The sequence below is a fragment of the Camelus dromedarius genome, chromosome 19 (genome assembly GCF_036321535.1).
Source record: "Camelus dromedarius isolate mCamDro1 chromosome 19, mCamDro1.pat, whole genome shotgun sequence".
NCBI classification, from domain to species: domain Eukaryota; kingdom Metazoa; phylum Chordata; class Mammalia; order Artiodactyla; family Camelidae; genus Camelus; species Camelus dromedarius.
In genome coordinates this window covers 28,389,941-28,629,815 of record NC_087454.1, presented here as the reverse complement: position 1 = coordinate 28,629,815, position 239,875 = coordinate 28,389,941, and the positions used below count along the sequence as shown (strand labels likewise).

General features: G+C 51.3%; 16 protein-coding genes across 40 annotated transcripts; 6 read left to right on the top strand and 10 right to left on the bottom strand.

Moving 5' to 3' along the window:
• Positions 1-1,130: 1,130 nt before the first annotated feature.
• DNPH1 (2'-deoxynucleoside 5'-phosphate N-hydrolase 1) lies at positions 1,131-3,622 on the top strand. The gene is given in 4 exon segments (XM_064476508.1): positions 1,131-1,331; positions 2,823-2,891; positions 3,069-3,179; positions 3,365-3,622. Coding segments are annotated over 4 exon segments (516 nt in total). The 5' UTR covers positions 1,131-1,144; the 3' UTR covers positions 3,514-3,622.
• Positions 3,623-4,043: 421 nt separating this feature from the next.
• On the bottom strand, positions 4,044-37,858 carry CUL9 (cullin 9). Of its 3 annotated transcripts, none has more exons than XM_031434656.2 (41): positions 37,790-37,858; positions 35,488-36,091; positions 34,781-34,935; positions 33,907-34,449; positions 33,262-33,397; positions 32,922-33,112; positions 32,246-32,651; positions 31,637-31,829; positions 29,088-29,295; positions 26,973-27,169; positions 26,416-26,633; positions 25,333-25,582; positions 25,136-25,241; positions 24,374-24,601; positions 24,034-24,124; positions 23,741-23,912; positions 22,188-22,293; positions 21,809-21,904; positions 21,440-21,615; positions 21,042-21,175; positions 20,512-20,691; positions 20,218-20,327; positions 19,958-20,140; positions 19,670-19,830; positions 19,169-19,397; positions 18,883-19,072; positions 13,716-13,861; positions 13,446-13,575; positions 13,120-13,343; positions 12,436-12,686; positions 11,137-11,482; positions 7,673-7,813; positions 7,390-7,554; positions 7,072-7,235; positions 6,619-6,712; positions 6,030-6,104; positions 5,775-5,885; positions 5,574-5,691; positions 5,156-5,289; positions 4,463-4,536; positions 4,044-4,377 (listed from the first exon to the last, which is right to left on the bottom strand). In XM_031434656.2, the coding sequence occupies exons 2-41, from the start codon at positions 36,080-36,082 to the stop codon at positions 4,191-4,193; spliced, it is 7,614 nt and encodes a 2,537-aa protein (XP_031290516.1). In that variant the 5' UTR covers positions 36,083-36,091; positions 37,790-37,858; the 3' UTR covers positions 4,044-4,190. The 3 variants fall into 3 exon arrangements, with proteins under 3 accessions (XP_031290516.1, XP_031290517.1, XP_031290518.1); XM_031434657.2 differs by having other exon boundaries at positions 13,120-13,319; XM_031434658.2 differs by having other exon boundaries at positions 13,120-13,319; positions 25,333-25,579.
• Positions 37,859-38,485: 627 nt separating this feature from the next.
• Positions 38,486-48,092, bottom strand: SRF (serum response factor). 2 transcript variants are annotated; one of them, XM_010979501.3, is made up of 7 exons: positions 47,181-48,089; positions 45,306-45,572; positions 43,457-43,718; positions 42,791-42,910; positions 41,560-41,751; positions 41,113-41,189; positions 38,486-40,902 (listed from the first exon to the last, which is right to left on the bottom strand). In XM_010979501.3, exons 1-7 carry the CDS (start codon positions 47,703-47,705, stop codon positions 40,807-40,809), a joined length of 1,539 nt encoding a protein of 512 aa, XP_010977803.2. In that variant the 5' UTR covers positions 47,706-48,089; the 3' UTR covers positions 38,486-40,806. The 2 variants fall into 2 exon arrangements, with proteins under 2 accessions (XP_010977803.2, XP_064332576.1); XM_064476506.1 differs by lacking the exon at positions 42,791-42,910 and having other exon boundaries at positions 47,181-48,092.
• A 5,360-nt stretch (positions 48,093-53,452) lies between these two features.
• Positions 53,453-109,465, bottom strand: PTK7 (protein tyrosine kinase 7 (inactive)). The gene is made up of 20 exons (XM_031434661.2): positions 109,209-109,465; positions 75,951-76,238; positions 75,388-75,490; positions 74,825-75,015; positions 74,580-74,730; positions 73,497-73,645; positions 72,986-73,252; positions 69,617-69,750; positions 69,321-69,456; positions 69,084-69,203; positions 67,626-67,775; positions 67,358-67,508; positions 67,133-67,260; positions 65,804-66,007; positions 64,797-64,952; positions 63,624-63,856; positions 62,744-62,824; positions 55,901-56,052; positions 54,922-55,100; positions 53,453-54,449 (listed from the first exon to the last, which is right to left on the bottom strand). Exons 1-20 carry the CDS (start codon positions 109,285-109,287, stop codon positions 54,289-54,291), a joined length of 3,213 nt encoding a protein of 1,070 aa, XP_031290521.2. The 5' UTR covers positions 109,288-109,465; the 3' UTR covers positions 53,453-54,288.
• Positions 109,466-110,709: 1,244 nt separating this feature from the next.
• On the bottom strand, positions 110,710-122,500 carry KLC4 (kinesin light chain 4). 4 transcript variants are annotated; one of them, XM_010979498.3, is made up of 16 exons: positions 122,406-122,500; positions 120,552-120,833; positions 119,311-119,541; positions 117,848-117,929; positions 117,026-117,236; positions 116,504-116,591; positions 115,187-115,288; positions 114,725-114,898; positions 114,303-114,402; positions 114,062-114,114; positions 113,777-113,847; positions 113,501-113,609; positions 112,787-112,927; positions 112,386-112,501; positions 111,955-112,018; positions 110,710-111,172 (listed from the first exon to the last, which is right to left on the bottom strand). In XM_010979498.3, exons 2-16 carry the CDS (start codon positions 120,807-120,809, stop codon positions 111,122-111,124), a joined length of 1,851 nt encoding a protein of 616 aa, XP_010977800.1. In that variant the 5' UTR covers positions 120,810-120,833; positions 122,406-122,500; the 3' UTR covers positions 110,710-111,121. The 4 variants fall into 4 exon arrangements, with proteins under 4 accessions (XP_010977800.1, XP_031290525.1, XP_010977801.1 ...); XM_031434665.2 differs by having other exon boundaries at positions 111,955-112,015; XM_010979499.3 differs by lacking the exon at positions 122,406-122,500 and adding an exon at positions 122,035-122,383.
• A 67-nt stretch (positions 122,501-122,567) lies between these two features.
• MRPL2 (mitochondrial ribosomal protein L2) lies at positions 122,568-126,171 on the top strand. 3 transcript variants are annotated; one of them, XM_031434671.2, is made up of 8 exons: positions 122,576-122,831; positions 123,412-123,722; positions 123,951-124,119; positions 124,669-124,810; positions 124,923-125,038; positions 125,115-125,225; positions 125,519-125,592; positions 125,923-126,171. In XM_031434671.2, the coding sequence occupies exons 3-8, from the start codon at positions 123,990-123,992 to the stop codon at positions 126,133-126,135; spliced, it is 786 nt and encodes a 261-aa protein (XP_031290531.1). In that variant the 5' UTR covers positions 122,576-122,831; positions 123,412-123,722; positions 123,951-123,989; the 3' UTR covers positions 126,136-126,171. The 3 variants fall into 3 exon arrangements, with proteins under 3 accessions (XP_010977799.2, XP_010977798.2, XP_031290531.1); XM_010979496.3 differs by lacking the exon at positions 123,412-123,722 and having other exon boundaries at positions 122,573-122,831; XM_010979497.3 differs by lacking the exons at positions 123,412-123,722; positions 125,115-125,225 and having other exon boundaries at positions 122,568-122,831.
• Positions 126,172-126,606: 435 nt separating this feature from the next.
• CUL7 (cullin 7) lies at positions 126,607-140,290 on the top strand. The gene is made up of 26 exons (XM_031434660.2): positions 126,607-126,871; positions 127,699-128,286; positions 128,711-128,862; positions 129,003-129,500; positions 129,971-130,109; positions 130,209-130,405; positions 130,680-130,908; positions 131,467-131,698; positions 131,784-131,889; positions 132,866-133,093; positions 133,346-133,436; positions 133,539-133,710; positions 133,871-133,976; positions 134,282-134,377; positions 134,582-134,757; positions 135,075-135,208; positions 135,529-135,711; positions 135,918-136,024; positions 136,111-136,293; positions 137,414-137,574; positions 137,735-137,951; positions 138,064-138,328; positions 139,002-139,147; positions 139,254-139,380; positions 139,474-139,679; positions 139,898-140,290. The coding sequence occupies exons 2-26, from the start codon at positions 127,707-127,709 to the stop codon at positions 140,219-140,221; spliced, it is 5,055 nt and encodes a 1,684-aa protein (XP_031290520.1). The 5' UTR covers positions 126,607-126,871; positions 127,699-127,706; the 3' UTR covers positions 140,222-140,290.
• Positions 140,291-144,359: 4,069 nt separating this feature from the next.
• LOC105088613 (kelch domain-containing protein 3) lies at positions 144,360-154,859 on the bottom strand. 5 transcript variants are annotated; one of them, XM_031434669.2, is made up of 15 exons: positions 154,704-154,859; positions 152,304-152,516; positions 151,949-152,125; positions 151,681-151,796; positions 151,427-151,498; positions 151,104-151,317; positions 150,938-151,024; positions 150,690-150,798; positions 150,489-150,562; positions 146,275-146,422; positions 146,094-146,160; positions 145,912-146,016; positions 145,545-145,619; positions 145,312-145,429; positions 144,360-144,886 (listed from the first exon to the last, which is right to left on the bottom strand). In XM_031434669.2, the coding sequence occupies exons 2-15, from the start codon at positions 152,455-152,457 to the stop codon at positions 144,750-144,752; spliced, it is 1,653 nt and encodes a 550-aa protein (XP_031290529.1). In that variant the 5' UTR covers positions 152,458-152,516; positions 154,704-154,859; the 3' UTR covers positions 144,360-144,749. The 5 variants fall into 5 exon arrangements, with proteins under 5 accessions (XP_031290529.1, XP_031290528.1, XP_010977796.1 ...); XM_010979494.3 differs by lacking the exons at positions 144,360-144,886; positions 145,312-145,429; positions 145,545-145,619; ... (1 more) ...; positions 146,094-146,160; positions 146,275-146,422 and adding exons at positions 148,518-149,152; positions 150,290-150,368 and having other exon boundaries at positions 154,704-154,858; XM_031434667.2 differs by lacking the exons at positions 144,360-144,886; positions 145,312-145,429; positions 145,545-145,619; ... (1 more) ...; positions 146,094-146,160; positions 146,275-146,422 and adding exons at positions 148,518-149,152; positions 150,290-150,368 and having other exon boundaries at positions 154,694-154,850.
• A 161-nt stretch (positions 154,860-155,020) lies between these two features.
• On the top strand, positions 155,021-156,806 carry MEA1 (male-enhanced antigen 1). 3 transcript variants are annotated; one of them, XM_010979491.3, is made up of 4 exons: positions 155,021-155,208; positions 155,622-155,901; positions 155,988-156,090; positions 156,411-156,806. In XM_010979491.3, the coding sequence occupies exons 1-4, from the start codon at positions 155,021-155,023 to the stop codon at positions 156,560-156,562; spliced, it is 723 nt and encodes a 240-aa protein (XP_010977793.2). In that variant the 3' UTR covers positions 156,563-156,806. The 3 variants fall into 3 exon arrangements, with proteins under 3 accessions (XP_010977793.2, XP_031290533.1, XP_031290534.1); XM_031434673.1 differs by having other exon boundaries at positions 155,086-155,164; XM_031434674.2 differs by having other exon boundaries at positions 155,162-155,271.
• PPP2R5D (protein phosphatase 2 regulatory subunit B'delta) lies at positions 156,688-175,140 on the bottom strand. Its single transcript, XM_031434664.2, has 16 exons — positions 174,862-175,140; positions 170,111-170,188; positions 161,966-162,176; positions 161,518-161,717; positions 161,322-161,432; positions 161,108-161,200; positions 160,552-160,682; positions 160,357-160,416; positions 160,143-160,251; positions 159,876-159,929; positions 159,413-159,583; positions 159,181-159,308; positions 158,423-158,524; positions 158,267-158,339; positions 158,036-158,152; positions 156,688-157,882 (listed from the first exon to the last, which is right to left on the bottom strand). The coding sequence occupies exons 1-16, from the start codon at positions 175,114-175,116 to the stop codon at positions 157,745-157,747; spliced, it is 2,031 nt and encodes a 676-aa protein (XP_031290524.1). The 5' UTR covers positions 175,117-175,140; the 3' UTR covers positions 156,688-157,744.
• A 2,985-nt stretch (positions 175,141-178,125) lies between these two features.
• PEX6 (peroxisomal biogenesis factor 6) lies at positions 178,126-189,049 on the top strand. Its single transcript, XM_010979489.3, has 17 exons — positions 178,126-179,089; positions 180,780-180,943; positions 181,412-181,495; positions 183,918-184,020; positions 184,104-184,237; positions 184,879-184,990; positions 185,385-185,593; positions 185,962-186,157; positions 186,327-186,403; positions 186,551-186,683; positions 186,765-186,970; positions 187,107-187,168; positions 187,403-187,511; positions 187,801-187,917; positions 188,041-188,118; positions 188,263-188,402; positions 188,597-189,049. Exons 1-17 carry the CDS (start codon positions 178,208-178,210, stop codon positions 188,731-188,733), a joined length of 2,943 nt encoding a protein of 980 aa, XP_010977791.1. The 5' UTR covers positions 178,126-178,207; the 3' UTR covers positions 188,734-189,049.
• A 123-nt stretch (positions 189,050-189,172) lies between these two features.
• GNMT (glycine N-methyltransferase) lies at positions 189,173-194,043 on the bottom strand. Its single transcript, XM_031434670.2, has 6 exons — positions 191,772-194,043; positions 190,683-190,810; positions 190,133-190,249; positions 189,848-189,990; positions 189,628-189,749; positions 189,173-189,545 (listed from the first exon to the last, which is right to left on the bottom strand). The coding sequence occupies exons 1-6, from the start codon at positions 192,017-192,019 to the stop codon at positions 189,374-189,376; spliced, it is 930 nt and encodes a 309-aa protein (XP_031290530.1). The 5' UTR covers positions 192,020-194,043; the 3' UTR covers positions 189,173-189,373.
• Positions 194,044-198,303: 4,260 nt separating this feature from the next.
• Positions 198,304-205,705, bottom strand: CNPY3 (canopy FGF signaling regulator 3). Of its 3 annotated transcripts, XM_064476500.1 has the most exons (8): positions 205,402-205,705; positions 201,923-202,046; positions 201,375-201,432; positions 201,176-201,298; positions 200,668-200,721; positions 199,557-199,679; positions 199,191-199,308; positions 198,304-198,958 (listed from the first exon to the last, which is right to left on the bottom strand). In XM_064476500.1, the coding sequence occupies exons 1-8, from the start codon at positions 205,568-205,570 to the stop codon at positions 198,741-198,743; spliced, it is 987 nt and encodes a 328-aa protein (XP_064332570.1). In that variant the 5' UTR covers positions 205,571-205,705; the 3' UTR covers positions 198,304-198,740. The 3 variants fall into 3 exon arrangements, with proteins under 3 accessions (XP_064332570.1, XP_064332571.1, XP_010977789.2); XM_064476501.1 differs by lacking the exon at positions 200,668-200,721 and having other exon boundaries at positions 205,402-205,700; XM_010979487.3 differs by lacking the exons at positions 200,668-200,721; positions 201,375-201,432 and having other exon boundaries at positions 201,176-201,272; positions 205,402-205,694.
• Positions 205,706-208,405: 2,700 nt separating this feature from the next.
• Positions 208,406-212,996, bottom strand: PTCRA (pre T cell antigen receptor alpha). Its single transcript, XM_064476087.1, has 5 exons — positions 212,939-212,996; positions 211,101-211,133; positions 210,361-210,681; positions 209,487-209,531; positions 208,406-208,857 (listed from the first exon to the last, which is right to left on the bottom strand). The coding sequence occupies exons 1-5, from the start codon at positions 212,994-212,996 to the stop codon at positions 208,406-208,408; spliced, it is 909 nt and encodes a 302-aa protein (XP_064332157.1).
• Positions 212,997-224,380: 11,384 nt separating this feature from the next.
• C19H6orf226 (chromosome 19 C6orf226 homolog) lies at positions 224,381-227,496 on the top strand. 6 transcript variants are annotated; one of them, XM_031434675.2, is made up of 2 exons: positions 224,381-224,472; positions 224,748-225,879. In XM_031434675.2, the coding sequence occupies exon 2, from the start codon at positions 224,796-224,798 to the stop codon at positions 225,126-225,128; it is 333 nt and encodes a 110-aa protein (XP_031290535.1). In that variant the 5' UTR covers positions 224,381-224,472; positions 224,748-224,795; the 3' UTR covers positions 225,129-225,879. The 6 variants fall into 6 exon arrangements, 1 of the variants encoding a protein (XP_031290535.1); XR_010376904.1 differs by lacking the exon at positions 224,381-224,472 and adding an exon at positions 227,333-227,496 and having other exon boundaries at positions 224,515-225,245; XR_004131173.2 differs by lacking the exon at positions 224,381-224,472 and having other exon boundaries at positions 224,515-225,245; positions 225,664-225,879.
• A 383-nt stretch (positions 227,497-227,879) lies between these two features.
• On the bottom strand, positions 227,880-239,633 carry RPL7L1 (ribosomal protein L7 like 1). 4 transcript variants are annotated; one of them, XM_010979483.3, is made up of 7 exons: positions 239,305-239,630; positions 238,599-238,707; positions 237,622-237,785; positions 236,549-236,686; positions 235,785-235,894; positions 235,437-235,651; positions 227,880-229,051 (listed from the first exon to the last, which is right to left on the bottom strand). In XM_010979483.3, exons 1-6 carry the CDS (start codon positions 239,343-239,345, stop codon positions 235,443-235,445), a joined length of 771 nt encoding a protein of 256 aa, XP_010977785.1. In that variant the 5' UTR covers positions 239,346-239,630; the 3' UTR covers positions 227,880-229,051; positions 235,437-235,442. The 4 variants fall into 4 exon arrangements, with proteins under 4 accessions (XP_010977785.1, XP_010977787.1, XP_010977786.1 ...); XM_010979484.3 differs by lacking the exon at positions 227,880-229,051 and adding an exon at positions 233,873-235,013; XM_010979482.3 differs by lacking the exon at positions 227,880-229,051 and adding an exon at positions 233,873-234,861.
• Positions 239,634-239,875: the final 242 nt, after the last annotated feature.

Here is a 239,875-nt window from a genome sequence, read left to right as displayed (position 1 = left end):
GTTATTACCAGTGAGCCACGCTGTGTTTGCCTGTCTTCTTGAAGACCCTGCTTCTATCAGCTTAGTCTAGGGCTGAGCAGATTACAAAGTGCTATCAAATGCAACTTCTCATTTAATCCACTCATTCATTCAACAAATATTTGATAAATGTTCCTTGTGTACCAAGCACAGTTCTAGAAGCTGGGGATACAGCAGTGAACAAAACAGATCAAAATGCCTGCCCTCCTCGGGACTTACATTCTACTGTAGAAAGACAACCACCACTAACAAACTGTATGGTATGTGAGAGGAGGAAAGGCAAGGCAGAGAAAGTGATGGGGATGGGAGGCTGCCATATTGAAGAGGGCTCAGGGAAGGTGAGCTGAACAGACTTGGAGGAGGTGAGGACGTGACCAGGGAACTTTCCGAGAGAAAAGGGCTCCAGGGAACAGCAAATGCAAAAGATCTGAGGCAAAAGCATGGCCAGGTCGCTTGAGGAACAGCCAGGAAGCCAGTAGGACCGCAGAGAAGTCAGTGAGGGCAATCAATGCAGCTGGGATTAGAGAGGAAAGAGGGTCTCCAGATCCTGTAAGGGCTGGTGGGGCCACTGGGGCTGGGTTTGGGGTTGTACCCCAAGTGAGATGGGAGCCATTGGAGGGTTTGGCTGAGGAGGGTCATGACCTGACTGATGGGTTCACAGGGTCACCCTGCTGGAGACCATACTGTGTAGCAGGAAAGTGGGGAGGCTGCTGAGAGAGACGGTGGAGACTAGGAGGAGGGTGGCGGCAGTGAAGGGGCAGGTAAGTGTCAGAATCTCTAAATATTTGTCAAAGAGAACCGATAGGAGTTGCCGGTGGATTGGATGTTAGGTCTGAAGGAAAGAGAAGAGTCAAGAATGACTCCGAGGTTTGGGGCCTCCAGCTGGGAGGATGAAGTTGCTTTTGGCAGAGATGGGGAGACCTGGGGGCGGCGGCGAGCGGTGGGTGAGGTGGGAAGGACCCCACCTTCTGCCGGGACAAGTGAAAGTTATGAATCGGGGAGGCAGTGGGTTCCCACACGTGGGTGTTGCGGGCGCCTGCAATTCACAGGTGTGGATGCTCGGGGCTGGGCAGGTCACGTGACGTGGGCGGGCGCCCCCTGGCGCGGGGAGGAGCGTGCGGCGGCGATGGCGGCGGCCGGAGCGCTGGAGCCGCGGGCGACTAGCAAGCCCGGCCGCCGCGCCCTGTACTTCTGCGGGAGCATCCGGGGTGGACGCGAGGACCAGGCACTGTACCAGCGCATCGTGTCGCGGCTGGGGCGCTTCGGGGCGGTGCTCACCGAGCACGTGGCGGCCGCCGAGCTGAGCGCGAGCGGTGAGTCCTTCAGAGCGCGGGGCGGCGGGGCGGCGGGGCGGCGGGGCGGGCGCGGGGTGGTCGCGCAGTGAGTCCTCCGAGTCGGGGCGGCGAGGCGGACGGGGCAGGCGCGCGCTCTGTCCAGGTGGCGGGGCTGGTCCTCCTGTGGGGTTGCTCCCACCAGCGCCCCTGCCCGAGAAGTAAAGGGGCCCCAGGCACAGACCCCGCGCCTCCTAGTACACCGCCCCCGGGAGCCCACTCTCCGCATTCAGTTACTGTCTTGATATTCGGTTTCTTCTTGGAGAACTTCCTTGGGCTCTTTCCAGAGGCGTTTGTAGGGAGGAGGCAGACTGGGAGTCGGCATACCTGCTTCAGTTCCCACTTCTCTCGCTGCCATCTTCTCCCCCACCTAAGACTAAGGTTATCCTCCTACTTCCCCCTCTGTGGCCTCGAGGTATCAGCCCTCCCTCAGAGCCACAGACCCCAGTTCCCGCCACCACCGTCTTTCTCACGCCCTCTATTCAGGCTGCTACTAACGTTCTGCCCCTGCTGCGTGGTTGACCAGGCTCCTGGCTGACCTTGCACTCTGGAAATTGTGCCAGAATTCGTGCTTCTCTGATAACAAAACCTTAAGTGGTTCCCCCTTACCCCGCCCCGGAGCAGATCCAGGATTTGTGGGACCTAATGCAGTCCTCAGAGACTTCTTTAAATCAGCTTTCAAAATTGCTGAGGCATTGGAAAGAAGCCAGAAGCCTGTGCCCCTGAGAGTTCAGGTTCATTGGTTTCAGGGTCTGTCCACTCCTGCCTGATGGCTCTGAAACTTGACTGAGCTCAGCAATCTGAGGGAGCCTGTTGAAAATGGAGGTCCTGCGGTAAAGCCTCAGAGTCCATTTTTACCAAAATCGGCTGTGATTTGGGTGTCTGTGAGCCTATGACCCTGGATCAAGCTGGAACGCTGGGACCCCAGCACCTCTCCTGCCTTCCTTCCCACCACCTCCTACTAGTTACACTTGGCATTTGCACCCTGATTCTCAAACTGGTGGGTATGAGGATCACATGGCGAGCTCAGGCAGCAGCCCGGGCACACTGACACCTGGCTCTTTGTAGCTTGCTCATGTTCTCAGGTGATTCTCATACCCACCAAAGCCTGAGAGCCTGTTAGGCTCTCGTTTCCTTGCACGGGCCAGTCTTGGCTCCTGCCTGCCTTCCCCCAACCTGGGATGCGATTCCTTCTCCTCCTCACCTCTGATTAACAGTAAGTACGTCCTTCTCTTCATTACACCCGTATCACTCATCTGGCCCTAATCACAGAACCCCTTGCACAGGACTGCATTTTTCTTGTGGGCTGTTGCATTTCCTCACTCCTACCAGTGAAATCAAGTGTTGGGCAGGCTTGGGGGTCATCTGTTACGTCTCCCCCCTTCCCTGAGCAGGCTAGGTTTGGGGATGTCAGGCAGAGGAGAGAAACTGTGGAGCAGCACGGGGCCCTGACCCACTTTCTCTCAACCACAGGGGAAGAGGCTGCTGGGAGTGACAGGCTCATCCATGAGCGGGACCTGGCCTGGCTGCAGCAGGCAGATGGTGAGGGGCCCTCCCTTCTACTGGCAGACTCCCCTGGGCGTTAGATCCCCTGGACACACCTGGCCTCCCCACCTAGAAGGGACTCCCTAGAGCACCCCCTCGCCCCATCACACCCAGGCTCTGTCATCTCTCCCTCTCAAGGCCGAGGGTGAGCCTTGGTCTCATCTTTCTTCCCAGTGGTTGTGGCAGAAGTGACCCAGCCATCTTTGGGTGTTGGCTACGAGCTGGGCCAGGCTGTGGCCCTCAGTAAATGAATCCTGTGCCTGTTCCGCCCGCAGTCTGGCCGAGGTGAGCACTCCCAGCCCTGGTGGCCACCCCTTTCTCCCTCCCCAGCTCTCTGAGGACCTGGCCCTCAGCTCCTTCCTTGGGGAGCCCTGAGGCCACTGCCCACCCCCTAGAAAGGGACAGGACTGGGAGCTGAGATGAGGGCAGTGTGGGAGGGAGCCTCTTTCACCTCCCTCTGCCCTTCCCAGAACTTTCAGCCATGATCCGCAGAGCAGCTGATGGCTGGCGGTTCCAGGTGTGGGACTACGAGGAGGCAGAGCTGGAGGCCCTGCTGGACCGGTACTTTGAGGTGGATTCTCCTGAGCAGGTGGCTGCCTCCCCTGAGCCGACCGCTTAAGTCAAGTTTACTTGACTTACAGTTTACTACATTCTTCTGAGCCCACGCTCTGCTCTAGTACCATTCCTACTTCTTAGCCCCTGAACCAAATTAAAAGGTAGGTTGATGATTCTCTTTCTGTCTGTATGGGGTGAGGGGCAGGTCCTCAGTAATATCCTCTTAACTCCCCCTTCACTTCAAGGTGTAGAGAGACCCTTTAAAAGTCTACAGGCCCCCAAGAGGAGGATACTTCCTAAAGCCCTCACGCTCCCACCAGGAACATTCAAGAGTTTGGAGGAAGCCAGTCGTGGGGGAATGTCCATTCCTCACTCTGATGCTTGGCTGGGTCCCAGCCAAGTGTACCCGCCTGGACCTGGCCCTGTACCCTGTGGACCCTCATATCCCTTTGTCAGCGTAGGTCATGAGGTCTGCTGTGGCCCCTCTGTGATGATGCAGTAGTATGGATGTCTAAAGAAAACAGTGGAGGAAGAGGAGGTTTGGGTGTGTGGGAGGGAGCGGGGAGTTGAAGCTGTCCAGCTAGCTTCCAGGGAATATATGAAAAAAGTTTATTCAGTAAACAGAAGGTTCCACAGACACGAGGAACCACCTCCCCCTGCGAAAGGAGGAAAGGGGCGCCCGCCCAGCCCCTGTGGTCTCCTGACTCCAGGGCGGCTCCAGGCCCCCTGCGTCCTGCCCCCTCAGTCATAGGCGTCGTCATCATCCTCCTCGTCTCCAAAGAAGAATGTTTCCCGCTCCAGATTCTCAGAATCCTCGTCATAGGAGAAGCTGTCGTTGTCCAGCTCTTCATCAAAGTCGTCCTGCTGCCACTCGGGCATGTCGTCGTCTTCCTCCTCCTCCACCTCCAGCCCCGAGGAGCCCTGGGGCCTGGGAGCGAGCATCACACTCAGCCCCAGAGGAGGCGTGGCACCTCCCCCACTACCCGCCCCGTCGCTCTGTACCCCCTACTCACTGACTGCTGTGCACGTTGGACCCTTTTGCCTCCCGAGCCTCTAATGACGGACTCTGGAGTCCAATCCGGAAATCCTGGCAAGGAGACAGGGGTGGTGGGGAGCAGGAGAGGACGCTGGGCTTCTGTGCCTGGCATTCCTGCCACCCACGTTCTCTGAGGGCTTATGAGGTGCCAGGCCCCTGCCCGGACCAGGCCCACCTCCTCCCCTCACTCGGCACAGTACTTCACAAGCACTGCCTTTGTGGAATGGCTCAGAGGTGCTCTCCAGGGACCCAGGATACCACCCTGGCGCTTACCGTGGGCATTCATACTGCTTCTGCCCAAGTTACTTATTGCTCCCCGAGGGCAGATTCCTAGCTTAAGACTCAGTGTCAGTGGACTAGGGCTGGAAAGAACCTTGGATCCCTGGCCCCAGTCCCACGATTCTGAATCTACATCTGGGGAGAATCTTCTGAAAAGGTTCCCCAAGTGATTCTGAGGAGCAAGCACTGGCCAGATACCCTTGATCTGGGCTGACTCCTGTGTTTTGTAGGCGCCAGGCAGTGGATGGGCAGGCAGGCTGGCCTGGGAGCTGGGACATACGCCCAGGCCTCCCGGCACATATTCGCCCTCCATGCCTTTGCTTCGGATCCCCCCAGGGCTGGAGGACCCCACCGTGTGCCAAGTGCGGGGAGAAGGGCAGGTGGGCGGTACCTGGGTGGAGTGCTGCAGGATGGCCAGCAGCCGCTCCTGGATTCGCCGCAGCAGCTCCAGGCCCGTGTTGAGGTGCTCGGGCCGCAGGAGGCGCAGTGAGGAGGCCAGGTCTCTGCCTCGCAGCAGGGTCTCCTCTGCGAGGGGGCAGAGCACAGGGGATCCCTCTCTTCCCTTCCTTCCGCGGACACCTACTGACACCCACCCCTCTACCAACATTTACCAGGCATAGGCCTGGCCACTCACTCCCACGGGGCTTACATTCTAGGGGTGGGGACAAGTTGTGTCAAAGGAAAGGTCATCTGAGGCTCTGGCCTGTACATCTGCAGACCTGAACTTTACAAGGCTGATGGCAATCAGGCTCTGAAGCACAGGAAGCGTGAGAGGTGGAGTGGGGTGGGTGCCAGGGCAGGGGCCTCACCAAGGAGGATCTGCAGGGCGTCAGTGTGCAGCTCCAGGTTCTTTGTCTGCTGTTCTACCACATCCATGTGCTCTGTGTCCTGGTTGTAGAAGCTGTACACGCAGGCGTAGGCAAGCACCTGCGGGGGCCGTGTCAGCCCACTCTTGCCAAGGCTGCCTCCTCCCTCCCCAACCTGGCCCAGCAGCCCCCCAGCCCAACAACCTTTCGCGCCTGCTCAAGACCCCGGCAGGCATCGCTGAGGAAGGTGAAGGACTTGGGTGGGGGCACCTCATGGATGGCAGATACACGGTTCCGCAAGTTCACAGCGAAATCCTGTTGGGGGTGGGGGGTCAGGGCCAGCACAGGCACCCCCGCCCGCCCAGTCACACCAGCCCTCCTTGGACCTCTGGCCCTGCCCGCCTGTCTGGCCCTGCCCTCTGACCCCCTCACCCACCCAGGTGTCCCCTCCCTGCTCACCCGGGCCTGGTGATGGAAGGTGCACCGCTCGTTGTAGTCCTGGAACCGCTTCTCCTGGCGAGCTGCTCTGCTCACCTGGTGAGGACAGGTGGAGAGGACTGCTGGGTGGTTGGCAGGATAGGAAGAGATTAATACTCAGACCAGCTACCATTCATGGAGGCCTTCTGACACTTCAGCCAGATTTCTGCATTTAATCCTCATAACTCTGAGGGAGGTCGGCCTATCAACCCCTTCTACAGATGAGGGTGCTGAGGCTTAGACAGGTTAAGTGACTCCGCAGTGGAGCCAGGCTCTGAGTCAAGTCCTTGCCCTGCCCTGCCCTGCCGTGCCCTAGTACCCCGAGAGTGCCCGGCCCACCTGGCTTCTGTAGCCACCTCGGTGTGAGAAGTCCAACTCTGGGGCTGAAGGTCCTTATGCCCAGACCTCCCAGGACAGAACTCCTAGCACCTGCAGGCCCAGGTGGCTTCTGTCTTCACCCCACTGAGCCTTTGCCCCAACAGCTGCTCGGCTGCTCTGGACACAGAGCCCTCTTTCCCCAGGGCCTAGCCGCAGCATCCCATCCTGACTCCTCCGGGAGCCAGCCCCTTACCATGGCAGAGCAGTTGTAATAGTCCTTGTGACTTGGCTTCCAGGACTTGAGGCAGCGCCAGCAGAATCCATGGTTGCACTTGGCACAGGTCATGCTATGGAGGAAGCTAGATGGTCCGAGGGCTCCTGGCTCTGGCCAGGGCCACGTCAGGAGCACTAATAACGCACCACTGAAGACACCTTGACCCCTCCCTTTCCCTCACAGTCTTCTTAACCTGACCCATCCCTACCGACCGCGCCCTGGCTTCTGTTTCCCTCACGCAGCACAGACTTAAGAGTGGGGGAAGGAACACTCAGGCCCAGGAGTTACTCTAGAGGGTGCCGAGAAGGTGGCTGAGTAGCTGCCCTTGTGTGCCAAGCTTTCTGGTAAGCCCACAGCCCCTTCCTTCCGCCTGGCCTCCCACCCTCTCCCATGCCCCCTGACCCCACCGGTGCCACAGTAACCCCTTCTTACTGCAGACACCCCTCGTTCTTCTCAATGGGAGCCTGACAGCTGGGACAGCGCTTGGAGATGAGCTTGGCCAGATGTTTGCTCTGGGCCTCGACGCTCATGCCATCATAGTAGCCGCCGTCATCAACCCACTGAGACATGTGGCCACAGCTGGCAGGGTAGTGTGCCTAGAGCAGGAGGGGGCAGTGAGGGCACAGTCCAGCCCTTACTGCGTGGGAGAGAGGGCGGGGGGGTCACATCGGGGGGACGGCAGCAGGCTGAAGACAGGGCCACAAGGGGTATAGATCCTGGCTGGAGGGCAGGGCAGGGGTGGGCGCCCACCTCAGGGAAGCTACAGTTGAAGCAGGAGGCCCAGCCACACTTGGAGCAGGTGGTCCCACAGCCCAGGCCCTGGCGGCACAGGATGCGGTCGCAGCCCTGGGGGTTGGTGCACCAGGTCAGGTTGGAGCAGCTCTCCACGTAGCCACGCAAGAGGGCCTTCTCGTACTGGGGGGATGCAGGTGGCAGGAGGTGAGGGCCTGGGACGCCACACCTCCAGGCCCCCCGTGCGTCAGCCGGCTAGATCCCTGGGGCTGTGTGCCGGAGCCTCCCAGGGCAGGGGTACCTTGGAGATGACTTCTGGCGAGGAGACGATGGCGCGGATGAAGGCTCCTGTGGGCTGCGCGGGGCAGTCAGCAATCGGGCAGGTGCAGTTCAGCACAAGGTTCTGCTCGATTCGAGTCGTCAGATACTCATTCCAGCAAGACTAGGAGGGACACAGGAGGGGCGGCATGGGAGCAGCATAAGAGTGACTAAGCCAGCGCCCCTGCCGGGGTGTGCGAGGCCACACACAGCCTGCTTCGACAGCAGCCTCAAAGCGGACCCTAATCTTTCCGGCTCCCAAGGGTTTTCCTGAGATTGGCCCAAATTTCAGTTCACTTGGAGGACGTACAGGCTGGGGTAGTAACCTGAATATAATCATTGTTGAGGTGGACGTGAAAGGAATGAGTGAAGAGAATCAAGAAAAAGGAGAAGATTCAAGTTGTAAGGAAGATTTGGAGAAAGCAAGAAGGGAGGTCGGGGGGCCGGCCGGGGCCACCGCACGGAGGCCTGTCCTGCTCCATCTGCTCGCGTCACTGCCCGGCTCCATGATCCTGCCTCCCCGGACTCAGCCTCCTCAAAACAGCCCCACCTGCTGCACCCCCAAGCCCTCCTCAGCCACCCCGCCACTCCCCCATCACCAGTGCTGGAGCCTTCACAACTCTCAAATCCTTTTCTTGCTCCCACATCCCAGGCCATCATCCCCTCTCACCTAACCTGCTGTGGGAGCCTGCCCTGAGAAAAGCTCTTCCCACCCTTCTCCCCACGCTGCCGGCGACGTGGCCTGAGCACCTGAGCCTCCCGAAGACTCCATTAACCACCCCATCCTTACACTGCTGACTGCCGAGCCTCCCAGACAATGCAGCTCGACTGCAGGGGAGCGGATTCAAACCTCCAAGAGAGATAGGAAGTACTTTACTGGACTATTTTCACTCAAGGTATTAAACAAAGCAAACCCCTTTTTACAGTGAGACAAGCCCAGGTAAATCGGGAAGTTGAATGCAAAATTCTTGTATTTTTGAGATCATACAGAGAAAATTTCTCCAAATTCGGAAGCCCACACTGGCAGGCACACAGGTGCCGTGGGCTGGGAGCACTGCTCTGAGGGACAAAGGCCAGCATCCCAGTCCGGAGCCCGCACCACTCCCCCAGGGGGCCCCTCTGCTTTGAGCCTGCCCTTGGCTTACACTGTCCCCACTGCCCGGCTCAGATGGAGTGCGGTCTCCAGCCTGGACTCCCCATCCCGCACCCTGCCCCGCCAGCTTCACCCTGGGAAGCCTCCTCCAGCTGCTGCAGACCCCAGGGTTTCCCATCTCTGATGGCTCCTGCTTTGCCACTTGTGCCGCTCAGCTGTGACTTATTCCTAGGCTCCTCCTTGCCTGAGACATATTCAATCAGCCTGTCTTTCTCAGTCCCATTTTCAGGTTCCCTGTCTCACGTCTATGGGGTCGGGGCATTCCACGCTCAGTGCCCTGGGTGGTACCAGCCAAGTCTCTCCACTTAATTCCAGATTCAAGAGTCCACTGTCCACTGGCCAGTCACACACAGTGTCCAACAAAGCAGCTCAAACTACATGTGGCCACAACAGATTGAATTTCCCCTAAAAAACCTGCCCTCTGCCCCAGCCCTAACATTTCCTCCAACCTAGTAAAAGATAACATCCCATCCTCCCAAAGGCTCAGTTCAAAACCCCAGGAACTGCCCTGATTCCCTTGTCCTAAGTCCCCACCTCTCACCCTGTCAGTGCCACCTCCAGACATGTCCCAACCTGTCCACTCTCCCTCCACTGTCCCTACGCCAACTGCCACCATCTCTTGCCTTAGTACAACAGTCTCTGAACCAGTGTCCCTCCTTCCACTCTGGTTCCGTCCAAGCCTTTTCTCCACATAAAGTGATCTTTTCAAAAATGGAAATCGGATCATATCACTCCCCTGCTTAAAACCCACCATGGCTTCCCATGAAGTAAAAGCCACTGTCTCTGATGTCAACCCAATCGGGCCCCTGTCTGCCTCCCAAATCTCCTCCTCCTGCTGTCCCCCAGCATTCCTGGGCTTTAGCCACCAAGCTCAGCTTCTCTGCACTTGCCATTTCCTCCATCTGCCATGCTCTTCCCAAGACAGTCACCTCCTCAGACTGGCCTTCCCCATCCAGAGTCCCTGATAAATCCTTCATCCCACTCCTAACCTTTGTCACCTCCTATGACATGACCCCATTGTATTATCTTCCCTGCACTTATAGGAGTGTGGAGGGGGCGCCCTGGGGTGAGACTGCCAAAGTCCACATCCTGACTTCGGGCAAACTGCTTCTCCTTTGAGTGCCTCCATCTGCTGGTAAAATGGGGCTGTAAAAACACGTACCTCACAGCACTGCTACAGGAATTTAGCAAGACGATGCCTGTAAAACAGCACAACAGCACAGAGAGAGTCCCCTGTGTGTCAGCCGCGGTTATTGCTCTCGGGTCATCTGCTGGCATCTCCCGCTCCCTCGCACAGCACCCAGTGCTAGGCACGGAGTGAGTCCATGAAAAGTGTTAGTTGAATGAAAAAGTGAAAAGTGTAAAGGAAATAATTAAGAACCTGGAAGAAGGGAGCAGAGGCAGCTATGTGAGAAGAGTAGCCTGGAGCCGAGAGAAAGGGAAGGAGAGAGGGACACGCACATGCCCAGGCCACCCACCACCGGGGGGCGCTGCGGGGACAGGCGGCTAGAACTCATGGCAACAAGGCGCTCCTCCAGTTACGATGGGTTTGGACCTGGCAGCAGTTCTAAGAGCTGTGAGGCACCTGGGGGTGCCTGCCTGTGAAGACTCCATCTTCAGCCTCTCTGCTTCCACTTTACAACAGCCTGACTCCTCCTACTTCCCTTCTGCTTCTGTGCTGTTTTCTGGCTTAAACCATTTCTTTTTATCTTTATATTAAATAAGAGTATATATGATAAAAGAAGTGATGTTCTAGGATAAAGAGCCTAGAATGGTGTTAAAGAAACCATAAACCATCGTCATCAGCAATTTAATAACACTTCTCATTCGCAAAGTGCCCTGATGTATATTCTGTATGTGTGTGTATATACCATCTACCTACCTACCTACCTACCTACCTGAGTTCCCTCCCTCTCTCTACCTGTCTATCTCTCTATCTCTAGTTCTCAAATCTGGCTGAACATTGGAATCACCTGAGGAGTTATTAAAACTCCAGATGCCTGAGTTTCTGAGTTAATTGGTCTGGGTACACTGAGCAGCAGGATTTTAAAGGCTCCCAGTCATTACAATATGCAGCAAAGTTTGAGAACCACTGATACACGTTGCCAGATCCTAGCAATCAACTTTCAGAGTGTCACAGCAGGTGACACATGACAAAACCAGCTTAAGAGGGACTAAGAGACTCGTCCAACATTGTCCAGGGTGGGAAATGGCAGTGCTGGGGCTGGAACCCAGAGGTTCCCGAGGACTGTGCCCGGGGAGGAAAGCAGGGGCAGGAGGGAGCGGGGCCTCACCTTGCAGCAGTAGTGCATGCAGCAGAGGGACGGCAAGTCATCATCGGGCTCCAGGAGGCTCACACAGACAGGGCAGTGGTCGGGGCGTGCGGGGGCGGCCTGGGCCTGGGGGACGCACAGCCCAGCCGCCAGCAGCAGTGGCTCAGGGTTTTCGCTGTAGCTCTGCAACAGCTGTTCGGCACCCCAGTGGGAATGAGCCAGCAGGTGCTGAGCCACATCGGGCTCCAGGTTCAGCGTCTCCTGCACCTGCTGCACCATCTGCTCCATCAACCCTTCCACCTCCTGGGGGCTCATGGTGCGGCCTGCGGGCAGCTGCAGGGATGCCAGGGCGGCCACAGCTTCTGGGCTTAGGGGAGAGAGCAGTCAGCGGTCAGTCTCTTTGCCCTGCGTGTCCAGCCTATTAGCTGAACCCCATGCCGGCCCCGCACCCCCGACTTGTGCATCCCTCCTCGCGCTTGCTTAACCAGCCTGAGGCTAACCACCCAAGCCACGTGTCCGAGCACAGCCCCCACAGAAGCACCTGTAAGTAGGGGTGGGGCTGGCTGCTGCAGTGATCTGGGCACTACCGGAATCTAGAGGGCAGGGGTAAGGACGCCTTGCTCCTCTCCAAGGGTGGTCTGTGGACCGGCAGCAGAGGCGTACAGGGAGTGCTGCTGACTCAGGATCTGCATTTTAACAAGACCCCCGGGCGCTGTGTGTGCACGTGAAAGTCTAAGAAAGACTGTTCCAGAGAACGCACTTTACACACAGCGCAAACAGCGGGCATAAAGGTAGAGCCGTAACAACTTCTGGTGAACTGGAGCTGATGAAAAAGCTTTAGGGGTGCCAGGTAATTAGGGGCATCCTATGGCAAATTCCTCTGTAGAACAGATTTCCTGAAAACTGGGCTTTGTGTATTTCATTGAGCAGAGTGCACAGTTAGTATTCAGTACCCATCTGTGTAAGATTTCAATTTTGCTTAGAGTGAAAGACACCCAGAAAGGAGGTTACATGTCTGGGTCCCTTGCCTAAGGGCTGGCTTTAGGAGGATGGGGACAGCAAGGCCCCCAGCTGGGAAAGAGGCAAAGAAGGGGGTGACAGTGCTGGGAGCAGGGGATGAGGATGAGCAAAGTGGGGGAGATACCAGAGACAGGGAAAACCAGGTTAGACAAAGAAAGAAGCAAAGCGTTTTTCCACTGGAAGCCTGGCTTTGGCACTACGACCCCATGCACATCACTGCAGTGCCATCTGTCCTGCAGAGCCCACCCCTCTCTACTGGCTTGGAGCCCAGCAGCAGGGGGGCAGGCTAGGGGTGGCTACCTAGGCTTGGAGGTCTCGGAGGTCTGGCTGCCATAGAAGGGGACCTCTGCCTGGCCCCGGCAGGGCCCCATGGGCTGTGGAGAGGCATACGTCAGGATCTGGGGCCGGTCATCACGCCGGTTCACGTAGCCCTGGCCCAGGAGGTGCAGGATGCAAGAGAGGACATCTGTACTGGTACAGGCCACGCCCCCAACAACAGCACGGCCCAGGCTTCCAGGGGGATTTGGACCCTTCTGCCAGGCCTCCAGCACCTGGACGGGAGGAGAGGAAAGAGGCGGGCCGCTTTAACCTAGATGGGCCAGCCCGCCTGGGTTCAATGCCCGGCTCTGCCACTTACCAACTGTGTGAGTATGGATGACTTACTAAATCTTGCCTCACTTTTCTTATCTGTCACATGGGGGTAATAATAATAATAACAACAATACCATCATCTATCTTATAGAACTTTTGTGAGAATTAAATGACTTAGTCACATACACTCTTCGAATAGGGCCTGACACACTGTCAGCACTCACGTCTAGTCTCTACCTTCTAAGTGCCCGTCAGGAACAGAAAACGCAGTTGGAAATGTCACCCTGCAAGGCCTCGTACTGACTTTGCCTTCCCTGTGATGACCCCAGGCTCCAACCCCCAACCCCGAGCATGACGCCCTTCCCGCCTTCCTCCCTGGTCCTCTCTGCCTACCAGGCAAACCAGCTGGTCGACGTGGAGGCCCTTTTCCCCGTGGGCTTTGAGAATACGGACAAGAAGACAGTTCAAGAGGTTCCTCTTCTGCTCCAGGGTCCGGCCCTCCTCCTCCTCTACGTTCAGGTACGTCTGGGGAGGCAGCAGCCACAGGGCCTCCCCACAGGGCCGGGGCCCAGGCTCCCGGAGCCGCAGCACACCTGGAACCCACTCCCAGTCAGGACCTGAGGAGGAGAAGGGGCCCCATTCTCGCCCCCTATTCTACCCCCACCCAGAGAGCCCCACCCCCTCGGAGCAGAGGCTCAGCCCCGACCCCACTGACCTACCCCCGTGTGGAAAGTCCTGACCCTCGTGCAGGGTCAAAGGGCCACTGTCAGCGGTGAGGGGCCCGAGTGCCTGGAGCAGCAGCTCGGGGCTGAGGTCAGACGTCTTCAGCAAGCTCTCTACTGACACCTCCTGCTCAGGAGAAACACGGCCAGTCAGGAGTAGGTACGGGAAAGGAAAACAAGAGGAAGGATGGAAGGAGGAACAGAGTTTGCGGGAAGGACAGAGACAAAGGAGAGGAGAAGACAGCGGGAGGTAAGGGGCTGCGGCACCTCCGCCCGGTTGAGCTGCAGCAGCAGCCACATCTGCACGGTGGACACATGCAGGGTCTGGTCCCCAGACTGCAGCTCAGCCCGGCCCAGCCACGTCCACTGCAGCCGCCGACGCGGTCCCACGTCCAGAGCTGGATGCTTCTGACCTGGGGAAGTGTTGAGGGAAGAAGTGGAGACAAAGAGGAGGGAAACGAGGGGTCAGGGCAGAGGCGAGGGTGTACCGCTCAGCAAGCTCTGCCCGTCTCCGCAGGGGCAGGGCCCAGCAGTCACCGTCACGGAGGCGCCTCGTCCAGCCTCCAGAGCTCAGCCTCCTCTCTGCCTGGCCCCCTGGCAAACCGCAGGGATCAGGGGGCCCACCCCGTGCCCAGCCCTGTGCCAGGTGGGCTCCATGGAACAAACACCAGAGAGCAGAGCTGCCCCAGGGAGCTGACAGTGCCCTAGGCTGGGTCTCTTCCTCCTCCTATGAGCCTGGGATGTTTGCTCAGACTAGAAAGCAAGGACGCTGTGGAAGAGAGAGGGTACCAAAAGGGGCCAATCTGAGAGGTGCTCTCTGGCCAAAGACGGGACAATGTGAACAACAAAAATATAACACCTATGATGGACTGAAACACACAAAATATTTTAAAAGCCACAAGTTCATTATATATTTTTTTAAACAGACCTCACAGGTCATCTTTGGAAAAGGCTAGAGAACCAACATGCTATTTTGAAAACTGGTTAAAAACAAGGGAGAGGAGAAAAGAATCAAGCTTCCTGTATAAACTGTACTTCAGGGTAACCAAAAAGTTGACGAAAGGAAGTTTCTCCTTATAGAAAAGGCATTCCAGCTAATAGTTGAAGAGGGAGTAACAAAAGCAGAACATCACTAGCTCATACCCTAATGGCAATGAGATTGAACGAGTGTCTAGTGAACAGCTGATGGGAAACTATAGGCAGTTTACAGATCAAACTGACAGCACCGAAACCCACTGGCCCACCTTCACATCACAAAGAGACAGCCTCCCGGTGGAAGTACACACCACCACCTACGAAGTGTTCTTGCCCAAGAAATAGACCCTGACCCTGAATAAGCTTCTACTTCTAAATATCGGTTTCAGGAAATAAAGGAGACAGAGGACCATGGCAGAGGACACCGTGTGGATACAATCAGCAGAATCCAGCCTGTGGACAACTCAATTTGGACAATTCTATTTGGCCAGCACCAATTTCCTCCACAAACAACCGCAAGGGAAGAAAACAGAGGCAGGAACCTACAGATGAAGGGAAATGAAAGATATCACTCATCAAATGCAATGTGTGGGCTTTGTTTGGATCTTCAATAGGCGAAAAAAAAATTTTTTAAAGCTCGAGACAATTAGGGAAATATGAATACTGACTGTATATGTGACATTAGAAACCGCTGTATTCATCATAACTTTGATCATTGTAGTGTCCCTGCTTTTAAAAAGTGAGTCCTGATGTTTTAAATTTGAGGGCTGGGGAAAGTGGGCAGGGTACAGATGAGGCAAGATTGACCATGAATTGATATATGTTGGTATACTGGAGTTCATCTATTCTGTCTACTTTTGTATATGTCTGAAATTTTTCATAATAAAAAGATCTTTAAAACGAGGGTGAAAATAAGCCATTCTAAAATAAAAACTGATGAAAGTTTTCCAAAAATATTCCCTCAATGATGAAACTTCTAAAGGATGGACTTTAGGAAGAAACTGAATTTAGAAAAGAAGGATCAAGATACAAAAGGCATGGTGACTAAAGCAATTGGTATGATGGCAAATCTAAATATCAACTGAATGAAACAATAATGAGTAATTGGGAGGTTAAAAGAAGATAATTTTAAAATGCTGAAAAACAGTAACAAGTAAGATGGGAGTTAGAGCTGGAATTAAGATTTTCTATGGCCCTTCTATTGTTCAGGAAAGTGGGAAGTGATATTAACAAGTCAAACATATTAAAAATATAGGGGCAATCAATTACAGAAATAGAGTGCATAACTTCCAAAACTGATAGAGACCAAAAAGGAATTTTAAAAAAATCAATCCAAAATAATAAAATGCACAAAAACCCAGGGCAGAATCACATCTATGGTGTTTGATTTATTAGTCTTATTTTAACTGTACATGTTTTATGTATTTTTTGTGTGTATGAAATAACTAAGATTTAAAATGGTAAGAAGGGTAAATGAAAAATAAGATGTTAGAAATAAAAGCCAAATATATCATCACTTATAATAATTATAACTAGGCTAAAACTGACAATTCAAAAAGAGATTAAGTTAATCATAAAATAAATTCTAGGTATTTACAAGACACATTCCTAAAATACAAAAGTATGGCAAAGTTAAAAGTAAAAGGATACTGGGGGGAGGGTATAGCTCAGTGGTAAAGTGCATGCCTAGCATGCATGAGGTCCTGAGTTCAATCCCCAATATCTCCATTAAAAATAAATAAATAAACCTAATCACCCCTCCCCCCTAAAAAAGTAAAAGGACACTGGGGGAAATTCTGAGAGGAGCATACCAGCATGTTTTAAAGTATATTGCTGCAGATTGCTTATTAACAGCACCAATGGAAAAAAAATTAGCTACACAGTGGGGAAGTCAAACAACCTCTTGACTAGGTTGTCAAGATTAAAATCACTAATGAGGGACAGATGGTAACTGTGTGCTGAGAAGTATAGAAGATTGCTTAGCTAATATTCTGGCCAGGAATGCATAACTTGAATCTAATCATGATGAAACATACAAACTTAAAATGAGGAACTACTTAGAAAAATGTAAAGTACTGTATTCTCCCAAAATGTCAATATCATAAAAGACAAAGAAAGGCCGAGGAACTATTCCACATGAAAGGAGACTAGAGACATGACAACTAAACGTACAGGTGATCTGAAACTGGATCCTGTCCTGGAATAGAAAAAAATAAGATGACATCATGGAGTCAGTCTACAAAACGGGAATATGGAAGGTAGACTGAAAGTATGACATGAATGTTAAATTTTTGAGATTAATAAATGTACTGTGACTTAATAAGAGAATACTTTATTCTTAGAGAATTTGTATTAAAGTATTTAAGGGCAAAGGGCCAACATATATGCAATGATTCAGAGAAAAATGTATGCCTATATATGTATATATGTGGATATATATACACACATGTATACATATATACATACTTTATATACACACATATATACATATTTACATATGTATATATACACAAAGAGCAAATGATAAAAGCAAATGGAGCAAAGTGTTAACAAAAGATAAACTTTATAATAAAGAGACTTCAATAAAAATATATTATAAAAGAAAAATTTTTTAAAGTATATGAGGGCTTTTTGTATTACTCTTACAAATATCCTGTAAATTTGAAATTATTTCCAAACAAAAAAATTTTTAAGTAAAAAGAACGGAATTGTACACTTAAAATTGTTAAAATGGCAAATTTTATGCTATTCATATTTTACCACAATAAAAGAGACCTAAAACAATTATCAATCCAAAAAAAAAGTAAAAGGATAGAAAAAGATATACTAAAAAGTTACAAATCGAAGAAAGCTGGTATACTATTAATACCAGATAAACATAGACCTTAAGAGGAAAAACCTTACTAGAAAGATGGTCATTTCATAATAATTAGGCTTAACTGACCGCGAAGATTCTAAATGTGCATAGTCCATTCATTACAGTAGCCACTAGCCATGTGTGGCTTTTTAACTTTAAACTAGTTCAAGTACATGAAACTAAATACTGATTTCGTCAGTCACACTAGTCACATTTTAAGTGCCCAACAGCCACGAATGGCTATCATAATGAACACTGCAAAAAAGATTTTCCCATCACTTGCGGAAAGTTCTACTGGATAGTACTGATAAATGATTTTAAAACTTGTATCTGATAACATAGTCAAAAATATAGAAAGCAAAACTGACATGAATATTAGTTTAAAAATTCACTATTATAATGGCAGATTTGTGCACACCTCTCAGTAATAGATCAAGTAGACAAAAACGAGTAAGGTAGCAAGGTTATAGAGGATTTGAACAATACAATTAGCAAGGTCAACTTAGTGGAATATGTAGAATCCTTCAGTCAGGAGCTGAAGAATATAAAATTATTCTTAATCACACATGGAACACTTATAGAAACTGACCATCCAGTAGGCGATAAAAGAAGTCTCATTAAATTGCAAAGATTCAGAGTCACAGAAATTATGTTCTTTGGCCACAATGGACTGAGGGTTAAAATCTAAACCAAAAAGATAACCAAGCAAAAAAAAAGCTTAGAAATTTAAAATATACTTCCAAAACTAATAAATCAAAGAAATAATAATGAAAGTCAGAAAATTCTTAAACATAAACAACAAAGTGCCACATGAGTAAAAACTTATGCAACATCCCAAAAGTCCATCAATAGCAGAACGGGTAAATATATTCATGCAGTGGAATATGACTCAGCAATGCAAAAGAACAAAGTAATGATACAACTGACAACCTGGATTAACACCCACAGACATTATGTTGAGTAAAAGAAATCAGACAGCAGAATACATACTCTATGATTCCATTTATATGATGTTCAATTACAGGCAAAAATCTCTGGTAATAAAAGAATAATCATTTCTCTTGGTAGATACTGACTAGAAAGGGGACACAAAGGAGGAAGGCTTTTGGGGTGCTGGAAATATTCTGCATCTTGATCTGGAGGGTGATTATGGGAGGGCATATGGATATTTATAACCAAAATTCATTAAGCCATAGTTAAGATTTGTGCACTTTACTGAATACTAATTATACCTCAATTAAAAAAAAAACTAAAAAAAAAAAAGGCAAAACTTATATAATGCAGCTAAAGCAGTGCTGAGAAGGAAATTTATAGCCTTAAATACTTTTATTTGAAAAGAAGTCTGAAAAGACTAAAAATTAAGTAAGCATGCAACTTGAAGTTAGAAAAAGAAAAATAGAACAAATTCATACAAAGTTGAAGAAAACAATAAAAGAGGAATAAAGATCTAACCCACACTTTTCACCCTTCCCTAGGAGACTGTTGTCTCTAGACTACTTTTTCTTCATATCTACCCAATCCTGTCCAAAGGTCCTCTCCTCGTCCTCTCTTGCCACCCCAAATCTCACCCCAATCTCCAATTGCCTGTCCCTATCTCCTCACTCTGGTTGTAGAAATTGGAGAAGTGGTCAAGGGCATCACAGAATTCTGTCGGAAGGCACTTTCTGGGATGGTACAGGTAGCAGAGTGGGGAGACCGGCCAGCAGCGTGGTGACAGGACCAGTATAGAAACTGTTGGACTTGGGTCTTCGATAAATAGTTCTTTCTCAGCCTCCTCTTCCTCCTCTTCCTCCTGAGAGAAAGAAGGATTTCAAGGGCTCTTGGGCTCTCTTCTTTGGTCCAGTCTTCTCTGCTCTCCTATTCTCCCACTCTCTTCCCTTGCTCTTACCTCCTCTTCTTCCAGGCCCTGTTCCTCCTCATCCTCCTGCTCCAAGAGCAGCTTGTCCAGCCGCTGGAGCTGGAAGAGGCGGAACTGACGCTGCAGCTCCTCCGAGGTGCTCAGGCTCCGCAACATCTGCTGGGGGAGGCGGTTGGGGAAGCAGAGGCCGATCTGCTCCAGCACGGCCCCCTCCAGCCAGCTCGAGCCCACGCCCAGGAGACGGTCCGCCATGTAGTGCCTGCAGCACGCACAGCCCGGGCCCAGCCTCAGTGTGGGCGCTCGGCATGGCCCAGGTCCAGCCTCCCCCTCCAGAAGGTAGGTCCCTCTGCTGTAGCCTGCCTGGATCACAGGCCATCACTCACCTCGTCCTTCCCACCAGCGCCACGGCCATCTCTGCATCTTAATCTCGCCTCCCCACTGCTCCTCCCTCATCTTCCCTCTAAGACTCAAATCCTCCCCCTCTCTAGGTGCTAGGCCTCCCATGCGTGACCTCTCCAGACCTGCACTCACTGGTAGAAGTGCTCAAAGGTAGTGGCCAGCTCCAGGCCAGAGAGGACCATGATGGGCTCCAGCTGCCGCTGAAGCCGCCCCAGCATTTCCACCCCAGGGGCTCCGCCAATCAGGCCACCCTGGATCTGCTGGTCGATGTGCCTGGCAAACTGCTCACTCATCTAGGGGTGATGGAAAGGGAGGGAGCGGAGGAGGAAGGTGGAGAGTAAAAGGACGTGAAAGGGCAGAGCAGAAAGAGACAAGCTTCCAGCCCGATGTCCCGGAGGCTGGTGGTCCCCAGGTACTCACATGAGCAGCGGTGAGAAAGGACTGCTGCAGCAAGGCGCCAGAGAAGCCGCTGTGCAGGGCTAACGCAAAGGCCGCCCGGGGCCCAAAGAGCTCTGAGCCTGCTCTCTGCAAGCGCTCGTAGAGTTTACAGTAACGGGGCACGAAGTCTGGGGCCCTCCAGGCTGCAGCCAGGAACCTGCTGACCTGAAAAGAAAGGGGAAATCACATCAGAGGAGCAGCCCCAGGCTGTGGGCAGCCCAGCAGCCCCTGCCCCTGCCCACCTGCTCCTGCACCACGCCCAGCCAGCACTGGGTTATGTTCCTCAGGCTACTGCTCGGAAGCACTGGTGAAGGCCCGGGGCTCCGGTCCCGACCTTTACTGTTCCTGCTGACTGTGGAGACAGAGCACAAGGGAAGGGTTTCATCTCAGCCCCAGGTGAATCCTGGGGTCCTGGGTACCAACCCCTGGAAAGGCCCACAGCAAAGAAGGTAGGAAGACTAAAACCCCGGAGAGGGAGGAGTCGGATATCACCACTGCCCGGATTCTTAGCTCAACCTGCCATGACTGGGACTCACGGGGCAGAGCGGACGGCTCAGGAGAAGGCGCGGGAGGAGGCTCCACGTGCACCAGCAGGTGGCACAGGCGACGGACTCGGGAAGCAAAGGAAGCTGCTCGACTCAGGGGGTTCTGAGAGCTCTCCCTTTGTTCTAAGTACTGATCCAGCAGCCAGCCCAGGGAGCTCATACCTTCTGCATCTAAAAGAAGATGAGTCCCCATGGGCAATGGGTAACGGACAGTCCAGGAGGAAGAGAGAGAAGGAGCAATCGTATAAAAAAGGATTTGGGGGTAGCAGGGCCCTAGTCCTCCCCTCACCAAGGTTTGCTTCGGCTAGAGTCTGGGGCTACGGGAACAGGTTGGGATAGGGGGGAGGTTCAATACCAGAGTCTCAGGGAGCAGTCCCTGGGGCAGGAAGGAGAGGAACACTGAGGAGTCAGGCCTTCAGGGATAAAGACAGGAACCAAGAGAATCAAGAGCATTAACTCAGGTCATCCCTGGGAATAACTAACAAGGATGGGTTAGTGGGGCCAGGGGACAGGGTGGTTACCGGGGGAGGTGATGTTCTGCACCAGGGGGCTGACCAGGGCCTCCCAGCAGGTCTTGCCCAGTGCTTGGGCGGCCTCATCATCAGGGAGGAAGCGATCGGCAAAATTCTGCTCGTGGCGCAAAACCCTATTCAGTCTGGGAACAGAGTATTTGGTCCAGGATTAAGACTTCCCTGAGGCCTCTGCTCAAGCGCAGTCAACTCCTGATCACCCTCCCAGTGCGGTCCCTCACCCTGCTCTCCCCGATCATCACACACTTCTCACCTCTGCCCTTTCCCCTCCTGTCTGGCTGCTGCTTTACCTTTCAGACACCCGGGGAGCATATCTCCTTGGCGGTGTCCTGCTCCTTAACCATCCTTCCTCCCACCTCAGCCCTGCCTGCGGCCTCCTGCCCACCCACCTGGGACAGAGCTGGAGGAGGCGCCTGCGGTCCTCCGCAATGTCCTTGCTCCAGGCTTGTGCCCGAATTGTGTAGAAGAGACACGTACGGCGACACAGTTGCTCTCGGAATAGTGGCCAGAAAGTGGGCTTGGGGCCCAGGACCTCCACACCCCGAACCCGGGTGTCGATGCCGCCCTGCAGTGTGAACAGGCCTCACACCCTCAGCTCCCTGGAGGCATTTTCGCATCTCTGGACCCCAACAGATACCTGGGCCATCCGGACACAGACCAAGGAAGAACCTTGGCCTGACCCTGGCTCCCAAATGCTGGAGAGACCAGCCATAATGGAGACCCAGTGCTACCTCCCTGTCCCTGGCCCCCAGCCCCACCTGCTGGCAGCGCTTTATGCGGATCTGGATGACAGGCCAGAAGCGGGTCAGGTTCTCCAGGAGGATCACCCGGCTGGCGGAGGGCATCACACTCACCTGGCGGGGTTGGGGAGAAGAGAGAGCTGTCAGCTCCAGAAGTGGAGCTAAAAGGACTGTTGACAGCGACCACGTCTGTGACAGGAAGTGCCCTTCACTTCTCCCGCACTGAGCTCAAGGACCTGCGTGCTCCACCACCCTCATTCCACTCTCGCCGCTTAGGAAGCAGTGCCTGCCCCAGAGGAAGGGATGTGGGCATTCCCCTGGGGCTGGTCCTTCCGATAAGGCCCTGGGACCAACAGAAGGATGGAGAGAAACATGAAGGGAGGCCCAGGGTCCCCACCATGTTGAGCTCTGTACTGATGCAGCTGGCATTGTCACCCCCAAACACCATCACCCTGGCTGGCATGTAACTTGAGTCCTCACTGGACACCAGCAGAGTCAGCTGCCTGGGAAAAGAAAAAGGAATCAGTCAGAACCAGGGCTCTGGTCTTGATGCAAAACAACTTCAGACCCCCACGTCCCCCTGGGACGCCTGTCCCTCTGCTTGAGTCAGTCTTCCCCAGACCCCCTGCTCGTCCCTTTATCCTCCCCAAAAGTGACTTCATTTAAACCCATAGTTTCAACTGAAAGTTAACAACCTAATGACTCCCAATCCATATCTCTACCCCAGACCACTCTCCTGAGCTTTCATGCTGTGCATCCCACAGACATTTCTACACCACACCCCAGGGGCACTCAGAGTCAACACACCCAAATGGAACGATCATCTGTTCGCAGAAAACTGCTCCTCTTCCTACTTCTCTCTTGGGAAAGAAAACTGCTACCCACCCAGTAGTCACTGTGACTTCCCCAGCCCGGCTTCCCGCATCCAGCCGATGGCAGGTCCCGTAGACACAGATGCCACCTCTTAAGACCTCCCAGTCCATCACTTCCTTGCTATCCATTCCCGTGCCCTCAACCTCATGGAACATTCATCTCAGCTCAACCAGGCCACTGCATACACCTTCCAACTCTCTCCTGGCCTGCAACCCAAACTCCCAGAATTATCGGAGGCCTCTAAATTAAAAATCTACTTTTGTCTCTCCCCTTCTTCAAACCCTTCAATGGCTCTTCAAGTTTCAGAATAAAACTCAAACTCCATCTCCTGCCACTTCACTACACACCCTTCATTCCAGCCAAACAGTCCAGTCCCCCCAGCACGTCACTGTTTCTTGCTTCCATTTCGCACACATGCTGTCCCTCCACCTGGAGTATCCACTGCCCTCTCTTTATCTAGCTAATTTCTAGTTCAAACTCAACCCGGTCAGCCCCTCCTTCTGGAAACCTTCCCTGACCTCTCAGTTGGCCTCAGGATCCAGTACACTTGTCAACTGTAACTTTTTTCTTACTCTTTGCTCTTCCTGATTTACCAGCCTGGCTCCCCAACAAGACTGTAAGTTCCCTGAAGACAGGGCCCATACCTTACTGTTTGTATAGCTCCAGCCCCTAGCAGGGTGCCTGGAACAGAGGATACATTAAACAAATGCCCACAAGAAGAGTGGGTAAGTGAGCTGTTGACTTCCCTCAACCCGAGCACAGGGCGCTGACATCTGACCTGTGAGGGGAGCACGTCACAGGCTCACGGAGTGAGAAGATGTCTGCGCTTAGTACAGGAAGAGCAGGTCAACGTGTCTATCTGTTTGCTGCACAAAATGGGTTTGAGTGGGTGCTCAGGCACAGGGGTTAAGTCGGGGCTGTGTGTATGTGGGTAATCCGTTACGGATGTACACTGGGGCACATCAGAGTGTGTGTGTGTGTGTGTGTGTGTGTGTGTGTGTGTGTGTGTGTGTGTGTGTGTGTGTGTGTGTGTGTGTGTGTGTGTAGGCACACACATGGACACGGACGTGCTCACACCTAATGAGAACCCCGCGGTGCATGTGCAAGGTGATGTAGTGGGAGCCGGTGCTGCCGTTGGACTCCCAGTAGGTCTTGGGGTTGCGGTCGGTCAGCTTGCTGGCCCGGTGCGGGTTGGAGGACACCTCCACCTTCTCCCAGCACTTGTCCTCCTTCACTTCCACGCTGGAGCCTGCGGGCAAGGGGGAAGCCTGGGTAGTTGAGAGAGAAGAAAGGAAAGGGCTAGGGAGCAGGAAGGGAAGGGGAGCAGATGCTGGGGTGGGAGCCAGGAGAAAGCAAGTCGGGGTACGAACCCTGGCAGAGATGCCTGAGGAACACGTCAAAGAAGGGGATGTTGATGGGGCGGTGGGTTCGTCGGTGGTCCTCAATCTGGCCCAGCACCATCTGCACCAGGACAGCAGAGAAAGGGTGGGGGACAAGGAAACACATATGGAGAAAGAGTCAAGGGGCAACAGAACACTCTGCCCTGTTCTCCCCAAATTTCTTTAGAATAGAACCACATGGGGTAAAGGTTGTGGAATAAGTGTCCTAGATTTGCCACCTACTTGTGCCAAACAGGGATGCACACTGAATCCCCTTCCTTTGCTTCTGGCTTATGTTCTCCCTCTGCTCCAGACCCACCAGCCTCCTCACCTGAATGCAGCCAGCCAGGATGCTGGAGGTGAGGTTACTATAGAGCTGGGCGTGTTTCTCACACTCTGTCACCAGGTCCCGAAGCTCACAGGCCAGCAGCGGCGGAGCCGAGTGCTTGTCCAGGACTTTGGCGAGGGCCTCTTTGGCTCCCAGGCAGCAGAGCACCACGGCATAGTCCTTGTGCATCGAGGCCAGGTGATACAGGAAGCAGAGCAGCTCCTGAACAATCTGGCCAGAGCCACAGAGGTTACCGCGAGGAAGCAGAGGGCAGGCTGTGTACAGGCCAAGGGGTGGGATCAATAAAGGGCGTGTGGGGGCTGAGATTCTGGAGAACCTGAACGCCAGGGGAAGTGGAGCACCAAGACAGGCTGGCACAGAACCCTGGGGCGCCGGGACTCCAGCATGAGCTGCCAGGGGCAGAGTTCAGGCACAGCTTCTTCCTGTTAGGGCCAAGCTGCCTCCAGAGCCAGTCTTGGTGCCTGAGCCCTGCTACACAAGGCACAAGCCCCGAGGATGGAGAACAAGGACGGTGGGGACTGGTGAATGTGGGCTTCTCCTAAGCCCAGAAGCTAAAATTCAAGTGCAGCCAAGAGTCCCAGTTCTGGAGACTCAGATGACACTGGCCTTGTCTTTCCCACACACATCCCCCTCCAGCATCCAGACCCATCCAGAAAGGCTGTGTTGTGCCCTCTGGAGCCCCACAAGGTAGCTGGTACCCAGAGGCTGCCCTTCCTTCCCCCACCTTTGCCAGGGCCCAGGTACCTCAGAGTCACTGCTTGGGCCACTCAGACAGCTGAGGCAGGGCTCCAAGACCTCGTGCCAGGGGAGGACCATTGCTTCAGAGTGATCCAGCAGCCGGGTCATGACCCTGGCGAGGGTTGCAAACAAGTGAAGTCCCTGTGGTCTGCCAGTGCCCCGGCCTCTGACGCACAGGCACCCCCTCCAAGCAGGCCCCTCACCTCAGCGCCGTCAGCAGCAGAGTTTTGTTGGGCCCAGGAGCATCCAGGGTCCGCAGAAACAGGAGGAAAGGCTGGCTCTCCTGCTGGAGGCGCTTGAGGAGGGGCCTCACAGCGCCCCCAGGGCTGCCCTCGTGGCACAGCACGCGCTCCAAGTCCAGGAGGAGTTCTGCAGACGGGCCCCCCACCAGGGATCGGATCAGTAGCTCAGGGGACCCATCCTGGCCCCGGGCGCCAGGGGTCTCCAGTGCTGCTGCCCAGACACACAGGAAGGAAAAACGGGTATGAAGAAAAGTCATACAAGTCAGTCAAACTGAGAAATGGGCAGAGGCAGAAAACCACTCCCAGATTTTCTTCCCATTGTGCGTTGTGGATGTCTGCAGTTTCTACCCAATTATGGGGGATTTTTTTTTCTGGCCCCTAATATATACGTAGCTATATCTGAAAAAAGAGTCTAGCACGGCAGACACTGTTAAGTTAGTCACAACACAGTTTTAATCTCACAGTCATGCAATTACCTTTTATTACTGAAAGTCAGCTGTGCTATTCCATAAGCCAATAAATATTAGCTATTATAGTTACATCCACACACTACCTAGTGTGGTGGCTTCACACGTACAGACTAGAAGACACACAATGCTCACTCTGGTTTCCCCCACACTCCTGGGTTTTTACTTACTTGTTAAATACAGAGGGCTTCTTCACTATGACATCAGTATTTCACATTCTAGTCACAAACTCTCTACCATAAGTTACAATTCCTCTAAAAAGAAGGTCTCTCTAGAAGTTATTCCAACCAATCTTCCAGTGTCCAATAAGAGAGGACCAGACCCAGCCCAGGCAGACAGGCATCCTCATATATTTAAAGCCATTCAGAGAAGGCAATTTCCTTGTACCTGTTCTAGAGGCCCCCTCTCCTCTTGGCCTGGAAGCTTTCCTTAGGACCTAACTTGAGCACCAAAACCCTCACTCATTTGCTGAAGGTTCATAGTGTCTTTCCAGAAGGTACCAATATGTACAAGTTAGCCCTCCTGGCCACGGGCTGGCACTGATTCCTCAGCACAACCACCCTGTCCACAACCATACCTGCATGCTCGCGACTGCCTAGTGGCTCCGAGTAGCGATTGAGAAGCATTGTGAGGATGGTGCGCGTGGTGGGCATGGGTTCTGTCCCCGGTGCCATCCCCGAGTGTCTAAACAAGGTGTCTCTCAGCTCTTGGGTTATAATCTGATCTCCCAGAGTGTGGTGGTTGCACAAAAGCAGATTGAGCAGGAGCAGGCCGTTTCTCACAGCAGAGGAGCACCTGGGAGGAGGGAGGTAACCCAGGAAGAAATTGAAAGAGAGTAAACGCGCGCTGGAAGCTGGAAGCAAGGACAGAGAGGAAGGAGGGGCTCCAGGGCTCCCTCTGAGGCCAGACATCTCCCGACCCTAGCAGGAAGGGCAGGGTGTCTCTGCTCTCCCTGGAATGTCCCTACCCTCAACTACTTGGCCTCTCTTCCAACAACAGTCGGAGAGGACGACCAGCATTTTACCCAGAGGTAACAACGGGAGGGGAATTTCTGGGGAACACATGAGACTTGGGCAGGAGCAGCAGAGCTTGGGGCTTAGCAGGAGTTTGGAGTTTGGAGGATAAGGTCCTCACCCCTCTGTGTTCAGCATCAGGACCACGGCTGCAGGGATAGTGAGGAGCAGGCTCTCAGAGCCCGGGCGGGTGGCTGAGTCAATGCTGGCGAAGATCTCTCTGGTCATCTGGGCATCAAACAAAGGGTGGGCAGAATCTCGGCCAGTAACAGAAGTGGGGATATCCGAGGAGCTGGCAATGGCCAGCATCTTCAGTGCCTGCGAAGGGGTGTGGAAGCAGAGTCAGAAGTGGGCAAAGCCACCAGGCAGAGGGAGAAGCCATCGTTCTAGACCTAAAACTTTGGGGCAGCTGAGCTGTTTGCAAATAGGTCAAGGGGGAGATGGAAAAAGAGGTAGTGATGGGACATCAAATGCCAAAAAAAAAAAAAAAAGAGAAGGGAGGGGAGGGGAGAAGAGGCAGAAAGGACGGGGAAGTAGGGGAGAAGAGGCAGAAAGGACGGGGAAGTAAGCCAACAAAAAACCCTAAGGCTGGATGGAAACAGAAACCTGCAGCTTCTCCCTGCCAGCACCGAGGCTGGCGGGTGCCAGGGTGTCCGCCCGCTCCAGAAACTCCCCCTCGGAAGGGAGCCCTTCACAGCCTCTACTTGTCTTCAAGGCTTTCCTTGAAGTTGTCTTCCACCTCACTGGACCACTCCTCCTCTGTAAAATCTCTATTCCCTGGAGTTCCACAACTTCTCATCCTCCTGGTTGTCCTATCTCTCTGGACTTCCTCTGCCTGGTACTTAAACACGGAAGTTCCTTGTCCCCCTTTCTCTTCTCTCTGCGCTCCCTCCCTATGCAACCTCATTCCCTTCCACAGCCTCTGCTGCTACCTGCACACCTGCGCTCCCACACCTACATCCCCTGGCCTCCAAAGCCAGTATTCAACCCTCCCGGACAAGGTTACTTGGGTTGATCACAGGCAGAGTGGTTAGAAGTATATGAAAAAAACACTTGTAATGTGTAAGCTTGTTTGCTGTTACTAGAGAGAAACCTCAATTAAGATGAACACTATACAATTAGGATAGAGAATGTCTTGGCTGGTGAAAGGGTTGACTCTTGAGAAGAAACCCTCTAGGGATGCAGTAAATTAGAATTAATTCCCAGGACAATCTTCCTTATGAAGGCTGGACCCGTCAAGCAAATGCCACCTCCTAATGAGGCTTTCTCCTTTCAGCTACCCTACTTTCCCCTAACTAGCTGAATTCTGTAGACCTTAAGTTATTTTTAAAAAGGATGCAATTTTGTTATAGGGGAAGAGTCTGAGTTTAGAGACAAATGTTGTAGTTTGTTCATGCAATTTGAGAGGACCAGGGAATTCTTTGAGCAGACATGACCTAGACTATAACTGCTTGGCTGCTCTTGGGGGAACCAGCACCTAGCTGGCCCCATAAAGGAAAGAGCCTCCAGGCCTCTCCTGGGACAGCCTGCCCTGAGAGGACCTATGCTCCCATCCCCGCTGTTGCCCTTACACTGTCGGAATCCATTCTCAGAACTGCTCTGGACGAGGCCTACCTGACCCCAGGGGGTCTCTCAGGTTACACAGAGCACACCCTGCCCATACCTTCCTAACAGCCCCACTGCTGTCTGGGCTACTCAGGAAGCTACTTCTCCCTCCCTGAATGTGGGCCTCCCTCCCCATTCTCTGGGCCCTGGGCAGCAAGACAATGGCAACGCTGGCTTCGCCTTACCCGCATCTGGTAGGGGAGGGGATCTTCAGGGTACCGGTACCGCTAAGGTACAAGGGTTAAAACATACTGTCACATCTAGAAAATTAGTCTTTAATCAGACACTTAGTTATAAATAAAAAGCCGCAGGAAAATCAGCACACCTGAAAATTCAGCCTGAGCTTCTCCCCACGCCTCTTCCTCCTCCAACATTCTCCCACTCAGCAAATGACAACCTCATCCTCCCTGCTGCTCAATTTTAAACCTGGGAGTCACTCCTAAAAACATTCTTCTCCCTTTCTCCAAATCCACAATCTCCAGGACAGTCCAGCTGGAACGCCTCAATCCACCTGCGTCTTTTCATCCCAACGTCTCCTCGTCTGAATCCCCATAGAACCTCCCAGGATCAGCAGCCCCGCAACCTGCCTGCCTCACCCATCACTCTCTACCGCCAGGTCCAGTCCACTCACCGCCAGCCCTGCCTGCTGCACCAGGACGGAAGTCTTATATTCTTGCATGCAAACCAGCACAGCATAGATGCCACCCTCCCTGGCGAAGAGGGGGCGCCATTCGTGCTTGGTCATGAGCAGGTAGAGGAGGCGCAGGGCCAGCACCACCACCATCTTCTCTCCCACCTGGTTGGTCAGCAGCTCCACCAGCGTCTTCACTAGCTTCTCTCTGAGAGAGAGAAGAGACATAGGGGTTCCCCCTCCCGAGGAAGGCCTCATTACCTGTCCAACCCAACCCATGAACATCCAGTCTATCACCCCCACGCCCCTCCAATCTATTCTCTCTCCCTCAGCTTCATTTCATCCCAATCCCTCTCCTCTGCAATCTGTCTCGGGCTCTTGACCTCATGAAGTAGGCAGTAGAGCAAAACGGTTATAAATGCTGGTTCATCTTTTCAAATAAATCTATAAATTCAGTGAAATTCTAATCAAAATGCCTAAAAGATTTTAAAAACATGATAGACAGATTCAGGCACAGGAAGAGAAAACATGCAAGAATAGTCAAGAAATGTTTGGAAAGAAGTAATGGTAAACTTGCCTACTAGTTACCAAAATACAAATAAAAACTTTAGTAATAATGAAAACCCTGGAAACTACGCAGGGTAGCCAAAGAGATCAAGAGACGAGGAGAGAAAGGTGGCATCTCAGACAGTGAGGACGGGAAGGAGCACTGGAAACATGAGGCAGGGACACGAGACTGCCATCTGAGAAAGTGAAAGCTGGAGCTCTGCTTCACTCCATTTGCAAAAATAAACCGCAAACAGATTTTAAAATAAATGTAAAAAGTAAAACACAGATATTTTTAGAAAGTATAGGGAAATATTTTTATAATCCTGGAATGGAATAAAGCCTCTTAAAACCTAGAAGCCATAAAAAAAAAAGTTGAAAAATACAGCAACATGAAAATCTAAAACTTCAGCCCAGTGAAAGGCACTACCCACAAAGCTAAGAGGGCCCCGCGGGAACGCTGATCTGAAGGAAGGAAGAAGTGCCTCCTAAGTGCCTAGACCCGCTGCGCTTCACAAGAGGAGAAAGGCTGGACTGACATCTTTCTCCGCAGTGACAGAGACGCATATCGAAGAGATGGCCTGGGAACTAGGGAGGGACTAACGACAAAAAGAGAAATTCTGAGCAAGAAGGCAAATAAAGGTACTGAGAAAGCTCGGCCTTTTCTCATGAGCTTTATGATGACCACATGTGAACCAAATGTGCTTTAAATATATATTCCCCTCTGGTAGCCATGATTTACTAAAAATAAGTTAATATACACATGTAGGTAATACATATGAATAAATATAGAAATATGAATAAGGATGTTTACCAAAATGTTAACAGTGACTATCACTGTATGAGGTGTTTTCAGATGATTGCTATCTTCATAATTTTCTAATTTTTTTTACAGTGAACGGATATTATTTTGTATTCAGAAAATAAAAGTTAGTATGATTTGGGGGGAAAAAAGACAAGCAAAATATTTGTAACATATGTAATGGATTAATACTCAGAATGTCTGTAAATCAACAAGAAAAAGACAAAGACCCAGTAAGAAAGTGAGCAAAGGATAAGAATATTTACAGAAGAAATATAACAAATGCATGCAATATGCCTAACTTCACTAGAAAGAAGAAATTAAAACAAGGAGCTACCAATTATTTTAAGTTTTGCCAATCTGATAGATATTTAAAAATGATAATATCCACTGGTAGCAGATGTGAGGGAAAACAGATCCACTAGAGCACTGGATTCGAACTTAGATATAATCATACTGCAGCGCCCGAGGCAACAGTGGGGATGAAGCAGCGCCACGTGGACTGATGTGGAGAGCCCTCCCAGACACACAGAGCACAGGGGGAAAGCTGCAGGAACAGGCAGCGTGTGAGCACGTACACTGAAGCACAAACTCAGAAAACACACGAACAAGTGTACATCTCTAGAAGGTCTGAAGGATACATGCTGGGACGTGTGACAACAATGGTAAAAAGGGACTCTGGCTTTTCATTCTCTGTTCTCTTATATCCTTTGGGATCTTTTAAAGTAGAATGCAATCATGCATTATTTGTATAATTAAGAAGTATGTAATAGAAAGAAAGTAGGGAGGGAGGAAAAAGAAAAAGGAAGAAAAAGAAAAGAAAACTCAAGCTCTAAAGCCAAAAGGACCTAGGTTTGAATCTCGGCTCTGTGATCTGTCAAACTCTGGGTAAGTTTAAATTCTCCAAGGATCAGTTTCCTGACCCGCACAATGGGGTGAGAATAGTGTCAGGTCTTCCTCAGGAGAGAGGATTTAATGAGAGAAAGCTTATAAAATTCTAAGCACAGGGCCTGGCCCAGAGCAAAAGCTCCAAGAATATTAACCATCGCAATATTCCGCCCTCCTGCTCAGCACTCCTCAGGCTGACCCTTCTCTCCCCTCAGCCTTTCTCACTCTTGATCTCATAGCTCCTTCCCTCCCACCACCAACCTCCCCCACTGAGAGCTTAAACCATAAGCCCTTCCCTCCATAGCATTCTAACCTCAGGGATCTGTCAGGATGGACCAGAGGGTGGTCCTGCTCAGTGACCTCCTCCACGGCCTGAGAGAGGGCAGAGAGCCCTGAAAGCTGCAGATTTGTGTCCAGACTGGATATCTGCACAGTGGCCACGACCCCTGCCACGTGCTGATCCAGGGTGCTGCGTGGACCGGGACTCCGCAAGGCTCTAGCCATTTCTGAAATTGATGAGCGAAAGGCAGTGGCTTAAAAAAATGGTGGCACCTCCACATTGGAAGTCTTTAAAGGTCAAGCCCAGTGATCCTACTGACATTTTAAGACACTGTTCACTACTGCAGCTTGCATCCAGAACTTTTCCAATTCTGTGTGAGGAATTTAAGAGTCCAACAATGAAGATGATGATACTCTGGAAAATGGGCCCTCCTCTCCCAGGAATATGAAGAAAGGGAGTAGTGACTGAGTAGACATTATCAAGGTCAAAGGAAGGAAAATGGATGCAAGCTTCTAAAGCAACTTCCCACACAAAAGTGACCTCACTCCACGCTTGCCTGCTACCCTGACTATCCACTTCTCTGAGGACTGCCCCAGGACTTGTTCCAACCTCTCTGCCCTCCCGTCCCAGCACCTGACTCACCACTGGCTGCCTCCTTCGTCTCAAGGGGCAGAACCATCCCCTCGGTCACCAGAAGCTGGTTGAACAGCTGTGAATCACTCTGTGCCACGGAGGGCTCAGTTTTTCCCTTGGCTGGCTCTGCCTCTGCCTTAAGGGCCTCAGCCTTTGCTTTGGGGGTCTCAGTCTCTTCCTCTGAGAAGCTGGCCTCTGACTTGGACTCCTCTTCTGCATCTGGGGTACAGGAGTGACTTTGTGAAGAAGACGAGCTGCTCAGGGTGTCGGGCAGCAGTCCGTACTTGGTGTAGATTTGGGAGTTGACCAGGTCACTGAGGGTGCTGCCCTCAAACCGATTACTGAGAACCTGCAGCAGACCCTCAGCCATCGTGATGGGCACGGAGATCTCACCGAGGGCCTTCTCACCCAGGGTCTGTCAACAGAAATGGCATGTATTCCAGGAACAAGCAGACACAAAGGGCCTGGGGACAGTAACAGGAAGGGTGGCCACCTCTCACCGTGTCTTGCATACCTTCCACGTCTAGATCCTCCCAGCAGTTGTCTCCTCCCCCAGCAGGACCCCGCATGCTGTCTACCCTCTAGCTCCAGCCTCCCCTCAAGCAGTCCCACGTGGAGAACTACCTCAGAGAGCCCCACCTCTAACCCCGCTCCAAACCCCCCAGGTATCTCAGGCCTGCAACACCTCATCCAGGTTCTCCTGAAGATTCTGGAAAATCGGCTGCTGCTCAGATACATCCAACTTCTTGATGAAGAAGAGCAGCTCCCACCACTCAGCCTGGGTCAGGTACCCCAGTTCATTCTTCCGAGGCTCGGGCTGGAGGTATGGCAAAGAGTAGAGCTCGTCCACCGGCTTCCAGTCCCAGGAGGGAAGTACTGAGGAGACAAGTATAGCGGGTCTCAGCCCCGCCAGGAACAGAGTGGATTTCTGAAGCTCTGGGGCAGATCCTGGTCAGGAGCGGCTGCATCCCAGCCACTCCTCCTCTGTTCAGAGACATGATGCCCCTGTCCCCGCCAAGGCTCACCTGTGCCCAACCCTGTAGCCCCTGCCCCCTTCTCCATGGCTGCTGAAGCTGTATCCTCAGCAGCTTCCTCAGGGCCCAGGATCTCCAGCATATACCAGTGCACCCGGCAGGTACGGCCTGTCGACTCCCAAAAGACCTGGTATTGAGGGAGGAGGCGAGAGAGAAGGGAGAGGGCTCGGCCCTCTGTACCCTGTGCTGTGCAGGCTTGACAGGACATGGCCAGCCCTAGAGCTTGGGCACACAGCCCTCAGATGCACACCTGGCTAGGCTTGTGAAACCTCCAGAAACAAAAGACTCCCTTCCCCCATCAAGGTAGGTCCTGCTTCTCATCTCTTCCCAATCCTGACTCTGCTCCAACACTCCCTCCAAAGCCAACTCCACTGGTCGGGGTGAGGGTGTCTGGATAGGTGAGTTACGCTTCCTGGGTGTGAGTCCCTCCTTGACCTCACAGCCCACCCACTCCCGCCAGATTTTCTCAGCCCTCCAAATGGCCCCCTCTCTCAATTGCTGACCTCTTTAAACATTCTAATTCCCTTGGGAATTTTCTCCTTGGCTGGCCTATAAGAGTCCCTTGCATGGATGCCCCAGCTGTGCCCCGCCCAAATAAGGCTCCCAACAGTGTCCCCCCACCGCACACTCACTCACCTGCACAGGGGGCACACGATTTTTGCTCCGCCGGAACTCGCCCTCGTCCCCAGCATGAATCTCCTCAAAATCATCCAGCATCCTCACTCGCATCCCGGGCTGTAGCATCTGCTGCACATACTCACTGTAGCGCTGCAAGTAATACTCACTGTAGCCACTAAAGAATTCACTAGAGAATTCGGAGCGCTGGCGGAAGGCCCGTCCTTGCTTCTTGGGGGTGGCAACAACGGTGGGCAGTAAAGGGCTGGGGCCTGAAACGCCAGGCTGAAAGATGGACCGCGTTGGCCGGGACGGTGGTGTGCCCTGTTCGTTGAGGTTCCGGGCCCAGCCCATGCTCCGCACCAGCTCTGAGATGAGGCTGCCCACAGCCATGCTGAACTCCAGCTCCCGCTGCCCCCGGCTTTTCTCCCGGCCCAAATCCTCCCTTGAGGATGGGGAGCCTTGGTCTCCAGCCCCTGGCTCCGGACTGTTATTCAGCTGATCCAGCAGGGAAGTGACACACAGGTAACGTTTCACCAGGGAGAAGAGCTGCTTTCCTGGGATCTGTAGGACACAGTCTATGGTGTGGGTTCCCCTCCTCCCAGCTTGAGCCCCTCTCCTTTCCCCTCAACACCATCCTCTACAGAAGAATATAAAGGCTTCATCCCCACGCCTGTAGTTCTCAGACTGTGAGTCATGTAAGAAACACACCAGGAGTGCCTTAACACAGACCCTGAGTTCTAATTTCAGAAATTCTGAGCAGGAAGGGTAGCGTGAACCTTCATTTTAATAAGCTCCCCCTGTGGCTCTGGTGCTGATGCAGTCCTGAACCACATTTTCAGAAATGATGCCCCAGGACTTGTGCACAGCATTTCCCCCACAGCTGCCAGGGTACCTGAGGCAGATGAATGCCCTCAAAGGCCATGCAGTGTTCCTCAGAAGATGTGGTCTCTGCAAACAGCTCCAGCAAAGTATAGCGGCTGTCAAAATCCATGTGCTGCTCGATGCCATCTTGCTGGCTCAGTGACAGAAGGACGTGAGCCCGACTTCCTGTAATCCACACCCAATCCGTGTCTTCTCCATCCCTGATTCTCCTTCCACCCTGCCCTCTTTCCCCAGACTCTCTACACAACAGGCTTTCAAATTTCTTTGTGGCTGAGACTCACAGCAACATATACATTTTTCTGGGGTAACCTGATACAACTGTGCACATGTGGAACTAAAACAGTTCTTGCTACAAAACTTACATTATTAAGTGCTACATGCTGATATTTTACATCAAAAATGTTGATTGTAACCCACCAAATTGACTTCACAACCAACTAACAAATCTCAAACCAGTTTAAAGAGATAAACTTACTCCCTTCTCTTCCCTGCTACTGCCCTGAGAATGGACAGATAAACCAGATTAAAAAGCTATCATTTTATCCTGCTTATGTACCTGTGGTAGCCTATTAATCTTATTTTCCCTTTGCAATCAAATTGATATTCAGCAAACATTAGGTGTTTTGACAGAGTTGAGAAACCCTTCCTCCACCTGTTCTTACTCCTAGTGGTCCCATTCTCTCCAGTGTCTTCCTTCTTCCCCTGGCTGTCTCTTACCAGCATCATGGGCTGCCAGAGCCTGTAGCATCTTGCCTGCGCTCCGACGGATCTGAGGCTCAGAGTTGCATAGCATGTGCATGAGCAGGTCCAGGGCTCCCGTCTCCCTAAAGACCCCAGTGAGGGGCCCGATGCTGGCGTAGGCACTGAGCACATGGATGGTGTGGAGCACAGCGGCCGTGAGGCTCGAGGTTCCCCCTTCTGCCAGCTGCCTGGCAGCCCTGTGTACCAGTGCCCGCACATCGGCTTCCATCTCTCCCATTGCCACAACATCCAGGCCTCCTGGGTCTCGCGGAAAGCTTCCTGAGCCTCCAGCTGTTTCATGCTGAGGTCCCTTAGATAATGCCCGCTCGCCTAACAGCATGGGGCAGTTGGCGTAGACCTCGGGGGCTGACAGCCACATGAGGATGTGCTCTGCCTTGCCCTCTTCCTCACTCACTCTGCCCACTTCCCCACACTTCAGGACAGTCCATCGGATCAGGTATTCAGGACAGCCATCATGCCCAGGCCGCTGTCTAAGAAGTTCTTCAGGATATGCCTGCAGCCGGGGCCCCAAGGGCACCATGAGGTCCCCAGTGCGCCGTTCCCCCACCATCCTGACCTCCTAGGACACACAAGGAGAGAAGTAAAGGCAGTATGGGAAAGGGAAAAGACTTCATGTAGGCAGTGGAATCTTGAGGCATAGACAGGATGGGTGGTGACTGGCAGACTGTATGGAATTTAGAAGCCAAAGAGAAAAGGTCAAGAATAGGCTGAAATAAATTACTTAAACATATTCTGGGATTTAAAAGAGAGGCAGAATGGAGTGAAAAGAGAGGGAAACAAAGAAGTTTAAGAAACGGAAAAAGTCACAAGAGAGGATGAAAAGAATTACAGGCAAGGTATCAGAAAGAGCTGAGAGTTAAGTAGGACCGTCTGGGCAGTCTGCATGGCTGAGGGGTACAGATCAGGACTTAGGATGACACAGGTGAGCAGGGAGGACGGCAGCCTGTAAGACAGTGGAGCCAGAACAAGTGAGGAAAGTCAGGACGGGGAAAGGACAGGACAGGGAGTATAAATGGCAGGACAGAGCTGGAATGTGAACATGAAGGGTTGGGCCATGGCAGAGAGAGAGATGAAAGGAGGCCCCTGTATCCAGATGGCTGGATGGGAAAAGGGTATGAGACTACTGTGAAACGGGGAGGGGCTTAGGGGGCCAGATAAAATTATGGGAGAAAAAGACCAGGTCCCACCCTGCACTTATGCCGTATGAAGACGTAGGTATAAGTCAGGTAGATATAGATGTAGGTGGTAATCCCGGCACTGAAGGGTAGGGAATGAGGTCAGGAGATGGTAGAGGTATTAGACAGGCAATACAGCACAGATTTCAGAATCAGATAAATGTGACTCTGAATTCTGGCTCTTTCACTTACTGTGTGTGTAGTTTTGGATAAGTTACTTAATCTCTAAGCCTCAGTTTCCTCCTCTGCAAAAAGGTAATAATATTCATACCCAACCCATAAAGTTGTAAAAACTTATTAAGATACTATATATAAAGCATTCAGAATAGCCTCTAGCACATAGTGAGAGGTCTGTAAAATATAATCTAATCTTAACATTCTTAGAGAAGGTAAGGGCAGTCCTCAGATAAATGCAACATTACTAAGCCAGAAAAAGATTATAAATGATGGCTATGCTAGTGATCAGGGAAAGATACAAAACAGTGTAGGGGCAACGGGGAATGGTGAGAATAAGAATGGACTGCAAACCCAGAATGAAGAAAAGGTGATCAGGGCAGGGGTCATGTTGGGGTACAGGTAAAGAAGATGAGAGTAGAAGGCGTGAAGAGGAGGGGAAACAGATATGGACCTCAATTGGGATAGGGGTCCAGTTAGCATGGAGGGCAGGACTGAGAGATAATCAGTGACATGCGACGCACAGATGATGAGCAGGGTGTGGTAACAAAATCGGAAAGGCCTAAATGGGGAGAGAGCAAGGTACTATGCCAGGCCTAGAACAGGAGCAATTAATTGAGGTGTGAGGGTGAGGTGTGAACGCAGGGATGAGACAGCAGGCAGGCGCAGGTGGCAAGGTCAGGCCCAAGCTTGCAGACCAGCGGGGGTGGTAAAGGAGGCTCGCACCGCCGGGGGAACGGGCTGCGGGGAGGGGGTGAGGGGTGGGGGGCGCGGTCGGTGGAAGCTGACGGGACAGAGCGAATCTCAGAGACCAAGACCTGGCTCCTGTCGTCAGCCCCACGGAGAGTGGGCAAGGGACTGGGGACGGAACGGGGCAGCGGCCGAGGGGTGCAGAACTCGCCTCTCACCTCCCACCGCCGTGGCCCTCGGCCCTCGCTGGGATCCAGCGCTGGTCCGGCCGTCCTGGCCCCGCCTCCTCAGCGGCTCCCTTCCGGGTCACACGGCGAGTGCGCGCACGGCTGGGCGGCTACGGGTCCCACCGCGGCCCACAGTCGAGCGCCGCGGCCCCGCGCGCAGGCGGAGCATGCGTAGTACCCGCGGGCCGCTGCGTGGGGGCGTGCTGCCCGCGGAGCCCGGGGTCGTGGTGGCTTGGCTCCTTACTCTGCAGACATAGGCAGCCCTTTCCATCCAGTATCAACTTTGAACCCCGGCCCTCCCCTTCCCTAGGTCGGCCTTCCTCCCCTGGAAACCTAATAACCCACACTCCCACCCTAGGTCTGTCCTCCTAGTTTGCAGTAGGTCACGTGGCCATGAGTTTCCCGAACTGGTTGCTTTGGATTCGTTGAGTCACTTTTCCTGTTAATTAAGATTTCTCATCTCTGTGTTGACTTAAGTACCTAGTGAAGCTGGGGCCAAAGATAAAGGCCCCAGCCCTCCCAAATGTTCCTTAATTTAAATCGCAGAGTTCAACAACCCAAAGCACCTGTTAGCATTTCATCAAGTAGCTCGGCTTGCTTCTCAGAGCAGCAATTTTGGGGTTTGATTCGCGCTGGTACCTCCCACCCTACCTCCCTTTATGGGAAAACAAAGGCAAAGACCCCACAGTCTGTGCACAAAAATGATACATTTATTGAAAGAGTATTTTTTCTTAATACAAAAGAAAGCTCTGTACATAGGACTGTGACCATGTCCACTATTCCTGGGTCAGCATCCCAGGGGAAGTAGAAACCACTAACATACACACCCCACATTCACACACACACACACATTCACTCAGGCACGCGCGCGCTCAAGCGCGCGCGCGCGCGCACACACACACACACACACACCCCAGAGCCACCAAGGAAGGGAAACACCAAGGGTTGCTGCGCATATAAATGCCACCTCATTCCTGACGCACGCATGTTCTCCCAAGGGCACGCTCACACAACACACCTTATAAGCACTTCGCCTGACTCACTCACTGGGTCTGTCTTTTGTGGGAAGGAGAGGAGGAATTCATCAAGGTCTCCTCCCCTGGGTGGGGGAGTGGGGAGTGAGTGAGTGATGGTGGAGTGAAACAAGAGCAGAGAAAGGGGCTGGGCAGTTACAGACCTGAGTCCCAAGCTCCCCCACTCTCTGGCCCCTGATTTGCCATGCCCCAATCTTGTAAGCCACCCATAAGCCCCCAGCTATCTCCAGGAGAAAGCCAGAAAGATGACTTGACTTCCATCTTGGCACCCCAAGTTGGGGCAAGACAGCAATGGGGGTTAGAGATTCGGAGGTTCTCAAACATGTTGGCAAATCATCCCCTTGATAGCTAGGCTCTGCGTAAAAACTTCCCCCACCCCTTCACCTAATCACAGAAGCAGGCTTGTTCCTACTGAAGGCAGTCCTAAGGGGCTAATTAAACTCCACCCCACAGCTGCCCTGTTCTGAAACAGCTCCCTCTCTGGATACAGGTGGTGAAAGTAGGCTCTGACACAGGGACCCTCTCCCTATGTTGGCCCACCCTCAAGGTCTACTCCAAAGTGGGCAGAGGGGGTGGGGCACGGCCCCTGTACAAATTACATAAATACTGAGGTTACACTTAGAAAAATAAAGTCATTTTCTTCAAGGCTTTTTGTCTTAATTTTAAAAAGTTACAGTAGCTGCTCACTCCCTGGGAGAGCTGCCATTTCTGGCTCCCCTATCGCTGCACTCAGCCCAAAAGCTGCTCCCATTTCTTCTGCCCCCATTCCTGCCTCTCACCCCCTCCCAGACCCCACCCTGCTCACTGCAACTTGGGCCCCAGGCAGCTGCAGGCCTGGGGGAGCACAAGGCTGCAATGCCCATGCGTGTGGCACAAATGAAGTCAGTTGCCTCTGAAACCCTCCCCCCACCCCCACATTTGGTCTCCCTCTTCCCACTCCCTAGCACAGCCTTGAAGGGCGAAAAGAGGCCCAGGGCTGTGGGTCACCCTCCCCACCCCGTTGGGGCATGGCCTGAGGGCCCCTCCCCCGGTTCTCTCCTGGAAACAACCCAGGACCGGGCAATCCCAGAATCTCCCCCCCACACTGGCGGGCCCCGAGCTCGTGGGGTAGCTCTGTCCCCAGAGGCCCAGCCAGTTCTGGGGAGCCCCAGGGCTCCCCAGGGAAGGGGAGCTCGGGCAGGGAGGGGGACGAGAAAAACGCCATAAAAAAAAGTTAAATATTTTAAAAATATATATTTATAGATTTGTTTTCACTTCGTCTCCTCAAATAAAAAGTTCAAAATCAACTTTAAGTAAAGCAGCTGGGAGGAGAGGGGGGAAGACAGGGGAGAGGGAACACTGGCGGTTCCCTCCAACCCAGCAGCCCCTGGAGTTCCCGGGGAGCAGCAGGGAAGGGCAGGTGGCCCCAGGACCCTGCTTCATGCACAGGCCCCGCTGCTCAGGAGCTGCAAGGGCAACAGGTGCCACTTAAGGGAAGACACCACATCTCCCCAGCTGGCTCCCTGAGGGGCAGGGGTAGGGCTCTTTCGACCCAGCCTGTGGCAGACAGTGCTGACGTGGGGTCAGCAAGGAGGCTGGGGAGAGGACCCCAACTGCTTCCTCAGGGGGGACACAGTGCCTAGTCCCACAGAGGCCTGTGTCTGGGAAGGGGAGCACGGTCCCACGGGTAAGCTAATACTCATGGCAAACACGGAGCCAAGCTGGCAAGAGGAGTCTGAGGAGGGAGGACAGCCCCACCATCAACAGAAACGGGAGGTGGAGCGAGAAGGAGGGGAGGCTGAGGGAGGACGGGGTGGAGGGCAGGCTGGCCTGTTTCTTTGGCTGGAGTGAGAGGGCTCAGTCCTGTGGCTGCCCACTGCTCCTCCCTGCCTCCCTCCTGCGGCCCATCAACATGTGTGTAAAGAAAATGTGAAAAGGCAACAATAAATAAGTGGTGCCGTCCCTCGGGCCATCTGTCCAGGGCGGCAGGGCGGATCAGTCACTCTTGGTGCTGTGGGCGGCGTCCAGGTTCACCACCTGTAATTCGGTGAGGTTGCTGCTGCTCCCGGCCTGCTGCCCGATCACCGCCATCTGGAGGGAAGGGGGTGTGTCAGGAGGGGGTGGGGGGCTGCCCCCTGCTTGCCGGCCTGCCTGCCCCCCCACCAAAGGCCCATCAGGAAAATGGATAGGCCTCCCAGCTAAGGATCTTGGCTTGGACCACCCAGTAATGGAATCCCCAAGGTCAAGATGAAGGGGCTGGGCTGGCCATCTGGGATTGGGTGAAAGGTGGCCCCCACCTACCTGGTGAAGCTGAACTGCAGAGACAGGGATCTGCACTGTCCCAGATGGCGCTGTCAGGAACACCTGGGGGACGCCACCTGTGTTAGCACACAACAGGAGAAACTCAAATCGATTGCTCAAGAGAAACTTCCAGATATTGGAGGAGTGGTGATAAAGGCTTTAAGTGACCAAGTGAGTCTCAGATAAAATGCCCAAGAGTGAGTGTCCAAATGTGTCTTAGTGTGCATGTGAGTGTGAGTTCCAGTGTGCATGAGTGTCCGAGTGGACAAGATGGGTGTTGCAATGTGTGTGTAAGCCTCGGTGTGTGTGTACATGTATGTATACGTGTGAGCATCTAGTTTGTGTGTGTGTGAGTGTGCACATCTGAGTTGTGCAGAGTATTTGAGTATGTGTGTGTGTAAAGGAGGAAATGGTCCTCCTTTCTTCAGCCCTGCCCCCCCAACTCACCTTGCTCCTGGACCTGGCTGTGGGACACCTGCATGGTGGACGGTGCCTGGGAGAAGGCATTGAGCACGGTGAGGCTGCCATCAGCCAGGCCCGAGGTGGGTGCATACATCACCGCATGGGGGCTAGGGTACATCATGTGGCCACCCACAGTCGTGGGCACGGATGACGTCATGATGGTGGCGGGCAATGTCACTGGCAAACACAGACACACGTCAGGGAGGTGGGCACTGGTCCCTACTGATAACCCGCGTCCCACCCCCGGGAACTCCAGGCCTCCAGAGCTCTCTTGCCATTTCCCATTGCTGTGTTCCCCGTCATAGACTAAGAAAAGCCCTATTTCTTCTTGAACACAACAGCGCCAACCTTTAAGTGTATCCTCTCACATCGTACTATTTGATTATCTACCTGTTCTCTTCCAAGACCCCAAGGCCCTGGGAAAAAACAAAGATTACAATGTCTGACCCTACCCAAGGAAACTCAGATGCTCTTCTTTTAGAGAGCTCCTTCATCCCATTTTTTCATTTGTTCTCACTCTTCTTTCCTCTTCCTCAACATATGGCTGACAAATTCACCTTTTAAACAAGCACTTCTCAAGTGTTAATGTGCATACAGTCACCAGGGGATCTTGTTAAAATACAGATTCTGATTCAGTAGGTGTGGGGTGAGGCTTTAGAGTCCACATTTCCATCAAGCTCCCAGGTGACACTGGGGTGGTGCTGGGATGATGCTGGTCTTCCTTCCATAGACCACACTTTGTGTAACAAGGTTGTAAACAACAAGAACTTAAAAGTAATTTTATTTTGAAGTGTCTCATCATTCCTGAAATGACTAGAGACACAGAGGGGAATTATGGTTACTCAAAACCTAAGACGCCCTTTCATAAGGAGACAACTGCTCTGTAAAGTCTCCCTGGTAATTGAGCAAATGTGTGTCTCTGGGCAAATACCTTCTTTCTGGGCCTCAGACTTCTCAGCTGAGTAAGGAAGAATGTAGGGTCAATGGTCTCTAATTTCTTCCTGAAAACCACAGCCCTACTGCAGGGCAGGATTCAAAACCCAGCCATCCTTACCTGACTTTATTGTAAGGATTAGAGTAAGGGTTAACCCCAAAGCCTCAGTGTCCACATTCAGAAATTCTCTGACCTTAGTTATAGGACGGATACTGCTGGGCACCTGCTGTTAGGCCTCATGAAGGAGGCAGAGCAGGGAGGTGACAAAGCTTTGAGCTATACCTGTCCCGCTGGAGGAGGTCTGCGTGAGGTCTGTGCTGCTGTCGCGAGAGGGAGACGCTTGCTGTGGGGCCTGGTGCACCTGAATGGCCTGCACTGGGACCTGCTGGGCCACTGCCCCACCTATGAGACACAGAGACTTACTCGTGCTCTGTCCTACCCAGCCACCACCTGCACCACCAAGCACCCTCAAACACCCCCAGACCCAGGGTCTGGCACTCTGTCCCCGACTCCCATCACTATCTTTCCTGGGTGCCTTCATGTCCAGAATTGTGTCTCCAGGGGCTTCCACACTCTGCTCTTGCCCTTCCCCCCTCCTCCCTCCCCAGGCCCTGCCTCTACTGTCTTTGGTTGACACAGGAGCAGGCACTGACCCATCAAGGACATGATCTGCCCCCCAGTCAAGGTAGGGAGGTGGTAGGATGTCTACTGTCCCTGTGGCAAGGAGGGCACAGGGCTAGGCTTGCTAGACAAGGCCAGAGTGTATGGCTGAAACTTACTGACAAGGACAGTTGGGGTCGCAGTGGGGAGGGCATGCCTGGCAATGGGACATAAGAGTCTTCTCTCAGGCTCTGGCCCTAGTTCACCTTCCTTCTGAGTAGGGAAAGAGGTTCTTGTGCCAGCCCTAAACCCACTCTTAGCATGCTCAATTTGCCCCTTGTGACTCACCAGGCATGAGGGTGAAGCTGGTAGGCAGCTGCATGAGGCCCCCAGAGGAAACGGGGCCACTGCCTGTACTCTTCAGCACAGTCCCGTTGGCACTGCTGACAGCACTGGGGCTGACGCTAGCAGACACCGGTGCCAGGTAGTTGGTGATGGGGAAGGAGGGGCCGCTGCTGACTTGCATGGTGGTAGAGGTGCTGGGTGCTGTCTGGATGGTGGAGGTGGTACCCGGCAGGTTGGTGACGGTAAACGCCGGTTTCAGTGTATCCTACACCCAGAGTAAAGATGGAGTGGTGAGCCTCTACCAGACCCTGCCCCTGCAGGTGTTCTGTGTAGATTGATGGCCCAGAATGGAACCACTGTGCTTGGGATCAAATCCCAGGTCCACCATTTACCTGGAGCCTGACCCTCAGGCAAGTTACTAAGTTACTGAGCTGCTGAGCTGCTTTTTCTTTACAGTTTTCTGTCTGTGAAAGGATAATACCTACCCTGTAAGTGTTGTGAAGATTAAGTAGGTTATCATATGGTAAAGCACTTAGAACAGTGCCTGGCTCATAAAAAGGGCAATAATAATGTCACCATCATAATTCCCTGAGTTCTCTGCCCCAATGAACTGTGGCAATCACATTAACTGGGGATCAGGACACTCAGGATCTGTTCCCAGCTCTAGCAGTGCCAATCTGTGTGACTTTCTTGGAAAATTACTTCCTCTTTCTGAGCCTCAGTTTTCCTCTTCTGTAAACATGAGGGGGCTGGTCTTTTAAAAAGGGTCCTTCCAGCTCTGATTTGCCAGGCTTCTGAGATAGGGACTGACAATTTTTCAGGAAGCTTAATGTTTGAGAGCAATCTTGGGGGTTTGGCAAGGAAGCACTTTATGCCGAATACTTAAGATTTAAACTACCAAAGGAATTTATTCATTCAGCAAAATTTCCTGGGAATAAATGAACCCTACTGCTAAGAGTTTGAAAATTATTTCTGATGCTATACCACTAAGACAGTAGGGAGCCTAGAGCACTGACTCTCCCTTCAGGGAGCCTTTGTTCTTAGAAGGGGACGGAAGAAGCCACGAGCTGAGCCGAGAACCAAGCCCAGGGAACTGAGGGGGCTCAAATACTGCGGTGGGTCAGCGCGGGATGTTTGCTAAGCAGCGGAGCTCGAAGCCCCTGATTGGCGGACGCGTTGCTAAGGCAAACAGTGCCGCTTCCTCGGATTGGTCAGTTAAAAGGGCCACCCGGAAGGTGGAGCTCCCCAGAGCAGCAAGGGAGGAAGCCCCGCCCCCTCTCCTTACCGGGAAAAGGAAGGGGGAGGCGTAACCAGGGCCGGCATCCCTAGCAGCCTGGCGAATAAACTCCCTAACGTGCGCAGGCCCGGACATCCTGAAGAGGTAGGCGGCTGGCTAGTAAGATAGTCTCCAGCCCAGTCAGCCAGCCTGCCTGCTGACAGAGCTGGCTCCCCAGAACCCTGGAACCCATGAGTGCTCCCTTCCTACTCCCCAGCGACCCAGCCGGCCAGGAGGGCAGGGCTAAGCGATGCCCCCGCCCCCAGCGGGGAGACAGCTGGCGGGAGGAATGCAAGGGCCCTGCCAGGCAGGCGGGCTGCAGGCGGGAGGCCGGCGTGGAGCCGGAGCCGGCCTTATATGGGCACGGAGGCCGCCCGCTTATCTAGGGGGCCGGCCTCCTGTCAGGATAGCGAGGATGGACACCTGTACCCTAGGATGTGGGGCACTAAACCGACTCCATCACGGGGCACCTATCCACCTGTCCTGGGTGAGGGAGAAAGAGAGAGACCCCCCCTCCTCTCTCTGCCGGTCAAGTCCCTCCCCTTCCTTCCCCTTAGATAGAGGACCCAAACATACCTTGGTCTCCCCACTGCTGTCGGACTCCGACACCTGGTAGGTGAGGTCTGTCTCTTCAAAGCCCGTGGCACTCATTCTCTGGTCTGTGGTGGGGTCTGAGCGGGGCGGAGAGTCTGGCGAGTTGAGGCAGGTCTGAATCAGTGCCTTGCCAGTCTCACTGGTGATCATGGGCTGCAGTTTGCGGGTGGCAAAGGTATACACATGGCCTGTCTCACTGGCCACCAGCAACAGCACCTGTGTCCCTGTCAGCGTGGACAGCTCATAGGCCTGGGGGTAGGGGGGAGGAGATGGGTAGGTCAGCAAAACTTTTAATCTCTACCTTCCTTGGGAAGTAGGAAAGAGAGGGAAGTACACAGTGATATCAAGCCCCCAATCCCACAGTGACCTTCCTCTCCAGTGACTCTAAGGGGGTCCTATCAGGATATCTGAAGGTGAGCTGAAGAGTAGAAAAACCCCATGCTCCTTTGAGGAACAGCTCCACTGACCTGCAGATACCCCAAGCAAATAGTCACAGCTCCCAGTGACAGAACATACAACCTAAGCAGACACGGAGGGGCCCAGGGAGCTGCTCCTCACTACAGCTTGGTGCCCAGAGCCTCATGAAGAGATGACTCCCACCACCTCCTCACGGTCACAGGGACCAGGATGAAGTTGCAACTACACTGGAGGTCACAGAGATATTAGGGATAAGGGGCCACTTAGGCTCCAAAATGTCCATGTTTCTTCCCAGAAACTGCACAGGTGCTAACCTGTTGCCATTTGTCCTGTTCTATAATACTAGGCTCCCCTTTTTTTCTTTCTTTGTCTTGATACAACCGTGTCTGAAGTGATGGGAGATGGCAGATAGATTAGCAGCTACCCCTGCCATAAGCCCAGGAAGGGGACCTTCAAGGATGGCCCCATAGGTGGCATCCTCACTCCTAACAAAGTTCCACAACCTACTCACTGGAAGCAGCCTTGGTTTCTATATGGGACAGATATAAACACCAGCCAATGTTCCCAGAGTTCTAGCTTCTTGTTTCCCAGTTCCTCTGCTTCCATCCCTCCCCGTATCTTCTATAACCCAAGATAACTCCTCTCCTCATCCCTTTCACTGCACAATCAGCCAGAAGAGGAGGCATTTCTAGATACTTCTACAAAGCTTCTCCCCAAACTCCATGCACAGATTTTTCCCTAGGGCTGGATATCCCAGTTGTCCCAAAGGCAAATGGTTCTGAAGCCTGCAGGGAGTGTGCCGGCTTCCAGTGGATGCACAGAAGAGACGCGGACATTGCTGGACCTGGTTTCTGATATTCAGGGCAGCATCAGTTCTACTGCCCTGCTCCCTTACCTGGGACTTTTGAAACCCATTCGGTCATCAGCCCTGTCCGTCCTTCCAGCCAGCACTACTCTAGTGATGCCCACCTTCCTCCCACACATGTTGGCTCATTGTTATTATGCAGCTCCAGCCTCCTCACCCCCATACCTTCTCTTCTGTTCCCTGCTTTTCCGACGCCCTCCCCCGAACACCAGAGCGCACTGGACCTACTGACCCCCGGGTCTCATTAACTACCTCCCCGGCAGCCTCGCAGCCTCCCACTACCACTCCTCATCCCGCCGCTCTGCAAGGGCCCCGTTCCTCTCTCGCGCCCGTCACTCCCACCTAGGTGCCTTTCCCCTCTTTTCCGGACGTTCGCGGCATCTCCCCTCTCCCCACATTTCCCTGGCGGCCCCTCCCCTTTCACCCTTCCCGGGGCAACAGCCATCCCCTCCCACACACCTCCTGCAGACTCGCCGCATCTCACCTCCGCCTCGGCTCTGCCTTCCTCCCGGGCTCCCCTTGCGCGTCCCCACCCTCCCGGTCCCCCGTGGCCAGCCAACCTCCCGGCCGGGTACCTTCTTCATGATGCCCGTCTTCCTCTTGCTGAAGGTCGTGTAGCGCCGCAGCTTGTTGTCGATGAACTCCATCTTGATCTTCACGCGGCCCCGAGTCTTCTTACCCGGCTTGGCCCCGCTCACCGCGCCGCTCACCGGCCCGTAGCCCCCGGTGGCCGCCGCCGCCGCCTCGGGCCCACCGACCACCACGCCGAGCTCCATCTCGCTCAGGCTCCGCTTCAGGCCGCGCCGCTCCGCGCCCAGCTCCTCCTCCTCGCCCGACTCCGAATCACCCTCGCTGCCGCTGTAGAGGGCCCCCGCGGTGGGCGCCGGGGTGGTTGTCGCTGCTGCTGCAGCCTCCCGCTCGAGCCGGCCGGGCCCGAGCCCTGCGCCGTTCCCGGGTACCCGGCCCCCGTTAGCCCCGCGAGTCCCGCCGCCGCCGCCACCTCCACTGCCCGGCCGCCCCGTCGGGGTCCGGTTCAGGCTGCCCCCCAGGGCCGAGCCCCGGCCCAGCGCCGCCGCGGCCCCAGCTTGGCTCGGTAACATGGCGCTCAATGCAGGAGGGCGGACGGGCAGTCAGCGAGGAATCGGAGCCGCCGCCGCAGCCATCGGCTTCCCGGCTCAACCCGGCGCTCCAGTTGCTGATAGTGCCGCTATCGCTGCCGCTGCTGCCGCTGCTGCCGCTTCGAACCCGGGGCCCCTGCACGCCCGGGCCGACCTGGGCCCTCACTTTCCTGCCCCTGTGGCCCGGGTTGCCCCAGGCCGCGCGGAGCGCCCCCTGTCCGTACGCTAGGGCGGCGCGCCCGGCGGCCGTCAGCGTCCCCCGGGGGGCAGGGGCTGCTGGCCGCGGCCGAGACGGCGGGTGGAGGGGGCCGGGACCACGCGCTGGCGGCGAGGGATCCCCCGACCCTTCCCCCCATATAAAGAGATACAATGTTTCCTTTTATGGCGAGGCCGCTCCTTATATGGTGAGCCCCTGCACCCCCGCCCCATTGGTCCGCGGTTCCGGCACCTCCGCTCCCCATTGGTCCACAGGGGGCGCTTATTTGCATAGACATACCGAACTCGCTGCTGTCATCCCGCGTCAGACGGCAACTCCGAAGGGGGAGGAGCCGACGCCTCTTAAAGGAACAGGAGAGGAGGTACGACTCCGCCCCCCCGAACCAAAGAATGGTAGAGAATTGGGAGGAACCTACGGAGAAGGCTGGGAGAGCACTGGAGCGCAGTCTTGCGGAGGAGAGGGAGCAGCACTCTGAACTCGGCGCTGGAAGGGCTTGAGGTTTACAGTGGAGTAGTCCCTGAGCGGATTGTGCGGGTTGCAGTAAATGATATACCACCCAAATTCCAAGGGAGTGCAGGGATTGGAGCACTTCCCCACGCCTTCCTAAGGGAGTTTAAGTTACTGGCCGAGCCGAGGAGGCTTGGGTCCCAGCTATCCAGCCCCGGCCTCTAGGCTCTACCTCTTCCCCTCCCCACCCCCCACGACTTCCTTTCCCTTTCCCTCTCTTTTCAAGGCGAGAACACTTTCCCACCACGCCGGCTCTCGGGTCCTCATTCATCATCCTCTGTACTGGGATGGGGGCTGGGGGAGTAGGGGGCGTAGTGTCAGTCTTTGGCAGACGTACATCTGGAAAAGACCGGGGGAGACAGTCGGCCTCCCCTTCCTCAGTGGGGGCAGGGAGAAAAGATGGAGATCAGTGAAGAGTTCCAGCTGCGGCCTGGGCTGGGGGAGGGGGTAGTCCCAGGGATAAAGCCCACCCCTCAGCCAGTGCAAAGGCATGGGAAAAAGTGTAGACACTCTCTCTCTCTCTCTCTCTCTCTCTCTCTCTCTCTCTCTCTCTCTCTCTCTCTCTCTCTCTCTCCCCCCCCCCCCCCTCTATCTCTCTCTCCCTCCCTCCCTCCCCCCCCTCTCTCTCGCCAAGAAAAGCCCATGAAGGAAAAAAAAAGACTGCAGTGCTGCAAAACCCAGGGTCAGGGTCAGGGTCTCGTTCTTAACTCCAAGGCAGTGAAAACTTAGCTCCAAGGCAGTGAAAATAGCTTGAGCTCTGCTATTACACAAGTTATTATAATCTGGAAGCTGCCTCTTCCTAACCTTGAGTCTGGAAACAAGTGTTCCACGTCTCCAAACTCCCCATTGCTCATTGTTGGTACCCATCCCATGAAGTTCTTAATGAAGATTACATGAGTTAAGCACAGTGGTGGTCTGAGTAAGTGGTCAGTGAGGTAATCACCTCATACCCAGGATAAACGTCCTCTTGTGTTTAAGATGGGAGATGGTGATGATTTCTGCTTAAAAGTTGTTGTGAAGATTAAATAAAGCCCTTGGAGGGGGAAGGGTATAGCTCAGTGGTAGAGTGCATGCCTAGCAAGGTCCTGGGTTCAATCAGTACGTCCATTAAAATAAATAAAAACCTAATTACCTCCCCTGCCAAAACCAATAAAAAATAAATTAAAATTTTAAAATGTGAAATTATTTTTAAAAAAGCTTAAATAAAGAGGTTGGTTGTGAATCATTAGTAACAGTGGTAGTGAAATCAATTTAGTGTACTGCAACCAGCATTTAAAATAATAAATTAATTGGTATCACAAAAAACAAGAGCAAATGTTGCATAAAACCTTTGTTTGCATAAATGTTAGGTTGAACCAAATAAAATTGCCATTTTATAGGTCCAGAGGGTGGGATATTGTCCATTTCATATGGTTCAGTGGGTGTGTGTACTGGATGACAAACTGCATTTCTGACTGAATCACAATGTAAAGACTTTGAAAAATACTGAAATAAAGTATGTTCAGGTGATTTGTGAGCTAGCACATGTGTGTATGTACATACACATACATACACCCATTTATTAAAAACCTGGGCTTGTTCATCACCCTAAATACAGGAATTAAAAGCCCTCCTCTTCTCCATTTCCCAATAGTTTTTCAAAGAGTTTTTTTTCTTTTCCTAATTTACTCTGCACAACAGGTAGTTAAACATATGGAATGAGTTAGCTCAAGAGGAAGAACAGGTCAAATAGATAAATAGGTTCCAGAAGGGCTTCAGGGGCCACAAACGGTTGCTTGGGATTTGTCTGAGTCACAGTTTTACAACCACAGCCGTGGGGGGTCATGCCTGCCTGGCTTCTGAAGACTTTTTGGTTTGAGATGTTGAGTTTAGACACACAGGGAGGCAACCGGAGGCAACCGGCAGCGGTGGCATCCCAGAGAACAACAGCTGTATGTCACACCCACCCAGAAGGGTGCCCGGGGGTGAGAACAGCTCCCATCTTCCCTTCACATAGGCTGCCCTCTCTCAGAGTTCACCCAACCACAGGGCCACTGCACACCAGTGTTAGTGCCACAGCGCCTTTGCCTGCTTGGGATGGCTTCATCTTCACAGCCCTTTGTCACCAAAGGGCAGAGGGAGAACTTACACCATACTGGATTATTGCAGGTTCAGGTGCCAAAACCATTGATGTGGATAAAGTTAAAATTAAAAACTGGCTCATATATATGTCTTATTTGGACCATATTTTAAAATCAGGAGGTTTTATATAAACATCTGAATATCCGGCATCTCTCAAAAAACTGGAATTTTTAGCAACTCAGGGCCTTTGTGGCCACAGGATCACAATAGCCTGGAGCGGAGTTGAATGATGTGGCTCGCAGAAGAGGCATCTGCTCTCAGGTTCACTACAGACTCTGCACAGCCCACCAAGCTCAGATAAGTCCCCGGCCTGGCCTCTCTGGAATGTGAGTTTGGTGCTTCTCCGATAAGGCCTCAATCACAGTAGCCCCCTGTCATGTCCACCCAGACTGTGAAGGGCCTCCAGAAGGGCATCAGAATTCCCTCATACCACACCATTCCCACCCCAACATTCCTTTCTTTCTCCTGGTTTTATCACCCAAATAAAAACAGAAGAAAAATTAAGATTGCTTTTAAAAAATTGCTATCACCCTCTCCCCCTACAAAATGACTAACACTCTGAAATTGTTTTCATTGGAAATTAACCTTTACTCAGGGATTCTTAACTTCACACAGAAGAAAAGAGGTCTCAGTAGGGATGGCAGTATTAGAGGAAATGGAAAGGTTGCGAGTCAGTGTGCCCAGGCAAAGTCAGGAAAGCCATGTTCCAAACATTAATAGCACTTACGGCCAGAGAGTAGGGTTTGGGGACTAGAGGAAGGTGTTCTTTGCTTTATCCAAGTCTGGACTTTTTGACTTCTTCTATGGTCAGTATTACTTTTATGCAAATTTTTCCCTTAAAACTGAGCAAAAATAGAAACAGGGCATAGGTAGCATAAGCAGATCTTGGTGACAGGCTGCACAGGGAATGGGATGCGCAGAGAAGAGGGCTCATGATGGATTGTGATGCTAAGTAAGGGTGACTATTCTCCAAACAGTGGTACCATGAATGGAAACAGGAAACTTGGCTGGAGGAACAGGATTGGGAGAGAGGTAAGTTCAGTTTGGAGCCAAGGAAACAGGTAGAGAGAGGTGTCCTGTAGAGAAAGGGGAATGTGAGTCTACAGCTTGAGGTAGAGGCTGGAACTGGAGCAAATGCTTTAGGAAGTGTCTACACCAAAGGGCCAGTTAAAGCCACATGAGGTAAGATGAGATTCCTGAGGTTGAGAATATAGAGTGAGGAAGGCCAGAGACAGAATCCAGCCATCCGGGGGGCAGGGAGAGGAAGGAAGCCACAATCAGGGCTGGAGAAGGCCTGGTCAGAGAAGGTGGATTCGGTGTACCATCACCAAAGGCAAGAGAGGAGAGTTTAAAAAGGCAGATGTGGCCAGCAGCGAGAGCCACTGCAGACTGGTCAAAAAGACTGGGAGTGAGAAGAGGCTTAGTGATTAATGACCTTCTAGAGTAGTGCCCCCACCACCACAGTAGGCAATCATTTTTACATTGCAACCTCGGCTGAATTTGATTATTGTTCCCAATCTTCACACCCACTGTTGGAACTAGATAGCCACATCCTTTGCAGTCCCATCCTAGTGGTGCTGATGTTGGGTTTTGACACGTGACTTGCTTTGGCTGATAAAAGTGTTAATAGACTAAAGCTTTTGAATGTGCTGGCATGATCTGGTTGGACTTCTTGTGGTCCTGCTACTGCAGGAGAGCATGCTCTGGGGCCGGCAGAGTAGACCCAAACCAGACCTACAGCCTGGTGCCAAGCCCAGCTGAACTCAGCCAAGTCCAGTCAAGACCAGCCAAACTTCACCAACTTTCAGATCTGTGAGTAAGAAAAATAAATGTTATAAGTGACTAAGACTTATTATGCAGCAGCACCACCCCAATAGCTAATATGTAACCCAATATACACAAACACATATCCAACAGAAGAACAAAATTTTGCAAAACAATACTTACCTTTAAAGTATACAATATACTGTGATACATTTTATTATGTTTCACGTTTTTTAATGCTTGTTGCAACCCATAGTTTGAAAAATATTGCTCTAGAGAAACTGTTCTTGGTTTGTTTGTGTTTTTTCTTTCACTTCAACACACCCCAGGGATGTACCACTCTGTGTATCAACAACAGTGGCTCACTTACTAGTTGTGTCACCTTGGGGAAATTACCTGGCCTCCTTGAGCCTCAGTTTCCTAATCTGTGAAATGGGAACAATAATATCCAGCTAATAGGGTAGTCGCAGAAATTCGATGAGATAATGCAAGTTAAGTGCTTAGCAAAGTGACTGGTACAGAGCAAGTATTTAATAAATAATAGTTGTTATTTTCATTATTGAGAAATTTGGTCAGGAACAGAAGGAACTAGAGCAAGTCCAGAGTTCAGGACTCATTTCTTTAGGAGGGGACCATGCTGAAGTTACCATAAGGTAGAGTAGAACTGATGATACCCTGTCCAGGTAACGAAGAGGCAGGATCTAATCCAGTTGAGGGCTGAAAGCCTGGGGTCCATGAAGCATCAAAGCACATCTCTGCTCAGTCCTGTCTCCTCCATCACCTTCTAAGACTCTTAAAAGGAATCAGAGACCTGAATCTGTCATTAACTCCTTCTCCAATCCTGTCTAACTAGTCCCCTCCTCACACTTTTACGCTCCCCACCTGAGTGAGTACTAGGCCATCAGTTGGCAGACAGCAACACAGGGTCATGTGAACAAGAGTTGGCCTCGCGTCCAAGCCCACACTCAACTGCTCCGCAAACTAGAGAGAAGGACCAGTGTCTGCCAGTCATCCCTGCCCAAGCCCCACAGACTCTGGGAAGGCACATGGCCCCTTCTGATAAGCAAGGAAAGAAGGGACATCATTCATAGGCAACGGTAGGGAATGAGCATCAGCAGGAGGTTGTAAAAAAGGCTTCTTTATTGAGAGCAGCAAGTGTAAAAAAAAAAAAAAACAAACAAAAAAACAAACAACAACAACAACAACAATAAAGGTGTGAGGCTGGGGTGGCCCACCCTCCCATCTCCTCCAGGACCCACCCCTACCTCCCACGCCCTCCCATCCCACGCTGCAATTACATAGAAAAGCCGCCCATGGTGCATACAAAAAGGGCGGGTTATATAGTGTCAAAAGCTCCTGAAAACTCCTTCATCTGCCAGGCACTTAGGATGAGGAAAGGAGAGAAAGGTGGGGAGGAGGCACAGGTCTGGGTCAGTGTGCACAAGTCCACGGGGGGAGGACTCACTGGCTGTGTCCTCCGTGATCCTAGTACAGACCCCAAAGTGGGCCCACCCTGGGCGCCAGAACTAACCAGGAACTTGAGTATAGTAAGGAGCTCCCCTTGAACCTGGCTCACCTCCAGCCTAGCCCTCCGGGGATGAAGTTGGCAGGTGAGTGGCAGAACTGGACCCGGTCAAGGGGAGGAGACCCATGCCAGAAATTGGGGTTACCTGAGGCACCCACACTGTCCCTGATGGGGGAAGGGGTGGCAGAGAAAGCTGCCTAGCCCAAGGCCCTAGTCACCCAGTCTGGGTCTGAATCAGCCTCCCCACGGGCTGAGGATGAGGAAGGGGAAGAACGCCCAGGCCCCGCCAGACCTCAGCAGTGCCTGGGGTGCCAGGGCAGGGCCCCTGGGGCCCAGAAGGACGGGGATTTGCCCGTCATGCTGTGGGCACCCCTCAGGAGGTCCTCCCCTGCCCGTGCCATCCTGAGGCACAGCCTGCCTGGGCTCCCTCCTCACGGCTTGCTGTCTGCAGAGCTGTCTCCCAGGGTGTTGGTGATCTCACTGAAGGAGGGCCTGTCCTTGGGGCTGAGGGCCCAGCAGCGCTGCATCAGCCTGTAGAGCTTGGAAGGGCAGCCCTCAGGCTGTGGGAGCCTGGCCTTCCCAGCCTGCAAGTCTGCAGAAAGATGGTGGGAAGAGGGTTGGTCAAAATATTTCACCTGTCGACCCTCTATGGAGCCTGCAGTTCCCACAGGCAGCACGTGAGGGAGACCCTGGGGGGCACCAGCCAGTATTGGGGAGCCCTGACTCAAGGAGTTTATGGCAAGTATCTTGCAACCAAAGGGGAAGACCCGCCCTGGCCCCAGCTCCCTCCGGATGGTGGGGGGCAGGGTCCACACAGCACAAGCAGCAGCCAATGCGTGGGGGCTGAGGTGTGGTCAACAGGCAGGTGTTAGAGTGGCCTGAGTGAGCAAGGTCTATTTACCAAGCAGGATGAAGGTATTTCAGTGATCTAACAACTGGAGTGGCCATATCCGTGGACCTGCTAACACCAGCCCTGAGAGAGGAGGCAGGCTGAACGGGCCCCGGGACTCAGAGCAAGTTTTAGAGAGCATCTGGAATTGTCCCTTGGAAATGCAGCTGCCTACCTGCCAGCACTTCATCGTCTGCCTGCCCACCATGGGGCATCTCCCCGTGGGTGAACACTTCCCACATCAGCACTCCGAAGGCCCAGACATCAGACTTGGTGGAGAAGTCGCCATCCAGGATGGCCTCGGGGGACATCCAGCGCAGGGGCACCCAGGCCTGGCGGAAGTGGTAGTACTCACTGCAGCACAGAACGACACACAGGCATGGGGGTGGGGTGAGGGGCACAGCCTGGGATGCCAACCTCATCCAAGGTCTGGGTCTCATACTCAGGCTAGGGCCCCGCTTTTCTGTAGCAAGACATTTGGGGAAATTGGAAACATTTATGCTTAGCATGGGGGGTGGAAGGGGCGTATACTGCATGAAATCTGGGGTCATCTACATGGGGTCTGATGGTTACAAAATTCCATGAAGAATCAAATGTTGCCTAAATGTCACTATTTTTAAAAAGCTAACTAACAGACATACTTTTTGCATTAGTTTTAAAATGTGGAAAACGAACACATTCAATGAAAAGAAATGTTAAAGAGCTTTACTAGTGATAAACCAATCATGACTAAAGCAACAGACAGCTGGAGTGAGTCAGAGCTCGGCTGACTGCAGGGGAAGTTCGCGGAGGCACCACGTAGTGTGTATGGGCATTCCAGAGCGATCTCCAGCCCTTCGTGGGTGCTGAGCTTTAAGTTTTAGGCTTCAAAATAATAATTACTGAATTCAGGAAGTTACAGAGGGAACCATATGAATAGTTAAATTATATAAGCATTTATAAAGTTCAACTTTTTTTTTCAAGGTTTGTAATTTTTTTTATCACTAGAGAAAATGTGTAAGCATCAGGGACCTGTGGTCCTCTCCCACTGCACCCTTGGGAGAAGGTGGGAAGGTTCTGCCCGTCCCAGGCTCTCCAGCTTTGGCTAAGCCCCTTCCCATACACCCCAGCTGAGTCTGCCCTCTGCCCCTCACATCCCTCCCCGTGCCCTCTACCTGTTGTACACGTCCTTGCTGAGCCCCAGGGCCGACACCTTCACCTGTCTCTGAGCGCTGACCAAGCAGTTGCGAGCGGCCAGGTCCTTGTGTACAAAGCGGTTGTTGGACAGGTGCTCCATGCCCATGGCCACCTGGGTGCACAGGGCCACCTGGAGAGACAAAGGGGCCTGTCAGAGCAGCCCAGGACCAGAGGGTTGGGGTACCGCCCTCAACACAGCCCTTGCTGGGGTCTCAGTGCCCCCACCTCAGTGATGTGATGTTTCGGAAGCCCCAAGGCAAAGGAATAGCAGCCTATTTCCCTCTCTGTAAAATGGGAATAATAGGACCCGCCTCACTGGGTTTTTGGAAGAAATGAACTGAGTGAAATAAAGCACTTGGCGCCGCTCCCACCACAGCAGGTGCCAGATTAAGTGAGTGGCGTGGGGGGGCGGGGGGAAGACACAGTAACCACCTGCAGAGTGAAGAATAACTGGGCAGTGATCACCGCTCACATCTTTACGAGCTGCTCCTTTTTCTCTTCCACTTCAAAGTTACATATTTTCTACTAGTTGTGTTTCATAAAAAACAAAATTAACAGTCACACACATATATATATAAAATGTGGGTGAGTGAAAGGAGATGGAGACACACACACACACACACACACACACACACACACACTGGTTGCCTCTGAGGAGGGGCGCTGGAGGCTAGAGAGAAGGTAGAGAAATTTTGGTTTATATTTGTGTTGTGAACTACATCTAGAAAAGTTCATAAAACATACGTCTACTTTCACGAATAATTAGAATGCCCACACCCAATGAAGAGTCACCAGGTTAATAAAGCAAAAACCAACAATGTTAGGTCGGGGAGGGCTTAGTGGTAGGGTACGTGCTTAGCATGCACGAGGTCTTGGGTTCAATCCCAAGCACTGGTAAGTAAATGAATAAACAAAAATAAATCTAAATGCCTCCCCCTCCAAAAAATTTAAAAAAACACAATGCTAGGACCCCAGAAACTCCCAATGGCTCCTTCCCCATCACAAATTCTTCCTCTCCTCAAGAGGTAATCGCTATCCCAACTTTTGTGGTAATTTCTTGGCTGTCCTCTATAGTTTTACCACTTACACATACGTTCCTAAATAGCATAATCCCGTTTTGCCTGTTTTAGAAGCAGATAAGGCTGGAAGCATACAAAAATGAATAATCTTTTGTGCCTTGATTCTTTCATTCAACATTGTGAGATTCATCCTTTCTTTGGGATATCAGTGAACTGCGTTATTTCTCACCATGAATACACCATAATTCATTCATTCTAATGCCAATGGATATTTGTGGGGATCCCCCCCCTGCCGATTTTGGCTATTAAGGACAGTGCTGCTGTGAACGTTCTTATGAGTGTACACATGCAGGAGTTTCTCTAAGATACCTAGGCATGGGGTCATGGACTGGGAGTATCTCAAGGATTTCAAAATAATACAAAACTATTTTCCAAAGTGTAAGAGGCTTGGGAGATTTTTCACTGATACCATTTAAAAGATTTTGAGCTATGTGAATTATATATAACACATTATATAACATATTAAATGTAATTGTAATTAAGATACACTGACACTTTAAAAGTATACATCAATGCACTGAACAAATATTAACTGAGCAACTACTGTCCGCCATACACCACTGGGTGCTGGTGGGATGTAACAGGGACGGCAAGACAGGGCTCCCGGTGACAGGGCAGTCTAGAAGGGAGATAAGAATTGTACCTGCAGAAGGGTGCCACCACCTGGGGGAAGGTGATTCATGCCAAACAGAGAAATCAGGAGACTGCTTGTAGAGACCAATGGCCCCTTTGCGTCCGTCACCTTATCCAAACCTTGGGAGCAATGACCAAGGGACATGTAGGACATGCAGTACTTCCTTGTGTATGAAAACAAGGCAGACAGAAATGCAAAGAGGTCCCCGTGGAAGATTATTCAACAAGTTACTGGCCAGCTGCATGTTCCTTGCAGCACGCAGACTCACTCTCAGGATCCATGAGGGAGAAGCGCCCCAACACATGTGACATGGAGAGAGAAAGAGAACGTGACCATTGACCGGTAACTTGGGTGATCTAGAAAAATACTAGTAAGAACCAACAAGGTATCATTTCCCACACAGCTGACTGCAGAAGGTCAATTCTGCCTCCAACTTATCTCCAATGGTTCAGAGAAAAAGCTGTAAGTAATATACAGACACAGAGAATAATAAAGCAAAGGAGCAAAATGTAAACAATTGAATCTGGATAAAGGTTTTGTAGGAGTTCCTTGAACCATTCGTATGGTCTTTTAAGTTTGAAATATCGAAATGAAATTTAACCACACACATACAAATGGCCAATAAGCATGTTAAAAAATAAGAATAAGTAAAAGCAGCCTGTGTGTGGACCAATAACGAGAGTATGTCACAGATTAACCAAGATTGTGGTTAATCTGATTCTATGTTCCTGAAGTTCAAAAAGGAACAAAGGTGAATGTGAGTGGTAGAGGGGCTGCTGCCCTGTGACTCAGGGCACAAAGGAGACCACTGAACCAGAGAAAAGGGGATGGAGAAACTTGTTGAGCACCTACTGTGTGCTGGGCCCTGAGCTAGGCTGGCCGCTCCCCTGCCTGCACTGTGAGGTGTACTCATCCTCAGCTTGGCCCACGGTCCCAGCTTAATGCCAAGGCCTGGCTCTTTCCTCAGCACCACAGCCACCTCTCCTGTCGGCCATCAGTGAGCCTAGGGCCGCGGCACTGGCTACGGACTAGCCCTTCAGCATCCAGCTGCTCCAAGCAGCTTCACTGGCCTGGCTCACGGGGTGACAGAAAGGCTGGCAAAGGAGCCGGGTCCAAACACTGGGAGAGGGGTCACTGCGAAGATAGATCTCAGTCTGTGCGCACCGGCCAGTGACATCCCTGCGGGCCCCACGACCTCCACTGGAGGTTTGCCAACTGTGGTCAAAACCTATGTATGTCATAAAACCAATTTAGTGAATCTTAACCAGCATTTTTTTTTTAAAAAAATGGAGTAGAAAATATCAGTGTATCACACTTGGTAAGGGTTTGAAAATTTTTTCTTTTTCTTTTTTTTTTTAGAGTAGAGAAAAGTTTATTCAAGGATCAAGCAAGAACAGGCAGCCCTTGCTCCAAAGACCTGAACTCTCCTTTTTTCATTTTTTATATATGTCTGTATTGCACTGTGATGTATAATGGTTTGTTTTTGTTTTTTGGGGTTTTTTTTGTTTTGTTTTTTTGCTACTGTAGGTCTCAGTCAAGAACAGTTTAAAAACAAAGGTCTACACCAGTGCTGTCCAAAAACGGTGTCCCCTAGCCCCATGTGCCTATTTAGGCTAATTAAAACTTCATAAACTTGAAGATTCAGTTCCTCAGGCTCTCTAGCCACATTCTCAGTTCTCAGTAGCCACGTGGAGCTGGTGACCACCGCGTGGACAGCACAGGTGTGGGATGTTTCCACCACTGCAGAAAGTCCTATTACAGCCCTGGTCTAAGCCACCAGCAACCTGGACCCGCTACATAGCCAGTGTATTGATGGACATGCCCGTGCAGAGGTGCTGAATGCAGCTGGGGAAAATCTCATCTTATTGGTGCATTTTCTTTATTAAAAGTGAAGCCACAAAATCTCCAGATAGCTTCCAACCAAATGTGTATAACCAGTGAGAAGAGATCAGGTCAACAGGCCCGCCAGGATTACTGAGCCCTCCTTGGGTGCAGAGCCCAGCACTGTATCGCCAAGGAAAAGTAGAGGCCTCGCTCCCAAAACAACTCCCAGTCTGCCATCCTCAAAATGTCCCAGGTGCCACTGGTGGTAAACGGGCATCATAAATGGACAGGCTCTACTTTAGGCTTCAAAACCCCAGGGCATTGTTGGGCCTTGCCTGGTTGTCTGTAAGGGGCAGACAAAGGCTTTTGTAATGTGCCCTCATCAGACTTGCCTTTCCCCTCGGCATGCTCTCTCCGCTGTAGCTCACAAGCTACACAATCTGCTGCTAGTCATGGGAAACAGAAGAGGGAGGACTTGGCATGGTGACTAACTTGCTATCTTTCCAGAGAGGCAGTGCTTCTGGAAATACTGGCTAAGCGAGGACAGTAAAAGGGAATTCTGTTAACCCAAGCCAATTAAGTGTTTCCTTACTACTGGGCAGGCCGCCATCAGATGGCCACGGGATTAATTTTCAAATACTGTTATAAAGACCTGCACTTTGGTAAAGACCAGACCCACCCCGCCTTTCCAACTTTAACACCCCGAGGGCTAGCCCGAGTTCTGGATAAGCCACCGTGATGCTTCTGCTCTCTCCCCACATCAGGTTTCTGCTTCCCATCGGGGCATCTGGCTGTTTAACGCAGAGCGGTGACCCCAAGTGTGGTAATCTGCCTCTGCTCCTCATCCTGCCATCAGCTTGCAGGTGATCCGTGGAGAAATCACAGGTTACAGTGCTTGGGACTTCAAAATCTCCATCATCTTATCAGCTACTCTAACAAGCATCACCTACAATTATGCCAACACCCAGGGCCCGTTGTCTTTGATTTCGATCACCATCCCCCTGCTATCCCGAAATCCTGCTGGGGCTCTCCCCAGCCCACCCACACCAAGTACGGCGCCTCATTCCAGCTCTAGCCAGGCCGGGAACAGCCTGCCTGCTCTCCACCTTCCTTTAAAAACTGAACTTTTTCTCCGTCCACTCCCCTAGGGCCCTAGGAATATGAAGTGGCACAGCAGCTCACTGAATTATCAGCACAAGAAAGCGCCTACAAGTTTTAATGTATCTTTTCTAAGAATCACTTTCATGGAACTTTGAAAAAAGAGTATTTTTCAAACTACTGATCGAGACCCACACGACTCTCAAAACCGATTTAGTGAGTTAAAAGAAAAAACAATAGGATAGGATAGGAAACATTAAGTGCATCAAATATAGTGTGAGAGATTAACTTTAGCTGTGTGTGTATTGGGCCATGATTTAAAATGCATTTCTTATAGGGAACTCTAACCAAAAACCATTTCAAAGCCACTGTCCTACCCCAGGGCTCCTTGAACCTTAATGAGCTTAAGAGTCAGCTGGAGAGCTTGTCTGAGAAGTACAGGTCCTCAGACCTCACTCTCAGATAGTCTGCCCTAAAGTCTGAGGTATGGCCCAGAAATCTACAATTTTTTAAGCAATGCCCTTCCCCCACCATCTAATGCAGAATATTGTCTGTGAAGAGTGTGGAACCCAACTTATTGAAGCTCCCCCACTAAGTTCAAGATGCTCTGGCAAAGAAGTATGGGAGAGATCTTTGGCAGAGGTGATGACTTGCAGCAGAACAGGGTCCCTCAGGTCATGTGATGGTGACAATCCTGTCAGCCCGCCTATGTCTTCATCCCAGCCACAGCAATGCAACTAGACCCCCCTCTCCTGATGCCATCTGCTTCCCACCATTCACCTACTTCCTGTCCTTGAGAACTGAACTCAAATGGCTTTCTCTACCAGGAGACCACAATGTCTGTCCACCTAAAGGATGTGGACATCTTCCATATCTTTTAATTTATGTCTCCCACTTGCTTTCTGCGTTTTACCTGAAGTCAGTAAGGAATACGCCAAACTCACGTACCCAAGCTCTCCCACTAGATTCTGAGTGCCCCAGGGATGTCTGGCAGTTTTAATTTTGCATCATCCCAAAGGTCCTTAGGGCCATGACAGGCTCAGTAAAGATTCACTGGCTCCATGTGTGTCCTGATTTGTGAGCTCTGGGTCCAGACGTCCCCCCAACTGGAGAGGCATGTCCTGTCCTGTGGCTTCCCATCTACAGCCACGGCAGGTAGCCCTATGGCTTCTCAGAGATGCAAGCAGGGGCCCCATATCAGGAGGCCAGCTGTAGGTGACTGGGGCCAGGTCACTAGCCTTGTCTGGGCCTTACTAATTCACCTGCAATGGGAGGAGGTCAGCCTGAAGGACATAGAGCTGCTCCCCCAGAGATCAGGGGCAGCTGGGGTCCCACTCGCCTGAATGATCAACCAGCCCCGCCTTTCTGCCCAGCCCCCAGAGTCTGTGCCCTGGGTCAGCCTCCAGGCAAGGAACAGTCACCTGGAAGGGAGGTCCAGCAGTCGGCCTCCCTGCCCTGGGCTTTGATTGGCTGAGCAGTGACTTCGCTATCACCTTGGATGTAGAGTGCCTGGTCACATGGAAGGAGGTAGGTCCATTTCAGAGGGGAGTGGAGAAGGCTGTGGGCAGGAAGAGCTGGGCCACAGAAGGTATTGTCTAAGGTGGGCAGGGGGTAGTAAGCAAACTTTCCCTTGTTCACTGTTTCAACCCAGGTCTGCTCCATCTCAGGGCCCCAGCCAGGGCTCTGTGCCCGGAACCACCCTCTGCTCAGAGGCACGAAGAGGAAAGGCCGGACAGCCCACAGCCCAAGTGAGAGCCGAAGTGTGAAAACCACAGAAGGTGAAACACGGGCAGCTGGTCCACAGCAGGGTCATCCACACTCAGGGGAATGAAGAAACGCACTCAGGGCCCCACCAAGCCCTGCAGCTCCTCCAGCTCAGCCCCCACGGCCAGGGGCAGACGTCCTACTCCAGCAGCTAACACGAAAGGCAGCTCTTCTCCATGAAGGTCATATGGCCACACAAAGCCACCTGCAGGCTCTGTGACTGAGACAAGTCCCTTAACCTCTCTAAACCTCAGTGTCTGCCCCCATCCTGGCTGCGGACAGTGACGTATACTTCAAGGATCATTGTGATCACAGAGGTACCACATGTGAAGCACTTACCACAGGGCCTGGCCCACAGGAAGTATCAATCAGTGCACCTCTGTTCGGGGACTGCCCCTGCCTCAGGCCCACCCCGCCCTCACCTTCTGCTTCGTGCTTAGGGGCTGAGACTTCAATTTTTCATCCTTGCTCTTGGAAATCCTCAGGAACTGTTTGAGGTCTCCCTGGGGAAAAAGCCAAGTGTTTCTGTCAGGTCAGAGCTCAGCTGTTATCTCCAAAACATCAAACCCAGCAGGTGCTCACGGGGTGCCAGCCCCGGAGGTGGTGAGGAGCCCTGACCTGAACGCCCAACCCAGCCCAGACCCCCACCCGTAGGGACAGTCCAGCAGGAATGAAAAACATATAGGAAGTGCCTCCTAGAAGCTCTCAGAAAGGGAGGACAGTCACTGCTACCATCAGGGAGGCCCCCAGACAGGCAGGTGAAGAAGCCTGTGTCCCTAGGAGCCAAGAAGAAAACACAACCCCAACCCTCTGTCTTCACAGTGGCAGCTGGAGGACTGGGGGATGGGTGGGGGAATGAAGAGTGAGGGGCAGATCTGGGCATGACAAGGGGGTGGGAAGAGAAGGTTGGTGGCGGGGCTAACACTGCCCCTCGGATGGTACGGGCTGCTGGGAGGGAAGGAGAACCAGGTTCCGGTAAGTTTATTCTCAAGGGCTGACAAGCACTGGGGAGAACAAAAAATGACAAGCCAAAAAAGAACCAGAGTCAAGGAAGAAGACACGAAAGGCATCCATGCAGTGCCCAAAGGGAGAAGCGGGAAGAGCCCCAGACGTGGGGCTGACAGACAGGAAAGAAGGGGGCAGGCCAAGGAAAGGCAGGTGTCGGAGGGGGGCAGGAGGCTGAGCATCTCAAGATGGCAAAAGCAGGCAGGCCGAGGTCTCGGCTGAGCTCACACGAGATGAGGTTCCCACAGTGCCCCCATCCCCTGCCCGAGGCTCCCAGGGCCCCCGCCGACAGCATACCAGGTCCACATACTCCAGCACCATGTAGTGGGGCTCAGCCTCCCGGCACAGCCCCAGGAGCCGCACCACGTTGGCGTGGTTCAGCTTCCCAAACATCTCGAACTCCCTGCGGAAGTCCAGCTGCTGCTGCTCATCCCGGCTCTGCAGGCTCTTCACAAGCACCAGGGTCTCTGGCACCCCCTCCTCCAAGCCCTGCGCCTTGGCCAGGAAGACCTCCCCAAACTCGCTCTTCCCTGCGGGTACAGGGCTGAGTCAGCCGGCTGCCTCCACCTGAGCAGGGGAAGCCCCTTGACCTGGGGAGGTGCCCGGCCTGGGTCACACAGTCGGGGGTCTCTGCCACCCTGCCCTCCAGACAGAGAGCAGCCCCGGTTCTGTGTGACCCTGAGCGAACCACTCCCTCTCCCACCCTGGGCGACAGTCTCCAGCAATGAAATAAAGGAGCTGGATTAACAGTATTTTCTAGAAGGTGGTTTGTATGCAAATTTTAAGTGGCTCACCATAAACATGCCAGTTATGTATTTTAAACTGTGCTCAGAAAATTTTTTTAATTTACTCTTTTTTAAAATATGATTTTCTTTTTACTTATCTTTTCCTGATTTTTAAATTTAACTTTACCTGGGGGGGTAATTAAGGTTTTAAAAATTTATCTATCTGTTGGAGGTACTGGGGATCGTTCTATCTTTCTTTCTTTCTATCTATCTATCTATCTATCTATCTATCTATCTATCTATCTATCGGAGGTACTGCGGATTGAACCCAAGACCTCCTCCATGTTAAGCACGTGCTCTGCTACTGAGCTATAGCCCCCTTACCTCGACCCCAGAAAAAATTTAACTAGCACAAATCCGTAACTTCTCACAGTCTTTTCTAGAAAAAAGCTAAATGTTTTTTAAACTTCAGCTGAACGTTTTTTAAACTTCAGCTGAACATTTTTTAAAAGGTGAAGGGGAGTCAATCTAAAGAAAACATCAACTAAATAATACACAGGAATGACAAAATCTGTAGTGGGATATGGACGACAGGCATGGGGAACACACTGGACCAGGCCTCCAGATGCTCCCTCCATTTCTAAGGTTCTGGGCTTCAGGGATTTCAGAGCCACTAGCCTAACGTAGCCTCAAGACAAGCAGAGCCTTTAGTTAAGCAGGGGTGATGGTGGCCAAGGCAGTGTACCCAGCGTGGTGATGGGCTGCAGGCTGGCCCGCGGGAAATGCATCTTGTCACTCGTGCTGTGGCGTTTGTTGGTGGCCGCAGAGCCGGAGCCCAAGCTGGTCAAGGCCACCTCCTCTTGGATCTCTGCTGAGGGCTGTCCATTCTGCAAAGGCCCACCTGGGAAGAGGGGGCATGGGGGAGCGTCAGGATGAGACCTGACACGCAGGCCACCACGGGGACCTCAGCTCTTTCCAGCAATCTCCCACTTCTACCAAAGGGGTCCAGTCCTGGTGTTCCACACAAAATCCACACACAGTCCAACAGGTGAACTGATGGGGCTAGGGGCAAGGGAAACAGGCACCCCTTAGGGTATGAGCACTTACTGATGCAGCCAATTACAACCTCTGAAATGGAACAAACTGCACAAGTCTCATCTGAATCATTGCTCCCAGGACACCATGTTGACATAAGGGGTTTTGCTTTCATAGGGTCTCCTATGTACAAAGCTCTCAACAGGCACAAGGGGAAAATCACAAAAAGGGAGACCCAGGCCCTGCTCCTAAACTCCTAAACTGATGGGGGAGACCCTGCAGTGTCCCCAGGGGGCTCCCAGTCAGAGGAAAGGGGGAGTAGGGGGAGGGAAACAGGCAGACAGATCACCCTTGGGGGAACTCAAATACTAATGGGGGGAGATAAGATGTGCAAAGAAACATGAATACAGATACTAAATACGTCTGTGGTTTAGAACTGCAGGGAGAAGGCAGGAAAACACAGAAGGCTGGCCCAAGAGCCTCCAAGGAGGAAATCTTGAGCCAGGTTGCTCAGAGGCCAAGGCGCTGGGAATTCGCCAACCCCAGGCTTCCAGCTGGGGGCGGGGGCGGGGGCGGGGTAAGCTCTGTTCTGGCTCCAGCTACCAGCACCTCACGGCTGGCGGTTCCTTCCAGCGCCGCAGCTCTCTCCCCCGTAGCCACGGGAGGGCGCTCAGCACCTGCGCACGGGCACCACCTCCCTCCTCCAAGGCCCCTCACCGTTGAGGCACTCCATCTCTGGCTCCTCGCCCTCCGGCTGCTTCTGAAGCCGCTTGGCCTTACAGCGCTTCTTGCAGTAGAACATGAGCCCCAGCACGGCAATGATGTAGGCCACCGCGGCGCCCACCGACAGCCCGATGGTCTGGATCATCTTGTAGGGGGGAGGGCTACCTGGGCCTTCAGACTCCTCCAGCACTGGCTTGTCTGAGAGACACACAGAGATGTGAGCAGATGCCAATGAAGCACACCTGGCCCTACTTCTTTAGTGGTTCCCTCCTCATCACACATATGACAACCTCCCAGACACTCATGACGAAGCCAGAGTGACACTGGGAGGCTCACCACCATCAACTGGACAAGGGCCAGGTCCTACGGGCCCCACCAAGGTCAGAGGGGGCTCAGCAGGAGTTGAGGCCAGGGATTCCCAAGCTGGCTCTGCATCTGGACACAAGGACCGGGACACACATAAAAAGCACACCTGTCAGCATCACCTCAAACCCACACTGTTAAGATGCTTTCTAAATGACTTGGTACCATGACTCAGGTCCTGAAGAGCTGCATCTGGGAACTGCTGGTTTAGAATCCCAGATATCACCCAGCACAGAGCAGGTTCTTCAAGAAACGTATCTGCAGAAGGGATCTTCTAGTCTAGGGGATTTCAATGGGCTCGGATCCCACGGAGAAAGAGGCCCAAGGGGGAGGCCATGAGGATCCCCAGCCCCCACACACCCCCAGTGGCTTCAACCAAGGGGCTTGTCACTTCACTTTATCCACTGAAAGATCCACATAAAACTTTTAGGAAACCATTTCTGCTGCTAAACCAAAGAAGTCTGAGAATCTCTCATTTAAAGCACTCCCATCTTACAGATGGAGAAGCAAGCTTCTGGAGAGGAAATAAAACCTCTAAGGGCACCGAGCTGGTTAGCAGGAGAGGCCAGACCGCAATCCCGAGTCCCCGACCCTAGTCAGAGCCATTCACCTGACACATCCTCCTCTCTGGGCTCCAGGGCAAAGGAAACTGCGCTGCTGCCTCCTGACCTGACCCGGGGATATGTGCGGAGACCCGAGAGGACGCATTTTAGGGTAAGAGCATCCCCTCCAAGAGGCACACCCCCCCAGCTGTGGGATTGAAACGACAGCCCAAGTTTAGGCAAGGAACCGGAGACTCTGTAGTGGCCCGGTGGTGGGGACACAGCTGAATCCCTGCCCCTCTGCCCCACCCCCCAAAATAGTTTCAGTGCCTTCTGTGTACAGGGGGCCAGTGAGTACAGGGGTGAGAAAGAAGTCCAGCCCCACCACTGGTGCAGGACGCCCCTCCCAGGCCCGTACCCACGACGTAGAGGGGGGCCTCTGTGTGCTTGATGTTGCAGCTGTTGCCCGCGATGCAGGTGTAGCGGCCCGAGTCCTCGGGGGCCACGTCGTGGATCACCAGAGATCCGTTCTGGAAGATGTGCATCCTGCCAGGAGAGAAGCCCTAGCGTTGCCCACCTGGCCAGCTCCCGGGAGACAGGGCTGCAGAAGTGGCAGGGTGGGTGTGGGAAGGGGACAGCCTACCTGGGTCCTAGCTTGGTGGGGTCCAGGATGCGGTCTTTGCCCTTCCACTGAATGAGTGGCTTGGGGTCCCCCTGCGCCTCGCACCGCAGCAGGGCTGTGTGGCCTTGGTACACAGTTGTGCGCTCCGGCTCCACTTTGAAGGTGATGAACACTGGATGGGAAGAGTCCAGCAAGGAGCAGGGAGCAGTGAGCAACGGGGCTGGCGGGGTGCATGCTGCCACTCCACAGGGTCAGCCAGCCCCAGCCCCAGGGCCCTGTGCAGTCGCACCTGCCACAGTGAGCTGGACGTGGGCACGGATCTGGCCCTGCAGCCCATTGGAGGCAATGCAAGTGTAGTTGCCAGCATCATCGCGGGTCACCCTGGAGAAGTGCAAGGTCCCAGCGTTGTCTGTCACCCACTCTGGGAGGCTGCTCCCATCTGCGGGGCAACATAGGGAATGATGGGACTGACCAGAGCTCCGTGGGTGGCTGGCAAGGCCCCCAGTCCCCCACCTCTACTCAAAAACACTCCATCGCTCCTAGCCACCCTCAGACAAGGTCCAAGACTCCTGAGCTGGGCCTTGGGAGTCCCTGTTATTTACCCCTTTTCTAATTTTTCAGTCTCACCTCTTACTGCCCTGTATAACAGTCCACTTCTGCCAAACTGGACTTCTGACTGGGCCTGGAGCTGGCCTTGCTCTGGCCCTCACTGCCTGTCATTCCTTACTCCTAGAAGCCAGTCCTGCTCTTTGCCCTCGTCCCAGGCTGCAGATCCGCTGTGAGCCTCAGCTCCCATAGAAAGCTCCCCCAGACACCTGAGCAGACAGCGCCCACTTGTTCCTCAGAACCTATAACCCTACCCTCTCTCTCACTGTTAGTGGGAATGTAAAAGCCCTTTTAAAAAAAAACAATTTGGCCATTCGCATCAAGGGTTGTAAAAACGTGCATACCCTTTTATACATAATTATTACATTCTGGGAATCTTTCTCAAAGGAAATAAACCCAAATCCAGAAAAAATTTTGGCTCAAAGATGTTTACTGCAGCAATAAAAAGAGAGACAGAGACAGACAGAGAGAGGGAAGGAGAAAGGGAGGGAGGATGGTTAACAACTCAAATGTCCAACATTTAGGGAATATTTAAGTAAATTACAGTGAATCCAGTCATTGGAATATTATTGCAATCATCCAAACCAATGTTTATATATAAAAACATGGGGAAATGCTTGATAATGTTAAGTAAAAAATATATAAAATTACCTAGTTTTCTGCATCTTTTATGTCTATAGTAAGCATGACTTACTTATATAAGCATAATAAGTGAAAATTATACGTACAATAAAACTGCTATGTAAAAACAAAAAGATGTGCACAGGAAAAGGTACACACCCACAGATAACTGAAGGGGGGATTATGCATTATTTTCTCCCAAAATTTTCTAAAGGATTACTTTTATGTTGGAAAAGATGACTATTTTGAAAAGGACGAAGGGAGGACTTTATAGCCCTGTCTGGACCAATCCAATCACTTGATGCCTTGAGTCGTCTTATATGTTGTCTAATGCTGTAACCTGACCTCTTTTGTTTCTGGCTTTTTTCTTCCTAACTGGACTATAAATTGGCCCTTACATTTCTTGTCTGTCCCACAGTTCCCGGCAAGGTGCTGGGCACTCAGCTGGTCCTCTGACAGGCACGTGTCTGACCAGTGGACTGCCCAGCTGCCCCCCACCCCACACCCGCACAGTACCCACCTGCCCGTACCCACTTAATAGTGGGCTTCTCTCGGCCTGTGGCTGAGCAGGGCACTGTGGCCTCCTTGTCAAATTCCATGCACTGCTGCGGCCGGGGCGGTGGTGTGAACTTGAGCTTTTCTGTTGCAGGAGAGGGGAAGAGGAGGAGTTGGGGTGGCCGGATCCTGGGCCCTGCTGCTCCTTCCCTTTCACTCCCCTGCAGCCAGGCCAGGCGCCCTCCCCCGCACGCCAGCTCACCCAGCACTTGGACCCGGGCCTGGGCCTCGATGCTGCCTGCAGGGGTGCTGCTCACGCAGCGGTACCACGTGCCATCGTACACCTCCACGCTGTTGATGCGCAGGGTCCCGTTCTTGGAGACCTCGAACCGCGAGTCCTGCAGCATGCGAGATGTGACCACCAGCGCTCTCAGCCTGCCCCTCACCAACGTCTCCCTGGGGCAGCCTCGGGGGTGGGGGGAAGCAAGCTATGGAGGTGAGCATGGAGGATGAACTCTCCTCCCTTGCCCTGCCCCCTGCAGCAATCCTCGTTCTCACCTCTGAGATGAGCATCTGGTTTCTGTACCAGACGACTGTGGGTTTTGGTGTTGCCTGGGTCAGGCAATGCAGATAGCCTGGCTTGCCCTCCTCCAGCTGGCTGTCTTGGGGCTTCTTCAGCCACATGGGCACAGCTTAGAGGGACAGAGAAGAAGCAGAAGGTTGACTCACATGTCTGCAAAACCAATGGATCCAATCCCAAGAAATTCTAGTAACACCCCCACCCCCACCCCAGGCCCTGAGTTTAGAAACCCTTGTCCTATCTGGTGATAACTGAAGCAATTATTCCTTAGTGAAGGCCTATGTGCCCGCCCCTTTTGAACACTGTCTTAGTTATGGATCAGTATAAACTCCCCAAGGTATGTGTTTCCATACCCACTTTACAGGTAAGAAGACAGAGGTTCCAAGAAGTAATGGTAATTTACTAACACATGCTAGAGATAGGATTGAAAGCTTTGGTATGCATGACTCCAAAATCCTTGCTTTCTTACTACACCGTAACGTTCCAAGCTCAGTCCTCAGATCTCTGTTCTGCTTTAGCCATGTTCATTTCCTGACTGATCTCATCCAGCCCACGGCCTTCAATACTATCCAAGTGGATGAGTCCCACATCTACAGTCTGGCTCCTGAGCTCCCCCCATGAACTTCACACTTGCAGATCCTACTAGCATCTCCCACTGTGTATCTAACAGTCACCTCAAGCTTTCTATGTGCAAAAGAGGAGTCTTGATCCCTCCCCAAACCTGGTCACCCCGGTTTTCCATATTTCAGTAAATAGCGCTACAATTCGGCCAAACATACAAGCCAAAAGCTAGTACTGACTTCTCTCTCTATGGCTCCCCCACACCACATTCATTCTTCACAAACCCTGTCTACCTCGGCTCCAAAATAACTCCTGAATTTCACCACCTTTCACCTCCACTGCAACCACTTGTTCAAGCCCCTTCAACACACATGCCCTGCAGGTAATTAGTCATCTGCTAACTGGTTTCCTGTTTAGACTCTTGACCCTAACAGTCTAGTCTTCTAGAACAGCCAGAGTGATCTGGAAATGTTACTCTTGGACTCAAACCCTGCAAGGACTTCTCACCTGTGACTTGGTGGGGCAGACTGTTTGCAAAGATGGCTGTAAACGGTCCTCCCATCCCCCACGTCTTTTTCTACCATGATGTTGCCACTTTCCCATCAAGGGGCGGGGTCTAGAATCTGGGTGGCCAGCCACGTGCCCTGTCCAATAGAATATAGTGGATGTGACACTACACTTTCTAAGCCAACGCCTTGAGAAGCCTTATAGCTTCCATTTTTGTACTCTTGGAACCCGGTGTCCATGTAAGGAAGCCTGAGCTAACCTGCTGGAGCAGCCATGTGGAAGAGAAACAAGGCACCCTGGTTGATATTCTCTGTTAAGTGCCAGAAGCCTGAGTGAGGACATCAGGGAAGAGCCAGTCACCAGATGTATCAGTTGACTGCATACACACCCCTAAGCCGAGTCAAAAGCACGAAGAATTGATGAGCTGTCCCAGTTGAACACTTCCCACAGAATCATAAGCAAAACAATGGCTACTGTTTCAAGCCACTAAGTTTGGAGTGGTTTGTTACACAGTAGTAGGTAACTGATACACTTGCAATACAAGCCAAAGTCCTCACCATGTTTTTACAAGGCTTCATGTGATCTAATTTCTACCTCTCAGACAACCTCAGTCATAGTCACCATCACTTATTCAACCCAAGCCACACAGGCTACTGCTGTCCCTCCAACTTACAAGCCCATTCTGTCTCTGGGCCTGTCCACATGGTTCCTTAATTTAAACACTCAAATGCCACCTTCTAGAGACGTCTCCCCTAAATTCCGCCTGGCCCTTATGCCAGCTCTCTGAGTCACTTACCCTATTTTATTTTTCTGCATGGCTCTATTGCCACCTAAAATTATAATATTGTTCATTCAATTGTGTTTCTTGTTTGCTCTGTTGCCCCTATTAGACTACCAGCTCCACAAGGGGAGGGATTTTTGCCTGCTTTGTTCATCACTGCATCCCAGTCCTGGGAACAGCGCCTAGCACAAAGGAGGCACTCTATAAACCTGCTGATGGAATGGAGGGATGGAGCCCTCCTTCCTCCAAACTATACCCTCCACCTCTCTGCACCTGGTCCAGCCCTGCCTGCATTACACACTCTCTAATTTCACAGGCCTCCTTCTCAAGGGGCAGTGCAGGCACAGGGCATGGCTCAGTTGGTGCTTGTAGATCAAAGCCAGCATCCCCACATCCAGCATCACCTGGAGCACATGTTAAAGACTCTCTGCCTGACCCCACCCCCAGAGAGTCTAGGGCAGGAGATCTGGAGTAGGATTCTAGAGTCTGCATTTTTAAAAGTACCCTCAATGATACAGGTGATCCACAAACCCCATCTGGAGAAGGGCTGACTGCGGCTGCTTGCATTTGTCTGTGTGTCTTGGTGGAAGTTTCCTGAGCACAGGTTACCTGCATGCTGCAGTTTCCCACCAGACCAGGGACCTGACCACGAGGGTGCATGTCTCTGAGGTGTCAGTATCTTAACGGGAATGATATCATCTCAACTTACAAATGTACAAAGCCCTTTTTATATTTGAAATCTTTTTGAACTTTTGAAACTTACCTACTTGGAAAAAAGAAGAGGTAAGTAGGAAGAAGCAGGTCACAAAATGGTGTGTGTGTGTGTATAAAAGTTTGTCTTGTGTATCTTTTTAAATTATCACAAAGGTTTGGCACAGCCATGCTGTAAATAAGTAAATCTCCATGCTTGAAGCAAGGGTATATAAACCTTTATCATAGGCACTTACAAGCATTTTTATTACTTTTTCCCCTCTTATTTCACAAATTGTATGTTCATTGTAGAAATTTGGAAACTATAGCAACATATAAAATAATGACCCTATAACTTTGTCCACCAACACTTTCCCAAAAAAGAAAAAGAAAAATCCTTTTTAATTATTTCACTGATCTTTCTGACCACCTTATAGGGTAGAGAGTTTGTTATTGGCCCCATCTTATGGATGAGGAAACTGAGCCCTAGCAAGGCAGGTGACGTTTTACCCGTGGTCACTCCATGCACTGGGGACAGAGTGGGAGCCACTGTGTTGACTGTCCCCTGCAGCCAGAGGACCGCTTTTCTGTGAGGGCTATCTCTCCAACCTTTGTGCGTGGCTCTCCACTGTCTCCTCCAATAGCACCTCCCAGCAGCTGACTGGTTCCCAAGCCAGCAGGGCTCAGAGCTGAGAGTGCCTCAGGGGAGCACCACGGAAGCCTCTGTCCAACACACCCAGAGCCCAAGCCCTCCTGGGACCTCGGCTCCCTTCCTCCTCGCCTCGCCCTTCAGGGCAAAGGTGCTCACTGGCCACGGTGATGTTGACATCCTGTCGCCGCTGACCGGCCAGGTTGGCTGCATGGCAGGTGTAGACACCAGCATCGCTCTCAGCTGTGCTGGCAAACACCAGCTCGTGTCCCTGCTGATAGACTCTGCCATGGGCAGGCAGCTGGGCTCCTGCGTGCTCCCACCACACACTGGGCTCCGGAAGACCCTGGGGGGGCGGGCAGGCCACACGCTCCTCGCTGCCAGCTGTGAACACCCGTGGCTCAAAGGGCGGCATATCTTCAATCTCTGCAGGGACAGGAGCAGACAGCCCAGTTTCCGTGGGTCCTGGGTACCTGATGTTCTCCCACAGCAAGCTTTGCCCTTTCCAGCACAAGCCCTCCCCATGACCCTCAGCACCTCCTCTCCCTACCCCCGCATCCTCTTCCTCCCAATGCCGTCCAAGCCGCTCTGAGTGAAAACAAGCCTAGATCTTTACATGCCAACAGCACTGAAGACAGTTCCTACCTCGGCACTTCAGACAGGGACCTACCTGCCAGGTGGAGCGTGGCCTCCAGGATGATGGGAGGGCCCCTCTGCCCCTGGCCGACACAGCGGTAGACCCCTGCATTGCGCGGTCGGACCTGGGTCAGCAGCAGGGACCCATTGGCAAACACCGTGGCTCTGCGGAGGTGCGGGGGACTGCAGAGGGGAGAGGGTGCTGTTTGAAAGGAGTGGCCTCCTTCTGGAAGGGAACGCAATGGAATCCCATCCTGCGCTGGTTAGGCATGTAGGAAGGAATCCACCAGGAACAGGACAGAAAGAAGGAAGCCGACATGCCACACTGGGGTGTGTGTGTGCACATGCATGTGTGTGCACTTGTTCATGTGCTGGGGGGGGCTGTGTGAGGCGAGCAGCAGGGCAAGTGAGAAGCCGCGAGTCATCAACAGTGTGCACCTGCGGAGACGGAGGGGCCCCCGCCCCCCCGGAGTCAGATAAGCGTGCTGGTGAGGCAGCAGCCCCAGCAATCAGAAGCTCCTCGGCTGCACCAGATAAACTACTGATGTCCTCAGGGCTGAAGCCAGGTGGGATGCCAGCCCCTAGTCTAGGGAGCCACATCCAGCACCAAAAAGGGGATCCCTGCTCTCATAGGGCCTGGATGAGGACAGATGTTCTACAGAGGCACTGGCACCTCCTAGCACCTTCTGGAAGTGTTTGCTTCCCCAAAAATATATGCATGTGTGTGCATGTGTGCACATCTGTGTGAGTGTAAATAAGGTATCCTTGCTATCTGGGACCTTCCTATCTAGACTGTGATTGCCCAGGGATCCCTCCAACCCTGAGACTCTACCCCTATCCCAGAAGACCCATGTGGGCAGGAAGCGGGTGGTGACGCAGAGCCACTGCTGGCTCACACGGTGTCTCTCTGGGAACTGGAAAAGATACCCTTCCTGGAGACTCTTCCCTTTGCTGGACTCATTTGGTAACAGCAAGAAATTCTATTGCCATCTGCTGGCAAGTTGAAGTAATACATGTATAGATCTCCGATGTCTGTGATAATATCCTTCCCTTTGAGAGAACCAAGTGTGCAGTACACAAGCTTTACCACCATAAAGGCTGCTGCCAGATGCCTTACCGACTGCGGTTAGTGATGGGAGTCTCATCCTCAAAGATCCACTGCAGGGTTGGGGAAGGCTGGGCGGAGAACTGACAGTGGAACATAGCCTCCTCGTTCCTTGCCACGACCACATCCTGGGGCGCCAGCACCACCCTGGCAAAGCTCTCATCTGGAGTGGGGGGAGTCCAGACATGTAAGCAGACAGAGTCGGGAGGCCCCTCCCATCCCTCACCTCACCCTCCCCATCCCTGCCCCAGGCTCACCAGCAATGCTCAAGGTGAAGTTCTGGCTGCTACAGGCCTGGCCAAAGGCATTGTGGGCACAGCAGGAGTAGATGCCACTATGCTCAGGGCTGGCCGGCCGGAGGGTCAGGTTCCGCTCCTTGCTGCTGACTGTGTGGTTGCTCTGGCCATCAGCGAGGGGGCTCCCATCTCGGAACCACTGGTAGGTGGGCCTGCAGGGCCGAGGGGGTCAGCAGCAGGGGGACAAGGGGTTCTCAGGTGGCCAGTGGGAAGGGTGCAGAATCAGAGGGTCAGGGCTAGACCCCTCAGTTTACAAATGGGGGAACTGAGGCCTGGGGATGGGACATGACTTGCCCTAAGGCACACAATTCAGGGGAAGAATCAGACTGAGACTCTGGATCTCCCAGCTCCCAGAATCCAGGACCCCTCTCCAGTGACCAGGGGTCAGCATGGAGCAGCACGTGGGCGGGGGTAGTCACAGAATGAAGCCAGATACAGCTGAATGGAGTTCGGAGTTTGCAGGAGACAGCTCTGCTGGTCTAGAATAACCCTTTCTCTCCCCATCCACAAAGTCGGCTTCTTACCGAGGGTGCCCATCAATGTGACAACGCAGTGTGACCTGGGTCTGTGGCTGGATCTCAGCTTCTGAGGCTGGATGCTTCAGAACCACGGGACCGGTCTCAATCCCTGGAGCAGAGGCCATGGTTGCAGAGTGAGGGGCGGAACAGAGCAAGGGTGGGAGGGCAGAAGGGAAAGGATGGAACCTGGAGGCTCTGGAGCCAAGAGACAATTCAGGGAAACCCAGTGAAGCTGAGGCCAGGGATACTGATGGGGACACCAGAGATGGAGTGCCAGCCTGGTCCCCAGCAGGTCAAAGCTGACACTTTGCTGCATGGCTTCACTGCTCTTGCCATTTGCAAAAGAATCCAGCAGATCAATGGGTCCAAGACTTGAAGGGGAAAAAAATAACTTGGAAAAATTATAATGTTGAATTTTCTTTTATCAATCCAAGCCAAGAGCTAACCACAGCTACATTCTGCCCAATCCATTCAACTGGAAATGGGAGAAGCGGAGGGGAAGGAGGGATCCCGCAGGGCTCAGGAGCTGAGGGTCTAGCAGCGGGTGGGCACAGCCCCCTGGCTCTCACATTTGATGTTGAAGGAGGCGTTGGCACTGCGGGCCTCCTCGCTGGTGGAGTCATCCCGAGCCACACACTGGAAGGCACCCGAGTCCTGCAGCCGGTCCACAGCTGTGAAGCTCAGGCTGCTGCCCTGGGCGAAGCGCCGCTCCGTGTCCTGGACAGGGGCCCCATCCAGCAGCCAGTACACATGCACTGGGCCTGGGGCCTCGACCTCACAGCGGAGCAGCGCCCGACGCCCCTGCAGCGCATCCTGGGAGGACGGCTCCTTGATGAAGACAATGGCTGCCTGGGCACCTGCAGATGGGGACCGTGGGAGAGGCAGGGTCAGGGGGAGCTGCAGACACTGCCCTAACATAGGCCACCCATCACCCTGTGCACAGGAGGAGGAAAGGGGCTGTGTACACAGGGGGTGTCCAATAAGTGCAGGTGAGAAGGATCATGAGACCATAACTGCCAAGGGTCCATTGAGGAATGTTTACACTGTGTTGGGTGCTCCGCAGGATACGAAGATGCAGTACCCTCCAGGACTCTAGTCTGGAGGGAGACATAGGACAATTACACAGGACATGGCAAAGCTCGTGCTAAATGAACGGTGTGGGCATTCAGTGCCTCCAGAGCACCAAAGAGGGAGGAAGCCCCAAGGGCTGAGGGTGGAGAGGGGCTGAGATGGCACATGGAGCAGCTCCCTAGAGGAAGAAGGCCTTGGACCTCCAGGACCAGATCATAGGAGGTCCTAATGCCAGACTGAGGAGCAGGGGATATTGGCAAGCAACTCTCCCCACTATCTTCAGAATCCAGGATATTGAGCAAAGTTAAATCATGATCCACTGAGCTTCTTGGAAGGATTATGGCACTCACACACCCACTGACGGTCAAGCATCAGAGATGGCTTTGATCCTCCTATGGCAAAGGCCAGCTCTTCTGTGCTAAGTGAGAGGTGAGCCACATGGTCCTAGGTTTTCACCTGAATCCATTCCCCCTCCTGCACAGCTACAGTGCAGCTGTGGCCGGGAGCAGGGGGCACCCTCAGAGAAGGTGCCCCTGCAACGAACGGTGGAATCATAGCCAAACAAAGGGGAGAGTGAGAAGCCGGTGCCGTGCAGCAGATGGGCTCAGGAGGCGGAGGGCAGGGCCAGGCAGGTGGCATGGTTACAGGGCAGAATAACACCCTGGGCTTTGTTCCTGGCCTCTGTGGACGCCCTGCAGAGGCCTGGAGCTGCTGGGCCTGGAACACCAGCCACCATCGGGTGGGCAATGGCACAGAGGAGGCCGTGCCACCCCTCCAGGGAGAAGAAACAGGCCACCTGGGGCTGTTAGGTGAAGAAGCAGACTCTGCCTCTGCCCAAATTGGGCCCAGCAAGGGCAGGAAGGAAGAGGCCAGCGGAGTCCCATTTGTCCCCTCTCAAACCACTGGAGAATGATCTCGGCCCACAGAGCACCCTTCCAAGTCCCAGGGGTTGGGGAAGAAGAGTTGGTTCTTTAAGGCACAAGAACCAGTCTTCCATTAAGTCAGTGTCAAGATAAGTCCCAGATGCCCCAGGGCTGGGTCCAGAGGAGGGGCTGTCCCTGATGTTGGTCTGTCTCGCAACATTCGCAGAAGGGCCAGTCCAAAAGACACACGGAGCTGGAAGCAGCTCAGAGCACCTCCATTACTTCTCCCTGGAGTCCTGCCAGCTCTCTGCATAAGACAGTTCTCCAACATGCTGGGCTACCCCACCCACTGCACAAGTTAGCAAATCTGCCCCCAGTCACCCAGACAACAGTGTGTCAGAGTGTGGTCCTACCCCCGCTGAGCAACTTGGTACAACCCCTTTGTAGTACAGATGAGTAAACTGAAGTCTAGAGAGATGAGGGGATTGGCCTGAGATCAAACAGCTAATCTGTGGCAGAGCCAGGACCATGACCCAGGGAGGCCAACTCAGAGCCCAATGCTCTTCCCAGCCATGCCCAGGACCTCAAAACCAACCCCAGAAGTATCTGATCCCAGAATGGGTCTCACTCCCTTTCGGCCAGGTAGAGAGGTAGACACGCCTCGTGCAGACAATGCCAGGCGCACACAGGTGCTCAGTGAACACTGGCTGAACCGAGGTGACCTCAAAGGAAGTGTGGGGCAAGAGAAGGCAAACACAGAGGCGTCTGGAACACTTCCAGACGCCTGAGCTGACACAGATGGGCAGGCTCAGGCTGCAGCCCCATGGGCCTCTTTCAATGTGGATCTCCAAAATCTTGAGACCCTCAACCCAGAACTACAGATGCTCATCAAAGAGAGAGATCACCTGTGTCAAAATTTGACGAACCCCTACTTCCCCTCTCAGCTTCTCCAGACCCAGCGGGGAGCCAGGAGTCTCATCCTCGCACAGGAGCCTTAGCCCAGGGTTTGTGATCAGACAGGTGCAACTCAATCCTGGTTGTCCTGCTCAGTGTGCCTGAACTTGGGTAAGAAACACACACTGTGCCCCAGCTTCCTCTGCCTCTTCCATGCAGCTGTCAGGAGTCGCGAACTAGGGAGCGTGGGTGAGGTTCCTTGGAACAGCTGACTCGGGGCAGCTCCCGTGATTGTGACCATTATCACCCTTCCTGCCCAAGGACTCAAAAGGCTCCCCCAATGCAAGGCCCAGCACCACTCCCAGACCCAGAGCTGCCACAGCAGAGAAGTTCAAAGGAATAAGCAGGTAGAGGGGTGGGTAGGATGGAGGGAAAGGGGCTGTGGGGTTGCAGGAACCACAGACCACTTGCCACAGAATCCTGAGCTGGGAGAAGAGATGGCATGACTCAGAGGGACCCCAGCTCAACCCCCAGCATCCCATCCTGGAGCTGTGGCGAGATGCTGCATTCCCAGACTGCCACTCAGAGCCCCCTGCCCCCACGGACAGGGCCTGGGAAACATCAAAGCCAGCCCCGCGGGGCCCTGTGTCCTGACGTAAGCTCACAGCAGGTCCTGGTTAGTGCTTGGCTGGGGCAGACTTTAGATGTTACAAAAGGCAGGGAGGGCAGCCACCAGGACCCCTCCAAGACCCCAGCCCCTGCTCGGAGCCCCAGCCCTGGCCACCAGGGCCTGGCCCAGTGCCATGGCACCCAGGTTTACTGAGAAGACAGTGGGAGATGTGCCCAGTCTGGCCATCTGCAAGGGCTGCAGGAGAGGTTGGTCTGTTGTTTTGTTTGCAGTGGGGTGGGGGGTGATGGGAAGACGAAGGAGCCCCTGGTAGAAATGCCAGACTCCAGACGAGGAGGGGCTGGGAGGAGAGGAACTCTTCAGAAGCTTTAGCTGAATGACAGAGGAGGAGGAAGGCTTGGGGATAGGGTGGTACCTGCCTTGAGGTGGCACGGCCCCCAGCACATCCCTGTCCCTGTATCACCTCTGATGTGAGGATGCCCCCTGGGCTGGGGTCTGGGGGAGGCCCACCCTGGAAGCACACTGGTCCTGGTCTTCCCAAAGCTGCCCCATTTCTCAGTCTGCCCTCCGTGCGTCATACCTTCTATACACAGGCCCTCACAGAACACATGGCCCACGTGGCCCTCGAAGCAGCCGCTCAGTATACAGCAGCTTCCATGCTGCCTGGTGGTCCTCCTGCTCTGTGGCAAGGCCACCTTAGCTGGTCTCTTTGGACCCCTTCCCTTGCCATGAAACGAGGACCCCACCCCTACCACTCGGGCTGTGTGAAGCTAAGTGGGTTCACACGTGCAAAGCCCAGAGCAAAGCCCGGAGCACATGGTGGGTTCAGGGTGCCCCCCGCCCCCACGACTGGCAGACAGAGCCATCTGCCCACACCAAGCACGATCCCAACAAAGCTGGAGCAGCAAATACCCAATAAGGACATTTTCCAAGCCATTTCCTTGGCTCCCCAACAGCCATCTATATGCAGACACTCACTCTGCCTGCGCCCTGGCCCCAGCTCCTTGAGAATGGGCTGTGTGGGCAGCGGCCCAACTCCTGCTCCCCACACACCCGCCCCTCAAGCTCCTGGTCTGGTGCCCACCCTCCTTGCTGCTCTCTGGGCCCCAGGCCCAGTCGACCCATGTGTATAAACGTGTGCATGTGTGCACACACATATGTGTAAACATGATTTTATGGAGCGCCGAGAGCAGCAGGAAGTTTTTCTGCTCTGAAGTAATTTTAGCTACTCCAGGCCAAGTACCCATCTGGGCCACTCAACAACCCATCTCGTGGGGGCTAGTCCTCTTGGTTGAGGAAAAACACCCCCTGGACCAGTACAGATCCCAGAACCTGACCAGGTGATTCCATCCACTTTCTCTCTCTCTTACTAAAGAAATTTCACCCTTTGGACAGCTGCCTGGGGACCAAGCCAAGGTACCAAGATGACCCTGGCTGGCTCTGGCACAGGCATTTTGCACAGGTATGCGTGGTCACGAGTGACTGTGACCCCTCCCATGCACCAGGCCAACCAGCCAGGGGCAGGAGGCTGACTCCTCCATGCCTAAGACTCAGTCCCTGGCTTCAGGGCCCATATTCCTAGGGGGACATCCTGCCTCCCAGGTGACCCTGAGAGCCCAGGCCAACGCGGCACCTACTGGGGCACATGGACCCCTGAGGGAGAGGTTTGCCAACTTCCTTCATCCTGCCTGGGGCAACACCATCAGGACATAGGCCAAGAGAAGTAGTCCTCAACACAAGAGGCACAAATGCTCTGTTCCAAGAAAGAGAGTGGTCCCCACGCCTTCTCACCCACACGAGGTCAGCCCTGCTACAAGTCCCCTCCATCCAGAAACTCTAAGGGCACCAAGTGAAAGGTCCCAGGGGTCCCAAGGTCCCTGCCCCACACCACCTCCCCCAGGGGCCCTTAGCCTCCCGAGGTTTAACTGGCACACTTTCAGCTGCTCTGGGGCGCTCCAAAGATCCATGGTCCATAAGAATTAGTCTCTTTTTTTGAGGAACAAATCTCAATCTCTGCAGGAGTAATTCGCTTGGATGAACAGCAAGTCCAGTCATCCCCTGGTTTACCTGGGCTGGCAGAAACTCAGAATGCTGCAGTGGGACTTGTGAGTCAAGGGGTCTGGAGTGGCCCCCTCAACTACCACCAGTCCACCACTAGTGTTCCACACGTGGTTCTAGCACCAACAAGCCTGTCTGAGGATAAGCCCAGAACGTGAGAGCTCAGAGGGTTGCTGAACATTGTCCACAGCTGACTCCGAGACCCAGAGGCAGAGCACAAAGTTCCATTCCCCTCCTGTGTCCCCAGTGTCCACCAAAGGCCCCGGACTTGCTGCCAGGAGCCCCGCAGCCCACCACAAGCCATCACAGCCCTGGCTCGGAGCTGTGCAGGAGGGAGCAGAGCCAGCGAACCAGCTGAGTTTTCCTGCCCTGGGATTTAACTGTAAATATCTGGAGAGGCTCCCACATCCGGATTAGAGAAACAAAACAAAATCACCAGGGATTAGGGCCGAAACAACCGAGCAGGCCAGCTCTTCCACCTTAGATGAAAACCACAACTCGGCCCTGCCCGCTCCTTGGAGGCCCTGGAGGGGGCAGATCAACCTCTAACGGCAGCAGCGGGTCCTTGTGTCCAGTATCACATGGCATCTGAGCCCAGAGGGGCAAACACACCGGTCGGAGGTGTGGTTTAAGAAGCTCCTCAGCCAGCAGCCACGCCACCTGACCCTGGAACCAGCCTGTCTTCTGCTGGGGCTCAGAGGGCCATACCATGCCCAGGACACGTCTCTCATCCTTAAATGGCTACGATGTCTCCAATGAAGCAGCAACGAATTAAAAACCCAGCCAGAGTGAGGCAGTGTGATCAGGCAAAAGGAGCTTGGGGTAGAGAGACCTGGTTTCCAGTCTTAACACAACCTATAACAAGTAGGGTGACCCTAACTAATCACCACCCCACTGCCAGGCACTAAATTAGAGCATTGAGAGTATGTGGCTGAATAGTCACCAAGACCTAGCCCCGAATTCGCTGCGATGAGCCTCAGAGGCAGTTTCAGAAACAAAGGGCTCGCTCCCCAGAGTCCTCTCCCTGCCCCCAAGCCTCCAGCCACACAGCCAACTCCTAGAGTCCACGCACCACATGGAGGGCCAGCCTGGGAGGGATTAAGAATGATGCTATAAATGGCAGGTGTGCGGTTGGAGGCAGCTGGGGTTGCAAACTGGGACCTGGCATCACTGCTGACAAGCTGCTCCCGTTCCCGAGGCTCAGCTTGCATCCTGCCTCCCAGGAGATCCCGCTTCTGCCTTGGCCACACACTTGCACTGATAGCTCACTGCCTGCAACACTCCTGATATTCACGCCTGTGCTGTGACTGAGAGCAGTTCCTCCTAAGCCAGACAGTAAGCTCAAGGGGAAGGGAAACGTGCATGCACAACATGGTACGCTGCGCCCCTCCAGAGTGCCTGGGCCACAGGAAGAACACCCCAGAAGCATTTGTGGGGGGACAAAGGACCTGAAATCTTGTCCTACCTCTACCTTTATCCAATCTTAGCCAACTTAATTTTCCTCTCTGGGTCTCAGTTTCCTCATGGGATTTTAGTGATTCTTTTCAGGTCCCTAAAATATTCAAATTAAATCCACATTAGGTATAGACACACAAAAGTTGGCATATTTTTCACAGAAGTAAAAAACCCCAGAAGTTCTAGGGAGCTGTGGACCCCAAATGAAAATGTTCTGGGTAAGGTGATCCCTGGGGAGTCCAAAGTCCTGGTGAATGGAAGGAGGCGGACGGCTGGAACAGAACCACCAGGAGGAAGCAGGCGTTCTCTGCACCCTCTATGCCCATTCTCAGCCCCAAGGGGAGAGAGAGAGAGAGAGACAGCAGCCAGCTATCCTGAAGACGCCAGTGAGGGGCCCACGGAAATAATATACATTGCAGGGAAGGCAATGGGGCTGCTGGGCCAAGAGCCTGGGAAGTGAGCCAGGAGCTCAAGCCCAGGAAGTTCTCAAGGATGCTCAGCTGGTGTGCTCCGGGACCGCAGAGGGGACAAAGAATCCGCCCTCACCACCCAGAGAAGATGGAAAGGGACTCGCTGCAGGCCCAGACCTGGGGCCCAACCAGGTCTGACTCCCAGCTGCAGCAGGGAGGGGCTCTGGGGGACCACAGCGAGAAAGGCGCTGGGGTGAACCTGGAAGTGAGCTTCCACGGTCTTTCCTATGGAAGCAGAGGGCAAACTAACTGACAGCCTGAGGATCACTGGGAGTGACTGGACCGAAACTTCGTCCACTGATTTTCAAAACAGGCTCAGAAAACTCTGGGAGACTCCGTTTTCTGCTTTCTTTTTACCCATCTCTAAGGCAGTAAGCACACACCATACAGCCAGCCAGAGTGGCCTCCGCATTTCACTCCAAGTTCCCTGTTGTGGGGGGAGACATGATTCCCTGCCCTTTAGGTGGGGTGGTCTCAACTCCACTCAAGGAGGAAAGTCCTCTCTGGCTCCTGAAGGAGTCAAAATCTCTTCCACCCACTCTGTCCAATATGGCAGCCACCAGCCACCTGGGGCTATTCAAATGCAACTTAATTAAAATGAAAATTCATTTCCTTGGTCACACTAGGAAGTACCTGGGAGCTGCCTGTGGCTAGGCAGCCACCATACTGAACAGCACAGACATAGAAGAGTTCAGTCCCTGTACGTTCCATCAGTCAGCACTGCCTTAGCTCCTCTGACTGTCTGCTTCTTGCCGGCCCTCATCGCACAGACACATCATTTCTCATCCAAAGAACCCTCCACGTGGTTCAGCCTCATTGCACAGAGGAGGAGACTTGGGTCAAAGCTGTCCCCGTAAATGGTGGGGCCGTTCCCCTGGATCTGTCTGGCTCCCATGTCTGTGTTCTTCCCACGCTGGCTACTCTTCATTTCTTTTACTTTATTTCCTTTTATCCAAATCCCCCCCAACCACCATTCTGTCCTGTTTAATGTAAACCCTCCCTTTGTCCGTGCTCTGCTCAAATGTGTTGTTGCTTCACGTGGGCCTATTTTGAACCCCTACAAACGGTCTTGCATCATCTCTCTGCTTCTCACTTTATTTCATTTAGCACTACGTTTTGAAACGCCTTCCTGATGGGCATCACTTACATCCTGCCTTTCTCCCCAGCAGAGGAACATACCGCTGGGCCTGGGGAGGGAGATGAAAATGAAATTTTTTTAAACAAGTAAGTGGCTGAACATAGCTGCCCACAGTTTAAAAATCACTCTTTGAGTCTATACCCTCCTCTCCATGTACCCCCAGCACCCTGCCTGGGCCTCTATCCCTGCACCCAGCCCCTCTCTGTTTGCCCCACACATCTGGGTACCATCAGCGCCAGGGAAACACACACGCAGGCGCACCCGTGCACACACACACACGAACACCAGCTTCTCCTGTGCCCCTTCCCCCTCCCCACAAACCCAGAAAGTGACTAAAGAGACTGGCCCTCAGCTGGTTTCAAAGGGTAAGAGAAAGACGCGGTCTCATACTTTTATATTTAGACGTGCTCTGCAAACCACTTCCCGGAGCAGACAAGAGTGGGGAATGTGAGGAAATCGCTCTGCTATGTGTGATGTGGAAAGCACGAGCCACACAGGGCCTGCAGCAATGGGCTGCATTTGCCACACACTTGATGACACGTGGCGATGCCCGACACACGTGCAAGAGACACACGCGGCCCTCGGCAGCCTGGCCATCCCCTCCGGGGCCAGGGGCAAGGCAGGCCCAGAAGTTGAAGCTGGGCCCTGTCCTCCAAGCACCCCTCCCCCAGCCTTCCTTTCTTCCGCTCCCCATCTGTCTGACCAACAGCTGCTTCTGGAAACCCACCCTTCTCTCCAGGGAAAGGGATGCTCCAGGCTTTAAGCCTCAATCCGAAACACAAAGAGAAGAATCCAGACTGAGGGAGGAGGCTGGGAAGAGCCGCTGGCTCTTGAAGAGGCAAGGGTGCCCTCCTGGCATCTAGGCTGCCAAGGAGAGGAGTGGGGGGCTGCCTCCTTCCGAAGACAGATCTGCTTCTGCCATCAAAAGCCCTCCTCTCAGCCCCAGCTGCTACCCCGCGTGGTTGGGAAAAAGGAGGGGGAAGCTCTCTTGTGGTGGTCAACCACTGCGGCCACGACCACAGCTCCAACATTACCCAGACGAAACGGAGTCTGGCCCAGTTAGGTGGGGTGGTCGGGAAACAGTGGGGAGGGGAAGGCAGGCCAGCTGCTTAATTAGAGTCAAAGCATCAGACACTTCTGTACTCCTTATAAACTTCACTTTACGGCTTCAAATATAAACTCTCCAACAAGGCAAAACTAATTGTATTGTTTTATTTCTTAACTGTATTACTGATGATTTGTTCCTTTATTTTTTCAGGACAATAACCAAAAAAAGAGTCAATTTTGAAAAATCAGCTGTTTTGAAAAAGCATTTTGGCTAAAGATGGCAAAATGCGTATTTCAATCTCCAAATCAATAACAACAGCTGAAAAAAATACAAACTGATGAATAATGGGACAGAAACAATTCCTTGTAAGTTATTTTTAAAAGCACCAAAAACTTGCAACTCATTACCAGATGCTTAAAGCCTAGGGATTGCTGACTTTCGGGGGAGGGGATGCTTTAAAACATAAAGCACACACACACAAAATAACTGAACGGGAAAAAAAAAAAGAGTGGCTGATGCAATAACTGAATAGCCAAAAAAATGACAAAGACTTAAAGTTTATTTTATGTCTACTCTGTCGATCTTTAAGGCACCAAGATCTGGCTTCACTTAAGTCTGGAACTGGCTGTCCCTCCATCCCAGGAGGTGCTTCTTACAGGCCTCTAAAGTCACGCAGAGAGAGAGAGAGAAGCAGACACTGACGAAGAGAGACAGATGGAGACAGGAAGATGAAATAAAGGGGCTGGAGACTGACAGAGAGCAAAAAAGGGAGAGAGAGAGAAGGGGGGGCAGGGAGAGGGAAGGAGGTAGAGACAAAAGAGGGAGAGAGACAAAGAGAGACCCAGATCCAGACAGAGGGGGACAGTGACAGATCAACAGGTAGAGGGACACGGACAGAGACAAACTGAGAGACAGAGTCACAGAAAGACCCAGAGAAAGAGACAAGAAAAACAAAAGACACAGAGCACACAAATGTGCACACAGAAGCACACATAGGGCTCCCTACGCCTGTAAAGCAAGGCCCCAGCCCCACATTTACCCCAGCTTCCCTCCTGCCAAGGAAACCCCCACAGGGCTGTCCCTGTGTCTCCAGTGGGTTGGTCCCCACCACCCACTCCTGCTACCCTCCCCAGTGGCCACAGGGACTTCAAACTCAGAGTTCCTGGCTACAGGCCACAGGGCTACCCAGTATAACACTGGACCCAAAAGGTTACAGCTGATCTGTATCTGGGAGACCGGGGAGTGAGAGGAGACAGGAGGGGGCTCTAGCTATACCTGACTCAGACCACTTATAATGGAGAGCCCTCAAATTAGAGGCTCCTGGTAAATAATTCACCGGGAAAAGCACAGTACCTTCCTCAGGCTCATCTATTATTCACCAAGATAAATGTACCATATTGTTACACTTCCTGACATCTAAAAATGGTCGGAGCCATTAGGCCAGGAGCAAGAAGATAGCGGGGCATTTTCCACCCAACTTTTCCAGAACTCCTGACCCAGCAGTCCTGCTGCTCTTGGAACTCAGTCTGCTGTTCCTCACCCAAGGGCAAAGAATTCATCTTCCAGAAAGGGCCAAACTGGGCTCAGACCAGGAGATCCCGAAAACAGGCCTCCACACAGCCCTCAAGAGCCCGGTGCCAGAAGGTCAGAGCTGTGCCCAGGAAATTCCTGGGTTAAGACCAGCCCCTCCCAGTTTACCAGACCCCAGAGATTTGGGCCCTCTCAAAGGGAAGAGGCAAGCACTATTTCCATCTGTCTGAGGGCACTTCTGTTCCCGGTTCAGAGAGCCTGACTGTGACACCACATGAGTGTCACTACCAAGTGCAGAAAGACCTGCATATGAGTCGTGTTGATGGCTCTGAGCAAGTCAATCTGTTCTTCAGGCCTCAGTTCCCCCATCTGTAAAACCAGCTGCTCCTTCCCCTGATGAAGTGCCCTCTGGAAAGTCTTAAGAGGAGCACCACTTTGAGACCCCAGCCCACAGTGTACAGACCGGATGCAGATGGGGCAAGAGCTCAGAGTCTGGAGTCAGACTGTCTGCACTTCAATTCTCCTCTCCCACTTACCGAGTATATGACCTTGGGGCAAGCTGTTTATCCTCTCGGTGTCTCCATTTTCTGTAGCTATAAAATGGTGCTAATAACAGTATCCACCTTCTAGGCTTGTGAAAAGTAAATTCACATGGTAACCAACGCAGCCTGTTTGGAACAGTGCCTGGCACATATTAAGTATCATGTGAGTTTGGGCTCTTAGCCATGATTTCTTGTCATTATTATGTTCAAGATTCTTTAAAAAAATCTTTTAGGAACTCCATCCCATCACAACCATCTCTTACCCCGCACAGGCCTCTGTTGGCATTCCTCTCATGCAAACCATTTGGAGCTGCCAGGTGCCCTGTCTAACATGCCACCCACCCAATGTCCGCTATCTGGACGTTGAGGTTTTCTCTGAACAGACCCTGAGGTCTCAAACTTGGCCCCACGGCTGCCTGATAGAGCCTAGGAGCCAGCTGGTCACAGCACACACAGCGCAGGGCTCCGCTGGGAAGCTGCTGACTGCGGGGAACTTCGCACTCTGTTGCCCGCGGCCCTGGGAACCTCCAGGCAGTGCCCAGGTTAACAGCACCTTCAACATGAAGAAGAATCAGAGTGTGTCTGTCTGGGCAGAAATGGACCCAGACCACTCTGGAATGAGGCAGGCCTCTGGCCTCAAGGGACACAACTGTAGTTCGGTGAGGACAGCACAGCCAATGCTCAGGCATCAACTAATGCCTGGAGACAACTCTCAGCTTCAGCTTTCTGATCCTGTAAGGCCCCAAGGACAACGAGAGGGGACTGGAAAATTCCTTGCTTTGTAAAGGAAAACATCTGACTACATAAAATAGAAATTGTAAACAAGTCTCAAAGGCAAACAACGAATTAGGAAAATTATTTCTAGCAATTGACAGAAAAGGGATTGCTGGCCTTGATGCACAGTTACAATCAACCACAACAGCGACTAAGATTCGAATAGAGATGTGGTCAAAACAACAGGAAGAGTTCTCAAAACAAATGTACATGATTAATAAATATAAGAAAACATTCCAACGCACCAGTAACCTGATGAATGCAAATGAGAACATAGATGCAAATAAGAAATGCAAATTATTCCGCCCTCCCAAATGAATGCCAAGTTCTTTAAATAACACTCAATACTGGTTGAGTGCATGGAGAAAATGGTCATCATGCTTTGCTGATGGAAGTGTAAATTATATTAATTCCCTTCTGGAAAGTGGTTTGGTAATATTGTACTGATATCCTAAAAAAGTCATGCCCTTCCTCCTTGGAGAAGTACTTGACTCCAGGTCTGGGGCAGGAGATGTGCAGGGTGAACCTGGAACATCTTCTCATTGAAAGAAACGAGCAAGATGAAAAGGGTCACATCAAAAGGTTCAGACCCAGCTTGACGAGGCTTCCAACAGACAAAGAAGGGACCATTTAAGCACTCAACAGGGTAAGAACTACATGGCCTTAACAAATTGGATAAGTTTTAAATCCATGAGTTCATAATAAGTGTTTTTAAAAAAAAAAAGGTCCAAAGCCCTCCACTGGCCACCTCTGAAGGATGCTAGAAAACTAACTCACTATTTTTAAAACTGGTCAAGAAGCATTTACTTTCCCTTTCTTGAACAGCTATACCTCAGGGTGAACCAACGGTTAATGAGGAGAGGTTTATCTTTATAGAAGTCTCCAGCTGATAAACAGAATTTCACCATTTTACAAACCCTAATGAAATAATGCATCTAGCAATGATTACTGATGGCTGCTAATTCCAGAGAGACAACCAGATGTCATGTGCCTACTGATGAAAGTATACATGAAAAAAAAATCAAATCTGAACATGACGATGCCTCTAGATCTACGTTTTACGATTAGAACAAATATGGAAAACAAAGATCCAACTAGTTCACTGTGAATGCACATTCTCTGTATCCTCTTTTGCTCCCACAAACGGTTATTAAGACCTAATATTGCTGTTGTTAACATTTCATGGGCTTCAACTCTCTTCCCCACCAGATTCTCAGCTCCATGAGGACAGGGGCTGGTCTTCACTCTTTCATCCCTTCACTGCGGATGCCTGGCCCATTGGAGGTGCTCAGGAAACACCAGCTGATCCGGCCCCTGTGTGATGTGGAACCAGCAGAGGGTCAAAGCCCAATATGGGATCCTGGTAGACAATTATATTAATTACCATCATTAATTCAACAAACATTTATTTAGCACCTACCATGTGCCAAGTACTCTGCAAGACACTGGGGACTGTGAGAGAAAAACACAATTACTGCCTTTAAGTATCTCCGTTTAGTAGGGGAGTCAGAGAAGTAAACATGTAATTATTACAAAAGCGAATGCTTACTGACCACTTATATTTGCCAGGCACTGTTCCAAGAGCTTTAGCCACATTAGCTTGTTAATGCTTATGACCCAGTTAGGTACTGTGATCCCCATTATGCAGATGAGGAAACTGAGGCACAGAGAGGCAATGTCACACGCCCAAGGTCACACAGCTAGTAAGTGACAAATGCAGGATTCAATTCTCTGGTCGTATGGCTCCAGAGGAAAGCCTCCTGTAATCACTAGGCTTTACTGCATCATCACACAGTGTGGTGGGTGGGTGCACAAGACAAGCTTTTAACTCAGAGTTGGGGTATAAGGGGGTGGGGAAGAATCCTGGAAAAAGGCCCTTCAAAACAAGGTTTTCAGAAGGAATTGGGGCTTGGCAAGACAGAAGCACAAAGACAAAGCATGAACTCGGGGAAATTTAGGATGCTTAGAGTTTAAGGGATGATGAGGGGGTACACAGCAAAAGGCCGCTGGAACACTGGTTTGTGGGGAGTGGAGGAAGCAGAGGAGGTGAAACACAAATTTACCTGGCTCAGGCTAACCCCTGACCAAAAAATCACCAAAACAGGGAGTCCGTGTTTCCAAGGAGGTGGCTGTTAAGGTAGAAAGTGGACTGAAGAAGCTCTTTGTCAGGGAGACAGCAGCAGGCGCACACACAGAAGGCGTGACTACGGGATAGCGCCATACCTGTTATATTCGGTTCTTAGGGCGGCCGGAACAAATCACCACAGCTGGGTGCCTTAAAACAACGGAAGCTTATTCTCTCACAGTTCTGGAAGCCAGAAGTGCAAAATCAAGGTGTTGGCAAGCTTGGTTCCTTCTGGAAGCTCCAGGAAGAGTCTGTTTTGCACTCTCTCCCTGCTTCTGGTGGCTGCTGGCAATCCTTGGCGTCCCTTGGCTTGTTGCATCTCTCCAGTCTCTGCCTCCACACCACATGGCCGTCTTCACCGTGAGTGTCTGTGTCTCTTCTCTTCTTGTAAGGACACCACCAGTCATGCAGGATTAGAGCCCACCCCAATTAGGCTTCTCTTAACTCGATTACATCTGCAAAGACCCTATTTCCAAATAAGGTCATGTTTACAGGTCCCGGGAGTTAGGACTTGAACATAACCTTTTAGGAGACACCCTTCAACTCATGCCACCTGCTGCTATTCTGCAAAGGGCTTTTTTTTTTTTTCTGCTCTGTCGTTAACCAGATAGCTTTCCATGTCTGTCCAAATGGCTCTAGCCCATTCATTTCAACCACTGTGTATTATTTCACTGTACCAGTGACCCATAATCTATTTTTCTAATACCCTAATAATGGACATCCAGATGGTTTTAAATTTTTTGCCATTACAAACAATGTTCCAACTGAACCTTTCTGTACAGGCACCTATAAACATTGGCAATGAAAATGTTTCTTGTAGGATGACTTCCTAGAAACAGAACTCCCCTTGGACAAAAGAGAATACAATTTCAGGTTTTTGGCAAATGACAAAATGCTCTTTAAGAAGACTGTGCCAATGTATGCTTCCTTATCAATGCTGATACTTATTAATCTTTGCCAATTTGAAGGACGTAAAATAATACTTCGTTTTACTTTGCAATTCATTTGAGACATTTAGTTTGTCCTTAGCAACATAAAGCAATCTTTCCTATGTTTACTGTTCAGCTGAATTTTCTATTCAACTTCCTGTCTACCTTTTTCCTTGTTTATTTTTTACTGCTATCTTTTCCCTATTAATTTGTAATCAGTAAGACCACGAATATAAGGCCTTTTCTGCATTATGCATCCTACTTTCTCCCCCTGAAAATAGTTACTGAGTTACTGAGTGCCTGCGAAGTGCCAGGCATTTGTTCTAAGTGTTGGGAAGACAACAGTGAACAAGACAGTGAAGGTTTCTGTTCTAATGTTATTTAACTTCTCAGAAGAAAATGTATTTGGCCCATGATTGGGGGTGGGACATAGACAGGAAGTAAATCTTCACCATTGGGTGCAGAGCTGCCTTGGAATTAATTTAAATACTGTCCTGAGAGGAGGTGGGTGGGCAGGCAGGCCAGGAAAGAATATATACCTACTGTCCTGATGTGATTCATTTGAGAGTCTTCTGGGGAAAAATCTACTGTGTTCCCCAGGTGTCCTGGAAGCATCCACAAAGGAGCGGTGTGGTTAGTGGAGGTGGACGCAGGATCAGTGGACCGCTGCACCCTTTCTTTGAAAGGAAGAGCCACACCCCCAGGCACCTACACCCACCCCCAGAAGTCCAGGGCCTGTGAGTTCAGAGAGCAAAGGAAGTTTTAAGGGGAATAACTCCCTATTTCAGTAGAGTGGGTACCATCGGAGCCTGACTCCGCCGCCTCCCACAAGTTCCAGGGAGGGGTGATGTCTCACTGAGCTTGTTTGGCTGATCCTTCCTCCTCTACCCACTTGGCTTGGGGAAGGGATATATACCCCCTGCAGATCGGACACATTTTACATAGGTAGCCTACACATACACACACTCTAATTCAGGGATGAATCAGACAAGATTATTCTCCTCAGATTAAAACCTTGTTCCTCAACCTAGCCTTTATCAGTAATAAAAGAGATACACTAATTTCCATCTGTCTAATTCCTGTCTGTCTGTCTTTCCTTCTTCCCTGCCTTTACTGGTTTCACATTCAGAGGGGAAAAAAGTGACAGTTACTGACTATTCTATTGCTTTATGCCTGAGTATTTTGGTTTTTGCTGTTGTTGATTTTGTGAATGGAATGAATGTTTCCATTTTATTTTCTAAAAGATTACCTGCTAGTAAATAGTGAAATTTCTGGGTTTTGTGTAGTTTTGTATTTGGCCAAATGACTCAACTCTTACTGATTCTAATGGTTTTCAGTTGATTCTTCAGTTACACACATTAAAAATGACACCCTCTGCAAAGAGCATTAACTTTGTTTTGACTTTTATTTTCTTATAGTATTATTTCTTCTACAGTTTCTAGAATAATATTAGCTAGTAGCAATTTTATTATTTTAAGGTAGTGACTTCTTTAAAGAGAACAGCATTATAATTTCATTTTAAAATACAATGTTAGCTGTGGTTTAAAGTAGAGAAAAAGGATATTAATTTGTATCTAATGTCATTTTTGCATCTGAGATAACTACATGACTCCTGACTTATTTTGATGAATTACGTGAGATTAAACCACCTGTGCATGTTTGGAGTAAGTCTTAATTGTTTACGGTACATTATCTTTAACATAGTATTAGATTTGCCAGTATTTAACCTTTGCCAGTGTTTACATTAGACTTCCACACCAATGTTTCTGCATCGTGCATTTCCCTTTTCTGAACTATCAGTCAGCATTTGGGAGCAAGGTTTTATAACTTTGTGACAGGGTAGCTGTCCATCTGTTCCTTGGCTCTGTGACAGCCTATAAAGGATTACAAGTCTCCATATTCCTTAATGTTTTTCTCAATTTCCCTTCAAGACTGGCTGATACAGCAGTTTGGTGGAGGACTTTTTTGTTTGTTTGTTTGTTTGACTATCTTTTAATTGTTTTTAATAGTTACTGGTCTAGTTAGTCATCCAAATGGCTCTTGAATAAATTTCAGTAATTTGTATTTTCCTAACAGAATTCTTAGCATAGCATTGTACACAGTAACCCTTGATAATTAAAAAATCTTTTCCATGGCAATTGCCACAACTGTATTATTATACACATTTTCAGGAGCCCTCCCCACTGAACAGTAAGCTCTATCTCATTCCCGGCTCTGTGTCCCCAGAATCTACCAGGTACCTAGTAGGTAGGTACCTAGTAGGTGCTCAAGAAATTGTTGTGAAGCCACAAATGAGGTTAAAGCCTCTTTTTCCCTTCTTGTTTTGCCTATTGACCTTTCTTCTCTTTTTCTTGATTGGATTTGCTTAAGTTGTATTTTTTATTATTTTTTAAAGCAATGGAACTCATCAATTCTATATTTTTATTTCAAATTTATTAATTTTAAAGTTGTATTCAGAATAAAATTAATAATCTGAAGTTATTTCCTAAAAGAATTAGCGAAATAAGTTAAGCCATCGGCCTTAAATTAGAAAAAGAATAAAACAGACTTTGTCAGTATCTTAGGTTTATCTCATGTAAAGAACATGAAATTTTTCTAACTCAATTTTAATTTTGTCTTAACTCAGTGGGAGACACATTCCACTGAAATGAATCATCCTAACTGATATATCTGTCTTTGCTTTTGTTTGGTTTATGTTTCAAAACTCCAATTCTTCCTTTGTTGTATGTATTGTGTTTTATTTGCCTCTTACGACCTGCAAGGTATACTTCTTGCTTTTTAATTCTACTTGTATATCCTTTGTTTATTGCTTTTCAAAATCTTGAATCTATTTCTCTAATTATCATGTTTTTTCCATCATTTTCATCTCACTGGACATTCTCCCCTGGATCCCGGGAGCTCCTCCACGGCAGGACACTGATTAGATTACCTGTCCTTTTACTTCAGCTCCTTCCAGGCTGCACAGGAAACTCAGTTCCGCTACTGCACTTTCTGTCTCCTCCCTTCTTCAGTATCTCAGCCAGCCCCCTTTTTACTTCTCCACCTTTGTTGGTCAGCTTCCTTTTTATCTCAGTCTATTGCTTCTCATCTGATGTTTTTATCTCAAGTTTCATAAAGTGCATGTCTTCTTGACACTTTTGAGGGGGGCGGGAAAGGATGCTGCCTTCAAAAATTCACTTCTTTCCAGCAGTATTCCAAGGGAGAAATGCCAAGACCTTAACAAAGCCACAGACAATGGGACAGAAGGGGGAACAGGTACGAGAGCAATTAAGGGGGTGGTAATAAATGGAGAAGCGGAAAAAACAAATCTAGACAGCTAGCTGTGCCTTACGGGCCCCCAAGTCTATGTCAACGTGGGCCACTGTGAGTGTCCCCGAAGCCCACCTCCCACGAACAAAGGCAACACCATACCCCCCTACACAAACTTTCCTGCATTAGACCCTCACCATAGCTGTGCGAGGTGAAGATTATCATTTTCATCCTGCAGATTAAGAAATGGAACTCATAATACACTGCTTCCAGAACTCAAATCCATGTCTTGGGAATCCAAGAACATCTTGGCCAACCCCTGAGCACCCAGGAAAATAGAGGTCAGGAATTTGACCCACCCTACTAGGCTCAGCATCAAGTTGAGAGCAACAAAAAGGACATGTCTGCAGAACAGAAAACAAAAAGAAGCAGGTAACTCAGAGCTACATGGTGCAGAAGAGAGAATACACAGGTCTCAGAGATCTGGGGGAAACTTACCGGAACAACCCTGGCTTATGCTGGTTGTTTTGGCGTAATTATTAATAATAATGCCCCAGGTTGGATGATACATTCTCCAGTCACCCTAGCAATGCCCCACATTTGAATCATGCTTACCAGTTTTCACACGTTAACCCGTGCGATTTTCGCAGGCCCACTGTACAGCAGTGGTTCAGAAATCTGATGAAAGCTATCAACTCCCTCCCCAGAAAAATAACATAAATACAGGACTGTGTACCCAACTTTGATATATTCCCACCCTTTGACAGACCAACTCCACTTCAGGGAATTTATCCTTCAGATACATGAGCACAAGGGCACGGATAGACACAAGGACATTTGCGGTGGCGTCATTTAAAAGAGCAAACCCTCGGAGACAGCCTGAAGTCCATCAGGAGAGACGGGGGTGGGTGGGGTGAATTTAGACAGCACTTGCTTTAGGCCAAGCTTCCCCTAAAAATATGTAGGAGCCTTCCTGCCCTGCTTCCCCCCCTCCATGCCCCCAACTCAGCAAGGTCCCAGGGGAGGAAGAGACACGAGTGAACTCGCAGGAGGAGGCTAAATAATGAATTGTAAGTGTGTGTTTTCTTTGGCCAGGGCAGTCTGGCCAAGCTCTGGGGGCTGCTGGGCAAACATTTTTCATATTTTAGTAGCTGGCCTATGCCCAAGGCAGTCAGAAGTTAAGTAAGCTTTGAATGAACTGCGCCCATCCTCTCCCAGGCCCCAAGAATTCTTAATGAGGCTCTAAGGCAGCCTCCTCCAGCAAACCCAACGTGTTGCCTTAAATATCACTCGCCCTTCACTACTATTAATGAATGCAAATGATTCAGCAACAAAACACTTAGCCTGGAGTGAAATCCACCTTTGTGTGGCTGGTTTCTCCAGCTTACAGCCCAGCTCAGGCAGGGCCTCACCAGGGGGGCAGCCCAGCAGAGCCGGGGTGCCCAGGCTAGCCCAGGCAGACTCCTGCACAGTGGGAGCAGGATGCAGGAAGCGCACAGCATGAGGGAAGACCACGCCTCCACCGACTCCACCCACCACCCCAACCACCAGATGCAGACCCTCACAACTCCACCTCTTTACGACTCTGGCTCCAGGGCAGAGGAAAGTGTGAGCGGAAAAACAAAAGGTATTTCTTTGATCTAATGAATGGGGCTGGTCCCAGGCACCTCAAAGGCCTGTCCGGTCACCACACTTCCTGCATTCAAGGGCACTTCACCCCCACACTCCCACCTCTACCCCCTCTTCACCTGATACCAGGTACCAGAGGAACCTGAAAATCTCCCTTGGACCGGTGCCCTCCTCCACCAACTTCATGGAAGCAACAAAAACAGAGACAGTGTAAATAACCCAATTTACACCCTGTTTTCAGAGTTCTCTTTTGGCAGCAAAAACTGAAAGCAATTTGTCAGGAGTCTAAGAGCAACTTTTCAGTAATTTACTTCCAACCTGGGGCTCGGGGGATTTGTTGCCCCATCAACCTGATCAACACCTCTCCCGGGGGCTGAGGCCGAGACCAGGCCCAGAACAGGCAGCTGTTAATTCAGCTGCCACCGTTGGTGCCCCGCAAGGCCGGCAGCTGGCAGGAGACCCACAGAGGTTCATGCAAGTCCTCTCAGGGTTTTTCTGGTTACAGATGTCATTAAGGAATTGGGGTGTATTAGACCCAAACTGGGCAACTGGTTAAACTCAGGACAAGGGAGAGCCTGAAGTTATCACTCTGGGTACCTCAGATATAAAAAGGGATTCAGAGAAATTTGTTGACCTGGTTTAAAAAGAACCACTGCCTCCCAGGACAGAAGATGGGAAGATCAGCTTCCCCAGAATAAAACTCACGTGGAGTTTTAGAGTTTTATAAAAATACATGCTTATATCATCAAAAATGCCCTTACCCCTATATCAAAGGCTTTCAGGAAAAGAGGACTGGAATTTTCTTAACCTCAATGCTGTTCTTCCTGATTGTTCAAGGTACATCATATACAATACTTCATTCTTCTTTAAAACATTCCTAGAGGGAGTAAAGAAGGGCATTCATTCACTCCATAGAGGGGCTGGGTCTCCAGACCTGGGACTTCTGAGTTCTTGCCCTCCAGGCGAGCCGTTAATCAGCCCCTTTCCTAGCTGGACACACCTACCAAGGGTTAAAATTTTGGGTGACCACACAGAAAGAATGTATTCTGAAAACTCCATAAGATGGAGTGCCTGAAACATGTATCTACACAGCAATCTATTTCAAAAAAGGAAACTTTGCTCTAGATATCCACTAACACGTACAAAAGGGACATAGCATTCTCCCTTCATATACCATCCAAACCCCAACCCGGCAGCCAATCCATCCCACCACCGAATGAATCAGAACGCAACCAAAGGAAGAATTCCCTAGCCTTTGGGAGTGCTGAGTTGTGTCCTGAGGGGGAACGGTGCCATCCAGCCAACGCTTGGGTAGCACAAAGCAGTATGATTAGCACCAGCTGTCTCCACAAGGCTTAGATCAGCCCTGCACAACTGTGCTGCTGGGAGGGGAGGACAATGCTATCTCTTCCTGTCTCCCACCTGCCCCACTCGGGTCTCCATCCTCTGAACACCTGGCATTTACTGTGTCCCCCTCTTTGGTGCCTCTCTGTATCCTTGCCTTGTTCATTACTCTCTTCTGGTTCTGCCTCAGTTTGCCTACCAGACAATCCACTCCTGGAGTGAATCTCCAGTCTCCCCAGGAAGAGCTCAGCCTTTTGAAATGGAGACTCAACCATCAGAGAGGTATTTTCTTTCCACAATAGACCGTTTGCCCTCTTAGGGACATCAATCTCCTCTTCTAGATTATCTCTTGGTTTCTAAGGTTTTAGGAGAAGCCCAACCCTCCCCTGTTACCTATCATGACACCTCTGCCTTAAACATTATTTGTTATTTTTGCGCCAGACTAAAAGGAAAACAGTTTCTATTGAAAATTACTGATAGGAAACAAAAACAGGCCTGTAAATAAATCCCCTCCATCACATTTGAACTACCTTTTATCAAGAATTCACTGATAAATGCTGAAGAGGGTGTGGAGAAAAGGGAACCCTCCTACACTGCTGGTGGGAATGTAGTTTGGTGCAGCCATTATGGAAAACAGTATGGAGATTCTTCAAAAAACTAAAAATAGACTTACCATATGACTTAGCAATCCCACTCCTCAGCATATATCCAGAGGGAACTTTAATTCAAAAAGATATATGCACCCCAATGTTCATAGCAGCACTATTTACAATAAGCAAGACATGGAAACAACCTAAATATCCATCGACAGATGACTGGATAAAGAAGTTGTGGTATTTTTATACAATGAAATACTATTCAGCCATAAAAAATAAAATAATGCCATTTGCAGCAACATTGATGGACCTGGAGATTGTCATTCTAAGTGAAGTAAGCCACAAAGAGAAAAAAAAAATACCGTAAGATATCACTTACATATGGAATCTTAAAGAAAGACAAATGAACTTATTCACAAAACAGAAACAGACTCAGACATAGAAAACAAACTTATGGCTACTGGGGGTTGGGGGAAAGGGGGTGGGAAAGGATAGATTGGGAGCTTGAGATTTGCAGATACAAACTACTATATATAAAATAGATAAACAACAAGTTTCTACTGTATAGCACAGGGAACTATATTCAATATCTTATAGTATCTATAATGAAAAAGAATATAAAAACAAATATATGTATGTGTATGTATGACTGAACTATTATGCTGTACACCAGAAACTGATATAACATTGTAAACTGACTATACTTCAATTTAAAACAAAAAAAAAAAAAGGAAGAATTCACTGTAGGACAGACTAAGTCCTTTACACATACAGAATTTCAAAGATGTCACTGATCTTAAGATGCACCATTATTTATGTTCCACCAAAAAGAAATGGTACCAGTTAAACTAAGACATAATACTACATAATTATATTACAGCTTAGTTTCAAAGATCTGAAACTGGTGCCGGGGGAGCAAGGGGAGTTCATAAAATACAGTACTATCTCACTCAGTTCTCACAAGAAATCTAACAGGATTGAAATTATCACCCTCATCTCACAGAAGAAGAAACTGAGGCTCAGAGAGGCAAAGTGAACTGTCTAAGGTCTCTCAAGGAGCAAGTTGTGAAGCCAGAACCCAGTTCCTAAACATATTTCTGAATTTCCCTGGGTGGTAGGAGGCCTCAGACAGGCCATCCTTGGTTAAGCTGTCCCATCAAAGGCAAACACTTGCTTGCCTGATTCCTAAAACCAGGGTCTTTTTGCAACTGCACTGTCAGAGATCCTACTCCCAGAAAACAACAAAAGGAAAACAGGTTTCCCGAACTCCTTCCTCACAAAACGGGCCACAAATGAGGGGGAAGCTCTCAGCCAACTTGTTATATATAAAGAACATTTAATGAGCCTTTCAAGCTCTGGGAGTGGGAGAAGGAAAGGTTCGCTGGAAATCTGATACTTTGGCAGCCAAGTGAGAGGGACAGGCCCTTAGCATCAGCCCTGGGGGATAAACACCATCCCAAACCCCTTTGTCTGCCAGACGGAGATACTTCCTGGGGGGCAGGAGGCAGCAATGCTTTTATGACAAACCCCACCTAACAACAACCCTCCACCGGAGACCTGGCTGGGGCCTTTGTACAACCCACCTAACCATAAACCCTCTGTCCTCTCCCAAACCTGCTGGGGTCCCTCTTCCCACAAATACCTGTGACCGTCATAAACGCCCTTAAACAGCCCCCGTTTACTGCCCAGCCTGCCTGCTGCTAAATGAGGGCATTTGTTTCAAATTTGCAAATACCAAAAGCTCTGGAAACCTAAGTCCACTCCTAAAATGAAATGTTCTGCATTCCTCTGGGCCTGGAGCCCCGCGCTTCAAAAGCTGCAAGAGGCCCTGGCTGTTTACTCATTGGTGGGGCTATTGCGAGAGGTATTTCCCTGCTCCCTGAGGAGGCTGCTTTGATTCTGGCCCGGGTGGGAAGGGGACAGAGGGAGGTGCCACCCGAGCCCAGGCTCTCCAGACCCCTTCCTGGGTCGCCGGCAGCAGGTTCAGGGGCCAGGAAAGTGAGGCTCCCGGGGAGGCTCAAGCAGACGCTTGCTGGAGAAGACACAGAAGGCCAGCTCAGCGAGACCTCTCAGAACAAGAGTTCAAAAGATCCTCAAAACAAAGGTAACGAGCATAAGGGAAGGCATCCAGATTGAGAAGCAGCTGACAGCACCCCAGCCTCTTACACAGAAATAAAGGGGCAAAGCCCCACTCATCCCTCTCTTCATCAGGCAACTCAGGACAATGCATCCAGGCTGGGTGCGGTGCGGGTGTTTACTAAATAAAAGCCTTTTGTTTTAAGTTTTCAGAAAGGGGGCGGTGGTGGTGGAGAGATGACAGAGATCCTGCTCCAGGCCTCAGGGGCTGTTCCAGGGCACTGCACTCCCCCCCCCGACCCAGCTCCTCCTGCAGGAGGCCCGGACCCCTAGGGTGGAGGAGGCGCCCCACCATCACAGGCTGCAAAGCTGCTGGCAAGTTGGGCATTTTTTAAATTGGTCAGTTTAATAACTGGTTTAATCTGCTAAATTAAGCAAACAGAATGATTTGCTCTTTGTAGCTGGAGCTACAAGACCAACAGCATTTCCTTTTTTTTTTCCCCCAAGACTGCAAGACAACCGTTTTCTTTGTTTGTGATTTGTTTTGTTATTCAGGTGCCTGGAAGTGAACTTGGGATCACAAATGCCATCCTAGTGCATCACCTCTCTAATGACCTGCTGGGCTGGAGAGGCTACTCTTCCTCCTCCCAGCCAGGACACAGCTTAGCTTTGTGTTCTTTTAATACATGAGCTACAACAGAATCAGAACACCAAAGTGTCGCTTTGTACCTTCCCACGACAGAACATAGGTTCCTGGGTTGCAACCTCAGAACTTCAGAAGCAGAACTTTAGAAGCAGAACAAACTCAGTAGGACTGCCAAGAGCGGTCAATAGCTCAGCCAAAGGGAACTTACGTCTCCCAGGAGGTCAGAGGTCATTGTCCAACCTCTTCTGAAATCTCTTGAGAATTAAGACTTGCCTTCCAAGTCAGAAATGGAAGGGAAACCTACACCCAATGTGCCCCTACTATGTGCCAGGGCCTATACCACCAAGTGTGGGCACAACTATCTGTACAAAAGGAGTTAGAGGCAGCAAACTCAGAGCAGAGGTGACTATTACCACCTACGTGGTCTCCACCACAGCACAACCCCAGCGTACAGCTCTCAGCAGGCACACCAATCTGGAATGCGGCAGCGCACCTGCAAGCCGGGGCCTGTAACTGCTGCCCGTGACGTGACCTTCCAGAAGCACCAGGCGGAAGACGAAGGACTCACAGGCACATGAGAAACACTCCAATATTGGGGGTGCTGGCACAGGGTCCTGAACTTCTAGATCACATACAGTCTGGCCATAACTAAAAACTTTAAGATGTATGCAAACCTCTGAATGGGCCACTGAAAACTTTAACCTGCCTGTTTTGTTAAAAAAAAAAAAAAAAAAAGTGAGGGTGAGAAAAATTGGCAAACCTGAATGCTGTGGCCCAAAAGCTCTCTCTAGATTTATGTCACTGACACACTCCCTCTGACTCTAGAAGACTGCTCCTAAACCCACCCCGTGAGTTAGCTCAGCTGCAGAATCCTCTCCACAACGTTGGCCTGCTTCCGAGGTGTGTGTGCAACATTTTATAGCTTCTACTGGTGACGTACATACAAGGATACCTGAGAAGACAGAAACAGCTCTATTACTTACCAGCTCTGCAGGCCTCAGCAGATCATATTTTGTGCCTCAGTTTCTTTACCTGTCAGATGCTTCCCAACCCAATTCTTCCAGGAAAAAAACAAACAAACAAAAAAAACCCAACCACCCTCATCCTGCCTCTGAGCCTTGTGGATAGGATGGAACGTCAACGTGAGTAAAAGCACTCTGTAAACTGCAAAGCTGGGTACAGCTGTCAGGTATCACAGACAAGGCTCTCCAGAAGCACACCAACCCCTTCTTCCCAACTCCCTTCTGTGCAAAAGAAGAAAAGGGGTTCCCCACCCGGGGCTGGTTCCTCAAATGCTGAGGATGAACCAGGTAAGTATTTCTGCCTTCCCATACCCAGATAAAAAAGTCTCGTTTTGTTTTTTCTCATAAGAACTCCCTCCCCAAACTCTCCAAACCTTTCCATTCCCCTTGGCACCCAGGGAATTACACTCTAATTCCAGCTGATCGAGTCTGAACACATGTGTGCCCACGCGCTAGAGCCTCCAGAATAAAACGCAGCCCTCAGATGAAAGTGCTCTTCCCAAACCCAAGGGCCAGGAGGACAGTCTTACGAGGTGTGGGAGGAGCACAGCTGGAGGCTGTGGATGGCAGGACTGGGTTGGCCTCAAAGGTCACCACAAGAAACGTCCTCCAAGATCTTTTCAAGCTAAGGCCCAGGAGGTAGGTGCGATTTGTCCAAGGTCACACAAGCAATCTGGGGCAAATGTGGGAAATAAATTCTGAGTGGCTCTTCTTCCCTGAAGACAGCCAGCTTCCTACATCAATTATCACAGCAGGCTAGAATCCTGAATCTACAAGGCAGCAGAAACCTTTGGCAGGGAAAGGAGCCCAGAAACATGCTGAGACCTCCAGAGCCACAGACATACACTGTGGAGTGGGTACAGCACTGGTGGCCCAGCCTCCCAGGCTTCTCTTGTTGTATATTATGAGCAGCAGCGCCCCACTCCACCACCACAGGAGGCAGAACTGTAGTGGAAAGGGCTCATCTGAAACACGTTACTAGAAGAGAGGCCGCCAAAATCATCATGGCCCACCAACTAGGAAGCAAAGAGCCACAAGTTGCAAGGCTCTCATTCCAATGGGACAGTCATGTATGACTGTACAGGTTGTGCACTGCTCAAATGCCCGGCCGAGGGGGACGTATTGAAATACTGCCTGTGCTCCATTAGCCAAAGCCCTGTGTCCTTGGGCAGGGCTGCATTCACTTGGAGGAAGGGCATCTATTTCTAATGTGCAAAAAGACACCTGAGAGCCAGCTGCTACAACCCCCCAGCAGTCCCAAGAGCAGACAAGCATTCTCCTCATTGCCCACCCCCCAACAACAACCCAAGAAGGGGACAAAAGAGAGCCGGTATGTCCTCTGGAGGAGAGCCAGTGTACGCTAGTGCCCACTCTGGCCACCTTAACCCCCCGTAGGGAGACCACACAGCACCTCAGGAACCTCCCCATGGCGCTCACTGAAGTTCCCACAAGTTATATAGAGTGACTACTGGGGAAACCCCACAGCCATCCTGCAACGAGAGAAGCCCTCCCTCAGGGATTATAAAAACCTGCCTCGCTGCAAAAAGCACAGTTTACTACTCATTCCCTGGAAGAACTTTCGCAAGCCGGGGGAGATGGTGGTTCCAAACCAGCGCTGACCACCTGGGGAGAATCTGCTACTGGGATTCAGGGAGGAAGAGTTCCCACCAGGGAATGCCAAATGGCTGTGCCCACATTGCTGAGCTGCTACTGGAATACTGAGACCCATTTAGAAAATCTGTGCTTTCAAATGAGAAAACTATTTCTAAAGCTGCCAGTCAGAGCGACTTGGTTGAACCCTCACAAACCATTTCAGAGACGGGACTGGAAAGAAAGGCTGACACCTTCAAGGGAGAAAAAAGGTCAGGGAAGAGACATCAGGGCTGGCCAGAGGGGCTGCTTCCCGGGGTCAGCCGCCTTCACAGCTGAGAGCACTACACCATAACTTCCAGAGGCAGCGGGCAGGGTAGGGGGTCAGTATCATCTGCATTTTGAAGATACAGAAACCAAGGCTTGGAAAGCTTAATGCACCAGCTCAGGGTCATGCAGTAAGGCAGCAATTGAGCCAGAATCAGAATACAGAAAAGCAGGTGTCACAGCACCACAGATATCATTTCTCTTCCTTTGTCACGTGTGATATTAGAAAAGAACCACCCAAGTTTTCAGACTCCTGGTCCAATGCCTTTCCGTCAGAATGATGGGTCACCACAGACAACCGCTACTGGCAAAGTCTGAAGCCCTCCCATGCTCCATGTGCTCCTGCATTATGGATTCACCTTTCCACACATTCTGGAATGTTCTTCTATCTACTTAGCACTTTACCAACTGGTGTTTTTCATTATACTTCATCTGATTCTTATCATCTTGTCTCCTTCCTGCCTCCTGCCCCACAGCTTCACTCACAGAAGACCCCCCAAAACTTCGAATTGAGCCCACCCTGAACCCCTTGGATTAATATCAACCTCTTTCTCATCACCACACCTCCACTTCTGACAGATAAGGCCTCCTGATGGGTAGGCAGTTGTTTCCAAACTTCGGTGTAGATAAGAATCTCCTGGGAAGCTCTTTTAAAATGAGTTTCCTTTTAAGACTTGAACTATGTGACTGGTTGGCTATTCAAAAATCACAATGTAATGTAATGAATGAGAAAATAAAATACTTGTCCCGGCTCATCCCCCGATGATTCTGATGGACAGACCTGCAGTAAGGCTCAGGTACCCCAAATTTTAATCAGTACCTCTGGTTACCCGCTTTCCCACTATATTCCCCGATGATCTGTGGACACATTTTTGAGAAACACAAATCCACTCGTCTTAACATGTGACTCACAATCCCTACCCCCATGACTCAGGACCCACTTATCAGAAGTTACAGAGACATCTAAACCAGCAAATGCATGTTCTGCTCACCACGATCCAAGCTTCCTGCAGGGAACTTGGATCTGCAGGACACCTGGTAGACTGCATTCTACTCACCTGTGTGTTCATTCGGTGTTAATGCATACAGGGACACAAGGGCTCAGTGACTCCAAACCAAGCTGCAAGAGGGGAGAGGCCCCCCGCCTAGATCAGCCCTTCCAACAAAACTTCCTCCCTGCCCCGCTGCTGCCGGGTAGCATTACTGGGAGGGAAATGGCCTGAACTCAGAGAAGAAAAGAGGATGGAAAAAGTGACATACTGCAGAGGGCTTCCTCAAACCACTGATTAGCTGTAGCAGCTCCTGCGCCAGCTCCACCAAAGCACTGGGGGGCTCAGCGGAGCTGAATGTGCACTCAGCAGTGAACTCAGAGAACCCCAAACAGGGCTCTAACCCAGCCACCATGCAGGACTTCCACACCCTCAGGAAAAAGGACCAGACAGATGGGAAGTGGGGAGTGGCCAGAGCAGGACTCAAGCAGAGAGGCCGGCGGCAGCTCGAGGGCCAGGCTCAAGACAGCACCAGCAACTGTGGCCCCACCACGGAGCTCTGCTCGGGGCACAGCTGCAGAGAGGCATGCACTGAGGTTAGGGAGGGCCCAGGAACACGGGCCAAGGATACCTACCCCTGTTTAATGACCCTTTCTTCCATCAGGAACACACCAAAGACTGAATCCCTGGCCCCAAATGCTCTTGGCTCAAATATTAAGAGTCTGAACTGGCCAGCCTCCATCCCAGATGAATCTCACAGAAGCTGCACTGGCTTAAACACACACAGAACTCACACAAACCCGCCTCACTCCAAAATACGAAATCCTCCAAAACCTTAGTAATTACAACAACTGTCGCAGCCCAGTGGACACATTGCCTCCATTGATGGACTAAATGTATTCCTGAATAAAATAAATAAATAAATAAAAATAAAAATAAATAAATGTATTCCTGAAAAGTCGTCCACAGACCAAAATTCTACCTAACAAATCCAGTTTCTCCACTGGCTCTCATTATAAAGTGAGACACGCTCCCCTAGGAAAAGCAGAGGCTCCAAGAGGAATTGAACTTTGCACTTAATGCTGAACACCTTCCGGAGTCACACATTTAGTGGATGCATTTCCTGACACAATCTAATTCAAATGCAACCCAAAATGAAGTAATTTTTAAGTGTATACATAGCACTGGAGAGTGTTCACATGACCTAAAAGTTACTGAGAGTGAGTCTTCAAATAACATGCAAGATCTAGGGCCCCAGATTCCTATCGTTGCAACAGGAAAGCTCTGTACCTTGCATTTCTATATTAGGAGCGACGCTTCAAGCAGGACTTCTGGAGCCTTGAGTGCAGTCACCTGGGGCACTTGTTAAAATGAAGACTGGTACTCCAATTCATGCTCCCAGGGAATGCTGATGCCGCTTGTCTTTGGACGTTGTTTTGGGTGGCAAAGTTGTGGACAGTCCAGGTCTCTGTTACAGAGCTCATAGTTGTTAAGCTGTGGCCTTTCCGGGCAGGTCAGCTTCATACAGAGAACAGATGCCCATGCCCAGAACTCTTGGAGAAAACCCGAACCCCTGCCACAGCAAAACTCAGAAAACCACCACAAAGGACAGACAGCCCAGAAACAGGGAAGGAAGATCTGGTTCCTTGATCGCGTCATGGTAGAGCAGACAGAAGGAGGGGAAACAGGCAACCCCAACCCAGAGAAGACGGAAAGGGCACAGAAGACCCCCTGCTGCCTAGCAGGCAAAGGGGCTGTTTACCTTTGCACTGGTCACTCTGCCCTTTACCCGAAAGCTTCATTCACCTTTTAATAAACCTAGATAAGGACCCACTATGAATAAGATACCGTGATGAAAGTTAAATCTCGTCATTAAGTTAAAACCCAAGTGGGGCCAAAATATGGAAGGTGTCCTAAGAGACCAGAAGTTCTCTAGGCGATCGTGTTCTGGGAGGAAGCAGAGGTGGGGCGAGGCAAAAGAGAGGGGAGGCAACACATACTAGGGGACTGGCCAGAAAGGAAAGAAAGGTCTGAAAGAGCCGAGATGGGCTGGAATGGAGGGTTTCAGTGAGTGGAAAATGTTTATTGTTGGGGTGACTGCACAGCTGGGAAGGTATGTTGGGAGCACACCACTGGAGAGGAAGAACAAGAAAGGGCCCTTTCTATACGTCATTACATTTAATCCTCAGCACAACTCCAGGAAGTAAGTCCCTTGACAGAGAAGGCAAACTGTGAGGTTAAGAAATCTGCCAGGGCCACAGGGCCTGTCAAAGAGTTTGAGTTGCTGTTTTGCCAAACACTGCATCTCCACAGCCTGGGCTCTCTTCCCCACTTAACCCTGCCCTGAATGCTAGGAGTGTGACTAGGTCCTCTGGTTAAGTGACATGCAGAGATTACCCTTGTCCTCCCGCCATACTCCCTAACATCTGAGAAAGGCCTGAATCACTGATAAAAGGCTTGAATTACAGGCTGCAGAAACTATCTCAGGACGTGACAACTCAATTTCCCCAAAGAAACAAGAGCCTAGAGGAAAGTACCCAGAGAGGGGGATGGGAACAGGGGTGGGCAGTGACCACAACTTACCATTCCAACGGCGGGGTGAAGAAGCCCAGGTTTCAAACGTCAAGCCCCCTCCTCCTCCACCATATTTATCACAATGGGGATCTCAAAGTTTGGAAAGATCCTCAGACATTTACAGCATAATTACCCAAACTTCAAAATGGCCTAATCCACAAAACTAGTCGGCCTAGGTCCCTTACTCCAGCCTTATTAACAGCGGGGTCTCACTACAACTCCAGCTAATTACACAGTTAAACAATGAGATGGAAAAATCTACTGTAATCCATTTAAAAATCGTTGCCCCCCTGAAGTCATGTGTCCAGGGGTGGGTTGAGTCCCTGGATTTCACTGGAAGACAGACAGCAGGCGCCCAGCCTCGGCTGAAACTGTTTACAGCACACGGGCAGGTTCCACACCAAGGCACATTTGGTGGAACTGATTTAAGGCTCTCATTAAAATGTTCCTTTGTTGAGCACAAGACATCTCTCACCCCCAGAGGAGATTCCAGACCTCCAGTCCCAAGCCCTCAGCCTGCCCTAACTTCCCCCCAACCCCCCGCCCCTGACCCCCAGGAACCCTCCCTCCGCCCCTGCTAAACACCCGTCACCGGATTAACATTGATTAACATCAGAGTCGTCTTCTCACGGAAGGAATTTAGGAATTTGGCATTTGTTGAACAAGAGCCCGTCTCCACCAGAATCTTCCCTGGACTCCAGAACTCTAAACATCAGCAGTGAAGGCAGCCATATCAGGTGACCCACACACCAAAACTCGAACAGTCCACCGACCTAGGAAAGCTGTGAGCTCGGGCTACCAGCCCATATGGCTGGGCCCCCAATCCTGGCCATGCAAAAAACTTTCATACTTCCTCTGGGAGCAGATGTGGGTTCTGCCATGAGCTTAACCATCCCACACATCAGAAGGAACACAGAGCGGCTCCAGAAAAACCTACAAATCCCGAGAACTTGTTCTTACCTCGGCCCCAGGTGACAATTACCTCTCCTTTTACAACTAGGGGTAGAGGAGAAGTTGATTTCATCCATACCAAACCCCCTTGACAGCTGGCAGGCCAGGAAGATGTCAGAAAAAGCAATTCTCTACCCCCCACCCTCCCCATGGCTACTCTTCAAAGGAAGAGGAAAGTGATAAGCCAGGACCAGGTCTCCTGGGCAGGGTTCCCCAAGCAAGGGCTGCTGCCAGGATCCTCACCAAAGATTTCGTGTTTTGGAAGTGGGGTGGGGCAAGGGTCAAACTTCCACTCCAGACTGGTTGGGGTGTGCGGGTAGCTTGGCGCTTTCCTCTAAAGCACTTCAACATCTCAGTGGTGACTCTCAGGTGTGACCTGGCCAGGAAATAAAGGTGTGTGGGATAGAGGGGTCTCGTCCAGTCGGCCCCGGAGATAGAGGCCGCACCCTCCTCAAAATGCTGAGGCCCTCCAAGAAGACAGAATGAACTCTTTTTTGCCTTTCTGCCCATAGAAAAGAGAGATTTTCTTTCCGTGTGGGGAAGAGAGAGGATGGAAATCCAGGAAGGAGCAGAACCAATCCCGTCCGCACCTTTGCAGGCCGGCCATGCCCGATTTTGGCAGCGGCCTTCACACATTAGTCACCGCGACAGCCTGGGATTCTCAGCTCCCCAGATCCGACCCTGGCAGGGAGAGGGTTCAGGGATCGGGCCCAGGAGCTGGAGGAGATGGGGCGGCCCCTCATTCTTCCTTTCTTCCGCCCTCACCATCAGGGCCATCGGGGTCCCAGCCTAGCCCAGGAACTTGGAGGAGGGAAGCCGGGAGCGCCGGGCCGGCATAGGTAACAAAAGCTCCGCGCCCTGCGCGCCGCAGGTCGATCCCTCATCCGGCCCCAGGCCAGCCTCCCTCACCTAGGCTGAGCCTGTCGCGGGGACTCGGTCTCCCCCACCGCCAACTACCGAGTTGCACCCCCTAAGTGGAGGGCAGTCGTTTCTTTCCCTCAAAGAAACTCCCCACCGGGGCCCGGGAGCCGACAACTCCCGAGCAAACTCTCGGCTCAGGCCGGGAAAACTCTAGGGAGGCTGGAAACGCGTCCTCGAGGGCGCGGGGGCGAGAGGGGCCCTGGGCGAGTGCCGGGGGGCTTCGCCACCTCCCAGTTGCCGGGACTTCGCCCCTCCCCAGCGAGCCCCTGCCCTACGTCCGGGTGTCTCTCCCGCTCCAGCCGCCCAAGCCCACCTCCCCGGTGCTCACTTTACCCCGCGGGGCTCCCGCGCTCCCCGAGCCGAGCTCCCCCAGCTCGCCGGGACTCACCGCCCAACAGCGGCAGCAGCAGGACGCTGAGAAGAGGCAGCCGGCGGGGGCTCCTCAGGGCTCCGCGCGCGGCTCCCATCGCCGCAGGCCCGGGGAACGGAGTGGGCGGGAGCACGGCGGGCTTGCGGTCTGCACTCCCTGGCGGGCCAGGAGGCCGAGCGCACAGGAGCGCGGGCGCCGCTGCAGCAGCCGGAGCCCGAGCCCGAGGCGTCCCGACCCGGAGCCGCGCGCGCCGGGTACCTCCGAGTCCTCGCGCGCCGCCGCCGCCGCCGCCGCCGCCGCCGCCGCCTCCAAGCCCCGCCCCGCGACGCCCCTTCCCCGCCAGCCGCCGCGCGGCGCCCCGCCCCCTAGACGCCCCCTCCCCGCTGTGTTGGGGAGGAGCTCGCAGTTGGGGGAGGGGTCTGGAGATGGTTCCAGGACAGAGGGAAGGCGTCCCAGGGGAGTGCGGGGACCTCCTGAACGAGGTAGGGGAGCGGAGGCTGTGCCTACCGCCTAGTCTTCAGGGAGTCAGGGGGCCCAAAGTGACTTTTGTGATTCCATGGCTCCTGCGGAAGATGGTTGGTTCTGGGCTTTCTTGAGGGCTCTGACCAACACTTCCCCCAAATTCTCTGGGTAGTGGGGAGAAAGGTGGACTCTAGCTCACTTCTCAACAACCTGAAATCCTCAGGGAAACCTAGAACAGAAGAGTGTCCTTGGTGTCCCTAAGCAAGGTACCCTGGAGGTACTGTGGAGCTCCAGGAGAGATGTAGCCTGGAAAGTGAGGGACCAGTTAGTGCATGACTAGGGTCTGGTTTGACTCTGGACCAATCTGAGCCCAAAGGTGTAAAGAGAATGGGCTCTCTGAAGGCTGTTAAACTGACAAATTCATCCCAAGTCCATCTACAGGCAGTCTGGGCTGTGTCAGGGCATGGCCAAGTCTCCAGCTGTGGGGAGGCCCAGTACAGCCCTTGTTCCAGGCACCCCCCCCTAGCGACACCACCCCCACATTCTTTCTTTGTTGTGAAAGCAGCAAGGGGTGTAGGAGGCGGGTCAGGAGGAGTCAAGCTTTAGAAGATGGGCCCCAGCTGCTGCTGGGCCTCCAGGATATGCTGAGAGGGGATGGATAGTTAAGTGCCTCGTCCCCCTCCGGAGCTCTGGAGGGCCCCCCAGGCCTTCTTAGACCTCCCTTCCCCCAAGCAGCTGGGGGGAGGAGGGGCCGCCACAGACGGCCTCACAGGCTGGGAGCAGTGGCGCCAGGACTCCAGGGTCCTGACACATGGCTACCACATGTCCCTGATAACCCAGTACACAGCACCTTCTCTTTGGTTTTGGGCCTCCCCCACCCCCCAGATGCCTTCCTGCAGGCCCTACTGGAGAGGATACAAACAGGGGACGGACGAAAGAACAGATCCAAGAAGCAACGTTCCTCCTTCCGCCCCATCCATCACTGCCCTTCGCCCTCCTGGGAAGGGCCCCAACTCAACCCTTGCTTCCTTCCCTTTTCAATCAGGACTCCTGTGGCTGAATGGTTACCTGATTCTTTTATTTAAGAAAAGTGAAATACATGGACCTGAAGTGAGGCAGCAGAGGGAACAAGGAAGGCCAGGGCAAGGCAGGCTGGCTGGCCAGCCTCGAACCCTCTGACAGAAAAGCCAGCAGCACGCTGCATCGGAGGTGCGTACCTGCTCCTTGCCCACCTTGGGGGCCTTGGAGCTATCTACTCTAGAGGACCACAGGATGGGGAGAAGATGTCCTGAGGGTCCTTCCTGAGGGGGATTCCTGAGGAGGGAGCCAAGACCCTAAGGGCAGCAGCAATCTTCTGGTTATCTGCTCCCCCTTCACTGCCCCACCTTGGGGTTGGAAGAGCTAGGAGCAACAGGGAATGCTGTGAGGGCTGTGGGGGTACCCAGCAGACCTGGGGTGGGGGTTGAATGTCAGCTGCTTGAAGAGAGGTCCATACTGCTGGCGCTGAGGCCCCGGGAGACCTGAAACCAACAACATCATGCCATCAACCCAGGGACCTCAGCCTCCCAAAGACTGTCCCCTGGAGCCTGTCCATCTCAAGGCTGCAATCTCTCTCTGGACCTAGGACGGACCCTGTAACCTCAACCCAAGCTCTGGGGCTTTGTTTAGCCTTTACTGGGATTTCCCAGAAAGCCACAATGTGATGGAGAAAATACCTGGAAGAACCACATGAATATTGGCATATACTTTGAATGCGTTGATACAAGTGATTATTTCCCATTAAATTGTCATTGCTTGATAACTCACAGAGAAAAAAATGTGACAATGAGTGTGTATATGTCCATGAATAACTGAAAAATTGTGCTGAACACTGGAATTTGACACAACATTGTAAAATGATTATAAATCAATAAAAAATGTTAAAAAAAAATTGCCATTGCTGTTTGCTCAAATGGAGATGAGTTAATACTTTTTTCTTTTTCCTTTCTCATCTACAGAGTCCTGAGTCCCCCAGGTGAGGAGTGTGGTGGCTGAATAGGAAAAGCCATTAGTATCCCCAAATCATTCTTGAATGTTCAGAGAACATCAATTCCTGTTCCCCTCCTGATTAATTTATTTGCTACTATCTCTAGCCCGAAACTGTCCCTTGGTGGTCACTACCCACAACAAGCTGTCTGCCTGATTCCTGTCTGCCCACCTCCAATTCCCTGACAGAGTCTTCATCCCAGATGACTCTCCCCTCCCCCACTGGGCTTGTCCTTTCCTTCTCACCCACCAATATGCTTACGAGCCCTACTCTCACCTGGAGGGGTGCTGCACTGGGCTGGTTCAGATAGTTCAAGGAGGCTGCCCGCTTCATGTTGCTGCTATGATGGAAAAGAAAGAATTGAGGCCTCTTCTCTTCCCTGTGGGTGGCCCAAAAGCTATGGGCCTCTTGGGCACAACCACCCACCGGAAATGAAATCACTGCCTCTCCACTATCCGACCCGCCGCCCCAACACACACGTACAAGCTCTCTTATCTGCATCAGTAGCCAGCATCAGCTCGGGTGGTGTTCCCCCCCAACACCCCGACTAGGGTAGCCGTTTTTCCCACATTCTCTGTCCATGCCATCCCATTGACCTCCTCCACTTTTCTCTCCAAGACACTTGTCCTTCAGAGATGAGGGGCCAAGAGGAGCTGGAGGCCAGGGCTCACCTGGCTGCTCTGCCACATCTCAGTCACACTGTGTACCTGGAGGGTCGGGGCTCGGTCCCCTGGAGCTTTCTCACCAAAAGTTCGCTGCTTCTACGAAGCACATCCCGGATCTTGCCTAGAGAGCCGCTCCTCTGCAGGGCCCCACTGCCATCCTGGCAGAGAGGGATGGGGAATGGAAGCTAAGGGGATCCCAGGCAGACTGGCTTCTGGGTCTCCTCCTGCCATTTATTCTGCACATCTCCCCCGGCTCCCAAAAGCCCAGTGACTGACAACGAGAGCCCTGTCCACAGCTGGCTTGCAGAGAGACCCCTGAGAAGGATGGGAGAACTGAACTGGGATGGGAACAACGCGCCCTCATATCCCATCCACATCCTACGGGATCACACTGGCAGCAGCAGGAGGGGCAGGAGAGAGCAAGGGGAAATGATCAGACTTACCCCTGACCACTCCACAGCCACGGAGGCATCTTCACCTCCCCCAAATTTCACGCTGCCTCCAAGACCCTCGTGGAAAGTCCTTCCACTGTCACCCTCCCCAAGCAGCTCAGCCACCTTGGTCTGGCTGATAGGGTCAGTGCCCTGGAAGGAAAAGGAAGGAGCTGGAACTTCCCACTTCTGAACTCCTCAGGGTGGGGCTTTCCAACTTCTTCACCATCAGCCACAGCAAAGACAACATTTTCCCTTGTGCTGCCTCAGTACATTCTGGAAAGGAAATGCCCACCTTTTCTATCTGCAAAGCATCCCTACATATAGATTCACATCTATCTTTAGCCATGGCCCACGCTGAGTGGATTTCAGGACTCACTAACGAGCCAAGACCCGCAATTTGAGAAACTCTGATTTAGGGCTCCCCTCAACTGCCACCCTCTCACCCATTCCACCATGCCCCTCCTCAGAAGGTTCTTCATGTTGTGAGAGAGCAGGGCTTCCCTGTTAATAGTCCCATTTAGTGGAGTGAACCTTGAACCACAAACGGAAGGTAGGGGGTAAGAATACACTTAAAAACAACCACAACCACAACCACAAGAGTGTCTCACCTTCCTCTCCTCGTCTTCCTCTTTACTCTTCAGAGACTCACAAGAAGCCTCAGTGGTTCCCCGTCCCATCCCAGGGCCCTACCTTCCTGACCTCCTTCCCCTCCTGGTCTCTGACCTGTTTCCGGGAACGCAGGGCACATTCCTCCAGGGTCTCAGCTGCCTCCAGCTTTCCCTGGCGCCTGTACAGAGCTCCCAGGTTTCTCAGAGTCGTGTTCACTGTGGGGCTGTGGTGGGTGAGACCAGGGAAGGAAGAGAAGGTGGGTTCAGAAAACTAGGAGGGAGTGGAGCTAAGGCCAAGGGAAGATGAAAGGGAAGAGGGGGAAGGTCCAGAAGGCTGGGATCTGGGCTCCGAAGACATCGGAGCCAAACCGGCTTCTCACTGGCAGCTCACCTGCTTACTTTGCAGGCCTTGTACCAGCCTCCATACTCAGCATAGGGTGTGCTGCCCTCTCGGTGCCGGCTCTGCGGGAGGACAGAGAGGGAGGAGAAGGCAGAGATGAGAGTACAGAGATGCTGGGATGCAAGCTGGCACAGGGCTGGGGTGCAGGCTGGGCTGGGGAAGGCACCGTGCATCCGGGGCTGGTGCTCATGTGGGAAATGAGGAGCTGGGCTGGTGCAGGGGAAAGTCAGAGGCCCTGGTAGGCTCAGGTTCCCCAGGCTGGGCCCCCTCACTCACTTTGCTCATTTCCTCCCGCTCTTCTGCATGCATCCAGATGGGCTTGTGGTTGTCTGGGGGTGATACATGGGATGGGAGGGCAAGATTAGAGAACAGAGCTGGATGGTATGGGGGGAGCCAGGACCCAGAGGCTGACAGAGCTGGACTAAAGGGGTCTGGCTCCCTCGAGAACCACTGTGGTCAAACCCCCAACCTTTGATCTGCATTTCCTTTCCTCCCTGCCCCGGCCGTCCCCACTCACCATCCACAGACCCAAACTCCTGCACGTGGGCGCGGGTCAGGATCTCTTTATAGAGCGTCTCAGCCTCAGCATATTTGCCCTGTTTCAGGTAACAGGAAGCCTAGGGCAGGAAGGGAAAAACACAGGAGCAAGAGAGGAGGTCAGGACACAGCCAGGTCTGGGATGTCCACGTCTTGGTCTCTTTATGACTCTCCCCAGAGATCCTCCTCACACCTCCTTTTCGAGCTGCAGGGTCCCAGGTGTTCCCACTCCACTCTCAAGGGGCAGTGGCCCTTCTGCCTTCCCACCGGGAGGAAGCAGAACCCTCAGCCCCAAAGGCAGCCCCAGAGATGGGCACAAAGGCGATGAGGTTAGTGAACCAAACTATGATGCTTCCTCCAACCCCCGCCTCCTCCCACGGCCCTTACTCCTCCATCCCTTACCAGGTTGTTCTTGGTTCGGGCTACATTAGGGTTGTCCGGCCCCAGCTGCCCCTCGTAGATGGCCAGTGCCCGCCGGTAATAACGTTCCACGGCCTCATACTTGCCCTGGTTTTGGCACAACAGGGCCAGGTTGTTCAGCTGCTTTGCCACATCGGGGTGGTCGGTGCCCAGGACCTGAAGGGATGCAAAAGATCAATAGCTGTGATGTGTGTGTGTCTGTGTGTGTGTCTGTCTGTGTGTGTGTATGTCTGTGTGTGTGTGTGTGTCTGTGTGTGTGTGTGTGTCTGTGTGTGTGTGGGCATGTGCCCATGCAGGGAGCAAGCGGAAGGGAAAGATGGAACAAAGCACAAGGCAGAGATGGGGGGTGAGACAAAAAGAAGTGAGGGAAGAGGGCAGACTGGAAGAGAGACCATGGAGAAGGGGTCACCGCAGCATGCAAGGACGGGTAGAGGGCACGAGCACCTGTTCTCGAATCTCCAGTGCCCGCTGGCACAGCGGCTCCGCCTCCTTGTATTTGCCCCTTTTGCCATAGAGCACAGCCAGATTGTTGAGTGTGGCAGCCACCTGGGAAGATAGGCCTGTCGCCATCAGATGCTGATGCTGCAACGGACCTCGAACAGCAGGGCCAGAGGTAGGGGAAGGGACACTGCCGAACCCAATGGCTCTAAGTTTCCCCGTGAGGTGAGGGTGGTCTCCCCATCTAAGGAGAGTGTTAAGACATTCTGGGAGCAGGGTTTTTTTTGGTTGCCATAAAGATTGGGGGCACTGTTAACCTTTGGGGAGGCAAGGATGTTACAGATGTTGTGCATGTGTGGGACAGCCCTGCCAACTTTTAAATGTCCTGCCAGACATTCAAACGCTGAATAGATGCTTTGACACTTGCTGGGATATCAAAACAGGAGTTCTGTTTTCTGAGATGCATCACCCCTGTCTATCACACGGCATAAGACAGGGAATTATTTTCACGGTCAGCTCATTTTCAAAAATAGCTGATTTCTTATTCCACTCTGACAATCTAGCATTTGTCTTGGCATATTATCCCTACTTAAGGTTATTTCTCTCTTTCTCTTATCATGAACAACTAAATCTGGTTTGTTATTACTTATTCTAACACTGGATTTTAATCTCATATGCATCAATTCTTCTGCTTTGTCATTTTCCTGGTACATACTTTTACATAGAATGACTTGCTGGCTTTACTTCTTCTAAATCTAAAGTTCTTCACTCGTTACGTATGAGACTACTACATTATGTCCTCCACTGTTGCTATACTCAATACAGCTGTTCTTTCATTTTATTGTGATTTAGAAATTATATGTATCATTTTATTATAAATTACTTTCCTTGATTCTCTTTCATATTAATAGAGTATCATTCAATTTTTTGGGAAACTATATGTGCAAGTAGGTTACATTATCTATGAGTTAAATTTCAGGAAAATACTCATTATAAGAAGGGGTCATTGGGTGGAGGGTATATAGCTCAAGTGGTAGAGAGCATGCTTAACGTACACAAGGTCCTGGGTTTAATCCCCAGTACCTCCTCTAAAAATAAATAAGTAAACCTAATTACCTCCCCCGACAATAAAATTTTTTTTAATTAATTTAAAAAAAAGGAGTCATTGGGTCTCAGAGAGTTGAGAACCACTGGGATCAGCAGCCAGTGCCTGAGAGAAAGGCATCCTCATGCCTCTTTCCTGAACACCCCCAGGGAGCGGGCTGAGGGCAGAGGATGGACAAGCTAAGAAGGCACAGGGTAAGGAGGGCAAGGACTACTGACAGCAGGGTGGTCCGGGCCTAGGGTGCGCTCTCGGATGCTGAGGGCATCATTTAGCAGGTGGGCAGCTTCCTTATACTTATTCTGGTCCCTGTAAGAGGACAAAAGTGAAAAAGGGTTACCCTGAACTCTGCCCCCAAGCCATCTCCTTACCTCCTTCCCTTTGGGACAACTGAGGTACATTTAGGGATTGGGGTCCCCCATGAAGGGAATCCTGGTGGGAGGGGTGAGAAGGGTTCACCGACACACCTGGAGTGTTGCCATGCCCAGAGGAGGCCACAAGTTACAGGACACAAGAGACAAAAACAGAGAGAAAGAGACCCTGCCCAGAGCTGAGGGATGTGTATTCTCTGAGGTCAAGGGCTCAGGGATGAAAGCATGATTCCTAGTACAGGAGAAAGCCCCCTGGTGGGGTACACCGCGGAGGGGGAAGAGGTACCCTATGGAGAGGAGTAAAGGGAGCCAAAGGTGGACGAAGGTGGGAACGTAGAGGCAGGTTTGGGCAAGGAGGAGGGCAGTGCTCACCGGTACACCAAAGCCAGGATGTTGAGCATGGTGGCCACATCAGGGTGGTCGCGGCCAGATGTGCGCTCCAGGTCCTCCAGTGCCTGCTTACAGAGTGGCACAGCTACCTCGTAGCGACCCTGGGCTGCATACTGGATCACCAGGTTGTGCAGAGTCCGCAACCTCGCTGGGATCTCGTAGCCGCTGTGCTGGGCGCCCCGGCCGCGGGACACTGTATCACCGCAGAAAATGACTAGGAGACTTCCTCAGACAACGCTGCCTCTCCCTTTGCAGTTTGCCCTCCCCCACTCCCACTCCACGTCTTGTTCTGGGCCTGTGCCCACCCCCACCAGGCTCCCTCTAGAGACCAGCCTCAACTACTATTCTTTTGCCCATTCTCTTGCCTCTGTGTCCAGCACAATCCCATCTGCTCCCCCAGTCATTCATTCATTCAACAAACATTTACACAGCCAGCATGAGCCAGGGGCTGTGCAGGGACACAGAGATAAGAAAGAGCTGGTTCTTCCCCTAGAGGAACTCATGCTCTTCCCCTCCAGGGTCATCCTCCCACTCGACAGTGAACTCCTTACTGGTGAGACCTGTGTTGTGCTCATCGTGGTCTCCCTAGTGCCCAGCACAGTGCCCAACACACACTAAATACTTAATAGATGTTGATGAATAAGGAGGAGGCTTAGGAAATCAAAGCACTGGTCCCCAGCCCATCTCCAGGGGAAATGGAGAACCTATCCCTGGATGGTGAGCACCCTGTGTTCAGGGTGAGCCACAGCTGGGACCGGCCTCCTGCTGCCCCTCTTCCCCCTCCAACTCCAGAGGCAGACTCACAACCATTGCTGGGGTCCTCTTCCTCCTCATTGGGGAAGAGGTCATCCAGAGAATCTTTGGAGGCATCACCTTCCTTCTCCTCCTGGAAGGGAAGCAGTGGCATATCTGGGCCAAGATAGTCCCAGTGGCCTCTTCAGGCCCCCTCTAAGCCATGAAATCACTGACAGGTGGGGCTTAGGCTAAGTCCCTTGTTCAAGTCCCCGCCCCTGGGAAGGCCAGTATCTGTCCCACCAAGCTTAGGCCTCTGTTGTTTGTAAAATACAGAGATGCTTCAGCTAGAATCTCATGACTTTCCCTTCCTTCACATCCAGAGAGGTTCCTTCCCAAGCACCCTCATCCCCCAGCCTCCACCTCTCTCCCCCTCAGCTCTACTAATTATAGTCCCGTGTTGATCCCTGTGTGCTTACACTGATTATACGTCTGTCCTGTTTCTCCTGAAGGCAGGGCTGTGTCTGACCTTATGGACATGTACCTGAAGTGTCTAGTTCAGCCCATGCCCCTCATCAGCCACCACTTACTCCTGGACTTAGTACCCAAACCTCACTGTCCAACCTGCTTCCACACTGGGTAAAAGTGCTTTGCCCCTCCAGGCCCTGCAGCCTTGTACAAACACCTCCAACTCTCCTGCTCAGATCACCAGTGTGTCCCATACAAATCATCCCACTGTCTCTGGGGCAGACCACCTTTCCAGCCCTGGAGCCTTATCTGTCACACGCACACACACACTCTGTCTAGAAAGCTCCACCCTCTCCCTCCTTGACCAAAATCCACCCCAATTCCTAATCCATTCAAATAAAAAAATCCAACCTAAATCTTACCCATCCCTGTACGCCCCTCCTCTGTGAATCTTTCAGACCATTCCAGCCCCCATGAACCTATCTCCTTGGAACTCCTCCCACCCAACCACTCCTCCAGCACCGGGCACTGCTGCTTTGTGTGTTCACATACATGTTCCCACATGTAAGCCTTGTTCCTACAGCTACAGTATAAGCTCGAGAGGACAGGAACTCCCTTTTGTGGTTCCTCACATCTACCCGATAGACATCTTGCACTGCCTAAGGCACAGAGATATATAAATGCCTGTTGAACGAGGGTTAAATTCCACATACTTTGAAACCAGATTTTAGAAGGACTTGTTCAACTGGGCTGTGCTCTCCCTAACTGGGGTACTTAGGATTCTGAATTGGAATTGCCTCGGTGCTTATCTGTCTCCCCCATAAACCTGTGAGAGCGGGCTCTCGGTCTGTCCTGTTCATTGTCCATCCCCTGCAAGTGCATGGTGCCTGACATGTTCATAGTCATTTCATCGAATGTTGACTGAATGAGTGACTATTACTTCCCCCTTGCTGTCATCTGGAGTGGCGTTGGGACCTGAATTCGGCCAGGCTGGGGCAGGTGGGGGCTGCTGGCCCTCGAGGAGGACTCCTGGGGCGACCCCGCCCCCGCACGCCCTGCAGGCTCACCGCAGCGTGCCCATCCTCATCGTACTGCCGCAGCTGCCCCAGGAACTCCAGGTGCTTCTTTTCCTCCTCCAGCTGAGCCACCGCCTGTTCACTGCGCTGCAGCCGCTGCTGGGTGCCCGCCAGCTCATCCCGGAGCCACTGGTTCTCCTGGCACAGCCGCCGGACCTGAGCCCGCAGCTTCTGTTTCTCCGACTCCACTGTGCTCAGGTGGCTGGCCAAAGCCAGCATCACCTAGGTGGGCACATCCTGTGAGTGTCAGACTCCGGGTAGGAGTGTTATGGGATAGATGGGAGGGGAGCCTACCGGGAGGAGGCAAGACTGACAGGGGTCAGGAGGTAGCTTGGAGAATGATGGTTCTACTTTCAAAATATATCCTGGATCCAACTCCTCACCACTGCCAGAGCCACCGCCCTGGGCCAAACCACCATCCATTCCTTCCAGGATGACGATCATAACTTCCTCTCTGGCCTCCCTATTTCTGCTCTTGTTCCCCTAGAATCTGTTCTCAACCCTGCAGCCTGATGGTCTTCTTAAAATGTTAATTTAGACCACATCACTCCTCCGCTCAAAACATTCCAATCGCTTCCGTCTCACTCAAAGTAAAAGCAAGGTCCTTTTGATGGCCTACAGTTCCAAACACTCTGTCCCCTGCCCCCACCCCCATTACTTCTCCAGCTTCATTTTCTGTTTTGCTTCCCCTCATTCACTGCACTGCACTGCACCGCACTGACCCGCGTTGAGCTCATCGGGAGGACTCCAGGTCCAGGCCTTTGCACTTGCCATCTGCTCTGCTCAGGATGCTCTTCCCCCAGTTATTGTACATCTCAACGTCTCATTCCCTCATCTTCAACTCTCTGCTCAAATGGTGCCTTTTCAGTGAGGCTTTTATCGACTATTCTACCTAAAATTGTATCCTCTCTCCTTGCTCTATTTTTATCTTTTAACCTTAGCAATTATCTCTCTGGTATACTGAATCACTTACTTATTTGTGTATTGTCTACCTCCCCTAGCCAGAATTTAAGCTCCAAGATGGCAAAGCTTTATGGCTGTTGTGTTCAGTGACGTGTCTCTAGCATCCAGAATTGTAGTGCCTGGCACACTGTACAGGCTTACTACGTATTTACTGGATGAATGAATGCAAACATCTAGGACATGGGGATCCCAAGTGACCCCAAAGCTCCAATCAGACAACTGCTCCTCCATCGAAGCTAGGCCACTTGGCACTACCTCTACCCCCTTACCTGCGCCTCACTCAGCCCCAGCTCGATGTTTTCCATGGAACGGCGCAGCTGCCGGGCCTTCTCATGCACCAGCCCTTCTTCATGGCCTCCCTGCTGCAGACACTCGATGGTGTGGGAGAGGCTTTGCAGCACAGCCTGGTGTTCACTGTGTAGAGCCTCCAGCCCTTGGCTCACCAGACGGGTGCTCCCCAGGATCTCCTCCTGGCTGAGCCGGTGCCCTGCAGTCTCATCCCGCTGTCCCAACACCAGGCCTGACATCCTGGCAGGGGGCCCTTGCCTGGGCTACAGAGAAACAACAGAGCTCAACTGGAGTAAAGATAGGAAAGAGTGGCTGAACGCCTTGGGTAGAGGGTGGTGGGGATCCAAATGAAGGGATGAGAGTGAGTGGGGGGGGGGGTCCCCTGTGGTTTAACTGGAGAGAGAGAGAGACCAGCGGGGAGGCAGCTTGCGACACTAGACACAAAGCTAAGGTTGTTGGAAAGAGACAAGAAGAGGAATTGAATTGACTAAGAAAGACTGCAGAAGGAACAAAGGTGCTGAGAAGTAACAGAGGGATTTCGAACTAAGGAACAAGAGAACAGAGAAGCTGGAGAGAGAGCTTGGGTTAGGAAAGGGAATCAGGAGAGGAGAGGCTGCACTACAGGGAACACAGAGGGTGTCTGAGAGAGTTGCAGAAGCAACGGGGTTAAAGCAGACAGGAGATACACAGAAAAAAGTGCAGAGATTTCAAAAAAAGGGAAGAACAGCTTTCAAAGTTAAATGAAGAAAGAGAAGGGAAGGAAAAGAAGAGGAGCCTTCACCACAGGACCCACATGAGAGGCCCAGAGGCTCATGGTCTTCAGGCTGCTCCACCCACAGAGCTAAGCCCAGCATCTCCAAACCTGGTCAGCCCTGCTTCTTTCCCCACTAGCCTGAAGCCCCAGGTCTCAGGATGTCTTCCTACTTCCTTGAAAAGGCCTCCTTTTTCATCTTTGAAATCTTCTTACCCTATAGATAGCCCTTGGTTGTGGCGTTCAGGCAGGAGCCCGGAAGAAACTGTTCTAGCAGCCAAGGATTCAGAAGGATCTGCCCTGCCCAAAGTCCAGAAGTCCAGCGTTCCCACCCCTTCTCTCACAACTTCACAGCCACCCAGAGGACTTGGCACAGAGCCCCACCCAGGACAAATGCCCTCCCACCTCCTACCTACAGATCTTCAAAGACGACCAATGTCCCTCCTCCTTCCCCAAGCCAACCTCCTACCCCAAGCCTGAGGAGTTATTTTCTCCCAAGAACGAAGTGAGATTTGATCTGAGACCTGCAGCAAGGGGCGTGTCTGGGAATGGGCGAGGAGGAAGACCTGGTCACTTCTATGGCTTTGTCTCTATCATGATCACACTCTAATAGGCTCTGAGAGGAGTCACCTTAGGTTGCCTCCCAGACGCCTAATGATGCAGGGAAGGATGGCAGGTCCGCTGAGCGGCTGCGGGATCACAAGGATACGCACCGCTGGGGGTTGGTCTCGCGGGCCTGGGAGTGCGGTGAAGTTTCCCAGGCTGTCGACATGCCCTGAGGCCCAGGGTGGGGATAGAACGAGATGCGCAAGAGTGATGGGAAGAGGTCCGCGTCGCGAGCGAGTACCCGGGGCCAGACAATCCCGAGGTCACTGAGTCAATAGGTAGCGCAGGGGGCGGGGCAGACCTTCTGTCTGTCTGTCTGGAGGCCGAGGGGCGGGAAGAATCACGGGGGGCGGAGTTTTTGAGTCTAACTGGAGTGTGTGAAATCCGACGGAGGGGCTCATTTGGTCATCTGCCCGGGAGTGCAGGAAAGAGGTAGCGGGACCTCAACTCTCAGCCCAGAGGACCCTCAAAGACTCACCCGCAGTCTGTCGGTCTCGCTGCCACCCTTGCCGGTACTGCCCCTTTAAAACCATCATGGCTGCCGCTCGAGGCAATTGTTTTGACTGCTCTGAGGGGCGGAGTCTGCTAGCCAGTCACGCGACCTAACAGCCACCCCGGGATTGGCTCTGACCACGCGCAGGGAGGAAAGGAGTGTGTGTCCAACTTGGTCTTGGGTTCTCTGCTTGTCTCTCTTAAACGTCACGATGGAGCGACAGCACCGAGACCTGTTAGCGTCATCCAGCAGCGCCAGGCGGCCTGTCTAAAGGTGATGGTGGTGTGCTGAGCCCGACCGATTCTGGCCAAGCTCATGGCCCTGCGGGTACTGACCCGTGCTCTTGGCTCTCTGAGCCTGACGCCCCGGATCGCCGCTGTCCCCGACCCGAGCCTGCTACTGGCCACGCAGGTAATCCACCTTACCCGGAAATGAGGCTATTTCCGTTCAGGCTGCCGGAGAGGGCACCAGGAGATGGGAGTTGGGGGATGAGAGTCTGGTTAAGAGTCATGCCGGCCCGTGACCTTGGATAAACCACTCCCAGCCTCTGCTTTCTCCTTTGTAAGCACAGCTATCTCACAGGGTCGCTGGATTCCTCAGACGAGATATTGGAAATGAAAGTGCTTTACAGTCAAATATTGTACCGGTTTCAATAATAACTTACATTTATTGAGTGTCTGTCATAAGCCAAGCATAAGTAACAGACGTTTTAAATCAATGAATTCCTTTCAACCACTCTATATTAACATTCCCACTTTACATGAGAAAACTGATATGCAGTCCAAGGTCATACACCAACTATAGGCAGTCTGGCTTCAAAGCCTGGGCTCTTAACCATTATTGTAACCATTAAGGATGAGTTACTACTGAGATTAGAGAATTCAGGGTAAGAGACCAAGAAAAAGAGTCTAACATGAAGACATCACAAGGTCCTTAGAGGGCAACTAAGTCACAGAAAAGAGAAGTTAAGTCTTACCTCTGGACCTTTCAGACCGATGGTTTGCAGATGCATGCTTAAAATTCAAAACCAAACCAACCTACTCTGTGAAATGCTGGAAATACAGCAGGGAACAAGACATAAATGATCTCGCTCCATTCATATCTGGAAAACTCAGAAACAATGCAACAAAATGGGCAAAAGGCATTGGTGCTGATGGTGGTACATGGATGTGTGGAACTTACCAGCCCTGGAGAAGGGAGTTGTTTAGGGAAGGAAAAGTTTCTTGGAGAAGGAGAGTTTTGAGCCAAATTTGGAAGAAGATGCACCAAGGGAGAACATTCCATTGAAGAAATACTTCAGAGGTGAGAGGATCAAATGAGGAGAGGTAATCAACACACATAAACCTTGATAAACATCCCATTCTGGCATCTGTGCAAGCTGTGAAGGCGGGTGGAGTTTTTGGGCAGCTGGTCTGGGGCAGTTCCAGGAGGAGGTAGGCTACAAGCTAAACTTTGTGCCCTCTCCCTTAGTTCTCTGAGGCTTCTCCTTCAATTAGCTTTCAAGTGAAAGAGATTTCTGTTTATCTCTAGGTGACAAATAATGTTCTCCTTCCGCTGCCCTCTGCCTCGATGTTGCTTCCCTGTCGCCCATTCCTTACCTCTGTGGCCCTTAGCGCTAAGTTTGTGTCCTGGAAGAGTCGTACCAAGTATACCATTATGCCAGTGAAGATGAGGAAGTCTGGGGGCCGAAACCACAAAGGTGAGAGCAAGGGCAAGATTTAAGCAGTAAAGGGGAAAGACATCGTAGGACCCGAAGCCTGTATTTTAATACAGGCAGAGAAATGTAATCAAAAAGCATTTATCAGACTCCTTCTGCATTCAGTATGTGCGTGAGAGTAAGAGAGTAGAATACAGACAACAGACAAGTGGTCCGTGTTCCCAAAGATAATCTAGGTAATTGAATTGGACATACTCAGGAAGTTCCATGACATTTTTCTTCACACCCGTCACAAATTTACAATGGTTGAAATTGAACATGAGTTACATGGCTCTCAGTAAACTTCCTGAGTAATTTGTAGAGATTTTATCTGAAAGTTTTATACAATTGCAGTATCATGTTTTTTACCAAGCTCCATGTATGTGTTCACCCCCACTTACCCCATTGTGTTGTGCAATTTTTTTTTTATCATTTCCTGCTAGTGTCATAATGTTGGGAAGCACTGCTCTCTGCTTAGGATGGGCCTGTTCCTAGTGCTGGGAACTGATTTGTCTGACCTGGGTCATATCCCCCGCACTGTCCTGACCACAGGCCAAATCCAAGTGCATGGTATTGGCGGGGGCCACAAGCAGCGTTATCGCATGATTGACTTTCTGCGGTTCCGACCCGAGCAGGAATCCAAGCCAGGACCCTTTGAGGAGAAGATCATCACCGTCCGCTATGATCCCTGTAGGCAAGTTTGGGATGTAGGGTCATGATGGTGTGGCTGAATGACTGCTCTGTGGCTTTTTAGAAGACGTGAGACTGCCTAGATGGTCTGCTTACCTGTTCCTCACTCTGAACAGGTCAGCAGATATAGCTCTGGTTGCTGGGGGTAACCGGAAACGCTGGATCATTGCCACAGAAAACATGCAGGCTGGAGATATAATCCTGAACTCTGACCACATAAGCCGAATGGCAGGTGAGAGATGGCCGCCAGATGTATGTGGGCTGGGAGGCTGCAAGGGTTCTGGTGCTGATGAAATTCTGTCTTTTAGTCGCTGCTCGGGAAGGGGATGCCCATCCTCTTGGGGCTTTGCCAGTGGGGACCCTCGTCAACAATGTGGAGAGTGAGCCAGGCCGGGGGGCCCAGTATATTAGAGCTGCAGGTATGAAAAAAGGAGCTGCTTGGGGGTCTTACAGTTTGGAAGGGCAAGGGGTACCTGTGGCCACAATTCTCTGAACGCATGGGCCCACATCTGGTCCACTGGCAAAGAAAAATGGGGAAAACAAGGACGAAGAGGTGCTTGTGTTTTGCCCTAAAACCTTACATGTATCCTGCTTCAGGGTTTCTACTCCTGAAAGGCAAAGCTGGGACAGTGTGTGGGGTACAGCCCCTTGAAAATCTGCTCCCCACCTCCTCCTCTGAGGAGGGTGGCAAAGCTATTTCTCCCTTTCCCAGGAACCTGCGGTGTGCTGCTACGGAAGGTGAATGGGACGGCTATCATCCAGCTGCCATCCAAGAGACAGATGCAGGTGTGTGGGTGTGTGGGTGCAGGTGGGAGGGATCATCAAAGGAGGAATTTTTGGAATGTGCCTTTCCTGGCCTGGATAGCTCCCAGGTGTTTTATGTTAAGAACTGCCTGGAGCCAGGTCTGTCCTTTTCTGCCATGTGACTAGGCACGCTTGTCAGGCTGGCACCCTCAACTACTGCAGGACCTGCACTCAGATTCAATTGTGTTCTGCTTTTCCTGTCCTCTCTATTCTCTCGTTGAGTATAGGAAGCCGCTCAAGAGTCCAGGCCCTCAACAGTGTGAGGCTCTTTCTCCCCACAGTGCATTCTCCCCCATCTGCTTTCACTCTCAGGTGCTGGAAACGTGCATAGCAACAGTAGGCCGCGTATCCAACGTTGATCATAACAAACGGGTCATCGGCAAGGCCGGGCGGAACCGCTGGCTGGGCAAGAGGCCTAACAGCGGACGATGGCACCGCAAGGGGGGCTGGGCTGGCCGAAAGATTCGGCCGCTGCCCCCCATGAAGAGTTATGTGAAGCTGCCCTCAGCTGCTGCCCAAAGCTGATATCCCTGGACTCTAATAAAGTGGCCCCTATTTTCATTTGTTTCTGGTTTTTGGGGGGAGGGAAGATGGTACATACTGGGCTGGGGCGGGGGCAGACAGGAACAAACAACCGTGGAGGGGAAGGGAAGGAAAATAAATGGATCCAATGAATGGGGCAAAAACTGAGGCTGCCCCCCTTGCCTTGGTCCTTTTCTATGTAATGGAGGAGAGGAAAATAAATGACCTCCATGGTTTCTTCCAGTTCCGACTCTGGGAAGCCGGGAAGTCACTTCCGGTGGCAGGAGGTAGGGGGAGGGATGAAAAGGAAGAGGAAAGGGCGGCGCTGAGGAGGAGGTGCCGCGCGTCGCCGAGGTGGCACCTGCGGCTCCGCCCCGGCGCTCTCCCCGGGCCCCCAGCTTTCCGCTGGCCCTGGCGGAAATGAGCCGCAGCTCGGAGCGGGCGGGCGGCGCCGCTGCCTGGGGTCAGGCCCCGCCCTGCCCGGCCCCGGAGGCCGCAGACCCGCGCGCGGGCGGGGCGGTGACGGCTGCGCGGCCCCAGGGCGTTCGGTCCCTGCGCGCCACGCCCCCTGCTGCCGCCTGTCCAGCGGAGACACGCCCCCTCCCGCCTCTCCGCCTCGACCCCTTCGGGGGGCCCAGGCGGGGCCCAAATCTCCTCCAGCGCTGCCGCCATCGTCTGCGCCGCGTCCCTAGCTCGGCGAAGGACAGGCCTCGCGCCAGGACCCCCGTCGACTTCTGAGGTGGCCAGAGCCCCGTCGCGGCCCCCTGCCCCGAGCCCGTTTTCCTCCGCCCACTCGCCCACAGGGCCTCCCATCCCCCTTTCCACCGCGCCTCGGGATTCTGGCTTATCTGGCCTACCACCCTCCCCCACACCTTGACGCGCGCCCCGGTTTCTCGGGTCTTCCATCCCGGTCCCCCGAGCCTCGCTCCTCTTACTCATCGGGTCTCTTGTGCACCCTGTTCGGGGCCTCGCGTCGCCCCCACCGTCCTTGCTGCTCCAGTACCACCAGTCTTTGGCGCCTCCAGCCTCCCAGCCCATGGCTCTCAGCACCCTGCCTCCACCACCCAGGTCTCTGGGTCTCTTGCCTCTGCAGACTCACTCCGTTGCTTCAACCATTGGACCTAACAGCCCTTCCCATACACACTCGGAGTCTCAATCCCCAGCCGTCCAATACATAACAGGCCTCTGGGCTTCGCGTACCCTCTTTTCCCAGGTCTGCTGCAGCCTCTCCCAGGGCTCTGGGATTCACTTTAATTCCAAGGCTGCCCTGCCCCCCACCGCCCCCTTCCCACTGCTCCAGATGAACTCACTCCATGCTGCATGCAGGGCCTTGGACCCTCCTTTTAGCCTCCAGATTTTGAGTTCTTTCAGCACAAACACCCCAGCTTTCCTCTCCTTAGGCCTGGCCCCACCCAGCCTGCAGCAGGCAACTCCTGGGCCCTGAGTTTTACCCTACCCAGCCTGACAGCTGTTGCCACATTTGCTGCCCTAACTCCTGGGTGTCCTTGATTGTCTGACCTTCTCTCTCACTTTAGCTTGCCTGTTCTCTTTTCCTTGTGTTCCCAGGTGCCAGGATGGTGGGGGAACTCCGATACAGGGAATTCAGAGTGCCCCTGGGGCCAGGCTTGCACGCCTATCCCGATGAGCTGATCCGCCAGCGTGTGGGCCATGATGGGCACCCTGAGTACCAGATCCGCTGGCTCATCCTCAGGCGCGGGGATGATGGGGAAGGGGGCTCCAACCAAGTGGACTGCAAGGCTGAGCACATCCTGCTATGGATGTCCAATGACGAAATCTATGCCAACTGCCACAAGATGCTGGGCGAGGATGGCCAGGTTATCGGGCCCTCCCAGGAGTCAGCAGCGGAGGCTGGCTCCCTGGACAAATCTGTGCTAGGGGAGATGGAAACCGATGTGAAGTCTCTTATTCAGAGGGCCCTTCGGCAGCTGGAGGAATGTGTGGGCACTGTTCCTCCTGCTCCTCTGCTTCACACTGTCCACGTGCTCAGTGCCTATGCCAGCATTGAGCCCCTCACGGGGGTCTTCAAAGACCCAAGAGTTCTGGACTTGCTCATGCACATGCTGAGTAGTCCCGATTATCAAATTCGCTGGAGCGCGGGCCGGATGATACAAGCCCTGGCCTCCCATGATGCTGGTGAGGGGCAGGGTGGGGAGGAAGGGGGAGCAGGAGAGGGGCTGTGTCAGTTTAGGGTCTCACAGGGCACTGGGGATCTCTGATCTCATCAGTACACAAATGATTCTGTTGCCCTTCTCTTAGGATTGGAAGGAAAGGAGGTGGGAGGGTGAGTGGACATCTCTGCAGAAAGAGGAGACTGAATCCTCAAGGACCTCATATTAATGGTCTTTCTATGCAAAATAAGAGTCTAGACTGGTTACTTATAAGATAATAGTAGTTAAGAATAAGACAGTAAGCTTTGGCTTTTGAAGCAAATCAGCAAATCATGTCATTCTTAGTGTGTGGTGGTAAAAGGCTTGGACTGAGAGGGTCCAGGGTCCAGGAGAGATGCCTGGGACAGGCGACGTTAGGGAGCTGTTACTGATTGGTGTGTGGGTTACAGGGACCCGGACCCAGATCCTTCTGTCACTGAGCCGGCAAGAGGCCATTGAGAAACACCTGGATTTTGACAGCCGCTGTGCCCTGCTGGCCCTGTTCGCACAGGCCACGCTCTCTGAACACCCCATGTCTTTTGAGGGCATTCACCTGCCACAGGTATTCTGTGGGGAGTGTTGGGAGGGAGCTGTGGACAAAATCTAAGAACCAGGCGTTTGCACCTGTCCACAGAGGACAGTGTGGAGAGAGGGGCTAAAACTGGGACAGGGTGGACTTAGGCCAAAGACTGTGTCCTACAGGTCCCAGGAAGGCTGCTCTTCTCCCTGGTGAAACGCTATTTGCATGTCACATCCCTCCTGGATCAGTTGAATGACAGCGCTGCAGAACCAGGAGCCCAGAACTCTGCTCCCGAGGAGCTGAGTGCGGAGAGAGGCCGGCTGGAGCTGGAGTTCAGCATGGCCATGGGCACCCTGATCTCAGAGCTGGTGCAGGCCATGCGCTGGGACTGGGCCTCAAGCAGACAGGGGCCTGCGGCCCGGCCCTCCTGTTCCATCTTCCAGCCCCAGCTGGCAGACGCAGGCCCAGGGCTCCCACCTGCCCAGGCCCCTGCCTCCCTCAGGAGGTCAAGGCGATTTCGCCCTCGCTCTGAGTTTGCAAGTGGCAATACCTACGCCTTGTACGTGAGGGACACGCTGCAGCCGGGGATGCGAGTGCGGATGCTGGATGATTATGAGGAGATCAGTGCTGGGGACGAGGGCGAGTTCCGGCAGAGCAACAATGGCGTGCCCCCTGTGCAGGTGAGCCAGTGTGCGGTGGGGGTACACCATTGGGGGGTCTGTCTCAGATGGGGCATATCTGGGGAGCCACTCAAAGAGAAAACCTTCAGTAAGCTTGGGTTGGTAAAAGGGGGTCAGCAACTGAGAGTGGGGCCCATTGGCAGGCTGAGAAAATCTGCCTTTAGGAGACTCAGAGGTCTGGAAGACTCACTCCCAGGAAGAGACTGATCTATCAAGACTTTCCCAAAGGTCAAGTTGAGGAAGACAGCGTGGTTAAGGCCAGGACGAGTGTAGGGGCATAAGACATCAAGGACAGGCCATTTGGGGAAGGCGTCCTTTGTGTGCATGCACATGTTCTCCATATGCCATATGTTTTGTTCTTCGGAGGTTTTTCCAGACCTGGCCAGGTGGGCACCCTGAGGACTGCATGTTATCATCCTTGGGCCACTGCTTGTCATCCCTTTCCCTCTCTTTTTTCCCATATCACCCAGGTGTTGTGGGAGTCGACAGGCCGCACTTATTGGGTCCACTGGCACATGCTGGAGATTCTGGGCTTTGAGGAAGACATTGAGGACGCGGTTGAGGCTGATGAGTACCAGGGGACAGTGATCAGTGGAGCCGTGGGTGTAGGTGAGCCCAGAGAGGAAGCAGGGGTCAGCTCTGAGTAGACGAGCTGCGGTCTGGCGGGTGGGCAGTGACATCTCTGGGCCTCACAACCCATCTCCACAGCCCTGCCCTCTTGGCGGTGGAAGCCCATGACAGAGCTCTACGCCATGCCCTACGTGCTGCCTGAGGATGAGGACGCCGAGGAGAGTGAACACCTGAGCCAGGCCGAGTGGTGGGAGCTCCTCTTCTTTATCAAGAAGCTGGATGGACCCGACCATCAGGAGGTTCTCCAGATCCTCCAGGAGAACCTGGATGGGGAGGTAGGGCCAGGAGACACAGAAGCTGGGGGGCTGCCATGTGATGGAGCAATTGGAGCACTTGCACTTGGGATGGGAAAGGGAGGTCAATACCTTAAAGAGCTTCAGGGAAGGGGTCTAGAATGTTTGGAGGTGTTGGCAAGCTGTTTGGGAGGAGCCAGCCATGAAAGGTTCAGGATGTAGAAGGTGTATGCAGAGATCCCTTCCCCTGGCAAGTGCCTTTGGAGCCTCTGGGCCAGCAGAGCTGCCTGCAGTGAGAGCTTCTCCCTAATGACAGATTCTGGATGACGAGATGCTTGCTGAGCTGGCCGTGCCCCTGGAGTTGGCCCAGGACCTGCTGCTGGCTCTGCCACAGAGACTCGATGACAGCGCTCTCAGGGACCTGCTCAACTGCCGTGTCTACAGGAAATATGGTCCTGAGGCCCTGGCAGGGCAGCCAGCCTACCCATCCCTGCTGGAAGCCCAGGCCCAGCCCCAGGAATCAGCAGCCACAGCCAGAGTGGAAGGTGGGGGAGCTAAACAGACAGCAGCTCTGCAGACTGGCCTCTAGGAGAGCACTAGCCCAGGAGAGATACCTGTGCTGATTTTTGTGCAGTCCCCCCTGGAAGAGATGGCACCTTAGAGAGAACCTGAAATTTAGAGATAAATGGCGAATTGGAGAGGCAGACACTGTGCTGCCTCCAAAGAATAAAGGAGGGTGTAAAGTCAAAATATTGCAGGAGACTTGAATCCTTGAAAGCCCTTGTTGAATTGTTTCTATGATAGAGAAAAGAAGATTTCTGCATGCTTCTAGAAGTAGGGAAATGCTCTGTTGTTTGCAGATGGGAGGCTCCTCTGCCATTTTAAGAATGAAAAATAAAAATTTGTCGTGGAGCTGTCGCATAAGTACATTGAGATGCTATGACATTCCCCAAGCCTAACTTTTAGGTGGACAAAAATAATGAAAAACATTTTTAGAAGAAATTAGGAAATAAGATCAAGAGTTATAAGTCTTGTCTCTCCTTTTCTGATCCTTCACATCACATTGGCTTACTCTTGTGACCTCCCCATTTCTGTTGCTAAAGAAGCTCCAACTCAGTGCCCGGACACTCCCCTGCAGCAGCTGGTGGAGGGTTATGGTCTGGCTGGGAAAATCTGCCTGGATCTGGAGCAAGCCTTCAGCTCAGAGGGGGCCCGGGAGACCGACGTCAAGCCACTCCTGCTGCAGCTGCAGCGGCAGCCCCAGCCCTTCCTCGCGCTGATGCGGAGCTTGGACACTCCAGCAGCCAACAAGGCCCTGCACCTGGCGGTTCTGAGGTGAGGGGGTGGCGAGAGGCAGGGTTGGGCAGAGGGGTCTCTGAGGCTGGCTGTACATCTCTCTCCTCCCGCCCCCTGCTCCCAGAATCCTGATGCAGCTGGTGGACTTTCCTGAGGCACTGCTGCTCCCGTGGCACGAGGCCATGGATGCCTGCATGGCCTGCCTGCGGTCCCCAGACACTGGCCGAGAGGTACCCCTGCCCTTCTCTAGGGAGATGCTGAGAGGGACAGGATGCCAGGCAGCTTCTGGCAGGGTAGAGCCCACTGGGCGGGGCTGTGGAAGGCTCTGTGGAGCCTTTGTGCTTTTGGTTTAGGTTTGTTTTTAAAATGGAATTTTATTTTTAAAAATAGGTCATACATTCACACAGTTCACCAATCAAAACAACATAACAAGATATACACTGAAAATTCAGCTCCCACCTGAGTCCCTGTTCTCCCAATGTCCTCCACATGCCCCACATTGGCTATTACTTGTATTAATTTATGTATCCTTATTGTGTTTTGTTACACAAATAAGTAAACCCAAAGGTGGGATCTAATTTGCCATCTCCTTCATCACATAATAGATTATATCTGTATTACATTAAGAGTCTCAATGGTTCCTGTTTGGCTGGACCTGTGGAGGGAAGGGGGATGGAGGAGGCAGAGGGGACCATCACATCCCAGAGTTCCCTGCTATGGAGTGATCCTGGGCCACAGAAGTCTTGGGAAGGGGCCAGAGAACTAGGGTCACAGTGGCAGTGGGTGTCAGCAGCACACAGCTTTGGCTGTTACCCAGATTTGAGCTCTGTGATGGGCTTACTGAATGTCCACACACACATCTAGTCCCTCTTGCCCCCCTCATCAGGTGTCTTTGCTTGGGGCCTGAGCATCTCAAAACACAACCCCACAGCTGGTTCTTAGGACAGCTGGGCCTATAAAGAAACAACCAGGGATGCCCCCTGCACCTGCTGCCGGCGTAATCAGTAGTGGAGAACCCCTGGGTGGGAGGGCACCTCCTGCCTCTTCCATTTCAGTCTGTTTGGTTCTCTGGTTCCACCAAACCCTCGTGTCTCCGCATCCTGCCTCGATTTTACCTCCTTTCGCTCATTGATTGCAGTAGCCCCGGCACTCAGCACACAGTGGGTGTATAGTCAGTGACTTGTGTCCATCCCGTCCCCATCACAGGTGCTCCAGGAGCTGATCCTCTTCCTGCACCGCCTGGCCTCGGTGAGCAGGGACTATGCTGTGGTGCTGAATCAGCTGGGAGCGCGAGATGCCATCTCCAAGGCCCTGGAAAAGCACCTGGGAAAGCTGGAGCTGGCACAGGAGCTGAGGGACATGGTGTTCAAGTGTGAGAAGCATGCCCACCTCTACCGGAAACTCACCACCAACATCCTGGGAGGCTGTATCCAGGTCAGGAGGAAGGGCAAGGAGAAGCCTGTGGGTTCACAGCTGGGTAAGAATATGACCCAAGCAGTGGCAGGAAAGGGGGGCTGTTTCTGAAGTTGGGAAGGCAGGTGAGTCCAGTGAGCCTGGAGGCATTTGTTCTCCTCCCCCTTCCCTGTCTGGTCCTGCCGTGCCAGTGTTAGAGACAGTCCCACTGCTGCTGGGTTTCTTTTGCATGTGTGTTTCCGAGCCCCTCCCCCCCCTGCTGTCCTGCTGCAGATGGTGCTGGGCCAGATCGAAGACCACCGACGAACCCACCGCCCCATCAACATCCCCTTCTTCGATGTGTTCCTCAGATACCTGTGTCAGGGTTCGTGCCTGTCCCCACGTTACCCCGCATCTCCACACCCCCGTCTGTTTTCTCTCCACACCTACCAGGCTGTGACTTCCATCCCTCCTCCCTTGCCCACAGGCTCCAGTGTGGAAGTGAAGGAGGACAAGTGCTGGGAGAAGGTGGAGGTGTCCTCCAACCCGCACCGGGCCAGCAAGCTGACCGACCGCAACCCCAAGACCTACTGGGAGTCCAACGGCAGCGCGGGTTCCCACTCCATCACCTTGCACATGCACCAGGGCGTCCTTGTCAGGTAATGCGCTCCATGCATGTTTAGCCACACGCCCATGCTTTCTCTTGACTTCCCTGTTTGTCTTGGGGAAGCACCCCCACCCCCCGAACATGACCCTTGGCTGTGTCTGTAAGGACATGACTAGATGTGGTCCCTATTGGTTCCTCTGCCCCACTCGCAGGCAGCTGACTCTGCTGGTGGCTGGTGAAGACTCGAGCTACATGCCAGCCAGGGTGGTGGTGGTCGGGGGCGACAGCACCGCATCCCTTAACACAGAACTCAACTCGGTAGGGAAACTCGTCCCATGCCTTTAGCTACCCCCACAGGATCCAACCTCCTGCCCAGACCCCTAAATGCCTATATTTCTCCCTGTCTTGACCCCATAGAAGGTCAAGTCCATCCTTGTGCCCATGTGATGACATTAGGCCCTGAGCAGTGAGGGTGGCATTAGAACCTCCCTCCCCAGTCAGGACCCCACACACCCCAGGGCTAGAGGAGGGAGGGGCACAGCGAGCGGACAGCAGCAGACCCTGCTGCTTTCAGCACTCCCATCTACACACATGGAGGTGACAGCACTCTCTGCCCCCACCAGGTGAACGTGATGCCCTCTGCCAGCCGGGTGATCCTCCTGGAGAACCTGACCCGCTTCTGGCCCATCATCCAGATCCGCATAAAGCGCTGCCAGCAGGTGGGGCTGGGGGCTGGGGCTGAGGGCCAGGACGGGGTGCGGCCCCTGGGCCTGGACCTCTGCGCCCTGTAACTTGCGGATCTTGGGCCAGGGCTTCAACCTGGGTCATGGGCAGCTCCAGGAGTGGGGCCCCAGGGTGTGGCCCACCCAGCCAGTTTGGACGAGGATGTGGGGCTGGTGGCAATGGTCCTGTGTGCATTGCAGGGCGGCATCGACACGCGCATTCGGGGGTTGGAGGTCCTAGGCCCCAAGCCCACGTTCTGGCCGGTGTTCCGGGAGCAGCTGTGTCGCCATACACGCCTCTTCTACATGGTTCGGGCGCAGGCGTGGAGCCAGGACATAGCAGAGGACCGCAGGAGCCTCCTACACCTGAGCTCTAGGTGTGTGTGAGCGTGTGTGTGCCTGTGTGTGCCAGAGGTCAGGGCATTACAGAGGGCTGCTGGGCGGCTTCTCTGGAGGGTTATCATGTTTGGGTTGGGGCTGGAATGTTCTGCAGTTTGTGGGGGAGAAGAAAGGGCAAGAGAAAGAAGTTTCTGCAGTGGGCTGGGAATGGGGTGAGCCAGTGAACCAGGGGGGTTGTGATGTCCCAAGGGAGGATCTGGCTGTTCCTGGGGTAACCTGCATCTTAGGCTGGGTGCACACAGGGGTCACTTAGGCCTCCAGCCCCAACACCTTCCTCCTCGGTCCTCCTCCCCAGACTCAACGGGGCTCTGCGCCAGGAGCAGAATTTTGCTGATCACTTCCTCCCTGACCATGAAGCCGCCCAAGCACTGGGCAAGACCTGCTGGGAGGCCCTGGTCAGCCCCCTGGTGCAGAACATCACCTCCCCCGGTAACCGAGCCCGGCCCCCTTTACCATCCCATTGCTCAGCCCCACTTACCAGCCCCTTCTTGCTCTACTCTAGAGCCACCTGGGTTGTGCTTTTGGCCCTTTTGGCACCTGCGTTCTTTTGGTCCCCCCAAGACCCCTTCTCACAGTTGAGGGGCCCCCCTTTCCCATGTCACCCGGTTGCCAGCCAACACCACAAGGTCAGGAGGGGCCTTGCTACCTCCCTTCCCGTATTGTTCTGTCCCACGCTCTTTCCCTGCGCTCCCTCCAGCCCACTGCCCTGCAGACACGCCTTGCCTTGGCTTGTTCTTCCCATCTCCCAGATGAGGATGGCGTCAGCCCCCTGGGCTGGCTGCTGGACCAGTACCTGGAGTGTCGGGAGGCTGCCCACAACCCCCAGAGCCGTGCAGCTGCCTTCTCCTCGCGGGTGCGCCGCCTCACCCACCTGTTGGTGCACGTGGAGCCCTGCGAGGTGCCCCCTCCGGTGGCGGCTGCTCCTCCGCCCAGTGAGTACTGGGGGTTCAGGCTGGAGCTGGGCATTTCCCCAAGCCCCCGACTTGCATACTAGTCTGTCCCTCTCACCCTCTCCTCCCTACGTGCTCAGCCTGTTCCTGTACCCCCACCCATCATGTCTGGTGGCAGCAGGTCAGGAAAGGCCCCCCAGCTCACGGGCTGCCCCTGCCTCCCTCTGCTCCTTCCCCTGTCTCCACAGAGGGCAGAAACAGAAGCCACGACTGGAGCTCCCTGGCCACCCGGGGGCTTCCCAGCAGCATCATGAGAAACTTGACCCGCTGCTGGTTGGCAGTGGTGGAAGAGCAGGTGGGCGGGGGAGGCGGGGCGGAACCCGGCATGTGGCCTGTGGGGTTGCCCTTCACTCCTTCACTCCACCCCTTCCCTCCCTCCAGGTGAACCGGTTTCTGACCTCACACTGGCGGGATGATGACTTCGTGCCCCGCTACTGCGAACACTTTAATAATCTGCAGAAGTCGAGTTCCGAGCTGTTTGGGCCACGGGCAGCCTTCTTGCTGGCGCTGCAGAACGGCTGTGCGGCTGCCCTGCTGAAGCTCCCCTTCCTCAGAGCTGCCCACGTAAGCCTCCTGCCCTCCCCTCACCCTGGGCTTCACCCTGCACACTCCCCTCCCCACATCCTCAAATTGGCCCAGCCTTCCATGCCCACTCAGCGAGGAGCATGTTCTGGTATAGAACCACATTATTGAAAATTCAAAATAAAGGGAAAAAAAATGACCCACTTTGTACTGTCCTAACATATCTCGGCAAACTTTCTTATATTTGTGTGTCTGATTTCACACGGTTTACTCATGAGTAGCGAAAATGCTTGATCCTCTTTTCTTCTGACCCTTACATTAAAAACAATTTTCAGTGTTGCTATTTGTCCTCACTTTTAAATTTTTACATAAATTCCATCTAATGGATGTACTGTAACTTACTCCACCACTCCCATCATTCCACAAATATTTAATAAGCGCTTAAAATGTGTCAGGCCCTGTGATAAGAGCTGAAGACAGATGAAGTCCCCTAGGGAAGATGCACAGTTAAGCAAATGACAAACTGAAATGCTGTAACGCCTGGGTAAGCGGAGAACAGCGACTGGGAGCTGGAAGCACGGCTGCTCGTGTTCCAGTAACATTGTGGTGTGACCATCTCTGCACATAAGTTACAAGCACACCTAGTTTTACTGCTCTTCACTATATCTTGCTTTGCAGATAACGCTTTTTTTTTTTTTTTTTTAACGAATTGAAGGTTCGTGGCAACCCTGCATTGTCAGGAGATGGTCAGCATTTTTTAACAATAAAGCATTGTTCAGTTAAAGTGTATACACTGTTTTTTAGGCAGAATGCTTATTTCACACTTAATAGACTACAATATAATGTAAACATACTTTTATATGCACTGGGAAACCAAAAAATTCATGTGACTTGCTTTATTGCAGCAACCCTCCTCCCACTGCTTCCTGCAATATCTTCGAGGTGTGCCTGTATTTCCTCACGTTAAATTGTTGTTGTGTCGAATGTGAAAAAATACTTTTCATCACTGTTAATATTCTTAACATGCACAGTTGTTAATGACTTTTTAAAAGAGTTTTATAAAACTGTTGACCGGTTGATGAAGCTGCTGGCCACTCATGTCTCCTTCCCCAGACCCTCCCCTAATCCCACTCACCTGATCTGTGCTCTCCCCATTGCCCAGGTGAGCGAGCAGTTTGCCCGGCACATCGACCAGCGGATCCAGGGCAGCCGGATCGGTGGGGCCCGGGGGATGGAGATGCTGGCTCAGTTGCAGCGATGCCTGGAGACCGTCCTGATCTTCTCTGGCCTGGAGATAGCCACCACTTTTGAGCATTATTACCAGTGAGTAACACGAGGAAGTGGGAGGTGGGGGGAGGCAGTTTGATGGGCAGGGCCAGCTCTCGGGCCTGGGAGGCTGGGGTACTGGCAAGCGGGAGTCACGGCGCGGGCAGCAGTGCCGAGCGCCTGCACTGAGGCTGGGCCCGGGCTGTGCGTGCTGCAGGCACTACATGGCGGACCGTCTCCTGGGCGTGGGCTCGAGCTGGCTGGAGGGGGCCGTGCTGGAGCAGATCGGCCTCTGCTTCCCCAACCGCCTCCCCCAGCAGATGTTGCGGAGCCTGAGCACCTCGGAGGAGCTGCAGCGCCAGTTCCACGTCTACCAGCTCCAGCGGCTCGATCAGGAACTCCTGAAGCTGGAGGACACTGAGAAGAAAATACAGGTGGGTGCTGGGGAAGGGACTCAGCAAGTGGGAGGGGAGGTGGCAGAAAGAGAGGCACGGGGCAGCCCCGAGGAGCCCACTGGCTTCGGGGCACACTGTATGCGGTCTCCAGGTGGGCCACGAGGCCAGCGGCAGGGCCCACAAGAGACAGAACGGAGAGGAAGTTGAGGAAGCTGCAGCTGTGGCCGCCACGGCGGAGGACGAGGACGAGGACGAGGACCTCTACTATGAAGGGGCAATGCCAGAAGTGTCTGTGCTTGTCCTGTCACCACGCTGCTGGCCCACAGCCTCCATCTGCCACACGCTCAACCCCAGAACCTGCCTGCCTGCCTACCTGAGGGGCACCTTGAACCGATACTCCAACTTCTACAACAAGAGTGAGCAGCTGGGCAGAGGGAACTGGGGGCTGGGAAGAGGATAGGACACTGGGAAAGACCCTGAGCTTAGGGGTGGCCCCTGCGGTGGGCAGCCTTGATGGGGTGGATTTGAGAAGAAAGGGCAGGCGCCTGGGTGGGGCTGCAGAACCCGACTCCCAGACTGTTGCCTTTTCTGTCTGTAAAATAAGACCCCTCTTTATAGGTGGTGGGGAGGACGGGGGGCAGGAGGCATCTGAGGCCACCAGAAAGGGCTTTCCCTCAGTGGTAGGTGTCTGGCTCCTGGTCAGTCACTGTAACCTAAGCTCCCCAAGGGGGGATGATCCTGAGACTCAGACCCTGCCCTCAGGGAGCGCCTGCAGTAGCGGGGGAGACGTCGTTTCCAGTTTGATAAGACCCCAGTCCTTCCTCATTTCACGGTCTTGTCTCCCTTAAAAAAATGGGGACTACTCGAAGGCACTGATCACAGCCTGCCCGGCACAGGGTGGACTCCCAGATACCTGAGGCTTACCCAGGAGGTAGACACAGAGAAGGCCAAGCTCTGGAAGCTCAAACCAGGAACCACAGCATCCATAAATGCTGGGCCCCACACTCTGCAGATTAGTGGGGACAAAGATCAAACCATGGTGTGTCCTCACCAGCCCCTGGCTCCCTCCTCCTCCCTGACACTCCTCAGGTCAGAGCTGCCCTGCACTAGAGCGTGGCCCTCAGAGGCGACTGCAGTGGACGTGGCTGGGCCGGGCTGAGCTGCAGTTTGGGGACCAGACTCTGCATGTGTCCACTGTGCAGATGTGGCTGCTGCTGCAGCTCAACGAGCTGAAGGTTGCCCAGCCCCTCGTGCCTTCGCGCCCTCTCCCGCCTGGTCTCTCCTCTTCCCTCCCTGCACTCTCTCCACTGGGGGCCCTGATGCTTCCCTTTCCTTCCTAAGGCCGTCTCTTTGGAGAGCCTGGTGGCGCTCTCGGGGCTGTCTCCAGACATGCTGAATCAGGCGATAGGGCCTCTCACCTCTTCTAGGGGCCCTCTGGACCTTCATGAGCCAAAGGATGTCCCAGGAGGTTTGTACTTGGGGCACTGGGGCTTCTACTCTGCTCTAAGCCTGGGCCAGCCTCCTCGTGGGTCCCCATCCAAGTGACCGGTGTTTATTTCAGGGGTGCTCAAGATTCGAGATGGCAGCGAGGAGCCAAGGCCGCGGAGGGGCAACGTGTGGCTCATCCCAGCTCAGACGTACCTGAAAGCTGAGGACGAAGAGGGTCGGAACTTGGAGAGGAGACGGAACCTTCTTAACTGCCTCATCGTCCGAATCCTCAAGGCCCATGGGGACGAGGGGCTGCACATCGACCAGCTTGTCTGCCTGGTGGGTGGGGGTGAGGGGGCTGAGGGGGGCCGTCCACAGGAGGAGATGGATCCACATTTGAAGCCTCTGGCTCAGTGTGGAGCCTGTGGGTGGGTGAGGAGTGAGGCTGCGGTGTGCCCCAGGTCCTCACTGTCCTGGCAGCGTGTGCTTGGACCGGAAGCTGTTGGGGGAAGCTGGGCACCTCTGACCTATTGTTTCCCCTCCCTGCTCCACACCAGGTGCTGGAAGCTTGGCAGAAGGGACCGTGTCCTCCCAGGGGCTTGGTCAGCAGCCTCGGCAGGGGGGCCGCCTGCAGCAGTGCTGATGTCCTCTCCTGCGTCCTGCACCTCCTGGGCAAGGGCACGGTGAGACGCCAGGACGACCGGCCCCAGATGCTGTCCTACGCGGTCCCTGTGACTGTGATGGAGCCTCACACCGAACCCCTAAACCCGAGCTCCTCGGGCCCCAACCCACCCCTCACCTTCCACACCCTACAGATTCGCTCGCGGGGCGTGCCCTATGCCTCCTGCACCGGCACCCAGAGCTTTGCTACCTTTCGGTAACTCTGGAGGCGGGGCCAGGGCTAGGTAGGGCCAGGGCTTTCTACAGAATAAAATGCAGGAGTTTGATTCCTTGACCTGTGTGGTGACTGCTAGGGATCTGACAAGGGCAGGGGGCTTTCCTGACTGACAGGGAAGAGCCCTCTGTTCTGAGGCTTCATCATGCCTGCTAGGAGCCACTCAGGGTGAGGATGGCAGCCTGAGGAGAAGGGCAGAGGGAGTCGGGTAGGACTGTGCATCCCCCTCTGGGCAGGGGGATTAAGTAGACTCCGCGGATGGGCCTTCTCAGAAGTGCTTTCACCAGGAAGGCTGGGGACTCAAGCCCACCTTGCCACGAGCTGGACAGCTTGTAACTTAACGCACATCATCAAGCAAGGCTGTTTTCCTTGTTTGTGGAACTGGAGCAGTCACTGTGAGAGTCTGACGAGTACCAAGTGTGGGAGCATTTGACACAGTGAAAGCTTTGCCCCTGAGTCCCTCTTGCTGCCATGTTCAGCAGTGAGTGCAGTGCACGGCACCTCCCCGAGGTTAGACTGAGGGGGATGGTGAGGTAAGGGACCCTTGCAGCCACCGCGCGCACCCAGGACCTTAACGTGTGTCCCACTCAGAAGCTCTAGGATCTGGGTTGGAAGCCGACCTAGAAGGAACTGCAACCTTCATGGACTCCTCCTCCCTTCACTCTGCCTCCACCAGTCCCAGAGCCTTGCCTGCAAGCTGCACACTGTCCCCAAAGCTGGACCCCAACTAGCCTGAGGCAGGCCTCTGCCACTGTGAGGGGTTTGCTCTGTGCTACTATGATTGGCTCACCTGGCCCTACCCACACTGAGGCAGAGGAGGGGAGTGACCCAAGCATCCTGAGTCCATGACTAGGTGATCAGGAGAAAGCTACAGAAGAAAGGAGGGGGAGAGGGATGAGGAAGAGTCAGGTGATGGGAGAGGGCACAGAGACCAAAGGCGACTGGGTGCCACCCAAGACTGAGATTTGGAATGAAGTCAGTCAGAGAAAAAGAAGCCAGGGCTTAGGAGGGTCAGGATGCCCAGGATGAGACAACAGAACAACACAGACACGGTAGGCCCATGCTGGCTCCGCTTTGCAGTGTGGTGCTCCTGCTGGTTCTCACAGAACCATCCTGCTGGCCCGTGCTACTGGGAGGCAGCAGCAGGTTGGGGCAGCAGTGGGCACACTGGGGCTGCCGCAGTTTGTCACTTAGGTCGCCTCTCCACTTTGTGCCAGAGATCACAGCCTGTTTCTCTTATTGGTCCAGGCTGTGCCCTCATTCTTGAGCCAGCTCTCTGGGGCCAGCGCTCTTTGCTTCTCTGGGTTCTCATTCTCTTTATGAGCCACCCCTTTCCCACTGGAGAGCCCCTGGGCTGTAGCAGCCAGGCCAGCATGCACCACACATGGGGACCAGATGGGACTTTCTCCCATTGCTACCCCGTGCTGCTGCTGCCCCAACTGACTCCTACATGGGCGGAGCTGTAGGCCACTGACTAGGCTCACCAGCTGTACCTGTTTCCACCCCTTCATCCCTACTCAGTCGCCCTGCTCCGCAGTTCCCCATAGGGTACCCACCTGCTCATCTGCAGTGGACCAGCCTACGATTCTTAAGGGAAGAACACACCAGTCTTGATCCCCCAAACCCTGCACGTTCCAGTCTGCAGTCCAGCTCCTACACACACTAACCCCACTTCGACTCTGGCCTGGCTGATATGCCCAATCTAGCCATCCAGGCAAGCAGTCCTGACTGGCCTTCTCTCACCAGCACCAGTAGAAATCTGAGCTTCCTCTGCGCTCAAGACTTTTTATTCCTACAGGGCGAACACTTCCAGGCTGTCTCGGGATGGAAGTTTGCTACCCTGACCCCCTTGTGAGCCTCATTCTGCAAAGCCTCATTCTTTATATCTCTTTAGCTGATTTGCACACAAAGGACTACATATTGATTCCATTTATATAAGATAAATCTAGAGAAAGTGGTTTGGTGGTTGCCTGGAGCTGGAGGAATTGGGAAGAAAGGGGAAAAGACTGCTAGAAGGTACGGGATTTCTTTTGGGGGTGCTGAAAATGTTACAAAATTGTGGTATTCAACTCTGTGAATATACTAAAAACCACTGAATTGCCCACTTTAAGTGGGTAAATTGGAAGGCATGTGAATTGTATCTCAATAAAGCTGTTAACAATAAAAACCAAAACCAAACAAACCCATAGCTGAAGCTCAGCTCTCCAAAGTCTCCTCTGGCTCCTTGTTGAAGGGGAAAAGTAGCAGGCTTGGGGGCCAGTACAGTCTCATAGTGGACATACATCATGGTTTCTTGACCACCCTTCACCTGAACCTCTTTCTCACGCTTGGAAACCTCCCACCACAAATCTAGGTAGAAGACAGAATCTACCTCCCACCATATAAAAAACCAGACACTTGCTTTCCCAGCCTCCCCCTTGCAGCCAGGTGATCAGATGCCTCTGCCAGCAACATCTGTCTAGAGCAGAGCAGGGGGTAAATGGAGTGCTGCCTTTGGCAGTGGCAGTGACATCTTCACATCAACACTGGTTCTGAGAAAATTAACATAACGTTGTAAACTGACTGTACTTCAATTAAACACACACACACAAAAGCTCACTGGTTCCAAGGTAGGACTTAGAGTGCTTTTAACTGCTCAGACTTTATCCCTCACTAGTCTTTTTTTTGAGCTTCTCTCCAACCTTAGTTCCTCTGTAAGCCCAATAGTTCAATAGTCTTTTTCTGCTTTTATCAACCAGAATCAGTTTTTTTGGCTTTAAAGCAGGACTGATACATGTGACACTGGGGACCCTGGAGCACAGGCTCCCTCACTCCCTTTGGGCCAAACTATCCTGGTAGCTACAGCTCTCATCTTACAATTACTGGGAGCAGCACATTTTATGCATTTTTATCATAACATCTTTCCCCCCATCCAAGAAGTATCAAGTAATAACAGATGTCCTAACTTCTAATTCTACCTCCCTTTTTCTTTACAGCTGCTTTTTAGATGTTAATCTTTCTAATATTCTGTATCTTTGTCATTTATTTGCCCCCTCATCCTGTTTGTGATTAACTGGTCTTCTTAATTCTTAGTTTAGAAATTTTATGAATTCTAGAAAATTCTCAGCCTCCTTAAAATTACCTCCTTCTGCAACTTTGGTTTGGGTCACACCTCACTCTGTCGTCTGCTTTTTCACCTTTTCCTTAGTTTCTCTTTCTCTCTATCTCTGGGCTCCATGGGTATACCTTCTTCAGATCTACTTCCAGCTCATTTTCCTTCCTGGTGTGTCTAATCTGCCACTTAATCAGAAAGTCTGTAACTTCAAATAGTATATTTTTCATTAAAAAATTTTTTAATCAAACTAATTTGGTCCTTCTTTTCATTAGCATACCTTTTCTTTCATCATAAGACTTGTTTTTTTGTATTTTATACTTCCAACATCTCAAGTCTTGCTGGTTTGATTTAATTGCCTATTGTTTCTTACGACTCCTGCTCATGGTAGTTTCTTTCCTTGTGCGCTTTGTGTCTTCACTGTAGGCTCATATTCCTTGAAATTCTATCTGAAGGAATTCCTTGAGGCCTAGATTTAAAGTTCAGTCCTCAAGAGAGGATTGTATTTGGTTCTGCCAGGTACCTAGAGAGACCATCAACCTGAGATCCCTGTAAACTTAATTGTCAGCTTGAGGATTTCCCAGTCCACATTAGAATGAACCCTCCACCCAAACAGTACTGAGGGGAAGGGTATGCTCAGTGGTAGAGTGTATACCTAGCAAGCACAAGGTCCTGGGTTCAATTCCCAGTACCTCCACTAAAAATAATAAATTAAAAAGCCCAATTACCACCCCCAAATAAAATAATACTAAAACAAACAAACAAAAAATCAACTACTGAGAGCCAGCTGTGTTTACAAGTTATTGGGGAAGCTCTTTGTCCCACATCCTACCACCCCTTGAATCCAAAATCAAAGCTAAGGAGGTGAGTTGTGGGATTGGTTCCCTCTCTGAATGACTGTTTCAGCTGTTGGATTTAAGTAGGATGGGTCTCTGATCTGACTTCCCACTCTGTAGGAACCTTAGGTTTATTGCCCACCTCATATGTCCCTGAAAAAATAGTTCTATGCCACTCACAAAAGGAAATAAAAAGATGAGTAATAAGAGTGTTTATGAACTGGCTCCCAGTCCCAGCCCTGGGAGTCACTGACAGACTCTATGGCCTTCAACTGGCCTCAAGATCACTCACTGGTCCTTCTCTTTCTACACCACAATCATTATTTTAAGGCACGGATGGGAGAAGGACACTAGAATATTATGAAGCAGATCCAAGCAGGGCGAGTGTGGCATGGCAGAGGGCTGACCTGCTCCTCCTGTCAGTCCTGGGGCAGTCCGAAAGCCCTCTAGTCATCTCCGAGCCAATCTAGTTCCAAGGCAGATGTGATCCTCGCCCTTGGGAAAGAACCAGAACAGGGCAAGCCCAAAGGTGTCCCCACAGATGCATTTCTCACTGGGGTAGTGGCAGAGTTGAAGACAGTTCCTTATTACTCTTTGCTCAAAGGGAGATGTCTTCTGTCCTTGCCTGCATTTCGGCGCCTCTTTCGACTCAAAAAGCTCTCTAACTTCTTGCTGCGTTTCAGCTCCTTGAACTTTTCAGCGAGGACCAACTGGCGCTGCTCAGCTGGAGCACAGGAAGAAAGAAAGCTGGTAAGCAAAGAAAGCCCCCTTTCCCTTTCCCCAGGCCCGTAATTCTTAACCACTTTGCTCGAATATATGACATATCCGGAGTTCACCGGTGTGTGGAAGCAAGGTGACTCCTATGATTCTACTCTTTCTCAATATGAGTTTCTTCTCTGTGCCCAACCTAACAAATGTGGGGGTGAAACAGAGATACGAGTGACACTTCCTGCCCATAGTCTAATTAGGGATACAAGAATGGTTACACACAACCCTGCCCTACTATTTCTACTTCCCTTCAGCTTACCATGGGATCCAGCCTTCATGCCTCCCTTAGGGAGCTCATAGGCCCCCAATACAGCATCCTGCCACTATGGCCACCCAACCCCCATCCCTGTAACTAGTCGGTCATAGCTGTGCCCTACTCACATTTCTTCAGGAAGTATGGCCGATGGCCCTGCTGGGCCTGAGCCCGCCGTTCCTGCTTCAGTGCCAGGCGCAGCTCCTGCTGCTGCTTCCGTTCCTGCTGCGCCATTTCTTGCTGCTCCTGATGAGCAAAGATGAGATTGGGGGGACAGGTGAATAGGAGGGACCGTGAATCACCTTCCACTTCTACCTGCTCTCCCTACTTCCCCCTCCTTGGGTAATTCTCACCTACTCACCATTCGCTGAAGCAACTGCTGCAGTTTCTCATGCTCCTCCCCTGAACGGCGCTTCTTCAACTGCTTTTTCACAAGCTCCACATTGGAAGGTGAATATGATGGTTAGCATTCTGTAAATGGTAGCTAAAACTTTGTGCCAAGCGTTATTCTAAGAGATTCACGTATGTTAACTCAATGACCCTATGAGACAAGAATTATTATCTCTTTTTATGATTAGGAAACTGAAGCAGAAATTGGTTAAGTAACCTGCCAATGATGACATCAGCTAGTGAACTGATGCACCCTACTCCCTTCTGCCAGACTCCCTAACCTGTGCTCTAGTTTTCCACCCCTTGGAGTCCCCACAAACCAGTCCCATGGTACACACCTCTTTCTCTCTGGCTCGGATGTCATTTAGAAATTTATATGTTTTATCAAACACCTCAGGATTATATTCCCCTGACAGATCGTCAAAGCGGGGGTCCCGGGCTACCTTTGGAGAGAACAGAGAATATAAAAGAATTGTTCGGTGTCCTTTCACTTAGAAAGTGCTTACTGCCTCCTCCTCACCTTCTTACTGATGGGGACAACTTGACGCAAAAATGACACCCGGACCTTGGCTGACATTTCCAGAGGCCTACAGAGAAATCAAAGGACAGGTCAAAGGCCTCCCACCTGCCATCCAGAACAGCAGACAATTACTCAAGGTCCCAGGTATCCTCCAACAACTGTGACAGGCCTTGCTCCTCACCTGTGCTTATCTGCAACACACGCTTTTTGGACAGGTGGTCTAGAACCTTGCTTCTTAGTGCTGTTTCCAGTTACCAATTGTTTGAATGTCTTAGTCCCCATTTGGCTCTGCAATTCCAACAGCTCCTCAAATGACATGTTAGATGTGCCTGTGGAAGTGGGGTGGGGGGACCACAAGATGCTCAGCTCAGCACCTTCCACTGCTGCAAAGACATCACCCCATCCTTACTCCTTAGGTCACTGATCCTTTCCAACATCCTAACCTTAAGGCCCATCACTGCAGGTCCCAGGCAGCACAAGTTGTAATGGTGCGACACTGACACCTAACTCCCCATCTGTTCCAGTTACCTGGGGCCTCACCTTGCTAAGGTGTATATGTAAGGCTGGAGGTGGACCAAGCCAGTTTCTTCTTTTTCATCTTCTCTCTTTTGGGGGGAGGAGGGGTAATTAGGTATGATGATGATGATGATGATGATGATGATGATGAATTTAATGGGGTTACTTGAGGATTGAGCCCATGACTTCATGCATGCTAAGTGTGTGCTCTACCACTGAGCTATACCCTCTTCCCTTTCATCTTCTCTTAAATTATTCCTTCGCAGGCTTCCCCACAAGGGCTCCTGTCTCCCTTGCTCAGGTACCACTGTCATTATTCTGGTTCAGAACACTCTCAACACCTCTCACTTTTATCAGTGCTCTAGCCTCCTAACTGCTCTCTCAACTTCCAGCCTCAATCCTCTTGAAGCTATGCTCCCCAGAGAGAGGCATTGAAAATGCAAATCCGATCTTAGCACTCCCACCTCATTTCCACATACATATCCTTCAGATCAGAACTCAAAATTCCCCAATGGCTTCTATCTTGCTCAAAATAAAAGCTATAGGCTTTGTAACAGCCTGAAACCCCCACGTGACCAAAACCCCATATTGTCTCTAATCTTCCTACTCCTTTCCAGTCGACTGGCATCCTAGCAGTTCCTAAGCAGGGAGGTATGTTCCCATCTCAGTTCCTTTGCACTTAATTTTGCCTCTGCTTGGGAACACTTCCTCCAGATGTATTTATTACTTGCTCTCTCACCTCCTTCAAAGTATTTCTCAAATGTCCCCCACTCAGAGAGGCCTTCTGTGATTACTTAAAAATTGCAACCCTGCCTCTGCTTTCTCTTCAAAGCTCTTATCATTTTTTTGAAAAACTGGGCTACAACTCATATACCATATAATTCACCATTTAAAGTATGTCATTCTGTGCTTTATTGTCTTTTCATATACCAACTTGCTTGGTTTCTTTTTTTTTTTAACCCCTAAAAGGTAAGCTTCATGAGAACTTTTTTGGGTTGCTTTATTCACTATTCTCTCTTAAGCATCTAGAACTGTACCTGCATACAACAGATGCTCAACAGTGTCTCTGAAGTTTGTTGACTCCTGACCTACTAACCATTTCCCAATCACCCATGCCCTTTCCTGCCTGTGGTTTTGAACATCTGTTTTCTCCCTGCGCAAAACCCTCATCCTTCCTTTAAGAAACTGTTCAGGATGTCCTAATCCAGGAAGCATCCTCTCTCACTCCCCACTTTCCAGTGCGTTGGGGGGCGCTCCAGTGTTTGCGTCTGTCATAGAATTTAGCAGTCTCACGGTGACGGCGTCCGCAGGGTCCGAGCCCACACCAGACTCTGAGTTACTGGGCGCGGGGCGGGCACCCCCGTCTGGATCCTCTCCCCGCCCCCAGCGCCCGCGCTACCCCTCAGCCCAGCGCCGTGCCCTCACCCTTCCGCAAGTCTTCGGGCTCCAGGCCCTTGGAGTCCTCCCAGTCATCCTGGGCCCCACCAGGAGACTCGGCAGCCGCCCAGTCGCGAGAGCTCGCTCTCGGCATCCTTTCGTGCGGCGCGGCGAAGACGAATGGCGCTACTTCCGCTCCGGCGGCCCTCGCCCCGCCCCTTCCGGTGCCTATGGGAGGCCGAGTCCACGCGGCACAGGACAGCAGAGCAGAACCTGCCCACTGCTGAGCCGCCGGGCGGGGTCAGACGGGCTGCCCCTGGGTTCTGGGCCTAAGAGAGCGCCCACTCGAGGTAAAGTCGCCACCTTTCCGTCGCATGGCACTGTCCGCGCCGATGAGAGACTACGATGAGAGACTACGTCCAGCCGTGGTGATGTCTAGTTGCCTAATGCTCTTGGCTGAGAAGCCAGAACCTCAGCACTCTGCCCCCATAGCACACTCCTACCATCCCCATCATATTCCACAAGAGATCACACGTTTGGAGATTTTTATTTCATTTTTATAAAATCAGAGCTGGCTGAGAGCGTCAGGGTGCAGCAACAGCTTAAGGAAGGGTGGGATTATCTGCTGGTCCTTGCCTCCCCAGGTAAGGGAGAAGGAGGTTTCATGCCAACAGCTGCAACTCCTCTCAACTCCCAATCAATGCCCATGGCTCAAGCAGGGGGAAGGAGTGGAAATACGGGTAGGGGGGAAGCTCCTGAGGCTCAGACACTGCTTGCTTCTCCCTTCACCCCATTCCCTTCTTCTGTTCCCAGCAGAGCATGGCTGGCATGGGGCAGAGCAGAGGCCCAGGAGCAGTTGGAGGGAGGTGGATGGGACAGAGCACCAAGGGGAAGGGGCCCTCGGCCCAAGGAGGAAGGGACCTAGCCCTCCCCACCTACAGCTCCCCACTGAGTTCACAGCACAGAAAACATCTCTAGTCCAACAACTCCATGTGGAGGTATACCAAGTCCAGGGTCCAAAGGGGCAGGCGGGTGAGAGATGGGCAGGGGCAGTGGAAACAACAGCAGGCTCAGGAAGGGAGGCGGCAGAAACTTCCCCCTATCCATGGGAGGAGACGATGGGGCGACTGATATTGCTGTTGGTGGTCATGGCATTCAGCTCCCACCTGGAAGGCCAACAATGACAGGCAGAAAGGACAGAAAGGGGAGCCTCCATCCCCAAGCCCAGAATTGCTTGAACAAAGCTATGAACATACCAGTCCCTTCTACTTCCTAAAGCTCAACCACCCACAGCCACCTCTTCCTTACAGCCCTACTAGGTTTAACAATTAGTCACCACCCACCACCAAATCCAGTACCACCCACTCCTCCACCTGCAAGCTCATGTGGACTTCCTGTTTGCTCACATATTTGTATTCTTGTGCCCAACACCTGGAGAAAACCACCTGTTGTATACATCTCAATAAACTTCCCAACCTACCTTTCCTCCTCTGTTCAAATCCAAAACGAAAGCCTATCCCCCTCACTCCACCAGGAATGCCCCTTTTTGCTCTCAGTTCCCATCCTTTTAAGGCTCTGACTTAGCTCTCACATCCTCCCTGAGGCCTTCTCCATCCATTCCACCACATTAAAATTAAGTCCCTCTCTTTTTAGCAATTCTATCACTCTACATAGATTCACCAAGTACCTCCTTACACCAAGGCTACAGGCTACTTGGTATTAGGTACTTGCACATGTGTCAATCCTGGGCTGGTCCGAGATCCATCAGTTCAACCATGTATACTCTGTCACCAAATACTGAACACAGAGACCCTCAGCAAGTAAGAGTTAAATTGAACTGATACAAGGAGAGGGAAGTGTCACAGAATGACCCAGAAGGGCACAATTATATGCAAAATAACTTAGTGCTTGATCTGGACCTAAGAATGGAATTCAAGGGCAAGTAGCTAGGAAGGACCTCCCTTAATTCTGGAACTGATGTGATCCAGAAGCTCTGAAACTTGTCTTTACTTTGCAACTAGGTTCTAAGATTTAATCAAACTTTCTCAGCACGTTAACAAAAACTGAATAAGCAGGTCTCAGGAAGTGATGTTTCTGAGCTTGGTTTGAAAAACTGGATTTTTTTTTCCCCACACAATTTACCGTGCTGACAGTTTTATATTTCCTTCCAGCTCACTCTCCACAAGCACACTACATCTCCAGCAGAACAAAACCTATCTCCCCCATCGTGAGACCAAGCCAGTCAGGTCATGCCTGTGCTGCCTACTCACCTCAACCCATCCCTTTCTAACCAGTCACTATACCTGATGTCATGGGGCAAACAGGACTGGTCCAGGTTATACTGAATCACAGCCAGTTTGCACAGAGTCTTCAGACTAGGGCCTTAAAAGGAGGAGTGAAGAGGGAGATGGTCAAAGCTGAGGAAAGAGCCCAGTCCTGGATATCACCACCCAAAGACAGGCACCCTGATGACATGAGCACTTTGGGAGTAAGTGTACTTACTAAAGTCCAAGATGTGTAAGTCAGAATGATCTATGAGGTCAAATTCATCTCCCAGGCCTTCCTCAGGAGACGGACTGTAGGGATCAAAAGAGAGATGAAGGAAGGAGCAGAGACGACCCACGAGACCCTCTCGCTCAAATGTCTCCCAGGTGAGTCACAGGCTGAGACCCTTCCTGGATCCCTCCCCTCTCTCCTCCTAACCTGGTGCCCCCAAAGAGGACAATCTTGTCACCAACAATACAGCAACACTGGCGCCGGCGGGGACACGGCCCCTTCCCTTTCGGTTCAATCTTTTTCCAGGTAAACGACACTAAAAAGAATTTATATGGTGGTTCAAGGCCTGCCTACTCCAGATATCCTCTCCACCCACGCACCTCACCTATTCAGGATTATTCTCCCCCTTGCCCGAAATTCCTCTCTGTTCCTCCTTTAAAGGCAGTGCTCTTTACCAGGGTTAAACTTCCAGAGGTCATGGAAGTGCCGGTTCAGCCTTGCATTATAGCCACCAAAAATGTACAGCTCCCCATTGTAGCCAACTGGAAGGAGAGAGGAATGTTAGGAGCGTGGGGACAATGGGCAGGAAGGGGACTCGGTGGGGATGGAACAGACACTCACAAGCTGAGTGGCTCCGGCGCCCCTCAGGAAGCACTGGGGTGGGTGGACAGTCCAGCCAGGCCTCAGTCCTCGTGTCAAAGACGCGGATGCGGTTGCAGTAAATCTCATTGTTGGAATGGAATGGCCCAAAACGGTCGGCGCGGCCCCCAAAGACATACATGTGACTGCCCAGCATTGTGGCCGAGTGGAAGTCCCTCCAGCGTGCAGGGTTGCCCTGGGCAGGAGCAGGGTGGGAGGGGGAGAGGGTCAGCTTTCACTGTTTGAGCTCCCTATGGTTTCTTAAATTGAGGGTGGGGACCTGGAAGAGAGGAAGAAGGGCAGACCTTTGTACAGATCAGGGTCCACGTCATGGTGCTGGTATCCAGCTTGTGAATGTCATTGGAAAAGCAGTCCGCCTGAGAGGGAAGAGAGAGGAAGTGAAAGAAGGAATAAATGAGGGGCAGTGGTCACTCTCCAGCCCTCCATCCCTCCCCACTCAGAACCTGCAAGCAAACCAAAGCCTTCCATTCCACGACCTTCAATTCCCCTTCCACTTTCTCATTCCCACCCTAAACCTGTAGTTTCTTCCCAGACCTACCAGCTGCTCGTAGCCCCCGAAAATGTACATGGTCTTGCCCAGGACACAAGCCGAATGTCCATCCCGGGCCCCAGGAACTGTTCCTGACACTCGGGGTGTGGACCACTTGTGAGTATCTGAAGGAGGGGAGAGGGTGGGCCTGGTAAGCAAGTTGACACTCTCTCCTAGACTCTGGGGGGCCTTACTCCCAGCTCCCTCAGCCCACACCCTTCCCAGCCCCCCAAGGCACCAGCTGGCAGAACACAGCCTCTCCAAGACCCATACTCACTGACATCAAAGGCATAGAGCACGTTGCAGGCCCCTTCGGTGTCATTCCGCCCGCCCCAGAGGAAGACTGTGTCATCGATGAGGACAGTTGAGTGTCCATACCTCATGTAGGGTACCACGGGAGCCTGCCCGCGGGTGGCAGGTCTCACTGGGGGCAGCTTTGTCCAACGCAAGGACACTGTGGGCACAGTTCTGCTCAGCCCTGGGAACCTCCCTTCAGGCTGTCCACCTTTTCCCAAACCAGATATTCATTTCCCCCACTCCCTTTGGCCACAGGGATCACCATCAAACCTCATTCAGCTGCCCGTTGCCCTCCCTGACATGGGCACCCAGGGAAGGTCCCCAAATTAGCTTACCTGCATTGAAAATGTGCACATCAATCTGACGCAGCGTCTCATAGTCTTCACCGGAGCAGTAACCCCCGAAGGAGTATACCCGGTGCCCGACAGCCACTGCAGCATGGTTCACCCTGCGGGGCCCGCCCTCCAGGTGCACTGTCCACCGTAACATCCCCTGGGCCACTGGTTACAGCAACATGCCCCCCCGGCACGGCCTGCTGCCTCTGCTACCTGAACACAAATTAGGGCCACGGGCTCCTCAGACGAGGCCTTTGCCCGCCTCACTGTGACTCTGCCCAAGACTAGCCCTTGCCTCTAAGTGTCACCCTGGTGGCCCTCCCACACCACCCCTCCGCAGCTCAGGTGGCTGGCTTTGCCCCAGGGGAGCTGCCGAGGTCAGGGAGCTAGCCCTGGCCCTGTGTTCTCCAACAGGGAAGGGTGGGGCCAGTCTGACCTGACTGCCAGCTCAGGCTGCTGATCAAGGCTCAACATGGTCATACCCCACTCATGGAGGCGCCACCCCGTCCCTGGCCTGGCCCAAGCTCCAAGCCCCCTTCCCAGGCCGGTGAGTTAGTTCTCTTGTCTCTCTGGCTGTGCTCTGCTTACTGCCACCTCTCTAAGAATCTCTGTGCTCTTTGAGGTGGGGAGAGGGATCTCAAAATACTCAGAGCTATTAATAGCCCAGCCAGCCCCAGACAGTCTATTGAAAGCTGGCATGAGTGCCTCCAAGCAAAAAAGCTTTTAGGCTTTTAGAATGGAATACTCCCTTTATCCACAACAGGGTGGGATTGATCCAGGGCAGGGACCTCCACGGATGGATAGCTAGGGGGCTCTTGTCAAGCTGAGCTGTTGTCTTCGGGGTCACCCAGGGCCCCTCATAGGCACGAGGAGTTCCTTTGACAGCTGTGCCTGGTATGCTGCCAAGACTAGGAACTTAAGCCAGAAAGGTATGTGTCTACTGGGGATTGACAGAACGGGAGTGAGGAGGAGGGGTTTTCTCCTCTTGCCACTTGCCCAACCCTGCTATTGTGGTAAAGAACGATCTGTTTCCAGCAGCTTTTCTCCCACTTGGGTTCCTCAGAGGGGCTAAGGGTGGGGTGCACACTGCAAAGCAGTGGAAGCAGTTGGAAGGAAAGCAAAAATGCCCTTGTGCAGGACAAGAAAAAGACAGCAGGCATAAGAGGTCATGGTCTCTCAATCTGCCAACCTAGTGATAAAGGGTACATCTGGAGGCTCTGTCCCTAGGCAGATCCTGCGACTGGCACTGCCTTCGCTGGCAAGCACCTGCTGGTTTTGGGTGAATCGTTTGCTCCCTCTTCAAGAAGCCCTAGCGGAGGGAAGACCCAGGCAGAACCTCAGGCGCAGAAAAAGCTCAAGTAAAGGAGGCCCCTTGCAAGAAAGACACACAGCTTTGGCTTTCGGCTGGCTTGCCAGCCCCCTCCCCGACCCCAGCCCACCTCCCTCAACCCCCCACCCCATGCTTTAAATAGCCACTCTGCCAAACCTGAAATAGCCCCAGCAGGAAACCACTCTCACTTCATTACTCCTGTCCTCAATCCAAAAGCTCTCGGATCTGGGCTTGTGGGGACAGATAGGAAGGAGGTGGAAGAGCTTAAGAATGGGAGTTCTTCATCTTCCCTCATAGCTTCTACTCTCCCTTCAGCTATATGAAAGTAAAGAATTCACAGGGGAAGAGAGAAGCAATTCCATCCAAAGGTGGAGAAAAAAAAAACTTAGCTTCTCGTCCATAAGGAGGGACAACTCAAGCTCGCGGAAAACAAGCCTGCAGGTTCTCATGAACTCCTCTTATCCCTGGGTCTCTCCCATCCTCCATCACTGCCGCATTCTCAAGCTTCTTCAAATCCTTTAATGTACCTAACTACGCTCCTATTCTCTTGCAATTTTCAGTCCCCGTTTCTGGCCCTTCTCGAACTCCTGAGGGCTTTGCAATTTTCTCCTTTTCCCTTCTCCCATAACTCCAAGCTCCACTCCGATAGCCCTCTTCCTCTAAGGGATAGAAAGCTAATATTCATTGACCCCTTTCGACCAGAGATTTTCCTCCCTGTATATGACGCTATCCCTGCCTTCTTCCAGTCATCCGAACCTCCCTTCCCCCACAACGCCAGACACCCCCGCCCTTTGCTTCCGTTATCCTCAGCTTCCCTGTTCTCATAACCTGGTCTTCCTTCCAATTCCCTTTAGGGCTTTCTCTAGCTACCAGGTGTCTCCCATCGGTCTCCTCACCATCCTCCCCGAGTCCTCCTTTCCCCATTAACACTCTCCTTTCCCATCATCCCCCTAACTCCCTCCCCACCCCCACCTCATCTCTCTCAGGCCCCTCCCCCACGAATCCAGCTCTAGGCATGGGTGTCCCCAGCCCCTATAATTTTCCTAGTCCCTCAACCCACCCGGGGCTACCTGCCAGGCCGGGCCGGGGCGGGGCCGCGGGTCCTCGCGCTGCCTGCAGCCTAGAACCCGTTGCGCGCCAACCGACGACTCGGTCCCCAACGAGATAAACACAGCCAGGCTCGGACCTTCCAGCGGGCAGTTGTGTGCGCACGTGCAATCAGCGCTAAGCGCCCGAAGCCTACCGGGATTTGTAGTCCACGGGTTTGGGGAGGGACGTGAAGGGATCTCAGGAGTGGGCAAGAGCCGGAGGAGGTTCTGCACATGTGCAGTTGTGTCAAAGCCGCGAGACTTCTGGGTGATGTAGTCCTTCGTTGTCTGGGCAGAAGATGGTGGAGGCGGGACAAGGGGTGGACTATACGTCCTCGCTCGCGTCAATCATGAACGTGGGGCGGGGCTGGAGGACTAGTTGCCCCGGCACGTCCTGCCCCGCCGGAAGTGAAGGTGCGGGTTCGGCCGCGGGCTCTGAGCTGGTGAGGCGCGCGGAAGCACCGGTGCTGAGAATCAGCGGGGTCGGGTAGGGGACGTTGCAGCTGGGGCCATTAGAAGGAGCCCCTGGGGCCTGGAGGGCGTTTGTCAGGTGGTACTGATGAGAACCCCTTGGGGAGGAGAGAAGGGGCGGGTACTCCTTGTCTAGGGGAGCTTGTTTGGCAACCCGGAGTTCCTAAGTGAGTTGGGGGGAGGGGGCATGGCCTCCGGTTGGGCTGTTTTTTTAAGAATTGGCAGAGCAAGGCGGGTGGGCCCCGGCTGGCGATAAGAACCAACTTAAGAGGTGGAGCACTAGGAAAGGCTGAGGTGGGTGGGGTGCAGGAAGCTTGGGGCGTTTAAATGTTTTGTGGACGCAGGAGGAGACCACGGGAGATGGATGAAAGGCTGACGGTGGACCTAATTTCACCCAGTCCCTGTTCTCCTATCTCCTTGTTCTTGCAGCCCCTGCCTGATGGCAGCAGTAGTTCTAGGGGGAGACACCATGGGTCCTGAGCGTATCTTCCCCAGTCAGACTGAGGAACTCGGGCCACACCAGGGCTCTACAGAAGGTACTGGGGATTGGAGCAGTGAGGAGCCAGAGGAAGAGCAGGAGGAAACGGGGGCAGGCCCAGCTGGCTACTCCTACCAGCCTCTGAACCAAGATCCTGAACAAGAGGAAGTGGAGCTGGCACCGGTGGGAGATGGAGAAGATGTAGTTGCTGATATCCAGGACCGGATCCAGGTATGGTGGAGGAGACATTGTTCCTGAGCAGGTGAAGCTAGAACCCCTGCAGGGCTGGCCCTGAACTGCCTTCTCCGGCTCTGCAGGCTCTGGGGCTTCATTTGCCAGACCCACCATTAGAAAGCGAGGATGAAGATGAGGGGGGAGCTACAGCATTGAGCAACCACAGCTCTATTCCCATGGACCCAGGTAAGAGATCATTCTTTTATTCTGGAATAATTATAGAGGAAAGGGACTGGTTAGAGCCAGTAAAGGGAAATCACAGAGGAACACCCCATTTCTAAAACAAGTTTGTAATCTAAGATCCAGGTGAAATGATGTTCTTCTAGACTTGGGGGATCCAGCTGAAAATGCTATTCTTCTAGGCTTGGGGGATGAGCAGGCTTGCCTAGGAATAAAAAGGATTCAGTGACCTTGCTAGCCCAAAAGCTCTGGGTTAGTTCAGTGAGTGGAGAGGGGAGCTGTTCCCATTGTTTCTACCTGCAGCTGGTTTCTGCCTGTAATTTCAGAACACGTAGAGCTGGTGAAAAGGACGATGGCTGGAGTAAGCCTGCCTGCGCCAGGGGTTCCTGCCTGGGCTCGGGAGATTTCAGATGCCCAGTGGGAAGATGTGGTACAGAAGGCCCTCCAAGCCCGGCAGGCTGCCCCTGCCTGGAAGTGACCACCCTGAGAGCTGCCTTATCTCCCTGCATTCCAGGCCATGACCAGCACAGGACTGAACACATCTTGGTTGTAATGTCCATCTTCATCTTCCTGTCTCCCTTTCCACACCAAGGCAAATCAGACTTCTTCTCAGAGACCCACTTTATTCAGTTCTGTACATATGGGGACATCGGCCCAAGCCCAACCCACCATAGCATGTATCACTCTGTGGAGAATAAAGCACCCTATGTACACAGCCAAAAGCTGCACTGCCTGCGCCCCTGGAACCTGGGTCCAGCCCTTCCCAGACCCTTGCCCCTTCAAGGTGCCTAAAGTGGACAAGTGAGGGCCTGCCCACCATCATCACAAACAGGAAATAAATAGGTGTTGGGGGGAGCCATGCTTGGGGCACTGCTCCCTGCTTCCTTCCTCCCAGCTTTGGAACCATCAGCACAGGAAAGCAGTCAGCCCCAGGGAGGTCCCTTCCATGTCAGTGATCCCAGGGCTGCTGCTCACCAAAGAGGGGGCACAGGGTGGATGCTTGTTCATGCCCTTCTTTTGGTCCATCTGGGCTCTATTCACCCATCACCCAGAGCCTCTGGCTTTTCTCCTCCTGCCCTCCCACATTGTCTTGGTCAGGCAGGGAGCAAGAGGAAATCATGCAGCTCTGTCAGCCTGCACACTGCTGGAGCCAGGGGTCTATTTGTGCCTTTGGGGGTTGGCTCCCCTCCAGCTAACTAACTCCAGGGGCCAATGGGGCTTGACAGAGCTTTGGTGAGAATCATCTCCTGCTGTTCCCTATATGCCTGTAGTGGAGGGGGAGAAGGAGAGACATCTGGAGGTCAAATGAGACTGAAGGGGACAAAAGAGGAGCGTATGTATTCCCATGTGTATTTCTCAGAGCAGCCTCAGGTAGCTGTGGGGTGAGGAGGAGGAGGGGGCCAGGCATCCCCAAGTCATCTGAGCGCTGAGCATCAAGGTGCTCAGCCTGTCTGTACTAGCTGCAGGGAGTCATGAACACATTTGGGGGAGAAGAGGGACCACTCTGTGGGAGTCCCTGCTTCAAGTGCCGCATCCCCCTCCCTAGAGTAGAGAGGCACTGCCTTGCCCAAAGTCAGCCAGTGGGGAGCAGAGGGTGGAGGGCCAGGGCAGTGTCCCAGGGCTGAGTGGGCTGTGGCCCTGTGGCGGGAAGGTGAGGAGGTCAGAGAGCCTCCTGGCTGGCAGTTAGAAACTCTTCCGCCCGCTTGTGCGCCTCCAGTGCCTTGATGGTGTACACGTCCTGGGGCAGCTCTGACTTCCGCCGCAGCAGCACTTTCTCCTTCTTGATGTCCTTTAGCATCTGTGCGTGGGTACGTGGAAGGTGAGAAGTAGTGACCAATTCCCAAGAGCTCCTATTGTTCCCCCCCTTATTCCTTGGCTCTGCAGCTCCCATCTCCTCTGCCTCCCAGGGCTGTCTGTTCTTTCTGCTTCCCCTTCCCCCACACCCTCCCACCTGCACAGCCTCTGTCTCCACCGTCCTCTTCAGAAGCTGTATGTCCTCTGCTGTGGGGGTCTCAGTCTCCATCGAGTACACAGGGGGCAGTGGTGGAGGAGCTCGGAACATGGGATACTGAGAGGAAAAGAGGCATGGACCAGTGACTTCGCTTCCTGTTCCTCCTCAAACAAACCCTCCCCCAGCCCAAGCCAGACCCCTCAGTCCAGGGCAGTGGCAGAACAGTCTCACCTGGGGATTAAGTCGGGCCAGCTCCTCAATCTTTTGCCACATCTCTTCTCTTTCCTTCATTCGGAACCGGCCCCTGAGGGAGTAAAAGACAGGACTGGGGTTGAGAGAACAGCCCCCGGGCTGGAAGATGAACAGTCCCCAAGGAGAGGTACTCACTTCTGCTTCTCTGCCTTGTACTGTTGTGTACAGTCATCAAACAGCTTCTGATTCATCTCCATAAACAGCTTCAGGGCATTGTAAATCAGCCCGTGGATTGTCCTACCACGAGGAAGAAAGACGAGATACAGAAGGCATGAGCCCGCCCTCAGTGCCAGGACCGCAATTTGCTCTCCCACGAGGGTCTCTGCTGAGAGCTTTCTCATGTACTACTCCCATTTCACTAACCTTTGTAGTGTCAGCTCATCTCGCTGGCCAAGACATGTGACTTGAGATTGGCATTTACAAATATGGCTCTACCTGTCCATCCTTCCCCACACCCCATGCTCCAAGAGCTCCCTTCTCCCCTCTACTCCCTGCCCTCCAGCCCACACTGATGGCCTCCTGGCACCATGACAGACTGTCCACACCACGGCACACTTGCTTTTGGCAGGAAAGCCTTTTTTACAACACTGGGATTTAATACTAAGAGGATCACATCAGCTTCTCACAACATGGAATTAAATCTCCAAAGCTACGGAATATCTGACCTCAAGAAGAGATGAGACACAGGCCACTGCTCTGTTGCTTAGTAGCACAGATCTCTCACCTGAGTTATCTTTTTCTCCCTGGTCAGTCCCTCAAGGTCCTATTAATGTGCTGTGGGCACCAGCCCACTTGCTGAGGGACTAGATGAGACATTGGCTCTTGAGTTCATCCACACCCTCCCAGGTTCCAAAACCAGATCCCCACTGCCCAGCCCCTCCCCAGTTCCCTACTTGTTCCAGTGGCTCTTGGAGTTCCTGTAGAGCGCGGGGAACATGATGGGAAGGACCCGGGCAGCATTGTCACTTATCAGGCTCATGATGTACTCGTTGTTCCAGTAATAGAGTGCGCGCTCAGCCACCTGGTGGGGATGGGTGGGACTCAGTGGGGATACAGTTCACTTTGCTGAAGACCCTCCTGTTTTCTGGGAAGAAGGGCCTGGGATGTTCTGGGTCTGGGTCTCACCTGGAAATGGGGGCTGGAGACACACTTGGCAAGCTGGCGGAAGAGTGGTTCCATCACTTTGCTGAACTCTGAAGGTTCGATGACATCCAAAATCTCCTCTAGCTCATTCAGGAACATCACTTCCTTGGGGCTGTGGGTCTTGGGCCAGAACTTCAGAAGTCCCACAATCACCTGTGAGAAGAGGAGGACAAGGGGATAAAGTTCTCACTCAACACCTGCCTGATTCTCCAGGAGGCCTTCCTGCCCTCCCCCACATCCTGGTGGGCACAACTTGGGGGACCGCATGTTTCTGGCTTGGGTCTGTTTCCTAGGTGTACAGAGGTTTGACTGCTCCTCTAGAGAAGAAACCATGTCACCTGGCGGGCCATATCCCTCCTGAGCAGCTGCTTACAGCACCGCCCACTAGGTGCAGAATGGCAAGCACTGCCAGGGAGGTGGACCCAGGGCACAGGAGGGGAAGTACCGGCTCAGTGAGGCTGCTCTCCTTCTCCAGGAACTGTACCACACAGTACGCCAGCTGCAAAAAGTTGCAGTAGAAAGGAGATTATGAGGTGCAGGACTCAGAAGGTTGCAGAGAGGTTGGTGAAAGAAATCAAATCCCAGAACAGAAGGGAGGTGGAGAGGAATTATGCCAACTGCTCCCTCTGCCGCCCCATCGCAGGCTGGACCACCTCCCCTCCCTCCTTTTCTGCCACCAGGGTCAGGGATCGTGGGGAGGAGGGCTGCTCACCTGGGGGTGGTATACACTCAGGGACTTGACCTTGTGGAGGGGAAGCAGGACACGGATGAGGAACATCTTGTGTTCCTCCTTCAGGGGCAAGGCAAAGCCATTGATGATACTGGGAGTTAAGAGAGGGTTGTTAGGACCAAAAGGCCAGGTCCAAGCTCAATGCACCCACCCTCCCAACCTTTTCAGACATGTGTGCCTCTGCCCTGCCTCTCACCTGCCCAGGATCTCCAGGAGCTCAGCAATCCCATTGTGATGCTCTGTCTCATAGATGAACCTGAGGGAAGAACAGAGGCTCTCTTTGTCACCCTGAGGCCCCTCCAGCATCCTGAAGAGCCCCACCCGCCTCCTTTCTCCCACCCCACCTCAGTGGGGACTGGCTTTGCTCCTGAGCCCAGGCTCCTGGCCTCACCTGTAGAAGATGTGGTTGATCTGCCTACGGATATAAGCCCGGAGCCCCAAAAACTTGCCATAGATGCGATGCAAGATGGTCTTGAGGAAGTCCCGCTCTCGAGGGTCCTCACTATCAAACAGGTCCAGGAGCTGGGAGCAGGCGGGAGGAAAGGCTCCAGTGAGGCAGGAGCCAGGGAAGGCTGGGGCTGGGGTGACTTGGGTCCTGGCCAGGGAAGCCCAGAGGTTCTCTGGAGAGGGGTGTGGGGACAAGCCTCTGGGAAGAGTGAATCTATCAGATTGCTCTAACCCAGGTGACATCTGGGTATGCAAGTGTCCATGGCGGGAGAGGGGGAGGAGGTAACTGTGTTGCTTTTTTGTTTCCTTCCATTATGCTGGAAGCTTCTTAAGGGCAAAGTAGGTTTGTTTAACCCCCATAGTCAGTTTGTACCAGACACAGCTGAAACCCCACACAGTACCTATAGTCAGCAGAAGGAGCGGCTGGGACTGGAGTGAGGGGACGAGGGGCTAGAGTGCATGGACTAGAAGGAGGGGAGGCAGGAACTTCCAGGACTCACAGCAAGGACAAACTTCTGATCAATATACTTCTTGGCTATGTTTGGCTGGAAATCAGGAGACTCAAGGAAACGTAAGAAAAACTCATACACGAGCTGTGGGGAGAAAGGAGCATCCACTTAGGGGAACTCTCCAGGCACTGGGACGGCCCCCTCACTTCAAGGCTCAGGGTGCCCCATTTCCCGCAGCCAGGACACTGCCCCACTGCCCTGGTACCTGGAGATGCGGCCAAGCGGCTTCCAGAGTGGGCTCATCTTCCTCGGGGTCAAACTCGGCCCCAGTGGGATTCGATGAAGGTGGCAGCGTCCGGAAGAGGTTCACTGAAAACTGAGGGGCAGGGCCCAGGTGAGAGCTCCGTCCAGGCTTCTCCAGGGCCCCTGTCCTGCCCGCGTTCCCTGTTCCCTGTGCCCACCATGGTGACGGCCTCAGGGTAAATGGCCTCGGTGACAACATCGCGGCTGTGGGTGATGTACTCCACCATCTCGTTGAGCCCTGCCCGCTTCACCTCCTTGAATTTGAGGTCACTGAGTGGGTCTGACACAAAGTCAAAGAGGACGCAACACTGGCGTAGCTTCTGGATAAACAGCTCCTCCCGCTCCTGGGTGGGCGAGTCTGGGGGCAGGCGGGCCACAGTCAGATCTCCTCCAAGGTCCTTCACTGCTGTGCCCTCCTCGCCTTGCAAGGTGTTCCCCTACCCCTTCCTGCCACCATCCTGCTCCCCGGCCCCCCCAGCTCCAGTGCAACTCCCCCTCACATTCTCTAGAACTTCCATCCCCCCAAAATATCCCCAAACCTCCATCCTGCCAACATCACTGTGCCCAAGTCCTGGTGCCCCAGCCCCCTTGACCTTCCCCGAGTACCTTTCAGGGCAGGAAGCTTCTGCAGCTCTCGGTTCTTGCTGAGGTTGAAGCGGGAGGAACTTTGCCGCCGCTCCTTCTTGACAATCTGGGGCCCCCCTGAGTACTTGATCTTGCTGAGCTGCGTTGGGGGCGGTGTGCTGTTGCTGGGACGCTTGTTGGATGACGGCGGCTGAGGCTGGGGCTGCGGCTGGGGTTGTGGCTGGGGCTGGGCCTGGTCAAATGAGTGATTCACTGAAGTCCTTTTGCCAAGCTATACTTCCCACCCTGGGCCTGGCCCACCGCCCAGCCCCCTGGCCCCCAATCCATCTGTACAGGTCTAGGTGGCGAGCAGCTACCTCCTGCCCCAAAGGGGCCAAGGCCAGGGTCAGAGAGAACTACGGGCAGGAGCCCTGGAAGGCAGTGGTCAAGAAGGCATGTCTCCCAAGTGATGCCCGCAGCCTGTGCCTCATGGCCTTCAAAATATTCGTTCCTGTTCACGAACAGGCAAGGCTAATTGATGGACTGATGGCACTGTGAGTCAGAAAAGTGGCTCTCCTGCCTGCAGGGGTGGCAGTGGTGCAGGGGTGGGGAGATGCAGGTACTGACTGAGAAGGGCTGAGTGGAACCTTCCCAGTAATGGAAACATGCTATATATTGACTGACCTGGGAGGTGGTTCATAGCATAAGGATATGGAAAAATTCATTAAGCAGTACACCTACGATTATTGTATTTTATCATTTACTGACTGTGTGACATTCTTCAGTTAAAAGGTAAAAGAAATTCTTTCCGATGTCTCAGTAGTTTAACTACTAGAAATATTGCTTAAGAAAAGTCCTAAATATAAAAAAAGGCTTTGTGTGAACACACTTTCTACAGTCTTATTTATAACAGCAAATACATAAATAGACATGGAAAACCATGGAGTTAAAATTATGTTTATGAAAACTATGTACTAAATGTAATCATACATGGTTCGACTGTGAAAAATATTACCCAAAATGTGTGATAAGTATTCTGAGAGGAAGGGAAATGCCTGCATGGAGGTATAAGACACTAGGGCCTTAATTTTCCAAATCAGGAAGTCAATAGATAATATCTAGAGCTCAAAATTAAAGTAAAAGAATCTTATTTGGAGTATAAAAGTCAATCTGCAAGGAAAGAATTAGGAGTTGAAAGTGACTGCCACAAAACACCGGAAGAAGAGGGGCTGGAGACGGGCCCTTTTCATTACAAGCCCAAGAGTATTATCTGTACCTGTTATCACAGTGATAAAAATTATAAACAAAACAAAAAGCCTACAACGATGGAATGAAGAAAACTGCTTCCTGTGCTAAGTTAAATAGGGACAACACAAACCTGTATATACAAAATGAGCCCACGCACATTAAAACACATGCATAGAACCCAAAACCCAATTAAGAAAAAAAAAGAACTGCGTTGTGTTTGTGACTTATCTCCTGTGATGGCAGAATGATAGATGACTTTTTCCTACTTCCACATTTTTTACAAGCTGACACTGTTTATATTACAATGGGAGAAATAACAGCTAATTTCCAAAAGCTATTTCTTTACTTCCTCCCACACATGGGTGTCAGAGCCCCATGAATCCCACCTGCAGAAGCCCACCCACAGGTACTGCTCAGATAACCCCCTGCTGGGAGAGGGGAGAGGCTGAGCCACAGGACAGCCCTTGCCCACAACGAGAGGACAGACTGCAGCAGAACCAGAGGAGTGAGATCACATCCAGCCGGGTATCCATCCCACAGGAAAGTAGTCCTCCCGTCCTCACATCTGCCATGCCCACCTCCTCCCCAGCCCCTACTTCAGACAGAACGGGAGAAGAGGAAATCCTCTGGGATGAGGGGAGGGAGGAAAACAGAAATGTTATGCTGTGTATGCTCTTGAATTTTTTATAGAAACAATTATATCAAGCTTGTGACCTATCTGGGGATCAGAGACAGGAGAGGAGCACTGGGTCCAGCCCTGGGGCAGGCCTTGAGGTCTAGTGTAGCTCATGACCACTCTGGCCATCTGGCCCTCTCCTGCACCTGAAATGAGCCTGAGACACCAATTCGACCAGGGGAACACAAAGAAGTAGGGCAAGAGCAGTAGTCACACACCTCCCTTGCCGTGACCACACTCAGCCAGCGGGATTCTGGTTGCACAGGGCAAGGCACCCTGGAGTCTGGGGTCTCGCTTCCTGTATGTGGTGGATGGATCACTCCTCAGTGGAAGATAGGGGAGAGAGACAGAAGGCTGGGGGGCCAGGGCCTGGTGTGCATCAGGCTGTCCCCTGCTTCAGGCCTCCATTTCTCTGTGGCAGGAACAGCCAAACCCTTATCTGTGGAGCTTAAGAGTCAAGAGCACAGACTTGAGCCTGACTACCTGGGTTTGACTCCTGGCTCTGCCATTTATTAGCTGAGTAACCTCCAGGAAGTCCCAAGGCCCCTGTGTGCCTCACTCTCCTCATCTGTAAGATGGGGATGACAATAGTACCGAGCTCACAGGGTTGTCATAAGGATTTAAATGAACAGCTTATGGCACACAGAAGTGCTTTATAAGCAGCTATTATTATTATTATTATTATTATTATTATTATTATTATTATTATTTTATTTTATATTCTATCCCTGGATTTTAGGAGTACAGCCTGGAAATTCTTGAAACCAGCACACCTCAGATACTCCTTAGAGTTTGTTATCCTCCTTGCTTTAAAATGGGGGAACCCAAGATAGCAGTGCATCTTTCAAGACCCACCTTCTTCCAAAAAGCCTTCTCAGATCAGTCCGGGCCTTGCGTATCCCTCCGCCCCAACCTCCCGACACTACTCGTCTGCTCCATTGGCTCTGTGATCATCGCCAGTGGCACCTCTTGCTCAAGCTGTTCACATGTCATCCTCCCACTAGAAAGCAAGTCCCTTGAAAGCCAGGACCCTGGTTTGTAACCCTCTGGGTCTCCTCAGCACTGGCATGTAACAGGCATTTAACAAATGCTTGGTTGCTTGATTGATGGGGACGCCAAGCCCAGGCATGTCCCCACAGGCCCCTCCTGTCCTGACTTGGGAACCCTCAGAACTGAGCCCTGCACAGTGAGGGGAGCAGAGTGGGAAGGAGAAACACTAGTGAGACAGCGGCAGCTGAGGAACAAGACTCAGGAAGGACACGCCTCTCCCTCCTCCCAAATAAGATGCAGACACCCTGAACCACTGAGGGACATTCAGAGAAAAGAGGCATTCTTCCCAGAAAGGGCAAAGCCAGGCCTCAATTTTCGCTGCTAATGAGGAGAGGGATGGACTAAATCAGTAGGTTGCCAAACATTCTCCAAGTAAGGTTTCAAGAGAACAGAGGTTGCATGGCTGAAAATCAAAGTTTAAAAAAACCACCCAATGAGTTGATGCCTAAGGTCCCTTCCCCACCAGGATGGCGGTATTGAAGGCTGGAGAGAAGCTGAGCCGGCTTAGCCCACCCCACCCCCACCCCACTGGGCCACCCTGGTTTTATAACGACCATTGGCTCCCAGGCCCCAGATACAACAAGCATCTGAGAGACAGCTGGTCCGGCCAGCAAAACCCGGGTCTGTTCACTCTGCTTATGAAACGTACTCGTCAGAAGGGCGGTATGGGTGTAGGGCAGCAACTCACTCATGCTCAACCCTTTCTCCCAAAAGCCCGAGCTTCCGACTTCTCCTTTACTGACATGGGCTGGAGACTAGGTGTCCCCAGGAGAACCTTCTGCAGCCATCAGGGCATGGGTGGACACTGACCAAAGGCAAGCTGGCCAACCTGCCCACTACCTGCGCCTGTGTCCTGCCTGGTCCCACTTCTGAGACTCCGTAGTGGCCATCTCTTCTGCCTGAAGAACCTCCTCCTCCCACTTCTAAACTCGCAACAGAATCTGAACTCCAAGAAGCCTTCCTAGATTCAGGCCTCTGGTATCAAGTGGGGCTTTGAATTTCCACTCCACGCTCACACTCAAGAGGCTGAGACCAAGCTTGCCCACTCTGAACCAATCCTATTCCAACTTGATGCTAACACAGCCACTGGTCATAACTAAACTCATATATTTAAATATAGATAAAGTAGGACGCAGGAATGTAATTTAAGCACAACAGAAAGTACTATAGGAGAAAGGCAAAAGATAAAATTATCAGTGAAAAACAGAGATTAATGTTACAGCTTTTGCATAATGAATTAACTAGCAGAATAAAGATCATTTTAGTTTAAAACCCTGAAAATCAGAGAGGCATTCTCTCCTGTACTGACATCTAGAGCTCTGTCTGGCTGGGCTTCATTCAGTCCTTCCTTCATTGATTCAATAAACATGCTACGTATTAGAGAGTAACAGGTGACTAAGACGTGGCCCTTGTGGGCAAGACAGACAGGAAAGCGGCCATTAGAGCCAAGGCATCACAAAACCAGAGGCCAAAGGATGCGGGAACACAGAGGGTTGGGTGACAACATGTGCCTGAAGATTAAGGAAAGTCATCCCTGAAGATGTGACCTTGGATTTGACATGGATTTAGGCAAAGAAAGAAAGGAGAGAGAGAAAGCAGTCCAGGCCAATGGGAGGGCATCCGTACGGGCCCTGAGCCATAAAAAGCCTGTCATGTTGGAAGACATCAAGTCTGAGGGGCAGGACACCACGAGGGGCACTGGAAGAACGGGGAGGGGCAGCTCAGGACGGCCGGGGGTGCAAACCTGAATTTATGAGCAATGAGATGCCAACAGGGGTTTTTAAGTTAAAGGACAGATAAGAGCAAAAATGTTTTTAGGATAACAACTCTGGCTACAAGGATGTCAGGGAAGTTGGGGAGATTGGGATCGTGTCTTCCTCCCTCTGTCCCTGCTCCCAGAACTCAGGACAGGGCACAGCACATAGAAAAGTCCACAGCACTGAACTGCTTTCTCTGAAGACAGACCAGGAAAGACCACTGGCCTACAGTAGTGGCAGGTCCCACTGAGTCTGTCCTAACCTCTCAAGGCTCCTTTCCATGGTAAGACTCTTCTAGAATCTCAGAACCAGCGTATCAGGTCATTGAGAACACAGGAAAACTGGCTCCCAAGGCACACAGACCTGGGATGAATTCCAGCTCTGCTGTTTCACTGTCGAGTAAAAGCTATTTACTGTCACTGCGCCTCAGTTTCGTCTGTACAATGGGGATGATGATGATAACAGATGACCTCAGGGGAGTGTTGTAAAGATTAAATGAGAAGACTGTAAGATTAAATGCATGCAGAGTACTTAGCTCAGTTCCTGGTACAGAGGGTCCCCCCAAAATTCATGTCAACCCAACATCTGTGAATGTGACCTTATTTGGAAACGGGGTCTTTGTAGATGTAATCAAGCTAAAATGAGGTCACACTGGATTAGGGTGAGCCGTAAATCCAACATGACTGGTGTCCTTATAAGAGGGCGGAAATGTGGACACAGAGACTCAGGCATACGGGAGAACGCTGAGTGAGGACGGAGGCAGAGACCAGAGGGGGGCATCGACAAGCCAAGGGACGCCAAGGATTGCACAGCCACCAGGTACTAGGAGAGAGCCACAGGAGAGGTTCTTTCCTAGAACCTCAGAGGAACATGGCCTGCTGACACCTTTAGTTCAGACTTCTGGCCTCCAAAACTGTGAGAGAATAAACTGCTGTTATTTTAAGCCACCCAGCTTGTGGTAATTAGTTTTGGCTGCCCCAGGAAACTAATACACAGGTAATTGCTCAATAAAATAAATGTTGGTTGCTATAATTATTATTAGGATCCACCGGAAAGACTGACAAATGCTGGACGTTGGGTAAATTTGGCTGTGACAGCCCAAAACTGGGGACTAGCAAAAGGGCAAGAGAAGGAGGATACCAAACAGCTTTTGATGACCTGGGCCTCCCAGCCTGGCAGCCAACTATTCTACTGTCCCTCTGCCTGAGGCCACTCTGCTTGGGGCCATGTAAGTACGTTTCCCCCAAAATCATGGAGCAGAATTCCTGCAGCTGCCTCAACCAGGTGAGCCCTGAGCAGCGTTTCACAAAGCAGAGCCCAAGGTGAACGCAACACGCTCCTTTTCCAGAGGGCAGTGGAGAAATCACATCAGCTGCGCTCAGCAGACTTAACCTGCTTCGTTTGCCTTTATCTGCCTACCCACAAAAGGGGAGGTTGTAAGGTTCCTTCCAGCTCTCATCTGAAGTTGGTTTGTTTCCTCATTCACTCACTGATGCATTCAGATGCTGGTGCCTCAGGTGTGTGTGCCAGGCCCTTTGGCATGAGCGAGAGCCTCTCAGGGCTCACGTGTTAACACAGGAGACAACTGATACACAATGAATTCCCACGGAACTGTTCCATTACAGCTGTGGTTAAGCGCGGCTGTGGTGTGGTGCTGGGTGCCAGGAGCCCTGAGTGAGTCCTGGGCCCGGGGATGGGGGTGGGTGGTTCAGGAAATGACAGGCAGTCTGTCTAGTAACTCAATAGGCAGGAGTATCCTGATGTATCTTCATAAAAGCAATGGAAGTCATGAATACTAGTTGATACAGTTCAAATAAAGACATCTTCACAGATCTTCAAGAAAAGCATAGGCTACTCCTCCCTAAAAGGTCATAAAGTTAATGTACATCCATGTTTCCTAAGTTATTAGCCTCTATTTTGTAAACCATAGAAATCACAATTCTCAGATCAGTATATCAGAAGAATAAGAATGCTTCTGAATTCCTGTAATCTGTATTTTGACTTAGGATCATACAGTGCATTGTAAAAGGCTTTATTTAGACTATCTGTGAACTTAATATATGTTAATTAATAAAACTGAATGGTTTTAACATGTTAAAAAAAAAAAGGTGAGAGATGGGAAGCAGCCCCTGAGCTATTCCTTCCTGTCCCTTTAAATCCTGTTTCTGAGTCTCTTGCCGCTTTGAATGTCAATTGCCTTGCCGCCTCCCAACCACCTTCCCAGCGGGGTCCCGCATGTTATGGGCTCCTGAAGGGGAGACTGAGCCTGGAGGGTATGCTCCCCAGAAGCATCTCCTGGTGATCTGTGAACCCTGGGCACCAGCACACAGGTGTGGGCCTCCTTCCCTCACAGTTCATAGTCTGCTGGGGAGAAACACATCCAGGAAAAAACAGTGCCAGCACTGAGGGACAAGGACTGGCCTAGAGACATGTCTGGATGCCAGTGTAAGTGCAAAGGAAGAAGGAATTTTGCTTCTGTGGTCCTCAAGTCCCATGTCTGTAAAATGGGGAAAACCTACCCAGCTTCCTCTGATTATTCAAGTAAAATGATGGCTGCAGGTGTGAAAAGTGCTTGGCTCTCCTTGGAGGTGATGGGGCCAGGAGTACCCAGAAAAATCTAAATCCAGAGTTAACCCCAATCAAACCCTTGTTAACTGATCTCCTCTCCCCTATCCAAACCACAAGACCTGCCCGTCATTAGAGCGCTCCGCTGCCTGGTCGCCTCTGTCCCTCTGAACAGTTTAGAAAGGGAGGGAGGAAGCACAAAGACCAACGGTCACCAGCTTCCGGGTAACACAGGCGCTTGCACCACATGCTCCCAGGACTGTTCACCATCCAGAGCATCCCACTAAGCACACTCCCAAACTTCCCAAGACACACTACACTCTGAATTTCCTTAAGTGCCCTGCCTCCTATGCACGCTTCTATTGCCATTTATTGCTTTACAGCCCTAGACTGCCAAGCTGTGCCGACCTCTGCTCACGACAGTCCTTCAGTAGCTCCCATCTGATTGGGACCAAGGGCCGTGGACCCAGCCCTGCTCGACTCAGGGACACCAGCCAATCCCCACCCCCTGCCCTGCCCAGAGCTATGCTGAACCCACTCACCACCCCACTGAGCAACCAATGTACTTTTTCCCTCCTCCCCAGGACCCCTAGCTTTTTGCCCTAAGAGGGAAGGAATTCTCAACACTCCAAGTTGGTAGGCAGAGAATCGACTTTCACAGGAGTCGCTGGGAAGTGGGAAGAACTGGAGGGCTTATTTGGTCCATAGCAGCCAAAGGGAAAGCCTGCCGGAGGGCAGTCTGGACGGGCTGTCCAGGCCCCTCCCTGGCTATGAAAGCCTCTTTCCCTTCTGCCCGGATAACCTCTGGCCCCCTGGGATCCCTCACCCCACTGGCCATGAAGAGCTGGAGCGCACCTGCACTGTAACTAAGGCTGTGCCCAAGTTCATTACCTCTTCAGTGCTCTCGCCTCCACCATCTTTGCCCGAGCTGCTGGGCTTGGCCGTGCCTTTGGCAAGCTTGGGAGGCTCCTGCAGGGAGATGAGGGAAGAGTTAGCAGATGCTGGGCAAGGGAGAGCCTTATCCACATCCCTTAGGTATTTGTTGTAATTCTCCTCCGTCAACTGAATCAGTCCATCAGTCAGAACCACTGAGCTCCTAACTTGAACCTGAGGCAGTGGGGATGGGAGTTAGGGAACACACAAGGAGACTCAGTCCCTCCAAGGTGCCAAGGAGTTTAGAATCTGGTTAGGAAGACGTCTCTAAGACACGACAATTCAGCATGACCATGCTCTGTTGCCTCACAAGGCTGGTGTATGTCAAGCAAGAACCAGGGTGAGGAGTCTTAAGGGAAAAGTATCACAGAATGAGCTGCTCTGACTGGTTTCTGGCTAAATCGGGCAGAGGGGGCTTGAGGTTCTCATGCTGGAGGGGAGGGAGTCACCATTCTACCCTCAAGGCCACCTGCAAAGACCTGGAATACCATTTTTGGATGTCACAAATGGCACCCAGACTAGAAAGTGCTACTGGCATAATCAGGGGGGCCCAGGGATGACAACAGGTACAGGATTGGCCCAAGAGTGCCTCGGCAGACAAGCGCAGAGACAGGGACGGGGGGAGCCCTGAATGGCTACAAAAAGTGAGCACTAGTCCGAAGTCTCCCTCAGGAACCAGGCCACTGGCTCAGAGCACTGACCTGCCCAGCATCTCTTCCTATCCTTCCGGCCAAAAAAAAGCAACTGCCCAGGGAAAGGATGGGGAAAATGTGAAAAATACTTGGGGATTTAGGTCTCCCTACAAGCTCAACACAAATCACCCATGTGCTGTGGCTGTCACGGCAGCTCACGCGACCTGCTGTCCAGTTAACAGAACTGTGCAGAGTAGTTGGCTCTGGGGGACACAGAACCGCCCCATCCTTGGCACTGATGGGGCCATTCTGGATGATCTGGTTCAGTCGGGGAGCATCAGACATTGGGAGGGACAAAGACACATGCTAGGTTTTCTTCGGGAGAAATACAACCCATACTGGGAGTAGATTCAAAAGCATGTCCTGAGAGCAACAGCTGCAGGAACTGGGAGAGTTAACAATGGAAGGAGGAGTCACGGCGGGTGGGGTAGCAAGAGAGATCTTTACAAATAAATGAACGGCTGTCATGTGGACTAAAGATGCAACTTGTTCTGTGTGGATCCAGAGGCCCAAGAGCCAGGCTGAAAGGGCAGGAAGAGACTGAGGCTCCAAAAGAGGAAGACTTTTCTCCAGGAGCAGCTGCACAGAAAGCAGCTGCCTGGTGAGGCTGTGAGTCCCCCAATCCTGAGAGTATTCAAGCAGAGGTGCATTCAAGTCACCCTCACCCTGCCGAGGCACGGCGCACAAGGGACTCAAGCCTTAAATGAAGATCGGGTTGGAGGACCTTGGAAATCACTTCCAGCTCTGAGGTTCTGTGACTTGACAGCACCTGAGCCCCTTCAGTAAGAAGTGTTAAATCAAGTATTTGTGACAATGAGGGCAAAAGGATTTCGGGGAGGAGAGAGCTTCCTGTGGGCTGGAGTCCGGGGGCGGGGAGGCAGAAAGCCACTCCCAGGCGTGGAGCAGCCCAAGGCAGTCACACCCGCAGGGCCCCTCACAGTGGGCTGAGCGCGCTCCCAGTGCCCACCGCCCAGGCTGGGCACACTCATTGCTTGCCAAGGGGCCAGGGAGCGGTGCAGAGTGGTGGGTGGAGGGGAAAAGGATGAGGGGGGTGAGGGCAGGATGCAACACCTAGGTGACCATCTGCACACACACCCCAGACGTGGGCCTCTCGGACAAAGCTGACCCATCTGCACACACACCTCATCTCTCTATGTGATCATAAGCTCCTCATTCCTTTTTGTACTCCTCCACCCACCCTACAGCACTCAGACACATCTCTCAGGGAACGTGTCAAAGAGAAATCCCGGCTGCCTGGGTGTGTGTAGGTGTGTGGAGGCATGGGGAAACCAGGCCCGCCACCCCTGCTCCCTGGCTCCTGCAGAACAGGTGACATGCACACATTTCAGCCCAGCCCATCATCAGGTGCACAGCCTTGTGGTATGGAGACAGTCCGGTGGTCCAGGCCCAACTCTTACTTGCTAGGTAAGCATGGGCGAGTCAACTACTCTCACCAAGCTACAGTTTCCTATTCTATTGAGTGCTGACAATCATAGTCCCTAATTCCCTTTAGCACAGTGTCTGGCACGTGAAAACCTTAATGTCAGTCAATGTCATTACTATTATTATGAACAAGAAGAAAGCAGGAGGGGACAGGGGCACCCCACCCAGGAACTTAAAAGAGAGAAGTCCCAGATTAGAACATGTGGGAAGAAGGATGCAAATACTCGCAAAGACTGACTTTTCACCCATCCATTAAGTGCCTACTGTGTGCAAGAGAGATGCCAAACCAAAATGGAGCTTAGTTATTATCTCAAGGGTGAAGAAAAGACCTGTCTTAAATTAATTCCAGTCCAAAGGAACACAAAAGGGCCATAAGTGACCTACCAAGTGTTCTGCAAATTCAGGAGAGGAGAGAGAGCTCACCCCCAACTGGGGGTTCAGGATGGTCTTCAGGGAGGAGGCTGTGAGGTTTGGCAAGGAACGGGACCAGCAGAGACAAAGGAGAAAGGGGAGGGGTGACGGATAAGCAATACAGATCCTCCATCCCCCCTCCTCTTTGCCCCCACCCCACCCCGGCAAACCCCAGTCACATTGTCAGGACTTGTCGACCACTGAAGGAGGCCAAGTGCAACTAGAAATCAAAAACAGAGTTAAACCTTCAAGGGGATCAGAGATGCCTGGCCCCATGCACCCCAATCCTTCCAATACTGTTTCCCAACCAAACATTTACACCTGTAGTCCTAGCAAGACTAAGAATTTTTCTTCTTCTCAATCCTCTAGTAGAGAAAGGCTTTCTGTGGATGGGGCAGTATCTGTTCTATCAGATGAAAAACTACAGATAGGTGCGGAACCTCCGCAGCTTTCCTAGAAATTCCATGCCTTCCACACTCCTGGAAGGAGCCCCCCAGCCCTTGATGTGGCTGATCTGTATGTGCATCATCCACAGCTAAGCTGCCCAAACCACCTCAGCATGCCCAGTCCCCAAGGACATGGAGCCCGGGGAGGGCACACAAACCCGCCTAGCACAGCACCCCAGGAAGTTCTGTGCTTGCTACACCATCACCAACCCGACACTCAGAACTTTAGGCCCTGAGAGGTTATGGGGACAATCCAGAATCAGAGCTTCCTGGCAAACTTACAACAGCCCCCAGATAAACACTTTAATTGATAAGGTCAGAGACGGCAGCCCAGCAACCCAGCCAATCAGAAGGCAAATGAAAGCAAGACACCACGGGGTCATAAAGTGGGTGTGCAGAACACCAGGCCAGAGCCAGCGCCCACCATAAGGGGCCAGCCCTAGGAGAGGAGAAGCTGGCGGAGGCTGGAACTGGTATCCTAGCATCCTCTGTGTGAGTCTGTACCTCAAAGGAACCACACCTCTGAGTCAGACCTCAGCAACAGCAGGAAATAGAGGGTAGAGAAAGACAGGGACGAAGAGGGGAAGGCGGTTCGGAGGTAGAAGAGGAAGGTGAAAGAAGGCAACAACATTCAGAGACAGTCTGTGTCAGGACACCAGGACAAAGGCAAGGGTGTCCAGAGGTTGCTGCCCTGTGGGGTAAGAAGAAAAACTAATCTGATAGTGAGGGCAGAATCCCAATTTAAGGATGTTGTGGCCCAGGAAAGAGAGAAACCCAGCGCTGGAAAAGGAAAAATACAAAGGTTATCCTCAGATTAGGAATAAGAGGAGGAGTCTGCGCAGATTAGGAAAGGTGACCGGTTTAGGATTAACCTGGGAGTGGGTTGATGCCTGTTAGAGGGGCTTTGGTACAAAAGAGGCCATTAAGTCAGGAAATCTGATGTTACAGCTGGGCCTCCAGCAGGCTGTGTGACCTTGGCCAAGTCCCTTCCCCTGTCCCCTTGTCGGGGCCTCAGTCTCCTCATCTGTATCACTAGGGATTGCACTGAATGCGCTCAGACACACTGACGTTCTGAGATTCCATCGGCAGAAGGAAGGGCTCAGTCCTGGCTTACAAGTTTGTGTGTTAAGGAAGAACTAGAGGGAGGGGCCTAGGCCAGATTCGGTGTAGGAGAGAGAAAGCAGAGCCGTTCTAGGTCAAGGAGCTTGGCGGGGAGGGAGAAGGGGCTGTAGGGACGGTGGAGAAAGCAGGCCCAGGCCCAGGCGGGTGAGAGGAGGAGGGAAGAGAAGGGGCTGCGCGGGGTTGGGGAGGGGGGTGGTCAGTTTTGGAGGGAGGTGCTGTCTCAGAAGAAGGGCTGTCCCAAACGGCAAACGGGTGGGGGATGGGGAGGTGATGGGGGGAGAAAAAGCAGGGGAGTGACCTGGGAGTGAGGCAGGATCAGGAGGGAGGAGGTTACCCTGGGCCAGGGGTCGGTGCACGGAGGAGGGGAGGGAGGTGCATGTGGGGGGACTCCATCCTGGGCAAAGGGTGAGAGATTTCCCAGCTGCGGCACAGGCTAGGGGTGCGACCAGCAGCGGGGGCGGAGGGCTGGCCCTGGGAGTCCTCCGGGGGCCGGACGGGAGGGTCAGTCTGGGGCTGTCCCGGGCCTGGCTCGGGCCCCTCCCAGAGCTCCGCGCAGGCCCCAAGGCGGAGGCGCGAGGAAAAGGGCCACGCTCACCTTCTCCTTCTTCAGTTTATAGGGCATCTCGGCCCGTCCGGACCCGGCCCGGCTCCTGCGGCCCCGCTCCGGCTCCGGCTTTGCTCGGCCGCACTCGGCCCGCTCGGCTTCTCTTCGCCACCGCCTGCGCGCTGCGCCCCGGTCGAGCGGTATCTGCGCCTCCAATTGGCCGGAACTCTTACAAACCTGCCTGACAACCAGGAGCCGCCTTCTCCGATTGGTCGCTGGAGCCAAGCGGCTTCCTTTTTTTCTCATTGGAAAGGAAGAGTACAAACCGCCAGGGTTCGGCTCCCAGAATTGGCTGAAGTGGAAGGTCCCGCCCTAAAGGGGGTCGAGCTTAGCGTGGGAGGCGGGGGTCAGGGGAAACCCGGGTTTAGCACCAAGTGCCGCACTTAGGCGTCTGCTGTGCGTCGGCTTCGGCCATTCTTCGCAGCCCTTTCCCTTTCCCCACTGCTACTCCGCCCAGTCCGAACTGAAGGAAAGAAGCCCTAAAATGAAGGGTACCTTTTGTCATCAGGGTAACGTAGCACTAATTGCCTACGCAAAATTGGTGGAGAGAGTTCCCATAAGTCCTCGAGGGCATCTGTTTCCTAGGAAAGGCTGGAGGAGTTTCAAAGGGGAAGCCTGGCAGATCGGGGCTGGGGTGAAATGAGATGAGAATCCCGAGTTTGTTGCAACTTTGGACAGAGGATCCCCTGTCCTACTGCACTGGGGCTAGGGAACCAGCTAGACCTGAGCACTTGCGAATGCAATGGAAATGCTACCTCATTATTGAGTGTCTGACGAAATGCATCCCTTACTCTCCACCCAGCCCAAGCCAGTGTCCTATGGATAAGATCAGTTCCTGCCCTCAAGGAGTTCACAGTCTGGTGAAGTTCACAGTGGTGTATAAGCAGATGATTAAGATACAATGTATTAAATTACACAAACCTCGAGGTGGCTGGAGTATGTTTCAGAAAGTCAACTCCAGTAGCCGATTGACTTGAAGAAACTGCAGAAGGCACAAGAATCTGCCTGTAGTCCTCGCAAAGGAGAGCAATGTTATAAAGCAGTGGCCATAGGCATGGAGAAGAAAGGACAAAATTGGGAAATGTGTAGAATCAACAGGATTTGGTGATTCATCGGATTGTGGGAAGGATGGTAAGGGAAAGGGAGGGGTCGAGGATGACTTCTGAAAGCCGTCAGAGATGTAGGAGGAAAATTGGTGTCATGATGGCAAAGGAAGTATAAAAGGATTGGTCAATAGTGTCAGGTTAATGCCAGAGAAAGGCTGAGTAAGATCAAGATCAAACAGTATCACCTATATTCTGCAGTTAAGAGGTTACAGGGGAATCTTTGCAGGAAAGTTTCAGAAGAGTGGAAGGAAAGTTATAGTGGGTTGAAGAGTAAGCAAGAGGCATGGAAGTAAAGGCAACAAATCAAGGCTCCTGGTTATCTTACAGAAGTAATATTTGGCTTTCAATAACTAATGATAGGGGCAGGGTATAACTCAGTGGTAGAGAGAAGCTTAGTGTGCACAAGGTCCTAGGTTCAATCCCCAGTACCTCTATTAAAATAAATAAGTAAATAAATAAACCTAATTACCTACCCCCCAAAATATTAAAAAAAAGAAAAAAACTAATGACGATTTCAAGGTAATGCAGAGTGGACAGCATGCCAACCATTATTTGCTGGGGGAAGAGCCTGGGAGGAAAGGATGTTTATTTGTGGACAAATATTTGTGTCTGTCTGTATGGGTGCTGACCTAAGCAGGATACCAGATGTATTTACCCATTCCCAAGGCCTCAAGGAGCACTATAGGCCTGAGGCCTGGATCTTGCCTGCTACTGTGTAAAGCAGTCATATCCTCTTTGGACCCACCCCATCATCCTCCAGGTCCTTGTTCCCTCTGAGAGGCAGGGAACTGAGCCACAGAGTTTAGAACTACCAAACGGGAACTTCCATCCTTGTGAATTCAGGTATGTTCTTGCATGCTGTTTTAAAGATATGGAACTGGTTGGGGAGTGGGGTGGCGTATAGCTCAGTGGTATAGCACATGCTTAGTATACACAAGGTCCTGGGTTCAACCCCAGTACCTCCATTAAAAAAAAAGAAAGAGAAAAAGAAAAAATTTTAATAAATTAATTTTTTTTAAAGATGTGAAACTGGGCAATTTCAGGTTTAGGACTAAAGGTACCTCCAGAAACTATAATCAAACATTTAAAAAATATTTTCTTGTCTCTCTAGGGATAGAAATATCTTATAACATGAAAATATAATATTCACCTCTCAAATTTTCAGGAAATTTTCAGGAATACATAATGTATAAAGTAGAAGACTGCCTCAAGATGAAGGAAAGGAGAAATTTGGGCAATAGTTGGAAGAGAATGCAAGGTCCAGAAAGAGTAGACTGCCACCAATCAAACCATTGATTCTAAATGCAAGTATATTGTTAATAACTGGAAGTGTGACCAACCAGTGTCCAAGTAGAAGACAAGGATGTACTCTAAGTAACAGCACAGACGGGAAGAAAGCTGTTGGTTTTGTACTCATAACTGAAGCCTTGAACCCTTCTCTTCTGCCTGCTCTGCTGCCCACCCCTCTCTAGGATGGAAACAGGAATGGGTCTCCAGTCTGCAAGGATTGGTGGGGGGAGAGCAGCCAGTTTTGGAGAGATGAAAATGCAAAGCTGCTTTGTCTTCACTTCAAATTTGGTGGGAGTAGATTGAACAGGACAATAAACAGGACAAGAAACGCTGGAACGTGGGTTTTGTGTAGAATGTGTTGAAACAGGTGTGGCAGCACCAAGCATTTTAGGGCTACATGAATCACATATAGTTATTCAGCCAGCAACCACTACATATCCATAAGCATGTCTGAGACAGTTTTATAATCCTACCACTCCCTCGTGCAATCTTCCTCACAACCCCCAAACCTAAGTGCCTACAGTTCCACAGAGTGGACTCCTTCCTAAACACTCCACAGCTCCCAGCAGGGGGTCAGGTTTAGTTCAGGGGGCACTGACCATTCATTGATCATTCAATAAACTGTTAAGTACATGCTATGGGGCAGGCTAGTTGACAGGACGTTACTCCCCGAGCAGGCGCGGAAGGTAAATCTCTGTAAACACGTCTCAAAGGGCGCGTGTGTAACTGCAGCGATCGCCTTACTGCCATCGAGGTATCACGCTGATCAGTCCAAGGTGCAGCTCACCCTCCAGGATCATGCTTCGTGTACCGTACGCCCCGCCTACTTCCCTCGTTCCTCCCCCGGCGGAAGCGGAAGCGGTGTGTTTGTCGCCTGGACGGCTGACTCTAAGGCTTCGGAAACCGCGCTCCTTCACGGTGCTTGTTGGTCTACTGTCACCATGGCGCTGGCAGTCTTGCGGGTGCTGGACCCCTTCCCGACCGAGACACCCCCGTTGGCGGTGCTGCTGCCGCCCGGGGGCCCTTGGCCTGCGGCGGGGCTGGGCCTGGTGCTGGCTCTGCGACCTGCAGGGGAGAGCCCGGCAGGGCCGGCGCTGCTAGTGGCGGCCCTGGAGGCGCCGGCCGCGGGCACCGAAGAGCAGGGACCCGGGCCCCCGCAGCTGCTGGTTAGCCGCGCGCTGCTGCGGCTCCTGGCCCTGGGATCCGGAGCGTGGGTGCGGGCGCGGCCTGTGCGGCGGCCCCCAGCCCTGGGCTGGGCGCTGCTTGGCACCTCGTCGGGACCCGGACTCGGACAGCGAGTCGGACCGTTGCTGGTGAGGCGCGGAGAGGCCCTGCCAGTTCCCGGACCGCGGGTGCTGGAGACGCGGCCGGCGTTACAAGGGCTGCTGGGCCCAGGGACACGGCTAGCTGTGACAGAGCTCCGTGGGCGGGCCAAACTGGGTCCGGAGACTGAGGACTGCAGCCGGCCCCCTCCCCCGCCCGTAGTGTCCTCCTTCGCGGCTTGCGGCACAGTCCGACGACTCCGGGGAGTTCTGGGAGGGACTGGCGATTCACTGGGAGTGAGCCGGAGCTGCCTTCGTACCCTCGGCCTCTTCCAGGGCGAATGGGTGTGGGTGACCCGGGCCGGAGAGACATCGAACACTTCCCTGCCACACTTGGCCACAGTGCAGGTCCTAGAGCCTCGCTGGGACCTTTCTGAAAGGCTGGGACCCAGCTCCGGACAGCTGGGAGAGCCCCTCGCTGACGGACTGGCCCTCGTGCCTGCCACTCTGGCTTTTAATCTCGGCTGTGATCCCCTGGAAGTGGGAGAGCTCAGAATTCAGGTAGGATACAGGACTGAGGTCAGGAATGCTTCCTCCTCCTTATCCCCTCTTCTTTGAACTGAGTGGGAGGACCAGTGCCGTAGAATTTAGGTCCCTTTCTCCTTAGATCTTGGGCTTTCTCTTTAAGACCTCTTAACTTTATCCATTCTCTACAATTAAAATATGTTGGTGGTGCATGAGAAGGACTTTCACTATTCAGGTGAAAGGTGAGAGTCACAGTCAAATTACCACCAGATGTATAATCTGCTAAATCTAATCAGTTTGTTGAAACGCTGCAGTGTATCCAGCATTGTGCAGAGTAGCATGGAGGATGATACCTCAGTGCTTTCACTCATGCTTATCCTTGACTCAAGTTCCTTCCTATTCTTCTAGCCTCCTCTGTTAAAATCCTACCATCCTTTTCTTTAAGACCCATCTAAGGATGCCACCCCCTGCTCAAAGCCTTACGTAATCTCACCAACACAAATTTAACATTACTTCCTATAACATTTTGTGCCTTTCAGAGAGCATTTGTTTTATTCTGTCTTGTTAATTGTGTAATCCAACCCCCAGTTATATATTGTAAATTCCTTGAAGGGAAAGGCTCTTTATTATCTTTATTGCTTGGTGTTTAATTTTAATATTTTAGTAAATATATCCAAGAGAAGTTTTTGCTTTCTGCCTTTTAGGAACTTACTTCAAGAAGATAATTGAGGGGAAGGGGGAAGGGTATAGCTCAGTGGTAGAACGCATCCTTAGCGTGCACGAGGTCCTGGACTCAATTCCCAGTACCACCGTTAAAAAAGTAAAATAAATAAATAAACCTAATTACCTACCTCCCCCTCAAAAAGATATTTTAAAAAAATGTTTAATAAAAAGTATTTTAAAAAAAGATTTGGAGGAACAAATATAGTCTAATGTTTAATTAAGCACCTAGATATATGGTTTAGGCCTGCAGTGTCCAATATGGAAGCCACTAGCCACTTAGTGGCTCTTTAAATCAGTTGAAACTAAAGTTAAAAGTTCAGTTCTTTGGTTACATGGTCACATGTCAAGTGCTCAATAGCCACTTGTAAATATAGAACATTTCTATTAGTGTAGAAAGTTCTATTAGGTAATGCTGGCACAGCCAGTTAGTGCTGTGGATGTCAAGAAGAGATACAAAATATGCATGAATGGGAGCCATGTGTGTTTCCTTCTGACTGGAGGAAAAATGCTGGAGAACTCAGGCTGGAACTCATTCAGCTGACCCAACCTTTTCAGCTTCAATGAGATCACACCCTTTAACTACAGCCTGAATTCAAAGGGTCCCCACTAATGTCCAGTTAATATTCCCAATGGCTGCCTGGTAATGGTTACCACGTTCTCCTCACCCAGTAGCTGCCTGGTGTCACTTAAAGGATTTGTGGCAATTACATGTCTTTACCATTTCACTGGCTCTGGGCTAACATGAAGGTTTCACAGAACAGTTATCTTTACTGGTGAACTTTTTGGAGCTAGAGTCAGAAAAGTCACAGTCAAAAATCTCTTCCTGGTGCTCATTAGGATAGGTTTCTGTTTTCTAAACAGGTATTCAGCTCTGCTGCCTTGGGTATCAAGCCTTGTGGTTATGGGAAGGATAAAGGATGAAAGTAGAAACATTGATTGCTGAGAGATTGGGCAGAGCCTGACTCCTTGGGAGAAGGTTGTAAGTAGTGGATTTCTCTAATAGAGGTACGTGGAGGGCTCCAGCACCTCTGAAGACAAAGGAAGCTGCTCCGTGCTGCCTGGGCCTCCGTTTGCCAAGGAGTTACACATCGAAATTGTGTCCTCTCCTCACTACAGCACTCACGGAAATTACGACCACGTTCTTTACCGGCACTTTCAGACACCCAGGTTAGCTGCTTACCCCTTTCAGGAGGATAGCATCTTGTTGCTCCTCTCTTATCCCATGCCTTGGATTCAGGTACCACAGAGCCTCTGATTTTAAAAAGCCATATTTTAAGGCAACATTGTGGCTAGAAGCCTCTTGGTGTGCCAGGCAGACAGCAGAAGAGAAGTCTGGACCATGAGGTGAATCCGGACATTCTAAACTGAGAAACCACTCTGATTTGAAAAGGCCCCCAGAGAGCTGGGATCCTACTTGGCCCCTCTCTGGTCTTGGGTCCCCTTTCTAGACTCTCTGCCATCTCCCCCAGCTCATTCTAGGTCGGACTTGTTCTCTGGACAACTGCTTGAGATCTCTGGGTGGGCAGGAGGCTCCTAAGAAATAGCCTGCATCTTGGGGGTGGGCATGCGGGGATGTGTCAGGCCTGTGCTCTTGACTCCCATTGTGAGCTGACCAGGGCCACTGCTGTGTTACAGGGCAGTCCAGGAAGGGGATGTTCTGTGCGTGCCAACAGTTGGGCAAGTGGAGATCCTGGAAGGAAGCCCAGAGAAACTGCCCAGGTACGCAGCTGCCTCCTGTCCTGCAGCTGGGATTCTTGACCTGGGTGCGGGAGTCCTACGACCCACTCCCCTCAAGTTGAATGGAATAATTTTGTGCATAGGAATATGTTGTGGTTGTCATGTACATTTTCCTAGAGAGACGGTACATTCTTCAGGTTCTCAGATAGACATGTGACTGAAAGAAGATTAAGAACCCCTGCGTGCTGACTTTGGGAGGTGTTTATCCCTAAATTGATCGGTGGTCCTAGGTAAAGTAAAGCATTAAGAATAGTTGAATGGCCTAGACCAAGGAGGGATTCCTTGCTTTCCATTCTCAGCCAGTGCTGTTTGGGTCAGGATTTGGGCCACACCTCCCATACACTCAGCATGAGGAGACCCAGGCCTTGATTTCTGCCCTAATGGAGGAAGTGTGCACATGCTGCTTTTCAACCCTTTCTCCCAAGGCAGGGGAGGGAGGGATTGCTGCTGTCCTTGAGAGCCCTTCTCTCTTTCCTTATCTTCAACCAAGAACAAGAAATAGAGCATAACTGAGACAAGGACCCAAAACAAGGAGTCCAACCTTTCTCCTCCTGTTGACTCTGACCACAGAGGTTCGGTGTAAAATGGTGAGGCAAAGAATTCAGATGCTACTTTGGCCTTTTGTGAAGGGAGAGAATGTGTACCCCCAAACCCCAGGACTGATTTCCTGTGGTGATTTACTAGGAGAAGGCAGCTGGTAGGCAACACTAACCTGACTTTCAGGGAACTCTCAGTGAGGTGGTGGGGCCAGCCTGCAGGAACTTGGGCATAAGAGTCCTGTTGTGCCCAAGGACTCTGGCCGAGCCAGCCTGGGTCCTCTGCCGAGAGAGAAGCCTTGTCTGGAGCTCCTGATTTGTAATTGGTCAACATTCAGGGCTTGGTTCTGGCCAGTGCTCAATCTCCCCAGTCGCAAGGCTGTGGTACCCATCTGGCTCTCAGGAACACAGCCCAGTGTTCCCCAGCAGTGTCCAGATAATGTTCCAGAGGTCCGGCCCGTGTACTCACTGAGGTGGTCCATCCACTCTGCAGGAAAGGGAGAGGGGTGTCTCTCTGTCCCCTCCCCCTCCCAGGGCTGGTCCTCCTTGGATTCTACTGCTCTCCCTGGGCACTCTGACTCAATGTTCAGCCTGACTGAGAGTCTAGGTTAGGGACCCACCCGTCATTTATTTACAGTGAATAACAACAGGACAGTTTTCTTTATGTTCTAATTTTTACCGCAATCACTGTCTACCGTCATAGTTTCACGAGTTTCCTAATACTAACCTGGTAGGCTTCCCCTCTACCTGGAGGAATTTACACCCTGACTGGACCTTAATTAGGCCCAGGCTCTGTTATTGCCTTGCTGCCTAAGGATTAAAGAGGGAGTAGTTCATCATATTTTCATTCGGAAAACTGGACTAGTAGCTGATATCTGCTACCCAGCCTCTGCCTCCTTAGTAGGTTGAGTAACACTAACTCCCTCTGACACAAGCCAGTGACTGCATAGCCCCGGTGATGGCTGGGAGCTTTTGAAAAATACACGTGCCTGTGTCCCACCCCAGATGTATTAGAGCAGAATCAGAGTGAGGCTGGGGCCTGTGCAGTCTTCTTATTTTTTTCAAAAGAAGGAAATTTTAATTTTTTAATTGAGATATTCATGCACCCAAAAATTCATGCTTTTAAAGTGTACAATTTAGTGGTTTTTAGTATATTCACAAGGTTGTACAGTCAGTGCCACTAATTCCAGAACATTTTCATCACGCCCAAAAGAAATCTCCATCCAGTGGCAGTCACTCCCTGTTCCCTCCTTCCCGCAGCCACTGGCAACCACTAACCTACTGAATGGAATCATCCAATATGTGAGAGATGTTGGTTTTTTAAAGTTTCACAGATAATTCTAATGTGCGGCCAAAACAGAGAATCATGAATCATTAAATGTCATTATTATCTGCTTGCGATGAGGTCTTGTGGATTATTGAATAAGAGCTAAGGGACCTCTTTCCTCTGAGGTTTTGGGCAGCCTTGGCGGGTATGTTTTTTGCGGGAGAGACTGTAATCTGAAGCCAGTGAAAGTGGTCAGATGGTCACTGCTTGGTGCGGCAGTGGTTTCTCCCATTGGAGCAGGTGGGTAGGCCATTTACTTGGAGAAACCCACCCTCAAATGATGTTGTCATGAGGGATACAGAGGACCCACATAGCTCCCGCTCTCAAAATGCATGTGATCCAATCAGGGAGATAAGAAAGACTGCCTGTTTTTCTTCTGCCCCCTCCTTCTTCCCCACCTCCACCATGTCTGGGGGCATTTATTTGCACTTCTCTTGAGTTTGTCCCTGCAGTGGAGCGCTGATTGAGACCTCCACCTTGTCCGTGGAGAGTGGTGTGTGTGGGTTCTGGACCCAGGGTTCATTGGGCCTCTTGCTTGCAGGTGGCGGGAGATGTTTTTTAAAGTGAAGAAAACAGTTGGGGAAGCTCCGGACGGGCCAATCAGCGCCTACTTGGCTACCACCACCCATACCTCTTTGTACTTGGTGAGGCCCCAGTGGTGGGAGTAGACCTGGAAAAGGATCAGAAAGGACTTCCAGAGACTAAAGCTTCCTCCCACCTTCCACAGGTAGGTTCTACCCTGAGCCTCGTTCCAAGACTCCCTTCAGGGGAGTCCACTCCCTGGAGCAGCTTGTCTCCTCCAGGCCTGGAGGCCTTGGTGACCGAGCTCTGTGCTGTCCTGAAGCCTCGCCTCCAGCCAGGGTGAGTGACCACAGGCTCAGGGTGTGAGAAAAGCCTGCTCAGAACATCCCTGGAGGGGCACCAGGCCAGACAAGTACTCCTAATGCCCTGGCCAGAGTGGGATTGGATGGACCTATCTCAAACCATTAGGCCCAGGCCACTAGCCCATATCCTGTCTAGAAGCAAATTCCCAGGCCCCTTTCCTGGGACAACCTCCACCCTCCAAACTTAGCTATGGAGGAAGGATCTCTACCAGAGACATCTGTCTCGGAGAGTGCCCTTCCCCTTGGGGAGCCCACTAGCCATCCTGACCTTCACCACCCTGGCCCTAAGAGACACAGGTCCTCATACCACTGGTCTAAGTATAGCTACAGACCCCTCCCTAATTCCTCTCAATATAATCCAGACCAGAGAGAACCAGATAGAAAGAGGCTTTACTGATGACAAAAGGGAGTCTCAACTGCTGGATACGCTCTCTGCCCCTGCCCAAGTACCACAGGTGGTGTGGGAAATATGGCCTCACCATGTGGTGACAGCCCTGGGGGGAGGGGTGCCTCAAGGAAGGTGTCTGCTTTCTCAATTCGAGGTTCCCTGTGTTCCTGGGGAGTCTCACTCACGTTTGGGCAGAGTGGAGGAAACAGATGTCTGTTCTCTGGTTGCAGGGGTACCCTGCTGACAGGAACTAGCAGTGTCCTTCTCCAGGGTCCCCCGGGCAGCGGGAAGACCACTGCAGTCACTGCTGCCTGCAGCCGCCTTGGGCTCCACTTACTGAAGGTGAGGGTCCCCAGAGAGCAGACCCCAACTGTGTCTCCTCCCCAGCCGGCCCCTCCCTCTCCCTCTGCCCGCCCCTCCCAGCCCCTCCTCCCCGGGATACTAGCTGGGCCCCACCACCTTAGCCTAGTGGGCCAGTGGGTCAGGCATGGTCCCATGATGCTGAGCTGTACTGACAGATGCTCTCAAGAAGGAGGGGGTTTCAAGGTGTTGGCAAACAGTCCAGGGAATGAGATTAGGGCAAAAAAGAGTTAGGATTTGGCTAGTGTTACCTTCTTCCCGCATTCCTGCCCTCCCAAAAAGAGATGGCCTGCACCTTCTTCTGACTCCTCCCCCATTCTCCTGCCCCAGTCACCCTTGCCCCTTGCTCACAGGCCCATCGGGACCCCCTCCCCAGGTGCCCTGCTCCAGCCTCTGTGCAGATAGTAGTGGGGCTGTGGAGACAAAACTGCAGGCCACCTTCTCCTGGGCCCGGCGCTGCCGGCCTGTGGTTCTGTTGCTGACAGCTGTGGACCTGCTGGGCCGGGATCGGGATGGGCTAGGTGAGGATGCCCGTGTGGTGGCAACGCTGCGCCGCCTCCTCTTGGATGAAGACCCCCTCACCAGGTATCGGACAGCACTGGGCCTGTTAAGGGGTGTGGCGCAGCCTCCTACTTCTCTTCAGCCTTCGCCCTCTCTTCCCCATTCCTTGGTGGCTTCTCAGACATGTCGCCCAGGGTTGCTGCTCTCCAGACAGCCCTGAGATGAGGGTTCCCAGAGGGAGGAGGATGCGGCCCCTGGTATTTCTTGGGGGACACTAGGTCGGAGTAAAAGAACAGCCTCTACCTTCACTGAGCTCCCTGTGTGAGGGGGAGCCCCACCCAGGATGCTCTGGGGCTCTCATCTCCCTGTCCCATCCCAGCACCACCATCCTCCCTGCCCTCCTGTGCCGGCAGGCCCCCTTCTCGCCCTCAGTGCCCACTCCCTGTCTGCAGCTGCCCTCCCCTGATGGTTGTGGCCACCACCAGCCGGGCCCAGGACCTCCCTGCGGACGTGCACACAGCGTTTCCTCACGAGCTGAAGGTGCCCGTGCTGTCAGAGGGGCAGCGGCTCAGCATCCTGCAGGCCCTCACTGCCCACCTCCCCCTGGGCCAAGAGGTGAACCTGGCCCAGCTGGCCCGGCGGTGTGCAGTGAGTACCGAGGCGGGGTGCAGGCCTCCCTGCACTCCTTGTTGGGGGAACTTGTCCTGCTGCCCTGCAAGTCAGGGTAGAAAACCCCGAGGCATTGGCATTGGGCCTCTGTTCCAGCTGGGTTCCTGCTGGCTGTGCCCTGCTCATGCGTTCTCTCCCGTGGTTCCAGGGCTTTGTGGTGGGGGATCTCTATGCCCTTTTGACCCACAGCAGCCGGGCAGCCTGCACCAGGATCAAGAACTCAGGGTAAGGAAATGGGGCACAGGAGGGGTGAGGCAGCCAGAGGTGGTGCAGGTGGCAGGGCTGGTGAGGAAGGGAGGAGGGCAAGGACCCTGATGGGGAGGAGGCCTTACATCAGGCCCTCCAGAGGCCTCCCTGGGTTTTTCTTGGCAGTTCTGGAGGTGGCTTGAGTGAGGAGGATGAGGGGGAGCTGTGTGCTGCTGGCTGTCCTCTCCTGGCTGAGGACTTTGGGCAGGCGCTGGAGCAGCTGCAGTCAGCTCACTCCCAGGCCGTTGGAGCCCCCAAGGTAGACACTCCAGGTCCTTGGAGGCGGGGCCACAGGTCCCTCCACCAGTGTGTCCCCAACCGTGCCCTTTCCATCTGCTAGATCCCCTCAGTGTCCTGGCATGACGTGGGCGGGCTGCAGGAGGTGAAGAAGGAGATTCTGGAGACCATTCAGCTCCCTCTGGAGCACCCTGAGCTGCTGAGCCTGGGCCTGAGGCGCTCAGGCCTTCTGCTCCACGGGCCCCCTGGCACCGGCAAGACCCTGCTGGCCAAGGCAGTAGCCACCGAGTGCAGCCTTACCTTCCTCAGGTGGCAAGGGGGCCCTAAAGGGAGGGCGGGTGGACTGGGGGCCGCAGCAGGCCAGGGAGCAGGAGGGGTTGGCCTGGAGGTCAGTTGTGTGTTTCTGCATCTGCCGAGTCTCACCCTCTCCCATCCTCTCCCTTAGCGTGAAGGGGCCCGAGCTCATCAACATGTATGTGGGCCAAAGTGAGGAGAATGTACGGGAAGGTGAGTGAGCTGTGAGGGGAAGGGCTGAAAGCCAACCCCAGTGGCCCCTGTGCCGCCCCCATCCTCAGGCTGCTCATGGTCACTGCTAGTCTTCCTCTCCACAAGTCAGGATCCTGCCCAGCAGGGCCTAGTACCTGAAGTGCTAGTGATGAATTGTCAAACCTGGGTTTCCCTCCTCATCTCCTGACTTCACATCCCACTGAGCCTCCCCATCTTGGGGCTCATCTCTCTCAGTGTTTGCCAGGGCCAGGGCCGCGGCTCCATGCATTATCTTCTTTGATGAACTGGACTCCTTGGCCCCAAGCCGGGGGCGAAGTGGAGACTCTGGAGGTGTGATGGACAGGTAGGGGTCTGAGACAGGATGGAGTCTGGGGTGCAGGACAGAGGGATGTGAGACAGGTTGCACTAGTCTTTGGAGCCCAAAGAGTTTCTGCCCTTCCAGTTCTGAGACAGTATAATGGAAACTAAAAGGGGCCGTGGAGTTGGGTGTGGAATGCTGAGGAGAATGGGGGCCTGAATGGAAGGGTACACGGGGTATGACTGAGCAGGGGGCCCTGTGGAGAAGGCCTGCAAGGAGGGAAACACAGGCAGGAGGGAGGCTGAGGATGCGTCAAGCACTTCCTCCTTTGCAGGGTGGTGTCTCAGCTCCTGGCTGAGCTGGATGGGCTTCACAGCACTCAGGATGTGTTTGTGATCGGAGCCACCAACAGACCAGACCTCCTGGACCCTGCCCTTCTGCGGCCCGGCAGGTGCACACCCCTTACCTCTCATCTCCACCAGGACCATTTGGGCCTGTCCCTTGACCCCCATCCTGTGCCTCTCCACCCTCATGCTGGGCTCCCTGGCACTTATGCCCACGTATCTCCCTACAGATTTGACAAGCTGGTGTTCGTGGGGGTGAGCGAGGACCGCGCCTCTCAGCTCCGTGTTCTGAGTGCTATCACGCGCAAGTATGCCCTTTTGGGGGGGATTCCTGAAGGGCTGGAGCCTCAGGATGGTTAGGGGATGAGTGTGGAATAAGCTGGTCAGGGATGCTGGTTGATGGGGGAGGGGATGCCAGGTAAAACTCTGTCTTTCCTGTTTCCCCACAACAGATTCAGGCTAGAGCCCTCTGTGAGCCTGGTGGACGTGCTGGACCACTGCCCTCCCCAGCTGACAGGCGCAGACCTCTACTCCCTGTGCTCCGATGCCATGACAGCTGCCCTCAAACGCAGGGTTCGGGACCTGGAGGAAGGTGAGCCACTTGCCAGCCCCAGAGGTTAGCCAAAAACCTAGTGGGCACCAGGCCCAGTTCTGGATTTCAGTGGAGGGACTGTGGACCATTAGGGACTCTGGGCAAGAAGGTGCCTACCCAGGCGCTCCCCTGCTCGGGCGCAGACCACAGCCTCTGTGCCCCAGCTGGGTCTCACCTACTCTCGTCACCCCTAGGCCTGGAGCCCGGGAGCTCCGCACTGCTGCTCACCATGGAGGACCTGCTGCAGGCCGCGGCCCGGCTGCAGCCCTCAGTCAGCGAGCAGGAGCTGCTCCGCTACAAGCGCATCCAGCGCAAGTTTGCCGCCTGCTAGGAGCCTCCTTGGCCTGGGACCCTGCCCACGGTTGCAAAAGGTACCTGGGTAGCTCCAGAGACCTGAGAGAGCAAAGGCTGTTTCTCAGGCTGCTGCCATCAACCCACCTGACGGCTGCCTGCCCCTGGGAGATCCCCTGGGTGCCAAGTGGCATCAGGAGCCCCAGGAGAGCTCAGGGGCATCCCCTCCTGCCCTCCAGGCCAGTTCCAAGATTAAGGCTCTCTGCTCAGGAGAAGAGGTGGGGCCTGGAGCTCTGGGGATGGGGCCCTGAGAGAGCCCCTTCTGTGGCTGAAAATAAAGTGTATGCTGCCCCCTGCTGGTGGTGTGGTCTGAAAGGTTGGAGTAGGGAGGAGCAAGGCTGTGGAGGAGTAAACCCAGGGGCGGGCAGGTGGGTACCACAGAAGCCTGATCCTTACGACATAAACACAACACATAAAGTCTGAAAAAGGCACAGACTATATTGTTCCCCCTTCCATCTGTCTGAACCCAAATCCCTGCTCCCCAGCTGCAGACTGCCCTTACCCTCACCCACCCCAGGATTTGCACTGGGGGCTGGGTTTAGTGTAGGGTTACTGGTCCCCTCCTCTCCAGACAGAGCCTGGCAGCTCCTGGGCAGTGGTCTGGGGAGCTGAGGCCTTGCTCAGTCTGTCCTCTTGAGCACGTGGATGAAATAGCAGGGAATGTAGGCCTGGCCTGGCTTGTAAGGCTTGAAGTCGCCCAGGATGCTGTGCTGACACTTGCCCCCGAAGGCTGTTTGAAGCAACTCCGTGAAGGATGCCAGACAGTGAGGGTAGTAGGAGAGCCGGAACTTACTGCAACAGAGCCCCCGACCAACCATGAGGACTGGTGGGCTCAGCACCCTTCCCCCCAACCCCTGCTTCACCGAGTGGGTACCTCAAGCCAGGAGAACTGTCCTGGCCAGTCCCTGGCACCTGCACCGTGTAGTCCAGGGTCACCATGTGGGCCTTGTTGTTCACTGTCAGCACTGATGTCCTGATGTCCTTGGTCAGGTCACTCTGCAGGTGGTGGTAGCAGGCTGCGTTAGCTTCTGCAGCTACCGTGGGGCCAGGATCACACCTCCCACTCTGGTCCCTCCCTCCCTCAGGGGCCCCACCTTATAATAGATGTTCTTTCCTGGGGGCGCGCAGCCTGTGCTGAGGATGTGATCATAGTTGCGGTGATCGATGACCAGCACGCCCCCTGATCGCACCATGCTTGCGATGTTCTTCAGTGCCAGCCGGTGCTCGCTCTGGTCCCCTGAACTCCAGGCAGGGGCAGAGAGGCTACGTCTGCCCAGAGCCCCCAGCACCAGTCTCCCTCCCATCTTTCTCATCCCCAGGGGTCTGGAAAGGATATAGTTTAAAGCAGGGTCTGTGCCCAGGGCCACACCCTCTCTCACCTTTGCAGTCTGGCAAGTGGGCAAAACTGTTTCCAAGGCAAATGACAGCATCAAAGCCACCCCCTGGTGGCTGAGGCACATCTTTGTCCAGAGTCAACCAGTTGGCTTCTTCAATGACTAGGAGCCGGGAAGGTGAAGAGGGATCAGGTACCAGCAGTACCCTCCACCACCAAGTGCAGTCCTGTCTCAATTTCCCCTTCAAGACACACACATCCAGTCTGGGGGAGTGGATCATTATGAACAAGATGGGTGAAGAGGAACAGGGGTCCAAGGAGGAGGAAGCCATGGTTACCATGGGAAGGAGGGTTCTGTGCTTATGGGTTTTTACTCGGGGAGAGGGGGACAAGACACTACACATAATTAAAACTAGCTCCTCATACTAGATACCTCATTCTGGTGCCTAAGCCTCCCATTTCAGGGAAATGACAGTAATTTTACTGTCTTCCTTGAGAAGAACAAAACACCCCACCACAGGAGCTAAGGGATCCCAGGGCAGAGAGAACTGTGTCCTTGGGGGCTGGGCTGAGGGGGCCTGACTGGACACATTTACCCCACTTGTCGAAGGAGGGCTCGTGCCGCCGGTTCCAGCGCTCTTTAAGCGCATACTTCAGCATCTTGTCACTGGCATCCACGCTTGTCACATTGAAGCCCTCTTCCACCAGCATGATGGAGTCCACCCTGGGCAGCACCCGGAAGGAGAGGCAGGGAGAGGCAGGGAGAGGCCGAGAGGGACAGTCAGAAGGGCCTGGGAAGGCAAGGAGGAGGCCCTGTGCTGGACACTTCCATCTCCTCAGCTCTTCAGAGTCCATTTCTCTGCTTCCTGTTCCCAGGCTCTCTCCACTGACCTCAAATGACCTGGTAAATCTATCACTGAGTGGCAACTTTTATATTTTAGCATCTATTCCAAGCCAAGCATACTAGAAATGTGCATTAATCCTCATGGCAATACGTGGAGGTAGATGGTGTTATCCCCATTTGGGGAAGGGGACAAACTGAGGCTCCTGGAAATTCACTTGAGCACAGGAGGGCATGTAGCACGGTGGTTTAGAGCACAGGTCAGACCCTAACCAGCCTGGGTCTGCACCTCCTCTCCACCTTTACCTCTCCGAGGCCAAAGTTTTACAACTGTAAACGGGTATCACTACTTACCTCAATTGGGTTTTGTGAGGATTTTAAAAACTGATGTAATCAAGAGCACCCAGCACAGGGCTTTGGCGGGGCAAACGTTGAACAAGTGTTAACTGTTAATGCTGCCCAAGGCCATCACGCGAGGAATGAGAGGAGCGAAAATCTGACCTCAAAGCCTGGTCCTTGCGCCGCCCCCCAGGCGAATCCGCTGTGCCCACACCCTTGCTCCCTCCCTGGGTCTCCTCGCGCTCTTCCTGCCGTCAGCCTCGCCCTGCCGTTCTGCCTGGGCACTTTTTTCAGGCCCTGGCGTCGCGCCCCGGCCCGGCTCCGGGTCGGCAGAGGAGGCTGCCCCGACGTGCCTGCGTGGTCCCGCGATCCGGCAGCCTGGGCCGAGCCGGTCTTGTCTCCCCACCATCCACCGCCAGCCCCCGGTTTCCCCGGCCCTCGCTAACCCCCGGCCTGCCCCGGCCGCCTGCTACCCCGGGTCCCGCTGTCCCCTGCCCCGACTCACCCGGTGCCGCAGGCCACGTCGAGCACCCGCTGACAGCCGTGCTGGCGCAGCAGCCCGAGCAGCCAGGCCTTGTACTCGGCAGTGCGGCTGCGAGTGTCCCCGATGTAGAGCTGCCACACGCGTGCTGCCTCTCCGTCCGCATACTGGTCCGGGAGCCCTTCAGCCGCCACCCCCAGGGAGCGGGTCCGGTACACGCTGTCCACCATCCTGCGACGAGCCTTGTTCCGCCGCCGCCGCCCGCTCGGCATTTATAACACGGCCCCTGGCGGAGCGCCGGCGGCCCCACCTGCCCAATGGCAGGTGAGCGCGGGGGCACGCCCCTGCTGGGCTCTGGGCCCAGGGCCGCGGGGAGGGCGCTGCTTGGCAATCCTGGACGAGTCCTTCTCGCCTTCCTTAAGATCCGACCTCTGGACGATCCTATGGCGGGAAAGGACCCTCCCAGGCCCCTATCTACTTAACCCATGCGCAGGAGGACCCGGGAGGGGCCAGGAGAAGAAGGAGCTGTGAGATGGCCCGCTCCATCCCCTGTCCCAAGCTGGAAAGAAACTTCACAGTCCACAGAGATGAGCGCCCAGGGCTGAAACGTCCACAGTGGAAAAAAGTCCAGCTGAAGGAGAGCCTAGCCAGCCAGGGAAGGGAAGAATGAGGAGTGTCTGGGGAAAATGCTGGCCTGGTTTTCCAAGTCCAGGAGCAGTTCCCAAGGGATCATCCCTCTCCCCGGGGGTCAAGTGCTCTTCTGTCGTGGAGGTGATGCTTCAGGTTTTCTGTGAGCCATCTGAGATGGAGTCTGGTTCCAACTCCTCTCCAACCAAGCGCCCTTCTAAAGACCCACTGCTTTCCACGGAGGTGGCCACAGCGTAGGAAGTCCAGGGTTGGGGTGGGAGTGCTTGGTGCTCTTGCTATTATATTGCTCATTGTTGCTTTATAAATTGGTCATTTCATTTGGTTAGTATACATCTACCCTTCCTCCTCAAAGCATAAGGTCTCTTCCTGGGACAAGACCCTGGACTGAAGTGGATTCAGGAAGATGCTGCCACCCAGGGAAGCCCCAGACAGCAAGAACAGCCTTCCTCACCTGTCTTTGTTCTTCTGGCTTCAGAAAGGGCCAGTTATGGAGTCTGGAACAAAGAAACCTCCCCTCCCCTCATCCTTTTACGACCTATAGAATCCTGGAGCTGGAGGAATCCCAAAGATATATAATCATTCTCACCTTTCTATTTTTGGCACAGAGACAGTCTTGAATGGGCCATGTCCAAGTAATGGAGTCTCGTGCTCACACTGACCCCACAGACAGGTCTTTGGCAACAGGCTTAGAAAGACACTATACTGGGGAGTTTATAATATGATTTTTTAAAATAATATGAATGCTGATGGCAAATTTGGATTTTTAAAAACTCATATAAGTTGTGAATAGCTTCTAAATGCACTTTCCATTTCAAAGACAAGATTTTTGTTCTGAAGTTAATAATTATTTGATTTCTTTCTCATCCAGAAGCATTTTTTAAAAGTTGAGATCACAGTACACATGCAATTTCAGACAACTTTTTCTTTCTTTTTCCACTTTTAACTCTCAAAACCATGTTTTCTTCTCTTGGTCATAAATTACTTGGCGTAAACCATTTTTTGGCTACACTGAGTGGATGTGCTGCGACTTGTTTAATCATTCCCCAAGCTCTGAACATTTAAAATGCTCCCACGATTTTTCAAGAGAGTGAACATGTGGATGATTATGATGAAATCATTCTCCAAATGGAATTTTTCTGTTAATTGATGCTGTCACCCAAAACAAATGTTTGTTTCAACTCTTCTCTATATGAAGATATTATTCATTGATATTTCAATGGGTAGAAAATTGTATCTAATTGTTGTAATCTTCTTTAATTACTACCAAAATGTACCAAGTAATTGCAGTCCTTCATCTCTAAATTGTCCACATTCTTTGTCCACTGAAATATATCAAAACTGCCTTTTGTTTTACTTGATTAGTCCCTGTGAATTTTAGATAACCCAAATCTGAGGTCCTGGGCCATGGAAGGGAAGGTCACAGAATACATATCAATTTATACTTTCACTTAGCTGAAAACAAGGATTGGTGGTATTTTTAATATGCAATGCTTATTATTTGTAATTGGCCGAAAAGACTAAATTCTGCATCCCCAAATGTATATTTGCAAAAAAGATTCTAGGTTGGAAATACGGCTGCAACCTGACAAACTCCAAGGCTATTCCTGTTTGAGGACACATTAAAATCTTAAAATTGTGAATTATGTATATGTATAGTGACTACAAACGGCAGACATCCTGGCTGTTTTTGTTTTAATTCAGAACAGGTAGAAATTCATTGTTCAGAGGAGGTATGCCCATTTCCAAACTCTAGTCTAAGCCCTTAGGAAAAACTCTTCTCTGCTGTTGAACACTGGGACGCTGTGGGTGGGGTGGGAAGCCGCCCACCAGCATGGACTCTGCTAGCAGATTTATCACAATGGATCCTTTTTTGGCCTCTCAATATACCATGAAAGACTTAATCTGCTTTAATAAAGTCCCATCAAGTGAGTGTAAAAGTGGTTCCTAAATTGGTGGTTGTAACACAAATTAGTGGTGGCGACATTACCATTAAGCTTAGTGTATCTATGAGAAGTCCACCAATGTGTGGAAAAGAGGTTCTCTTTGACCATTTCATACTTTGTTGATTTTTTTTTTTTTCTTGCGGCAGGGTCGGTAATTAGGTTTCTTTCTTTTTATGGAGGTGCTGGGAATGGAAGCCAGGACCACTCATTGAAACAGGTGATTTAGCAGATGGCTTCACATCTTGATGAGATGAAGAATAAAATAGCAAGACCACTTTGGTGAGTATAATTCCTAACAAAATAACATCTGGCTTTTTGAGTGTCTTGTTTTTTTTGGATTGAGAACCTTTTCTATTTTAGAGAAGTGATGAGGATAGATGTCGCCACCCTGGAGCTGGTGATGGGGTCAGCCCACTTCTCCCTGTCAATGTGCAACACCTCCCTGTAGAGAATCACAATCATCTTGGTGAGAGTTTAAGTTCTGTTGGCCAGTACAACCTTAATAAGTGGACGGTACACTTTTAAAGAAAGAATGAAGAAAACTGGATTCCTCTTAAAGAAATTGTGAAGAGAAGCCAGCCCTAGAGGGCAGTGTCAGGGTCAGCTGCTTTTAAACTATCCACAACTGTAAAGTGAAAAGGGAGAAAGACTTGAAGGTTAACTCGCTCCCAACTGCACGTCCAACATGGAACTCTGAAGACATAAATAGATTAGCGTGCCTTCTAGAAGAGAGCCACGTGGAGGAAAGATGGTCTGAGCCAACTGGCTGTGGCTGCAGGGTTCTACAGCATTGGGGTTATGCCCCAGGGCACTGAAGCCATTCCACTGGGACTCGCAACCTGGTTGGGCCACTTCCTAAATGTGTGACCTTGGGTAAGTTATTTAACCTTTCTGTGCTCTGTTCATTCAACAGATAGTTATTAAGTGGCAACTCTGAGTGCTGGGGATACTGCAGTGAACAAAACAGACAAAAATCCCCGTTCTTTTTGTAGAGCGTGTGTGTAGGGAGTGGGGGATTCTGGGTGATGGTAACAATGTATCATGTGTGTGCTGGTGACTTCGGTGTTCAGATTGTAAAAATTAACTGAGCTGTACACCTATGTGGACTTTCCTGTATTTTACTTTGAATCCATGGCCTTGTGAAGGTCATTAAATATTAAGTGAGTAAACTATGTAAAACCATGTAGAGCTGTGCTTGCCACATAGTAACACACACTCAAAAAAGTGACTACTATTATTATTATTAAACTCCTTATAGCGCAAACTAGGGCATCAGGGGATGTTCAAGAGGGATTCAGCTGTCTCTGCTGCTAGGATTAGTACAGAGTCCTTCCATAAACCAGTTAGGTGTGGACCATGCATCTGTCACGAAAACATGTGCTTTTCTTTCAAGATCAAAAAATGAGAGGAATTTTGTTCGTACTTGTGACCTAAAGTGATTTAAGGCAGCTGTGAACATGTGGACAGGTTGTGCACTGCACAAATTCTCCATATTTAAGGGGCTTCAATGCAAATTGCAAAACTCATGAGCTTGTATATTTGTTATCATTTTCTGGCAGGAATTCTGGCAGTCAGGTGTCTTACTCTAACAAAACTTTTATTAAAGTAACTTTCTGACAGATGGGAGTCAAAGGTGTGAAGAGCACCACTTTCTAACTTGCAAAAAGATGCTGCACATTAATACCGCCCAGGAACTTGGAAATAAAGGGAGGAGCCAGACTCCTAGGGGCTATCTCTTAAAACAAATACAGAGAGGTCCCAATGCAGCCACTTCTGAGACTACAGAGCCCCGGCACCTGAAACTTATCACTGAACTGGAACAAACTGACAAACTGACCTCGAGGTTTGCCCATCGACCTTTGTGGTTCTGGGTGATGCATGTCTCCAACAGGGAGAGAGATCCTCTCTGAGGTTCTGACAATTCGTGTCTCTGAGGACCAGATGTGGCTTCATTAGGCCTTGGCCCCTGTGAACACAAGACCCAAATTCTTCCTGGTGAAGTGGGTTCCACCTGGCCTCATCTTAAGACCCACACGGACTCCTAGATCTCCCACCCAGGAAGTCTGAGGGGGGCCCAGACATCAGCATGTTTAACAAGCATCCAAGTGACTCTCACGTCCAGGTGAGGGCAGGAAACCCTATTTTCATCAGGTTTCTAATAAGGAGATTGAAGTCAGGCTCACTCAAGCCCAGACAGTACCCTCACCTCATGGAGGGAAGGGATGTGGGAAAGTGGGAGGCAATATTCAAGTTCAAAGAAGCCTGTGTGTGGTGGCGAAGCCAGATCCTGCCTTCTTTCTTTTCCAGACTGGGCCAGGGAGAAGCTGCCTGCTGGGGTGGGTAGGTGGGGAGCTAGTGAGTGTGCAATATGTCTGGCCTTGTGGGGGGCGGGAGAGGGTGCTCATCACGCAGCCACAGGTCAAAGAGCAACACAGTCACAGAGCTGCCCGCCCTCTGGGCTGGTCCTTGGCCTGGGATTTGGCCCCTGGGCCAACACCCCAGGGAGGGGATAGGTCTTGCCTCATCCTACTCTAAGGACAGTGAAACTCTGGGGACAGAAGTAAGCCAGGCACTGAAGTGCTGTGGGTTAGTGATAGGATAAGGGAGTCAGACTGGCCATCAAACCCTAGACAGCCCTGGGTTCCAATGCCTGACCCCAGTTGTCTCCTGTGTTCAGAACAAAGTCCAGGACTGGAATCTCTGCCCATGGCCCCTTCAACAGCGGGTGGTATCAGCACTGGAGATGGGGAGGTGGGGGCCAGACCAAAAAGGATCATCCTCCAAGGGCCTGTTCTAAGCCTCATAGGCCAGAGGAGAAGCAGCTTCCCAGTTTGCCCCACTCTCTATGGCCTCGGTGTCCCCACCTCGGGGAGGGAAAGAGGGACTGAGCCCAGGTTGAAGGGACCCCAGAGTCTCTTGTCTGGAAGCTGGAGTCTGGGACCCCTCAGCAGTGCTGGTCCTACCTGCTGGCCTCAGCGCGGGTGCTCCTGGGGACGTGGCGGCCCCTTCCGCCATTCTCACCTTCCAAGAAGCAACAGCTGCTTCCTATTTTCCTTTTAGAAGAGACTTGTTAGTGGGGGGGCTTTAAGGGTAAGAATCCAAACCAGTTCAATATGAACCACGTGGTCAGTGCCAGGTGTCAGTGGGGAAGGGGTCCTGCAGCTGCAGGATCCTGTGGATACAATGCACTGGCGCTCAAAGCCAGAGTCTGAGGGCAGGTCTACCACTACCAACAGGAGGGCTTCGGGTGTATCCCTTGACTTGAGCCTCAGTTTCTCCTTCTACAAAATGGGGCTAACAGCTACCACCCAAGTGCACTGTTAGGGTTAAAGCACTAGCATCATCACCATTGCTACTGACGCCACTGATCTCTGCCCTCAGGACAAACTGGGGAGGTGCCTGAGCTTCCCACCCCTTCTCCCCAGAGGCCAGCCTTCCCGTTCCTCCCCTGCTCCTAGAGAATATGGTGTAACCAGCTGTTGTTGGGGGACTGGGCTGTCCTCCCCTCTAGGCTCCAGGCACAACAGTTAGGAAGTGCAGAGTGATCAGGTGTAGTCATCAGGGAACAAGGTTCAAGACCAACAGGCAGGGCCAGACAGAGGTGGAGGGCAGGGGCGGGAGCCGGTGTGGTCACTCGTGTACACTTTACACAACAAACGGGAAGACCTTGGGGGAGAGAGGAGAGGTGGGATGCAGGGAAGGAATGAGGCCCCTCCCAGCCTGGGGGGTTCAAGTAGGCCAAGTGCAGCTGAGGGGCAGGTCCCAGGCCCAAGCACTGTGCCCAGCCTCACCCCACACCCCGCCGCCCTCCATACACCTGCTGTTCCCCAGTCAGCCGGTTAGGCCTCAGTAATGAGAGGATGGGAACAGCCTCTCAACCTCATCCCCCACGGCTGGAAGGTGAGGAGCAGGAAGAGCCATAATGGGCTCCGGGCCCCTCTGAGGGGCTGAAGGGGACTCAGAAATTGGGACGAAAAAGGCCAAATGGTTTTTACTCTGTGAGCCCTGGGGAGGGCCGGGCAGAGCACAAATTGTCCACAAGAGGGTGGGCAGAGGAGGAGCTGGGGGTCTCCGTCTCGCTTCCTGGTGCCGGGAGGAGTGAGGGGGTGACAGGCTCCAAGCTGCAGTCCTGGGGTCCAGCTCCGAACCCTGCCCACCCGAGTCCATGCTGAGTCCTCGGCAGTCCTGTCTGAAGCCTGTGTCAGGAGAGGGGCGCTCCGTGGGCAGAGGGAAGAGGACGGCCCGGGCCAGCTGCAGCTGATCTGAGTTCTTCCAGGGCTGGAGTCTGTCTGCAGCAGGAAGAGGCACAGCCGAGGCAGGCAGGCCTGAGGCCAGAGCCATAGCCCAGACCCTTCTGCTTCCGGGTCAGCGGTCTTGGTCAGCAGGAGCCGCTGGGTTCAGCTCAGAGCTCATCAGGGGGGCTGTGTGTGAGGGGGGATGCCTTCTGGATGCCCTCGTCCTCCTCAGGGCTGGGGTCTCCCTCGAGGCCACCCAGCTCCTTCCTCTGTTTGCTGCTGTTGCCACCAGCGGCCTTGGCCCTGCTGCTCTTCTTCTTGGACTTCTTCCCGCCCAAGGCGGCTGTGTCCCCCTTCTTGCCAGACCATTGCTCTGCCAGGCAGCCTGAGTGAGAGGACAGACACCCTCAACAAGCTGGTCTGCTGGGTGAGGAGCACTGACGGCAGAGCCACTGGGGATGTCTGGGCCTTTCCCAACTGTCCCATCAAGCTCCCTGAGGACAGAGATGCTACGATGCCCGTTTCTTATTTCTTTTCCGTCCTCTCCCTACCCACCTCCCCCGAGGGGGAGCAGACAATACGATCATACAACCAAGGCTGACGGCCCTCAGACTCACTGGTGTCCTTGCCCTTCAGCACGTGGTTGGCACAGAGAAACTGTGTCAGGTCCTCCTCCTGATGGTTCCTGTACCAGTCCTCGATCACCTCCTCGAACTCCTCCACCAGTACGTCACACTGTGAATCACAACACCTCACGCTGGCAAAGCCCTGGCACTGACTTCTCCCGGGGGAGCCCGGCCGAGCCTCACAACCCACTGCCGGACAGTGGGGTGGCTGTGATTCCCCTGAGGAGGCTGAAGCCAGAGGAGATGAAATGACTTGACATGGTCCCCTGGCTCCTGATAGCCTTCTGCGGCCTCAGACCCATCCCCCTACCCAGTCCTGTGGGGCACAACCGCCTCCAAGGGCAGAGGGGCCCATACCTGCTTCTTGAGGTCGGCCACCTCCGCCGAGGTCTCGTTCCACAGCTCGTAAGGGATGTCCATCACCACCTTGACCCCTTTGTGCACCAGGTTGTGTAGCGTTTCAAAGGTCTCTGACATGCCCTGGAAGAGGGGACCGGACATGAGAGGCTGGAGAGAGGCACCTTTCCTCTCCCGGTGCTGCTGGAGGCCCAAGGACCTAGCTCGAAGTCAAGATCAAGACCCCTGATGGCTTCTCACACTTGATCTCCTCTCCCCTCTTTTAGGCCAGAGTCCCATAATCCCTCTACACACGTACTGTCCTTTCAAAAAGCTCTGTTGTCACCCTCAGGCCCTTTGAACCAAACTCCTTTTCCAGGAAATTAGTGTGTCCTGCTCTCTCCCCTCCCTGTGGTGGGCACACTCACTCCCCCACACCCACCCCTGCTTCAGGTTCTTCCCCCGGCTTGTGTCTTTCCTTGGTGGGAAGATGGCACAGGCAAGGCAGGCAGGACTCTTGGTTCTGTAAAAATACTTCTGCCAGCTCCCTAGGTCTCCTCCCCAGAGACAACATACAGTCTATTTCCTCTGTCTTTCTGGAGATAATGCGTGCACGCACACACAAATATATCCTCCTCGCCTCCACCCCCGCTTTTTGCAAAGCAGCAGTATAAATCATACAGATTATTCTGCACCTTGACTTTTAAATGGCTTAATAATATATTTTGGAGATGGTTTTAGTTCCATTCACAAATAGCTACCTTGTTCTTGGCTTCACAGTTGTATAATAGTCCACTGAATGGCCATATTAATTTATTTAACCACTCCCCTACTGGTGAATGGTTAGGTTGGTTCGGTTTTATTTTATTTTATTTTATTTTATTTTATTTTATTTTATTTTATTTTATTTTATTTTATTATTTTTTATTTTTTGCTATGGAAAATAACTTTGAACATTTTTACATGAAAGTAAACATAGATTTATTACTGAGTACAACATTAGTATAAAATTAAGAAAACCCAAGACTTTTGTGGCTTGAGACTATTCCTCTGGGTGTCCCAGAGGTTTCTGATGGAGCTCCTTTGCTAGAAGGGTACTTAGGCAGAGAAACGTGGGAGACGGCTCTCTTACCAGGCACGGAAGATGCGGAGACAAAGAAATATGAGTCTTGTTGCAAGAAAGCTCCTTTTCCAGGGAGAGAAGCATTCGTGAACACAGTAAGTGCATTAAATGTCATAAAGGCACCATGATGGAGGTCCAGGGAGGGGCCCTGTGGGCCCAAAGGAATGACCAGGTAGTCACTACCCACCTCCAAGAGTCTCCTGACATCTCCTCTAAACCCCTACAACTCTGTATATCCTGAGTTCTCCCTGTGCAAGTGCTTAGGTCCCCACGGGGACTCCCACCCGGGAGCATCTCTGCCTGAGGCTGAGGCAGGACCCGATGGGCAGGCCCAGGCCATCAGGAATGTGCTCACTGACACTGGAAAGTCAGCCACTCAGGAGGGCAGGGGTGCAAACAGCAATGGATGAAGATCGAGGAGAGGCCGAGGAGGGCAGCTCCGAGGGCACGATCCTCCAGTGGCACCCAGACCAGCAGCCTGGCCCCAGGGGGGATGAAGGGCAGGCACAAACCCAACCTTGGCAAACCGGTTGCTGCCAGTCCTCTCCTTGTGCAGGCTGTAGTCCAGGAGCCGCTTGCAGATGGTCTCAGTGACTTCGATTAACCGTAAGTCCCTGCCGAGACAGCAGCACAAGAGGGCCTGAGTCCCCTCGTCGCCCCAGTGAGTTAGTGGTCCGTCCCTCCAGCCCTGCTACCCCAGCGCCTGCGCATCTCACCAACGGGAAGTCAGGGCTGGAAGGAAGATAGGTCATCTGGTCTAGGGGCTCTGAAATGCTGGAACACAGACCAGAGAGACAATTTTAACAGCTCTATGGGAAGGAATTTTTTTTAATAAAGCTAAATGATTCAGTAGTTTTTTTTTTAATAAAGCAAAATGTGTTAAAATTTGATGTTAAGCTATCATTTCATTTTGAAAGGATGATCATAGTTGATGGAAGTGTTTTTTGGTTTGTTTTTAATATTTATATCTGACAAAATTAAAAGTTTTAGGCAATCCTATATTTTTAAACATTGGTCCATGAAATCCAAGAGTCTAGGGATCACTGAGAAGGTCCAACAGTCTTGCTTTTACAGATGAGGAATCTGAAGCCCAGAAGAGTGCAGGGATTTATGAAGCCCACACAGTCAGTTGTGGGGAGAACCAGTGGGCAAACTCAGGTCTCAGTTAGAACTGCCTTCCCATGGGAAGGGAGAAGGAAACTTCAAGCCACTGAAACCCCAAGGAACAAAGCAGGCCAGGCCAGTGGGTCCCCTGTTCGCTTACGACTTGGTGTATTTGACTCCGGAGGCCTTGCGGTCCAGGATGCCGTAGCCCGTGTCAATCACCTCCTTGGTCTTGCCGGTTTCCTCAAAGGCTGACTTCAGCTCCACAGCAACATATTTACACACTATGGGAGGGATACACAGCACAGCCTACTGAGTGCATCCGAGTCTTTGACGGGAGCTGGCTCCCAGCAAAACAGACCCAAGTGGATGCCTCTCCTAGACTGGGTCGAGTCAATGCTTGGAGCAGAGAAGGAGTTAGCACCAGACCACCAAATGGAGTTCACTGAGTGAAGGAAACTTGGCTCCAAAATCCACTGCCCCAAGTCCAGTCTTGGCCCTTGTCCTATCGACTTCATTTCAATCGTTTATTGTACTTTCAAAATTTCAAACATATAGAGAAGCTGAAGGAGTACAATGAATAACTATATACCTTCCACTCATTAATGATTTACCACACTCTCCCTCCAATGTATAATATGAAACAATGTGATAATAATAGATCTCAACAATACACACGTTGTTTTTGCTAAACCATTTTGAAAGTAAGTTGCGGACATCATGATCTTCACTCCTAAATAAGTCATCACCCGTCTCCTGAGAACAAGGACCTTCTCCTCCCTAGCCATAAAACAATTACAATCCTCGGAAAATTAGCAATAATTCCAGTATCATCTAATGCTCAGTCCACACTCAAACTTCTCTCCAGTTGTCCCCCAAATGTCTTTTACGGCTATTTTATTACTTTTTTTCACATGTTGTTCCAACACCAGCTCTCTATTCCTACCAAGTTAATTTGCTCCCTCCTCCCCCAGAGGCCTGTTTCTTCTGTTTTTTGTACATTCATTTTCTCATTTCCACTTACTCTTCCTCAAACAGTTATTAAGCAACTCCTATGTGTCAGGCACTGCCTGGGGATACAGAGATGAAAACAAGGTCCCTCCCTTCCAGATACTCAGTCCAAAGGAGCGGAAAGTAGTTAAACAAATAATTACCATTGCATAAGGAGCGTTAGCACTGGAAGTGTGAAGTGCCCGAGGCCTTAGGAAAGTGCTTGATGCCCTCTAGGGGCTTTGGGGCTTGTCTGCCCATTCTCCCAACCTCACCCTCAAAGCCTCCTCCCCCAGGAAGCGCTTCTGGATGAATCCCACCTGCTCTTGATTTCATTCTGGGACTCTGCAGGATCTATGCTCTCACTAAGGGCCGTGGTCATCTCATGTGTCTCTCCAATTAGACCACAAGGGTGCTCAGTATTAGGATTATGTACTGGATTTTTTCTTTATTCCTCTAGTCTGGGACTTTGTGTGTTGGGTACTTGATAAACATTGCTCAGAGAAAATGTGTGGTCAAGGCAGCTTCTGATGTCTCCCAATGAAATATGGTCTGCAGCCTAAATGCCATCAGCGTTTTTATAACACCAACAGCAGAGTTAGGTAGAAAACCAACTTACCACCAAAACAAATCAATCCCCTGCAGGCTTGCTTGGTGGAACTTTAAAACATACCCATTAATACGTGGCTTGGAGAACTTGGAACACATGAAAATTCCAAGATATAAGCCAGTGATCTCAGAGTCTGCAGTGAACTGAGGGTGTCTCACCTCCCTGGCTCTCCATCCAGGACCATCTGGGCTCCCTCCCCTCCTCTATCCTGCCCTCTGTGCAAGCTCATCATTTCTCTGGCTCCCGTGCCCTCCTCTCCCACGCACTCCTCTCCCACAGTGTTCTAGGCCCTACAGGGCTGGAACCCATCAACCATAACCTCGCTTCCCAACTCTTCCAAACCTTACCTTGTCAAGCCCCCTCTGGGGATTCCACCCAGAACCAGACTTGGAGGAGATCCGTAGCACAGACCCCAGATCCTCATGGACATCTACCTGCTTTTTTCTGGGCAGGTTCTCCTCCCTCGGGGCCAAAGCCTGTTCCACTCAGACTACTGAGCCAGGAGGCAGACTTTGTGGGCCAGTCAGCATTAATAATAAAGTTATAACAGTGATAAATAAATGTAAATACACTACTAAGAGGAACTTAAGGGCTGGAGTTTGCCAAGCCATCCTGCGACTGAAAGTCCCTTTTAAATTATTCTTTATCAGTTACCTGCAACATCAGGTCAGACTAGAATGATCTCAAGATCTTTGCCAGCTCTATGCTTCTTTGAGTCTCTTAAGGAAAAGAAATGTGAGTTTCTTAGGCTATGAGAATAATAAGAGAAACAGTAAGGGCTCTGTGGTATCAGAATACGATAGAAAATGAGAAGGGGAAGTGAAACCCTCAAAGGCTATTGGTTATGACTAGAGGAAGAGTGACAGGAAGGCATCCAAACCCTCCGACTGTCTATTCAAGGGAGTGGGGTAAAGTACAGGCCAGAACCCATATCGGAAGGCCCACCAGTGAAGTCAGCTCCTCTCGGAAGTATCTCACCTCTAATCTCTCAGATGAAAGGATTATGCATCCTGGGCCACCCCCACTTCCCACAGCTTAGGGAACATCTGGCCAGCCGTAGGCTTCGAATTTGGATGCAATAGATTTATAGCCAACTTTCAGGGGTGGGAGGCTGGGGTTAGGGAGGTGAGAAGGAAGAAGAGGCTGTAAAGGTCTGAGGAGGAAACCAAGAAATGGAGGGGAGGGAAAAAAAGGGAGGCCGTCGGCAGTCCTGGATGGCCGCTTTGTGTGCTGGTGCTCTCTTCTCTCTCTCTGAAGTTCCACATCTCCACCCCATGTCTTTGGGATTCACTCTTGTCCCACATTCCTAAAATCTTCCTCCCTCACCAAGCTCCCCCAGGTTCCATTCTTCCCCCAAAATGATGGGTCTCGGACCCTCCTCCTTCCTCCACCCACACCCACAGCGCCCCGCGCCCCCGTTTATTCATACTTATTCCAAGTATATTCATTGGGTGCCTACCAAGCACAGTGTGAATAAATATCCGAGCCAAGGTCCCTGCCCTCAAGGGGCCCACAGCCAGCGGGGGAGACTCTAATTACACAAAATAGGTTGGGTGAGGGCACAAGGGGAGAGTCTCAAGCTCTTCTTCCCCCAAGACCAGCCACATGGCTCTTTTCAGTTCCTCAAACTTATCCTTTGCTTGTAGGCCTCTGCATCTGTGGCTTCCTGGGTGGGGCCCTCTCTTTTCACTTTTCTTCACCCGTCTAACTCCTAATCACTCTTTGCGCTTCCTGGACGAAGCCTTTTCCCCAGCCCTAGGCTAGATTAAATGCTCCTTACCCAGCCCCCAAAGCCCTGTACCTCCTCTATCACGGCATCTACTACCCCGATTATAATTGGTTGTTTCCACCGATTTCTGAGCTCCAGGTGCAACAAGACCTGATCTCTCGCCCGCCCCGTCCCCAGCGTCCAGAACAGCGCCAGGCACACAGAAGGTTCGAGGAGCGGAGACTCTTTCCAGAGCCCAGGACCTTGCACCCCTATTCTCCGCAAGCCCCGCCCCCCAGCAGCATACTCCTCGTGGGCCCCGCCCCCTCACCTTCGCATTTGCTGGGCAGCCGAACCCAGTCGGTCTCATCTGCTCGGGCCTGCCTCGGGCCCAGCTGTGGGGCCGGCAGTAGCAGCAGCAGCAGTAATAACAGGGGAAAAAGCAGAAAACAGCGGGGCACGGGCTGGGGCAGGGACACGGGCTCAGGTAACGGCTCCATGGCCCAGCCGGGCCCGACCCCAGCGGACCGGGCTGCGCTTCCTCCGGCTGCGCGCGCTGGGCAGCTTCCCGGAGCCGCTCCCGGGACTGCACACGTGCCTGGGCGTAACCGGGGCAACCGCGAGCCCCCGGCGCGCTCCCTCCTCAGGCCGCCTCGGCCCGCCCCCAAAGCCGACGGAGGCCCGCGGACGACGCAGCCAATGGGCTTTTGGGGGTTTGCCCGCTAGCGAATGGGAAAACTATCTTTTTTTCGGCCTCGGCCAGTGAGAGATCGGATGGTGTCCTCAGTGACCTATGGCACATCTTTTCCCACCCCTAACGGAGGCTCTGGGAGGGGCTAGAAGAGACCAGGACCAGGAGAGAGGAAGCAGCGCTCTGGTCCTGGAAGACGTGGGAAAGGCCGACACATACCTTCTCCGCCTCCTCGCACGTCACTTCCCCCTCTCGGGTCATAATACAGCAAACTCTTACTGAATGAGCACTTGTTTTAAAAATTTACTACTATAATGATTGTTTTTATTGTTGTAATGTCCAGTCACTCTAGTAAGCGCTGTGAATGAGACCGGAACTCAAACGGTCCCCAGCCCTCAGGCAGCTTTATTATTATGCCCAGTAACCCTAGACTTGCCCCGGTGAGAACTAGAACGAATCACTTCCTCTCCGAACCTCAGTTTTCGTCTGATGACAAAAGTGATCCTCCTAGCTGCTGTTCAAGGCTTGCCTATTCCTGGGAAACTCAAATAGGTTAATGGAACTAAAGCTTATTGGGCAGATTGTAAAAAGTTCACTGGTTAATTTTTTTTTTTTTTTTTTTTTAGCGTGTGACCTCATCCCCTTTTCTGCCCTATTATTTATGTCTTTAGATTTTGAGGTCCCAGAAGGCAGGGACTTGGCTAATGAACGATTGCATTTCCTTCCTTCTCCCTGGCAACAACTCGGAGCCTGGCTCAATGAACAACCCCCCCACCCCACTGTGTCCTCAAGAGGAGGACTCTGGGTCTTTGGGCTGCTTCAGGCTACCCCTGAGCTCAGTGTCCTACGGACACACGCAGACCAAGGCTGCTTCTCTGGGAAGTTGTATGCAAATTCCATTTTTGTCCATAAACCCCTGTTTCTCTAGTGCCTATGTTTCCTTCCCAGAGGTTAGATATTTATGCTATTTTATAAAGACTTAAAAGACTGATGCTCAGTGCATCGACTTGTCATTTCCTGGTCTAGCTGCTTGCTCAAAACAATCGTGTGAGTGACAAGGCACTTTGGATAAGCAGGAGCCGTGGTATGTAGAGTTCCACAGTGTATATACCAGGATGAGGACACCTCCTGAGGGCCTCCATGTTCTGCAGGCTTCGTAAGACTCAGAGAGGCTCAGAGTCTGACCATAGCACTTGATTTCCAGGGCCAGAGAGTCCTCCTGGGAAATAATGTTAAGCCAGCTCAGTTGGGATTCAGAGTCTGGGGCAGGGCAGAATTGGGGAAATGAGGGCGAGAGAGGAAAGAGCACTGAAGCTCAGGGGAGTCTGCTTCCAGAATAAACAAATGGGTCTCTGAGGGCATTTACTGAGACACAGATTAGTTTGGCATATGCTCTGGCCTCAGTATCTGGGCTGAGACCTGGGAAGGAAGAGCAGCTGGAGAAAGTCTGAGGTTATGGCTGGATACACCCCCGCTGCCACCCAGCCTACCCCTTCCTCAGTCTGTGTGTTAGGGGGATGGTGGACAGATTCATTCCAGAAGTTCTAACCTCTCCCTCCTTCAAGAATCCAAAAAAGAGGTGGGAGAATCTCCTTCCAGGCTGGGGAGAGATGGACAGTGGAGGGGAAGGTGAGGGTTTTCCTTGAACAGCAGCTTCGAGGACACAGGCTCAGGGAAGCTGGGAGTGTCATTGATGCCATGTGTGTGGGGGGGTGTTGGAGCATAATTCCCCACTGCCACTCTAGGGGAAGGAAGACTAAAGAGGGGCCATTGATCCAGGAAACTGTCCTATGCTGCCCAGAGGACATCTGGAGTCACATGAAAGCACCCAGAGATTCTTGGGGTGATTATTGGAGGGAAAACCCTGGGAAAGGCTGGATTTCCTGCCAGCACTGGGTAAACAGGGGACACACAGGTTACACTCCAGTGTGGGAGCTTCACATTCTATCAGTGCAAGAACTCTCTTCAGGAAATAAAACAAAACCCTCTTTAGTGCCTGCCTGGCTCAGAGCTGACTCTCACTGAATATTTGTCAAGTGAATAGTGACCCTTTGTTGATTAATAACATGTAAGTTTGGAATTATGACCTGTGATCTTGGCATTGGATATGATCTCGTCACCCTGGGATCCTGGCCCTGCTCTTTTCCATCAAGTCTGTACAAGATTTCACATAAGGCCCAACACCCTATCTTCCTGGGTTCCTGGGCTCCTTGCCCTCAACTCTCAAGAGAGATTGGGCCAGGGTGAGGAGATGAATATAGAGGGCCTTGCCTCATGCCTGGTGATGGGGAAAGGAGACAGAGGTGGGACAGCATCCTCCCCAACCCCTGGCCCCACTCTGCAATTCCCAGGCTCTTACCCTCAGGAAGTCTTCCAAGATTTCTGCCTCCTCTAAATCTACCCAGTTCCCTCCTCCTATAGTAGACATGAATTAAAATATTTTTCATTTGCCTGTGTCATATAAGTTCTCCTTTAATTGTTCCCAGATATCTGCACCTCAGATGTCCCAGTGCCTGGGTCGATCACCACCCTCAAGGGGCTTCCAGTCTGATAGGAGAGACAAAGCCATTTCCCTTAGCCCTCAGTTTGATGGGGGAGACCGACCCTAGCCCCCAGGATGCTCCTGTCAGCTGGGGGAGGCAGATCACAGAGAAATGCTCCAAGGCTTGAGGCAGGAATACTGAGGGCGGGTCTGGAGCACCCGGCCCTGAGCATGAGCGGCCCGATCTTCCCAGACCAGGCTCCTGGGATCCCGACCCGGACGGCGGGTGTGAACCCCGCAGCTGTTGCGGGGCTGAAGCGCCGGCGGGGCGGACAGGCTGAGCCCTGTGGTCCCCCCATCACTGCGGCGAAGCCTGTCGGTGGGGGCTGCGGGCGATCCTACCGGCGAAGGCTTCGGGAAGAGAAGGCGATCGGCCCGCGGGGCCGCGAGAGGCACGGGGAGCCTGGGGTCCCTCGGGCAGGACGGCCCGGCAGGGTTTCCCCGCGCGGCGGGCAGCGCGCGGAGGCGGCTGCAGGTCAGGAGCACGTCCAGCAGCAGCATCTTGAAGAGCAGCAGCCGCAGCGCCCCCAGCCGCAGCGCCTGGCCCCGCGTCCCTGCGGGAGAGAAGGCGCGGGTGAGCGGCCCCGCAGGCCGCTGTTCAGCCTTCCACCCGCCCCGCGGGAGAATGTTCACCAGACAAAAGGTAATCAGGGAACGTCCTTCCTGGCGCCTAACCTCAGCTCTGTCTGGGAATAATAAACACCTTCCTAGCCTTCATTTTCTTTTATTCCTCAACAACCAAGGGGATTGAAGGTCAGGCAGGAGTTAGCATCCCATAAGGAGGAGAGTCATCAGCTCAAATTTCTCTGGTTGGGAAGCAGAACCTGGTTCATGACTCTGTGTCCAGCAGATGGTTGGACTTGCCACCACGCAGTCTCCCAAGTCTCCCTGGACTCCCAAGAATCTCCCAAGGCTCTGATGCTGAGACCATCCCTCTGGGCTGCCCACGGAGAGCTTCAAGGACCCTTCTGCTAACTCTCACGTGCTTTTCTCAACTGGTGTCCAGAAATTAGGCCGGGATCAGGGGATTTAATCCCCATCTGACCTGCGGGTTGGCAGAGGCCCAGGCTAGCCAGTGCCCTAGCCTAGCAAGGCAGCCTCTTCAGGGAACACCCATTAATCCCCAAGGGGACCATCAAGCCAGAGCCCAACAGAGCCTGAGATCCTGGCCCACAGTACTCACCTCGGAGAGGCTCCCAGAGGCAGGTCCTGGTTGAGGAAGCCTCTCCTGCCAGGCAAAGAGAAGGGAGTGAGTCAATGGGATGGGCTGTGTCCTCCACCCCAGTGCTATGCCCCAGCCCTGCTCAGGGCAGCCGCTCATGGCATGTTGGATAAATGGACAAAGGAACCAGCAATGGACACTCTGAGTCCATCTACAGCAAGTCCTCTGAGGGGCCCAGATCTCCCTCCCTCCAGGCTGTCCCCTGTTCTGTTCCCCTGGGAGGCTGAGATGCCTCAGCTCTTTTAGACAATGAATCAATTTTCTTAGCAGCCTTCTTTAGAAGGTGGGGGCATTTATTCAACAAACATTTCCATCTGGAAGATGACAAAACTAACATAATCCAAAAAGAGGATGTAAGCCTTCTGGTCAGTAATAATAACGGCTGGCTTTGGACTACCTCTCTGTGCCTGTGCAATGGGAGTAATAGGACCCACTTCATAAATGTGAAGTGTTTACTTGCCATGCCCGGCACAGAGTAAACAGTGAGTGATAGCAATTTACTGTTTAATTATTGTCTGGTTCCGGTGAGTAGGGTGTCATATTAAGGGTAATTTATATACAGACAGTAACCCCAGGTATATATATAGAGAGATTAACCCTAGGAGGGAGGAGACATTATTACCTCTTAGAAGTCATGTATCAGAGCCTGGATTTGAATGAGATACCACAGTTGCAAATCCCAGGATTCAGGGCCCTGAGATCACCCTGCTCTGAGCCTAGATGGTTGGCACTTGGATGCCCTTCATGCCCCATGGTCTGGAGTCTGTCCTCCCTCCCACCATACCCTGGTTCCAGGGGCAGGGAGCAGCCTCAGAGGTGCAGGCTCTGTCCCCACCTGACAGCTGTAGGGGCTGTGTGCTCTGGCTCTGTTCTCCAGCCTCAGGCCCGGTATGGCAGACCAGGGTCTCCCAGGCTGCCAGCTCTTCAGAGGGTAGGGAGAGCTGAGCCAAGCTAGTCCAGGTGCCATCCGCCGCTGGGGAAGGACCATAGGTGAACGCATCCAGTGAGCTGCCGTTGCCAGCTGAGAACCAGATGGGACTCTCGAGGCCAGGAGGTGCAACGTCAAGGACCAAGCAGACCACCAGCGTCTGCTGCTTTCCATCCACCAAAAGTGTGATTGGTGGGGCCAGAGAGGGGAAGGGTGTGCTGCCCGCACCTACAGGAGAGCACACACTTGTGGTGGGGCTGGATCTGTCCATGCCCTCCAAGCCAGCATCTCACAGTAGCAGTCTATCCTTCCACCCACTCATCCATCCCTCTCTCCTTGCATTTATCCATCTAACCATCTTCATTCCCTCCACCCTTTCATTCATCCATCCTTTCTTCCATCGTCCATCTTCCCTACATCTATTCTCTCTCCTTTCCATCTATATCTTCATCCACCCATCCATCTATCCACACTTCCTTCTATTCATCCATCCATCTGTCCTTCCATCCATCCATCACCCATCTGTCTTATCTGACCCTTTCTGTGCCAGGCGTTGGGGATACAACATTAAGTAAAATATTGTCCCCGCTCTCAGTGATCTCAGTCCCATGAGAGGGACAGCAGATGCAAACAAATACTTACAGTACCTTGTTGTGCCAGCCTCAGGAGAGTGGTTACCTCTGGGGAGGAAGGGAAGAAAATAGGATCTGTAATGAGATCAAAAGGGGCCTCAAATGTATCTGTGATTTTTGTTTCTTTAAAAAAAATCTGATTCAAATATGGCAAAATTTTAACCATTTGTTAATCTGAATGGAATGTGCATGAGTGTTTTTTGTGTTATTCTTGGTTCTTTTCTGTAAGTCTGTATTATTTTTTAATAACTTTGTTTAGATATAATTCATGTACCATACAGTTCATCCATTTAAAGTGTATGTCTGTATTATTTTAAAATTAAAAAATAAAAGTAAGTCATGTGAGGACTATAAACATTTGTCCTACCTTTTCCAGAATAGTCCTGATTTTCCACACTTATTCTTTTTGGGAAAGATGACTCATTTAATATATAAACGTTATTTTTGAACAGTTGGATATCTTTTCATATAAATAGAATCTCAAAGGTTAAAACCTACCAACAAATTTGCACAATGAGTTAAGTGCAGGCAGGCTAAAGAAATGCCCCAGGGTGCAGAGAAGGATGCCAGAGGGCCTTATGGGGACTTAGAGATCGGGGATGCTCACAAAAGATTTCTTGAAGGTCAAATAACTGACCTAGAAGCAGGTGGATGGTAAGTAGCCCACTCAGGATTTGAACTGAGATCTCTATGACTCCAGATCCCACAGACCACCCCATCTGGAAGAATGACTAAGATTTTGCTATATGACACAGTGGACCAAGCCTGGGACATGGCCTCAGACAGAGTTGGTTTGACTCCTGACTCATCCATTTGATTTCCTGAGTCTAAATTGTCCTATAAATGTAATGGGGTTAATAACACCAGCACAGTAAAATTGCTGTGAAGGATAAAGATCATGAATATAAAACAACTTGGAAGGAAAGTGTTAGTATTATCATCAATACACATGTTAATAAGACATCACAAACAAAGGGAGGAGGGAAGGCTGGGAATGAGCTCCAGGATGCTCGACCTCCTGAGACCTTTCAGCCGTACAGAGAGACATTCCCCAAGTTGAGTTGAGTGTCTGCCTCCTCCATGAAGCCTCCCAGGATTGCTCCTCCTCACTCTGGCTGCTTCCCTCCCAGAGCTCAGGCCTCCTGCCACAGACTCTCCTTGCTCCACATGGGTGTGGTTTATCTCCCTAGCAAGGAAAAGTTTGTGACATACTGGGGGTCAGCTTTAGAACACGGAGAGGCCATAATTCAAAGGTCAAGGACCTTCCCCCACCACCAACATGCTTGTAGATGAAGCTGGAATTCTCAGAATTCGAGTCTTTTGTCTCCAGCCTTCATCTTTGAACGACCAGGGTTGGGGAAGGTGGGTAAATTCACCCGGGAAGTCACTGGGGCCTTGAGACTTCTGAGAATCCACTGGTAAGGGGAGCTGGGAGTAAACACAAGACACCCTGAGCCCTGAGGGCAGGAGACTGGACAGGAAGGGGGGACCTCACAATGGTGCCTGTGTCCCACCACCCTACGTAGCACAACACGATCTGGCTATCCTCCCGCCCATTACGGACACCTGTCCAGCTTACTCTGGTTTCTCTATATCTCCGAGACTGACTGCCCTCCCTACCAACTCTGTGGACTCCAAGGGAGCAGGACTTGGGAGCCCGGAGTGCGGTAGCTGGCAGGTAGAGTACAATGGGGAAGGGGATGATGGGCTTCTGGGGAGAGCCTCCCCAGAGGGCCCTCAAATACCCCTGTCCTGCCTCCCTGCATCCCACCCACACCCAGGGAAGCCTAGCGTGTTGGAGTGGGCTGGGCAGACGGATGGGGTGCAGAGAGGGATGCAGGGAGGGTGCTCACCTGTGGGCAGGGCTGGACACTCGAGGGCCAGGAGAAGCAGAAGCCAGGTCCCGGCCATGGCCCACCTGAGAGGAGGCAGGACCCAGCTGCAGACCTGAGGTGCGGGCTGGGGGAGGAGGCAGCCACAAGACTGCCTCACAGGCCACAGGCCCAGCTGCATCTCAGCTGCTCCACCACGGAGCCGTTTCCCCAGGGGAGGGGCCCCTCCCACCCCCAGTCTCTCACAGTGCCTTCCTACACCAGAAGGCTCAGAGAGATTGAGTGACCTGCCCAAGGCCACATAGCTGGCAGGTGACAGAGCCAGAGCTTGAACTGTTTTCTGATGGCTGGCTTTATTATAGCCAAAAAGCTAATAATTGCATTTTCATGTAGTTACAGCCCTTTTAAATAGAATTTAATTTTTAGAGCTGTTTCAAGTTTATAGCAAAAGTGACCAGAATGTTCAGAGATTTCTCATATACTCCCTGCCCCATCACATCAAACACCTTTTAAAAAATAAACTACTGTTTAAAATGGCCATTTAAAACATAAATGCCATTTTCAGTGACTCCACTAAATTTTAACTGGAGCTGTCATTTTGACCCAGAAACTTCATATCTAGGTATATACCCTAATGCAATAATAAGAGATTCAGTCATTATAAGACAAAGATTTATGCACAAAAATGTTCTTTGAAGTATTATATTAAAAAACCAAGGGGAGGGGAGGGTATAGCTTTAGTGGTAGAGTGCCTACTTAGCAGGCACGAGGTCCGGGGCTCAATCCCCAGTGCCTCTGTTTAAATAAATAAATAAACCTGATTACCCCACAAACAAACAAACAAAAAACCAAGAGAAATTGAAAACAACCTAATTGTTTAATGCTAGGAGAAGGGTTAAATGAATTAATGTTTGAATTTTTTATATTAGTGAATATTATGCATCAGCTTTTAAAATCATGTTTTCAAAAGAATGTTTAATGACATGGGATATAGAATGGAGTTTGGTTCAGTTATGGGCTGTGAAGCTAGAATGCCTAGCTTTCAATCCTGACTACATTGTTCAGGAGTTGTCCAACTTCCACCAAATTACTTCTCTAATCCTCGATTTCCTCATCTGTATGATGGGAAAGGTAATAACAAATAATAAATACATCTGTACAATGGGAATGATATTTAAACAAGATCATCCATGAAGAGGGTCTAGCATTATTATTTATACATAGTAAGAAGTCAATAAATGTTCTCTCTTTCTTGATATATGTGTATACATAATTACATACAGAAAGTTTAAATAAACAGGATATAAATTTACATGGAAAATATGTATCCAATTTTACATAAGAAATACATAATTATTCCTAGAAGGAAGCAGACCAAAGGTTAACAATGGTTATCTCTGCATGTTAGGATTTTGGGTAGTTTTTATTTTTGTCTTAATAATTGTTTATTTCTTAAATTTTCTATGATGAATCTGTATTATTTTAAAAATCAGGAAAATGAATATTATTAAAACATAAAACTACAGTATACTATGGTTTATTTAGCCATTCCTTTACTTTTAGACTTCTGGGTTTTCCAGTTTGAGGCAGTAGATACTGTCGTTTATAAAGCATTTTCCAAATTCATACTTATTTCCTTAAAATTGGCTTAAAGTCCTCTGTGTTTTCTTGTGGGTTTTTGTTTGTTTGTTTGTTTAACTTAAAAATGTTTTAAATTGTAATAAAATACACATAACATAAAATTTACCATGTTAGCCATCTTGAAGTGTACAGTTTGGCAGTATTAAGTATATTCACACTGTTGTGCAACCACAACCACCGTCCATCTATAGAATTCTTTTCATCTTACAAAATTAAACACTCCATCCCTGCTCCTCCAGCCCTTGGCTGCCACCATTCTACTTTCTGTTTCTATAACTTTGACTACATCATTAAAGTGAAATCATGCAGTCTTTGACTTTTTGTGCATGGCTTATTTCATTTAACATAACAGTCTCAAGCTTCATAGTCCATGTTGTAGCATGTGTCAGAACTTTCTTCCTTTTCAAAGGCTGATTAAGATTCCACTGTATGTATATACTACATTTTGCTTCCAATCAATTCATCTCTCACTGGACATCCCTCAGTGGTTGCTCCATTTTAACTATCATGAACATAGGTGTGCAAATCGCTCTTCAAGATCCTACTTTCACTTCTTTTGTGTATATATCCAGAAGTGGAATTGCTGTATCATATGGTAATTTAATTTAAATTTAAATTTTGATAGTGATCATCCTAATGGGTGTGAAGTGTTGTCTCGTAGTAGTGGTTTCAATTTGCATTTCCCTAATAATTAGTGATGTTGAGCATCTAAGACCTCTGTATTTTAAGGCTCCTGACACACATCTGTTATACTAATTTGTGTTAGTATAAAACCACCACAACATATGAAAGGCCCATGTGGCATTTCTTTAAAAAATAAGATAAAAATTTTAAAACCCTAATTTAATTAGCAAAAAATGGAATCTCAGTTCTCTTATCAAAACATTCTTTTCCCATTTTAGTTGCTTCCTTTGCTGTATTGTCTGTTCATTGTCCTCTCATAGTCCTAGTGTCTTACTGATTTTGAAAAGCTTTCACATATTAAAGGTACCAACCCTCTGTATAATGTACTTGGCTGGAGCCATTTCCAGATTCATTGACTACTTTTAATTTCACTTTTTTTTTTTTTAACCTGCAGTTTTTTGTTTTGTATGAACCAACGTATCCATCTTCCCTGTTGGGATTTATCTCATCCCTTTTAAGCCTAGAAAGTCCTCGCCCCTCTAAAGGATCCATACATTTCCACTTGCATTGTCTTTTTGTGCGTGTGTAGTTTTACCCCCTCCCCAATTTAATTCCGTGAGGAATTGAATTAATTTTGGTATATTATAGAAGATGTGCATCTAAATTTCATTATTTTTCCCAAAGAGCTAATCAGTTACCCCAGGGCTATTCATTGAATAATCCTTCCTTTCCCTACTATTTGCGAGACGTTATTACTTGTTAACATCTTTATCATATGTTAATGTCTTTTATATTGCTGGGTTTACTTGTTCCTGGCTCTCCGGATTTCCTGCTTTACATTATTCTTTATTCTGGTGTCAGCCTCACTCCATTCCCGTCCGATGGTATTTTAATAATCATGTCGATTGCACACTTCCGCGCCCCGAGTGCCCCCCTGCAGTCCGCGCTGCGCTCCCGCCCCTTTTCCCGTGGGGCAGCCTGGAGGCCTCGGGCGCCACGTGTTCCCAGGCGCAGCCCGCGCCCAGGTGCGCGCAGTCTCGGTGGGTTCCCGCCGGGAGGGGGAGGGAGGGAGACAGGTGTTCCTAACGACTCTCCCGCCTTCCAGCCTCTTGGGCTCAGTTACCACAATACAGATGGGGACGAGCCCTCTGGCTTCCTTCGCTCTTTGAGTTTCAAGATCTTCCCAGGGACGGGAAGGCTGAAACCTCCCCCACCGCCAGCCACCTCCCTCACCCCGCTGCTCACTGCTCGTCTGGGCCATCTCGCGACAGCTACCCCACTGGCCCACTGCCAGCTCCCTGGACACGGGTTGGCCTGGAAGTTTTCTTTGCTCTGTCTTTCATCGGTTCTCTCCTTCCAGGAGCCCCGGGAATCTCCGCCTGACTCCACAGTCTTACTGGTACTAAAAATGCCCTTCCCCAGGGCAGTGAGGATGCTCTGACATGTGGCCTTAGATCCCAGAGCTGAATTTCTGCTCTGAGCGTCTCACTTGGGACTGAACCTGCCATTTGCAGACCCGCTACCTAGAGCCAGGTGATGTTCACAGACATCTCATTTAATCCTCAAAACCACGCATCGGGTATTATCATCTCGGTTTTGCCGTCAAGTAAACTGAGGCTCAGAAAAACGAAGTCACTGAAGATTCTCTAGCAGGCAAGTGGTGGAGCTGGGCATTCATTGCAGAGATGTGTTTACAGGTCTGTCTCTCTCCAAAGCTCTTTTCACAAGGTTTTTGGGAGAATTCAGTGAAATATGAGTACCCACCTGAGTGCCTGGTACACAGCAGATTCTCTCTCCCTTCTTTTTTCACCTACCCAGGTAGAAAACCCAGGGCTGTTGTTAAACTGAGATGAGCCACATAGAATATGAGAAAGAAAATTAAGGAAACGTAGCAGTACTTATTAGAGAAGACTGCTGATATTACCAAATGATTACTGAGCATAAATCTGACCTATCTGATTAGATTGTAACCAGAGGGGCAGACGGGGCGTCAGCCTGTGTGTCTGCTGAACTTGCAAGTAGAAGTCTCTTCCAGTGATACCGAAGGGGTCATATGTCCACTGGAATCTAAAATGTTTCCTACCATCGGTGTTCACATAAGTTAGCAGGGGAAGAGTGGTTATGAGGCCCAAGTTCATAATCACGGCTAGCTGCTACACCTCCAGTGACAGGTTCTTCTTCTTTGACAGCACCTTGGCTGGACTGGGTTCTCTGCCTGGTGGTGACTCAGGCCTTTATTCCTGTGGTGTCTGAGTCCTCGGTAGTCTTGACATTGTGGGTTGCTGAGGTTTTCTGTTAACCAGGACAACTGAGCAGAGGATTATTAAGAGGCACTGTGTGAATCCCCTGGGTCCCAGACCTAGTGCCTACCTCTATTCTGTGGTAGCAACCTAATGTTCTCTGGTAATTGGGATTAGTCAACCCAGACCTTACAGTAACCGCCCCCCTTTCTCTGCCTGTGGGTTCAACAGCGTGAGAAACCAAAATGGCCTGGGGCCATCTCAGCTTCCAACTCTATGACCCTTGCCTGGTGCAAACATTTCTCCCTTGGATGCTAGGATCGCCAAACTTCCTGAGGGCAAGGTTATGGGGGTGAGTAGCAAAAGTTCTTCCAGTAGGTTATAGACTTTAGCTATAATAGTGAGAAGGCTGCTGCTACCCCCGCCTCTCAGTTATATACGATTCTAGTTTTGGCTTAAAGAAGACACTGTATCCTGTAGGACAGCACGTCCACCTTGCAGGGTGTAGTTTCTTAACTCTGCTCTGAGCCTGCAGCTGGCCAATCCTCCATTCTATCAAGCCAACTGCTCCTGGGTCATGGGGCAAATGGTAAGACCAGTGAATGCCTTGGGTGTGAGCTCATTCCTTGGCTATAAAATGTGTGCCAATGTTGGAGGCAATGTTATGTGGAATGCCATGGTGATGCATACAGTATTCTGTGAGTCCATAAATGGTGGTGTTGACAGAAGCAGAGGTGAATTCATACCTGGAATATGTGTCTATGAGGATAAAGCACAGCCCTTCCATGCTAGAGGGGCCCAAACAAATCAATCTATGATCAGGTGAGAATGGTGTCCACTCAGGGACTCAGCTCTGGGCTGTAAATAGGATGGACATTCAGCCAGATTAGCCTCAGAGAGAGGAAGACCATGTTACTGAGCCAAAATATAGCTTCCACCCTGCCACCATGGGTCTGCTGAGCAAGTCCTGGAGCACCTGGGGAAAAGGGGTGACTGTGGCCCACAGGACTATCATTTTGTCTACCTGATGACCATTATTCCCCATGCTTTATTATGGGTCATTGTGGTTCCTTTGCCTTTGGCTGTTAAGCATCACCACCTGCTCTTTGCCCCACCAGGATACCATTATTCTCATCCAGGTCAGGGTATTCAGTTCCAGTCTCTAGCATCCCCCACTAGCATCTCTAGCCTATGGAGGCCCACCAGTAGAGCAAGCCAAGGTTGCTGGTGGTCCTCATCGATGCATTTCTTACTGCTTTGGTAAAGGGAGTGTTTTCCAGGCCCCCTTAACATATGTGGCTAGGGATGGCGAAGCAGACTGCACGTAATAAATCCAATCCAGCATTCCTATCTCTCTGAGACTTTGGATTCCTTCCTCTATAGTATACCAAGGAAATTCTGGCGTTTTAAGTTTATTAACTCTAGGCTACATTAAGTCCAGACTTTAATTAAACAACCTAACAGACTACTCACGCTTCTTCCAGGTACTCGAGCCAACACATTAAGTCCAAAATCCTGAATGAGCATCCTGGGCCATGGGTTTGGCCAAACCAGGTCTAACTTTCCACCCTCCTGGGTCTGTTTCCCCTAGAATCTTCTCCATACATGCTCCCGTGGCTCTTGCCAAGTCAGTTTGGCAGGGCCTGTGACTCTGTCTGGGCATTCTCCTCTTAGCGTGGGCTCAGAGCTTCTCCACCCAGGCTGGGCTGGGATCTAACTCACAAAGGGCCTGGGGCCAAGGAGGGGTGGTGTGGGAAGGGTTCTGAGGCTGATGTCCTAGGAGACAGGATCACTGCAGGAGGAGGCTGTCTGCACAGACGAGACCCTTCAAAAGAATTTGCGGGTTCAGAGTTCCCAGGCTTGTCTGTGTCTGCCCAGATATCCTTATCCCATCTCTGGGCTCCACCCCTTCCCCATCAATGCCCTCACCTTAGCGTAAGAGACCTAGAGGCATTTAATCCAGCCATGTGAGCCCCTCTGTCTGTGGGAGATGAGGGATCCCTTCAAGTCCCATCAAGAAGTCCTCATGGCTCACTCACATTCCTCCTCAGATACTGATGACTCTTAGTTCTCCTTTCCCCTGCACGTGTTCCCTGAGGCCATCAGAAGCCACAGGACTCCACACCAGAGTGTAGAAGAGCCGAAGCCATTTCATCTCGCTCCTCCACTCCCCAGCAATGCAGGGCCCTATCCTGCCTTCTGCGCTATCCCGGCAGTAGCTTGAGAGGTGGTGAGACTCTGCATGCAGTGGATTTCCTGGGCGCTTCTCCCCCACTGCACAGAGGCTTTCCTTGTCCTCCTTGAATTGGTGATCCATCCACTCCCAGTATCCTGTTTGAGGCTGCTCCTGGAACCAATTCCTGTATTGATGAGTATGGGCAGGAAATAGATGGAACACTTATATTGGGTAATTTGAGGGGAATTTAATAAAAGGATTATTTACAGAGGCACAGCAGTGTGAAGGGAAATCCCAAGGGACAGCGCAGTGTCCAGGACTAGTGACGGGCCTGCAGAGTGAGGGGAGGGAGCAGTGTGGGGCCCCAGAGCCAGAGAGCCGTGTGGAGGGACCCTGCAGCCAGTGGAGATCCTGGAGGGAGAGAAAATGCAGAGTAAATATCCTGACTGTCTTCTCCTTTCTCCTGCTGGGCCCACCATTGGCCAAAGCCAGAGGTTCAGGGAGCCGACTGCAAGTGTCTGCAGATGTCAGTGGCCAGGAGGCCAGGAGGACAAGGGTAGAGAGAGGACCTGAAGGGGCCAACAGGAGATGGCCAGCATAACCACCACTGGATAAGAATATTAATAATTGCCTTCATTGGGCATCATTCGTTATCCCATTTGATCTGCTGGGCAGTCCTGTGAGGCAGGCACCATCATGGCTCTTGTTTTACAGGTAGAGATCTGAAGCACAGATAAATGGAAACAATTTGCTCCAGAGTCCCGCAGCTCATAAGAGCCAGGGGTGGCATTAGGATCTGGCTCCAGAATCGGGCTTGGGCCAGCCCTGCAGGCCGACAAGTTGACCATAAGAGCAGCTCCCATGTATGTGCTCTGAGATCAAATACATTTCAAAACCACTCTAAAGTGTAGGCTGCTATATCACTGGGCACAGAACACTGTTCCCACACCAGGCACTGCACGGCATTATTTGTATGATAAATTCTATGATACATGTGTATCATAATTATCATCATCATTTAGTTCTGTGACTTTTCCCCCAGGTAGGCTGTGAACCCCTGGAGAGCAGGGATCTGTGCACCAGGCTCTGGGCACTGGGCACTGGGCACTGCACATGGCAGGCTCTCGGTCTGTGCTTGCATTGAGTTGAATTCAGTCTTTTCTCCTTGAGTTTATAACAAGAGATTCAGTCATCCAAGCATTTAGTTAACATTTCTGAACACCACTAGGTCTCTGCAGCTGCCAGTCTAGGCACATAGGAATATTAGCTGAGTAGGACTCACGGTCTAGTCTCAGAGACAATGGGTGCACGGTGAGATGAGCGAGGGACAGCAGGAGCACAGAAGGAGGACCAGTTAATGCTGATGGCAACGATGGGAGGGGTGGGCCCACCGAGAAGCCTTTGAAAGATGAATTGGGCTCCAATAAATGAAGGATAGGGAAGGGCATTTCCTGTTTTTAATTTTTTAAATTAAAGTGTAGTTGATTTACAATGTTAGTTTCAGGTGTACAGCAACATGATTCAGTTATTTTTATTTATTATTTTTAAGTTTATTATTTTTAAGTGGAGGTACTGGGGATTGAACCCAGGACTTCGTGCATGCTAAGCACACACTGTACCACTGAGCTATACTCTCCCTCCAAAAGTGATTCAATTATACATGTACATACATATATATTTTTTCTTTTCAGATTCTTTTCTATTATAGGCTGTTACAAGAAATTGAGTATAGTTCCCTGTGCTATACAGTAGGTCCTTGTTGTTTATCTGTTTTATACGTAGTAATGTGTGTCTGTTAATCCCCTAACCCCTAATTTATCCCTCCCTGAAGAGCATTTCCTGTTGAGACGCACTGTTGAAAATCATGGGTGAAAGATGTCTAATGAGTTATAAACGAGCTCAGTGGTGTTTGGAGGTTGAATTTGGCCTTGCCACACCCTGCAGAAATGACTTCTTGGCCTCCAGGGTCCCAGCTGATGCAGGGAAAGGCTGTGGATGTGCCTGGATGGGAGGTATCTCTGTCCCCACCAGTGGGTTTACTCACTTTTCCTTCTTTCGTCTCCCTTCCTTCTGTGTGCACGTCCATGGCAGGGCACAGGCTCAGGACGGCTGCCCACAGGGCAGGGGCCTCTGTGCCCTGTCAAGGGGAGGCAGCCTGGGCTAGGAGTCAGCGGGCCCACGTTCCAACCCCAGCCCTGTTACTCCTTCTCACTGGCTCAGTTTACCTCCCTGTATATGAGGGGGTTGGGTTCAGTGGTGCCAGAAGTCCCTCCTGACAACCCCTAATTCTCAGACTCATCCTGTCTGTCTTCTGGAGTTGTGCTGAGGAGGAAATAAAAGAATTGGAGAGAAGAAAAATTATGATGCTGAGACAACTCCCCACTTCCCAAACGCATACACATCACTTTACCTAATTCTAAGAGAATGTGGTCCTCACTGAGCGGGGGAGGATGCCCGAGGTTGGCTTTAATTCCATAAAGATGTTTTCTGGTAGGAAAGAAGGCAGTGGTGGAGCAGGAACCCAGAGCCCACCAGCTAGGTTGTGAGGAGTGGAACTGGGGCCAAGGACATCTGAGGAAGAAAGAGAATCTGGTGGTTTAGGAGGAAATCCTTAGGGCAGGAAGTACAGGAGGTCACCCAGAAACTGACGCAGGCCACAGAGAGAAGGGTGAGTTCTTCCTCCAGTTCCATGTTACAAACGCCAGCGGAGGTGCTGCCCTTCAGCTCAAACACTAACTGGCTGGTTAGCACAGATCCCACAGGTTCAAGAGCACAGTCCCCACAGGAGTGCTCTTAGTTCAGACACTGGCTGCAAATTCAGAAGGGCCCCAGGCCACAGGCACTTCTGACTCACTGAGTACAAATTTAGGGGATCCCATGACCCCTTTCAAGTTCAATAATTTGCCAGAACAACTCACAGAACATAGAACTCAGAAAATTACTGTTCTTATGATTATAGTTTTATTAGAGAGGATATAAATCAGGAGGAGCAGCCAAATGAAGAGGCGCCTAGGGCAAGGTCTGAGAGGGTCCTGCATGCTGGGCTACTGTGCTGGCTCCTGGTGCAACCGGAAGATGGCACAGAAGCCTTTCCCTGTGGAATCTCCCAACACGTTGATGAGTTCAACCAAGACGCTCCACTGAGCTTTGTGTCCAGAGTTTTTATAGGGGCTTCCTTACATAGGCATGGCTGATTAAATCATTGGCTGGAGACTGAACTCAATCTCCAGGCCCCCTCCTTGGACTGCCTCCCCTACAAACCTTGGGCTCAAAGCCCCAACTCTTTAATCACATGGTTGGCCAGCCCCAGTCCTGAAACCATTTAGGGGCCACCATGAGTCACCTCCTTGGCATAAACTATGAATGTTACTTCTAATACTTGGTCCCACCATGAATGTTACTTCTAATACTTGGGAAATTCCAAGGATTTAGTCTCCCCTCCAGGAACCAGGGACAAAGGCCAGTCAAATTCTTTCTCAACTAACACTTTGTTTGGACAGTTTCTTCCACACTAGCTTCTCAAGCTCACCCCTTCCAACTTTGTATTTTGACAAATTTCAAACCACTTAGATTCACCAGTTCTTAGCAATCTTGCCACATTTGCTTTCTCTTTTTCTCTCTTTCTTATTATGACATTTCACCCATAAATGCTTCAGCATATATCTCCTATGAACAAGGTCATTCTCCCACATAACCAAGACACAATTCCTGCACTTAATTTGACACTGATATAACACTGTCATCTAATACACAGACCATCTTCAAATTTCCCCCTCATTTTGGATCCAATCCAGGATTACACTTTGCACTTTTCACACCTCCTTTAGTCTGACATAGTTCTGCCGTCTTGTCTTTTTCTTTCTTTCTTTGTCTTTCGTAACATCGACATCTATAAAGCTTGCAGTCCAGTCACTTTGCAGAATGCTCTCCCACTTTGATTTGTCTGCTCATTTGCTCAAGATAAGATTCAGAGTGAACATTTTGGGCAGGAACACTATGGAAGAGTTGTGGTATCCCCCTCAGTGCCTCACTCCAGGAGACAGATGTCGTAGAAAGTAATCAATAAATAATAATAAGAATAGAAAAGAGTTTTATCTGAGCCAAACTGAGGACTAGCCCAGAAGCCCACTTCCCAGATTACTCTAAGAAGTTACTCTAGATAAGCAGGTTTTTCAGTCCAGTTTTGTATCTTGTCAGAACAAAGAACATTAAACAAGTCAGGGTTACATTTCTTCAAGGTTTGGGGGAAAAACAAAAAAGCCCAGACCAGCATGAACGTAGCGAGTCAGTATGGCCTTGGCACCTGGGACGGGACTCATCCTCAAAGGAGCACTAGTGTTAGTGACCCAGGAAGAGGGACATTTAATCTTTATTTTTAACATGAAAACTCTTTACTTCTGGCACATGTGCCCTTTTCTTTAATAATGAAAGCAGATGTACAGTGTATGTTTGGTAGGCCGTTTTAGTTAGTATACAATTCAGATTAACTCGTATAAGCCACAATAACGTCCTTCCATCTCACGTCCCTACGGGAAAAGTCCTTTTATCACACATGATGCTAGTTTGTTCTATTAATAGTAACTGAGCTTTGCTTATTTGATTAAAGTGGTGTGTGCCAGGTTAGGCTTGCTTTTGTTAAACTTAGAAACCTGAGCTGTATTGGCCCTGACTTCGGGAGCCGCTTGAGGGACTTAGCCCGCCTGGCCTGCCTGCATCTTTTCCCCTCCCCTCTGGGAACACCAGGTATTGTCTTGATGGCAGGACATGGGGAGAGAGAAGCTCCGCTGTGGTGTCACTGATTCCCAGTTCTCCTCCAGTCACTGGAGACCTCTCCTCCGTTATTTTCTGTCAGGTGCTGCGGAGCCAGAAAGCAGGTATGTGCGGTGTGTGTGTGTGTGCGCGCGTGCGCGTGTGTGTGTGTGCGTGCGTAAACGCGAGTCTTTTTGCCTGCACCGGCGAGTCGGCACGCATTTGCATTCTGTGCACGCCTTCATGGTTCTTCTAACGCATCCCACACTGGGGGCTCTGGGGCGGGCTAAGCCGTGCGTGTGTGGGTGAAGCGCGTCGGCGCGGAGCCGGCCGTGGTTCTACAGCGCTCCCCGCTCTCTGGGCTGCTTGGTATGGTCTGCACCCCTTCCTCTCCTCCCAGGGTGGTTGCACCCATCCCTCCCGGAAGCGCCCAGGCTCCGCGCCCGTTATGGAGCCGCCCTGCAGTCCCAGCCGGTCGGGCCATGTTCCCGCGCCGGAGGAGTCAGCCCCGGCCTCGGTGACCCTGACGCAGCTCCTGCAGCTGGTCCAGCAGGGCGAGGAGCTCCCGGACCTGGAGAGGCGCCACATCGCGGCGACCCTTGGCGAACCCACGGCATCCCGGCTCCCGCGGAGGCCCAAGCCCTGGGAGGCCGCAAGCTCCGCAGAGGACCTGGCGCCGCCGCCCCAGACCTTGGGCCACAGGCCCACCGACCCTAAAGTATGGGCAGAGCAACCTCCTGGAGGAGCCCGGCTTGGCGCAGGTGCGACGGCGCCTTCCTAGGTGGCACCTAGTGGGTTCCTGGTGCTCGAGGTCTTTTGCAGCTGTGAATGAAAAATGTTGCCTGTCATATCAACAAAGGATGCTGCGGCCAACAGCCACTACCGCTCCTTGCCCACGGTGAGCTTTGAGGGAACTCAGGATGGAGACAAATGGGCTGCCGGCTGCCAAGCCCTTAGCCCCTGCAGCACCCGCAATGGTGCTCCCTAGGAGACTCAGGATGGAAAGCACAGGTACTTTCCCTAGGCAGCTGAGGTGCATTTCAAAGGGATGATTTCAATGAGCCCAGATTCTTGCTTATTCCCATGCATAGAAGAAGCACTAAATTCATTGACTTGAGATGTCTGGTTTTCTTTAATTAACAGAAATCTTTTGTTGTTCCAGCTATCTGGTTGACTACCTGGCTTTTGTTGCAAAACTGTATTTTGGTTCCTCCCTTCTCTCTTCTGAGCAGTCCCTCAGAGCTATCTGCAAGGCTGCCTCCTGGGCTTGAGTCCTCAGAAAGTCCGCCAGATAAAACATAATCCTCAACTTTTAGGTTGTTCATTGTTCTCACTCGACCTGGCTCTGAGATCTGGAGGATGTGACTGTCCCGCATAGACACGGACCCTGGATACTGGCCATTCTGCTGTTCCTCTTTTGTGCATTTACCTCCACCTATCAGCTGGACTTAAGCCTCCAGGGAGCATCTTTGGGGTTGTTTTGTATTCATATCTCTGGACCATGAGCCTCAGTAAACATTTTTTTTTAATAACTCCTGTTTCAGTCCTTATTTTTAATTGAAACATCTCTCATACTTTACTACTTGAGGTGCATAGATGTGTTTTCACTTTTAAAATGCTGCTTAGGATACACTAAACGGTTCTGACCCGCTGGGAACGATTTCTTAGGAATGTAGAAGTTGGTGTTTATTTCCTGATTCAGCTTATTCTGGTGGTTGTGGAAATGAACTTGGGATCCAAGTGGCATTTTGCTTTCAGACAGCCATTCTCTAGATAGGCAGTGAAAAAAGGGGTTTGATGAAAAAACTTGGCCCAAGAATGACAACGAGTGAAATCTCAAAGCATAAAAAAGGCCAGTCAAGAACAGCCCCTAGAATCCTAGGGTCTGAGCACCAGCTGGGTCATGCAAGGGGCTGGAGGCTTTACAGCAGGGGAAAAACTCTGTCTTCTAAAGTCAGTCTCTTTAAATCTGCCCCATGGCTCACTGCACCTACTCTTGCTTCCTGAAACTAGGTTGTTTGTTCTCCCTACGCCTAGAACATACCAGGCATTTATGTTGACTGTCATGGACCCACATTAGCACACACTAATCTACAGGCTAGATCATAGGGCTAGCTTTTCCCAGAAATAAGGAGAGTCCCACAACTTGTTCAGGGAAAGGTATATATCATGGTACACAATACAGAAGTGCATCTTTTTTTTTTTTAATTGACGTATAGTCAGTTGGCAATGTGTCAATTTCTAGTGTAGAAATGCAGCATTTTTATATAGAATTCTAAGTTAAAAACTGTTGTTTTGCTTAATACCCTTAACCATGTGAGGCAGACAGGCTAGATAGACCACATTAGCCCCATTTTATAGGCAAAAGTGGAAACATTCCCATATTTAGTATAAAACAGCTCTGGGATATAAACCGTGGGCTTCCGTACTCACAACTGCTCTTTTCCCATGACTTTTGATACATCATTTTAAGGTGATCTGATCAATGCTTTACAGTATAAGAGTAACATCTATACCTTCTAATCCTGGCAGATTAACTCTTGAGCCAACCAACTGTGAAATAAATTTCATATTTTATGGCTAGACAAGAAAAATTTAAACAAAACATTTCCACCCTTTGGCCTCCTATCCCTGCACTGTGCATTGTGTATCTGTATTATTGACCAAGGCTTTCTCATCGGCAGAAATTTCCACTCAATCGTAAATAGCACATTCTCCTAAGACAGCGCCTTAAAGATAACATTCCTTCTTGATAAGGGGTCACACACTGCTCAGATGTGGATTATAGAAACTGTTAATATGTCATTTGATGTACAGCTCTCTGTCTCAAAAAGCTTACGTAACTGTCTTCACTTCTAACTGGTGGAAGAGTTCAGAGCTTTCTGAGATGCTCTTCTTGAGTTGTATCATCAAATTTGGTTCAAGTAAAATTTTCCATTTCTTGCTTAGACTGACTGATTAGTTTTTCATCACATATTGTTGTAGTTAGCAGGATATCAGAGGTACCCACCAGGGGGCACCTAGAGTCTACCTGGAACCAGTGCTCAGTACCAGCACGAGCCCACTGAGCCCCACTGGCTTCTCCGTACTCCTTGGATGTTCCGGTGAGTTCTCCTCATGTTCATATCTCATTGTTTGGGTGATGGCCGTACAAATTTTATTGGAGCTGGTTTTCACTTAAGACTTGGAGTCTTTTTTTTTTTTTTTTTGTAGGTGTTATTATTGTAACTGTTTTATGGGTAAAAAGAAATAGTTATGATTTAACTTTTATACCTGAATCAGTAAAGGGATAAATTTTATTTATTTTTATTTTTTTAACATTTTTTATTGATTTATAATCATTTTACAATGTTGTGTCAAATTCCATTGTAGAGCACAATTTTTCAGTTATACATGAACATACATATATTGTCACATTTTTTTCTCTGTGAGCTACTATAAGATCTTGTGTATATTTCCCTGTGCTATACAGTATAATCTTGTTTATCTATTCTACAATTTTGAAATCTAAGTCTATTCCTTCCCACCGCCCGCCCCCTTGGCAACCACAAGTTTGTATTCTGCGTCTATGAGTCTGTTTCTGTTTTGTATTTATGCTTTGTTTTTGGTTTTTTTTTTAGATTCCACATATGAGTGATCTCATATGGTATTTTTCTTTCTCTTTCTGGCTTACTTCACTTAGAATGACATTCTCCAGGAGCATCCATGTTGCTGCAAATGGCGTTACGTTGTCGGTTTTTTATGGCTGAGTAGTATTCCATTGTATAAATATACCACATCTTCTTTATCCAGTCGTCTGTTGATGGACACTTAGGCTGTTTCCATGTCTTGTCTATTGTAAATAGTGCTGCTGTGAACATTGGGGTGCAGGTATCATTTTGAAGTAGGGTTCCTTCTGGATATATGCCCAGGAGCGGGATTCCTGGGTCATACGGTAAGTCTATTCCTAGTCTTTTGAGGAATCTTCATACTGTTTTCCACAGTGGCTGCACCAAACTGCATTCCCACCAGCAGTGAAGGAGGGTTCCCTTTTCTCCACAGCTTCTCCAGCATCTGTCATTTGCAGATTTTTGAATGATGGCCATTCTGACTGGTGTCAGGTGATACCTCATTGTAGTTTTGATTTGCATTTCTCTGATAATTAGTGATATTGAGCATTTTTTCATGTGCCTATTGATCATTTGTAAGTCTTCCTTGGAGAATTGCTTGTTTAGGTCTTCTGCCCATTTTTGGATTGGGTTGTTTGTTTTTTTCTTATTAAGTCGTATGAGCTGCTTATATATTCTGGAGATCAAGCCTTTGTCGGTTTCATTTGCAAAAATTTTTCCCAGTCTGTAGGTTGTCTTTTTGTTTTACTTATGGTTTCCTTTGCTGTGCAGAAGCTTGTAAGTTTCATTAGGTCCCTTTTGTTTCTATTGCTTGAGTAGACTGTAAGACTTGGAGTCTTAAGGGGCAACTGAGCATTTCCTAGGAAAGACCTAGGGGGCCTGGGAAGCATAGGTCACTGCGTTCTTGTTAAATTTGGCTTAAATTGAAAAAAATGAGCTGTATATGGTCTGAAAACTTTTGCTAGTGAAATAAGACTGAATTATTCAGTTCCAAAGAATAAAGGGACATTTTGCTCCTCTGGTCACAAGGAGTCCTCAGGCAACTGAAGACCTCGTGGAAATGTCTGTGGATCAGTCCTCATGATGTGCAGCAGTCCTATAGGGGAGACCCACCACGACCATTAAGTACTGCTCTTGGAGAGGGGTCATGGGGAGGGGCACGACAAAGGCTAATCCCCCAGCATTCCCAGCACCCATGATGGTTTAAGGCTGTCACTGGGAGAAATCGAGCCACATAAAAGAATTTGACTCACCCAAGGGTCCTTGGGGAGTGAGACTCAGAGCAGCACACATGTGATCCACCACACTGTCCTCAGAAAGTTGTTCAGATCATGTCTCTTATCCCATATCTGAAACTAATACTGGGAAGTTGTGCCTCAGGCCAAGCAACTCCTATTTAAAGAGTCACCTATGGGAATACCAGCTGGGTTTATGTGTGCTTGTGAGTACTAATTGGAAACTAAAGAAAATCCAGCCCTGAAATGGCCAAGTTGTTGTTGTTGTTTTTTGACACTCCAGTACTGAATTTTGAGCATGCAGTTAAAGCCGGCAGTCTTCTGGATCTGTGCTTGCAGGTGTATGGGGCCTTCCTGGGACAGACCCTTCCCTGCTCTAACTCCTCTCTGGAGTACCCAGATAATAGTATCTCATGCATATTTCCTGAGTTCTTCAGATGCCAAAAAATCATCACCAAATGGAAGATATTAACGCTTGATGATCATATACCCTTATCACATACCCTGGGACGCCCCTCCCTTAATTGGCCTTTAAAAATGTTCTGCTGAAACCCTTTGGGGAGTTTGGGAACAGGGCGGTTTGGGCATGAGTTACCGGTTCTCCTTGCTTGGCCCAGCAATAAACCTTTCTCTGCTCCAAACTCTGATTATTTCAGGTGTTTTTTTTTTTAACCTCACTGTACATCAGGCACATGAACTTGCATTGGGCCACACAAGGTCTACTGGAAACAACAGTGGTGTTTTTCTCTTTTCTAAAATTAGATTAACAAAGAATAATATTTGTAGGGCTAGCTCCATGGATTCTTTGAATTGGAGAAACATCTAAATTGTTAAAATTTTTAGAGAGCTCTCATCTTAAACTGTTTCACCTATTTTAGTTGGTATACAGAAGCCCCCCAAAACTTTAAAATTCCAGATCTTCTAGAAGCCCCTGGGAGGCCAAATGGATTAGATCAAGATAGGAGAGGTCTCAGGCAGATGACCCCTTGGTGGATCACCTGAAGTTCTCATGACACCCGATGAACTCTTGTAAAAGAACAGTGTTGACTGGTGTCACTGCTGCACCCTGTCCCGTTTACCTGTGTAACTGCCAAGCCCCAACCCCAAAGGGGTTCACAGTTTGGAAGGCACTAGCCTGCTGTGACTCCCCTTTGCCAGGCAAAGCAATAAAGCTGCTCTTTCCGTTGCTCCCAAACTTTGCCTCCGAGTTTGAATTCACTTTTCGGGGTGCAGAGGCCGATTTTTTGGTAACAGTAAATGAGAAGAGCTTTTAGTAAACTCTTTAGGAATAATTGTGTTTTGGGAATATCTGTATGGTATCTCCAGATTTGGTGACTTGGAAGAATTCATTCACTGTGTCATTTCAAATAGGATACTGGAACATTAATTGCTGGGCCTTCTCAGGAGAGGAAAACTAAAGCGTAAGTTTATCAATCAGAAAATGCTGATACAACAAACAGTTTACTACTACTTCTTAGTGCTCACTAGAGATGAACATGTTAAGGTTAAGAGTTGTCAAGGAAACATTTCAGTATGCAAGGGCAGCAGGATGTGTGTTTTCAGCAAAGAAGGTGTGAGGAATGAAAAATGCATTTTGTTCAAGGGGAAAAGGTGGTTTTGTCCTAGATAGAGCTGGTTGTTTCTGAATAGATACAGAAAGTTGTGAAAGGTTTGTGGAAAAGGAACACTGAGTTTTGTGCATGGTCAAGATTGGCTAAGATTGAACTTAATAAGAAAATGAATTTTAAAGGTAAAGCAGTACAAAACCTGAATTTGGTTCTGAGAGGACAGAGTTTTCTTAGAATATTGTACTGATTGTGAGTTTGTGTCTAAGTGATCTGTACTTGCCATTGTGATCTTTTATAGTTACTTTGGTTAAGTGAATGGGTATTGTTTCACAGTGACCTGTGATTGTGTTTGGCCAAGTGTTTTAAAACTTTGTTATTTTTGACAAAGTTTCCAATGATCAACTTCTAAATGAAGTTCATTTGACTTCTAGCTAACTGTCAGGTGTTCCAAAGGGTCCTTAGAACATCTCAAAATATTTTCTCTCCATCTCAAGAGAGAGGAACATTAAACTAATTAGGTTTATCTGGTATGTTAAATGGGAAGCATTGTTAAATTAGCAGTGATAAAACTTCTTAGGCTGTCATATAGGTAAATGTTATTAATATACACATTCTGGAAACTGTATGGAACCCCTAAAATATCAGTCATAATTTTAGTGCATGTCATAGCAGTAACCAAGTTTCTTTTCAGTTGTATTGTAATCAAAAAGCTCTTAACCTTGACTTTTAGTCTTTTGTCATTTACAGCTATTATGGACAATTAACCAAATGTTTGGTAGAAATGAGGGTAATTTTAGAAAAAGATTGTTTCAGTGAACATTAAATTCTAGTTTTGTTAATTGAAGTCTGTATTTACTGGCTAAGATTCATTTCCCAGATAGCTCCTTGTAAAATTTAGTTATTAAAAGGACACTTTCTGAAGTTTATCACAGTAATCTAACTTTGGATGAAGACTGGACTCACCATGACCTAAACCAGATTGTTCATAATGGAAGAGACATGAGATAAAGGGCTCCTTGCAGCCACGTTGGAAGGGCCTATCCTGAATGAACTGAAACTCTTATTTTTGACACCCGATTTCAACTAAGATTAGCACTACCAGATCAGGATGAGAAGAGGACATCTGAAGTAGACAGCTGACCCAAGATGCTAGGACTAGGCCTGTATACCAATTCCTTTGACAATTTCTGTTTTGCTTATGAACCAAATGCATTTCTTGGGCTCACTCATTATGCACATTTCAAAAATCAGTCCAGTTGTTGGGTTTGTGGCCAATTACCTATGTCCAGTACTCTCAGGTTGCCTTGGTGGATTTCTCCTCTCCAAGGCTTGAGTTGGATGGTCCTTAGAAATTTTACTTTAAAAGAAAGTCTAAAAATGACTATAATTCAATTTTAAAAAATGTTAAAAAAATAAATAAATAAATAGAATAAAGTCTAGGTGGGAGGGTATAGTTTTCAAGTGGTAGAGTGCATGCTTAGCAGCAGGAGGTCCTGGGTCCAAGCCCCAGTACCTCCTCTAAAAATAAATAAATGAATAATAAACCTAATTACCTCCCCCCTCAAAAAAAAAACACCCCAAAAACACCCAATTTAAAAATTAAAAAAAGTAGCACCATGCAAGCTAATGTTACCACAAATATCGCTAAGACCCTTTTCACCCAGCCAGTTAACATGCCTGTTCTGGCTTTTATATTAGATGTTGTTTATTGGGTAGTTCCTAACAAGACCCAATATTTACAGAACAAGTTTATGACTTTGGCTTTCCCCATGTTAGTTAGGGTGATGCACAACTGGTTTCCCCTGGGCTCAAGGTCACTTGCAGGCAGCCTTGGTAACAGCCCCAGCCAACCATCAATCTGCCTTCAGTGCAGGCACGTTGGTTTCTATCAGTTTTCCAATGGCATGACCATCTGGCCATATTTGTTAACCCACCTTATGACCCATGAAAAGTCAAATACCCGGTTTGAACAATCCTGTTCCCACTTAAGAGTAAACATTAGGAAAATGGTTTGGTTCAGGATTTTGACTTAAATCTTTGCTAATGTAATGACACTTGCTCCCACTACCAATTTAGTTTGCAGAACTTACAACAGTCTCTTGCCTCTCATGCTGTCACCTGCTTGCACTAAGATAATCATGTCTGAACGACCCCAAACTATAGATCACATCTAGAGTTTTCTATAAAATAATGGACATACACAATGCACATGAGGAAAATTAGCCTAAGTCCCTTACTGGACAACCTAGAATTCAGTATCAATCCTTGCCAAACATTCTGCTAGTATAACCTCCCCCCCACCCCAAAAGGGAGAACTGGGCTATTAGGACCTGGAATCCAGGGACATGATGGACACTGGGGCAGGCAAGCAGCCACACTAGGTCTGAGGAGTAAAATATTTCATCACCCAATGCTTTCTATCAAAAGATTAATGATCAACAGAGGGAAACTGTGTAATACATGTTTTATGGCAAGACAAGTACAATTTAAACAATTCTCCCCACATTTGGCCTTCCTCTCCCCACACTGCATTGTGTATCTGCATTATTGACCAAAACTTCCTCATCGGCAGAAATGTCCACTCAACCATGAAGAGCCCCATTCACCTAAGACAGCTCCTTAAAGACAATATTCCTTCTTGATATGGGGTCACATAGTGCTCAGATGTGGATTATGGAAACTGTCAATACATCATTTGATGTACAGCCGTATTTCAAAAAGCTTACGTCTTGACCTCTAACTGGTGGAATAGTTCTGAGCTTTCTGAGATGCTCTTCTTGGGTTGTAATCCTCAAATTTTGTTCAAGTAAAATTTCCCGTTTCTTCCTTAAATCGATTGATTATCATTACAACTTAATTACCTCATAATCTGGCACATTTTAAGGCACCGTTAATACTTTCAACTCAGTCTCACAGCCGGAGGGCCCCACGAGCCAAAACTGCAGCAGAGCTGGACTTAAGGGACCAGGAGACAATGGTAAGCGTGTTTTCAGCTCTTAAGCTGGGCCTGGCACACCTTCACCAACTGCTTAGGTAACAACTTGAGGCAACTTGTGACAGGAGCAGAGGGAAGGCCCATTTAGGGGTGCACACTGATGACAAACACAAGTGGGATCAGATCACCCAGTTTATTAGGTCGAACAACTCCAGAAGCCCTAGTGTTGGTTTCCATCATTACCTGCAGGGCAGTGGGCACTACTTTTGGAGTCTAGAATATGTAAGGAAAGGGTCCATTAAGCTGCTTGCCTGGGACCTAAAAGACCCAATAGTGCTAATTTCATCCACAGCAAACCAAGAAAATGGTTCACTCTTCCTGATTTGGGTTTGAAAAAGAAGAGTGATCATCAGGGAAACCAGAAAATTCCATCTTGAAGCCCAGAAAAAATAAGTGGTAGGCATTTCCCTGAGTCAGAGATGGCACAGGAGCTCAGCAGCTAACGCTGTGCTAATAGGAAACACCCATTTGGCTTAAAGGGAAAAAGCCACCTTGGTAAATAAGCTTTGGTCATCCACAGGGTATGGAACCAGAGGAAGCTAGCAAGGTCAGAGCCTGAGTGACCAATCCTGATAGCGCAGGACTTCATCACAGATGGTGCCTGGTCCCTGAGAAGGTCTATGAACACCCTAAACTTATGAGTTTATGGGTGTTTTCCTGGGGAGAGACCCTCGCTATCTCATAGATCCAAAAATAAGCTAAACCCCTGAGCTAGAGAAAAGCACTAAGCCAGTTGCAGGCAGAGACAAGGAAGCCACCAGATACACCTAGAGCCAGCCACGTCTGGGAGCCTGCCAAGCTGTCACTGAAGTTAGAATACGGACTCACACACAGCACAGACAACCAAGCAGTGCTTTTGTGCGATTCTTTCTAGTTGTATTTCAAGTTCTTTCCAAAACAAGGCTCTGGAAACAGCCAGGTTCAAGTATGTCCCTGGGCTTGGTCCACTGCTGTCCTGTAGTGATACCTGGGTATTCATTCACCAACATTAAACCCCTGGGCAGAAGATGGAACAAAATGGTCTCCCTCCTCCATGGCATGAGTCCTTGCTGATCTCAGAGGTGCACGGTGGCCAACACAGAAAACACACAGGAACTTTTCCTTGGAACTGGGGTGGGATGAAAAGTGTCTGCTGTGAACATCACAATCTTTCCCCTGACCCTTCCCCTTCAGTTTCTGAAGATATAGCAGAAAATAATCTCTGAAGATACTGGGTAACAATTCCATAAAACAAAAAACACATGCTTCCAAAGCGCTGTGCTGAGGAAGAAAAACACAACTTTATCAATACAAATTTACTGCAACTTGGCATCTAAGAATAATAACAAAAAGCAATTTCAAAGAATTAAGATTCCTTCAACAGAAACAATAATTATATCTTCAGATCCTTTTTGAAATTAGTTAACATTATTCTCCCCCCATCTCCAGCTAAACTACCACAGCAACACAGGTTTTTTTGGTTACTCAACTTTTTCCATCCTGTAACTCTTGGGGTAGACAGAGCCCCTTGTCCTAACCAGGCATTCACTGTACCAAGCACATCTCTATCCATTAGGCTTGTGAATACACCCCTCCCCCCTGCCAAGTTATGCTCACACACTTGTAAATGCAAAAAGATCTTTTAAGGGGCAAGGCACAGCCCATCAAAAGTCAGCCCAAGGGCAGTTTTTAGCCCTGCCTCACCTGGGTTTAGTTCAGCTGCCGGATGAGCTGGTTGATGCGTTCACCTCGATAGCCAGGTGAACCCACTTCCTTGAGGAAGCCCACTCTATTCTTGGTAGCATGACGGGCCACTGAGAGCTGGAAAGGGCGCAAGAACCCTGAGATCTCCTGAAAATTCTTCCCCGGGAAGGCAATTTCATGAATAAGGTCTTCCAAGCAAATGACACCAAACTTCCCTAAGAAACATAAGGTTCAGAATCCTTTACTCAATGTTTCCCCAGCATATACTGCAGGCTCTTATTTGCCAGAGCTGGGCACTCTGGCAAGTTCTTGGTGCCTTCTGCTCTGACCCCTAAGATGGGCACTCACCCAGGTGCTCCTCTATCACTGTGTTGTCTGTCAGAGGGACGATTTTATTCTTGACTTTGGCTTGTCCACGTTTCAAGATGAGTTCCCGAACAGACTTCAGATTTGGAAATCTATGTGAGGCAGAATAAAGTACAACCTTAGTGGGCCCCCTGCACACTGCATTACACTGGCCACACAGTCCTGCAGCCTGGCTAAGGATTCTCCCATCCCCTCTACCCCTCCCCAAGAGGCGCCCTGCAGTACACCCGAAGGAGGTGAAAAACCTAAGCAGCCCTGACTATGTAACTATAGGAATTAAAATTTATGGATACAAATACTCACCAGACAAAGATATTTATTTCCAGGCAAAAATAAAGTCCTGGCTTACATTTTAGGACTTTGACCTAGGTGACCCTATTAAAGAGTTTGAAATTAAATCTAAGTCTTTTTTTCAGATCTTAATGTTTGAAGAAATACAACCCTAGCTCTGCTTCAAGATTCCAAGAATTACTCTCTCCTCTACTAGTCTTACTCAGCCTTAGCCCACAACTGACCGAACCCTGTCATGGCCCTGTTCAGACCATTATCAGTGGCATGGATACCCCCTGATCTAACCACCCCACGTGCCAAGGTTCTTATTATGGCTGGTGGTTGATTCCTAGTGACCATGATAGTCACACCAAAATGCTCCTTCGACACAGCAACATGAGTGTTGGAGAAGAGTACCTGGTGCATCCTAACATTCTTAATATAATCTAACATGAATTCACTCAAAACATACTCACCCCCAGGTGACATAAGGTTCCACTATACGGAGTGTTTTTATGGTTTGAGGGGTTACTTTCACAAACACACCACTGAAAATCTTATTCAGGCGAAGTCTTCCAATGGTCCTCTGCACAAGTGAACTCACCCCATTAATCCTGAAATCAACAGCAAAAGAATTCAGGCTCTGTCCAGCAAGTACCTATGAAGTGTGTGCCATTACTGGGGGTCCAGAGAGTAGGACACAGACTGTGCCTCACAGATCACTTCCATGCGATGTGGAGCAATACCCGAGGTGCTATGAGAAGAGGACCTGAAATCAAATACCTGACTTTGTGTGTGGGGTTGTACCTGTCAAGCTAAGGAAGCTGCACTTGCTTCTGTGGGCAGTAAAAACTATAGAAGATTTTAAGTAAAGAAAACATGAACAGATTTGTTTTTGACAATCACTGAGGAGAGCATATAAAACAGAAACAAGAGCATGACACCATACTCCAGGAACTCCAGCTAGAAAGCTGAGATGACAGTCCAGGAGAGACTATGGACAGTGGTGGGAGGCTCATACATATTTAAAACCCACAGGTTTCTGGTTTGGGTGACTGGGTAGGGGAACAGGAGGAGGTGGAGCTGCATGTGTGGGTAGGAACGAGTAAGGGATCAATAAACGTGGAAAATGCTTTCAGTACTGTCCTCAGCACTGAATGTGCTCCATCCACTCGACCTTGCTTCAGTTCCAAGAAGATACCCTGATTCCTCACTTCATTTTTTCATCTATGCCTGGAAACTCCTTTCATGTTAACAGGTCTCAGCTGCAAGTTCCTACTTCAGGGTGTCCTCAACCACTACACACCACACCTCGGCCCCCTTGCCCCACATCCAGCACTTTACCCTCACAGCAATTAGTGTATTTTCATGTCTATTTGCCTAAGGTCTGTCTCCCTAATCTTGAAGACAAAATCTGTTTTGCTGAGCCGTGAATTCCCAGCACAACTTGCATTAGTGGCTTAAGGCCTATTATCTTATCTCCCTAGAAAGGGTCTAAAGCTGAACCAACAGTTTTCCCCAGCCTCAAGGAATCCGGCAAGTTTCCTACCTTTCAAGGCGTACAACAAAGGCCAAGGAATGTTTATCTGGCATTTCCAAGCCATGCGGTTTCACTTCTAGTCGTCTGAGGCGCACCCTGTCACGTAGCTGCCGCCAGGAATCATGCAGGAACCATTCTAGTCGCTTAAACTTGAGCTGTTTTCCTTTCCTCTGCTACAGAGGAGGAAGACCATCACCATTTTATGCCTCTAGTAGTCGTTACTTCCACAACAGTAACTCATTAGTCACTACTTTGGTGGGGGGGGGGGAATCAGGTTTATTTTTATTTATTCATGTATTTTTTAATAGAGGTACTGGGGATTGAACCTAGGACCTCGTACAAGCTAAGCACACACTCTACCACTGCGCTATACCCTCCATTAGTCACTACTGATAGAGCTTATTTCCCTGTATGTTCCAGAAAGGGAGCCAACAAACATCCTCTATTCTTACATAATGGAAAAACGAGATACCCAAGTAAAGGTGGAGTTGAGAAAACTCAGGAACTACTGGGAAAAGCTCCTGCTAAATAAACAAAAACCCAATTCGTTTACATTCTGTCAACCAATGTTTCCCAACAAGTGTTTATGGAACCTAACACCGTGTTATGCCTCATAAAGCTCCTGCTTGTTTTATTTCCTGCCTCCAAAATATGCATTTCTCCAAAAACATTTAGCAAATAGCAAAAATTGGTACGTTAAAAAAAAAAAGTTTTCCTCCAGGTACACAGGCCTTTTTGGCCTCCCAAATCACCTGGTATGAATCCAGAAGGAACAATCTCCGTTCCGCTTTTCCTTAACAAACTCCACTCAGTATCTTGCCCGCAGAAAGGGCTTGATACATACTTGCTAAACAAAGAATATTAAACCTGGTATAATCCAGTCGATGGGGGAAAGGAATGTCAGTACCAAATCTAGTTCAATACATGCTGGATAAAACTCACAAAATACAAATTCTTATTCCTTCCTCCTCGTTCCCCACCATTACCTCCTTCTTTTGCAAAAGCGCCTGCTTTGCCTGGGTGGCTTTGAGGGCCTGATAAGCCTTCCTCTTTTTCAGGAGATTTTCCGGAACCAAAGGGATTTTTTTCCTTGGCCTGATAAAGAAAAGGGAGACCAGTGATAGCATTTAGGAAACAAATCCGTCAATGGATTTCTAAACGATATCCTGGGTTTCAGGAAACACTGCCTTCAAATTCTTAAAGGCTGAGGCTCCCCCGAAACCTGTCGTTCCTGACATCAGTCCTCAAAATGAACCCCTACCATTCCCTCGTCCCCAAAGCCTTAAAAAGTCAGGAACCCCTTAGCCACCGATCCCGTGTATGTCAACGGGAACTTTTACTACCCCAGCCTTTTACAGACACCATCATTGATGAGATTCCGCCCCGTGGGGTTGGGGCGACGCAGACTCAGCTGCAGAAATATTATTTATGTCAGGGTGGGGGAACCCACACTCCAACTCACTGCCTGAAAGTCAATCCTCGCTCCTTGAAGTAACCCGAAATCGACGGCGGCGCCCTCCGCCCGCCCCAACTCTATGGCTCCTCATTCCTCCTTCTGTAACCTGGAGCCCTTTCTATTCGCTCCCTTCAGTCTACAAGTATCCTTATCTTCCACCACCAAGAAATAAATTCTGTGGATGGCACCGGATGCTCAAGACGCCACGCCAAAGATTCCCAGCCCCAAAGACTCACTCTTCCTCCGCCATCTTTCCAACGATGCGGCTACTGCTCATGCGCAGCTCCACGGCGTGAGGAAGAGAGGAACCACTCTGTTTACTCAACCGTAGAGACGTCCACTCTATATCACGGCGGGGCAACTGGGGCGGTCCCGCGCCCTCTTGGCCGCAGTAAACCGCTGAGGTATTGCTAACCCCGATTCCTGCCAAAAGCTGGACAAAGCCTCCTTCTCACTACTTTGAAAGTTTTTGGAGCCGTATCATCTTCAAAACCCAGCCCTTTTCATTTCAGTTGTAGTCTCATAATGCTGGAGGCCGGGCTATAAACATCTAAACGCTTCCCACAATGCACCGACTTCCGGCAGAGGGTGGGCGCCGCTTTTCTGGCTTCCGCTGGGCTGCGGGCGGTCTTGAGACAACTTTCGGCTGGGTGGGGAGCGCTGGTTCTACCGCTTTGGCTCTCACGTGTGGGTGGAGATGTATATGGACGACTTAGGATGGTTTAGAAAAAGACAGCTCTGATTACGTAGGCCTGGCTTCGTCAGTGGGTCCCCGAGCAAGTTCTTTAACCCGTCAGTCCCTTTGTT

Coding starts and splice junctions, on each gene's coding strand:
- GNMT (XM_031434670.2), bottom strand. CDS start 192,019: ATGCCGAGCGGGCGGCGGCGGCGGAACAAGGCTCGTCGCAGGATGGTG. Junction 189,991..190,132: donor CCACTTGCCAGACTGCAAAG/GTGAGAGAGGGT, acceptor CCTGGAGTTCAG/GGGACCAGAGCGAGCACCGG. Junction 189,546..189,627: donor GACAGTTCTCCTGGCTTGAG/GTACCCACTCGG, acceptor GCTCTGTTGCAG/TAAGTTCCGGCTCTCCTACT.
- LOC105088613 (XM_031434669.2), bottom strand. CDS start 152,457: ATGTTACGGTGGACAGTGCACCTGGAGGGCGGGCCCCGCAGGGTGAAC. Junction 151,797..151,948: donor GCTCTATGCCTTTGATGTCA/GTGAGTATGGGT, acceptor CCCCTCCTTCAG/ATACTCACAAGTGGTCCACA. Junction 146,161..146,274: donor TGTGTTGCAGATAAGCACAG/GTGAGGAGCAAG, acceptor ATTTCTCTGTAG/GCCTCTGGAAATGTCAGCCA.
- CNPY3 (XM_064476500.1), bottom strand. CDS start 205,570: ATGGAGCCGTTACCTGAGCCCGTGTCCCTGCCCCAGCCCGTGCCCCGC. Junction 201,299..201,374: donor CCAGCCCTGACTTCCCGTTG/GTGAGATGCGCA, acceptor GAGGGGACTCAG/GCCCTCTTGTGCTGCTGTCT. Junction 198,959..199,190: donor GCTGAAGGGCAAGGACACCA/GTGAGTCTGAGG, acceptor CCTCTCACTCAG/GCTGCCTGGCAGAGCAATGG.
- SRF (XM_010979501.3), bottom strand. CDS start 47,705: ATGTTACCGAGCCAAGCTGGGGCCGCGGCGGCGCTGGGCCGGGGCTCG. Junction 42,911..43,456: donor CAGCTTCACCCTCATGCCTG/GTGAGTCACAAG, acceptor TGTGTCTCATAG/GTGGGGCAGTGGCCCAGCAG. Junction 41,752..42,790: donor GACCTCCTCCAGCGGGACAG/GTATAGCTCAAA, acceptor TGTGTTTGCCAG/TGACATTGCCCGCCACCATC.
- PPP2R5D (XM_031434664.2), bottom strand. CDS start 175,116: ATGAGAAAAAAAGGAAGCCGCTTGGCTCCAGCGACCAATCGGAGAAGG. Junction 160,683..161,107: donor ATCAGAAGTTTGTCCTTGCT/GTGAGTCCTGGA, acceptor GCCTGCTCCCAG/CTCCTGGACCTGTTTGATAG. Junction 160,252..160,356: donor CTCCTGGAGATCCTGGGCAG/GTGAGAGGCAGG, acceptor CTTAACTCCCAG/TATCATCAATGGCTTTGCCT.
- CUL9 (XM_031434656.2), bottom strand. CDS start 36,082: ATGGTGGGGGAACGGCGCACTGGGGACCTCATGGTGCCCTTGGGGCCC. Junction 27,170..29,087: donor TGCAGCAGGCAGGGCTGGCG/GTGAGTGGACTG, acceptor ACCCCTTCGCAG/GCACTGAAGATGCTGGCCAT. Junction 5,886..6,029: donor CCTTCCATCACCAGGCCCGG/GTGAGCAGGGAG, acceptor CACCCCCAACAG/GATTTCGCTGTGAACTTGCG.
- PTK7 (XM_031434661.2), bottom strand. CDS start 109,287: ATGGGAGCCGCGCGCGGAGCCCTGAGGAGCCCCCGCCGGCTGCCTCTT. Junction 73,253..73,496: donor GGCCACGCTCCACCTGGCAG/GTAGGTCCCTGT, acceptor CTGTCCCTGCAG/AGATTGAAGATATGCCGCCC. Junction 64,953..65,803: donor AGAGATGGAGTGCCTCAACG/GTGAGGGGCCTT, acceptor CCCTCTTCCCAG/GTGGGCCTTTGCAGAATGGA.
- MRPL2 (XM_010979496.3), top strand. CDS start 122,736: ATGGCCCTGCGGGTACTGACCCGTGCTCTTGGCTCTCTGAGCCTGACG. Junction 125,039..125,114: donor CCACATAAGCCGAATGGCAG/GTGAGAGATGGC, acceptor TCTGTCTTTTAG/TCGCTGCTCGGGAAGGGGAT. Junction 125,226..125,518: donor CCAGTATATTAGAGCTGCAG/GTATGAAAAAAG, acceptor TCCCTTTCCCAG/GAACCTGCGGTGTGCTGCTA.
- CUL7 (XM_031434660.2), top strand. CDS start 127,707: ATGGTGGGGGAACTCCGATACAGGGAATTCAGAGTGCCCCTGGGGCCA. Junction 130,909..131,466: donor AGCCACAGCCAGAGTGGAAG/GTGGGGGAGCTA, acceptor CTGTTGCTAAAG/AAGCTCCAACTCAGTGCCCG. Junction 139,680..139,897: donor TCGACCAGCTTGTCTGCCTG/GTGGGTGGGGGT, acceptor GCTCCACACCAG/GTGCTGGAAGCTTGGCAGAA.
- C19H6orf226 (XM_031434675.2), top strand. CDS start 224,796: ATGGAGCCGCCCTGCAGTCCCAGCCGGTCGGGCCATGTTCCCGCGCCG.
- KLC4 (XM_010979498.3), bottom strand. CDS start 120,809: ATGTCAGGCCTGGTGTTGGGACAGCGGGATGAGACTGCAGGGCACCGG. Junction 113,848..114,061: donor AGCGGGAGGAAATGAGCAAA/GTGAGTGAGGGG, acceptor GTCCTCCCGCAG/AGCCGGCACCGAGAGGGCAG. Junction 113,610..113,776: donor AAGGCCTGCAAAGTAAGCAG/GTGAGCTGCCAG, acceptor CACCCACCACAG/CCCCACAGTGAACACGACTC.
- MEA1 (XM_010979491.3), top strand. CDS start 155,021: ATGGTGGAGGCGGGACAAGGGGTGGACTATACGTCCTCGCTCGCGTCA. Junction 155,209..155,621: donor CTGAGAATCAGCGGGGTCGG/GTAGGGGACGTT, acceptor TTGTTCTTGCAG/CCCCTGCCTGATGGCAGCAG. Junction 156,091..156,410: donor CTCTATTCCCATGGACCCAG/GTAAGAGATCAT, acceptor CTGTAATTTCAG/AACACGTAGAGCTGGTGAAA.
- RPL7L1 (XM_010979483.3), bottom strand. CDS start 239,345: ATGAGCAGTAGCCGCATCGTTGGAAAGATGGCGGAGGAAGA. Junction 237,786..238,598: donor CGCTTTTGCAAAAGAAGGAG/GTAATGGTGGGG, acceptor CCTCCTCTGTAG/CAGAGGAAAGGAAAACAGCT. Junction 236,687..237,621: donor TTTGTTGTACGCCTTGAAAG/GTAGGAAACTTG, acceptor TGTTGATTTCAG/GATTAATGGGGTGAGTTCAC.
- PTCRA (XM_064476087.1), bottom strand. CDS start 212,996: ATGGCCGGGACCTGGCTTCTGCTTCTCCTGGCCCTCGAGTGTCCAGCC. Junction 210,682..211,100: donor CCTGAGGCTGGCACAACAAG/GTACTGTAAGTA, acceptor GCTCTCCTGTAG/GTGCGGGCAGCACACCCTTC. Junction 209,532..210,360: donor ACAGCCCCTACAGCTGTCAG/GTGGGGACAGAG, acceptor TTTGCCTGGCAG/GAGAGGCTTCCTCAACCAGG.
- PEX6 (XM_010979489.3), top strand. CDS start 178,208: ATGGCGCTGGCAGTCTTGCGGGTGCTGGACCCCTTCCCGACCGAGACA. Junction 186,404..186,550: donor ACCAGGATCAAGAACTCAGG/GTAAGGAAATGG, acceptor TTTTCTTGGCAG/TTCTGGAGGTGGCTTGAGTG. Junction 187,918..188,040: donor GCCCTTCTGCGGCCCGGCAG/GTGCACACCCCT, acceptor ATCTCCCTACAG/ATTTGACAAGCTGGTGTTCG.